This window comes from Saimiri boliviensis, chromosome 19, assembly GCF_048565385.1.
Source record: "Saimiri boliviensis isolate mSaiBol1 chromosome 19, mSaiBol1.pri, whole genome shotgun sequence".
Lineage (NCBI taxonomy): Eukaryota > Metazoa > Chordata > Mammalia > Primates > Cebidae > Saimiri > Saimiri boliviensis.
This window is the reverse complement of record NC_133467.1, coordinates 29,264,365-29,507,709: the sequence shown is the minus strand read 5'-3', so window position 1 is coordinate 29,507,709 and position 243,345 is coordinate 29,264,365. Positions and strand designations below refer to the sequence as shown.

General features: G+C 41.0%; 3 protein-coding genes across 12 annotated transcripts; 2 read left to right on the top strand and 1 right to left on the bottom strand.

Annotated features, from left to right (window-relative positions):
- The first annotated feature begins 17,491 nt into the window (after positions 1-17,491).
- Positions 17,492-173,984, top strand: DDR2 (discoidin domain receptor tyrosine kinase 2). Of its 8 annotated transcripts, none has more exons than XM_003943389.4 (18): positions 17,492-17,741; positions 43,719-43,871; positions 118,357-118,468; positions 141,621-141,723; positions 143,157-143,388; positions 143,692-143,839; positions 144,171-144,276; positions 148,237-148,420; positions 149,533-149,776; positions 152,987-153,049; positions 154,167-154,297; positions 157,321-157,531; positions 159,026-159,249; positions 160,483-160,610; positions 162,621-162,812; positions 163,103-163,337; positions 165,953-166,102; positions 167,609-173,984. In XM_003943389.4, the coding sequence occupies exons 3-18, from the start codon at positions 118,387-118,389 to the stop codon at positions 167,741-167,743; spliced, it is 2,568 nt and encodes an 855-aa protein (XP_003943438.3). In that variant the 5' UTR covers positions 17,492-17,741; positions 43,719-43,871; positions 118,357-118,386; the 3' UTR covers positions 167,744-173,984. The 8 variants fall into 8 exon arrangements, with proteins under 8 accessions (XP_003943438.3, XP_074245956.1, XP_074245955.1 ...); XM_074389857.1 differs by having other exon boundaries at positions 17,493-17,741; positions 43,723-43,871; positions 118,360-118,468; XM_074389858.1 differs by having other exon boundaries at positions 17,493-17,750; positions 43,723-43,871; positions 118,360-118,468.
- Positions 173,985-178,349: 4,365 nt separating this feature from the next.
- Positions 178,350-203,730, top strand: HSD17B7 (hydroxysteroid 17-beta dehydrogenase 7). 2 transcript variants are annotated; one of them, XM_003943390.3, is made up of 9 exons: positions 178,350-178,492; positions 180,322-180,525; positions 183,957-184,049; positions 185,128-185,242; positions 186,870-187,064; positions 191,082-191,186; positions 191,926-191,982; positions 193,056-193,154; positions 202,434-203,730. In XM_003943390.3, the coding sequence occupies exons 1-9, from the start codon at positions 178,458-178,460 to the stop codon at positions 202,521-202,523; spliced, it is 993 nt and encodes a 330-aa protein (XP_003943439.2). In that variant the 5' UTR covers positions 178,350-178,457; the 3' UTR covers positions 202,524-203,730. The 2 variants fall into 2 exon arrangements, with proteins under 2 accessions (XP_003943439.2, XP_074246253.1); XM_074390152.1 differs by lacking the exons at positions 186,870-187,064; positions 191,082-191,186; positions 191,926-191,982; positions 193,056-193,154; positions 202,434-203,730 and having other exon boundaries at positions 185,154-185,242.
- A 31,624-nt stretch (positions 203,731-235,354) lies between these two features.
- CCDC190 (coiled-coil domain containing 190) lies at positions 235,355-242,049 on the bottom strand. 2 transcript variants are annotated; one of them, XM_010331252.3, is made up of 4 exons: positions 241,963-242,049; positions 240,753-240,951; positions 236,998-237,124; positions 235,355-236,732 (listed from the first exon to the last, which is right to left on the bottom strand). In XM_010331252.3, the coding sequence occupies exons 1-4, from the start codon at positions 241,984-241,986 to the stop codon at positions 236,138-236,140; spliced, it is 945 nt and encodes a 314-aa protein (XP_010329554.2). In that variant the 5' UTR covers positions 241,987-242,049; the 3' UTR covers positions 235,355-236,137. The 2 variants fall into 2 exon arrangements, with proteins under 2 accessions (XP_010329554.2, XP_010329555.2); XM_010331253.3 differs by having other exon boundaries at positions 236,998-237,121.
- Positions 242,050-243,345: the final 1,296 nt, after the last annotated feature.

Here is a 243,345-nt window from a genome sequence, read left to right as displayed (position 1 = left end):
CATTTTCCTACTAATATAGACTGGATTGACTGGAAAAATTACCGTCTTAGACTGTCCTGTGTGTGTGGCCTGGCGTTGCTTCCATCGGGATACAGCGTCTGTTTCTGGGACAAAGGGTATACTTCTGCCATTTTAATAGACATATGATGGGACACAGCACGTAGTTGCATCCCATTTCTTCCCCAGTAAAGCTTTGGTTTCTAAATGCTAATCGAGAAGCTTAGCTGAGATGCAGTCTCCCTATCACCAGATGGCTAGCGTGCTCTGCTTTGTCTGCCTTGAACCTTGGAGAGGGTGTTTCCTTCTGACATGAGTATTGCTGGATACACATTCCATTGCGTGAGGTCAAGGGAGCAAGAAATACAACCCAGCCTCGCGCTCGGAAGCCCTGCCTTCGTTTCTCCACTGTAGTCGGCTCCCTTATGTATTTAACAGCAGTATTCTAATATCAACGTCCCTTTTTTATTTGCTGTGACTTGCTGTGACTACGGTGATTTTAGTTACAGTAATTAGGTCACCCTTCATGGAGTCAGGCTATTTTAAGTGCCTCTTTAAGGAATATTGTTGCAGATCAGTAATTTTACAATTGGATGTTCTTGTGCAACTTTATTAAATGTAATCTGTCTTTTAAATGTTGCCCTTTTACAGTTATACATTTCTAATTGTTGCTGTAACTGCATTATCGCTCTGAAATTAATTAATTTTTCCATTTTGGCCGCCTGCAGTATAATAATCACTAATGAGAAACTCATTGGAATCAATTCTCAGCACAGCGGCCCCTACTGGTAATGCCGTGTCTCTGCCACGCTTTTCCTCATGAGATCCAGAGAACTGGACAAGTGTATTGGGTGAATCCTGGGGGAGAAGGGTTTGTTCCCTCCTCCCTCCAATGTATGGTAAAATAAAAATGATAAACATGGAAAAAAAAACAAAAAAACCTTGACCTCCCAGGCTCAAGTGACTCTTCCACCTTAGGTTCCTGAGTAGCTGAGACTACAGGTGCATGCCAACACACCTGGCTAATTAAAAAAAATTTTTTTGTAGCGATGAGGTCTTCCTATGGTGCCAGGTGATCCTCCCACCTCGGCCTTCCAAAGTGCTGGGATTACAAGCATAAGCCACCATGCCTGCCCAAATGCTCTTTCTTAATCGATTGAGGTAATCACGTGTTTTTTTTCTTTATTCTACTAATGTGGTATATTATATTGAATGATTTTAAAAATATGTTTAATTACTCATGCAGTCCTAATAAGAATCCCACTTGATCATGGGGATATAATCCTTTTAATATACTGCTGTATTCAGTTTACTAGTGACGGAGGAGTTCTGTGTTTATATTCATAAGGGATATAATGAAATCTTTCCTGTGATGTCTTTGATTTTAGTATCATGGTAATGCTGGCTTCAGAGAATGAGTTTGAAAGTGGTTTTTTCTCTTGTATTTTATTTTGGAAAGAATTGATAGAAATTCTTTAAATAGTTGGTGGAATTCAGCACGGAAGTTATCTGAGCCTGAGCTTTTTTTGTGTGAGTAGTTTTTTGATTGATAATCCAGTCTTTTAATATTTTAGGTCTATTCAGATGTTTTCGTTTCTTTTAAAGTCAGTTTTGGTGAAATCATTCATTTTATCTAGACTATCTAATTTGTTGGCATATAATTGTATTTCTATAGTTTAAAAAATTATTTTTGTAAAGTCAGTAATATTGTCCCCTCTTATTTCTGAGTTTAGTAATTCGAATTCTTTCTCTCTCTTGATTAATCTAGGTAAATGTTTGTCAATTTTGTTCATCTTATTGAAGAATCAAATTGTTGATTTTGTTGATTTTTCCTTATTATTTTTTATTTCTCTATTTTATTTATACCTGCTCTAACTTTTATTATGTACTGACTTTTGCTTGCTTTGGGTTTTGTTTGCTCTTCTTTTTTCTTTTCTTTTCTTTTTTGAGACAGAGTCTTGCTCTGTCTTCCAGGCTGGAGTGCAGTGGTATGATCTAGGCTCACTGCAACCTCCGCCTCCTGGGTTCAATAGATTCTCCTGCCTCAGCCTCCTGAGTAGCTGAGATTACAGGCATGTGCCACCATGCTTGGCTAATTTTTTTTTGTATTTTTATTAGAGATGGGGTTTCACCATGTTGGCCAGACTTGTCTCAAATTCCTGACCTCAAGTGATACATCAGCCTTGGTCTCCCAAAGTTCTGGGATTACAGGTGTGAGCCACCACAACAGGCCCTGTTATGGATTTCTAATTTAATTCCATTTTGGTCAGAAACATACAATGAATGATTTTAAAATTCTTTTAAATTTACTAAAGCTTGTTTTATGGTGTGACATATAATATACCTTGGACAATGTTTCATGTGCACATTAGAAAAATGTGTATTCTCCTGTTGTTGCGTGGAGTGTTCTAGAGATGGGTGTTAGAGCTAGTTAGTTTATGGTATTGTCCAAATCTTCTCTTTTTTCATTCTTGATCTAGCTGTTCTATCTACTGAAAGTGGAGTATTGGTCTCCAACTGTTGTTCCATTTCCTATTTTTCCCTCAATGTTGTCAGTTTTTGCTTATGTATTTTGGGGTTCTGTTCTTAGGTGTTTATATATTTATAATTGTTATGTTTTCCTGATGAATTGGCCTTTTTACAATTTTAAAATGCCTTATTTATCTTTAGTAACACTTTTTGTCTCAAATTCTATTTTGTTTGATAGTAATATAGCTATTCTAGCTCTCTTTTTGTTACTAATTTAGACGAAATAGCTTTCTTTATACTTTTAACCTATTTGTGTGTCTGAATCTCTTTTGTTGGCATATAGTTGGATTATGTTTTTTAAATTCATTCTTCCTATCTCAGCCTTCTGAATGAGATATTTAATCTAGTTACATTTCATATAATTACTAATAATGTAAGATTTGCATCTGCCATTTTGTCATTGTTTTCTATATAGCTTAGGTCTTTTTTGTTCCTCTGTTCCTATATTACTACTTTTTTGTGTGTGTGAAATAGATTTTTTTTAGTGTACCATTTTAATTCCGTTGCTTTTTATTTTACTATATTTGTTTTAGTTTCTTTTTAGTGGTCATCTGGGAGATTGCAATGAGCATGTGAACTTAAAGCAGTCTAATTCAAATTAATACCAACTTAATTTTAATAGTGACTAAAAATAAGTGTTCAATATAGCTCTGTTCTTTACCCTCTCCTTTCTCGTAGTATTATTTATACAGATTATATCTTTATACATTATAAGTCCATCAAAACATTTCACAATTTCTGCTTTATGTAGTTGTCTTCCAAATAAATTAGGAGAGGAAAACTATTAAAATTAAAATACATGCCGAATGCAATGGCTCACACCTGTAATCTCAGTGCTTCGGAAAACCAAGGCAGGAGGATCGCTTGAGGCCAGGAGATTGAGACCAGTCTGGGAAACATAGCAAGACCCCATCTTTACAAAAAAATAAAAAATAATTAACTGGGCATGGTGACATGTGACAGTACTCCCAGCTACTTGGGAGGCTGAGGTGGGAGGATTGCCTGAACCCGGGTGTTAAAGGTTGCAGTGAGCTATGATAGTACCCCTGCACTCCAGCCTGGGTGATGGAGTGAAAATTCCCACCAAAAAATACAAGTGTACTGTTTTTCACATATACTTGTGTACTTGCTTTTGCCCTTTCTTTCTTCCTTCCTTTTTTTTTTTTTTTTTTTGAGGTGGAGTTTCACTCTTGTCACCCAGACTGGAGTGCAGTGGAGCAATCTCGGCTCACTGCAACTTCTGCCTCCTGGGTTCAAGTGATTCTCCTGCCTCAGCCACCTGAGTAGCTGAGATTACGGGCACCTGCCACCGTGTCTGGCTAATTTTTGTATTTTTAGTAGAGACAGAATTTTACCATGTTGGCAAGACTGGTCTTGAACACCTGATCTCAGGTGATCTGCTCACCTAGGCCTCCCAAAGTGCTGGGATTACAGGCATGAGCCACTGCTCCTGGCTATGCCTTTTCTTTCTTCATATGGATTTTAGTCACTGTCTTATATCCTTTCATTTGAACCTGAGGACTCCTTTTAATATTCCTTTTTTTTTTTTGAGATAGAGTTTTGCTGTTGTTGCCCCGGCTGGAGTGCAATGGTGCAGTCTCGGCTCACTGCAACCTTCCCTTCCCAGGTTCAAGCGATTATCCTGACTCAGTTTCCCCAGTAGCTGGGATTACAGGCTTGTGCCACCACACCTGGCTGATTCCTTGTCTTTTTAGTAGAGACAGGGTTTCACCGTGTTGGTCAGGCTGGTCTTGAACTTCTGACCTCAGATGATCCACCCACCTCAGCCTCCCAAAGTGTTGGGATTATAGGCATGGGCCACTGTACCAGCTTCCTGTTAGTACTTTTTGCAGGGTAGGTCTGCTAGCAATTAACTAGTTCAGTTTTAAGAAATTTGGTAATATCTTAATTTTTTTCTTCATTATGAAGGATAGCTTTGCTGACACGGAATTCTGGATTGACATTCTTTTTCTTTCAGCACCTTGAATATGTTATATCACTGCCTTGTGACCTCCATGGTATCTGATGAGGAGTCGGTAGTTAATTTTATTGACGATCTCTTTTATCACGAGTCATTTTTTTTCATGATGCTTTCAAGATGATCTTTTAGTCTTGGGCATTTAATAATTTGACTATAATGCATCTAGGTTTAGATCTTTTAAATTTATTCTACTTGGAGTTCATTGAGCTGTGAAGAATAATATTTTGGATGTGAAGAATAATATTTTTAATTAAATGTGAGATTTTCTTGGGCATTTAATTTGCTTATGTATTCTTCCTGCCCTCTTTTCTTTCTTCTTCCAGGACTCACATTACACATAAGTTGTTATGCTTAATGGTGTCCCACAGGCCACCATTTATAATAGCTAATATTTAAGGTCTTTGACTAGTAAGTTCCATATCTGGGGTTTCTCAAGGAAAGTTTTTATTACCAGCTTGTTTCTCTTGTGGGAGCCATACTTTCCTTCTTGTAAGCGTACTTCTTTTCTTTCTTCTTTTTTTTCTTAAACTGGACAATTTGAATGATACATTGTGGCAATCCTGAAAATCAGGTTTCCCCTCTCTTCAGGGCTTGTTGTTGTTGCTATTTATATATTTAGTGACTTGTCTTGATTAATTTTGCAGTCTGAACTCTTTTAATGTGTGGCCACTGAAATTTCTGCTATGGTAACTTAGTGGTCAGCTAATGATTTGACAGATTTTCTTAAATACTTTGAACCAAAAATTCACTCTTTGCTGAGGTGTTCTTTGTGTGTGTTGGGGTGTGCCTTCAATGCACTGTCCAGCAATTTATAAGCCAGGTGTGGTGGCTCACACCTGTAATCCCAGCACTTTGGGAGGCTGAAGTGAGCAGATCACCTGAGGTCAGGAGTTCGAGACCAGCCTGACCAATATGGTGAAACCCCATCTTTTAAAAAAAAAGAAAAAACAATTTATAACTCTTTTTCAGTCTTTACTTTCTGCTTGCACAGAGCCTAAAGGTCAGACAGAGGTGAGAGCATAGGTCCTTTTCAGGTCTTTTCTGGACAGACTCATGGACTTGTACATGTTTATGGCCTTCTAGATTACCAAGAATGTGTTGGACCTTTTTGAAGTCCTCTATGGATTTATATATATATTCAGCTTTTCCTTTTAAATTTTTTGGCCAGCTTCTTGCTTGCCCCAACTGGTATTGCTGCCCTAGGCTACTGAAGTTTAAAACCATTGCTACTGATTGTTTTTGACAAACATCTTGGAGATAAGGCATTTAACTAAGTTAGATCTGAATCAGGTTAAATAGAGATAAGTCCTGAGGGGAGACAGGTAAAATAGTAATAATTTTCTGAGGACAGTAGCTTCAGATCTTCTTCCTCCTCTCATGGCTGATAGGTTGCTGATTTTTTTTTTTTTTTTCCCCAGCTCTCATGTTTTTGAGGCTGCTGTAGAGCTGGGCAGAAGGGGATGAGTGTAGAGCAAGTTAAAACTTCATATGGTTCATTCATTGTTTTTACCTAGTTTCAGCTGTTTTTCTTTAATAAACTCTCCTTAGATTGTTGTAAGCCTTTGGTTAATATTCAGAGTTCTAAATAAGTTTATTTTGACCATTTCTTCAGTGTTCTTTTTGTTTTATGGAGGAATAGATTTTCAGAGGGGCTTACTCCAGGATCCTGGAGGTGCTTCTGCTTTTGCTGATATTTGAATACAATTTCAGGTGACAGGAGGTAAAAATACATGTAAATATGATAATCTTGAAATAATTTTTAAAAATGAATTTTCATATTTCTTTTCTTCCTGTAAGATACTGCTACAACACATCTCACAGAGGCACATTATTTTATAATTATTGTTCGAGGTTTGTGAACCTGGAGTTTTAGCTTAAAAAAGAACACATCTAATGAGGTATTTTGAGAAAACTAAAGCTGGTGGATGGTGATACACCCATATGCCCTTTATCAAAGGATGCTATTTAAAAGATACAAATATTTTTCTCTCTTGACAATTTTTTAAACACACACAGGAATTATCATTATAGGGTTTTATTTTTACTGGTGGACAAAACCAAACATCAAATTTTAGGGTTCAGATTGAATAATTATAACCAATGGTTATCTGAGGATTGTGATTCTTTTAACCTTTGTTCACCCTACTTGAGTTAGGTGAATGAACCAAAAAGGATTTAATAAGTGATGAAGTTGAACCCAGCACTTGACTGTACCCTTGCAGGAATACAAGAGACGAGGCCCAGAGGCCCCAGTCTTCACTGTCTTTTAAAAATCTCCTAACATATTCTGTCTTTTCTTACTCTCCATGCTCTTCAGAATACTCTTTGCAGAAAAAAGCTGTTTAACTTATGAAGAAAAACTCTACCTCATATTTACAAATCAACCCTTGACTGAAAGCATAATAAAAATATCAATTTTCAGTTGGCAGACCAGATAAAATTTCTGTTTTCGACATTTTTCCTTATGTTTTTTCAAATGTGCGACTAAAATTGTGATGATGGTTTCACATTTCCATAATCCATTTCTTTCTTTTTTTATATTGGATCTGTTTAGGTCCCCAAACCCAGAATACCAATTTTATTTTCATCTGATTCCTCTGTTTTTCATGAAAACTGCAAATTAAGTTCTTTTATTTTATTCCAAAACCCAGCTTCCTTTCGTTCTTGCATCCCTGGTTTCTCAAATAATTGCTCCTTTGTGAAGAATTGAACAATAGCAAACCACTGGTAATCTGTTACTGGTTTAAGTTCTATATTTAACCAGCAAATTGTTTAATCAGAAACATAATCTGACCTATTGGGTAACCAAATTTTGTTTAACCTATCTGAGAATAATACATTCTCATTTAGCCTCCCATACACAATGGAGGATTTTTAGTATAAAATAGGATGCACCAAAAATGTATCATTTGATAACATATGAAAGTGGAAAATTAAAAGTTTAACCAAAATTTTACTTTTATTTTTATCATCCCCCAGAAGAAATGGTTCCCTTTTCTACTTTTCTCATCTTTTCTTTGGAGCTCAGAATTCTTCATTATGGCCCAATGTACATTTTGGATATGCTCATGATTATATAATGTTGTGTTTCAGAACTGAATGCTTTGTGGGTTCTTTCTAGAGACACTGTCTTTTACACTAATTCCAAAGTATAACTAAAAATGCTGGAAAATTGGGACAGAGACATAGGAGCCCAGTTCACTGAGTTCCCGGGCAATCTTCATCCCTTAACTTGGGTGGGTCTCCCTTTTATTCTTTTAACCCTTTGATAAATCACTTCAGATTTTGAGCAACTTGTTGGGCTGTCTTTACAGCATTTTGTGAGATGGTTGCTCTGCACTAGATTGAGAAACAAGGTACCTGAGTTTTTATCCAACCTAGTTATTAACTAGAGTAACTTGAGGCCAGTCATTTATTTTTGAGCCTGTTTCTTTCTCTACAGAATGGAGCAGAGAATGTGTATGTGTTGGAATGTGTACGTGTTGGGCTCAATGAGCTTCAAGACTTCTTCAGGCTCTTATTTTATGTTTTTCTGTGGCTCAAAGCAGAAATATTTCTGGCTATTCAATAGAAGCCTTAATTTATCTAGTGCTTTTGACTTTTTCTGATTTCCTGATACTCATCATCTTTCCATATATTTCCATATGTATGTTTATGTTTAATATATATGTATACACACTTATGTCTAGGTATATATATTCTGTCTTCTATATTCTAGCTAGTTAACATTTATTGAGGTTAGTATGAAGCAGATGATACTATAGTAACTGCTTTACATTTTATAAGCTCATTTACTCCTCACAATAATCACCCAGGATATGTATCAGGGAAAAGAGACACAGAGAGGTTAAATAACTGCTCAAGATCACCCTGATAGCAAGTAGTTGAGCTATGATTAAAACTCAAGTAGCCAGGTACCAGAATCATGTTCTTAATCATTGCACTATACCTTATACTTTTGTGTAAAAAGCCTATGCTCCATCTTAACGTAGCTTCAAGCTGCTTGCTATTTATTTTTATTTTTTTTGCCTTTCACTGTAAAATTTATATATAAACTATTATTTATCACTCAGTGTTTTTCCCTTCCTTCACACACTAATTTCTCAGCACCTTACAATCTGGCTTCTCCTTTCTGTTACCAAGGATTGTAGCACCTAGTTCAGCATCTCTCTCTCTTCCGCATCCTTTTGTTATAGTCTCTGCCTACAAGTACATACTTGATTCTCCCTTTTGCTCTACTTATCAACACTAAATGGCTTCCTTTCTTGTTTACTTCAGTTGCACACAGGTGCCAATATTTTGGACTTGCCACCATTTGTTTCATTTCTACATGATCTGAACTTTCTGACCTTGACAACTTTGCTGACTTGGTTCTTTTTACCTGGAATTCCAAGTTGTATTTCTTCTTCAAGAACTGGCAAAATGGGATTTTCTCTATAAATGTATGGATCTCACTTTGTGGTCCATCCAACAAGAAGTTCTCTTTGCCGGGTGTGGTGGCTCATGACTGTAATTCTAGCACTTTGGAAAGCCGAGGTGGGCAGATCACGAGGTCAGGAGTTCGAGACCAGCCTGACCAACATGGTGAAACCCTCGTCTCTACTAAAAATACAAAAATTAGCCGGGCATGGTGGTGCATGCCTATAATCCCAGCTATTTAGGAAGCTAAAGCAGGAGAATCACTTGAGCCCGGGAGGCAGAGGTTGCAGTGAGCCAAGACCATGCCACTGCCTTCCAGCCTTGGCAACAGAGCAAGACTGTCTTAAAAAAAAAAGAATTTTTCTCTTCTTTCTCTAAAATCCTGTAACACTTGATCTAGATCTCACTGATGGCCTCAATTTTTTTTTTGACCATGTATTATAATTAATCTGGTTTGGATTGAACTACTGCTATGGGCTATAGATTCTGGGGATACAAAGTGAAGACATAATTCCAACGTTCAAGAAGTTTTGAGGCTGGTGGAGGAGATATTTATTTAAATATTCAACATGGAGAGGAGGAAGAAGGGGGTGAAGGGGCCATGCCAGTGAGGGTCCTGCAACTGACAGTGTGCTGCAAATGTGACTCTTCAGGGGCGTTGCTGGAGAGACCGATGGGTTCCAGGGAATTGTCATCCTCTGCAACTGCACAGACGATCTTTCTTTTCTTTCTCTGGGAAAATTTCTGGCAGAGGCACTTGAGGCTTGCTGTAATCATTTAGGAAAGTAACTGTTAGTTTCTGGGTGAGAGCAGTTAACACTTGAGAGGATATGAAGGTACTCTGATGAAGGTAGATCTGGGTAGGGCTGAAGGAAATTGTAGATGGGAACCTGGAGTAAGTGGAAGACCATTAAGGTTAGGTTAGTTAGTTAGGTTAGCTAAGCTTACATTTAAGAAAAATAATTCTAATTATAATGGTAATAAGGCTAATGTTAATTGAAGATTTACTATATGTCAGCACTATCCTAAACTCTCCAAGTGTATTAACTCATTTGTACCTTTCAACATTTCCACAGGTTAAATACTATTAATAACCCTATTTGACAGATGAGAAAACTGAAGTACAGAAAATTTAGGTCATCGGTGGAAGGGCTTTTTTTTTTTTTTTTTAAGTTATGTTGTATAGGATCCTAGAAAGAAAACTCGTTTTGGTGGTTGTGAGAATGTTGGAGAAATCTTGCCCAGATTCTCATGGTCAGTAAGTGGTGGAACATGGATTAAAGTCCTGTAATCCCCACTTTTTTTTTTTTTTGAGACGGAGTTTCACTCTTGTTACCCAGGCTGGAGTGCAATGGCACAATCTCGGCTCACCGCAACCTCCGTCTCCTGGGTTCAGGCAATTCTCCTGCCTCAGCCTCCTGAGTAGCTGGGATTACAGGCACGAGCCACCACACCGGCTAATTCTGTATATTTAGTAGAGACGGGGGGTTTCTCCATGTTGGTCAGGCTGGTCTCAAACTCCCTACCTCAAGTGATCCGCCCACCTTGGCCTCCCAAAGTGCTGAGATTACAAATGTGAGCCACTGTACCTGGCCAGAACTTTTTTTTTGAAACAGAATCTCACTCTTGTGGCCCAGGCTGCAGTGCAATGGCATAATCTCGGCTCACTACAACCTCCACCTCCCAGGTTCAAGTAATTCTCCTGCCTTGGCCTCCCAAGTAGCTGGGATTACAGGCACGCACCACCGTGCCTGGCTAATTTTGCATTTTTAGTAGAGACGGGGTTTTTCCATCTTGGTCAGGCTGGTCTCAAACTCCCAACCTCAGGTGATCCACTTGCTTCAGCTTCCCTGGCTCCTGATTGGTTTTGGGGTGCTTTGCCTATTTATTTTTTCTATTTGTTTTGTTCACCTCAAATCTCTTAAATGTTTAAAATGAAAACAGTTTATGCACCTGGGTTCTTCTCTGGGACATGAAGGGCTTTGAAGAACACAGATTCCATCCATAAGATAAACATCTGAGCCTTCCCAGAAACAGACAAGGATTACATAGAATCAGAATCTGGTCTTTAACTTGAAAGGCAATCTGAATGCTGCTGGACATTCCAAACTGGAATTGTACATGGAAAAATAATATTGGTGCTATAAATTCCTTTCTACTTTGAAATATGCTGTGTGTTAGAGACAAAGAGGTAGTGTTTATGGTGTAACTCAGAACACTGGCTTAGAGTTACGCATTAAGAGAGTGAGATGATAGGACATTATGCAAACAGAGTCCCTAAAGAGAGATGTTGTTGTGGGTTAAATAATTTTTAATAATTATTTAGATACTCCCTCCCAATAAATACTCACAGATATGAACCTCCCAGACTTCCAGTGTCCTCCAGAGATCGATGGGAAAAGTAGAATGAGTCACTAAAAATACAGCTCAAATAACGAAAAGTCCTTTATCTTCCAAACTCCTTGGATCAGTACAGTCAGTGGGGACTATGTTGATTCTCTCATGGATGCTGGAAAAACCCCAGCCTGGAAGCAAGGCAGCTGAGGGTCTTTAAATGTCATAAAGAAGGTTATTATTATGTATAAGATGATTCCTGAAAGCTGGGCCTGAGCATGGAAAAATAACACTGCTGCTCCGAATTCGCTCCGCTCGGACACAGGGGTGCATGGGGACCTGGGAGATGGTTCAACGAGCTGAGGGTTGTTGTCATGGAGTACAGACAAGGATAGGGTACAAACGGCAACAGGGGAGGTTCAGGATACACAAAGCAGAACTTTTGACACTGAGTGTTGATAAACACTGAGGACTGTCGAGAGATCCTGTTTTCTGGAGATGCTTAAAAGAACATTGCTATCTGATCTGACAGGGATGCTTTAGGGTTCCAGACTGTATCCTGGAGAAGGGTTTATATCCTTGATCATTATATAAAATAAGTCATTTTAAAAACTCTTTTTCTAGCCCTGCTCTCTTCAAGAACGCTAAAGCTGAGTTACAGTTCTGAGTTTTCTGTGCCTATTTCTTTGCCTCTCACCTTACACTTTCTGCCGAGGTGAGGAATTGCTATTCTTTCTCTGCAATGAAAAAATGAAAGAACAGGAAAGCAGGCAGGGAGGCCAGATAACCTTGTGCTCCAGAATTGAGTGTAAATTAAGTCTAGAGCCTCCGAGATTTGTTATAGATGCCAAATGGGCAGGAGGAGCAGTGAGAATTGCAAGAACTGGATTCAAACTCAGATTCCGTCACTTAACGGCAAAAAAACCTCAACTAAGTTACCAAGTCCCTGAGCTTCATTTTCCTTTCTGTGAAGTGAGGCTATTAATATCGGCACTGAGTACATATTGGGGCTGTCTGAGGATCAGATGAAGTCATGTCTGTGAAAGCGCTCCTTGAACTGTGAAATATTATATGTGGCATTGTTAGAAACAGACAAATAAGAATCTCATTTTGGCCATTAACCTTAACTTTCTCTTTACTTAACCTTTCAGTTCATCCATGGGAGAGTCACCAGACGGATTTGAATTTTCTGTTTGATTTCTCATCTCTTTCTCTGGTGGACGTGCTAAGGGTTAGGGACGTAGTCGCTGATGGGCTTCAGGAGAACAAAGGGTGGGGAAAAAAGGACACAGGTGATTTTCCCTATGGATGACAAGACTTCAATCCTTAAAAAACTAAGAAATAACTATTTCTCAACTGCTCTGAAATGTTTCCTATTCACTATGCACATACACAACATATTATTGTCGCACAGACACATATTTTGTTGTCACACAGATACATACACACACGTATTCCAGCTCTGCCAGGTATGATCTTGGGCAAGTTAATTTCTCTGTACATTGTTTTCCTCATATGGACACTGGGAAAATAAGAGTGCCCATCCCATAAAATTCTCATGTTAAATGAAGTAATAAATGTAGAGTTCTTATAACAGTGTTTGGCACATAGTGTCAGAAGATTTTTACAATGTTTTTACAGAATGTTTTTACAGTGACACTGTATAAAACAGTGTCAAAAGCTCTGCTTTATATATCCTGAATCTCCCCTGCTCCCATTTGTACTCAATAAATGATTCTTTCTGGATCTTACTTGATCTGCGCAACCCTGCGAATTGTCAGTTAATATTGTGTCCCATCTTACAAATAGAAAAGTGATGACTTGGTCAAGGGGACTCTGCCCCCTAAAGGTTTGTGATTGGATCCTCTCCCATGAAAGTCTCTGACAGGAGAACAGAACCTCATAGCTTGGGTTAGGACCCAGATGATAAAGTGAACAATCTCTCAGAGTTAAAATTATATTTGAAAGACCTTTAAATCATTCATAAAGAGAGCATACATACTTCTGTGGATACGACTTAGTAGGATAATTCTTAAGGACACTAAGATTCGAGAATCATGGGGTAAATTCAGGAAGAAACTAAAAGAAAGTCTATATGCAGCTGTCTGAATATTCAGAGTATTTTGCTTTTTAGGAAATCAAAGTGTTTCTGTTGTCTACAAGAGTTCCTCCATACTGATTTTTAAGACTATTAAACTTTATACATTAATATATGTCAATGTATTTGTCTCTTAGAATAGATCAACCAATAGCAGGGAGTCTTAAGAATTAGGTTCCAAAATCGGAGGCTGGGTGTGGAGGTTCACACCTGTAATCCCAACACTGTGGGAGGCTGAGGCAGGTGAATCAAACTGAGGTCAGCAGTTTGAGACCAGCCTGACCAACATGGTGAAATCCTACTAAAAATACAGCAATTTGCTGGGCATGGTTTTGTGCGTCTGTAATCCCAGCTACTTGGGAGGCTGACGCAGGAGAATTGTTTGAACCCGGGAGGTGGAGGTTGCAATGAGCCAAGATCGTGCCATTGCACTCCAGCCTGGGCAAAAAGAGCAAAACTTCATCTCAAAAAAAGAAAAAAAAAATAGAATTAGGTTCTAACATTGGTGCTTAAGTTAAACGTGTGCAGAATATAATTCTAATGTACACAATATTCTCTGGTTTTGCGTTAGTATGGCATGTTTTCTTTAAAATCCAGCGATTGGTGTGCTTGAGTAATTTTTGGTGTAGCAGACAATTTTGGGTTATCTTCTAATGTCTGACATCCCTTTTCTGAGAATTGACTCATGTATGTGCATGAGCCCTTGGAGCTATATTCATATTATATGATCCATGGCCCTCCACAGTTTAGAGGTAGAGGATGGACATAAGAAACACATTTGACCAGTAAAATTCTCCATCCCAGCATTCTGGAACTGGACTCCCATAGTATCTGTCATTCTCTCACGCTCACGTGAAGTGAGGAGAGATAAATTTGAGAGCTAAGGCATCGTTAGAGGTGCTTATTATAACCACCTGTAATAGTATGTGAAAAGAAGCAGAAAAGGCTAGTTTGCTGAAGAAGAATGGGCTAAAGTAAAATGAGCAGCGGTAAGCAGGAGAGAGAGAGACAAGAAATGAATGAGAGACAGAAGAAATAAGAGAATGAGGAGACGTGAAGAGAAGAAGAGAGGACAGAACAGCAGAGAAGAAAAACCAGTTGATTAAGTTACTGGTGGTTCATTTGTGGCTTAAATTCCTTGTGAAACTTAAATGTACCACATGAGTTTGGTTTCTGTGAATATCAATATATCCTTTTAAGGTATATGTGTGTTTCTTAAACTATGTTAGATAAATTCATTTTACTTTCAGCATTCATTTTATGTCCTAAGGCATCACAAAAGCATCCAGCTCCTAGCTACAGACAGACATATTATAGTTATTTCAATGCTCAACTCCTGAATTTACTTTAACCTTGACTTGTAGACTAGAAAAGGTCTTGAAAAGTCATCTTGCACATCTTGCTTTTAATTAACACTGCATCTTGACCATTCCAGATAGATCTGTCCTATTTTTAGTAAAATCCCAGTAATGAAATTCAGTATTGGTTTTCAGTCATTTGTTTTCACTGTAAAATAATCCTCATAACTAGAATACATTACTTCCTATGGAACATAAATAATTCTGAATCCAATGACTCACATTTCCCAAGACAGACCAACCAGGGGGTAAAATCTGTTCACAGAAGAGTAATAAAATGACATTTCTCCACATCTGTTCCCACAACATTAGGAATTCCAGTCTTACTCAAAACTCTGCCAAATAGCTCTGAGAGTTCCCAGGAAATTTCGTTGGTGTGTTCCACCGATCAGTCCTTTCAGCTCTGAAGTTAGCATTTGCTGTTTTCTTACTTTCCAGCTCTGGCTTCCTACAGCAATGGCTGTTGTCAAGGCTGAACATTGGTTGTCACTCAGCCAGAGTTGTCTCTGAAAACGGAGGCTTCAATCAAATGAATCCTCCTCATGCTTTAAATACCCCTCAACGATTTTAGTAAAATATCACTTCCAGCTTTTCCTTGCTCCTTTCTTTGTAAGACCTTCATCCTAGAGTTCAAGATTAGACCCCAGATTTGGCCGAGAATAGCCTGAGTGATGGAGAGGGTGTTTTGAGTGATTGATAGACATACTATTTTCCTCTGAGCTAGTCCTTACTGTTGACATAGCTCGGTTGTTCTGGGGACTGTCTTTTATCCCTTCTTCCTGTCTTTGCTCAGTGAGTTCTTCCCCAGAAACTCATCTGGTCTATACACAAATAGACTCCTGCCTGCCTATTCAGCCTCAGACAAACCCAGGTGTGTCTGGGTTTTGGAGTCCACATCACTAGTTCAGTCCTGGCTCAATTAAGACTATAACTTGGGTCCTAATTATACATACACAGAGAAAAACAATCTCACCTATAGAGTCGAACCACCTTAAAATGAAAAAGGAAAACACATATCTATACCTATAGGCCCTGTCCTTTACCAAACTCTGAATTTATGAAGTTGTTATGCTGCTGTCCACATTTGACCTGTAGCATCACCAAATCTGTGAAATCACAGATTGTATTTTTGGTGCATTCTTCATAGTAATGCCAAAGAGGTGAACTACTCCAGACATAGACATTTGAGGAGAATTTCTAGTTGTCACTGGCAAGCACCCAGCAAAGTGCCTGATAACGGCCCAACAGATATTTATTGAGTTGAGCTGCCTGTCCCGGCCTGAGTCACCCTCAGACCTGACTTCAGATGCTGTAAGTTATTTGAAGAGTCTTCTTAATAGTTGATCTCTGCACTGGTTTTCTCTTCATAAAATAACGATAGTTCTAATTTTTTCTGTAAGATCTCACTTTCCGCCTTTAATCATTTCCATGGCTGCCCTCTGAACCATCTGCATGTTCTCCGTGTCCTTTTCTGTAACAGCTGTGAGGCACAGATATTAACGGCTGCTTTCTGACCCTCAGACTGGTGCTGAGCTTATGTGACTTTTAGGGACTTAACAATGACTCAACACTGGCTCTAAGTTTCATGGCCACCCTCATTGTGTGTGTGTGTACCTTTCCATTCCCCTTATGAAACATCTCCTGCTCCTAACTTCCTATGGGCACGTCCTTCCATGATCTCTTTCCATCCTCCCTTTCCTGTTTGCTCACTTCTTTTCTTGCTCATCTTGGAGACTATGCAATTCCGGATTAATTACAAATAGAGAAGAGCTGGTGATAACTCCACAGCCCAGAGAAAGGAGGTCTCTTTACAAGAAGGCTCGCTCTCAAAGGTAGGCTCGGTCTTCTTAACCTGCCTTTCGCCCTCTACCTCCCTCCTTGGATCTCCTGCCCTTGGGTTCCTGCTTGCCCTGCGTTTCCCATGCTCACGGAGAATCAGGACCTCCAGAGCAGCCCAGCCTGGGCTTGGTCAGGAATGATCCAGGCTCTGAAGGGTTAAGGCTGGAGTCTATATGGTTGGAGAGTATTATCAGTTGTCCTTCTGAGAGTGGAGTGAAGGCTCCTCCCCTGCTGCCTACCCGCCCCTTTCACATGATCTCTGCCCGTGGCCATGGAAGGGGGAGGGGAGGGGGGAGAAGATAAAGGAGGGGGAAAAGAGTTTACAAAGTAATTTAGAAAGTCCTCATAAAGCTTGTGTTTTCATTTAGCAGCATGAATCCAGAACAGCAACAGACCCTCAGAGGCAGCAGCCAACTGGGAATTGAGTGGAAAAAAAAAAAAAATACGCATCCTGGACTCTGGCACTGTCCAGGTTTTTTTGGTCGGGGAAGCAGTGGTGGGAAGGGATTAAATCAAATTTTTCGGGGGAGAGCTCGGCTCTAGGCTTTCATGGCCATAATACTACAGGTCGACTCCACGTGTGTGCCCCAACTGTTCCGGAAGCTTCCATTGGAAGAAACCCCAAACTTTAAGCTGTGCTCATAGCTTCAGCTCAAGTAAGAAAAACGAGGTGCGGGGTAGGCAGGGGGGACCACAGGATGGGGACCAAGTCTCAGATGGAGGGGAAGGAAAAGCAGATGGATATGGGTGGGAATAAGGCAGAAGGGAGCTGTGTCTTTAAGTCTGTCCTATGGTTATACATATTTTTTCTTCTATGAATGGGTTTTGCTGTAAATTATAGCTTTGCCCATAGTCCCTTGGGTCAAAAGAAATAGTCTCCAAACAGAAAACAGCTCTGATTGGTGACTTTCCTTCTTCCCTCCCCAACCCCCTTCCTAATTGAAACCAAATGTGCAATATATTGGATGCTGGGATCCCTGGCGCTTTCCCAGGAATCCTCAGAATGTGAGGTTTCTCTCAAAGGCATCTTGCATCAGCCTGTGGATGTATTCCTACCACCGGGCTCCTTCACCGGCAAAGTGGAAAAAGAAGCGTTTCACAACAAATTCTTCTTTTTGGGTTGGGGAAACGCAGTGGATTATAGCTCTGTTTTCTTCTTTCCAAAACTGTGCACCCCTGGATGAAAGTAAGTCATGTGGGTATTTTTTCTTTATTATTTTGCTCTTTTTTGAAAACGAAAGCTCCGCATATACTTCTTTTGGTGTCTCAGGAAAAGTTTTATAAAGGAAACAGAAGGGCGTTTTAAGTCAGGCAAGGAAAGGAACAGAATGAGGCATCACAGACTTGAGAAATCAGATCCCACATTTTTGGGGGTCTGAATTCATGTTACGAAGGGAAGAATAAAGAGCACTAATAACCAAAGAAGGCTGAAGCAAAATAAGTGAATCCATAGCAGCTGCAAGATACAATAAACAGCGTTAGCAGTGTTGAAATTGTTGGCAGGCAAGACAGGCCGATTGCAGAATTAGTTTCAGGATGGAGAAAGCAGAGCAAGAGAGCGAAGTTTTTAGGCAGCTAGCAGTGTGTTAGAAGGTCCTGAGTTTTGGAGATAATGTAGACCAAGCATTTTTTGTTTTTCAGGGGAGTTGCTGATTTACTTGTGAGTAGGGTGACTTTGGATGACGGGTGGCTTCCCCCTGAGATTTGGGGTGGCCCGGGGGAGGCCGGGTGCATGGAGGATTTTTCAGTTGGTGACGATGAAATACAGCTTCCCAGACTCATCTTGCTGGCTCTGGGTGTCTTTCCCTTTTTTATGGAAAGACTTGGGACTGTTTTCATTTGGGACCTCTGAGTCCTGGCCTAGGTTCAAGAGTCCCATCCAAAGGGAAAGAGAACTTTTCCGAGTGGCTGAAACTCTCAGACCAGCCATTTGAGGCAAGCGTTCCGTACTGTTCAAGCCAGTAGGGGGTTCAGCACCATTTTGCCGATCGTTGATTGTTGGCTTCCTACATCCTTTCTATAGAGGAACACAGAGTTAAGAGTCCTTAGGCCTCTCATCTGATCCCCTTGCTCCACAGACGTCAAAAATGACAGGAAGGGGACTGACCTGTTCAAGTCCCACAGTACATCTGTAGCGAAGCTCCAAATGAAATTGAGCTTCTCTCTACTGCTAGTCCAGTGTTCTTTCCACTCCATACCTCTGCTTTCATTTCCTTTTGAAGGTTTATTCTGGCTGAGACAATAGAGGCAGTATGATGAGCAAGTCACCACAAGGACGTTAATTATCAGTAATGAGCCAATGGTGTCTATAGTTATATTTGTGTGTGTGTGTGTGTGTGTGTGTGTGTGTAAAATAAAAGGAAGCTAACTTTTGAGTATTTTCTATGCACCAGGCTTCATGCTCAGGGCTTTTCATATATGATTTGATTGAATTCTCACGGCTATGTAAGGCATTGTTTCTATCTTACATATAATGACATTAACGCTTAGAGAGATGAAATGAGTTGCTCAAGGAAATGCAGCTAATACATTTGAAACTCACGTATGTCTGACTCTAAAACCTTTGCTCAGAATCACCATTCAGCGATGCTCCTTTCATCTCCTTTGCATTTGGTTACTTTTGGATTCCAATTCCATATTTCACTGGGTGATCAGGAGGTGAAGGTATCAGGCTACAGGAGCAGTAGGGATTTTCTCTCAGAGGCCACTTCTGCACTTGGCTGAACATTTATCTGGATATCAGATAAATGTTGATTTATCTGGTTGATTTCTGGGTCTTTGGTATATACTTACCTTTGTTATGCAAAGAGCCTGGGACTTAGAGTCAGAAGACTCAGGATCAGTTCTGGCCCTACCTTTTACTACTTAGCAAAGTTGCTTTGCCTTTCCGCATCTTGATTTCTGTGTTTATTATATGGGAACAGTGGCAGTACCTTTCAGTATTATTGTTGTAAGAGGTATTGGACGTGCATACATTCTGAAGGCTATTAAGGGCTTGCTGGTCTGTCTCAGCTCTTATGATTAGGATCAGTAAACACCAGAACGTCATGTAAGGCGGCCCCTGTGGCGCTGGGTCTGGCAGTTGCTGCTGACACTGGCAGGAGGGGGAAGATAGATTTGGATGTGTGTGAAACTCTGAAATCAGTGGCCTCAGCCTTAGTGCCTGTCTCCTTTGAATGGAAGCAAGTCCTCCTCCTTCCCAGGGCAATACTCCTGAGGATTCTGTCTTAAATTCTCCTCTGCTGGCCTGGTTTGCCATGATTCCTCACCTGAAGCAGTGCAGGCGGAAGAAAACTGTGCTTGTTCAAGCATCCCCTTCTTGGAGATTCTCTGTCTCTGAAAAGGAAGGCTTTAGCCAGGACCAGTCCCCTGATTGATCCTTAGACAAGACTGACATTTGAGGAGCTTCAGATCTAGCTGAGGGCAGATCCTTGACCCAGGACCTTCTTGTCACTGGCAGGCACATCTCCCTCCATCCTTTCCCTGACATCCCCTATTCTGTACCTGCAGTCAGAAGGGAAGCCGCTGCTCTCCTGGGGTGGGGATTGAGAGCCAGCCTGCAGTGGGGAGGCCCCAGCCTCTGTTTCTGGGTAAGATCCATTTGCTTTAGAAACCTTAAAAGTAAGGGAAGTGGGGAAGGTGTTTTCCAGAATGCCTTTCACTTGGATTCCTCAACAGTCTCCATGTCCAAGCACAGAGTGGGACTGTCTTCCAGAGAAACCTTATCACCTGCCTACTCTCCCCTAGCCGCTCTGTGAACTCCCACTTTTCTTCCCTTCTTATATAATCGCTCCCCAGTCTTGAAGTCATATGCATTCTCTATCACACACAGTGAATTTAGTTCAGACCTTTCCGTGTATTTGCATTTTTAATAGATGCATGAAAAAATCAGAGCGGCCACCCCTTATATATTCATGTCACACCATTTTCAGTTCGTATGAACTCTCAGACATCCTTCCCAAGCTCCTTTACAAGATCTGCTTTCAGGCACTTCACATCACCCTCAACTCAAACACACAACCCAAACACACATCTCGCAGGCATCCAGAAAGCAAACACACGTCTAAAAACGGGCCTCCACAGACATGCTAACGATCTTGTGCCAGCTCACATAAATGGTGACCTGCCTGCAACACAGACACACTGGACTCTTTATACCTCTTGCCCTGTTTGAAGCTGTGCAACATATGAATTAATCAACTCTCTCCCAACAACGACTACTCAGTCCAGAAATGTGTCCGGTATCCCCAGGCATCCCAGAGCTTCTCTGAATTCAGCAACCATCCATAATGAGGGCTGTTCACCAAGAAATTAGAAACTCCAGGTGGACCTTAAAGATTTTCAGACCAATCACATCAGAGTATCTGAGGTTGAAGATTGGAAATCAGTACTTTGAACTGCTCCCCGGTGATTCTGATGTGAAACAGAGTTAAGTACCTTTACTGATAAATCTCCAGCTGTGTTGTCTTTGGCAATTCAATTCTATTCCATTGGATTTAATTCTATTCCTCAAAGATTTGTTAACACTGTGCTTAAGATTTTTACTAATAGCATAGTTTAGTAAAGGAGCTGAGATGTCCAGATACCTGTGAAGATGGTAGTTTGGACACCCTTTCGGACATAGGTCATAGGTAGCTAAACCCACGAAGTTTTCTATAATACAAGATAATCCTTAGGGCCTTAATGGCTTAAGTTGCCAAAATAAATTGAGATGGAAGATGGATTGAAAATGAGGGCAAGTAATCTAGCATTTTTGCATTTTTTCCTTTCAAAATTTGAATGCTTTTATGAATCAAAAAAACATGAAACAATACAAATCTCAGTGAACTCTCATGTCTAAGATAGTTTTTCACTGATTTTATTCTGCTCTTAAATAGTGCTGATTTCGAAAGATGACAGGTATATTTTTTATCTATTAAAAATGTCATAGCATTCTGATAAACTGTCATAATTTTGTTTTTGCTGTATTTATTTACTCCTCAGTAAACAGTTATTGGATGCCTAGTCTCTGCTGCATACTGTTCTATGTTTTATAATCAACAAGCCCCATGAAGTTATGAGCACTTATAAGCATTCACTGCTTTAGGTTCTAGGGAGTATAATATGAATTTGACCATACAACACTTGATTTAGAAAATTAGTATCGACACTGGGTTAATAAAATTTAGCTTTTAAAGTTTACTGAACTGTAATTCAAAATAATACAGAAACAGTTATTATATGATTGTCAGTAGAATCAGGTGTCATGCCATAAATAGGACCTCAAATTTTATATTTTTTATAATTTTTAAAAATTAATAGAGCAGCTTTAGCTTTATAGAAAAACTGAGAACAAATGCATCGTTCTCATGAATTCCATCTATCTTTTGCACAGTTTCCCTATTATTATAACCTTGTATTAATATTGTTTTATTTCCTATCAATTACTCATATGTGTTTATTAAACATAAGATAATAAATTTATTATTTGTTCCCTGTTACTATGAAAAGAATAAATCATATTTCTGCCTCTCAAGCTGTTTATAAGGTTATGTATCTACAGTTTGAGGTTTCTCATTTATTAGAAAAACCTTTTTCTGTGCACTGAGTGCATGACTTATTCAGTGCTGGGGCTTAACACAGTATCTGGACATAGTAGACATTTAATAAAATATCTGCTGAATATATAAACAAATGAAATGAAGGATCTAGAAGTAAAAGACATAATCCTTGTCCTTAGGAACTTAGGAAACAACAGACACATATAACAGTGACTAGAGAAAATTTCAGAAACACATAAAATATTATTAAATCTCTGATAAAGGAGACATTGGTATAGGCAAATGAGGCATAAAGCCATTACCAAGAGTCCCATCCTCTTTTCTGGGGCTGTACTTATCATCACCATTGTCTTTGTTACCATGGTCTTCATTATTATCCTAGTAATTCTATTGTTCTACGTCTAAATCCAAGCATTAAAAAGAAACTCCCATATCCCCATGGTAAGGTTGGAAAAGTATGTGCAAGTGTGTCTGTGTGTGTTTTTGGCAATTTTAAAGTACAGTCACACCAATATATGCCACTTTCATTTCTTGCCAGAAGTAAAATGAGTGACTACTAGAGCTTTGTTAAAGAAAATCACACTTTGGAAGTCCTTGTGGGAGCCATACCAAAATGCCTGGCAGTGTTGTAACTTCTCAGAGACATGTGAAAATTAGAGGCTTGGTGATGTTTTCAAAGGCTGCTGGCACTTATCCTTCAGGATGGACCCTCCTGAGATGCAGGGGAGCAAATCGACCTGAAGGAGAGAGTGGTAGGAGTTAAGTTCACTCAAGAATAGCAATCTGTTCCTCAGACAGACACAGTTCTAATTTTAGAATGTGTATGTAACAGAGAGTTTAAAATGGACATAATAAAGCTAAAATAGTATCAATAGAAATTAAAAATAAGTCCTAATCCCTACCAAAATTCCAGCAAGTTTTTTCTTAGATATCAACACACCAATTTTTTTTTTCTTTTTTCTTTTATTGAGAAGGAGTCTTGCTCTGTCACCCAGGTTGGAGTGCAGTGGTGCAATCTCAGCTCACTGCAACCTCTACCTCCTGGGTTCAAGCGATTCTCCTGTCTCAGCCTCCCAACTAACTGGGACAGAGTGTATTCCCTCTCAAATACACTTCCTGTATTTGAGAGGAAATACAGATGGTCCTGACTTAAAACACTTCAACTTATGATTTTTCAACTTTATGATACTGCAAAAGCGATACTCATTCGGTAGAAATAGTACTTTGAATTTTGAATTTCATTCGACAAAACTGTAGAAACAGTAAAAATGTTCATGGTTGCCAGGGATTAGGAGTGGGGGGGATAAATAGAACACTGGGGATTTTTAGGGTAGTGAAACTGTTCTGTGGTTACTACATTTTACCTTTGTCAAAATCCATAGAATGTACAACGCTAAGAGTGAATGAACCCTAAAGCAAACAATGCAAATATTGTGGGTTTTTTTTTTTTTGAGATGGAGTTTCGCTTTGCCGCCCAGGCTGGAGTGCAGTGGCACTATCTCAGCTCACTGCAACTTCCACCTCCTGGGTTCAAGCGATTCTCCTGCCTCAGCCTCCTGAGTAGCTGGGATTACAGACACCTACCACCACACCTGGCTAATTTTTGTATTTTTAGTAGAGACAGGGTTTTACCATGTTGGTCGGGCTGGTCTCGAAATCCTGACCTCATGATTCGCCTGCCTTGGCCTCCCAAAGTGCTGGGATTACAGGCGTGAGCCACCGTGCCCTGCTGAAAATGATGTGTTGATATCACATACCATTAGGTTTATTGTTAGGCTTATTGGTTATAATAAATGTGCCACTCTCTGGAGGGATGTTAATAGTGAGGGAGGTTTTGTGGCAGAGGGCAGGGTTTATATGGGAACTGTACTTTCTACTTAATTTTGCTGGGAACCTAGAACCTAGAATAATTTTGCTCTAAAAAAATGAAAGTTTAATTTTGAAAATCTGTCTTATCTCCAAATTTTAACACTTTGATTTTATCTTGGCTACTTCTTTCTTATTTGAAGGCAGGCAGCATAATATGATTATAATCATAAGCATCTGTATTTTAAAATGATCAATTTTGTTTTTCAGATAAGTACCCTAAACTTAAATGACATTATTTTATTTATTAAAGCTATCTGAGGCAGAAATGTTTCAAATTCTTGAGAGAGACTAATTGAGTAGGTTAATAGCAGATATGTAGGTATTTTTTATGTCATACCCTTCAAATTATAATAACTATCACTTAAAGAATAGTCATTTGTTTTGTTTGTTTTTATAGACAGAGTCTCACTCTGTTGTCCAGGCTGGAGTGCAGTGTTGCAGTCATGGTTCACTGCAGCCTCTACCTTCTGGGCTCAAGTGATCCTCCCACCTGAGTCCTTTGAATAGCTGGGACTATCTGTGCATGCTACCACAACTGGCTAATTTTTTTTTTTTTAGAGATGGGGTTTCGTTATGTTGCTCAGGCTGGTCTCAAACTCCTGGGCTCAAGCAGTCCTCCCACCTTGGTTTCTCAAAGTGCTGGGATTACAAACGTGAGCCGCTGCACCCACCCTCACTGAATTGTTTTAACTACAACTTAGTGTGGTAGAAAGAGTGATGCGCCAAGGGTTAACAGGGTGAGATTCTCATTAACTTTGCCACCTATGAGCAGTGGGACTTTGTGCAAGAATTTTAAAAATCTTTCTGCAAATAAATTTTCTCATCTGACCCAGCACGGTGGGTCACGCCTGTAATCCCAGCACTTTGGGAGGCTGAGGTGGGCAGATCACAAGGTCAGGAGTTTGAGACCATCCTGGCCAACATGGTGAAACCCTCCCTCTACTAAAAATACAAAAAATTATCCAGGTGTGGTGGCAGATGCCTGTAATCCCAGCTACTAGGGAGGCTGAGGCAGGAGAATCACTTGAACCTGGGAGGAAGAGGTTGCAGTGAGCCAAGATCATGCCATTGCACTTCAGCCAGGGTGACAGTGCAAGATTCTGTCTCAAAAAAACAAACAAACAAAAAAATTTCTCATCTGTAAAGGGCAATATAAAATTTCTACATTTTCCAGTCCAATTATGCTCATCGCTATCCTGTCGGCACCCACAACCTCATATTCACTTTCACAGATAAGACTTGATTCATTATGATCTTCACCCCAATGGTCACCCTATCCCCATACTCTCTGAATATGCTCCTCTCTCCTCTCATTTTAGCTAAATACCACTCTTCTTTAAAGGCCAGCTTAAGTTTCAGATCCTTCGTCCATCTCAGATCTTACTTCTTGGAATTTCTAGTTGTTTTGGTCAGTATCACTTAGTTTAGCAAAGACCACGTCTTAGGTGATCACTCTAACTCACCTTACAGCATAACTCATAAGTGAGTGCTTACTGAGTTCTCACTGTCTATTAGATTAAGGACTTACTTTATATGTCTAGCACAGTGCTTGTTTGTTGTTGGAAAAATTTTTAGATGGCAATAATTGAGACCTCATACACTATAGTTTTTGAGGATGGAAAAGAGCTCAGTAAGTTTCCATTAATTGGTTATGCCATTAAGATCAGCATCTGAAGAGAGCTAGGTCATGGAAAAATGGTCTAAGTACTGGACTTACTATCAGAAGTACTGGGCTTAAATCTTTATTCTTATGAGTTGTGAACATTGTAGAAAGATACTAATGTCTTTGCGAGTACAGATAAAGAGGAACAGATAAGCTCACCTGAAAACTTGGTTTGTATTGGGTTTGTATTAGACAGAGGGCTATTTTGTTTTATATCTTAATTTTTATTTATTTATTTAATTATTTTTGAGACAGAGTTTCACTCTGTCGCCCAGGCTGGAGTGCAGTGGCATGAACTTGGCTCACTGCAACCTCTGCCTCCTGGGTTCAAGCGATTCTCTATTCTCCTGCCTCAGTCTCCCAAATAGCTGGGATTATAGACACCCACCACCATGTCCAGCTAATTTTTGTATTTTTAGTAGAGACAGGGTTTTCCCATATTGGCCAGGGTGGTCTTGAACTGCTGACCTCAGGCCATCCACCCAACTCGGTCTCCCAAAGTGCTGGGATTATAGGTGTGAGCCACCACATCAGGCCTGTTTCATTTATTTTAACAACAAATTGAAGATGGTTATTCCAGGAGGGTTTCTGAATACTGCCCCGGATTTGGATTCTCCCGGTTTGATTACAGGCAGTGCTGGTGTCTTTCTCTGGATCACACTCGTTTCCTCATGCTTGTGTTCAGTCATCTGATCATAGAAATGCTTACCTTTAACCTTTCCCTCTCTCAGAGTGTTCTCTCTCTTCTGAAATACCTTTCATTGGTTAAAGCTTCCAAAAAATTCCTTTTTGAACATTCAGTGTTATGTAAAAAACAAATTACCTGCTACTTAATATCATGTTTGGAGGTGAAAAATTTTCCAAACCTTTTGTTCAGCCATTTATTACCAAAGGGGTATCAAGCTGGGATGTCAAACTAGGATGTAAATTCTAGACCTGTAAGATTCCTTTAAGGGCATCTGAAAAGTTGCTTTCTAATCCTTTTGCTGTATTTTGGTGGCAAGCTTTGTTTTTACAGTTTAAAGGGTGATTGATGTTCTTCTTCTTATCTTTCCTTCACAACTTTCTGAAGTTCACTTGCCTGTTTCATTTTCATGACTTAAGGTGCCAGCTTCTTCTGCCCCTCTCCTGGATCCACCAGCAACCCCCATACTCCAGAAATATGGAGCTACACTGTACCTTTCCCTGAGCTGTAGAAAGTTCCACCTCTAGGTTCCCAGCTGCTTCTCATCATCATTTTTCAATTGATTGAGTTGCCAACATTTACAAAATACATTTAAGAAAGACACTCATAATGTCTGGTGTTGACCTATGTACACAGGTAAACTTCAGTGACTCTCCATTTCCCTTTCACTGCTGGCCTCAGGCTTTTTGCAGAAGTAATATAGAAAAGAAGAAGAGCATTGAAATAGGATAGAAGATCTAATTTTCTTTTGTTTTCTTGAGATAGAGTCTCGCTCTGTCATCCGGGCTGGATCTCGGCCCACAGGGCTCAGGTGATTCTCCTGCCTCAGCCTCCCGGGCTCAGGTGATTCTCCTGCCTCAGCCTCTCTAGTAGCTGGGATTACAGACACCGGCCACCATGCCCAGATAAATATGTATTTTTAGTAGAGATGGGATTTTGCCATGTTGGCCAGGCTGGTCTCAAACTCCTGACCTCAGGTTATCCACCCACCTTGGTCTCCCACAGTGCTGGAATTACAGGTGTGAGCCACTGCACCTGGCCAGAAGATCTAATTTTCTAACTTACAAAGTACTTGAATATTGAAAGGAATTTTATATTTTTAAAACTAAACCCTCATTTGGGTTGGGTAGGGTTAGGGCAAGGAGAAGTCTGGGAAGCAGTTCTTGGGTAGTTAAATTGGAAAAATAGAGTCTGACACATTCCGAATGGCTCCATATTTGTTGCCTGCAGGCAGTACATAAGAAGTGAGACCTGGCTTTAAGAAAGGCAATGCCTGTGAAAACCCTGGATACACTTGCAACTTGCCTTACCCAAAAGTGTTTAGGTCTCTAGCGGGACACCTCCAGTTTCTTTTGAAAATAAGCTGATATTTGGTTTCCAAAAATGTATTGAACTAGTCTTAACGAGAAAAATAAAAAATTTATTGAACTTTCTTACACCTAATGCTACACTTTATCATTTAAAAAAGTAATAAAGTATATGTTTGGGTGGGAGTGTAGAAGAGACTGTAGTATTTTTGTGTCTGAAGCTTCTATAAGGTCTTAATCCAGCCTTTCACAGGAACGTAAGACATAATTGTCATCCACAGCTTGTTCCTAAATTTACTCAGCTACACTTTCTCAGAGCTATGGAGAGAAGTACTCCGATGCTATTTAAAAATACTTGAAATGCTTTTTTGTGATGATGAAGTTATTATAGTTACAAATGCAAGATTCAGCAATAGGCATTAAGAAAAAATGTCCCACAGACAGCCTGATGATCATGGTGTATGACTCTTTCTTCTGAATACATGAGGGTTGGATGAATGTGGTGAAAAGGGATTGAGATATCTAGATCCACATCATTTACTTGTATAAGCAGTCTCACAAATGGGTATATAGCCAAAAGAAATGAAAGCATATGTCAAAGAGATATGTGCACTCCCAGATTTACTGCAGTGTTATTCACAGTAGTCGAGATATGGAATCAACTTAAGTGTCCATCAGTGGATGGATGGATAAAGAAAATGTGGTACGTATACACAATGGAATACTATTCAGCCTTCAAAAAGAAGGGAATCCTGTCATTTGTGACAACATGAATGAACTTGGAGGACATTGTGTTAAGTGAAATAAGCCAGCCTAGAAAAACAAATACTGCGTAATCTCATCTATATGTGGGGTGTAAGAGAATAGAACTCATAGGAAAATGGTAGATTCCAGAGGCTGGGGAGAGGTGGGGTGGGAAGATTAGAGAGATGTTAGTTATATGACGCAAAATTTCAGTTAGCTAGTAGGAACAAATTCAAGAAATCTATTGTACATCATGGTGACTACAGTTAATAGCAATAAATTGTATCCGTGAATATTTCTGTGATATTAAATTTTAAGTGTTCTCACTACGACTGAATGATAAGTATGTGAGGTAATGCATATGTTAAATAGTGTGATTTAGCTATTTCAGAATGTATACATATATCAAAACATCATGTTGTGTGCCATAAATATATACAGCTTTTACTTGCCAATTAAACATATTAATTTAAAAACTATAAAAAAGAAACGTAGTGTAGGATTCATACCAGACCTGCTCAAATCAGTATCTATATGTAAATATTAGTTTAAAAAGCAAAATGAGATAAAACAAAACTAAAAAACAAAAGGAATTAAGTTTCTACCTGTACCATGAACCACACTTCTTTTTTTTGAGATGGAGTTTCACTCTTGTCACCCAGGCTGGAGTACAAAGGCACAATCTCTGCTCATTGCAACCTCCACCTCCAGGGTTTAAGTGATTCTCCAGCTTCAGCCTCTCGAGTAGCTGGGATTACAGGCACCCACCACCATGTCGGGCTAATTTTTGTATTTTTAGTAGAGGTGGGGTTTCACTCTGTTGGCCAGGCTGCTCTCGAACTCCTGATTTCAGGTGATCTGGCTGCCTCGGCCTCCCAAAGTGCTGGGATTACAGGCATGAGCCACTGCACCCAGCCAGCCACAATTCTTAAGGCCAGATAAATAGTTTTAAGTGTAGAGTAGATGGTGTTCCACTTGCAAAGAAGAGGATCTCTTGGTCCTCTCCTTCCCCCAGCCCCAAATAATGGCTTTGCTATTGGCAAGAGGGATGGGTTGAGAAGGGAAGTTTGTGAAGCAATGGCCGAGAGCCTTATGGAACAGACATGTGCAGGGGTGGCTTCATCCTAAATGGCTGATGAAGCAGATTTGCTGTCACTTACCCCTGGTGAACAGGCGGGGACCGCCTTCTTTAAGGCAGACAGGTGATGATAGAAGAGTCGACAGCCCTGAATGAAGCTTTCCTCAGGATTGTCCCATTTGGCATTACTCAAACCTGGATAATACATGGACCTGTTTTTTTTTTTTTTTTATTGCATTTTAGGTTTTGGGGTACATGTGATGAACATGCAAGATTGTTGCATAGGTACACACATGGCAGTGTGCTTTGCTGCCTTCCGTCCCCTCACCTGTATCTGTCATTTCTCCCCATGCTATCTCTTCCCACCTCCCCACCCCCCGCCCCTCCTCCATTTCCCCCAACAGACCCCAGTGTGTAGTGCTCCCCTCCCTGTGTCCATGTGTTCTCATTGTTCAACACCCGCCTATGAGCGAGAATATACGGTGTTTGATTTTCTGCTCTTGTGTCAGTTTGCTGAGAATGATGGTTTCCAGGTTCATCCATGTCCCTATAAAGGACGTGAACTCATCGTTTTTGATGGCTGCATAATATTCCATGGTGTATATGTACCACATTTTCCCTATCCAGTCTATCATCGTTGGGCATTTGGGTTGGTTCCAGGTCTTTGCTATTGTAAACAGTGCTGCAATGAACATTCGTGTGCACGTGTCCTTGTAGTAGAATGATTTATAATCCTTTGGATATATACCCAGTAATGGGATTGCTGGGTCAAATGGGATTTCTATTTTTTGGTCCTTGAGGAATCGCCACACTGTCTTCCACAATGGTTGAATTAATTTACATTCCCACCAACAGTGTAAAAGTGTTCCTATTTCTCCACATCCTCTCCAGCATCTGTTGTTTCCCGATTTTTTAATGATCGCCATTCTAACTGGTGTGAGATGGTATCTCAATGTGGTTTTGATTTGCATTTCTCTGATGACCAGTGATGATGAGCATTTTTTCATATGTTTGTTGGCCTCCTGTATGTCTTCTTTTGTAAAGTATCTGTTCATATCCTTTGCCCATTTTTGAATGGGCTTGTTTGTTTTTTTCTTGTAGATCTGCTTTAGTTCTTTGTAAATTCTGGATATCAGCCCCTTGTCAGATGGGTAGACTGCAAAAATTTTTTCCCATTCTGTTGGTTGCCGATTCACTCTACTGACTGTTTCTTTTGCCGTACAGAAGCTGTGGAGTTTGATTAGGTCCCATTTGTCTATTTTGGCTTTTGTTGCCATTGCTTTTGGCGTTTTGGTCATGAAGTCCTTGCCTACACCTATGTCCTGAATGGTTTTGCCTAGATTTTCTTCTAAGGTTTTTATGGTATTAGGTCTGATGTTTAAGTCTTTAATCCATCTGGAGTTAATTTTGGTGTAAGGTGTCAGGAAGGGGTCCTGTTTCTGCTTTCTGCACATGGCTAGCCAGTTTTCCCAACACCATTTATTAAACAGGGAGTCCTTTCCCCATTGCTTGTTTTTGTCAGGTTTGTCGAAGATCAGATGGTTGTGGGTATGTTGTATTTCCTGTGAGGCCTCTGTTCTGTTCCATTGGTCTATATCTCTGTTTTGGTACCAGTACCATGCTGTTTTGATTACTGTAGCCTTGTAGTATAGTTTGAAGTCCGGTAGTGTGATGCCTCCCGCTTTGTTCTTTTTGCTTAGAATTGACTTGGCTATGCGGGCTCTCTTTTGGTTCCATATGAAGTTTAAGGTGTTTTTTTCCAGTTCTGTGAAGAAGGTCATTGGTATCTTGATGGGAATAGCGTTGAATCTGTAAATTACTTTGGGCAGTATGGCCATTTTCACGATGTTGATTCTTCCTAACCATGAACATGGAATGTTTCTCCATCTGTTTGTATCCTCTCTTATTTCGTTGAGCAATGGCTTGTAGTTCTCCTTGAAGAGGTCCTTTACGTTCCTTGTTAGTTGTATTCCTAGGTACTTTATTCTCTTTGTAGCAATTGTGAATGGCAGTTCGTTCTTGATTTGGCATGGACCTGTTTTATAGGGAAATATTTTTCAGCTCTTTGAGTGATCTAGTATTAGGATCTTATTAAAATATGTATAATTATAACACTAGGTATACACTTCTTATGCTTTTAGTTCTTACACAATTATAGAGCCAAAACAAATTTATAAATGAAATCAGATATATCTGAGCAGACCCCAGGATTTGAGAGAGAAAAAGAAATCAAATGTAACCATGAAACTCAATAAGATTTAAATTATTTTAATGTGATAGATGATGTGGTTTTGTTCAAAGTGGTCACTAACGTGGAATCTAAAGATAGGCAGAGTAGAACCATGTATCCTCAGGGTCTGATCTATGCCTAAATCTGCCATTTAAATGTATTAATACTCATGCAAAGCATGCCTGTTAGTGTAGTACATGGAACAAATTGTTATTAATAGCTTTGAAGATTCGTAAGTTCAGGAAAATATAATCTTAACCAAAGCTCTGTAGTAAGCACTCATGGAATGTCAGTTTCAATGAGGTATCATTTGATAATTTGTTAAATTGTCTACTCACAGCCAGGTGCAGTGGCTCACACCTGTAATCCCGGCACTTTGGGAGGCCGAGGTGGGTGGATCACGAAGTCAAGAGATCGAGACCATCCTGGTCAACATGGTGAAACCCCATCTCTACTAAAAATACAAAAAGATTAGCTGGGCATGGTGGCACGTGCCTGTAATCCCAGCTACTCAGGAGGCTGAGGCAGGAGAATTGCCTGAACCCAGGAGGCGGAGGTTGCGGTGAGTCGAGATTGTGCCATTGCACTCCAGCCTGGGTAACAAGAGCGAAACTCCTTCTCAAAAAAAAAAAAAAAAAAAAAAAATTGTCTACTTACTTGAAGATAAGATTAGCATTGTGTTGATATTAAAATTGGTACTAAATGGATATCTAATCCATTTACTAATAGAATCCAGTACAGAACCATCCTTCTTTGTGCATTTATGCCTCAAGTTTCTGCTTATTCGCTGGTATGCGTTGGTATGTAAAAAGCCAAAGTCCTCATGACACACCTGCTCACAGTGTGAAGATGGCATTGGATCCTGTGGCTGAGCAGATTAAACTGCTTCATGACATGCAGTGCTCAGTTTTCCCACCATTTCCTCTATTTCCAGATTGGTCCTTGACTCGACGTGGCTTTCATTTGGCATCTGTGCAACTGTAAACACAAATGGAAAGCCCGGCAGTGAAATTGCATGATGGTTACTGCTTGTATTAAAATGTTAAATTATTATCGAAGACGTAAAATTTTTTCAAAATCCTAGAATTCTTGTGGGCTGCAAGATATTTATACTTTGAGACACGCTGCTTTAAAATTAAATTTCGGCCCCACGGTTCTCAGGAAAACTTTTCTCATCTGCTGTCTTTCCTTTAAGTTCCGTTAATAATTAGAAATTACAATGGTCTCCTGTATGTCTTCTTTTGTAAAGTATCTGTTCATATCCTTTGCCCATTTTTGAATGGGCTTGTTTGTTTTTTTCTTGTAGATCTGCTTTAGTTCTTTGTAAATTCTGGATATCAGCCCCTTGTCAGATGGGTAGACTGCAAAAATTTTTTCCCATTCTGTTGGTTGCCGATTCACTCTACTGACTGTTTCTTTTGCCGTGCAGAAGCTGTGGAGTTTGATTAGGTCCCATTTGTCTATTTTGGCTTTTGTTGCCATTGCTTTTGGCGTTTTGGTCATGAAGTCCTTGCCTACACCTATGTCCTGAATGGTTTTGCCTAGATTTTCTTCTAAGGTTTTTATGGTATTAGGTCTGATGTTTAAGTCTTTAATCCATCTGGAGTTAATTTTGGTGTAAGGTGTCAGGAAGGGGTCCTGTTTCTGCTTTCTGCACATAGCTAGCCAGTTTTCCCAACACCATTTATTAAACAGGGAGTCCTTTCCCCATTGCTTGTTTTTGTCAGGTTTGTCGAAGATCAGATGGTTGTGGGTATGTTGTATTTCCTGTGAGGCCTCTGTTCTGTTCCATTGGTCTATATCTCTGTTTTGGTACCAGTACCATGCTGTTTTGATTACTGTAGCCTTGTAGTATAGTTTGAAGTCCGGTAGTGTGATGCCTCCCGCTTTGTTCTTTTTGCTTAGAATTGACTTGGCTATGCGGGCTCTCTTTTGGTTCCATATGAAGTTTAAGCATATGAAAAAATGCTCATCATCACTGGTCATCAGAGAAATGCAAATCAAAACCACATTGAGATACCATCTCACACCAGTTAGAATGGCGATCATTAAAAAATCGGGAAACAACAGATGCTGGAGAGGATGTGGAGAAATAGGAACACTTTTACACTGTTGGTGGGAATGTAAATTAATTCAACCATTGTGGAAGACAGTGTGGCGATTCCTCAAGGACCTAAAAATAGAAATCCCATTTGACCCAGCAATCCCATTACTGGGTATATATCCAAAGGATTATAAATCATTCTACTACAAGGACACGTGCACACGAATGTTCATTGCAGCACTGTTTACAATAGCAAAGACCTGGAACCAACCCAAATGCCCAACGATGATAGATTGGATAGGGAAAATGTGGTACATATACACCATGGAATATTATGCAGCCATCAAAAACGATGAGTTCACGTCCTTTATAGGGACATGGATGAACCTGGAAACCATCATTCTCAGCAAACTGACACAAGAGCAGAAAATCAAACACCGTATATTCTCGCTCATAGGCGGGTGTTGAACAATGAGAACACATGGACACAGGGAGGGGAGCACTACACACTGGGGTCTGTTGGGGGGAAATGGGGGAGGGGCGGGGGGTGGGGAGGTGGGAAGAGATAGCATGGGGAGAAATGACAGATACAGGTGAGGGGACGGAAGGCAGCAAAGCACACTGCCATGTGTGTACCTATGCAACAATCTTGCATGTTCATCACATGTACCCCAAAACCTAAAATGCAATAAAAAAAAGAAAAAAAAAAAAAAAAGAAAGAAATTACAATGGTGAGGACTTCCGAGTAATGAGTGTTTATTACGCTCCAAAATTTAAGTTAAGCACTTTACATATGTAATCTCGTGGAAACCTTATAATTGCTGTGAGCTGAGTATTTTGGCTATTTTACATATGAGATCATATGACACCAAGCAAAGGTCAATCACATGACAAGTAACTGGCAGCAGCAGAATTTGAACCTGTATCTTTTTCATTGCAACACCCAAGGCTTTACCCACTAAAGCCTCTCCTCGTGTCTCCGTTTCACATTGTGAATATCTCTTTTACTGCAGCTAGGCACAACTGCTCTACAATTACCCTCTTACATTCCTGTCCTTACCACTGGGCCAGTGAGTCTCAATCGTTAATATGCATCAGGATCACCTGGAGTGCTTTTTAAACAAGTCCCAAGTGCCACTCAACACTTACTGAATTATAAATTTTCTGTGCAAGTGTCCAGGTAGCATATATATATAATTTATTTATTTATTTATTTATTTATTTTTTGAGATGGAGTCTTACTCTGTTGCCGAAGCTAGAGTGCAGTAATCTTGGCTCACTGCAGCCTTTGCCTCCAGGGTTCAAGCAATTCTCCTGTCTCAGCCTCCTGAGTAGCTGGGATTACATTAGAGGCATGTGCCACCATGCCTGGCTAATTTTTGTATTTTTAGTAGAGACGAGGCTTTACCATGTTGGAGTCTGCATCTTTTAAAACAGCTTCCCTCAGGTGATTCTATTGCAGGTGTCTGTCTGATCATATTTTGAGTAAAACTGCATTAGGTTGTGGTTTCCTCAAGAACCATGATTTTTTAAAAAGTCCATCCTTGTATCTAAAGGACATGCTCACTAAATGCTTGTCAAATAAGTAAAATAATGAAGGGACAATTGTCAAGAAAGATGTGTTCTTGGGAAGAATACGCTTTTGGCCAGACCCTTGGAAAATTCAGAGATACATGTTTAAATATCACTTAATATACTCGGTCTAGACTCTCCTTCCTGGAGGCCAAGCATGGCAAAGAGCCGATGAGAGGGTGGCAGAAAGGACAAATTATCTATTTTAAAAAAATGAATATCCTCTAGACCATCCAGGGTGAGATAGAATAAATCTTCTCCTGCTTTTCTAAAACTAAAGTCAGTTGAACCAGAAATATTTAAATGCACTTGAGGCCCAGAAAAAGATTTATTTCCTTAATGTTTTCTGGACTTGAAATTTTCTACTTAACTCATAGCTCTAAGATCAATGTGGATTTGTTACCGGAAAGGGGTCCCAATCCACACCCCAAGAGAGGGTTCTTGGACCTCGTGCAAGAAAGAGTTCTGGGCAAGTCTGTAAAGTGAAAGCAAGTTTATTAGAGAGGAAAGAAAGAAAAGAACAGCTACTCCACAGGCAGAGCAGTGGGCTGCTCAGTTGAGTGTACTTCTAGTTACTTTTTGGTTATATGTTAAATAGGGGTGGATTATTCATGAGTTTTCTGGAAAAGGGGCAGGGATTCCCCTCAAAACTGAGGGTCTCTCCCCTTTTTAGACTATATGATGTGACTTCCAGATGTTGCCATGGCATTTGTAAACTGTTATAGCACTGGTGGGAGTGTCCTTTAGCATGCTAGTGCATTATAATTAGCGTCTGATGAGCAGTGAGGACCACCAGAGGTCACTTTTGTCACCATCTTGGTTTTGGTGGGATTTGGTTGGCTTCTTTACTGAATCCTGTTTTAACAGCAGGGTCTTTGTGACCTGCACGTACCTCGGTCCGACTTCCTGTCTCATCCTGTGACTAACCTTCTGGGAATGCAGCCCAGCACGTCTGTCTCATCTTACCTAGCCTCTATTCAAGATGGAGTTGCTCTGGTTCAAATGCCTCTGACAGATTCATTCCTGTATTTAGCAAGAGGGTTTTTTTGTTGTTGTTGATTTTTGTTATTTTGATTACTTACTAAGAGGCTTGTATTTAATAAGACATCGTCCTTTCCCTTTCTGAGTTTATTTTCAGTTAGAAAATTCAGGGAGCAGTAAAAGAGCAGTGCAAGTAAGTAGTGGGACTAGTTGCTCAGAATCTGCAAATGTGGAGTGTGTGGGTTTGTATAGCCAGGGAACTGGCGCTGGATGCTACAAATTGAATAAGAATTGGAAGAAATTTGATAGGCAGGAAGCAAAGAGCAGTGGAAGAGAGGCTTGGCAGTCAGATTGCTTATGGCTGGCTGGTTCAGTTAACAGTGAGGACAGGAGCCTAGGGTGGTGGGATATTTGCCTTGGGGAGCATGAAGCAATAGCATTTCATAGGTATGTTTTCTGACATTAAATAGAACTTTGGATCTTATGGAATTTTGAGCATTTCCTTTATCTGAAAGCAGGTGAAGTATTGTCTTCAGATGTAACAGCAGCATGTAAGTAAATTGCAGGAGAGAAGGACACTGTTTTCTCAGACCAAGGAGCACTGAGGAAAAAATTTAACGAACAAACAAAAAAGAAAAAGAGAACACTCCTTTCAGTAGTCCAGATGTGAAGGGACAGGGTTTAGATCAGGGTGGTGGAGTGCACAAAGAAAAGCCAGAGGGGTGTGGAAGGACAAGATGCTATCGCCACTAAAGGTGGCAGAAGCAGCGTGGAACAAGCACATGAGCTGGTGTGGAATGTATGAGAACAAAAACACTCATTTTCCCACCAGAACCCTTAGCAGGAGACAGTGCCTTAAGCTTATGGGTGAGGATCCCAAGCTGAAATTGCTTAGTAGCTGTTTCACCCTTTGTTGCTGGGAGAGCAGAGGGCTCCGGAAGAGACTAGGACTATTTGTTGCGTCTTTTTCCTTCTTCTGTCTCTCATCACTCTCCAACCTGTTCCCACAGTGAAGACCACTCACTAGGGACATTTCTGCTTGACACATACAAAGGAAGTCTTGCTGATAAGACTTAGGCACTGTTTTCCAAAGTGCAATTCTTGGAAATCTGTGGGTTTTTAAGTAGATTACAGGGCCACAGTTCTGTGGTCAAATTAGTTCCAAAAATATTATTAGACAATTAAGCAAGTTTCTTTACCGTATGAAAGACTTCCCAAAGTGTTTAATATGGTAATATACATTTTGACTATCCAAGAGAGGGCTTGCTTAGAGCACTCCACCAACTTTTTGGATCATGGAGCTCTTTTTAAAAGAAGCACCTGGAGAGGAGAGGACCACACAGAATATACTTCAAGAAATTAGGGACTAGAGAGCTTGTCTTAAAAATAACTCTCTTTCACTAGAGGTTGGTAGTGTCATGCAAAGAAAGAAGAGTTGGGTTTTGGGTCCAGGCTTCATCACTGACTGGTGATCTGGGGTAAGTCATTGAATGTCTCTGAGCCTCAGTTTCCCCAGGGGTTATGTTCATACTAAATGAACTCTTCAGCTCCTTTCAAAAGTCTGGCTCCGTATTCAAAAAGGATAATAATCTGCAATTTCTCTACTCTGCAGTAACTCTGGTGGTGGAGGCAGTGATACAAAAAGAGAGGGTAGAGGGGACAGTGATAAGATGAATAAGATACGGTCTGAGCCCCTGAGCTGATCAGACTGTTGGGCACAGTTACAGTGCTGGGCTGATGTAACAAAGATAAACGAAGTTTGTAGTGTGTTCTCAGGCTTCTCTGACTCCAACCACATCATGTGATATACAGCAACTAGTTCAGTTGCTAAGCAACACTAATTCCCAAAGGTCACTTAATCCATCTAGTCTCAGTCCTGCTACTAAGAAGCTGTGAGGCCTTGGATAAATCAGTTAACTGTTTGGGTTTGGGTTTTCTTCATCTGTAAGATAAGGAAGTTGGATTAGGTCTGGAACCATTTTTAAGTTGCCGTGAGTCTTACCTAGAACATGGTAACCAAGAAACACAGCTGTTCTCCTCTCACCCACCCCATGCAGGTACCCTAACATTCTGTCTTTGCTTTCCTTCTCTTCCTTCCTCCTGGGTCATATCATCTGTTTCAGACTTTAATTATGGCATTTATGTAGCTGAAGTTCAAATGCGGATTTCTAAGACCAACCCCTCTCTTGAATGCCAAAGTCAAGACGTGTCTACTTGTCTTCACTCTAAGGAAACCAGTTTTCCCAGGTTAAAAAAAAAAAAAAATAGCAGGCCAGGTGCGGTGGCTCATGCCTGTAATCCTAACACTTTGGGAGGCTGAGGAGGGCAGATCACTTGAGGTCAGGAGTTCAAGAACAGCCTGTCCAACATGGTGAAACCTCATCTCTACTAAAACTACAGAAACTAGCCGGGCGTGGTGCACCTGTAATTCCAGCTACTCAGGAGGCAGAAGCAGGAGAATTGCTTGAATCTCAGAGGTGGAAGTTGCAGTGAGCCAAAATCGCATCACTGCACTCCAGCCTGGGTGACAGAGCGAGACTCCATCTCAAACATGCGCGCGCGCGCGCACACACACACACACACACACACACACACACACAGACACACAGTGTGCTCCTGGTCACATGCAGGCCAGACACCCAAGCTTTTGGACTCCTTCCTTCTTCCCTCCTGTGATAATCACTGGTCAGTCCTCAATCCTCTCCACATGATTATTGTTATTTTTGAGACAGTCTTGCTCTGTTGCCCTGGCTGGAGTGCAGTGGCATAATCTTGGCTCTCTGCAACCTCGGCCTTCCAGGTTCAAGTGATTCTCATGTCTCAGTCTCCCATGTAGCTGAGATTACAGTGGGTGTGTGTCATCATGCTCAGCTAATTTTTGTATTTTTAATAGAGACATGTTTTCACCACGTTGGCCAGGCTGGTCTTGAACTCCTGACCTCAAGTGATCCATCTGCCTCGGCCTCCCAAATTACTGGGATTACAGGCATGAGGCACCATGCTCAGCCCCTCCCCGCATTATTATAGATCCACATCATTTATTTCTCTTTTCTGATGTTATTGTACATCAGGCTTTCATTGGTCATTATGTGCCGAGTCTCTCCTTCAGAACACCCCACGTGCCAGGTTCAGCCCCACAGAGCTCTGAGCCTGCCATCCCACTCCTCCAAAGGCTTTCCTGGCTCTCTTGTACTCACCCCTTACTGGCTTTTGGAGCCAACCATCTTCCAGCTTTGTCTTCAATTACCTGTGTGTTCCTGTCCTCCAGCCAACTATTTATTAATCTTCTTATCCCATAACTTGCCTATTCAAATTGTTCCCTTTTCTTAGGCTTTTGTCTGCATTCTTTCTACCTGAAAATCCTAGTGATTTTCAAGAGTCAGGTCAAATGATGCCTCCTCACTCCAACAATTTTTAGGGAACACTCAACTTGATTTCCCTTCTTTAGCACCTTCTTCTTTTCTTTCTTATTACCTTACCAACCCAAACATATAATATCCATTGTATCTTTTTTTAAGGCCAAGGAACATGTTTTTTCATCTTTATGTCAACTATATTACATATTACATACTAGGGACTCAGAAACATGGTTGAACAAATTACTATCAAATTATGAAGCTATTAAAATAATAATCTATTGAAATAATGTAATAATCTTAATCTCCTAACAAAATACTAATTAAATTTAAGTAAAATAAATAATCTACAATAATCCAGAAATGAGTCAAATTTTGGTTTACTCTTTGGTGTTTTGGTATTCTACTTTCCTGTCAAGTTTAGGAATGATTTTCTTAAGAATTTTGATTTTGATTTTAGTTATAATTTTAGGTTATTAAGACCATCAGCCTGTGGTTAAAGACATTTGTCTCTCCTGTGAAATCTCACTGTCTCCATGAAACTGGCTGGCCTTGCTACATCATGGGAACGGTGTTATCTTTTCTAGTTGGAGTGTCACATGAATGATGTGGTTGAAAACATGCACTTTGGCATAGGACAGACTTGGTTTGGAATTCTGACTCTGCCCTCAGTAGGGCTGCATGGGAAATATAGTTAGCATCTCCAAACATCAGTTTCCTCATTTGTAAATGGAGATAATAATACATCCTGTAACTGCATGTGCTGGTTCTAGTCTTGGAAGGATTGTCATGCTTACCTGAAGGGCTCCTCCAAGCCTGGGCGGGGTTTTCTCTAGGCTCTGTGGAACCGTAAGTGTGAACCACACTGGGCTATGTAATTTTGGAGGCAGATTGGAAAGCTGAAACGGAAGGGCAGGGACTGTTGGTCCCCATCTTCCTGGCCTAGTGGGGAGGGATACAGGAAAGTGGACTTGTGCTTCTCATTTTGAATCAGACAGATGACAGTCTCCAGGGGAATTCCTTTTGTTTGGAAAAAATGCTCTGCCATTTTCTTTTATCCCAGTTTCTTACATCCTCAGACTTCCTAAAAGACGAGACCACTGGGGTTCCCTGAAAAGCCAGCTAAGGCTAGGACATAAGATCAGCCCACAGCTCATTATGGTTCATAGACAATAAGGAGAAGGGACTTCACAATTACTCAGTGCTGAGTACCCACTCTGTGGTAGGAACACTCTGTACGTAATTACAATTATGCTTTCTTCTAACTTTATCACGTATGTATCATCTCTATTTTATAAGTAGGCACTAAGCAACCTCCCAAGATTGTACAGCTAGTAAATCTGAGTGAGGACATGAACTCAGATGGTCTACAAAACTTTCAGCACTTGTAGCCAGGCATGGTGGCTTATGCCTCTAATCCCAATACTTTGGGAGGCTGAGGTGGGAGGATTGCTTGAGCTTAGGAGTTAGGAGATCAGCTTGGGCCACATGGCAAAACCTCATCTGTATAAAAAATACAAAAGTTAGCTGTGTGAGGTGGCATGCATCTGTACTCCCAGCTACTTGGGAGGCTGAGGTAGGAGGATCACTTGAGTCTAGAAGACTGAAGTTGCAGTGAGCCATGATCATGCCACTGTACTCCAGCATGGGTGACAGAGCAAGGCCCTGCCTTAAAAAACAAACAAACAAAAAACCTTTTAGCATTTGAGAACTTCAGTGTGATCAAAGCAAATTAGCTTTATGAGGTGGGGGTTTCCTTTAGCTTCTATGTCAGGAAAATTGTGAACCTACAGGATTAACCTTTTGGCACCTTAGTACTGCAGGGAAATAGCTTTCAGAAGTACTGTTTGGGGGCCAGGCATGGTAGCTCATGCCTGTAATCCCAGCATTTTGGGAGGCCAAGATGAGTGGATCACCTGAGGTCAAGAGTTTGAGACCAGCCTGGGCAACATGTTGAAACCCTGTCTCTACTAAAAATACAAAAATTAGCCAGGTGTGGTGGCACACACCTGTAATCCCAGATAATTGGGAGGCTGAGGCATGAGAATTGCTTGAATCCAGGAGGCAGAGGTTGCAGTGGCTGAGATTGTGCCCTGCACTCCAGCCTGGGTGATAGAGTGAAACTGTCTTAAAAAAAAAAAAAAAAAAGACTGTTTGTGAACACTTGAGGCCTGTTTTCTTCCCTGGAGCTGATGTGATGCTGATGACAGTGAATGTTTTAAGAACTAGAGAAGCTGGTGGTTGTAAACATCCCTATAAACATTGGCTCAGAGATTGTTAATGTAAGTTTTTCTGGAGTAGTGAGGTAAGCCCCAAGCAGAAAAGCGCAGCAGTATGGTAAATGTGGGTGTTTTTTCCAATTTGTAAGACTTCAGCTGTATACCTTCTAAGGAAACTAGAAGCCAGATGAAAGTTATGCTCAGATGTGTAGCAGTTGTTCTTGCTTTGTGTGGCCATTTTATTCCCATTAAGTCTTGTGTCCTTTACTAAAGAAATGGGCAACTGATAGTAGCCATTCAGCAGCCCGCCTTGGCACTGTGACACTGTACACAGTTGTAGAGAGTTACATCCATTCAGAGGGAAACCACAGATCGGAGGAAAGGAAAGAGGTAACTATGTATGCAGGCCTGAAATTGTCCCCACATGTATAATAGACAAGCCAAGGTGAAATGTATAGCATACTAATATTCAATTTTTTAAATTAGAAAAACTATGCATCTCAAGGCATGGTGGCTCACTTCTGTAATCCCAGCACTTTGTGAGGCTGAGGTGAAAGGATCACTAGATTGTCTGAAGCCAGAAGTTTGAAACCAGCTTGGGCAACATAGCAAGACCTGGTCTCTGCAAAAAAAAAAAAAAAAAAAAAAGAAAAGAAAGAAAAAAAATTAGCAGGGCATGGTGGTATGTGCCTGTAGTTCTAGCTACTCAGGAGGCTGAGGCAAAAGGATCATCTGAGTCTGGGAGTTCAAGGCTGCAGTGAGCTATGATCACTCCACTGCACTCCAGCCTGGGCAACAAAGCAAGACCCTGTCTAAAGAATACAACAGCAGACCCCGCCCCCTCCCCAAACGCTATAAATCCATAGTTTTTATATATGTGTAGAATGTTTCTAGAAAATTATTCTAGTAACTGATAACTCGTTACCTCTGAAGAAGGGGGATGACCTGCAGTGGAAATGAGACTCACTTTTTATTGGGTGAAGCAGTGATTCCCAGTGTGTTCTGGGATTCCTGGGAGTCCTTGAGATCCTTTCAGGAGATCCACAGAGCGAAATTATTTTTAAAATAATACTGTTATTTTTATTTGCCTTCTCTCACGAGTGTATGGTGGAGTTTTCCAGAAGTTCAGTGACGTGTGCCATTGTAACAAATCCAGAAGCAGATATGATAATCCAACGATGCCTGGTCAAGCCAAATATTTAAGAGATTTAAAAAAAAGTAAAACAATGTCATTCTTCTTGTTTTGAAGATAAAATTATTTTTGTAACAAGTTTGAAGATAAAGTTATTTTTATAACAATCATTATTCAATCAAATTACCATTATTTACTGAGTTAATACACAACAAATTTTTTTTTTTTTTGAGATGGAGTTTCGCTCTTGTTACCCAGGCTGGAGTGCAATGGCGCGATCTCAGCTCACCGCAACCTCCGCCTCCTGGGTTCAGGCAATTCTCCTGCCTCAGCCTCCTGAGTAGCTGGGATTACAGGCACGCGCCACAATGCCCGGCTAATTTTTTGTATTTTTAGTAGAGACGGGGTTTCACCATGTTGACCAGGATGGTCTCGATCTCTTGACCTCGTGATCCACCCGCCTTGGCCTCCCAAAGTGCTGGGATTACAGGCTTGAGCCACCGTGCCCGGCCTAACAAATTTTAAATTCTCAGTTTTAAATTCTAACTGGGCAAGTATCAGTAGGTATAAACAACATCCCTCTGAGATCCTCTGGGATGCATCCAATTCCTTCAGTGCCTGGTGTGATTGGGAGGCTTCTGTTGCACAGTGCTGGCCAGGAGTGCCAAGGAGGAAAGACATATGAATGGAACAGAAGTCTGTAATAAAATATTGCTTTCTCCTTTTTCCCCCCCTCCATCAAGGAAGATCTACAAGTTGCCTGGGGTTCAGTGCTCTAGAAAGTTCCAAAGTTTGTGGCTTGAATTATTTTAAAGAAGCCGAAATAATTGAAGAGAAGCAGAGGCCAGCTGTTTTTGAGAATCCTGCTCCACAGAGAATGCTCTGCACCTGTTGATGTAAGTAGGTCTGGTCACTGAGGCTCTGTCACCACATGAGATTGGGAGTGGCAGCAGGAGTGGTGTGGCTCACCTTGAATCTGCCCCACTTATCCTGCCTGGTGGCACAGGGAAAGCTGAACACTTGGTTTCTGTGCCTAGAGCTGCTATGTGATGAGGAGACGATGTATTTGACTCTATGGGAAGTCTGATGTGGACTGTCAATTAACTCATTTTCACTTCCATTGATCTGGCTGTGACCAGCCCTAGATTAGAGGGCAGTTCTGGAGGTCCTGGCCTCAGTGTCTTCCTCAGGTTTGAGTGAGCCAGGGTATCTGGCCTCTTTCTGGCACTTCTCTGCCCTTACAGGAGCCACTGGAATCTCAGGGGTCCCTGGGTCAATCCATGTTTCCTAATGTTATAATTTGTTTTTGTTTTTAATAATTATTTTATAAGTTGCTTTCTTCTAGGAATAACTTGAGGTGATTTAGAGTAAAACAGTACTTAATGGAAGCACTACAATCAGGATAATAGGACAAGAGTTCTGTAATAATGTTTTGGGGGAATTAAATGTAAGAAAACCTAGCCCACAGATACTTATTGCAGATTCGTACAGCACTTAGCTGCGACTCAAGGCAAAAAGAGAAGCGTGCTATATTGCAGAACTTATGTTAGGAAACCATTCTTACATATCAAGGTGGTCTGCTGCAGGTGACTTTTGGTCTGAATGGGACTTCTCAGTTCATCCTTTGGCAGGCTCAAATCTCACCGACAGATCTAGAGCTGTAACAATTTCTAGATTGTGTCTGAGACCTTCCCAGCCTGGAGCTCCATATCTCCTTCCTGCCTGTGTCTCTGGCATTTATCACAGGGTCTGACACATGGATGCTCAGTAAGAGCCGTTAGATTCAACTGAGGCTTTACTGTATTCCTCACAGCTTCTGGAATGTGTGCTGAATGAATGAATGACTGTGTAAATAATATGAATGATTACTGGGCTAAGGGTGGTGCTAAAGTAGTGTTTTCTTAGATTCCCCAGAAGATGACTCCTCCCTGTCAAGACGCTCTTTGGATTATCCCCTCCTTTCTGTTTATTCTCTAGGGAACGCCTCGTTGCTCTTTAGCTTCCTTGTGGTAATAATTCACTTCATAATTTAATATCTTAGGTTTCCTTCTTCCCACAGATTGCCTTGAAATTTGCCTTTTCTTCCTCCCTCCCTTTCTTCCTCCCTCCCTCTTTACTCCCTCCCTTCCTACCTTATGATAGACTCTTGGTATGGGAGAGTTAGGAGGTCTTAACTTGAGCCTTCACAGTGTACATTTTAGAATGAATAATTCATTGCTATGCTTCACCACCAACCAGAAATTATTATAGGGTTTCTCTGTTACATGAGATTTCTCAAACATTATTTATCTATGATTTGTTCTGCTTTATCTTTCAGAAACTATCACTGTGGTCTTTTCTTCCTCCGCCACTGGATCTTTTTTTTTTTTTTTTTTTTTAAAGACAGGGTCTTGCTGTGTCACCCAGGCTGCAGTGTGGTAGTGCAGTCTTGGCTCACTGCAACCTCTGCCTCCAGGCTCAAGTGATCCTCCCACCTCAGCCTCCCAAGTAGCTGGAGGTATAGGCGCACACCACCACATCGTATTTTTTATAGAGATGGTGTCTCACTATGTTACCCAGGCTGGCCTTGAACTCCCGAGCTCAAGTAATCTTACCACCTCGGTCTCCCAAAGTGCTGGGATTATAGGCATGAGCCACCATGCCTGGCCACCAATCTTAAATAATGATTTCCATAAATTATGATTTCAATATTCAAGGCATGTGCTATATATAGCCTTGTCCTGTGAAGCCTGATTTCGGTGCCGTCTTCTACTCTCACCGTCATATTATCCCTGGAACTGTTTCAAATACCTTGGCTCCTCCAGGAAGAATCCTGGTCACCAATTCAGACTCATTCTCTTTCTGGGAATGATCAGACTGAGTATTTCAATCTGTTTAGAGATTTGCTAAGTTTCAGTGTTTCTTGTATTTCTTATGAATATTTCTTATTAATAATCAAACAATTCCGCATCCAATCTGGAGCACTAGTGAGGACAGGGGAAGTTATTAGCAGGTAATCTGGAACATGAGGCATACTCCGGATGTGTGGCCACCTGCTTTTCAAAGATCTTGCCTCTTTAGTGGGTACAGAGAGCAGAAGGGTAACAACAGCCTTTGGAGACTGAACTCCTGAATTCTGTTCAGTAGTCTGGGTCTAGGAAACTCTGATAGAGATTTTGTAGTGCTGAGTGTTTCTAACAAGCTGTTGGGGCCCGGTCCCCTAGTGGATGTTGAGTTCCCAGTAATCCAAGCACTTTGGAGGCCAAGGCAGGCGGATCACCTGAGGTCGGGAGTTCAAGACCAGCCTGACCAGACCAACATGGTGAAACCCCGTCTTAAAAAAAAAAAAAAAAAAAGAGTTCCCAGCAGGAGAAGTTAAAACCACCACAGCACCACGGCCAGGCCCGTGCTTATGAGATCCAGTGGTGGTGCCCCCAGTCTTCCTCCACCCTCTCGTTTCTCATTTCCCTTCTCCTCCCTACTCCCCAGTCTCCTCGCTTCTCTTTTCCATCCTCATTACCTCCGTCTCCCTTCCGCTCCCTCCTCCCTCTGTTTCCCTCCGGTTCTGTTTTCCCTTTCCATCACCTTTTTCTCCATTTTCTTCTCTCCGTTTGCCATTCACGCTGTCTTCCTTTCCTTCTCTCTTCTAAAATGGCTCTTCCAAAATCATTGAGGGGCAGCTCAAAGAGCAACTCTGCCAACATTAATTTCTCCTTGAAAGGGAAAAGCCTGCATTTCCAGTTATGGCTTCGTCTTCCTTCATTCGTTAGCAACTGTCTTTTTCGCCTAACAAGTGGCCTAGGAATGGTGTGTTTTTCTTAAGTCTCTGGTCAGAGGTTCTGGTTTCATATATTCTGCTGTGTACACTTTCCAGGGCATGAAGACAGTGCAAGCCGGGGCGTCGGAGGTGGGGGTGGCAGGGAGGAGGGTGATCTGGCTGTGACAGGAACACACCTGGAAATGTCTGCTTCTCTCAGAATGGATTGCAGCTGAAGCAAGCAAAACTCTGTGATCGTGTTGCTGCATAAACCTCAACCTCTGAAATCTCGCCTTTCTAAAATAACCATGGCTGTGCCAGGATTATTTTAGAAAGGCAAGATCAGGATCAGTGTTCAACTAACCAGAGAGTCTACTGTCAGTGAGTAGTTCTGTCAGTTCAACTAACCAGAGAGTCTATTGTGGGTATCCCTTCACCAGAGAGGGGGACAGCCTATGAGAAACTGAGGAAAGAAGCCCTTCAGGCCGCTCAGTCACTCAGGCCCATAGTCCCAACACTTTGGGGGGCTGAGGAAGGAGGATCGCTTGAGCCAGGTTGGAGACCAGCCTAAGCAACATGGCGAGACCTTGTCTGTATGAAAAAAAAAAAAATTAGCCAGGTGTGATGGTGTCTGGCTGTGGTTCCAGCTACTGGGGAGGCTGAGGCTGAAGAACTGCTTGAGCCTGGGAGGTTGAGATGGGGTAAGCCCTGTTCATACCATTGCACTGCAGCCAGAATGACAGAATGAGACCCTGTCTCATTTAAAAAAAAAAAAAAAAAAAAAAATTCTTCAAAGACGAATGGAGGGGAGGAGCCAAAGGCTGACCTAGACAATTCTAGGTGAACAGGGCTCCAGAAACATTCTAAAAAGCCTAAGCTGAGAGCTGGCTTCAGTAACATGAAGAAAGAACTGGGGAGGAGGCGGGCGCAGTCTAGAGAATCACATGCTCTTATTTGTTCATGGGATTCATGCATTATGGACAATATTTTTATTTACCAAAGAGGTGACAAAGTTTATTGAGCACCTGTGATGGGTAAGGGGCTCTGGAAGGAGTTTGAAGGGATACAGATATAAAGAAGACAAAATTCCAGCCTCAGTTTCTCATGGGCTAATAGGAAAGGAGGGGAACAAAAAAGAGTACTGCACTCGGGGAGGGAAGCGTGAGTCGGGGCCGTGGCAGGTGGCTGAAGGAAGGACAGAACACTTGTAGCTGGGATGTTCAAGGAACACATGCTTTGAACATGGAGGACGTGAAGCTTGAGCTAAGCCTTGGGGTTTAGGAAGGAATTTGATATGTAGAAGGAAAGATGTGGGTCATTATTGTTGGAGCTGACCTAGGCGACAAGGACCCAGAGGGATCTGGTGAGCAAGAACCGTGCTGGGAATGTGGACTCGAGGGAGGCGGGAAATGACGGTCTGTTTGGTGCGGAGGGCTGGGTTGAGGAGTGGTGAATGGTAACACGGGAAAGGAGGACTCTTGCCAGACTGTGGAGAGCCCGGACTGCTGGCTGGGCTAAGACATCTGGGCACCGTTTTAGGGATTCAGTGTGTGTGTTCTGTGTGTTCTAAGGGAAGGAAGACTTCACTGTTAGAGATGCTCATTTCTGATGTCCCTCTTGCTGAGTGTGACTGCCGTCCTGGATCAGGTTAAAGGTGTCATGACAATAAATCATTTAGAAAATATACGAATATATATGCATGAGACACTTCGAGCAAGCATTTTCTAAGGTCCCAATTTCTTGTTTTTGCTTTGATTGTTGTAACTTTTTTTTTTTGAGACAGAGTTTCGCTCTTGTTACCCAGGCTGGAGTGCAATGGCGCGATCTCGGCTCACCGCAACCTCTGCCTCCTGGGTTCAGGCAATTCTCCTGCCTCAGCCTTCCGAGTAGCTGGGATTACAGGCATGCGCCACCATGCCCAGCTAGTTTTTGTATTTTTTTTAGTAGAGACGGGGTTTCACCATGTTGACCAGGATGGTCTCGATCTCATGATCTCGTGATCCACCCGCCTCGGCCTCCCAAAGTGCTGGGATTATAGGCGTGAGCCACCGCGCCCGGCTGATTGTTGTAACTTCTAAGAGTAGATTGAAGGGTTAGCCACAAATTCTATTTCAGAGCAGATTTGAGCTGCTAGGTAGAATCTTATTTTCTTTGTTTCAATTCTCATTTCTTTGTAATTCTTCATATCATATTACCTATTTTAGCCCCAAATTGTGGGCTGCAGGAACAATGTTGTTACGTATTTCTGGCTAGCAGTGTTCACTGAATTGCCTCCTGAGCCTGAACCTGCTCAAACTTTCTGCTTTTTAGGACACAGAACTCCTGGTTTCTCCTTTTATTATGGATCAGAGGATTCTGGAAGTCTTCTTTCTAGATTTTCATAGCATGTTTCAGGATTTCTCATTGGTATCTAATGGTCTTATAAGAGACATCGAGTTTTTTGTTTTTCACACTCAAAAGACCATGATCCCCTCTAGGTAAGGTCTGAGTCTCTGTCAAATATTTTTGCTTTTGTGTAACATTTAGCATAGACTTAATTAGGCATTATTTTTTGGGGTGGTAGAGAAGGTAGGTGGTGCTGGGTGGTTGGGACCCCCCTGCACTTATGTTCTGCTTCGGTATTGAGTCTCATAGAGAATGGTCTAAAATAGATCATTGCTATCTGAAATATCATCTACTGAGAGCATTGACATCATCAAAGAGCTTGTTAAAAATGCAGGATCGAAAACCTCAGATTAAATTAGAATCTTAATTTGATTGGCCTTTGAGACTAGCTGGTCTCCAGATGTCATGTATACATGTCACCTAGGGGTCATGTTAAATGCAGGTTCTGATACTCAGTTACTTAGGTAATGATAAAACAACCTTGAGGTTCCCTCGCATCAAAGCAACTTCCTTTCTCGAGGTGTCACTGGACACCTTCCCTCCTCAGAGTGACGCTCCTGCACAGAGCAAATGGTTTATGACAGGGTTTGAAAAACTGTAGCCGCTGGTGAAATCCAGCCTGCCACCTCTTTTTGTAACTAAAGTTTTATTAGATCACAGTGATGCTCATGTATTTACATATTGTTTATGGCTTCTTTTGTGCTGTATTGACTGAACTGAATAGTTGTAAAAGAGACTGTATGACTCACAAAGCCAAAAATATTTACTATCTGGGACTTTATAGAAAACAGTTTACTGACCCTAACACATGTGTGTGACCCTAAATATTTCCTTAGAGGAATGGAAATAGCTATGCTGTCTTGCCCCAGGGGCAAACTTTGCAAGCCCCTCTGAATCCATTGCTATTCATAGAGAAGCTGAACCATAAACCATAATTCCCAAGTAACCTGGAAAGGGTCTTGAGCCTAAAATTCATCTGGATAATGGTACCACAGAGCCTGTGACTTTCCAAAACCCATTTAATATGTCCCTCCTCAAAGCAATGGTTGTAATTTAATGGAATTTTATTGAACCGACTCCCTCCTCCACAAATTGATTTCATTAACTGTTCAACACAAGTTTGACTTTCCCCAAGACTTGGAATCAAAAGAAAGTTCTGAGTAAAAATATATTTGGGACTAAGGAAATAAAAAGACTTGTACAAGTTGGTTGTAACACACATTTTACTCCTAAAAAGGTAGCGTTGGTTTCGGCCCCCTTCTGAGCTATTCACTGGGCAGACTGTGTGGGCTCAGAGTCCTTGTTTTAATTCCCTTGGAGAATCCCACCACCTGTCTCTTATTTGGGTTTTTGAATTGTGAAATGATGGCACACACAAGCTCCAAGAATAGCTGCGTGTGTATGCCAAGTGTACACAGACAGAAGGCAGAGACTTAGGCCAAGGATCAGGAAATACAGAAGAGAAGCTGGCATGGAGGCATCTGCTCCGCACACACAGTCAAGCCGGAGGTTGTGGGAGGAGGGAGGTGCGGCCCGTGTCAGCACTCGAGGATGTGGGTACTCTGCTCTGCAAGTCTTGGAGGTCTTGGTTCTCTTTCCAGAACCAAATTTCAGAGGAGGTGGGTGTAGGAGAAGTGAGATTCTTTTTCCTCATCCAGAGTTATCTGGAGCCAAAGAGGTTTAGGGTGAGACTCTGTGGGAATCTTTGTTGTAGCTCTGGAAGCTTTATTCTTACTTAGTTCCTTTTCCCTTTGTCTGCATAGCCCAGGACACTGCAAGGGTTTGTGAAGAGGCGGGGTAGACATGAGTGGAGAGTCTTCTCCTTAATTCCAGAGTCTACTTTGGCTTCAACCAGTTGTTGAAACTCCTCATTCAAGTTCCTGTCCGGGTGACATAACCACCCCAGCTACCTTCCCTGAATCTGCAGGTTGGGTTGGACATTTTCTTCCCTGCTTTTGCAGCAACTTGCACACCGTCTGTTCTCATACTGCACTATGTGGAAATTATCCACTGGGAGTCTGTCTCTCTCTCCAGATTGTAAAGTCATTGATAGAAAAGAGCTTCATCTCATATACTTTTTTTGCCCTTAGTACCTGACATATATAAGAAATTAGACATATGTTTATTGCACTGAAAAGAACCTAGTTTTGTGTGGCTTAATTTCCCTAAAGCGTGGGTTTCTCATCTGTAAAATGAAGGTGATAAAAGCATATCATGTGATTTTTTTTGTGTGTGTGTGTGTGAAGATTAAATTAGATAATGTTTGGATGAGTGTTTTATAAATATGAAGTGTTTGGAAATACTATTATGGTTGTTCTAATATCTGGATTGATTGGGATTCCATAGAAGCAAGTAGAAGGGAATCAAGAAGATATGTGGAGATGTCCTAGTCGACTTTTTCTAAATGGAATGACTGAACGAGGGGGCTCCGGAGACTTCAGCTTCTGAGGCACAGTTTGGGTGTGTGGGGTTGATATCTGCTCACAACAGTGGGGAGATGTTTTATTAATTTCTTTCTTTATTCACCCTATATACAACTAAGAAAATGAATAAGTAATAACTGGATTTCAATGGACATTGCAAAACCAAAGTGTTCTGTCTCTCAAATCTCCCAGTATCCCTGGCCTGTATGTGTCTTGTCTTGAGAACTTGAATAATGGAACCATTAGATCAAAAACATAGACTGGGGAAAAGAGAGTGAATTGAGTTTGAAAAATATTGAGTGTGACATCTGTCAGTCAAATATGCAGGATTGAATCATTTCACTTTTCATGTGTCTGTTTTAGCTCCCAAACTAGACATAGAGCTCATTGTACAGATTGCACAGTGCTTAATGCTCTGGCTACCCATTAAAAAACCTACAGAGCTTGCTAAAAGAGGTTTCCTATCTCATGTCAACTCAATAAATAAATATTTATGGATTCATTACAAAATATTGGATCTTCTTTCCCATGTAGGTAACAAAGAACTGCTGCAGATGTTTAAGCAGAGCTGTAAAATTATATGGATTTTGCTGTAAGAAACTTGATCTTGCTGCAATGTATAGAAAAGATTAGAAGGGAAAGAAGTTGGGGGTGGAGAGGCTTGTTAGGGGGGCCAGCATGAGAGCGGGTGGGCGGTGAAGGAACCTGAGGCAGAACCATGGCAAGCAGGATACAGTGGAGGGGACTTGACTACACAAGAGGCCAGTGACTCAGCTTTCTCCATAGTATTAGTCCTAGAGAAGTCTCCCTGCTCTGGGAAGAGCAATGTCCAGCCTCATGTGACTTTGGAATAAAAGCCAATGATTGCATCCAAGGGAAGATAATGAGAAACACACAGGCCATGAAAATCAGGAAAGCACCATTAATGTTTTTGTTTCCAAACTTTACTTTGCAAAGTCTCAGACAAGGGTGCAGAAGCCTCAGCATGTGAACTTGAGGCCTGTACTCAGAAATGCAAAATGGAAACCCCCTAATAAATCAGAGAACTGAAAATATCCAAGAGTCTGAGAGGCTGGGGGAGGACAGGAGTGAGAAAAAGAAGGGGGCTGTAGTACTGATCAGAAGACAGAAGAAGGCAGCAGGGCAAAACTCGGGGAAGGGCTGAGTAGATATTCAGTTTAATCTGGACTTTTATTTCACTGCAAACTAATTTTATGAATTTTTTGGCCCAAATATTAAATATTTATTAATTAAATGAGATATTAAAACAGGAGAAGCTACTTTCATTCAATAAAAATTCTAGTAATTCTTCCTAACCCCAGAATTGTATGTTTTTTAACTATTAAATAATCAGAAATAGAAACCAATTAGATGAGATAGATGATTGACCTTAAAAATTTTCCATAATATTTGACTTAGGAATTTTAGTTTTATGAATGTACTCTAAGGAAAATCCTGAAAAGGAAAAAATCTATACACAAAGATTACATACAAATTTATTATAGAATTATGTACTAAAAAACCCCTAAATGTCCAGGCTTGAGTATATGGTTAAGTATATAAGTTATGAGCCTTTGAAATAATGGATTTTGAGAGTTTTAGATAACACGAGAAGGTATTTATGGTATTATGTTAAATCAAGATGGATTTCACAATGTTATATAGATATATGCAATCAGTGATGTAAAAGTTTATAGAAAAAAACTCCAATGAAAATATACCAAAATGTTAACTATGATTGCTTTTAGATAAGGAGATTATGGAGGCATTTTTGTTTCCTTATGCAACTGAAAGTTCATAAATGAGCATGCATTACTTTTTTTAATCAGAAAGAAGTTACATAATTTTTAAAAGGGAAGACATTGTAAAGGAATATTTATTGAGAGAATACATGAAAAATCTAGGTAATTTCCTTATTTCCCTAAGGAGATTATGGAGGCATTTTTGTTTCCTTATGCAACTGAAAGTTCATAAATGAGCATGCATTACTTTTTTTAATCAGAAAAAAAAGTTACATAATTTTTAAAAGGGAAGACATTGTAAAGGAATATTTATTGAGAGAATACATGAAAAATCTAGGTAATTTCCTTATTTCCTTGGGATTCTGAGAATTTTTCATTCTCAGGAATATCTTTCCTTGCTCCTAGTTAAATTATTTTCATATGTTAGTCTTGTTCCTAGGGATAAAAAATAGTAAGTTTTCTATTTGAGCTCTGCTGGAACTTATGGAGTAGTTCTCTGTTACCTAGACAGAAAACAAGGTCTTAACTCCTTGGTCTGATATTCGAGGTCTTTCAGAGTTAAATCCCAATTATCTTCTCACAGTTTCCCATGTGTATTTTCTACACAAATCAAAAGCCTTTTCAGACTTCCTATTTCTTATATATGTCTATAACTTCCCCTTTCTGAACCTCTCTGTTTACAGAGCATGCATTAAACATCATAAAATGGACTGGCAGCCTCTTTTAACGTAAGCTGTTTGGTACTGCTGTGTGATTTTGGCAAGGCAGTTAGTTCACCCTCTAGATCTCAGATGGAGCACTCTCTAGGTCTCAGAAGGAAACAAGGGACTGTGGAGTAGGTGGTTGCCAAGGATCCTTGCAGCGCTACAGCTGGGTGAACCTTGCCCCCTCAGGGCCCTAGGTGTGCTCATTCATCTGCCTGCGCCTTAGGTTCCCACTGTGTGTTAAGTGGCCCCTGCCTGCCTCAGTGTTAAATTTGATCCTTCCTAGCTCATGTCCTATTTCCTTTATAATGCTGTCCTCAGTGATTCTGATGAACAGGGACTTGCATGTATGATTTTTTTTTTTTTTTTTTTTTTTTTTTTTTTTTTTTTGCCACTCATACATGCTGCCTTTTATCAAAACTATGGCACCTGCAAAGATATAACAGATAATATAAATTGAATTAAAGAGTCAACTCCATGGGAAGAAAAAAACCTACTTAAGTGAGCTGTAGAGATAAAGGTTCACACTTCCCTAAATCCTTTGTTTATGGTCTGTTAATCAATAAAGTCCAATCTGTGATCCCCAGATACATAAGGGGAGAAGGATATATAGACTATTTAGGACATTTCTGAAAATTCTCAGGAAAATCACGTACAGGCCCACAGTAAGTCTCTTTTTCTTTATTTTGAGTCAGAGGATTTCTTTTTTTCATTTTTAGCCAGTTTAAACTTCATCTCTTGAATAACTCCTAACATGACCAGAGCCTTTTTCTTCCTTCAAATTCCTACAAATATATTGCTCCTCTTTTTTCTTTTCACCACCCTTATGTCCATGTTGGACAAAAACCATGAAGAAGGTTAAGAAACTGTGTACCAAAATAGCAAGAGCATCTCTGCCATGTTCCAGCACAAAGGGCACTGTTAGAAGGGGGTGATCAGAGTCGTTATCTCGCTCAACCTCACAGGAGAAACCAGGGCAGATGGACAGTTCCCAATTGTTTATTCTCGTCTGTCTCTCTCTCTCTCTCTCCCTCTCTCTCAGTCTGTCTGTCTGTCTCTCTCTCTCTCTCTCTCATTCTTTTTCCTTCTGTTTTTTATTAGCAGCACAAAAGATTTTGAAGTGCTTAAGGGCAGAAAGCTTGCCTCGTTCATCTTTGCAGCTCTTTCTGGGACCAAGTGCGGTGCTAAGCACAGGGTAGACATTCAGTAAGTATTTGTGGAATGAATGAATGAACAAATGAAGGACAGGCGTAGCTTTGATGGCAATGGGTCAGTGTGAACTCCGGAAAGAGTACGAAGAGTTAGAGTCAAAGTGGATGATGGATCATTGCTCTGATTTACTAGTTACGGAATCTTGAGCAAACCCCTTTATCACTGTGGGATTAGTTTCCCCAGCTGCTGAAAAAAATGTGTGTAGGGGAAAGGGGGAGGCTTAGTGATTAAAAATGTGTACCATATGGAGCATGTGTGTAAAATCATCTGGCACGTGGTTGCAGCTGAAAAGCTGGCATTCATATAGCATTTTATTTTTCCTGCATTGAAAAAAAATTAAAAACCTGAAAATCCCTAAGGTATACTAACCTCAAATCTCACCACTTAAGAATTATATAAAATAAGAAGTAAAATTTCCCTTCCCAGTTAACACTTCTAATCCCCCAGAGATAATTATTTTTCTTAACATTTAGGTTTGATGTTTATCCTTCTAAACATTTTTTCCAAAGTTTCACAAATACAGATGTTTTTATAATTATTTAGGATGTATGCAATACATATATTTTTCTAATTATTTAGGATATATATATATATCTCCATGCAACTTTGGATGGCTATATATATATATATATATGAACACATCATTTTCAAAATGGAACTATTCATATCTGTTTATCTGTTGATCATCTATCTATCTCCAAGTCAGTTATTTCTGAATGATGGCAGAATCATTTGTTGTTTGAGCATACCATTTTTGCTGCCAGTCCCCCAGTTCCAGTGATTTGTGATTACAAACAATAATTCAAGGATCCTCTGTGTACATCTGTATTTGTAAGCTTTTGTACAGTACCTACTTTAGTAACAAGGCACTTGAACACTTGTTATTCTCTTGACTCATAACCACCACAAGAAAAAAGATCATTATTCTTTGTTACAGATGAAGAAAAGGGAGGGCTAAAGGGAGCAAGTGGCTTGGCCAGAGACCCCACAGATAGACTATGGCAGAGCCTGTGTTTCCCAGTGGCTTGAATTCTTGTCCAGAGCTCCTTCGGTCACACTGCAATAAAGCACAAGTCAACAGGGAACCTTTACAACCATGCACAGAAGGGTGGATCAGGGAGCGGGCAGTCTCATTAAATTGTAGAAAAGAACAAACACACGTACACAAACAAACTCAGGGCTAAATACATTTAAAGGACATTATTTGGAAGAAATGCACTGGTGGTGAGGGAGGGAGCAGCGTAAGATGAGCTGTCCTTTACCTAGTTACCATCTTTTATGCAACGTTCTCAATATGATATCTAAATGATTAGGATGACTTAGATTGCATAAATGTGGCAGGAGAATGACCAAAGACACCCCTGCAACCCCAACAATGACACTATCCCTCTCCCTGAAGGGAAGTGTCTAGGGAAGATCTGTCAGCATCTGGTTAGAATTGGCCTTAATTGACATCTTCTTCAATTATCTGCAGGAAATATTAGCTGTTATTAAAATTTGCAGATGCAGTCAATTGTCAGAGTCACTGGGGACTGAGAATTATTACTCAGAGCGAGTGTGAGAGAGAGGCTGGCAGGAAAGAGAACAATTCAGCCTGGAAAAATGCAAACTAATGAATAAAGTGGGGCAGGGGAGAGGGGAAGAAGGTGGAGGGATAATTAGGGTGAGGTAGTGAAGCACTCCCCTGGGGTACAAACTTTAAGGGGATACCAAAAACTCAGCTATCGAGATAAATAAAGTTTTATTTCAACATTAAAAAAATCAAAGTGGTAAATGACAGCCTGTGGCCCAGCAACCTGTTTGTAAATACAGTTTTATTGGAAAGCCACTGGAAGTGAAGGTGCCAAGGCAAGGGAGATCCAGGCTAATTTTTTGATGTGAAAACGCTGTTAAGCTTGTTGGACACATGAGACCTTCACTTGTGATTGATGGTAAAAATACTTACAAAGAAAAGGAAAAATGGATTTGACTGCTTTTATGGGTTTCCTGGGGCTACTGCAAGAAGTGATCACAAACTGGGTGGCTTAGGACAACAGAAATTTATTGTCTCATAGTTCTGGAGACTGGAAGTCTAAGATCAAGGTGTCATCAGGGCTGGTTCCCTCTGAAGGTTCTAGAGAAGCATCTTTCTTTGATATCTAATTTTTGACGGCTCTTACAATCCCTTCAGTCTCTGCCTTGGTGGTTATAGCCCTCTTCCTTGTGATGTCTCTCTGTCTCTGTGTCCAAATCTTTTTCTCCTTTCTCTTAGATCTTAGTCATTTGGTGATATCCTAATCCAGATAACCTAATTTTAACTTGATAACATCTTCAAAGACCCTATTTTCAAATAAGGTTACATTCCTAAGGTTACCTATGAATATAACCTTAACTCTATGGTTCCTTATTTGGAAATAGGGTCTTTCTCGGACATGATTCAACCTACCATGTTGTTAAAGACGTCTTTCTTGGACACAAATCAACCTACCATGCTATTAAACAGGTGAAGCTGGGGAGACATTTGACTTAGGTGCAGCAGAACTATTATCCATTCACAGGTATCTGGCAGTGGAGTCAGGGGCAGACTCCTGATATATTTCAATACCTGAGAAAATATTTAAGGAAATGCACTTTAGTTCCTTTGGGAAAAGGATTTAGTAATTACTATAGTTTCAAAGTAATATGTAAAGCAGTTAATATATAACATATTTTGAGATAGCTGCCACAATTTTAATGAGATATGAAAATACTATTCACTTCTACTAAATGCATAAAATGAAATAATAACAAAAGGAATATAAAATTTAGTAAAAATATTTGCAGTCACTATTATTTGCAGGTTTGAAATCAGAACTACCCTTAAACATCCTGCACGTATTTGTCACCATGTGACGTTAGCAAAGATTATAATATTTGAATATTTAGCATGATCTAGTTCTGCCTGATGTTTTCAATGCCTGGCTGAGAATATAGATCTTTTTAATGAAAACAGACTTTTAATATAGATCTTTTTATTTTCAGTCTCACTTTGGAATCCATATCCCAAGTGTTGGGACATCAGGTGTGTCAGATGTGCTGGCACAAGTGAGAGGCACTATGCCGAACTCATTTTCTTCTTCTTCAGGGAAATCTCAGCTCTGCTTCTTTTTTTGGAGACAGTCTCACTCTGTCCTCTAGGCTGGAGTGCAGTGGTGCATCCCTGCCTCCCAGGTTCAAGTGATTCTCATGCCTCACCCTCCTGAGTAGTTGTGATTACAGGAGCCTGCCACCATGTCTGGCTAATTTTTGTATTTTTAGTAGAGATGGGGTTTTACCGTGTTGGCCAGGCTGGTCTCGAACTCCTGACCACAGGTGATTTGCCCACCTCAGCCTCCCAAAGTACTGGGATTATAGGTGTGAGCCATGGTGCTCAGCACAGCTTTGCTTTTTCCTTTGCAATTGATTGAATCAGGCCTGTTTAGTATCTAGGATAATCTTCCTCACGTAAAGTCAACCCATGATGGATTTTAATCAATCTACAGAACACCTTCCCAGCAACACCTAGATCAGTATTTGAGTAACTGGGGTCTATAGCCTAGCCAAGCTGACAGATCAGAAGAGCCATGATCACAACGATTAAAGGAGCTGTTGCACTCTAGTTTCCTCTTGGGCATTAATAATTTAGCGAATATAAACCCAGATACTTTGGATAAGGCAACTGAATTCAGCATTGTGGATGCCTCTGATTTCAGTTGCTTTAACCAAGTGCAAACCCCTGGTGCTTCTGTTGTCTGTTGACAGCCAGAGGCTCATGTGATCTGGAAGGATAAGTGGCCTCTCTCTGATTTGCCAGGAGCAAGTGGTTATGTTAGCTGAGGAGCCAGAACACTAATTTCAGTGATTTGACTCTGGTACTAGTGGTGTGAGGCCAGAGGGTGGGATGCTGCTTTTTCCTTTGGCCCTGGTAAACATTTTCTGCTTGTTATGGTGGTTGAAATGCTGTATTTAATCTTTTCTTCATGTGCCAGGAGGTTCACAGTAAATGAGGGGTGTGGTCTGCGGGGGGAAAAGTGGCTGTGGCTTGGCCTCTCTGTACCTTGTTGGCACATACACACACACACACACACACACACACACACACACACACACACACACACACACATTCTGTAACATGTGAGTGTATCATGTGGGCACTCATCACTGAGCTGTGAGGGCTGCCCCTGAGAAGCTGGGGGCATTGGTCGGGAGAGGAGAAGGCTGTGGGGTACAGTAGAAATGGCACTAGCTTGGGAATGCATCCCTACTGCCAACTTCTCATCAGCTCAGTTCCTCCCGTCCTCTACTCACTCCTTCATTGCCCAGGACGTATTTATTTAATGCCAGGCTAAGCACAAGGCTTCCAGGATTCAACAGGGAACAAGACAGATGGCTACCTTTGTCCTTTCAGAGCTGATTGTTGAGCAATTTTAATAAATAGCAGTGATCATATTGTTAGCATTTCCTGAGGGTTAGCATGTCCCAAGAGTGTGAGTTATGATAGAGGAAGAGCGGGTTAGTCTAGGTGAAGGCTGGGAAGCCTCTGGGAGGTGGTGACTAATAACTACTGTGCTGCCTTTTTTACATTGGAGTCATGTCCTTTTGGTGACCCCTCTTTCCTTCTCCTCTGTGTTCTCTCCCTGGGCTTGTCAGGCTGCCCTGGCTTGGGTTCTCTCTTTACAGTCTCCTTTCCAACTAGCCTCTCTAGCACGATCAATCAAGCTCTTGTCTGGAATCTCTAGCTGCCTGATGGACACTTCCTTGTGGAAGCACTCAGACATCTCGAAGACATAACATCTGTGAAGAACTCAACTCTTCCATTATATTCTTCCTTCCCTTTCCTGTCTCTGATAATGTTTTCACGATTCATTTTGTCATTTAGGTAAAAAACACAGTCATCTCTCACCTGCCTTACCTATCACACCTACCAGTCACTCAGATACCCTGTCTATTCCCATGATGTCTCTCATTCTCCTTCCGTTAACTTGTCACTCTCAATGTTCAGACTGTCTTGGCCACTTTTCTGGGAAATTGCTATAGTTTTATGCTTGCTGTTTTCCTTGAACTTTAGATCATTCTCTTTAGAGCTGCCAGAGCACATACTCTTGATACGCCTTCTTTTGTCACTCTGTTGCTCAAAAGCCTTCAGTGGGCCACTGCTAGGCTCTGCAGCTAGGTGCTCGTGTAAACCTGGCTCCATCACTTACCAGCTGAGTAACTGGCAAATTATTAACCATTCTGTGCTTTCGTTATTTCATCTATAAAACAACTGTGTCTATCTCATAGAGGTGCGATGGGGCTTAAATGAGTCAACACATAAGCAGTGCTAATAAAAAATGTTTGACTGAATTTCAGCATTCCACATCTTCACATTTTCCCTCTTGCACCTTGACTTTTTGCTTTTCTAACTTTTTTTTTTTTTTTTTTTTTTTTTTCTTGAGACAGAGTCTTGCTCTGTCGCCAAGCTGGAGTGCAGTGATGTGATCACGGGTCAATATAACCTCCACCTCCCAGGTTCAAGTGATTCTCCTGCCCCTCACCCGGCTAATTTTTGTATTTTTAGTAGAGACGGAGTTTCACCATGTAGGCCAGGATGGTCTTGATCTCCTGACCTCGTGATCTGCCCGCCTTGGCCTCCCAAAGTGCTAGGATTACAGGTGTGAGCCACTAGTTCTGAACTGTTTTTTGTACAGTAGTGCACAAATTAGTGCCCGGACCTACACAGACTACATCGTACATGATGTATTTGTCTTTCTTCACACTCTTTTAAAAACTGTATGTTATATATGTACACACATGCGTATTTATACTAAACTTAGGTATATGAATATACGTATATACATATAGATTGATGTATACTTTACTGTTTCTTAATTAACTGACCCAGTGTTTTGATGGTACTTCTAAATAAAAATCTCCACTCATCATGTTGTGGTAAAAGATTAATTTTTGAAAACTGTCCAGAGAACAGCTTTCCATCACATTAGTCACGAGATACAGTTTTGGTTTTTTCAATGTACTGGTGGCCATTCTCATGAGTGTGGGCTGTGCTGACTGGGCTTAGTGAAAGTTACCAGTGGGCACGTTCTCAGGGCCTCTCTGTCCCCGTGAAGCATCCCCACTCAGAGACATGGGAAACCTGTGAGATGAGCTCATGCAGATGATTTCTGTGATGAAAATAGCAATGTGAGATAGTGCCAGGAACTTCAGGTTCACAGAGTATAATTAAGATTTTTCCTGAATCATTGCACACTGTAATTTCATTATGTATATTCTTTAATTATGGACTCTAATTGCCCATTTTAGTTCTGTAATTAGACATGAAGACATTAATTTTGTAGATATAACAGTCAGTTCAAATGTACTTCCAAATTCTTTCCTCTACCCTACCTTTCAAGAAAAATTAATACATCATTAAAAAGTTTGTGCACAGAAAGAGCCTCTTAGAGGGAATCTTTTGGGAGCCGGTTGGTGTTCGCAGAGGTGGGGTCCCGGTTCTGGAAGGATAGAGGAACATCTCCCTGTTTTATTCCCCATAAACTGCGTTGCTTTATGTCAGATAGACCCTGCCGAGTCCAGTGCAGGGAAGAGCTCCATTAATTCACATGAGACCAATTTCTCTTAATCGTAAATTTTAAGGTAAAATCAGTATTTAATGAGTCATGGGAGAGGAATGAACTAATGTTAGGGCAACTCTGGCTTTTTATTTCTCTTGTGTCCTATTAAAGGATGAGAAGATGAAGCATTTTAGGCTCATGGGGTTTGAATTTTTCATTTGTGTTTATTATCTGTCATAGTGTGTGTGTGTGTGTGTGTGTGAGAGAGAGAGAGAGAGAGAGAGAGAGAGCGAGCAAGAGAGAGCTAGAATTTGTTTTGTAAGAGCTCTCAATGATCCAGATCTCCATTTTTCCTTCACCTATAGCACTTTAGTTAAAACAAAACAAAAAAACAGACGAGTTCCAGCGTTTTCCCCCGTGGACCATGCTATGTCCATTTCAGCTGATATATTTTACATGTGTATCTATTTGCTTCCGCTTCTAAATCCAAGCAAAAAAAGTCAGTGTGGCAGAGTTGAAAGAGCCTTAGTAAGGCCCCTTTTTCTTTTCTTTTTACATGTATTCTCTCTCTAGGTGATTTCTCTAGTGTCATGCTTTAAAGGCCATTTACACATTTTTTTTCCCTCCAGTTTATATCTCTAGCTCAGGCCTCCTCTCTAGCTCAAGATTAGATAACAATCAGAATGCTTATTTCTACTTGGATGATTCATAGATAATTTAAGCTTTCTGTGAAAGCTAGATTTACTTTTTCTCCAAATGTATCACTTTTCTATTCTTCTCAAACTCAGTAAGTGGCAAAACCATCCATTCAGGTATTCAAGCCGAGTCATCCTTGATTATTTTTTCGACATATGAGCCGTCAGCAAGGCTTGTTTCACTATCCGGAACCTATCTTCAATCTGTCTGTCTCGTTCTCCCTCCATTCAGGCTGCCGTCCCAATGCATCGTGTTCAGTAAAGCAAAAGGGATGGTCTGCTCTCACCAAAAGCAGTTGCGCTCTCTTAATTCCCTATTGGATTATCTAGCACTTAACATTATACCCGGTTATGTTTGGTACTCAATAATATACACTGAAGAATGAATGAGTGAGTGAGTGAATGAATGAATGAATGAATAAATGAATGAATAACAGAAACCACCTCCTAGAACTTAATCATACAGAGCAGGATTAACGTGCTTTCATAAGTAACCAGTGAACAGGGTAAGGTGTGACATTAACTTTTGGTGAGAGCAGCTCACCCCTTTTGCTCTACTGTTTCACCAACAATCTCTGTTTTATTTTTACTTTTGGACACACAATTTAGTCAGAAGTTTGCACCTGAGTCTTACTTCTGACACCTACTAGTATACAGATCATCTGGTGCAGAGATTCTTTATTGTTTGCTACAATGTTGGAAAACCACATATAGAGTTTCCTCTCTAGGACCACACACTGGGAGGGATAAAAATGACTCAACTAAATTTTCATGATTGAGATAAGAGGAGAAACATTCGCCAGGTGTGGCAGTGGGCGCCTCTAATTTCAGCGACGCAGGAGGCTGAGGCAGAAGAATCGCTTGGACCTGGGAGGCGGAGGTGGCAGTCAGCTGAGATCGCGCTATTGCATTCCCGCCTGGCCAACAAGAGCGAAACTCCATCTCAAAAAACAAACAAACAAATAAATAATAAATAGAGGAGAAACATTGCTTCACTCGGCAAGCGCTTCCTAAGAGAGTCCCATCGTCCAGGGATGATGCTGGATGGTGGAGATGTGGAATATTGTAGAGGTTACAGGGTGGCAGGGATGGGGTCACACACATAAGCCGATGAGTAGAAGAAAGGGGTGCTGGCGCCAGCAACCACAGGGCAAAGGCAACTGCAGAGGACATGTGCTCAATTCTGTGAGGGGACGATGATGTCATTGGTGATGGCAAGTCTACCAATCAAGAAAAAACAGGTGAGCAAAGGCCTGTAGCCTGGAGGTGGCTTGGGGCTTCCAAGGAACGACACTTAATTAGACCTGCTAAAGCATGTGTTTCAAAGAGAATGTACCTGGCTCAAAGACTTGCACATAGGAGGCACTTAGCCAATATCTGCTTAATAAGTGGATGAATGAACGTAAGTGGCAGAAAGAAGGCTGAGATGCTGGGACAGGCGAGGTCATGGGAGGCATCGTGCCTCATGCTAGGATCAGTAATGGGAAGTAGAGAAGTGGTCAGTGAGGTTTTATTTAAGCAGGAAAGAGACCTTATCAGGTTGAGTTTTAGAAAAATCCCTGTGGCTGCAGACAAGAGGATGGTTTGGTGGGGATGAGACTGAAGTCATGAGCACAGACAGGAAGGGTGACTGAACATTTAGAGAGAGCTGAAAGTGCGGACAGGAAGGTGTTCAGAGATTGGTGCAGTTCAGAGAGAAGTCCTGGGCCTGGCCTGGCAGTGTAGACAGCCAGAGACAGACAAGTAGTGGAATGTCGCACTCTAGTAACTGACTGGAATGTGTGAGTGAGCATGATTAAGTCAAATGTGTGTGTGTGCATGTGCAAGCTGAAATGTGTGTGTGTTTATAGGCAAGTGAGTAGAAAACTATGTGTGCGCTTAAGTTGGAACGTACATGTGCGTGTGTACAGGCGTTTTGAAGTGTGCATGTGTGTGTGTGTGTTGGAATGCAGTGTGTGTCAGTGCATTGGAACACGTGTATGTTTGCATGAGTGCAAGCAGGCAGTCAAGAATGGTGTCTAACACCTTTTTGGCCTAAAGGCTCATAAGACTTCTGCCTTATTCCTGGTCACATGCTCCGAGTCACAAGCAGAAATGGGCGGAACAGCTCGGCCTTGTAATTCCAGCCTGACTCACACTAAGCTGTTTCCAACCAAGTGAATTAATTGCTCCCTCCTTATGCCGACACAGCACTTTCCTCTACAACACTTGTCACACCACTGTTGTTATTAGCTTATATAATACCTTCCCCACTGCTAGGCTGTGAAATCCTGAAGGAGGAGAAAATCTGTCACAAATCATTTATCTCCGGAGTTTAGCTCATTCAGGCACATACTAAATTCTCAGCTAATGTCTGTTGAATGAACTAAAAGAATAGGTAGGCTTTTAGAGCTTATTAAGCTATAGACTCCAAAGCAAAAGCTCATTATTGCCTCTTACACTTTCTGGAAACAACAGCAACAATAGTTACTATTTCTTTTTTTTTTTTTTTTTTTTTTTTGAGACGGAGTTTCGCTCTTGTTACCCAGGCTGGAGTGCAATGGCGCGATCTCGGCTCACCGCAACCTCCGCCTCCTGGGTTCAGGCAATTCTCCTGCCTCAGCCTCCTGAGTAGCTGGGATTACAGGCACGCACCACCATGCCCAGCTGATTTTTTGTATTTTCAGTAGAGACGGGGTTTCACCATGTTGACCAGGTTGGTCTCAATCTCTTGACCTCGTGATCCACCCGCCTCGGCCTCCCAAAGTGCTGGGATTATAGGCTTGAGCCACCGCGCCCGGCCTTATTTCTTAAGAACCTACTGTGTGCAAGGCACAGTACCGAGTACTTTGGGGGAGCCAGTGATTTTATGTGCAATGTTTTTAAAAGTCCCTGGAGTTAAAAAAAAAAAATACTAGGAGGTAAATACTCTCCACCCCTTCCACAGATGACAGAAGTGAGGCTCACTAAGATTGAGTAACCTGCCAAGTCACACAGCTAGAAAGCAGAGAGCTGAAACAGGAGCCCAAAACTTGGGCTCCGAACAAGCATGCCCTGCAGACTTCCCTTCCCTGCGATGCCCCATGCCCAGTTTTCTATTTTCTTTATAGTGGAAAAGTCACTGCTCTTCCTGTGAGAAATAAATGGGTTTAATCTGGTCAAAAGGAAACAGTGTTTCCTCTGTGCTCAGGAGGTTTTCGCCAATCACAGAGAGTGAACCAAAAACAATATTATGCGAGATGTGGCCAGTTGGGGTTGATTCCAGCTTTGGATGCTGTGAGCTAGATCCCAGGACCACACGAGGAAAAATGATAATAGCATACTTGAGATCCGAGCCCATGGTGGGTTGAGGATAGAGATTTTACTTTCCTCAAACTATTGCATCCAGGCAGGATTCTTCCTACCCCAGGGGGCCACTTCCAAATGCTGCTCTGAGCCTTGGTGGAAAACTTCAAATTTATTGAGGGTTTACTGTGGAAGACTTAGTCAAGAGGGCAAGTACCCTATGTCTCCAGATTGCCTTGGACATATTTGTATTCAATTAATATTTTATTTGTCAATGGATTCTAATAGGTGATTAGAGTTTTCATGAATAAATCACAGTTGATCTTCCCAGCTCTTTATTTCTTTTCCCAATGGGTTTTTCATTGTCATGGATAACCCCGGGAGAAAGGAAGCACAGAGGAACTTCTCCTACATGAGTAGGTGGGGGGACCCAAGGGAGGACTTCCAGCTTTTCTTCTTCTGACTTTTCTACATTCCCCAAGTTGAGTGACTCATCCCCCTCTTTTTATTTAGCATCTTGGGATTGAATAGCACCTCCCAAGCAACCCTCAACCCTGGGAACCAGGCAGAAGCAAGTGAAAATGTGGAGGAGGTGGTTGTGACTTTTTGGGCAGTCAATGATTTCAGGGATCCAGGAAGTTATTCTGCTTTCTAAATCACTTCCCCTCCTCCTGCATATGAATGTAACTCCCTCAGCTTTCAGCTTTCACATCTACTTTATGTACAATTCTACACTGCCTCACCCATTTTATATTATTATACCTACATGCTGGGACTTGAGCAAAGGTATTTGTTGTTGTTGCTGTTGTTTTTTAATTTCAACTTTATATAAGGGAAGCCATAGAGAATTTGGGCAATTTGTAGGGAACAGGGAGAGTGAATTTGGTAAAACCGAAAGTCAGTAAAGGTCACATGGGAGACACTGAGCTGCAGACAGATTTTTCAACATGAAGTAGCAGCGAAAAACATGGCTCTGGAGCCAAACTGGCTGAATTAAAGAGTTGACTTTGTTGCCTACTAGTTATCTGCTGATAATTACCTACTAGTTATCTACTAGTTACTTACTAGTTGCCTACCTCTATTACCTACTAGTGTGACCTTGGGCAGGTTAAGCAACTTCTCTGAACTTAGTTTACTGATATATAAATCAATGATAATAATAATTCGTATCTCATAAAGTTACTGTGAAGATTAAGTGAGGCATTGTATGTGGAGTGTTAAAACAGTGCATGACAGAGTAAACCCGTTAAAATTAGCTGTTGTTAATATTTGGTTGCTAAAGGTCTGTCCTACCTGATGTGTCTCTTCCAGATAAATCCTTTGGGACTGAGCATTAGAAATGTAGTCTTGCAGAGTGTTAATACAGGGAGGAATCCTCGAGATCCCCTAATCCAAAACCCTCTTTAGCAGATGAGGAATCATTGGCCCAAGGATATGGAGTAAGTCACTGAGTAATCCTTTTGGTCTGCTGCCCGGGTTGCATTCCTTCCCACAAATCTGGCCATGCTTGTCCTGGAGGGCAGATAGACTAGCCCTCCCCAGGTAACCTCATACCATCCTGTAAAACCATCTCTCTTCATAAAGAGGCACAATTTCCGAGAGTCCCTCAGGCAACAAAGTAGGTTGTGTTCAGAGACCAGTGAGGTGGAGAAACTGCCCAGCCTAGATCTCCAGGCTAAACTTGGTGACTGGCGCTCAGTGGAGTCAGAGTCCTGGAGACCTATGCGTTAGGGAGAGGGTCCTGAAGAGGTCTTGAAATAATTTGACATGGAAAGAGAAACATACAAATTTTTAGACACAGATGAACATCATATTTTTAAGTCAAAAACTCAGTTATATTTTTCACAGTGTGGTACCTACAGTGCTAAGGCATGTTCTTAACAAGAGTGACTCACTAGCTCATTTCTTTCTTGCTCTTTAACTTTCCTTTTAGTTTCAGGGGTATCTGTGCAGGTTTGTCATATAGGTAGCGGGGATTTGGTATACAGATAATTTTGTTACCTGGGTAATAAGCATAGTACCCGAAAGGTACTCTTTCTGATTCTCTCCCTCCCCAACCCTCCATCCTCAAGTAGGCCTCTGAGTCTGTTGTTCCCCTCCTAGTGTCCATGTGTTTTCCTTGTTTAGCTCCTACTTGTAAGTGAGAACATGCAGCATTTGGTTTTCTGTTTCTGTGTTAATTTGCTTGGGATAATGAGATCACGTCCTTTGACATGGCAAGAGAAACATTCAAATTTTCAGAGACACAGATGAACATCATATTTTTAAGTCAAGAACTCAGTATATTTTTGACGGTGCCTGTAATACTAAGGCATGAATGGAACTTCCAGCTCCATCCATGTTGCTGCTGCAAAGGACATGATCTCATTCTTTTTTATGGCTGCATAGTATTCTATGGTGCATTATGTACTGTTTTCTTTATCTAGCCTATCATTAATGGGAATTTAGTGTGATTCTATGTCTGTGCTATTGTGGATAGTGCTGCAATGAACATGTGTCTTTATGGTAGAACAATTTATAGCCCTTTGGATATACACCCAATAATAGGATTGCTGGGTTGAATGATAATTCTGTTTTTAGTTCTTTGTGGAATCACCACACTGCTTTCCACAATGGCTGAATTAATCTGGACTCCCACCAGCAGTGTATGTATTGTTGTTGTTGTTGTTGTTTTTTGTCTGTAACCTCACCAGCATCTGTTATTATTATTATGATTTTTACTTTTTAATAATAGCTATTCTGACTAGTATGAGATGATATCTTATTATGGTTTTGATTTCCATTTCTCTAATGATTAGTGATGTCAAGTATTTTTTTCATATGCCTGTTGACCACATGTATGTCTTTTTTTGAAAAGTGACTGTTCATGTTCTTTGCCCACTTTTTAATAGTGTTGTTTGGTTTTTGCTTGTAAATTTGTTTAAGTTTCTTATAAATTCTGGACATTAAGCCTTTGTCTGTTGTTCCCCTCCTAGTTTGCAAATATTTTCTCCCATTCTGTAGGTTATTTATTTACTCTGTTAATAGTGTCTTTTGCTGTGGAGAAGCTTTTCCGTTTAATTAGTTCTCATTGGTAAATTTTTGTTTTCATTGCAATTGCTTTTGGTATCTTCATCATGAACTCTTTGCCAAGTCCTATACCAAGAATGGTATTTCCTAGGTTATCTTCCAAAGTTTCTACGGTTTTAGGTTTTACATTTAAGTCTTTATTCCATGTTGAGTTGATTTTTCTATGTGATATATAAGATGGGGTCCAGTTTCAATCTTCTGCATGTAGCTAGCCAGCTATCTCAGCATCATTTATTGCATGGGGAGTCCTTTCCCTATTGGTTGTTTTTGTCAGTTTTCTTGAAGATCAGATGGTTGTAAACATGCAGCATTATTTCTAGGCTCTCTATTCTGTTACATTTGTCTATGTCTCTGTATTTGTACCAGTACCACGCTGTTTTGGTAAAAACAACCCTGTAGTATACTTTGAAGTCAAGTCACGTAACATGATACCTACTGCTTTGTTCAGCTCATTTCTTTCTTGTGAAGACTTCAGTGCAGTGACCCTTAGACATCTTTACAAAGTCATTTAGGAAAATGGACTCCCTCACTGAAAAGCTGAAAAAGAATATAATAGAACCCAACTTTAAAGAAAAATTTTTTTTGAGGGGAGAGAGAGAGAGGACTTTATTCATAATCCTATCAACTGAATACATTCCAGTCTTTTTCTATAAACCCATACTTTTTAAAAATAAAGTTGAAATTATGGAACTAAGACATTTCTAAGAAAACTTAAGTTCAGTTAGGGACTTGCTGCTTATCTTCGGGTAAGTCAATCTGGCTTCTTTTCTGGGAGGAGTGTTGTGTCCTTAGAGACGTGAACATCGACGTCTGCTTGTTTTTGTGAGGAAGCGTGATAGAATGAAGAGAACGTTGTCTGGAGCCAAAAGAGCCAGATTGAAACCAGACTTTTAAGCCTGGGCCCTGCTTCCCCTTTTGCTGGATAACCTTGAGACAGTGTCCTAACCTTCTTGGATCTGTTTTCTAGCTTTTATAAAATAGATCACTGGCATATCACTGTACTCACCCTTGACACATGGGAAAAAGTTTTTCAGGGACAGGGTTAAGATTTCCCCTATGTGGCCTTTGACTGCAGATTGGTTGGTTGGGTTGCACAATTTATAATTGTAGATTGATTGAGAGTCTTTTGCAATATGTTTTCCTTCATGCTAGATACCCAGGTCCTCTCCTCTCTGTGGTGACAGTGGTAATTTACCAGGGCATTTTGTCCTTTTCTTTTCATTAATTAGGCCACTCAAGCCTACCAGAATCCCAGAAGACCATTCATGGATGATGAAGATGGTAAGACAGGGTTGTAGTATGTTGGACCTGCTATCACAAACTTCCGTATGCAGGGTGACTTATAAATAAGAGAAATTTGGTTTTTACAATTATGGAGGCTAGGAAGTCCTAGATCAAAGTGCCAGCACATTTGGTGTCTGGTTAGGCCTGCTTGCTGGTTCACAGACAACTGTCTTGCTGTGTTCGCACATGGTGGAAGGGGGAAGAGAACTCTCTGGGGTCCTTTGTATAAGGGTACTAGTCTCATCCACAAGGGCACCATCCTCAGGATCTATTTACTCCACAAAGGCCTCAACTCCAAATGCCATGACTTTGGAGGTCAGATTTAAACACAGGAATTTTAGGGGGACACGAACCTTCAGTTTATAGCAGAAAGCGTATGTTCACAGCACAGGAAGGTTCACAGCTGAAGGGAGTCATGAATCATGTGTAGGCCAAAGGAAGAAGGTAAATTTTAGGTTCTCCTTGGAGCATTTAGGTGACTCCTACCAAATACAGGATAGTTTTGAGCTATAACCTCGTGAAGTCCCTGGTCATGTTTGTGTGTTTGCTTTGGACCAGACCCAAGGGCCTGCCCTGTGTCCTGCCCAGGCCCCTTCCACCTCTTTCCTGGAGAAATCCACAGTGAGGGTGGAGGGTGGGGGTCCATGTTTATCTTGGTGGGCCTCACTGGAGCTGGACGCTGCTGCTCTGTTTGCTCAGGCTTAAGTATGCATCTTCTTTTTTAACTGGCTGAGGACTTTTCGTCCAGTCACTTGGTCTGCCATTGGTTTTGGTTCCTGCTGTCCAAACCTTCTAGGATGATAAGGAAAGCACTATTACCCACTGCCTGCCCAAACCTAGGAGCAGCAGCAGCTGGGTCATGACCAGCATTCATGGCTGCAAGTACTGTCAGGCCAGGGGCCTGACCAGTGAATTGAAACTTTACTTCTCTCTCGAGTGGGATTAGAGTTCGCTGAATAGGTGGATCTGTTAAAATATGTGTAGCCTGTGCTAAAGTCAACTCTAGGGGTGAGAATAAGACAGCTCTGCTTGCTGGCTAGCCCAGGCTGGCAAAGAATAATGGGTGCAAGCGAAAATACCAGAGCCAAACTGGATTCAAATCCCAATTCTATTGCTTCCTGGATAGACTGACTTAGCCGAGTACTTTTATTTCTCTGTGACTCAGTTTCTTCACTCTTGTAATTAGCATATTTTAAGGATTTTTGAGGGTATTGTTTTGAGGGTTAAAACAATGTAATTACTGATGTTTAATTGTTTTGGACCTATAAAAATGAAAAAGATTAGCAGAGTGCTTTGAAAACATGACCCAATTATATAAGATGCTCCTTGGAATGTAATGATATAGCCATGTTGAAAGAAAAAGGATGAGAAAGCTATATTCTACAAACATGAATTGAATGAAATTAGGAGTAGCTGTATTAATACATGTGAAAATCCTCTACAATATTAGCAAATTGAATACAACCATGTACAAAAAGAATTACACATCATATAAAATTAGATTTATTCTAAGTATGCCAGACTGGTTCAATATTTTAAAATCATGTGATTATATTAATTGATGCAGAAAATTATTTGACAAAATTCAACACTCATTCCTAATTTAAAAAAAAAAACTCTCAGCAAGTTAGGAATAGAGAAAGAATTTCCTCAGTTTAAAAGTTTACAGCTAATGTCATACTTTGTGAAGAAAAACTTAATGTTTTCTCCCTAAGACAGGGATCAAGGCAAGAAAATCTGTTCCTGCCACTCCTATGCAGCATAGAACTGGAAATTCTAGCCATTGCAAAAAAAAAAAAAAAAAAGAAATTAAAGGCATACAGATTGGAAAAAAGAAAATAAAACTACATTTGAAGATGACATGATTGCCTACATAAAAAAATACCAACACATTTACAAAAAAACTCTCCTAGAACTAGTAAGTGAGTTCAGCAAGACCATAGGATACAAAAATTAATTGTATGTCTATATGCTTGTAATGAACATGCCAACACCAGGATAAGAAATACAATGCTAATTTTAATCACTAAAAAATAATAAGTGTAAGTATATTTAAATATATTTGTAATATATATTATGTAGGTATAAATATAATAAAACATGCATAGGACTTGTACGTTGAAGGCCATAAAACTTGATGAAAGAAATATAAAGATCTAAATAAAGGGAGAGACATACCATATTCATGGAAGTACTCACCGTAGTAAAGACGGAATAAAGTAAAGATGTCAATTCTCTCCAAATAGATATATACATTTAATATAATTCCTATCCAAATTTCCACAATGTTGTTTTTTTAAATATATATGTATATATATATAAAGAAAATTATTCTAAAATTTTGACCAAAGACTGAGGAACCATACTAGCTAGAATAATTTTTAAAACAAATGAAGTGGGAGGAATCAGCCTGCCCTATTTATAGACTTATTATATAGCTGTAGTAATCAAGCTTGTATAATATTGACAGAGTACAGACATAGATAAAGGAATGCAATGGAGAATCCAGAAATAGACCCACACAAATACACCTCTGTGCTGCCTTATTTTTCAGAAAAGTTCTAGACTCAGGGTCAGGAAGCCCACATTTAGGTTCTTGGCTTTGCACAAGTGATTTCTTCCAGTTATAAAACCTTGATTTTCTCAGACTAAATCACTTAAACTTTTCTGCCTCAGTTTTCTTTTCTGTTTAAGGAAATATCCTTCCTTCTTCCTTCCGAGCCTCTATTTGACAAGGATGACAAAATATCTTTCTTTTTAAGTTAAGGCATTCTACAAACCAAAAGAATTACTACATTGATTGATATGAATAACATACCTCAACACCATTAGACCCTGACTCCGCAAACCTTAAGTCAAATGCCAAGAACTTTTGTGAAATTTATTAATTTTTTTTTCTTCCCAACTAACATCACAAATTCTTCATTTGGACTTCTTACGAAGCACAAAGAATGGGACTCATTCTTGCAGAACTGTTCTTAGAGTTTGCTGCTGCTCCATGCTCAGAGTTTGGCCATGTGCTGTTCTGAGAAGTATACGAACAAGAGATTTTACAGCAGTTTAAGTGTGGTTCAAAGATTTATGCTCTGTCTCTCAGTAGGATATTTCTGCTTGTGTGGGCAGAAAAATATTAAAATAATTCAAACTAATCAACAGCCACCCACTCAAAGAGAATTATATGTAAATTTATATTGTGTGGATCCTGGGAGCTTCAAAAACCACATATGTGGAGCACAGAATACACACACACACACACACACACACACACACACACACACACAAAACCACCCTTACACCACGGCTACCTTATGCGATTACTACCATAAAAACACCGAGTTTTAAAAGCAAGAAAATTTGAAATCTACAGATGTGGCTAACACTCCAACTTGAATTGGGTCACAAGAACTCTTCCCTCTCAGGCTAGTGAGGTAGTATGGCAGAGTGGCTGGAAGTGTGAATTCTGGAGATAAATTTTCTGGGTTTAAATCACAATTTTACCTTTCATTAACTGTGATCTTGGGCATGTTATTTAACTATTGGGTGCCTTGGTTTGCTCTTCAGTATGATTAGAATAATTATATTTAAAATATATAATATCTATCTCATAGTAATGCTGTGAGAATTTGAAGAAATCATTTACACTAAGCTTTTATGCATGAAATATATTTAGAATGGAGTGAAGCAGAAGTATCTGTGTTCTTCCATAGAATGTATGAATGAGACTCAGTGTGGTGGCTCACACCTGTAATCCCAGCACTTTGGGAGGCTGAGGCAGGTGGATCACCTGAGGTCGGGAGTTTGAGACCAGCCTGACTAACATGGAGAAACCCTGTCTGTACTAAAAATACAAAAAATTAGCCAGGCATGATGGCAGGTGCCTGTAATCCCAGCTACTTGGGAGGCTGGGGCAGGAGAATCATTTGAACCCGGGAGGCGGAAGTTGCAGTGAGCTGAGATTGTGCCATGCACTCCTCCAGCCTGGTCAACAAGAGCAAGACTCCATCTCAAAAAAAAAAAAAAAAAAAAAAAAAAAAAAAAAAAAAAAAAAGTATGAATGAAATGGAATACTGCGGGGTGGTCATTGCCTTAAAATGCTATTACCATATATCTTGTCATGGTGCTATTGCAACAATACTTCTAACATTATTTATTTCTTTATTTGAGTCACTGAAATACAAACATGTTCTGAGGAGAGTCAGCAGAGAGATTTATAAACTAGCTTTTTAGACTGGGAGGCACATTGGAGATCTAGGTTGGGGGCCTAGGTCTAATCTTAGGGCTCTGCTTTTTTAACAAGGTATGTAATTGTGGACAAGTCAACTGGTGTCCCCAAACCTCATTCTTATCTGTACACTGAGGAGGCCAAACTGAGTGATCTCAGAGGTCCTTTCTGGCTGTAATATCCTAAAAGACTGGATGCTCCCTATTTGAGGAAACTGTTTTATCGATGTACATACTGTGGAAGTTACAAATGCAAATATTTATTTATTTATTTATTTATTTTTGAGACCGAGTTTCGCTCTTGTTGCCCAGCCAGAGGAAGTGCAATGGTGTGATATCAGCTCACTGCAACCTCCACCTCCCAGATTCAAGCAATTCTCCTGCCTCAGCCTCACGAGTTAGCTGGGATTACAGGCATACGCCACCATGCCTGGCTAATATTTTTGTATTTTTAATAGAGATGGAGGTTTCTCCATGTTGGTCAGGCTGGTCTCAAACTCCTGACCTCAGGTGATCTGCACACCTTGGCCTCCCAAAGCCCTGGGATTACAGGTGTGAGCCACTGCGTCCAGCCTAGGCAAGTATTTATTAAGTAGTTTTTTTGTAGCAGCCACTTTTCTAAGCCCTTTGACCTATTTAACCCTTGCAGTAATCCTATGAAGAAGGATTTATCATTATCCCCATTTTACAGGTAAGGAAACTGAAGGAGACAGGCGAAGTAATTTGCCCAAAGGTCATATGGCTATCAAGTGGCAGAGCTAAGATTCATAATTCAGTAAGGTGGGTATGCACACCAGGCATTCTGTTCAGCACCAGACCGTGCTAGGCAAAGAATAACTGAAGAAGAGGGACTGTGTCCTATTCACCTTGTTTTCCCCACAGATCTGTAAGACTGCCTGGAGATTTTTATAGGTTCTGAATAGATGTTTATCATTCTTGTGTTTTGTTTGTTTGTTTTGAGATGAAGTCTCACTCTGTCGCCCTGGTTGGAGTGCAGTGGCTCTATCTCGGCTCACTGCAACTTCTGCCTCCTGGGTTCAAGCGATTCTCCTACTTTATCCTCAGGAGTAGCTGGGATTACAGGCACCTGCCACCATGTCCGACTAATTTTTGTATTTATGTATTTTGCTTTAAGTTCTTGGGTACATGTGCAGAACGTGCAGGTTTGTTGCATAGATATACACATGCCATGGTGGTTTGCTGCACCTATCAAAACCTTCACCTTGTGTGGGAAACATTAACAAAAGAAAATGGAACTTCAGCCAACTCTGCAACACTTAGCAGCCCAGAAGGTTGAAAGCAATTTAATCCAACAACTTTTTATCATCAACGAAAACAAGAATGATAGCCTGGGCATGGTGGCTCATGCCTGTAATCCCAGTAATTTGGGAGGTTTTTTTTTTTTTTTTTTTTTTTTTTGAGGCAGAGTTTCACTCTCGTTACCCAGGCTGGAGTGCAATGGCGCGATCTCGGCTCACCGCAACCTCCGCCTCCTGGGCTCAGGCAATTCTCCTGCCTCAGCCTCCTGAGTAGCTGGGATTACAGGCACACGCCACCATGCCCAGCTAATTTTTTTGTATTTTTAGTAGAGACGGGGTTTCACCATGTTGACCAGGATGGTCTCGATCTCTCGACCTCGTGATCCACCCGCCTCGGCCTCCCAAAGTGCTGGGATTACAGGCTTGAGCCACCGTGCCCGGCCAATTTGGGAGGTTTTTAAGCCCCATATGCATTAGGTATTTGTTCTAATGCTTTTTTCCTAAGAGAGTTTGGAAGGCACTCCTTATTGTACGTTCATCTAACAATGTGTAAAATTTAAAAAGAAAAAAAAAAACCTCAAAATAAACCTATATTCCTAATCTGCCATGGTCACTTCTGGAAATAATAGGCAAGCTCTCAACAATGCTATGGGGCGTCTATATAATGAGCTTGGAACTCACAGACGCCAGGGAAGGCAAGCCCAGCAGTGGAGGCGTTTTAAGCCCCACATGTATTAGGTTTTAAGCCCCACATGCATTAGATATTTGTTCTAATGCTCTCTCTTCCCCATGCCCCCCACCCTCCTGACAGGCCCTGGTGTGTGATGTTCCTTTCCCTGTGTCCATGTGTTCTCACTGTTCAACTCCCACTTATGAGTGAGAACCTGTGGTGTTTGGTTTTCTGTTCCTGTGTTAGTTTGCTGAGAATTATGGCCTCTAGCTTCATCCATGTCTCTGCAAAGGACGTGAACTCATTCTTTTTTATGGCCGTATAGTATTTTATGGCATATATCCACCACATTTTCTTTACCCAGTGTATCATTGATGAGCATTTCAGTTGGCTCCAAGTCTTTGCTATCGTAAATAGTGCTGCAATAAACATATGTGTGCATGTGTCTTTATAATAGAATGATTTATAATCCTTTGGGTATATGCCCACTAATAGGAAATTTTTGTATTTTTACTAGAAATGGGGTTTTGTCATACTGGTCAGGCGGGTCTTGAACTCCTGACCTCAGGCAATCCACCTGCCTCAGCCTCCCAAATTACTGGGATTACATGAGCCACCATGCCCAGGCTATCATTCTTGTTTTCGTTGATGATAAAAAGTTGTTGGATTAAATTGCTTTCAACCTTCTGGGCTGCTAAGTGTTGCAGAGTTGGCTGAAGTTCCATTTTCTTTTGTTAATGTTTCCCACCCAAGGTGAAGGTTTTGGTTGGGACTCAAGAGGGCTCCTGACTGAGGAGAAAGTGGGAAGACCCAGAGCAAGGAGAAGACAATCAGGCTGCCAGGCTTTGGGCTGCGCTGGCCTCTCTGCTGCCTGCCACTGAATTCAAATCCAGCCTTGCTGTGTTTCAATTAAAGTAGAGTTGTACCTCTCTGGTTTCTCCCCAAAGGTGGCCTAGATGTGGTAGAAGGAAGAGGAGGCAAGGCGTTACCTGGATCTGGAATACTGACGGTGGGTTGCTCTTTCTTGTATGCCCAGTGGCCTGGTCTTAAGCCTAGGAATAAATGTGGCCACGATGGTCATAAAACGCCTCCACTGCTGGGCTTGCCTTCGGGCGTCTGTGAGTTCCAGGCTCATTATATAGACGCCCCATAGCAGTGTTGAGAGCTTGCCTATTATTTCCAGAAGTGACCATGGCAGATTAGGAATATAGGTTTATTTTGGGGCGGTTTTTTTTTTGTTTGTTTTTCAATTTTACACATTGTTAGATGAACGTACAATAAGGAGTGCCTTCCAAACTCTCTTAGGAAAAGAGCTCTAATGTTGTACTGGCTCCGTCGTTTTGCGTGTTCTCATCCCAGTTTTGATTATAACTGACTCATACGGCAATGACACTCTGACCTGTGTTCTTTTGTGACTGAGATTGCCGGTGGGGATAGAGGAGGTGTCTGATGTACAGAACCAGAGGGATGCTGCCTGAGCCAGGTTGGGGATGGAGACAAGAGACTGAATTCCAAGACACTGACATCATCAGTACAGGCCGGAGTGCAGTTCCGTACCCGATCCCGCAATGAATGAAGAGTACTTAGGGCACATATGGGTCACAGGTGGATTGTTCTTTTGGGTGCCCTTTTGTGTGCCGCTGCAATCGGAGAAGCAGGACACGATGTTGGTCAGCACCTGGCGTTTTCACAGCTTTTTTGAAACTGCAACTTTTAGTCTACTAAAAGTTTCCAGGCTGACTCAGTCCAAAGGTGATCATTTCGGAAACTTTGAATAAGATTGGTTCGGCGACTTCAGTCTTACGCAAGTAAAAGGATGAGGCAGCTGAAAAGGCCTCTGCTCTGGGCATGTTCTAAGTGACTTCTACCAATGGGAATATGTGAGCGTGTATTAAGAGTGAAGCAAGTGAGACTGACGTGTCTCCAGGACATGCACAGCACATGCAAGGACACAGCCTCGCGGCTGGTTCAGTGTGAGACTTCTCTATGGCTTCGTTCTCTTCATTTGCACAGATATCTGTACCACCCAGTGTAAGTGGTATAATCGTAGCTAGCCTGTGCTGTGTGCCTGCTATTTTCTGGGTAATTCCCAAGCGCGGTACACATGGTAACTCACTCCCTCTCATGGAAGCTATTTATGGTCGATACAATGGTTATGTTTTACCAACTTGGCAACTGAGGCACAGAGATGTTAAGTGTTTCACCCCAGGTAAGTAAGTGGTTCAGGCAGGATTTGAACTCAAGCAGCACCTGACTCGGAGTCTAAACTCTTAATCAGAGCCCTACACTGACTCTATAAAATCTACATGTTTATTGGTTTTAAGCTCTGCTAGTTGAAGAACATTTATACACGATCGCTGTTAAAAATTCAAGCTGTGTGTGGGTTGGGTTATGAATTCACCCCTAAAGAAGACTGCCGTGACACACGAGAAGGGCTGTCTGTGGAGCTTCAGGAGATGTGATAATCCACAAGCTGACCTGAATTGAACCTAGCTGTGCTTCTGCCAGTGAACGGGCTGGAGAAGGTCCAGGAAAGTACCAAGAAGTAGAGAGGTTACCTGAGAGTGCTCAGCTCCCAGTGTGCCCCTTGGTACCTGCCAGTCACAGCTTGGTTGGTTCTGGCTGTGGGGCTGGCCTTCCCCAGACCCTTGTCAGGGGACTCTTACCCAGGTGCTTTGTTTTCACTGATGATGAAGCCTCAGGACCCTTGGTCCCCTCACGATATTTTGCGGGGAAATTGTGCATACTTTTGTTGTGTGAATGAGGTTCTTTAACTCAGGCTGGTTGACATGGAGCTTGGAGCTTGGTTCTAGTGATCAGTGCTGGCTTTAGATATGATTTGCTCATCTCCGCAGGCTAGTGTCAGGCTGCCCTGTGGATCTGGACTGTGGCCTGGGTGCCAGGGTCTTCAAGGATACCTAATGGCAAGATAACAGCACGCTCTGTCGTGCAGCTGAAGTTATGGAAACAGATGACATCACATGAATGTCTATTGTGGGAGGTGATGGTTAATACCTGTGTTTCCAAGAAAGTGCCAGGCACTGGCTGGTCTTCACTACAACCCTACACGTGGCAGGGGCAGTCATCTTATAACTGAAGAAGCATTAACACCAGCAGGGAAGATAACTTGCCCAAGGTCATACATGAAAACTAATAGAGAAATAAAGATTTAAACCTAGGCAGTTAAGCCCTAATGTCTATGCTCGTGACCGCCAGGCTATCTCACCTTTCCCCTGCCAGGCTTTATAGGGCATAAAGTGGAGAGTGAAATAGAACTTTCCTCAAAGACTGCCTTGTTGGCGTCACTAATTTTTTGGTTAGTCTTTAGGTTTACTTTAAATTGATGGGCTGCTGGGAAAAATGTAAACTGTCATTTAAAAAGAAGGCATTAAGGTTTTTTTCTTAGGTTAATTTTTCAAAGGGCTTACCAAGAACACAGAAGACAGAATGCTGGCTGGGTGTGGTGGCTCACACCTGTAATCCCAGCACTTTGGGAGGCCGAGGCAGGAAGATCACTAGAGGCCAGGAGTTCAAGACCAGCCTGACCAACATGGTGAAATCCCATCTCTACTAAAACTACAAAAAAAATTAGCCAGGTGTGGTGATGCGTGCCTGTTATCCTAGTTACTTGGGAGGCTGAGGTGGAAGGATCACTTGAACCCAGGAGGTGGAGATTGCAGTGAGCCAAGATCAATCATGACACTGCACTACAGCCTGGGTGACACAGCAAGACTCTGTTTCAAAAAAAAAAAAGAGAATGCTGAGCCATGAGGGACTACTTCATTTAGTCCTTATCATTTGTGGCCATTGTGTATTGAGCACATCCTGAGAGCTGAGCACTTTCTAAATACTTTACATGTGTTTCTTCACTTTATGCTTGTAACTGCTTCCTGGAAGCAGGGCTGTGATTATTCCCATTTTATGGGAGAGGGAAATGAGGTTCAGGAATATTACATAACCTGCTCACAGTCACAAAGCTAGCAAGTGGTGGGGCTGGCGAAGAAACCCCGGTAGTCTGGTTCCAGAGTCTGTGTTCTTAATTAACTGCTACTCTAGGGTGGAAAGCTCACTGGGTTTGGGGTTAGGACACTCATGCCAGTTCTGCCAAAATGTCAACACGTGTGATACAAGCCGAGTCATATCTCCTCTTGGGTTCTCATTCATTCATTCATTCATTCACTGACTCATTCAGCAGCTATTTCCAGCATACCTACTATTTGCTAGGCATTGTTAATACTTGACACATAATGGATTGTAAGACAGATTTCCTCCATGCTTTTGTAGAGTTTACAAATGGATTTTCAGTTTCCTCGTCTGTAAAAGATGAGAATTAAAATAAATGAATATTTCTCATCCTTTTGAAAACCCATGCATCTTATAAACATAAAAGGTTATGCCTTCCCTAATGTTCTTTGAAATTTCTATATGAGTAAATAACCATGACTAAAAATAAATTAAAGCAATTATAATAGTGAATAATTTTTGTTTGAATCATGCAAGCCTCATGCCTATTCCTGAGGAGATTATCCTGAGCTGGCACCCTGAACCCTGGGCATTCTTTTGTTAAGAATCATTGGAATGGTATTCTTGTTCTAAAAATGGTTCAACAGTTACATTTTTTAATTGCTTTGAAATGCTGGAGTTGTGTCCATTTAGTTTATACTCATTCTTTCACCAAGTTTCGGCTCTCGGATTTGTGTGGCAGATAAAACTTTACTCATTCCTTTTACTGAAAACCTCTTCCCTCCCCAGGGCATGGTCGTGAGTCACGAGCTCTCTCACCAACTGACATTTCCCCATCCTGTTTTTGGAGGGAACAACAGGGACATGCCTTGTGCCTGACACAGTGGGCCCGCAGGCTGCCCCTTTAGTGGCCTTGTGAGTTCGATGAACTTTTGTCTCTAGGAAGTGCCTGGACTGCTATTACTCTGAGATTCTCATGAGAAAGGATGCTTTACAGGCCTCTTACGAGCACCAGCCAGGTTGTAAAGATCTCCCGAGGACTGGGCTCTGCAAGGATTGGCCACTGTAGCACCCTGCCTTGACCTTAATTGTGCGTTGCCTGGTGTTCTCTAATTGCCTCTCAGATGCCTTTGAAAACTCTCAGGGATGGCCTCACTGTGCATAGCAAAGGAACATGATCTGCTGGCTGTTGTACGGAAGGAGCAGAGAGCAGGATTCTCATAATGATTGTTCAAAGAATTTATTTACATGGAGTCCTAAAAAGGAGTGATAGGTATTGTGAAAAAATGCAATTTGATTAGACAAACATGGATGCAGACACTGCTTGGCCACAGGAGTATACAGATGAATAAGATCAATGTCTAGTGATGTGCTGGCACAGCTGGCTCTGTGGGGAGGCGGGACCCTGATTTGTAGTTTTGCTGATTTCCATTGAGTAAATACTCTTGCCATGTTTGATTTCAAGCTACCAACATGATGTCAACTGGCTCACAGAAGCCCTGAAAATTTAATAATCAGCTCTTGTAAGCCTGTACAAATGGATCTTGCACTCTGCTGCCAATATCTGCTTTTGAAGTTGCCGGTTTACACTGGAACATACATAAATTGCCATGCAGTATGATCAAAACAGAGATAGAAGTATGTAGAAGGTAGAAAGCTATCACAAGGGACACTGGTTCAATTCTGTGGTGGGCATATTCACATGGTAAGCTGCAAAAAAAGACAGGGAAGGCGTATAAGTAGGTGGAGACAGGGACCTTCAGAGCATCCTCAGTGCCTTTAGGTCACAGGGAAAGCCTTGGTCTACCTTAAGGTCCCGTGCAGTCTAGCCTCACCTTAACTGGCTAAGCTTTCTCCCACGTTTACTGACACAAACCTTCTGCTCTAGTGAGTCCAGCCTAGTGTTTTCAGTCTCGAGAGCACGTCCTTGCCTTGGCTGACACTATCCTCCGCCGTTTGGAAAGTGCCTTCCCTCCACCTCTGTTTACCTGCTCTACTCAACCTTCTTTATGAATGCTTCCTACAACAGCTTCATGCCACAGAAAGCACTGCCAGAAAAGGAAAGACTGATCACGTGGATTCCACTGAAGTGAAGAACTGATGTTTATCAAAAGTCACTTTTCTTATCAAAAAGAAAGCAAAAGGCAAACAGTGGAGTCAGAGGAACTATTTGGAGCACAGATGACCAGTCGAGGATTTGTATTCAGAACATGTAAGGACCTCTCACAAATCATAAGAAAAAGACAGAAAAAGGGGAAAGAGACTAGAACAGGAACTTCACAAGAATGGGTATCCAAATGACTATGAAAAGAAGCTTGCCTTCACTCCACCTTTACCTCAGTCACTAGGGAAATGAGATGCCACTATATACCTGCCAAAGGGGTAAGCCCAAATAGACTTGCATGACCAAGCACTGTTGAAGACCTGAAATGGTGGGAAATAACATATACTCCTGGTAAGAATCAAACATGGTATAACCTATTTGAAAAACATTTTGGCAGTATTTATTAAAATGATACATTTGCGTAGTCTATGACTCAGCAGTTAATCTCCTAGATATAATCTCATAAAAATGCATATCCATATGGTTACCTAGCAGTATGTACTGGAATGTTTATACAGCATCATTAGTTACAGCTCCAAATTGGAAACACCCAGATGTTCATCAATAGTAGAAAATAAATTGTCAACTATTTGTAAAGTGCAATCTTATTAAACTATAAAAAAACATGACATATTGCTCCATAGAATTACATGGATGAACCTCACAAACCTAATTTTGAATGAAAGGGGCCAAACACAAAAGAAGACAAATGGAGTTATTATATTTATATAAAGTTCAAAACCAGACAAAACTATCTGAGGTTAGATGTCAGTTTACCTGATACTTTGGGGAACAGCAAGAGGGTAGTGACGAGAAGCGCTGTGCTGGGGGCTTCTGAGTCGCTGAGGATGTTGTATTTCTGGCTGTGAGTGGTGATAACACAGATGTGTTCACTTTGTCACTGAGTTTTACACGTGCGATTTGTGTACTTTTCTGTATATCTTACATCTTCATTAACTGAAAAGCAAAGGAGCTTCTGAATGAAGGTATTAGAACTAGCGTTGGAAAGTGAGGGAGTGTTTCTGGACCACCTTTGTGGTTTCTCTTTTGACGTTTTCTATCTTTATGAGTTTATTCATCCAACAAAGACACATCGAGAGTGACGATGTGCCGGGAACTGGATACTGAGAGTGAAACAAAGTAAAAACAATTGCCACTCTCATAGAGCGTACATTCTCAAGGGGACAGCAAGGTCATTGAACAGACAAATATATCAGTAGTCAGGGCATGAGAAATACTCTGAAGTGATATCAGGGGATAAGAGGATAAAGAATAATGGAGCTAGGCTGGGGGTTTGGCCACTGACCAGGTGTTGTTTTATGTGGAGTGATTGAAGAGGACCCCTGACCAGGCAGCCTTGGGGCCAGAGCCTGGATGAAGTGAGTCAGGGAGCTGAGAGGAACGTGAGGAACAGTCCAGGCAGAGAGGGCAGTAAGCACAAAGGCCCTGCCCTGGCATCCTTGGCCTCCGAAGCAAGAAACGCAGCATCGTTCTTGGCATCTGTCTCTCTTCTTCACCCTCATATTTGAATCAAATAATAATCCATTTGATTTCATAGCTAAATCTCTCATAGTTTGCAACCTCTGCCTCCCAGGCTTAAGTGATTCTCCTGCCTCAGCCTCCCGAGTAGCTGGGATTACAGGCGCATGCCACCACGCCCGGCTAATTTTTGTATTTTTAATAGAGACAGGGTTTCACCATGTTGGCCAGGATGGTCTCAAACTCCTGGTTTGTCTGCTTTTTTCTCCATCCCCTCCATTGTTGCCTGTTTGGGCAACAGTTTCTTAACTCTGCCTTCCGTTTCCATTTTTTTCTCTTCTGATTTTAAGGCACTCATTGGATATACCACTCCTGTGCCCGAAAGCCCTCCAGTGGCTCTGCTTTGCTCTCAGAGTAAATGCCCTACAAGATTTTGGCTTTCCTGTCTGCTCTCAGATCTTTCTGCTTGTGCTGTACACTCCATGCTTGAGCCACGCCAAGGCGATTCCATGTTCCTGCATTCGGTCTGAGGAAAGGCCCTTTAGTCTCTGGGTCTTTATTCATGAGGGTGCCTCTGCCTGCAGAGTTCTTTTCCCCACCTCTTCATTTTACGTTTGGCACATCCCTTAGGTCTCAGCTTAGATGTTTAGTCTGAGAAGCTGTTCCTGACCCTTGGCCAGGTCCCTGTGTTCTCCCATCATTACCCTGTCATATCATTCTGTCATTAATTTTTCTTTCTTTCTTTCTTTCTTTTTTTTTTTTTTTTTGAGCCTCCCGTGAAACTCTAAGACACATGTGGGAAGTAACTGTTACTTATTCATAGTACTTAGCAAAGTTCCTGATGTTTAGAAATTTCTCAATAAATATTAAACAAATGAATGCATGTTGAGCTAGACTTCTGTGATGTGACCAAAATCTAGAGTATTTTTATTAGTAACTGATAGAAATATCTTACAGTCAAGACATTATTCATCAACTCACAAAAAATAGACCATCTTTGTGTTTGAGGTTTTTTTTCTTCCTGGTAATTTTGTATTACATAATTTCTCAAATACAGGAACATTATCTTTCATATGTTAATACCACCTTATTTGACTCAATCACATGTGAAGTTTTTGTTCAAGAATTTTGAATGTATCTGTGAAAAATACTCAAATGTAGAAATCCAAATGTCTTGCTTAGGCTGTGGAGCAATATCATTAATGTGACTTATTTCTAGAATTCAGACTTAACTTGCTAAAGAAACCATTTTGAGTTCAACTTTATTAATTTTGTCCAGTTTTTGACGTGCTAGTTGGACATTCTTTCCAACTTATTACAGTCTCTCCATATAGACACAAAAGCTTTCAACACGATGGGAAAGCTGGTGAGACAAGCCAGAAAGAGAAAGCAGTTCTTTTTTCTTTTTGTTGTTGAGATGGAGTCTCGCTCTGTCGCCCAGGCTGGAGTGCAGTGGTGCGATCTTGGCTCACTGCAGCCTCCACCTCCCAGATGCAAGCAATTCTTGTGCCTCAGTCACTTGAGTTGCTGGGATTACAGGCACGCATCACCATGCTGGCTAATTTTTGTATTTTTAGTAGAGATGGGGGTTACATCATGTTGGCCAGACTGGTCTCAAACTCCTGAGCACAAGTGATCTGTCTGCCTCGGCCTCCCCAAGTGCTAGGATTACAGGTGTGAGCCACTGTGACTTGCCAGAAAGCAGTAATTTTTAAGTGGATGCTCTGTCCCATCAGTATGAGGAGTGATGTTATTGCTTCCCGCTGGGCATGAGCAGTAGAAGAAAGTTGAGTAGGGACTTAAAATGGGGATATGGAGTACTGTGCCAGTGTCTCTCAAATGGGCTTTAAAAAAATTCTTTTAACAGGATTATTTGGAGAGTTATAAACGTTTGAGCCTCAGATACACTCATAGCTACCGTTTATTGAGTACTTACTTTATGCCAGACACTATGATAACTGCTTTCCATAGACAATCTTATTTAACTGTAGTAACAGACATATGGGATTGTTACCATCATTCTCATTTAACAGATGAGAAAATAAAGGCTCAGAGAGGTTGAGTGGTTTGCCTTAGATCACATAGCGGGTCAGAGGTAGTGCTGAACTATGAACCCAGTTCCTCTGACTCAAAATGTGCAAGGCTACTAATAACTAGGTTCTACTGCCTTATGTATTGAAAAGTGAATCAACCAATTCATTCTAGAGCTAAATGTTATCTATGGCTGTGGATTATCCATTACATAACCACCCATTATATTCCAGTACTGGTTAAAAGGTAGAAGTGATTATAAATATCGTGGGTTCAGTAGAGCTTCTGACCTACAGAAGACATTGAAATGATTCAAATGTGTCTTTTCTTTTCCTTTTCCTTATTTTTTTTTAACTGAATAACACTAAAAGTTTCACCAAACAAGGGTTTATAAAAGGACCCTCTCTAAATTGTGAGTGGGGCAAGTGAACATGTTCTGAGCAAAAAGAACCTTTCCTTTCTGGGGGAATTGTGACCCTGGAGAGGAGGAGAGTGGGAACAGCTGGCCCTCTCCCCCTGAAAGTCCAGGGGCCCCCTCTCAGGCCTCTGGGCTCCAGCTCTGGCTGAGGGTGTGTTTGTTTGGCTGTGATTCTTTCCCTTCAGTTTCCCTCTCTGGGTGTCATATTTCATGAGCTCCAGGCTCCTGCCCGTTTCAGCTTGGAGCCTCTGGCTTTCGTTGCAGCCTCTTTGGCCAAAGCTGAGTGAGGGCTTGAAAAATGACACTGATTGGATGCACATTTGGTGGAGGCGATTGCTGGACCAGCACCTCACCAATCCCAGCCCCAAATGCCACTGACAGCTACACCCTCCTGGTTGGAGCCCAAACCACTGTCTTAGCAAGAGAGGCCCCTTTCCTCCCTCCTCTCCACCCACACCCTTGCTGTTTGCTAACTCTTCCTGCTGAAATCAGAGGCAGCTTGTGCCTCCCAGCCTTCTTCCCTGCCCCCGCTGTCTGCCCAGCCACCAGCTTCTCCTGAGCTGGAAAGCCCCCACTTGTCTGACTGTGCTAATCCTCTGTTTGAGGTTCCAGAATGTACTTCCCAATTGTTGGGCCTGGGTTCCTGAACTCAGCTGCCCAGAATCTCCACCTCTCTGCTGAGATTTGCACTATGCAAGAGACACATAGAATCCTCTCCGTGTACCTCTATGCCTCTTTTTGCGGAATTCCCCATTCTCATTCTGGGAAGGGAGTGGGAGTTGGTGGGGTTACATGCACCTTGAGTCTAATCATGATCTTATTGGGGAGAGTTCAGGTAGTAACATATTCATGTAAACAACTTTTTTTCTGTTAATCTTTTTGTTGAACTTTATAAAATTCATGGATAAGGACTATTGATTAGAGTGTGTGTTTCTTAGAAGAGATGGAGTTAGAGACACTTAAAAAATAAGGATTGACACCCCAGGAGTGCACAGAGCACCTTCTATTGGGACCCAAGTGGTCTCTTGGGTGGGTCATAAAATCCAAGTCATAAGAACCTCATGGCAAAGAAAACTTGAAACTGCAAAGTCTCACATAGTCATTTGCTGAACACTAAAGCATCCCAACAAATGTGGGATTAGACCTACTTGGAGAAACACAGTTCTTTCTTCTTCCTTTTTTTTTTTTTTTTTTTTTTTTGGAGATAGAGTCTTGCAGCATTGCCCCGGCTGGAGTGCAGTGGTGTAGTCTTGGCTCACTGCAACCTCCGCCTCCTGGGTTCAAATGATTCTCCTGCCTCAGCCTCCCAAGTAGCTGGGATTACAGTAGGCAGCTGCCACCTCACCCAGCTAATTTTTTTTGTATTTTTAGAAGTTATGGGGTTTCACTATGTTGGCCAGGCTGGTCTTGAACTCCTGACCTTGTGATCCACAGCCTCGGACTCCCAAAGTATTGAGATTACAGGCATGAGCCACCGCGCCCAGCTGGAGAAACACATTTCAATACAAGATAGAACCTGAGAATTTTGCATGCTAACCTGGACTGTTTCTTATTAGAGCAAAGGGGATGGGGCTTTTTGTTTGCTTTGGGTGTGTTTGTTTTTGCTGCCAAGGTGTTGCAATGTCATGATTACTTAATATGTATGAAGCCTAGCTGTGTACTAGGGATAGTCGAAATACATTTACTATGAAATGAGACCAGCTCCAGTTGTTTCAACAGCTTCTGTTGTAATAATAAGAGCTAAGACCTGGTGCCAAGCACTGTTTCTAGCTATTAACTCATTGACCCCTCATGATTATTCCTCACCATGGTCCTCTTGGAAAGGATCCTATTTTTCTATGAGAAAACTGAGGCTTGAGTGTTAAGGAACTTGCTTAAACTCATGCAGTTAGTGAAGGTCAGAGTTTAGATTTAAAGCTGGTACCTTCGTTCCAGAGCCTGTGGCTCAACCGCTGAGCTATACTGCTTGTCAGATTGTTGGTGGAGTGACAGTAGAACTAGAGGGACTGGAGTTCTCCATATCTAGCCCTAAAAATCTATAGCTGTGAACACTGAAGACAGCAACCGCCAATTGAATAAATCCTCGATGAGACTGAGAAGAGAATCTGCTAATCTGTGGGTCACTAATGTTTGGGGTTTATCTGCTTGTCTATCTGCAGTAGAACTGTCTTCTTAGAACACTTTGCTGAATGAAATTGAACACGGAAAGCTGACGGAAGGGAAAATGGAGAAGGTGGGACAGTTGAGAAGGGAGTAAGATCAGACAAATGGCAAAGCTCTGCGGGACACTGTGTCCAAGCAGAACAACCAAGGTGTTTAGTTTTCAGAAGCTGTCCAGGTGGATGCCCTCCTTGCCAGAGTCGGTTTGCCCCTTGCTGTATGCACATTGGAGACTGTTCAGAGCACCAGGGAGACATGGTCTGTGCCCATTCCAGGTGTCTAAACTCGCTGCCCCTTCCAGGCCTGCCCATTACAGATAATATATTTAATACACTCTCCTTTCTTCATTATTTTTACTTCTGGATATGCCATGGTGATTATTTTTCAGGGGAGCGGGGGGAATAGTTTCCATCTGAAGCTGGGTTGAAATCTAGCACTATGATTAGCGTTGCTCTATCCTTTGCCTGCCTCTCCCCTAACTCCTGCTGTGTATAGGTGTGCATGGCTCAAGCATCTCAGGGCTGGGAGAAGGTTGCATTAGGAATGTTTCTACCCACAGAAGTTGGCCACTGGGAGGCTTGTAGGCACCTTGTAATTTACCATTCTCATCTTAATGCAGCACTCTGAGGGGCTTATTCAGAGGATTCTCCCCAGTCATTCCCATTGCTAGCTTTGGAGACCTCCCACAATTCATTGCCTCATACTAATGTGCTTTATTTCTAAAGCCCTGTCCTGGGGGTTTTTGAGGAAAAGGAGGGAAGATCAGCATGCCTTCCCTAGCCTGAAATTACCCTGTTTGACTCATACAGTGATAAGCTTTATAATCTGTAATCCTTTCGGGATTGTCTGTACTATGAGGATATTCTCTGGGACTTATGCTTCTTTAACCAAGATTGTCTGTAATGACAGGAGATTCCAGAGAAGGCTAGCATGGACGTCTAACTTACACCAGCACTCCCTGATGCCTGTGAATGTGGGGCAAGGATAAGAGGCATTTGAATTTCTCAATGCCTTCTGAAAAACCATGTGCAGAGTTGAATTGAAATTTACGTTGTTAGCATTATAAATCTAAGCACTTGCCTTCCAGGCCACAGTGACTTAACAATTTCCCCTAAAGGACCTATGTTTGTTCTACTTGCATTGATTTATATCTCCTTTTTCCAATTCTGCATTGTCTCTGGACACTTCTACTTCCAAATATCACCTTTTGAAGGAATAGCACTTACCTTGTCTTGTACTGTGAAACCAAATTTCTGTGAAAAACTGACTCTAGCAGTTATTCCAGTTTGAGATTGCTGACTGTCACGAACCTTGGTTTTGAAGAGTATGGGGTGTTGTGGGAGAACAGCTTGAGGCTAAATGTGGTTGTGCGATCTGGCTCCTACACACTGCCTGGCAGGTGGTCGGATACTGTTATGCTGTTCTTTGCTTCTGGTTTGTTCCATTCAAAGCATGAAAAAATAAAAGCAAAATGTAGAATATCTTCAATGAATTCAACTTCTCTTAAGCTCACTTTTATCTCCTTTCTATAATGCTCAGTCATTATTTCTGCAAATGCCATCAATTTTATCCAAGTGAAAATCCAGTTTTAGTTTTAAAACACACAGATATAAAAATACGATGCAAAGTTCTACAGTAAAATTCTTAGACATAAACACCAAGATTTGGGGGTTTGCAGATAATTCAAATAACACTCAGAAAGATATTTTCCTCCTAATTAGCTTCTACTGTTACCTCGTCCTAAGTTGATACGTAGCTCAGTTCGTTAGGAAAGGGATTTCCCATACTTGCCCTACTATAATCATAAGCATCTGAAACTTTGTTTTCAAACAAAGGTGGTTACTCATGGGAGAGCATCTTTAAACTTCAATGGGCCACACAGAGGTGGATGTCTAGCACATTTGCAGTGACCATGACCTTGCCCTGGCCCTATGTCTCACCGTTTCTTCTTGTCAGTATTTCAGGATTCCAACCATATGATTTTCCCACCCCTCACCTGATGTTTGGGAAAAATATCCTGGCTTCTACTGGTACCACTATCTTTTGCTTTTTGGGGTAAATGTGCTCCTTATCAGCCCTGGATCTTACCCAGGCTCAGGACCTTGTGAGTACAATGTCTACTGGGCCATTGTGGACCCCATGACTATGACCCGGGCACTCAGTTTTGTATGCCACATCCCTTTTCAGGGAGCTAGGTCAAGGACATCATGCAGCTCATTTATTTGCATGCCATATTGAAGATTCATACCTAGGGGAGTATTTTATTCTCAGGCAGCCAAGACTTGGAGACTCCAGCATAGTATGTAGAGTGCTGAGCCTTCAGCATTTTTATCACATGATTTCAGCCTCGGGAATCTGGTATACTTGCAAACCTCTACACAAGAGGAGGTATTTGCATAGAAACATGAGCATATCGGGGCTGGGTCATCCTTTCACTATACATGTTAAAGCATACATTCTAACCAAAATTTTGGAAACAATGAGAATCTTACCCTACTATTGGGATTTGCGGTCACAGCAAGACTTTGGAGGAGGTATTATTGAGAAGATGCCTCTATGAGGTGTTACTCAGGGTCATTAATCACTTACAGGGCACTACGGAAATGGCATAGTTCATATCCTAAAACCACCTACAGCTACTGGTTGAGACAGGAAAGGAAGCTACGTGCTGTGTGATTAACCCAGTGTTTTCTTTTTTGTATTCTGTCTTCTACATGTGTTGTAGTGAAGCGAAATTTTACCACATTCAGCAGTGCTCAGGAGAAACACTGGGCAGTGTTGGTATATATTTCAATGGTATTCAAGATCCTGATAAATAATTTAGGAGTTGGAGAGATCAGGGCATGGGAAGAAGAACTGCAAAAAACAACAGAGGAAATTTACTAATGTATGTTTGTAGGTTAAAACACTTTTTATAACTGGCCATAGTAGATAGAATCATTCTTTATAGCTATTAAGTGGTGTTAAATAAGTTGACCCAATTCTCTTGGAAAAGTGACTTTGTCCTCCAGACCTTACTTCTGAAGCTCAAAGTTGCTTTAAACAATTCAGCTGTAGTAGAGGATAGCGCCATATACAAATTTGGCCACAGAATCTGGGCCAGACGGCGTTTGCAGAAAGTGGAAGGTAACTGATCAGCTCTGGTATTTGCATGTGTACATGGTATGGTCATGTGGGAGTGTTCCTATGTTTACAAGCCGCATGGCTCCTGGCCATAAGCTATTGCTACGCAAGGCCTTGACTGTGTATTGGTATGAATATGGTAGCTCTTTCAGCTCATGCGTATCCATTTGCTTTTTGTGTCAGGCTGATGTCGAGTTACCCTGCTTTTGCACTCTGGTAAACAGACACATAGATTATTAAAACTGAAAGGGATCTAAAAAGTTATCTAACCCAATATCCTACGTGAAGAAGGAGCCTCCCTACAACCTCACAAATAAGATGATTAATTAGCCTCTACTTGACTATTTCCAGTAGTGGGGAGCACATAACCTCACAACGAAGCACAGCCCATTTTTGGATGGCTCTAATTTTTAGGGCGTTCCCTCTTATTTTTGATTAAAATCTGTCTCTCTGCAACTTTCTTAGTCATGACTTTGGAATTCTGTCGTATGATCTGAATTCCTCTATTTCAGAATAGGGCATCACATTTGAAGACCATCACTGAGTCCCAGGGTAGTTTTCTTTTTTTCACATGAAACATTCCAAGGTCTTTCAGTAAATCCCCTTCTTTTCTTGGTAGGGAGTCACTCATCACCACTTTTGTCTTCCAACAGGAGCTGTGTTAAGCTCCTTGAAACTTCGCATCCTGGAGACATAGCTTTCTTGTCACAAAGCCCAATTTACCTTCTCTGAGAAGAGCCTAATTCTTTTTGTTAGTTTTAGTTGTACAGTTTGGGATTCTCCTTTTTCCCCTCTTTATCTTATTTTTCTTACCAACATCCTCATCTCATGGCGTTATTTTGCACAAAGTTCTGAATCATATTCTTCATCTTTGTTCATTGCAATTACTGTCACTGTGTCTTCCTTCTTGGATTATTTCTTCCATTCTTTTTAGAAGATTTTTGAATTCTCCCATCAGCTGGAGAAGAGACCCTCTTTAAATCCCTTTATCTTCTCCTCCAGCTTATACTGGCATGCAAGCAGCTTATACTTAGGTCCCATGCAAGCAGCAAGTTCAGAAAAACCCCCTTTACACAATTCAGCTGTAGCAGAGGATAGCCTAATATATACAAGTTTTGCCACAGAATCTGGGCCGGATGGCATTTGCAGAAAATGGAGGGTAACAATGATCAGCTTTGATATTTGCATGAGTAGATGATATGGTTATGTGGGAGTGTTCATATGTTTATAAGCCATGTGGCTCTTGGCCATAAGCTATGGGAAGAAGAATTGAAAAAAAAAAAAATAGGGCCGGGTGTGGTGGCTTACACCTGTAATTCAAGCACTTTGGAGGCCAAGGTGGGCAGATCACCTGAGGTCAGGAGTTCAAGACCAGCCTGACCAACATGGTGAAACCCTGTCTTTAAAAAAAAAAAGAAAAGACATAATTTACTAATGTAAGTTTGTAGGTTAAAACACTTTTTCTAGCTGACCATAGTAGATAGAATCATTCTTTACAATAAGAACATGAACAATGTGTCATCTTACATTGTTGGCTCTTGGTTTTGAATAGATATTCAACTAGATTCATGTGTATGACTCTGAGTGTAGGTCATTCATTGAATGTCTGTTATTGCTAGAGTCTCTGAGTATGTGGTTTATTGATGTGAACTTAAATATAGTTGGTTCTACATGCAGTTTAAATGTTACCCTATTTCAACCTCATGGTTCTCATTCTTACACCAATAGCTATAGCATGTTTATTTTCTACCATAAGATCTAATCACATAAGCTTTGGTACTGCTCTTGTCCAGAAGAAACATAATGTGAGGGAGGATATGTCTTCCTTCCATTGTGAAGGATTAAGAAACAGAGGCTCAGGGAGGATATTTGGCTTATCCAAGATTATAACATTAGTTCAGCAGCTGGTCAGATGCTACTTCCGCTAAGCCACTCAGCTAGCTAACTCCCTTAGCTTTAATAGAGAAAGTGACTTAAACTGCAGCATTTCTGATCCTTTATACTCTCTCTCTCTCTGTGTATGCATTTTTCTTCATCACCTAGCATATTTTCTGATATGTAATAAGATCTTGATAAATGCTGGTTAATGAATATTTCAAGTCATCTTTTCCTTTTGAAAGTTGGGACTATGACAGAAAAAGACTAGATTGAGCAACAAAGCATAAAATATAAGTAGGAAAGTCATAGCTTGGGATAGAGAGTGTGGCAGTTTGTTCAGAAATGTATAAGGCATTGTGCTAGGTGCCACAATGCCTATACAGAATGTATTAGTTCCTGATATCAGTGAGTTTATAATGAGATAAACATATTTTATTTGGCATTATAAAAATGAGATAAAAATAAAGATAAGATTGAATCATATGGAAAAAAATTAGCTTCCAGTTCAAGAGAATGTTATCAACATCAACGAGGTGTTCAGAGAAGGGAAGGTCGTGGAAAGCCTGCGATTATGCTATTGTTCTCTTCGGAAGAGGGGTGAGTGTGAGGGAGGAGGAGAGGGCAGATGGAAGATGAAAAGAGGGTGTGTTCTAGAGCAGTGTTGTTCATTTAGTACCAGCCCTATGTGGCAAATAGGACATGAACGTCCAGTTGGCTTAAGTTCCTGAGGTAGAAGAGATTAAGAATGTAAAAAAGGGAACACAGTTTATTGAGCACCTACCATATGTGAATTCATGAATATTTCCCAGTCACCTGTCTGTGGCAGGCACTGTGTTAGATGTCAGAGGTTCTGTGGTAATAAAGAGAGATACTATCTCCACCTTCAAGGGCAGACCAGGCATGTTCTAGGAACCTCACAAACCTGATCTACCTAAGGGGAGCTTAGGCAGTTATTCCAGTTTCTGGTTTCGATAGCCAATGGATATTTTTCCATAGCTTCTCCCCCTCCACTCAACTCCAGCCATTCCAGAGTGTGTCTGTCTTTCCAGAATGAGTCTAATACTTTGTGTGCATGCCGGCATCCCCATGGGATTGATGATATCACAAGCCATTGGCTTCTGTTGCTCTCTGCATATTCCTACAGTTAATGCTGAGCAGAATCTTGGCAGAAGCAGTGGCATCCGTCACTTGGTTTTAGACCTTCAGCCTCCCTTGTAAAGCCCTGGCTCACATAGGTATTGAGAAGCCTTATCCTGCAAAGAACCTACAGCTTAGGAAAGAGTTTCCCATGTGTCTTTGCTGTCAAACAAATAATATTGGCAAATCTTTTATCAATTTTCTATTCCGGTAGAGGTGCCATTTATTATGGGGCAGATGGGATATAGAAAAAGCATCTTCCTGCTCCTAACCCCTACCTATCCTGAGATAAATGCCTGTTGCAGTCCCCAGTCACTAGGAAATGCCCTGAAGCAGTGGAGTCAAACAGCCTGAGAGTTGTAAAGGGCCAGCAGAGCCACTTCTGCAGGAAGAGTGTGCGTGAGCCTTATCCGTTGTCCATGTGGGGAGTTGCTTCATTTACACGCTTTTCACCCTGATTTGACACATACTAACATTAAATAACTATCTACTTTAGCCCATTTGGATACTACAACAAAAAAAGATAGTCCAGGTACCTTATAAACAACAGAAATTTATTTCTCATTGTCCTGGAGGCTGGGACATTCAAGATTAAGGTGCTGGTAGATTCAGGATCTGGTTAGGACCAACTGCCTGGTTTTATGGATGGCACGTTCTTGCTGTGTCCTCACATGGTGGAAGGGATGAGGGATCTCTCTGGAATCTCTGTTATTATTATTATATTTTAAGTTCTGGGATACAAATGCACAATTTGCAGGTTTGTTACATAGGTATACACTGACACGGTGGTTAGCTGCACCCATCAAACCATCATCTATACCAGGTATTTCTCCTAATGCCATCCCTCCCCTGTTCCCCAACCCCCAGACAGGCACCAGCGTGTGATGTTCCCCTCTCTGTGCCCATATGTTCTCATTGTACAACTCCCACTTATGAGTGAGAACATGCGGTGTTTGGTTTCTGTTCCTGTGTCAGTTTGCTGAGAATGATGGTTTCCAGCTTCATCCATGTCCCTGCAAAGGACATGAACTCATCCTTTTTTATGGCTGCATAGTATTTTGTGGTGTATATGTGCCACATTTTCTTTATCCAGTCCATTGTTGATGGGCGTTTGGGTTAGTTCCAAGTCTTTGCTAGTGTGAATAGTGCTGCAATAAACATATGTGTGCATGTGTCTTTACAGTAGAATGATTTATAATCCTTTGGGTATATACCCAGTAATGGGATTGCTGGATCAAATGGTATTTCTGGTTCTAGATCCTTGAGGAATCACCACACTGTCTTCCACAATGGTTGAACTGATTTACACTCCCACCAGTAGTGTAAAAGCATTCCTATTTCTCCACATCCTCTCCAGCATCTGTTGTTTCTTGACTTTTTACGGATTGCCATACTAAATGACATGAGATAGTATCTCATTGAGATCTTGATTTGCATTTTGCTAATGACCAGTGATGATGAGCTTTTTTAAATACGTTTTTTGGCCACATAAATGTCTTTTTTTGAGAAGTGTCTGTTCATATCCTTTGTCCACTTTTTGATGGAGTTGTTCTTTTCTTGTAAATTTAAGTTTCTTATAGATTCTGGATATTATCCCTTTGTCAGATTGCAAAAAATTTCTCCCATTCTGTAGGTTGCCTCTTCACTCTAATAATACTTTATTTTGCTGTGCAGAAACTCTTTTAATTTAATTTGTCTATTTTGGTTTTTGTTGCCATTGCTTTTGGTGTTTTCGTCATGAAGTCTTTGCCATGACTATGACCTCAATGGTATTCTCTCTGTTTTCTTCTAGGATTTTTATGGATTTAGGTCTTACATTTAAGTCCTTAATCCATCTCAAGTTAATTTTTGTATAAGGTATAAGGAAGGGATCCAGTTTCAGTTTTCTGAATATGGCTAGTCAGTTTTCCCAACACCATTTATTAAATATAAAATTCTTTCCCTATTGCTTGTTTTTGTCAGGTTTATCAAACATCAGATGGTTGTAGATGTATGGTGTTATTTCTGAGGCCTCTGTTCTGTTCCATTGGTCTAGATCTCTGTTTTGGTACCAGTACCATGCTGTTTTGGTTACTGTAACCTTGTAGTATAGTTTGAAGTCAGGTAGCATGATGCCTCCAGCTTTGTTCTTTTTGCTTAGGATTGTCTTAGCTATATGGACTCTTTTTTGGTTCCATATGAAATTTAAAGTAGTTTTTCCTAATTCTGTGAAGAAAGTCAATAATAGCTTGGTGGGGATAGCATTGAATCTATAAATTACTTTGGGCAATATGGCCATTTTTACAATATTGATTCTTCCTATCCATCAGTGTGGAATGTTTTTCCATTTGTATGTGTCCTCTCTTATTTTCTTGAGCAGTGGTTTTTACTTCTCCTTGAAGAGATCCTTCACATCCCTTGTAAGTTGTATTCCTAGATATTTTATTCTCTTTGTAGCAATTGTGAACGGGAGGTCACTCATGCTTTGGCTTGCTGTTTGTCTGTTATAGATGTATAGGAATACTTGTGATTTTTGCACATTTATTTTGTATCTTGAGACTTTGCTGAAGTTGCTTGTCAGCTTAAGGAGATTTTGGGCTGAGACAATGGGGTTTTGTAAATATACAATCGTGTCATCTGCAAACAGAGACAATTTGACTTCCTTTCTTCCTATATGAATACCCTTAATTTCTTTTTCTTGCCTGATTGCCCGGGCCAGAACTTCCAATACTATGTTGAATAGGAGTGATGAGAGAGGACATCCTTATCTCATACCAGCTTTCAAAGGGAATGCTTCCAGCTTTTGCCCATTCAGTGTGATATTGGCTGTGGGTTTGTCATAAATAGCTCTTATTATTTTGAGATACGTTCCATCAATACCTAGTTTATTGAGAATTTTTAGCATGAGGGATGTTGAATTTTATCAAAGGCCTTTTCTGCATCTATTGAGATAATCACGTGGTTTTTGTCATTGGTTCTGTTTATGTGATATATTACGTTTATTGATTTGCATATGTTGAACCAGCCTAGCATCCCAGAGATGAAGCCAACTTGATCATGGTGGATAAGCTTTTTGATGTGCTGCTGGATTTGGTTTGCCAGTTTCATTGAGGATTTTCACATCGATGTTCATCAGGGATATTGGCCTGAAATATTATTCTTTTTGTATTTATCTCTGCTAGGTTTTGGTATCAGGATGACGCTGGCCTCATAAAATGAGTTAGGCAGAAGTCCCTCCTTTTCTATTATTTGAAATAGTTTCAGAAGGAATGATCCCAGCTCCTTTTTGTACCTCTGGTAGAATTTGGCTGTGAAACAGTTTGGTCCTGGGGTATTTTTTTTTTTTTTTTTGATTGGTAGGTTATTAATTACTGCCTCAATTTCAGAACTTGTTATTGGTTGATTCAGGGATTCAACTTCTTCCTGGTTTAGTCTTGGGAAGGTATATATGTCCAGGAATTTAACCATTTCTTCTAGATTTTCTAGTTTATTTGCATAGAGATGTTTATAGTGTTCTTTGATGGTAGTTTGCATTTCTGTGGGATCAGTGGTGATAGCCCCTTTATCATTGTTTTATTGTGTCTATTTGATTCTTTTCTCTTTTCTTCTTTATTAGTTTGGCTAGCAGTCTATCTATTTAACAAAATAACTCCTGGATTTCATGGATTTTTTCAAAAAACCAGCTCCTGGATTCATGGATTTTTTGAAGAATTTTTTGGTCTCTATCACCTCCAATTCTACTCCGATCTGAGTTATTTCTTGTCTTCTGCTAACTTTTGAATTTGTTTGCTCTTGCTTCCCTAGTTTTTAAAATTGTGATGTTATGGTGTCGATTTTAGATCTTTGTTACTTTCTCTTGTGGGCATTTAGTGCTATAAATTTCCCTCTAAACATGGCTTTAGCTGTGTCCCAGAGATTCTGGTACATCGCGTCTTTGTTCTCATTGGTTTCAAAGAACTTATTTACTTCTGCCTTAATTTTGTTATATACCCAGTAGTCATTCAGGAACAGGTTGTTCAGTTTCCATGTAGTTGTGCAGTCTTGAGTAAGTTTCTTAATCCTGAGTTCTAAATTGTTTGTACTGTGTTATGATTTCTGTTCTTTTGCATTTGCTGAAGAGTGATTTACTTCCAAGTATGTGGTCAATTTTAGAATAAGTGTGATGTGGTGCTGAGGATAATGTGTATTCTGTTGATTTGGGGTGGAGAATTCTGTAGATGTCTATTAGGTCCACTTGGTCCAGAGCTGAGTGAATATCCTTGTTAATTTTCTGTCTTGTTGATCTGTCTAATATTACAGTGGGTTTAAAGTCTGCCACTATTCTTTTTTTTTTTTTTTTTTTTTTTTTTTTGAGACGGAGTTTTGCTCTTGTTACCCAGGCTGGAGTGCAATGGTGCGATCTTGGCTCACCGCAACCTCCGCCTCCTGGGTTCAGGCAATTCTCCTGCCTCAGCCTCCTGAGTAGCTGGGATTACAGGCACACACCACCATGCCCAGCTAATTTTTTGTATTTTTGATAGAGATGGGGTTTCACCATGTTGACCAGGATGGTCTCGATCTCTTGACCTCGTGATCCACCCGCCTCAGCCTCCCAAAGTGCTGGGATTATAAAGTCTGCCACTATTCTTGTGTGGTAGTCTAAGTCTCTTTGTAGGTCTCTAAGAACTTGCTTTATGAATCTGGATGCTTCTGTATTGGTTGCATATATATTTAGGATTGTTAGGTCTTCTTGTTGCATTGACCTCTTTACCATTATGCAATGCCTTTCTTGGTCTTTTTTGATCTTTGTTAGTTTAATATATGCTTTATCAGAGACTGGGATTGCAACCCCTACCTTTTTTTTTTTTCTTTCCACTTGCTTGATAAATCTTCCTCCATCCCTTTATTTTGAGCCTATGTGTGTCTTTGCATGTGAGATGGGTCTCCTGAATACAGCACACTGATGGGTCTTGACTCTTTATCCAATTTGCCAGTCTGTGTCTTTTAATTGGGGCATTTAGCCCATTTACATTTAAGGTTAATATTTTTACGTGTTAATTCGATCCTGTCATTATAATGCTAGCTGGTTATTTTGCCTGTTGATGCAGTTTCTTCATAATGTTGATGGTCTTTACAGTTTGGTATGAGTTTTTGCAGTGGCTGGTACTGGTTTTTCCTTTCCATATATAGTGCTTCCTTCAGGAACTCTCGTAAGGCAGGCCTGTTGGTACAAAATCTCTCAGCATTTGCTTGTCTGTAAAGGATTTTATTTCTCCTTCACATATGAAGCTTAGTTGGGCTGGACATGAAATTCTGGGTTGAAATTCTTTTCTTTAATAATGTTGAATATTGGTCTCCACTCTCTACTGGCTTGTAGGGTTTCTGCAGAGATATCCACTGTTAGTCTGGTGGGCTTCCCTTTGTGTATAACCTGACCTTTCTCTCTGGCTACCCTTAATATTTTTTCCTTCATTTCAACCTTGATGAATCTGATGATTATGTGTGTTGGGGTTGCTTTTCTTCAGGAGTATCTTTGTGATGCTCTGTTTATTTCCTGAATTTGAATGCTGGCCTGTCTTGCCAGGTTGGGGAAGTTCTCCTGGATAATATCCTGAAGAGTGTTTTCCAACTTCGTTCTATACTTCCTGTCACTTTCAGGTACACCAATCAAATGTAGGTTTGGTCTTTTCACATAGTCCCATATTTCTTGGAGGCTTTGTTCATTCCTTTTCATTCTTTTTTCTCTAATCTTATCTTTGTGCTCTATTTCATTAAGTTGATCTTCAATCTCTGATATACTTTCTTTCGCTTGATTGATTCAGCTACTGATACTTGTGTAAGCTTAATGAAATTCTCGTGCTGTGTTTTTCAGCTCCATCCGGTCATTTATGTTCTTCTCTAAACTGGTTATTGTGGTTAGCAATTTGTCTAACCTTTTTTTCAAGGTTCTTAGCTTCTTTGCATTGGGTTAGAACATGCTCCTTTAGTTCAGAGGAGTTCATTATTACCCACCTTCTGAAGCCTACTTCTGTCAGTTAATCAAATTCATTCTTTGTCCAGTTTTGTTCTCCTGCTGGCAAGGAGTTGTGATTCTTTGGAGGAGAAGAGGCATTCTAGTTTTTGTAATTTTCAGCCTTTTTGTGCTGGGTTTTCCTCATCTTGGTGGATTTATCTGCCTTTGGTCTTTGATGTTGGTGACCTTCAGATGGGGTTTTTGTATAGATGTCCTTTTGTTGATGTTGATACTATACCTTTCTGTTTGTTAGTTTTCCTTCTAACAGTCAGGCCCCTCTGCTGCAGGTTTGTTGGAGTTTGCTGCAGGCCTGCTCCAGATACTGTTTGCTTGGGTATCACCAGTGGAGGCTGCAGAACAGCAAAGATTGCTGCTGTTCCTTCCTCTGGAAGCTTTGTCCCAGAGGGACACCTGCCAGATGCCAGCTGGAGCTTTCCTGTGTAAGACGACTGTTGACCCCTCCTGGGAGATTTCTCCCAGTCAGGAGGCGGGGATCAGGGATCCACTTGAGGAGGCAGTCTGTCCTTTAGCAGAGCTTGAGCGCTGTGCTGGGAGATCCACTGCTCTCTTCAGAGCCAGCAGGCAGAAACATTTAAGTCTGCTGAAGCTGTACCCACAGCCACCTCTTCCCCCAGGTGCTCTGTCCCAGGGAGATGGGAGTTTGATCTATAAGCCCCAACTGGGGCTGCTGCCTTTCTTTCAAAGATGCCCTGCCCAGAGAGGAGGAATCCAGGAAGGCAGCCTGGCTATAGCTGCTTTGCCGAGCTGTGGTGGGTTCCACCCAGTTCGAACTTCCTGGCTGTGTTTACACTGTGAGGGGAAAACCACCTACTCAAGCCTCAGTAATGGCGGACGCCCTTCCCTACACCAAGCTCGAGTGTCCCTGGTTGACTTCAGACTGCTGTGCTGGCAGCGAGAATTTCAAGCCAGTAGATCTTGACTTGCTGGGATCCATGGGGGTGGGATCCACTGAGCTAGACCACTTGGCTCTCTGGCTTCAGCTCCTTTTCCAGGGGAGTGAACAGTTCTGTCTTGCTGGCATTCCAAGCACCACTGGGATATTAAAAAAAACAACAACAAAAAAACCCACCTCCTGCAGCTACCTCAGTGTCTGCCCAAATAGTCACCCAGTTTTGTGCTCGAATCCCAGGGCCCTGGTGGTGTAGGCACCTGAGGGAATCTCCTGGTCTGTGGGTTTTGAAGACTGTGGGAAAAGCATAGTATCTGGGCTGAATGCCCCATTCCTCACAGCACTGTCCCTTATGCTTTCCCCTGATTAGGGGAGGGAGTTCCCCGATCCCTTGCACTTCCTGGGTGAGGCAAAGTCCCATCTTGCTTCAGGTCACCCTCCCTGGGCTGCACCCACTGTCTAACCAGTCCTGAGGAGATGAGCCAGGTACCTCAGTGGAAATGCAGATATCAGCCACCTTTTGCCTTGATCTCTATGGGAACTGCAGACCAGAGATATTCCTATTCAGTCATCTTGCCAGCCGCCTGTATGGGGTCTCTTTTATTTTTTTCTGAGACAGAGTCTTGCTCCATCACTGAGGCTGGAATGCAGTGGCATGATCTCAGCTCACTGCAATCTCCACCTCCCAGGTTCAAGTGATTTTCCTGACTTAGCCTCCTGAGTAGCTGGGATTACAGGCGCCTGCCACCCCACCCAGCTATTTTGTATATTTAGTAGAGACAAGGTTTCACCACATTGGTCGGGATGGTCTCGAACTCCTGACCTCGTGATCCACCCGTCTCGGCCTCCCAAAGTGCTGGCTGGGATTACAGGGTGTGAGCCACTGTGCCTGACTGTGGGGTCTCTTTGAAAAGGACACTGAAAGAGGGCTCCACCCTCATGGCCTAATCACTTCTCAAAGGCCCTACTTCCTAATACTGTCACATTGGGAGTTAGAATTTCAATATAGGAATTTGAGGGGAGCAGACATCCAGTCTATAGCACTATCTGATAAGGCTTCTGAATAGTCCTGGGCCATTTTACATAATGGGGGTTTACTAAGGACACTCTGTGGTAAGGTCAACAGCATAGTTCTTGCTTCTAGGGGTTCTCTGTGGAGGGCCTGTTAGAATCCCCTGAAGATTTTCCCTTTTGCTTTCCGGGGAAGCATTGAAAGGAAAAGGACTCAGCTCCGCTGCTTTCCACGTGCTTACCCACTCTGGCCCTTCTGATTAATGTTTGCTGTTCTGCTTTGCAGATGCCTCCCAGGACCCAGAGGGAGACTAGCCTCATTGCTGTGGGGACCTTTGGCTGGACTCTCCTGGCTCTCTCAGAGGTGCGAGGCCGCGGTTCCTGTAGCCTCAGGCCTGGCACCAGCTCATCTCTGGGGGATCCAGGATTCCAGATCTCCCATCTCAGTACAACCAGGGCCTCTTTGTCCCAGTGTGAACTTGCGGGCTGTCTCTCTGACTGCCTCTTAACGGGCCCTGCCATTGGTGATTTTCATTCCAGCCGTGAGCCAGTGGATCCCTGAAAGTGACTGTGTGGGCTTCTCTCACCATCTCACTCTGGCCTTGGCCTGGCGGTGTGCTCCTCTGTGGTCTGGATGGGGATGATGAACTCGGGCTGCCCGTTGTTTTTGTTTTGTGATATTTAAAGCAGCCAAAGCTCTCATTACTGTAATACAGTATGTGCCTGGGCTGGAGAAGAAGCAGCATTCCTTCTGGATCAGGGCATCTCGGTTTTGTGGTGCGCCCGCCGGAGTGTTTAGAACCATGACTGGTAGAATTTACAATGCCAGGGCTGAAAGGGGCCTTGGAGCTCCTCCATTTTCACTCATCCCAGTCTCCTTGTTTGAATGAAAAGGGAGCCGAACCCATTCTGGGTATATGACGACTGCTCAGGCCCTGGGGTGATGAGTGGCAGAGCTGGGACTAGAACTCAGGCTCAGAGGCCAGCTTACTACCATCTGGCTGGGTTTCTGCTTCTGTTCTCCTCAGTTGTTTCAGATCCTTCTGAGTCCCTGAACCAAATGAGGCAAATCCATGTAAATGTCAGCACACTGCTTGATACATAATAAGTGCCCCATAAATGTCTATCAGTACTCCCATAAGCCCTGAGACATGCAAAATATTCTTGCCCTTCAGGGACTTACAGTCTTGAGGAGGCAAAATTTTCACGCATACACACTAATACAATTAAGGAGCATTTTCAGTCATTACATTGTTGTCTGCTAAGTTTTGGGGAATAGGTGCCGTAGATCATGCAAGAGAAGAGATGGATCGTTATGGCCTCGAAGAAGCGCCGTGGTGAAAAGAAGAGCTTAACGTGTATGACCTCTGTGTATGACATCTTTTCAACTCCTGGCAGTGAGATGGACAGGGCAGCAGCCATTCTGGGACACTGCAGAGCCCTCAGGCCATCCACTCATCTACCCAGCACATTCACTCATTATCACCCGACTCTGCGCTCTGCATGAGAATGGAAAGCAAATCATGACAAGAAGACCCTTTCTACTTAAGCCTAGCCAGGGAGACAGAGATGCATAAAGATATTACCACTGACAAATTCTGCATTCATATATATTTGTAGCTTCAAAGCATCATCTGAGCCCACAGGTGGGTAAGCAAGTCAGATAGGAGCTCAAAGCAAGAATTCAGAACAGATCAGCAGCTTGTTCTTTATTCTCACCAATCCCTGATAGCTGTAAACCCTCACAGGGACTTAGAAGACCTTCTAAGGCTCAGTTGCTTTAGCAAAAACAAGCAAGATGAAGACACAGAGCAATGGCTTTAAACTTAATCTACCTCCTTTTTTTCCTGACGTTAGAGATGGAAGAACAAAGCAGAAGTTTGGCCCCGGGACATACAGGTTAAGAGTCAAGGCTCTCTAGCCCTATACCTAGGAAGAATATGGCCCAGGACTTCCTGCCTGAATCCCAGAGCAGCAGTTGGGTTAGCCCCAAGTGTCTGGGATTCCTTTCCTGATGGAAAGGGAAAGCATACATTTACCTGGTGAAAAGGGGCAACTCACAAGCTTTAAGCTCTTGTGCAAAGGGGCTGGTAAGTGTGAGTATTCTGCAAGAGGGTTGCTGGGAAGTTAGACCCAAACAAGGGCATTCTGAGAATGAGATTGAGAAGCCTCTGAGGCGAGCATGAGGCAAGCCCTTGGTGTCACATTTGGCCCTGGCAATGTGGTATTATTGAGCTGGGCCAGGAAGTGGAGAGGAGCGGGCCTGGCAGGATGGAGATAGGGGCTCCTATCAGGAGTAAGTACCAGATGCTGGTGACTCAAGGGGAAACTTCCTGAATGGAGATGGAGTTAGTAGATGATTAATTGCCTTAAACATACTTTCTGCACTGCTTGGTTCAGAGGCTGAACCAGGTAGTAACACAGAAGAAAATGTCCAGCCAGCAATGTGAAGGAAGCATGAAATGGAAAGGGTTAGCACCTGAACTTCTTTTGATCAATGACATTATTATTTTGGCAAGGATTGCAGAAACTGCAGGTGCTGAGGGAGTGACTTGTTTGGAGGAAGGGGCAGGACCAGGAATGAATCCCAGACACTTGGTGCTAACCCAACTGCTGAATGAGGCTTTCAGGCTCTGGGATTCAGGCAGGAACTCCAGGGCCACATGCCTCCTAGGTATAGGGCTAGAGAGCTTCACTCTTAGTCTATATGTCCCGGGGCCAATCTCCTGCTTTTTTCTATCATACCTAACATCAGAAAAAAGGGGGTAGATTAAGTTTAGAGCCACTGATCTGTGTCTTCATCCTGCTTGTTTTTGCTAAGGCAATTGAGCTTTAGAAGGCCTTCTAAGTCCCTGTGAGAGTCTACAGCCGTCAGGGATTGGTGAGGATGAAGAACAAGCTGGTCTGTTCTGAATTCAACTCTGTCTTTCTTTCTCTCTCTCAAACTTGAAGGTCTTCCTGAGCCTTTGCCTCTTTCATCAGCCTGGATGTTGAGACTACAATTTTTCACGATTGCTTGTTTTGTGTTTTCTTCTTCATTGTCTTTCCTAAAGTCTGTTATCCATCCAGGTCCACTGGTACATCTCCTAACCTGTTGCACCAACCCTGCAGCCATGCCCTGGCATGAAACTGCCGGTGATTCGACCTGTCCTGGGCTTGCAATAGATGCTCAGCATATGATAGCCACCTCGACTGCTGACCTTTTTCTTCCTATACACCATTCTATTCATACCACTTTTCAAAGATTGATATTTATAAGCGCTTACTATATCCCAGGAATTGTACTATCAGTTCTTTATATGCATTATTCCATTTAATTTTAATAGTGATATCATTTTCTACTTTTAACCATCTCATACTTTCTATATTGATAGAAAAGTGTCCCCAAACCCAGAGGCTAACAAGTACCTGGCTGTCTTAGAAGTGCCTGACCCGTAACATTTCTGAAGTTATCACTACAGGATATGGCTGCAAAGACCTGGGAGGAGAAATCCTTTTTGTCTCTGATAGTTTCAGAGACGGTAAGAGGTTTCCTGTCTCTTTGCGGTAAAAACACCAGGGTAAGCCTTGATCTCCTGAGTCTTGAGTATGTTAAGAGAAAGGCATTAAGATTACTCTGCTGAAAGGGCAGAGCCTGCCTGGTGTCTGGGAAGTTGAGCCCAAGCTTCTCTCCAAGGAGGGTCTCCTGCAGGGATTAGGAAGGAGGGTCTATTGGCATCACGCATGATCTCTTCTGGGTTCAGGAGGGTTTCCCACAGCTAGGTGAGACAGAATTGGTTGATGTCTCAATGATGCCATGTTCATTGGGCCGGCACTAAAAGTAAGCAGCCCTTGAGAGGCATGTGTTCTTCCGAGGCAGCACAGCCATAACCACAAGAGTAGGATGGTCCTGGTGGAAACGGCACAAACAGAACAAGCTCCTGGGCCTCGTGGCTGTGAGTGGCTGAACCGAAAGCTTCCTGGGGTATGAGCACTCTCACTCGCAGTATTGATCAAGCAGGGCGATCACATCACTGGCCAACAGAAGTGGCCACCCCTCAGTTCTCAGCCCAGGCTGATTTCTGCTCTGCTGGTTCCTAGGAAAACTCTTGGGTCTTTCATGACTGCTGAAGCCCCAGGCACTTTCTCCAGAGGCAGCATCACTCACAGGATGCACCAAGCAAAATGTCCTGGTCAAAGGCAAGAAGTTTGTATTGTTGTTCTTGCCTATTTTATTATCATTTGAATACCTGCCAACCAACCTACAGATGTTCTTTGAGTACTTACTATGTAGGTGTTAAGGGATACAAAATTAAGGGTATGGCTAGGGGTGGCATGCTTTTTGCTCCTAACTTGTAAATTTATTGAGAACATGATAGCCAGACACAGTGGAAAGAAAGAGAAATACAAATAAATGGTAATATTTATGAGACAGACACTGTTCTAGGCACTTCTTATGTGTTAACTCATTTCATCCTTACAGTGTTCCTATGGGCAGGTGCCACTATTACTCCCATTTTTTTTTTTTTTTTTTGAGATAAAGTCTTGCTCTGTCACCCAGCCTGGAGTGCAGTGGCACGATCTTGGTTTACTGCACCTCCACCTCCCAGGTTCAAGTGATTCTCCTGCCTCAGCCTCCTGAGTAGCTGGGACTACAGGCACGTGCCACCACGCCCAGCTAATTTTCATATTTTTAGTAGAAATGGAGTTTCAGCGTATTGGTCAGGCTGGCCTTGAACTCCTGATCTCATGATCCACCCGCCTTGGCCTCCCAAAGTGCTGGAATTACAAGCATGAACTGCTGTGCCTGGCCTATTACTCCCATTTTTACAGGTGAGAAGACAGAGGAGCCAAGGCTCAAGTGTGTGCCCAGGTGCATGCTGCTGGTGAGAGGTGGAGGCAGGTCTCAAACTCAGCAAGTCTGGTCTCAGAGAAGGTGACTCATAAGGAACAGCAAGGGAGGTAGGAGGCAGAACATGGAGTGCAGGAGCTCAGAGAGTGGAAGGAAGTAACTTCAATCTGATTTAAAGAAACCAGTTATCAGAAACAGACAGGGCCTAAAGAAGGTATGGGTGGCTGAGTTTCAGCGAGGAAAAACAGGAAGTTGGGCCAATAGGGGTAGCATGATAAGAGAATGAGTGCTAGACTGGATGGCCAGGGGCCCGGCCTTGCCTGTGAGCAGCTGCTCCCCCTGGGGAGGTCACTCTGCTTTTTTGGGCTACCTTATTTTTCTCACCTCCAATTGGAGAGAATTAGGAAAAAGGAGTTGTCAGGTCCCTCCAAGTTTTCACCGTATGGTTCTATGATTTGAGGGCTGGTATGTTTCTTTGGTCATTTCCAAAACCCTCTGACCACAGTTCCTGAGGCTGATCCTCTCATGCCTCGTAATGTGGACAGATGGCCTTCCGCTTACCGTCACATGCTTCCGAGGGCTGCAGAGCCTGGGACAGAGGGTGCGGTAAGAAAGAAAATGAGAGAAGCTGGTTGGGAAAGATACTCACGTGCAGAAAAGTTTCCAGCAAGTCAGAGGTGAGAGTAAAACATCCAAATGAAAAACCAGAGTCGGCCGGGCACAGTGGTTCACACCTGTAATCCCAGCAATTTGGGAGGCTGAGGTGGGCGGATCATGAGGTCAAGAGATCAAGACCATCCTGGCCACCATGGTGAAACCCCATCTCCACTAAAAATACAAAAATTAGCTGGGCAGGGTAGTACACACCTGTAGTCCTAGCTACTTGGGAGGCTGAGGCAGGAGAATTGCTGGAACCCAGGAGGCGGAGGTTGCAATGAGCCAAGATCATGCCTTTGCACTCCAACCTGGAGACAGATCGAGACTCCATCCCCCCCTAAAAAAGCCAGAGATTGCTAGAGCTCAGCAAGGTTGAATAACTTGTCTAAGGTCTTAGCAGCCCGAGGGATACTGGATTATAACACTTCTAATACCTTGTTTTGTATTTGGAAAATACTCTGCTCTCAGTTTGCATTTTCTCTTCTTCTTCCTCCCAGTAATCGAATGAAGACATGAGATTTGATGTTTCTAGTGTGTGTAGTACGGACAGGAAACTAGGTGAATGTTATACAGTCAATGTTCTGTGACCCCATTCTGCACCTGGAAGAGGGGTGTTTACTATAATAGTGATGTAACTCAACACCCTCTTCTCTTACTAGAAAAGGAGTGAGAAAATGAGATAGCCATCTAGCACTTTCCCCTCTCACCTCTTTTACAAACTCTAGCATCTCATTTTACAGCAAAATGACCGAGGTGGAGGGGAGCAAAGGGCTCTTCCAACAAAGGCAGAAGTGGGGCTTGCTGTTTCACCCAGTGTGGGTCACCTCAGGTCACCAGGGGCACATGCTATGTTCCCAGATACTTACGGATGGGGTCATTCTGGGCCTTTGGCTTCGCACTGAGGGGCTGCATTTTGAGAATCATGAGGTTGGGACTCTCAGAGGAAAACTGGGAGTCAGGAAAACTTCAACAAATCCTCAGGAATCGAAACAGAACATGAGATGAGGATGTCTGGGACAGCTCTGCTGTTTGTTTCTGTGTATGTGTTTGGGGGCCTATCTCTTGCCAAAACCAAGCTCATTTCTGCATTTTTGTTTGCTTAATATGAAATCCTCCGAAACTGCTCTTCACATTTGTTTAATCTGAAATGAAAATGGCTCAGCAGATAGGAAAAACAAGATTTAAATGCCCTGAATGGCCCCTGAATTAAAGTACACAGCCCTAAATCATGGGGGTGTGCTTCTCCACACCAAACCTTAGTCTTCAACACACAGAAATGCAAGTACCACACACACACACACACACAAACACACACACACACACACACACACACACACACACACACACACACATTGTGTTCGCTTGCCCCAACTCAACCTCACTCCATTTATTTTTTCTCCTTCGCACTCCAGCCTTTTCAAGGCCCCACTTTTCTTGCAGGGGAGGCGTATTTGAGCTCAGGTGGAGGGGCCTGGCCTGGGCTGCAGACCACAGATGATTTTCCAGGAGGGCCAGCACTTCCTCTCCATTCCAGATCACAGGCTCAGTGTCAAGTTCCCTGTAGGAAATCTGAATTTTCATTCTTCAGCAAAGTCGAGGCCACCTCAGATTGTCCCTAGCTTTTGGATCTGGAAAAATGGACTCGATGGAGAGAACGGCCATCTACCAAATCAGACGTGTCTTGCTTTGTACGCAAGCTATATTCCTGAAAAGTTGGGTATAAACTGAATCTTGGTATGTTGAATCAGTTTTGAATGTACTGAAAAGATTTCCTATTCAAAGGAATCCAGCACCGTATTCTTTTGTAAAGGGAAAAATTATTTTGTAACGGCTACTCATCTTGTGATTTATGAGTTTGGTAAGTAGATGGAACATTTTTGTATACTGAGTGCTATTTTAAATGTGCTGTGTGGGATTTGTTATTCAAAGTTACCCGGCATTGAATCCTTTTGTGAAGAACTATTCTGTAGTGTAGATAAACATGTCATGATTTATGAGTTTGGTAAGTTTAGGCATTTCTTAAAGTGGGATATACTCCTAGTTCTACTTCAGAGAAAAAGGATGTTTTTTGGCTAATGATCAGACTTGGAGAAAAAAGAGCTCTACCATATGTGAGTTATGGTCACTGCTGAGGGGCTTGGGGAGGTACACAAACTTTCCATTTTGTTAGAGCAAAAGATCCAGGAGTTGCCTGCTCTGCTTACTATCCTTATCATCACTGGAGTGGAACTGATGGAGGTATTTTTCTAAAGAAACGTAGTTCACTATTATAGCTACATTTCAAAGGTGTTTCTCTCCATATCTATAACATTCAAATATGTATTTATAGATACATTATGTATATACATATATAATGTATCATGTGTATTTAGATCTAAAGTAAGAAACAGACATTGCAGTAGGGCTTATGTTCTGAACCACTGAAGGGCTTCTCTTTCCACCATACAGAGTACTGGGCCTTGCTCTGCAATCACCAGGAGTGTAAACCAAGAGAGAGGGAGACTTTACTTCCTCCTCACCCTTTCTCACTTGGCAGCTCAAAAATCATTTCAGCACTCTTCTCTCAAGGTTCCTAGCTGTGTCCCCATACCATCCTATTTGAGCACTGGTGTGAGGCTTGTTTTGAGAAGTGATCTGATTGTTAAGACAGTTGGAAAAGAGAAATGTGTTGTCATGTGTGTACAACCAAGAGCTGACCTAGGACGACCACATATTCCTTGGCTCATCCACGAGCCACATATTCACTGAAGTTCTTATCGGTAGGAGCAAATCCTGCCTGTGAGAACCCTACGTGACTGGAACTGTGTCAGGCAGAATGTGCAGGGAACTAGCCCTTTCACCATGATTTGGCCCTGACTGTGTTTCACAAAAAGGCTTTTGGAAGCTTACCCAAGTACAGATAGAGATAATTTGTGAGACATTTGACCTCTCAGACTCTTGCTTTTTTCTTTACTGGAGAGCTGCTAATTTCTAGTTGTGGCTGCCACTCTCCTGTCCACCTGATCTTCCATTTTCCTTCCTGGCTTACTGGTAGCTTTTCCAGATCCCAGTGGGGGCAGTCCTGAGATGGAGAGCTGGTGGCCTTTTGTCAGATCTAGGAGGTGTCAGACCATGACTTCCTTTGAAACCAGTTTGGAATGTACATCCAGCTTGGCCAGGGAAGAGGATTTTGACCATAAAGAGGGAAGTGAGTTCTTTGCTACAAAGGACGTATTCCCTCTGAGCCACATGTTCCTTGATGTTCTTTGGCAAATATTGGGCTGTGGGCCTAGAAACACTGACCTTGGAGTCAGGGGAACTGGGATCCAGTTCTAACTCTGTGGTCTTCTAACTTGGTGACCCAGGCAAGTCAAAATTAATCTCATTTCGATATAGAGATATGCAAGGTCCTTGAGCTTAAATGACTCATGGTCTGGCTTGAGAAAAAGACAGGTAAAGAGGCAAACTCTAATTCAGCACACTGAATGGGAAGCAGCATCCAGACCAGGTAAAACAGCCTCAATTGTGGGTGACGTGACTTGGTGTTGTACTTTTCTACTTTGTCAAAAGGAGATGATAATTTCTCTCCACAGGATTGTGGTGAGGCTCGATGATCTAATGCATCTGTAAGTAACTAACAAAGTACAGGAATTCTAAAATAGAAACAGTCAGTGATTCTCAACTGTTTTCTTCTTCCTCTCTATTCATGTGCAAGATATGCTAACCAATAATACCTCTCAATACAACGAGTGATTCTTGAAGTATAAGGACGTGTTCCCCGCACACCTCCAACTCCGGGAAGTGCACAGAAAGCGTCCTTGAGATTCTGGTAGCCTGCTTCCAGGAGAAATGTTTTTTTTTGTTTTGTCAGAAAAGCTAATATAAATGACATTAACAAGGAACACATTTTCCTTGTTGAAAATCAAAATATTACAAACAAGGCTCAAGTCTCCCTTTGCTCAGCCTTCACAGTCTCCTCTGACAATGCTGCAGTGCGTCTCCTAACTTCATCTCTGTCAGCATGGTGCTTAATCTTCCAGATCTTTTATGTATGTAAATGAACACGAGTGAGTGTGTATCTATCCATAAAAATATATAATGTGCTTTACATAAATGTCACAACCTTCTTGTTCACCTGAAAACATGTCACAGACCTCAAACCTTGTAACTGTGAGTAGCTCTAACTCATTCATTGTTACTGTCGCATAGCATTTTACAGTAGGAACATACCGAAGTTAATAACATTATCCTACTGGTAGATACTTTTCTAAGATTTTGTTATTAAAAAATACATGGCAAAGCATTTTTTTGTGTGTGCCTCATTGTGTACACACACGTCTTTCTTTCTTTCTTTCTTTCTTTTTTTTTTTTGAGACGGAGTTTCACTTTTGTTACCCAGGCTGGAGTGCAATGGCACGATCTCAGCTCACCGCAACCTCCACCTCCTGGGTTAAAGCAATTCTCCTGCCTCAGCTTCCTGAGTAGCTGGGATTACAGGCACGTGCCACCATGCCCAGCTAATTTTTTGTATTTTTAATAGGGATGGGGTTTCACCATGTTGACCAGGATGGTCTCGATCTCTTGACCTTGTGATCCACCCGCCTCAGCCTCCCAAAGTGCTGGGATTACAGGCTTGAACCACCGTGCACAAGTCTTTCTTTAGGGTAAATAATAATCAATGGGATATATAAATCATGGTATATGCATTTTTATTAAAATTATCTTCTAATTTATATATCCAACAGCAGAGTATTAGGGATCCAATAGAGTATGCATTTCCCCATATTATTGCCAAATTTTATATTATCACACTTAAAAATTTTGCCAATGCCGGGTAAAACTGGCATTCAACACTGCTTTAATATTTGTCTTTGTAACAGCTAGTGAGGGTGAATACTTTTAGATGTTTACAGCATTATATTGTCTCCTCTGCTAAATGCTTTTTATTTACTTGGCCCATTTTTCTAGTGGCTTTTAAAAAATGATTCACAGAGATTATACTAGAAGTTATTTCATTATACAATTCCAAATATTTATCTTAGTTGTTTACGTGTAATATTCATGATGTCTTTTGGTCTCAAAGAGATTTTGAATTTTTATTATTCTTTTTATTTCTGGATTTTGCTTTCTGTGTCTTATTTGTGCAGACCTTCCTTATCTCTAGCTCATAGCAAATTGTTCTAGATTTTCCTTGAAATATTCTTATGGTTCCATTGTGACATTTGGGCTCTTCATTTTTATGAGGTGTAGATATACCTTTATTTGCTTTTGGAAAGGCTACTAAAGCATCTGAAACTAAGTTGAAATGGCTCCTTCCTCATGTAGTACATTTCCATTTATTCATGAGTCTTTGCTGGGTTGTTCATTCTCTTCAATGTTCTGCTTATGTATTTCTATAGCAATTGCATACTCAGAGAGGCCTTTGCTGGCCACCTTACCTAGAATAGCTCTCACTCCCTTTCTATTGTATTACTCTACTTCATTTTCTTCCCTGTACATATATTTCTTTAAAATTCCTCTTCATTTAGTAGTTTGCTTCTGTACTATAAGTTCCATGTTGGCAGGAACCTTCTTTGCCTTTTTTTACTGATGTGCTCATAACCTGTAACAGCACCTAATAGATATTTACAAAATAGTTGCTAAATGAATGAATGAAGGCCAATGACTTGAGCAGTGGTATTTTCATTTCGAGTTTTATTCCTTAAGGCTTGAATAAACTGTCAAAGGGATTTGTACTACTAACTAAGGAAGTAGGTAGAGAAGGGCTTTTCTAATTCCTCTTCCCTGTATGCTTTTGAGTTCTCTTCACATATCACATTGTTTAAATATTGAACCCTTGGAAAGACTCATTCAAAGTGCAGAAAAGGGTGATTCTGCTCACAATACGCTTTAGAGATACTTTCTTTTAGGGTATGGCATTTAGAATGACCAGATGTAGTCACTGAATATATGGCTCAAGACAATCATTAATTCATTCTACAAATACTTATCAGGCATTCTGGTAGTGTTGAGACTACAATATGAATAAAATAAACATGGAGCTTGTGTGTGTTGGGGGGGATACAAATTAAACAATTACAGCAATGAATATATAATGAGACACGATGATCATTTCTATATAAAAAAATTATGTTTTTAGAGCATGTAACAATCAAGGGGCTCAGAGAATATTTCACTGAGAAAGTGACCGTTTAATGGAGATTTGAACTAGGCCAAGAGGGGAGAGAGACTTCTTGGCAGAGGTCCTTAGGCAAAAGAAAATGGAAGAAAAAAGAAAAGAAGCCCCAGTGTGTCTGAGGTGCAAAGGATGAGGAGAAGGGCAGCTTTGGTGAGGCAGGGGGAGCCCAGACCAAAGGATGACATGGTGTGATAATGAGCAAAAACAATAAAAATGCATGTGGATTTTGAAGTCACACAAACCTTAGGTTCACATATGAGTTTGGTTGCCTGTCAGCTGTGCAACCTGATGGGCTTTAACCTCCTTAGCTCTCTTATTGTTGAAAACAAACCTCATAGAGTTCCTGTGAATATTGTATGAGATCATCTCTGATAGTAGATCTACATGGTATAGGTATGATACTTCTAGGTGCGTTACAGTGCTCTGTTTGTTAACTGACATGCATCTAATTTTAAGCAAAACAAAACAATAATTACCACGTTTGGAGATTCACGGCTTGAAGCCCAGCAACAGTTTCAAAAAGAAAATTAGTTAACATTTTTTGAACACTTAGTAGTTTGGCTTAGCTCAGTTAAAAACCATTTGTGAGTACCTACTTTGTACATGATATAAAGTAATACTCTGGCAATATAAGAATAAGCCATTTTGAAGTTAATGATTAAGTGGATAATTTTACAACAATGTTGTGAAGGATCCAATAGAGTTAAATTAAGCCTGTGTTTTGGTGAAGGAAAGAAAAGAAAAGAGGTGTGGGAGACATTCTTCGTGGAAGGAATTATTAGGGAAAGTTACGGAGGGGAAGAAGTTATGGCCAGTTACCCATGAGAGAGGTGCCACGGGAGAGAGAGAATTCTAGGACTCTTATGCAAAGGACTGGCAGGAGAGGGCGGTGAGCCAGGGCAGTCCTGGGCCTCAGCACTTACTGAATGGCTGCTAAGGAAGAGCTCAGGTCTCCGTGGAAGGACAGCCTGGATTATGGTCAGGAGTTAGTGTTCGACTATAGTCAAGACCAATGTCTCCAGGGTTCACCTGTGTGTTTCTTTCTCTGGGCATGTTTATTTAGGGACTCATTTGTGAAAATAGTATTCCTGCTGCTGGAAGTGACTAGGAACACTGAGACATGTGTTTTGTCTTATCCAAATCAATACCATGAAACTATGCCCATCATCCTTTGTAGTTGTGGATCATGCAACCCTCAGCCCCCAACTGTGGGACCATTTAAATTTTCTATGTTTTATTTGCTTTGGAACCATCCTGTTCAGGCAAAACCATCTGACTATATTGCCTCTTTTTTTTTTTTTTTTTAAATCACTCTGGGTGTGTCAGGATTATACTGCTTAGAAATTGTCTAAGAAAGTTTCTGTTTTCTGGAAAAAAAAAAAGTGCCATACTCATGTCATCCTCTTATTTATTTCATCCCTGTTATTGCCAACTAAAGTCTTGTGCATCCTTCAAGACCCTGGTCAGGTATATATTTTGCCATGAAGCCTTCTCTAATCACTTCAGCTTAAGGGAATTTCTTCTCTCTTTATTATTTTGCATTACATACTCTTTCTAATAGTGGATCCAATGCTTGCTTGATTCTTAGTGTTACCCAGAGGGAATTTTATTTATTTATTTATTTATTTATTTATTTATTTATTTATTTTGAGACGGAGTTTCGCCCTTGTTACCCAGGCTGGAGTGCAATGGCGCGATCTCGGCTCACCGCAACCTCCGCCTCCTGGGGTCAGGCAATTCTCCTGCCTCAGCCTCCTGAGTAGCTGGGATTACAGGCACGTGCCACCATGCCCAGCTAATTTTTTGCGCTTTTAGTAGAGACGGGGTTTCACCATATTTATTTATTTTTTAAAGATGGAGTTTCACCGTGTTGGTCAGGCTGGTCTCGATCTCCCGACTTCAGGTGATCCGCCCGCCTTGGCCTCCAAAGTGCTTGGATTACAGGCTTGAGCCACCACGTCCGGCCTCCCCAGAGGGAATTTAAAAAAAAAATCAACTTTGTATTCTAGAACAGCCTTTTTTTTTTTTTTTTTTTTTTTTTTTTTTTTTTTTTTTGTGGGGCTGAATCTTGCTCTATTGCCCAGGCTGAAGTGCGGTGGTACAATCTCAGCTCACTTCTGTCTCTACTTCCCGGGTTCAAGTGATTCTCATGCCTCAGCCTCCTGAGTACCTGGGATTACAGGCACCTACCACCATGCCCAGCTAATTTTTTGTATTTTTAACAGAGATGGGGTTTTACCATGATGACCAGGCTGGTCTTGAACTCCTGACCTCAGGTGATCTGCCCACCTCGGTCTCCTAAAGTGCTGGGATTGCAGGCATGAGCCACTGCACCCAGGCTTCTAGAACAGTTTTATATTTATATAATTATTGTGAAGATAGGTGCAGGGAATCTATGTATATCCCACACCCAGTTTAGCCTATTATTATCATCTTATATTAACGTAGTACATTTGTCAAAATGAATGAACTCATATGGATACGTTATTATTAACTAAAGTCCATACTTTACTTTGATTTCCTCAGTTTCCCCTAATGTCTTTTGCCAGCATATAGATTACCCTTAGTCATCATGTCTCCTTAGACTGTCTTAGCTGTGATAGTTTCTCAGACTTTCTTGTTTTTAATGACTGACAGTTTTGAGAATTGCTCATCAGGAACTTTATAGAATGTCCCTCAATTAAGATTTGTCCGGTGATTTTTTTCCTAAGTAGACTGAGGTGTAATAGGTTTTGGGGAGGAAGACCACAGAGGTCAAGTGTCATTTTCATCACATCATATCAAGGACACCTACTATCAACATGACTTATCAATGTTGATGTTAACCTTGATCACCTGTCTTGAGGAAGTGTTTGTCAGATTTCTCCACTGAAAAGTGACTGTTTTTCTTTCTCCATTTTCATGCTGCAATCCTTGAGACAAAGTAACTATGTGTAACTTACTCTTAAGGAGCTGGGGAAGGAAGATAGTAATTTTCATTTCCTTAAGAGCAGATTATCTACATAAATTATTTGGAATTCTTTTGAATGGGAAATATGCCTATTCTCCCATTTGTTTTATTTAATCATTAATTTATAGCAGCATGGATTCATGTATATTTAGTTTACTCTTTGGTTTATAATTCGATACTAATTTTTTGGGAAAGGGGAACTCATTAAGTTGGCTACTGTGTCCCTTTGACATACTCCTATTATCTTTTTGTGTGTATATTTTTTTCAATCCGGTACTGCAAGGTACTCCAAGTCCATCTTGTATATATTCTGCTCGAGTCCTAGAATCAGCCATTTTTTCTGAGGAATCCTGGCTCCTTTTATTGAAGAATGGTTATTAGAAATAAAGATCTGAGTACTAGGTTTGCTCATTGCTACAGGGATGCCATTGCTTCTAGGCTCTCTCAGCGGATGGAACATATGTGTGTATACTGACCCAGGCATATACACATATCTATAAATATTTCCATATGTAACTATTTGTATCCTTATTAAGCTAAACATGAGTTCATGCTGATGTCTCCAAATGGAATCTATTATTATATGAATCATTCTGGGGAAACCTGAAAATACAGAATCCCAGGTATCACTCCAGAGATAATCAGGATAAATATTGAACTTAAATATTTTGAAAGGCAAACATTAAAAGTTTTTCTTGGTTGAATATTGGAATCAATATTAAGATTATGAAAACATCAGTTTACATGATAAATATGTTTTACTTTACCATTATTCACCATTTAGGTAAGTATTTATCTTTTTTTTTTTTTTTTTGAAATGAAGTTTTGCTCTTGTTGCCCAAGCTGGAGTGCAATGGTGCAATCTTGGCTCACCACAACCTCTGCCCCTTGCCCCCATCCTTGGTTGAAGAGATTCTCCTCTTTTAGCCTCCCAAGTAGCTGAGATTACAGGCGTCCACCACCACACCTGGCTAATTTTTTGTATTTTTAGTAGAGATGGGGTTTCACCATGTTGGCCAGGCTGGTCTTGAATTCCAGACCTCAGGTGATCCACCTGCCTCAGCTTCCCAAAGTCCTGGGATTACAGGTGTGAGCCGCTGCGCCTGGCTGGGTAAGTATTTACCTTATTTTGTTGCCTCACTATACTTTTGCTAATGTAAATTTTATGAGTGTGCACTCTAATAGAGTTTGAAAATTATTATATTAGGTGATTATTGGATGTGCCATTCAATTTCCAAAGTCTGTGATTTGAAGTCCCATGTTTAGAAATAAACACTATAGAAACACAAAATTAACTGTGAGAATTGTGTCCATTCATGTTGGCAGTATCTGCCTCACTCATTTCCTCTCCTTTTCTTTCTGTTTTCTTGCATTATTGGTTGGCAGCAGACTCCAGTTCCAACACCATCTTCTGAGATGATCCTGATTCCCAGAATGCTCTTGGTGCTGTTCCTGCTGCTGCCTGTCTTGAGTTCTGCAAAAGCTCAGGTTAATCCAGGTAACATGGCTATTACTCAGCTCTATGCTAGAAGACCAGCTGAATGTTTAAACCCATCGATGTTCAATGGTGGGTCTAAAAGCTGCCAAGAGGGTCTACGAAGCTCTTTTTTTTTTTTTTTTTTGTAATCTCCATGGTGAAATATGACCAAAATAGAAAGAAAAGCTAATTTGCTTTATATGTATATATTTTAATATTTATAACCTATTGAATATTGTGAAAGATTTTCTTATATAGAGTAGGGTGAATTAAGAGGGCATTTTAAAAAATGAGAGGTGGCAGAAGTAAGCATTCGCTTTTGCATCTTCTGGGAAAAGCAGGACAGAATTCTTAGGTGTCTTACAGAACTGCTTCAGGTTGGTTTACCAGTTGTTTCTGGCTGTCTTAGACTTTGATTTTACTTGGATGTCCTGTTATACTTTTGGGATCCTGGTCCTATGGGATCTCAGACAAATTCTCTTTTCCCTAAGGTGTGGCCATGCTCAAAATAGATAGGTTAGGAGAACATTTTGAGCCCAAATTTATGGGATTATTTTGTACTACCTGCATGTTTAAACTTTGAATTGAAGTGAATAATTATTTATTACACAATATGCTGCTTAACAACCTATCCAAAGCTCACTGTCTTGAAATGAGCATTTATTTGACTCCTAGCTGGGCTTGTTTGGACTGTTCTCTGGTCTATGTTGATTCACTCATAGTGTAACTGGGAGTCAGATGGCTGTTGGCTCGTCTAGGATGGCCGTGGCACTGATGAATGGGGCAACGTGGCTGTGCTCTGTTTCATCATCGAGCAGACTAGCCTGGGTATGTTTTCCTGGAAATTGCACAGGAACAAGAGCAGAAGCAGGAACATTCAAACATTTTTCAAGCCACTGCTGAAATCGTGTTTAATAAGTCTCATTTGCCAAAGCAATTCATGTGGCCAAGCTCAGCATCAGGGTGGGAGAACACGAAGACTTAGATGTTAAAGGTCTGGGATGCAGGTATTGAAGAACAATTGCCGTCATTTTTTTCGTTTTGCCGCAAATACGAACATGGAAAAGTACATACAGCTTAAGTGTTCAATTTCATAAATTTTATAAACTGAGCACATCTAAACAGTACTCGGATTAAGAAACAAAAGTACACCAGCACTTCAGAAGCGCTCTTCATGCTCCCTTCCAGTAGCTTTTCTCACCACCCCTCCAAAGTAGCCATTATCCTGCTTTCTAACAACATAGATTACTTTTGCCCATTTTTTTACTTTATGTAAATAGAATTATATGATGCATAAATGCTCTTTGTGTCTGGCTTCTTTCACTCAACATTTTGTTTATGAGATTCATCCTACTGTTGCATGCTGTTGTCATCTATTCATTTTCATTGCTGTATATTACTTTGTTGGAATATTTTATTTAGCCAATCTACAGTAGATGGGAATTTGGATAATTTTTAATTTGGGCTCATTACCAACAATGCTGCTATAATTATTCTTGTAAAAAACTTTTGGTAGAGATATGTACTCAGTTCCCTTGAGCACATGCTTAGAAGTGGAACTTCTGGTTCGTGTGTAGCGTATGATATACTATTCTGCGTAACGCCGAAGAATTTTCTGAAGTGCTTTACCATTTTACCCTCCCACAGCAGTATGTAGGAGTTCCGGTTGTTCCATGCTGTATTTTGATTCTTAAGGGTGCTTTCCTTTTGTCCTCTTCATAGCGTAAGGGCACATTTGTGAAAATGCCTGCTCTCCTTACCTCATAAAAGTTCCATGTGCATGGGCTTTTCTTTATACCTTCAAAAGCAAATATGATCAAAACTCCTTAAAATTAAAGAGTTATTGGTTGAATAAGTCCAGTGCCTTGTTACTTTCTCATAATCAGCTCAGCTGTTGTATCTCAGATCCTAACCTGGGTACCATTCTTTCACTTTTCTGCTTTATATTCCTCTCAATCAATTGTTGATGTTTGGTTACCTCCTACTACATCCTTCATGCTTTGAGTTCCAAGGAAGAGTGCTGTGAGTGCATGGAATGGGGCGATGTTTTGGTGGTAGGCATACTCATGGAGACTGGCATGCCTTGAGGACATTTAGATGACTAAGCAGGAGAGCTGATCTTCTGTGTTAGAGTCCACTGTGGCCCTGGAGCAGGAAATGGGCTGTTTGAAGACAGCAAATAGTCATCTTATTTTTGTTTTTTATTTCTGGTGTTAGGTATTTCTGTTGGCTCTTTCTGTCGGGGAAAAATCAATAGACATCTTAATTTGCAAAGATGTTTATAGGAAAACAGGGCATGTTGAAGGATAATCCTTCCCTCTGCCTTTTCTTTCTATTTTACCAAGTCAAACCAGAGACAAGTGTTTGAGGCATATGAGAAATTTTCATTCATCATCAGTGATAAAGAGTCTGTTGTGAATCCTGAGGCACGTGGAGAGTTATGGCTCGCACACTGATGAGCATAAAGTCAGTGTATAATAAATGCATGTTGATTTAAGGATGACTCTTCAGCAGTCCTGACTGGTGTCAACTGAAAGCTGAATATAATGAAAGTATTGAAAGGTAACTGAAGGCACAGAAAGACTGAGTAAATTCTTGACTAGTTAGGTTTTCTACACAGGATGGCCACATGATATAACAAATAGAATTTAAGCCAGGAGACATGGGTTATAAGCAAATCCAATATGTAACCAATTATTGAAATACTGAAACATTTTAGTTGGTTAATAGATATAAAATATTGGTTGGTTAATAGTAACTGAGCTAAGCATTAAACTCAATTAATAAAATACAATAAAATAATAATTAGTTGAAGCTCCCTGTTGAAGATTTTACAATGACTATTGGTCAATAAGCTATCAGTATTAGCATGTTTTAGTTGATAACAGAAACACTGAATATATAGAATTATCAATCTTGAGGTCTCAGCAGATGCCAAGAGAGGATAAATAATCTTGTTTATATTTAAGAAATTCTCTACTATTTGAAACCACAAATGTCTCACAGGTTTCATCCATGGAGGCTGCAGAGTAGTGATGGTATGACAGCTAGTTGGCCGAGGCATGAAGGCAGCAAAGTTATTGGCTCAATGCTCTAAATCATCTGAGTTTTGGCAAAGTAGGCAGTGAGGCAGATGGTGTTAGTGGCATTTCCAGTAACAGCAGTGTTAAAAGTGGCATTGTCAGTGGGCTGCAGGGTAGGCTATGCAGGTCTCCATGGGAAATGCTGACATGCAGGTATATGTACATAGTCTTGAATTGTGGGCAGTGTTCTCAGCTATCTTCCAGCTGCAACAGTGCATCAGGAACTGGAACCTAATGATCGTTAATCCAGTGGGTAAGTTATTGGAAGAATTTGAGGCAGTTTCTTATGTCCAAATCATGGCTCAGAAATACCATTTAGCTAGTGATGTCCAAATAAAACAAATAATCATTCCAATAATTTCTGAAAATCATTTATACAAATCAACAGATGTTTGGAATGTTATTAGTGCTGACGAATGATTTGAAGTTAACTTTGAAAAAAGTATTTAGCTTACTTTTGAATAACAACTCTAGTTATAATCCTGACTTGGTCATAAATTAATGATGTGACAGTGAGCAAGTTGTTACATGTCTCTTTGTACTTCCTTAATCTTTTCACCTGTAGTAAGCTTAAGTGGGATTAGATAATCTATGTGACCCTTTCTGCTACAAAATTGCTGTAATTTTATGGTGTGAGAACTTTATAGCCCATACTGGAAGATCTGATGGGCTTTGAGCTTGGAAGTATAGCCCCTGAACTTGCAAGGCTGTTTTTTGTTTGTTTGTTTGTTTGTTTGTTTTGCAACAAAGACCTCTTGTTTCCAACTCCCTACCATTTCCCAGGCTTGGGGATGTGGAATCTGAATTTCAGGAGACTCTTGCCCTTGGGGCTAAGCACATCAGAAATGACTGATAAAATACTTAAAAATTTAAACCTTAAAACTCTGCTCATTGAGTACAGAAACCCTGCCCCAGTGTAACCTTCAGGAGTGTCATAGTGCTACAAGCCAGGCTGCTCCAGAGCATCTTTTGCTCTAGAGGCGGGGCCGGGAAGTGGCATTTCAGGCTGAAGAAATAGCATATGCAATGGCTGAGAGGAGGGAGAAGAACATGTGGGACTCCTGGTGGAGGGTAATGAGTGAGAGAACCAGCGGGACTGTGAAGGAGACCCATCCCCCAGTGGGATACTTGAGTCAAGTTTTCCCTTATTTCCAACTTGGACTGGGGCTGCCAAACTTGATAGGAGAACTAAGGGTATCTCCATGGGAAGGGGACCTCTTTAAACTCCACTGTCATGTACAGATATACTGGGCCGCAGTAGTTTGAGTGAACATCATTGTTAGGCTCCTCTAGGGGTTATAAAACCGCTGTCTCAGTGGTTGGTGGGAGACTAGCACCTTATGTTTTCCAGGTAGGAGCATGAATGGAAATATCCTGATGATCTTGAAATTCTAGTCCAGTGGTCTGAAGCCCTGGGACCTACCCAGCCAACTAGAGGACTGCTGTGTATTAAAAGCACAGGGGTGCTTGTTCTCACTCTCCTGACTTGGCTTGTGACAACAGTTTGTGCTTAGGAAAGGCAGAAACATCTCTTCTTCTCAACAGGCAAACCAGGCCTTTAGGATCCGTGGTACGGAGCTGGGGCAGGGCAGTGCTGGGGCTTCCCATTTTCAAACCACACTTTCCCCTCATAGGAAGCAGGCAACTTACTACCAGTTCAGAGTCCTGGGGTGGGAGTCCCCCTTTGGTATCCAGAATGCTTCCACTTTGAAAAAGGGTGGCAAAGTCATTCAGGGTTCGGAATTAGGAGAGGAGGAGCTTTTCTCCTCCTGGCCCCAAATTTATTTTAGGTTCATCACTGTGGATTTTGTTCTTTCAGCGTCAATCCCACATATCGGTGAGTTCTTAGGGTCAGGCAACTAGAATTCTAGACTATTCATGTTGGGATAGACCTTACAGGTATCTAAGACTCCTCTTCATTTTACAGATGAGGGAACTGGGAGTCAAAGCAGGTGAGTGATTTGTCCCTGATCCACATTTAGCTAATAGTAAAGCTAGGACAGGGATCCAGGGCTACCTGTCTCCCACCCCAGGTGACTTCCACCTGGCCCCTCAGGGAGCGATGTGCTGAAGTGACCTTTATCTAAAAATCATGTATATCTGTGCAGCCTCATGGCTTCCTTTCTGCAACTAACTTCCAATGAACATTTATGGGGGTAAGATGTAATTGAGGTTTGAGAGACAGCCTGAGGCCAAAGAATGGAGTAAGATCAATAAAATAGACAGTGCTCACACCTAGTCTCATTATGCTAAACAGGAAAGCTGGAGCTGGAAGCCCTGCAGGGCCAACTTACCCTGGCCTAGAAGCTGAAGCACCAGGGATGCTTTGGTCCCCTTCCATACCAGGTGGTCCCTTTATCACCACTCCCTTGTCTTCCAGCAAGACTGCTATGTGTTAATTCACCTACACCTACTTCCAGATTGGAAACTCAAATTTGTTTCCCTGGGTTCTCATCATTCGTGTTCCCAGAGATGTGCTGAGAAGGTTTATGCGGCCTCATTTGTTAAGGAAAAGGTGATGCTAGTTTCAGGTTTGTGAAACCAGGCCTGAGGTACTAGTGCTGTAATGTGTGTGTAGGTGGGTGGTGGTGGGGAGTGTGTGTTAGACGGCCTGAACAGGGCCCTGGGAAAAAGATAAAAGGCTGGCAAAAGATCTCTCTGGTTGAAGTTATCTTAAGTGAGCCATGCTAGAAGCTGCCCAACTGGCTTTCTTGCTTGTGTGTTTGTTTATTAAGTGTAAGCTGATGCCTGAGAGTGACGCTGGCATCCTTCCTGCCAGGAAAAGAGTCTTTCTCTGAGTAAAACAGAAACTCATCTGCCCCTTGAGCCCCCTTGGTTGTGCCAAATAGGGAAAAAGAGAATGCAAAACTCAAAGAATATTCAATGAACACTTAATATATTCTGGGTACCACTTTAAGTGGTATCAACAAATTTCGTCTTCACAATAATCTTATTATTATTGTATAATAACAGCATTATTCCAGTTTTACAGAGGAGAAATTGAGGCCAAGAAGCATTAGGTAACCCACCCCAGGTTACAGAGAAAGCTAAGTGGCAGAACTGGGATTCAACACAGCTCCAGCACGCATGCTCTTTTCTTCTACTTCTTCTTTTTTCTTTATTTCGTTTTTCAAATTTCCAACAATGTATCAGTTAGGAGTTTTTTGTTTGTTTGTTTTTAGAGAGGACATCTTGCTTTGTCACTCAGGCTGGAGGGCAGTGGAGTAAACATGACTCACTGCAGCCTCGACCTCCTGGGCTCAAGTGATCCTCCTGTCTCAGGCCCCCAAGGAGCTGGGATTATACGCATGCACCACCACACCTGACTAGTTTTGGTATTTTTTGTAGAGAAGAGGTTTCGCCATGTTGGCCAGGCTGGTCTTGAGTTCCTGAGCTCAGCAACCCATCCACCTCAGGCTCCCAAAGTGCTGGGATTACAGGCTTGAGCCACCACACCCAGCCTCCAGCATGCTCTTCACCTCTGTGCTCTACTGCCTGTGGAGTGTGAGACTCAAGGAATGTCAAGGCAGAGGAACCCCGGATTCATGGACCAGCTATGCATGGGCTACAGGGACCCATAAATACCCTGAAATTGCATCTTAAACTTAATGTGTGAAGACAAAAGTACATTTGCAGAAGGAAAAAAAGTTTTATATTATCAGATGTTCAAAAGACTCTGTGACCATTTCCAGAAAAGGCTAAGAATGACTGATTTAATCCAGTCTTGTACAAATGAAGAAACTGAGCTTCACTGAGATAAAGTGATGGGGGAAAACATGTTTGAAAAGACTATTACCAGACCTAACCAGCCTGTGCCTACTTGCTGGGTGAGCACGGTCAGATCTTTGGCTTCTCTGAGCCACAGTCTTCTCATCTATCACTGATGGCCACCTAGTAAGAGAGTATATGTAAAGTACCTAGCATACCATCAGACACACAGAATGTGATTAATAAATGCTAGATCTTCTGTCCTCTTCCTTAATTTTGTATATTGTACTGTGATGATGGTAGACTTCGTTAATCTTACCATTATTCTATACGGTCCTGTATATTTTAACTTAATTATTTAGGCTATACTGTAAAAATGTTTCGTTTTTCTTTGAGGGCAGACTTCTCCTACTTCCTGGGCTTTGTATATTGGGATAAAAGGGTTCCAAATACATCTACTGTATCATCAGCTTTTTCCAAAGTAGCCAGGTGAATTCCTGGTTTATACCCTAAAACTTTGCCTTCACCCTGTTTTACATTCTGAGGCCTAGATTCCTAGCTTGTAAAAGGCAGCCAGAGAGCTAAAAGTAATGCAGGAAAAAACAGAGCTTCACTTTTTTTCTGTGGTCAGTAGGGACAGAGGCCCACGGAGACCTAGTCTCCTTGAGTCTAAACTTTGGGGTCAGGAGCATGATCATGGGACTGCAGGAAGAGCTTCACACAAAGTCCCTTTTCTGGACCTCTCAGTTTTCACAGCCACCTGCAGAGCTCAAGTTTGCTCGGGGTTCTCATGTGGAAAGACCAAGAGTCTACAGAAGAATGACAGTGTTGGCAGGAGCAGACGAGGAGACAGGGACCCTGCTTACCGTGGAAACCTGGCACTAGGGCTGCTAGGGCCTTGCACCACTGCTGCTTCACGTAATTGCTTATTAATGTTTTGTTCTGAAAGCTGACAAGAACTCTAGGGGCTTCTATCCCATAGATCAAGACATGCAATATGTGTCATACTTACATATGAGTATGTAAGAAACATAGATTGATACAGATATAAAATAGGAAAAATATACACACGTATTTTTATATTTATATGTGTCTGTGTATATTTATGTATATATATCTATATGTTTACATGTTACGTGTTGCATGTGAACATATATATCTACATGTAAATATACCTACATATATATATATTTATATATACACAAAATATTCCATAAATATATACATAAGGCTGGGTATGCTGGATCATGCCTATAATCCCAGCACTTTGGGAGGCTGAGGTAGGCAGATCACATGAGGTTGGGAGTTCAAGACTGGTCTGACTAACATGGAGAAACCCCATCTCTACTGAAAAAAAAAAAATACACAATTAGCCAGGTGTGGTAGCATGTGCTTATAATCCCAGCTCCTCAGAAGGCTGAGGCAGGAGAATTGCTTGAACCTGGGAGGCAGAAATTGCAGTGAGCCGAGATCGCGCCATTGCACTCTAGCCTGAGCAACAAGAGCAAAACTCCATCTCAAATATATATACATAAATATGTTCACATATTACCCAGTCAAGTCAGATCTCCAGTGTGATGCCGATTGAGATACTGAAGGTGTGAGAGTGAGCTGGAGCTGAAAGAGTTTGCCAGCCCAGGTGAAAAGAGAAAGGGAATGCTTTTGAGCTTAAGAAAAGGCCCAGAGACACAAATAGAAAAGCAAAAGGGTGAGGATAATGATTATTGAAGGGTCATGAGGGCAAAGGTGGCGTTAGGATGGCACCAAAAGTAGAAGGCACATAATCTTGGGATCCTCAGTATATGACAAATGCTTTATGATTGAAGGCCTTGTCTTCACCTGGTGTTAACATAATGCTATGCCATGCTGCCTTTCCCAGGGTGCAGGTTCCTTTTGCTGTCACACTTCAACAAATCCTGGGAGCAGTACATTCTAAAAATTAGACAAGCAATAATCCTCCCTGGGCTCTCTGTCCAGATTCTTCCCCAACTTGGTGGTTCTTGACCCTAGGGATCACACTATAAACAGGATGTGTGTGTGCTGGTAGCAGGGTGTGTTGACCACGTGATATGGTTACCAGACGGACTGTGACAATGGGAATCAAGAGACCTAGATTCTAGCTCCAGCTCTGTCTCTATCTACTTTGTGACTTTAGGTAAATCTCTGTTTATAACATGGGGTCCATAAACTTTGCTCTCCGAACTGCATAGGGTTACTGTTGGGGATCACATGAGATAATGGGAGTGAATGAGCTTTGGAAAGTTACAAGCAAATATCAAAGACTGTGATTTGTTACTTTTGGAAGAGAAGAAAGTGAAAATGAACACTATGAAACAATAGTTTCTATCAAGCAGATGATACAGGAGGAAGAAAGAGAAAAAAAGTCCATTAGTGACCATTAAGGTCCCTTGTGGTCCCCAAGAGAGACTCAAGTTGCTGTTGGGGAATGGGGCTTCTAAAAGCCCTGAACTGTGGCCATCCAAACTCTAAGGGGATGCAGGGTCCTGTGCTCAGGCCAAGCATATTCATTTATATATATATGTATATATATATATATATATATATATATAGATAGAGAGAGAGAGAGAGAGAGAGAGTCATTACTATATATGTATATTCATTATATATAGTAATATATATAGTAATCGTATCACGTGGTCAACACACCCTGCTACCAGCACACACACACCCTGTTTATAGTGTGATCCCTAGGGTCAAGAACCACCAAGCTGGGGAATAATCTGGACAGAGAGCCCAGGGAGGATTATTGCTTGTCTAATTTTTAGAATGTACTGCCCCCAGGATTTGTTGAAGTGTGACAGCAAAAGGAACCTGCACCCTGGGAAGGACAGCATGGCATAGCATTATGTTACCACCAATATACATATATACATATATAGCATTTTGATTGTCATAAATAAAGGAAAATGTGATTAAATTGAATTCAAATACATGTAAATCTCTTATGATTGGCATTTCAAGGGAGGAAGTCAGATTCAATCTTGGTACTGTAATCTATATTAAAGATAGGAGGTATGCAATGATGTGTACTGTCTATGTACAGGCATTGCTAACTTGAGAAATGACTCGTATTGGCATGGGAGGAGCCTTCGGCATGGGCATAGGGCAAATCTACCTCGAAGCAGGGCAGAGTGTCTTCATTCTGCATAGCTGGTAGGATTGTCCGGATTGTCCGTCTTCCAGTGCTTCGTAAAAACTCCCATGAGTTCTCTCTTCTCACCAGGTCCTGAACTCTACTCTGTGTCTTGTCAGACTCTCAAAACCTCAGCTCAGCTCTTCAGAGGGCTTCTCCTTACATCCCCCCTCCACACAGCCCCAGCATTTGGCATGTGCTGAGTGAGATATACCACATGCTCAAGGGATACCAGGTTTCCCTCAAAAGCTCTGCCGATTTTTGTCCCGTAACGACTCTCTGCTAGTGCCAAACCCAGAGTCAGCCTCCTGCCCCTGCTCCAAATGGGCAAATGGCTGAAAGAGTCTGCGGAAGTTCCCTCACCTCTCTGAGATTCTCCCTTTTCTGAAGTCTTGGTCTCTGCATTCTCATTGCCTTAGAAACAATCAGATTCCTTCAAGTAGATTATTTATGAATTTTATTTAGCTCTTCCAGTTACTCTTAGAGGGAACGCTCATCACTGCAAGCTACTCCATCCCACCTAGAAACAGAGATATTAATAAAAAGTGAATTTATACTTTGTTGACATTGTAATGCATGTTAACTACTTATGTTTTACTTTTTGACTTGACTGCTAGGAAGCTCAGAGACAAAGTTGAAATCCATCATCAGCCAGTGCTATAGAACCAAATGTAATACACTTTGTATATCATCTTAGCTCTAGCTCATCTTATTGTTCCTATTTTCTTTATTCCTGTATCCAAATTTCTTCACTTATTTGTTTATTTTTATCTTACACAACTTTGGAAGTCGATTCCAAACTTTACTGAATGAGTCAAAGTACAAATAATTAAAAAATAAATAATACCTAACTTTATTGAACATTACTGCTCTAAGTGCTTGACCTATATTAATTCATGCATTCCTTATGGCATTCCTACAAACCAGTGCCATTATTACCATGAAAGTGAGAGGCCGAAAGCTTAGGTAACCTTTCTAAGGTCGTAAAACCTTTGAATTGTTTAAGGAAGAATAAATGTAATATTTAAAACAAACAATTCTCTCTTCTCCTCCTAGATACCATTTATTGAGCCCCATTACATTCTATAAAGTATGCTAACTGCTTTGCATACATTATGTTAAATCTCTACAACAGCCTTGGCTTGGCAGGATTATTAAAGATGAAGAAACCAAAGTTCATAGAGGTTTAGTAACTGGTCGTGGGGACCCATAATTCAGAAGTGGCAGAGCTGTCTTAAGTATAAACTTTCCATGATTCCAAACCATGGCCTCAGTTGTGTTCTCCACTCCTGACCTTCATAGCTATCCAGTTTTCTCAACTCACCTTCTTGCTGGGCTAAGGACGTATTACTTACTATGAAAGCTTCACTGACTGTTAACCAGAAAGAAGAATGCATTTTCTGATCCCTATCTTAGTACCCTGAAACCCACTACAGCCTGGGAACTGCTCTCCTGGAGCTCTGCAAGAATTGTTTCTGGAAAGTATTTTGGGCTTCCAGGAAAACTGCAATCCTAAAAGTCTATTCCTAAGGGGAATTTCAATTTTTCGCAAGAGATCTGGGTGAAATAGCCTCCATTGTACCCAAAGAATAACCCTGTGGGCTGAAGAAAGAAACCCAAATAATTCACCCCCTGTGGATTCCCATTGTGTCAATATTTATTTGCACAAAGGACCAGTCTGAAATAGCCTGCTCTGTGAAGCTCGTGGAAAGCAGGGCCCCAGCAATGGCTTCTTTAATTGAACCTACTTTGTCCCTTCAGAAATCGGAAGAACTAGACCATGATAGCCTGGGGTTGAAGCAGAAAGAACCAGGGATCAGGAGACTTGAATTTCAGTCCTGGTTACCCTAGCCCTCTGTGTGAACTTGAGTAAGTCAGTTCACCTTTCTGGGCCTCGGAGGTTCTGATACTTAACATGGAAACATTAGAGGGCTTAGCTTCTTACATTGGATTCTGGGCGCCAACGTTTTATGATTACAGATGTCCCTTTAGACTATAGACTGGCTTGGGACCCCTGATCCCAATAATGCTCCCCAGTCAGTCTTGTCTGGGCCCAGAGAGGCCCAGGTGTCAGATCTCTGCTCCTCAGGCCTCATGTGGGCCATGTGTGTGTTTTCCTGGAAGCTGCATATAGGACACTCATTGACGGGGAGCCCGTGGTCTGGAGCTAGTAGTGAGATGGTAAATATCATAGAACAAGCAGCCCTTTCAGGCTCTCAGCTTTGGCAGCATAGTATGAAAAATAATTCTTGGGAAGCTGGGGACTGGTGGCAGCTGCTTCTCCTCAGCCTGGCTGCCAGGCCCTACCAGAGCTTGGAGGGCTGGAGCTCCCTGCTGGGACGCGGCCTGTGCTGGTAGTTTTCCACTCTGGGAAACTGGAAAAGTGAATTGGCTTCTCTGTCCGGGAGAGTGGTGGGTAGCGGAAGCATCAGAAAACCACTAAGACAACTCAGCAGGAAAAACCAAGAGACACTTACTTGCTGCAGGGTCTCTTGCTTCCCTTTCTATTCCCCGCTTTTACTTGCTGCTTTACAGTTCATAATGGAACAAAAACAGACTGGTGGGATTTGATGAACGAGGGGGAAAGCAAAGAGACCTGACATTCAGGGCTTGGGCCAACTTGGCAGTTCTGAGTCTTCACTGTTGGCTGAGATCCCTTCCACAGGAGTTTACCCAAAATAGGCACATTCAATGGGAAAACCACACTGGTACGGCTGAGAAGTGCCACGTTGGTTGCCCTGGGCTTCTCCTGGTTCCAGATACTCAGCAGGATGAGAAAGGTCATCCAAGATCATCTTGTCCATTTTCCTGTGCCCTTTCTCTGAGGCCCTTGGGAATACTGAATCACCCAGAACCTTTGCCTATTTTCTTAATGTAACGATTGCTAACTTACTAAGGTCTTATCTCTGAATTTTCTATCCTCATTCTTATATTCCTTTGTCCCAATTTCTAGACCTCCATCCTAACCTTCATTGTCTGAAGATGGTGTGCAATACTTGCAGCCTTCTTTGCCTTTTCATCTACGTTATTTATTTGCCAAATGTGTGTTGAGCATCTCATAGGTGCTGTGTGCTGGCAGATACTGACAGGGAAAAGGAAGAATCTGACATGATAACGATTCTCAAAATTGCTCACAACTTCAACAAGGAGGTAAACAAGTACAAGAGAAACAGAAAATCTTCGTTGAAGGATGTTACTTAAAAGAGCCCCCCTACATACCGTCATCATTTTGATCCCCATACCATATTTTAGCATTTTCCATAGCTTCATCACACTATCTGTTTTTTTTTCTTGAAACCCTCATCTTGAAGCTTTGTTACAGTATCTGAATAGAAAGAGCCAGTAATAGCTATTATCAAATACATAATCGGTTTGTGTCTATTTGATTATGAAAAATCGATTGTCTTTTGTCTGTCTCCCTTACTGGAATATAAGAGCCATGAGATAAATGATTTTATCTGTCTTGCTTACTCCAAGTAAGATACTGACATGCAGCAAAAACTTATTTATAAATCAATTCATATGCATTCATAACAGAAATATATTTGTTCACTAAATACATGCAGGGAAAGATAGATTGCAATAATATATGTCATGACTCAGACTTACAAGGAATTTTTCCTGTATCTGCTGTCTGCTAAAACACCATTAGTCAAGGCTACCCTTGACCAAATTCCCAGGACTTTGTTTTTAACCTTTGTAATGATGAACAACAGAAAACTCTTTATTTATCACTTTCAACAGACATTTATTGAGCACTTGGTTAATGCTAGGCACTCTACTAGAAACTGGAAATACAACAGAGGGAGATAGACATGACCCTTGCCCTCGTAACACAGACTGTTTAGTGGGCAGACCAAAATTAAACAGTTATCTGCATGACAAGTGTAAAAAGTGCCAAGAACGAAAACCAGTGTGTCGTAAGAGCATATAACAGAGATTCCTAACTTGGCTGGGGTACTGGGGGAATACCTTGGGCGAGTGACTGGCTGACAGCTGGAGGATGAGTGGGAGCAAGTGGATGAAGGAGAGAAGATGCACCTCCCAGGTAAAGGAAGCATCATGCACAGAGACCTTGAGGCTGGAAGATACTTTGTGCATTCAGGAACTGAAATAAGGTCAGTGTGCTTGGTAGGGAGCAAAAATCAGGGAGTAGCCAGAGTTGAGGCCAGAGAGTACGCTGAGATCCGATCATGTGGACCTCAGGGGTCACGTTTTCTTAAGAAGAATAGAAACCTGTTAGAAGGTTCATGACAGAATAAAGTTTTAGGAAGTGGATTTGGGCTGTTTTGTGGAGACGCGATGATACAGGAATGACAGAAGAGCTAGAAGGCATTATAGTGGCTCAGATGGGAGGTTGTGGGGGTTGCGCACTGTATGGAAAGAATAGAGAAGGAGAGAAACAGCTGGACTCAACTGCAGGAGGTAGGATTTGTAGAGCTTGCTGATGGACTGCATGATTCTCAAAGGCCAAGTTTACTTCTCATCCCTTGACTGCCTCCTGTCGAGAGTAACACTTATCATTCCTGAACTCTTCCTCTCTAAGAATTCGATGTTGGTCTCCGGGCAGAGGTTGACTCAGGGAGAGCCTTTCCAATTCTCATCAATGTCATTGCCACTCTGCTGTCCACCACACAGTTGACTTAAACCCTCTGTATGCTGGAAGAGCTGGAGGAGAGGAGGAGGAGGGCGGTGCTGACAGGTCTAAAAAGTCACTTACATGAAACGAAGCCTCAGGTCACCCCCTACTTCCTCTAGTTCTCAAGCTTGAGTGCGCATCAGGGTCACCTAGAAGAGTGGTGGCAACACGGTTTGCTGCCCCCTCCCAGCAACCCCATCAGAGTTTCTGATTCAATAGATCAAATGGGGACTGAGAATTAACATTGCTAATGATTTCCCAGGTGATGCTGATGCTGCTGGTCCGGGAAGCACACTTTGAGGATCACAGCTCTAGACGGTAACTGAAACGCAATCACAGTACGTAGATCAAAGAGCCTTCAGGAAGGAAACTGGCACACCTTTGATACCCCATAGCAGAGAATCCTATGCGGATCTACCCCCGCCCTCCCATCCCACACACTTCACATCTCTTTTGCTTCATTTTTCTCATCTGTTAAATAGGGAAATTCCTGAATGGGTTCAGTTAGAACACAAAATATGAAGGGTTTCTGTGCCTAGGAAATATCATTCAACTGAAATGTGTCACAAAGGCAGCTGTAGCAGCAGCAGCTCTGATAAAACTTCTTAGTTGCCTTTCTCAGAATGAGCAATACCTTGGAAGGGACATTATTTGCGACAGTATCATGATTCACCCCATGCAACCCTTATTCCCCATTTCTGGTTTACTGTAGATGTTCCAAGAAGCAGAGGCTCTCATTGTATTCATGGCCTTGTGTTTAGAGATGCATGCTAGCAAGGGATGAAGGCCAAGTAGGACTGTCAGTGTGGCTTTCTCTGGTGCCCAGCGTGGTCCCAGAGAATCATCATGTGTCCAGGCTGAAGGGACCTGGGTGAAGAGGCTCCAGAGCCTGGCTACACAGCACAGTCACCTGGGGGCTATGAAGAAATGCAGGCTCCTGGGCTCAGCTTCAGATATACCAAAGCTAAATCTCCAAGAGGAGGGTCACAAATGTATTCTAAAACCTCTCCAGGCTTTTCTAAAGCAATTGGTCCATGGACTGGCTTTTGGGAACCACTGCCTTACAGAAAGCCTAATAGAACCCCCTTGCTTTCCACACGAAGAAATAGACCCAAAGAGAGCCAGACGCTTGCTCAGATCCCATATGGGGTTAAGTGGTAGAACTGGGAGTGGATGTGAAGTCTTGATTTTCAGGGGTTGTGTGCTCAGTGGGATTACAGGTTTTAGAGCCAAGTTCTAAGATGAATTAGTATTTACTCAATGAATGGCCTTTCATAGTTAAAACTTACCTGTAGAATGTGATTAGTGGGAAACATGAAATATTGGGTGGAAAATGCTTATCATATTATCTGACACTTGATAAATGCTTTTAAATGGATGTTGTTATTACTGTGTTTCACTGAGGTTAAGAAACTCATGACTCTAAGACGTGTCACTACTTTATGTGCCTCTAAGAAAGAAAAAAAAAACTACTGCCAGTTCAACTATGACGCTATTTGCTTGCAAATTGCATCCAGATTTCAGAGATAGTAATACGTGAAAAAATGGGCAGTGTGGTATTTCTCTTCTCTTTTCTCAACTCTATGAAGATTCTTGCTTTACTGAATTAGATACTTACCAGTACATAAAAATTCCTGAAGGAGAAGCATACTTAGTGTGTTTGAGGATCAACAAGGAGGCCAGTGTGGCTGATGGGGAAAGTGGGGTAGGGACAAGGTCCAAGACAGCCAGGGGGCGTCTGATTCCATGTCTTCACCGTTGTGAATAGCATGAACAGAAGAGTATCATGATCTGATTTACATTTTTTATGGCTATATAGTATTCCATGCTGTATATATACCTTCTTTTCTTTTTTCTTTTCTTTCTTTCTTTCTTTTCTTTCTTTCTTTCTTTTCTTTTCTTTTCTTTTCTTTCTTTCTTTCTTTCTTTCTTTTTTTCTTTACTTTTTTTTTTTTTTTTTTTTTTTTGAGATGGAGTCTCACTCTGTCACCCAGGCAGAAGTGCAGTGGCAGGATCTTGGCTCACTGCAACCTCCGCCTCCCAGGTTCATGAAATTTTCCTTCTTCAGCCTCCTGAGCAGCTGGGATTACAGGGGCATACCACCATTCCTGTCTAATTTTTGTATTTTTGATGGAGACAGGTTGGCCAGGCTGATCTCAAACTCCTGACCTCAAGTGATCTGCCCACCTCAGCCTCCCAAAGTGCTGAGATTATAGGTGTGAGCCACCATGCCTGTCCCACATTTTCTTGATCCAATCCACTGTTGATGGGCACCTAGGCTGATTTAATGTCTTTGCTATTCTGAATAATGTGAGCAGAAGAGTTTCATGATCTGACTTACATTTTAAAAGATACATGGGAAAAAGTGGACAAAGGGAGACCAGTTAGGAAATTATTGTACTATTCCTGGCAATGGAAGACAGTGAATGAGCTTATAATGGTAGTAAAATATGTGGGAAGATTTTACTGGCTACCCTAAAAATATTCCCATTCCCTAGGGAATGGGAATATTTTTAGGGTAGCCAGTAGAATCTTCTGTCAGCTGATGGACTGGATACAGGGTATTGAAAGAATCAAGGATGACCTCAAGGTTTTTGGCTTGAGTCATCGAAAGAATGGGGCTTGGTTTAAAAAAAAAGAAAAGAAAAGAAAAGAAAAGACTGGAAGATGAGCTTTGGAGGGAGTTTGTATTTTACTCAATGTTGTCTTGACTCCTTATTTACATGTATCTCTAAAGTTTACTTCATTTTTTCAATAAATATTTTTGAACACCTGTTTTGTCCCCAGCGTGCACTGAGAAATAAAAATGAAAAAGATACAGTGCTTTTTCCCCTCAAAATTTTGCCACCTGCAGGGGAGATAGGACTCTCAAACAGGGTACATTATATATATCTATCACACATTTTTTTGGGTGTGTGTGTGTGTATATATATATATATATTATATATATATATATATATATATATAATATATATATTTATAATGTGGGCTATATACATACACATTATATATAGAGAGAGTATACTCACACACACTCTTACCCAGGTGAGCATCCCAAATCCACAAATCCAAAATCCAAAATGATCCAGTGAGCATTTCCTTTGAGTGTCATACTGGTGTTCAAAAAGTATCAGATTTTGGAGCTTTTTGGGTTTGAGATGCTCAGCCTGTACATATTTTGAGAGTAATGGTGGGTATCCTGACTACCACATGGGGTTATTTTAAGGGTAAAGCAGAGGTGAGCCATGGGACGCCACATTGCAAATTTTTAAGAATTCTATTATCAGGGTCAAGATGGCAATCAGGGACACTATGATATGGAATAAAGCCAAACGATCTAGGATTGCCTGCCTTGGACAGCTAGATCTTCTCCCCAGGAAGTGCCTGAGGGAGATATACACACAGGTGACAGTGACAAAGGGTAAGTAAAGTTCTACATTATTAGTAGCTGGACTTGGGTCCTAAATGCCAGTGTGAGTGTTCTGATGAACTGACCTGGGCATGTAGCCCAGGTTAAAGGCCTCCAGAAGGCTCTCTTTGTTCGTTAAGTCACTGGTGCCAAGGACTAAAATACTTAACACACTCAACAACATAATACGATCAGTGTTGAGGAGGGGTCAGAGCAGACTCCTGAGAGGGCCATTTTCTGTGTGTGATTTTCAGAAAGTACATTGATCTCATCCATTGGAAATTTTGGCCCCATTAGCATCCCGTATTAGTATTTCCTCACCCTTACTCTTCCCTTCAATTTCACTTCTCAGAAAGTGGAATCTGAGAATTTGTTGCTTCGTCTCCAAACAGTTCAGATTTGCCCTTAAGAGTCAAGCACCATGATTATCTGTGGCACATATTGCTTCAACTGGAGAAATTATACTTTTGATAAGAATAGGCAAAATAATATTATATTCCTATATTCATCTCCTGATTCAAAACTGACTTGGAAATCATAGTGGATGGTGTATTAGGCTGTTCTTGCATTGCTATAAATGCATACCCAAGGCTGGTCAGTTTCTAAGAAAAGAGGCTTAATTGGCTCATGGTTCTGGAGGCTGCACAAGCAATGGCATTCGCATCTGCTTGGCTTCTGAGGAGGCCTCAGGGGGCTTATAATCATGGCAGAAGGTGAAGTGAAAGCAGGAGCAAGAGAGAGTGGGGTGGTGGGGAAGGGATCACACACTCTTAAATGACCAGATGCCCTGTGAACTTAGAGCGAGAGTTCACTTATCACCAAGGGGATGGCCCAAGCCATTCATGAAAGATCCTCCTCCGTAATCCAAACACCCTCCACCAGGCCCCACCTCCAGCATTGAGGTTACTTTTCAGTATGAGATTTGGGTGGGGACAAATATCCAAACTGTATCAGATGGTGTATTAAAACATTTTCACGCTGATGAGAAAGACATACCCAAAACTGGGAAGAAAAAGAGGTTTAATTGGACTTACAGTTCCCCCTGGCTGGGGAGGCCTCAGAATCTGGTGGAGGCAAAAGGCACTTCTTACACGGCAGCAGCAAGAGAAAATGAGGAAGGAGCAAAAGCAGAAACCCTTGATAAACCCATCAGATCTCGTGAGGCTTATTCACTATCATGAGAATAGCATGGGAAAGATGGGCCCCCGTGATTCAATTACCTCCCCCTAGGTCCCTCCCACAACATGTGGGAATTCTGGGAGATAAATTCAAGTTGAGACTTGGTGGGGACACAGCTAAACCATATCAGATGGTGAACAGGGAAGTGTTCCAGTGGTTATATGGCCATGTTTCTTGCCAAAAGTTCCTGCGTATGATTTTGGTTAATTGCAGTTTCTGGAAGTATCAGCTAATTCTTGGTCTAGAGCCATCTTTCCCTTTCTTAGGGCGAGATAAGAATCCAGGAGCTTTCCTTGGTGTGATACAGGCAGAGGGCACTCTTGTCTTCAGTTCATCTTGGTTGCAGTGGTTACCCTCATTCTCCAAGCCCGTCATGTTCCTTAGGGACAGCAGTTGTGCTGTTTCTGTTTCAAGCCTGGGCATTATGCTCATGTGAAACCTTTTTCCCTTCATTTTTGCTACTTCTCCAGGGCACTTCTAGGAAATGGGGCTTGGTATCTGTTAGTGCTGTAATTTGCCTATCTCTGACCCCTCCAAGCTGAGGGAAGCCTCACCTTTCTCCCTGCCACCTCTACTCCACCCTCTGGTCTCTTACTGAGGGCAGGCCTTCTAGGAAGTTCTTTGACTTTATGCAGTTTCTTATTTCTGCCCTGTAAATGTAAATGTGCCCTGGGATGAATGAACATAAGGGCCTGGCTGTGGGTTTTGAAAATGGAAGTAAAAATACACAAATCAAAATCTTAAAAATTACCTTGCTCCAGAGTTTATTTCAAAAATAGTTTTATTGAAGTACAATTGACATACAACAGACAGCACACATTAAAAATGGACAAGTTGACCAGTTTTGACTTACATATAAACCCGTGAAATCACCACCATAATCAAGACAATGACCACATCCATCACTGCCAAAAGTTGCTTGTGTCCTTTTATCATTCCTCTGGCCACTCCTCCTTCCCCCAGGAAACCACTGATCTTTTTCTGTCACTATAGATTAACTTGTTTTTGTTTTCTAAAGTTACATATAAATGGAAGTATACCGTATGTACTTTTTTGGTCTGACTTTTTTTTACTAAGCATAATTGTTTTGAAATTTAACCATGCTGTTGTAGCATGCATCAATAGTTCATTTTAACACTGAATAGCAAGGCATGGTCTAGGGTGGCACAAGTGAAGTGCCTGGGGTTAAAATGCACTCAGTTCTTTATGATGGTAATCATAATGATGATGACGATGATGATGATGATGATGATGATTGTAGAAACATTTAAAAAGACCTGCTCTCTTAACAAGTTTTTAAGTGTAACATACAGTACCATTAAGTATAGGCACAATGTCGTACAGTGGATCTCTAGAATGTATTAATCTTGTATAACTGAAATTTATATCCCTTGAATAGGAATCTCCCCATTTCCTTTTCCTCTCATCTCCTGGCAACCATCATTCTACTTTCTGTTTCTATGAGTTAGGCTATTTTTGATACCTTACATATGTGGAATCATGCAGTATTTGTCCTTCTATGGCTGTTTTATTTCACTTAGAATTATGTCTACCAGGTTCAACCGTGTGGTCACAAATGTTAGGATTTCTTTCTTTTTTAAAGCTGAATAATATTCCATTGCATGTGTAACCCACATTTTCTGTATCCACTTATCTGCTGATAGTCATTTGTGTTGTTTGTGTACCTCAGCTTTTGTGAATAGTGCTCCAATGAACATGGAAGGACAGCTATCTCTTCAGGATGCTGATTTAGATAATCTTGGGTGTGTACCAGAAGTGGGACTGCTGGAGCATATGGTATTTCTATTTTTAATTTTTTGAGGCACCTCCATACTGTTTTCTATAGTGACTGCATCATTTTACATTCCCACTAACAGTTTATAAGGCTTCCAATTTCTCTACATCCTTAGCAATATCTTTATCTTTCATTTTTGTTGATGAAAGATATCGTTATCTTTCATTTTTGTTGATGACAGTCATCCTGACCTGTATAAGGGGATATCTCATTATGGTTTTAATATGCATTTCCCTATGATTAGTGATGTTGAACACCTTTTCATATAACTTGGCCATTTGTATGTCTTCTTCAAAGAAAAAGACTGTTTCTTTTGCTGTACAGAAGTTTTTGTTGTTGTTTTTCAATTGTAGTCCCACCTGTTTTTGCTTTTCTTGCTTATGTGTTTGGTGTCACATCCAGGAAGTCGCTGCCTACACCAATGTCATTAAGTTTTTCCCCTGTATCTTCTTGCAGGAGTTTTATGGTTTTAGATATCATGTTTAAATCTCTCATCCATTTTGAGTTGATTTTTGGGTACAAAGTATAAGAGTTTAATTTTATTATCTTGCATATGGATATCCAGTTTTCCCAGCACCGTTTATTGATAACTTTTTTGCCCATTGTATATTTTTGACACTCTTTTTGACCTGTGTGGGTGACTTCCAGGCTCTCTATTCTGCTCTATTGATCTATATGTCCGTTTTTTTTCAGGTACCATACTGTTTTAAATAACTTTCTAAAATATTTTGAAATTAGAATGTGTGATACTTCTGATTGTGTTCTTATTTTTCAAGATTACTTAGACTATTTTGAAACTTTTGTGGTACCATATAAATTTTAGGATTTAAAATAATTTCGGTAACAAATGCCATTTGGGATTTTGAAACACAGTCAGTTCTGAATCTGTTTCAACTGTTCTTTTTTTTTCTTTCTCACAATGGGTTTTATTTTTCTGCTTTTTCACATGCCTGATAATTTTTTATAGCATGAGACATACTTACACTTCAAAACTTTTTGTTGCTTATCTGAAATTCAAATTTCACCAAGCATACTGTATTTTATTTGGCAGCCCAGTGTCCGGAGAACTCTAGCTTCCTTTACTTCTCTGGACTCTCATTTTTGTCTCCTCAACTTTGCAAATTCTCCAGACTCTGCCTGAGCTCTCACTCATTGCGCTGTATCCTGGACACACTCTCGTGCCAGTAAGCTGAGGCCACCGTAGGGCTCAACTTTCTTGTTTCCTGACTCTCAGATTGTTGTTCTTTGTTGTCAGATGCTCATTATCTTAAAACATAATTTTTTGTATACTTTGTCCTTTTTGGTTGTTTCACACTGGAGAGTCAATCTGGTCTCTGTTACTCTGTCTTTGGTTGAAAGTAGGAGTCTGTATCCAGAAGTTGCTGTTTTTAGCCAGGAGCTGGAAATGGCTCTAAACAGGGCCCAAGATGTGTGTTTGATCCCTTCATTTGCTTTATAGTTATCATGCAATTAAATACTTAAAAAATAATTCTTTGGGCCAGGCGCAGTGGCTCAAGCCTGTAATCCCAGCACTTTGGGAGGCCAAGGCGGGTGGATCACTAGGTCAAGAGATCAAGACCATCCTGGTCAACATGGTGAAACCCCGTCTCTACTAAAAAAAAATACAAAAATTAGCTGGGCATGGTGGTGCGTACCTGTAATCCCAGCTACTCAGGAGGCTGAGGCAGGAGAATTGCTTGAACCCAGGAGACAGAAGTTGCGGTGAACCAAGATCGCGCCATTGCACTCCAGCTTGGGTAACAAGAGCGAAACTCCGTCTAAAAAAAAAAAAAATTCTTTGGATCATAAGGGTGCCTGGTGATTATGAGGGTTCCTCACTACTGTTGGGAAATTGATTAGAAGTGCACATCTGCTAATAAGGGAATGGGATGGGCCACTGGGGTTATTAACAAGTACAAAGCATAAATTGGTACACTACATTATATTACACAAATTGTCAGAGTTTGAACCAAAACACAGATTTGGCTGGGGGTCAAATCTCAGAGGCCCAAACTGTATTTGGAGTCAAGACCAGGAAGACAAGTCTGACAGAGTCAGGGTGGTCAAACGGGAGCCATAGGGGGATTTAGGAAGATGTTAATTCTCTTATTCCTTGTTCAATATTCAGTGACATTCTTCCTAGGGGACTCTGGAAATAAAAATAAAAGCATGTCCTCTCTCTTCTCTTTGGTTTCTCTTGGTCTAGCTGTATGCCGCTATCCTCTGGGCATGTCGGGAGGCCAGATTCCAGATGAGGACATCACAGCTTCCAGTCAGTGGTCAGAGTCCACAGCTGCCAAGTATGGAAGGTGAGGATGGCTACTTCAAGACAGCCCATGTTCTGGGGTTGGACAGATTTCCTGGGCACAGATACCTGACCCAAGGGGCTGGGGAAGGGAAGGTGGTGTCATTGGCAAGAGCTGTTGAGAATGAAGGATGGACAGCAAGTGATCCTGCTCTCTCTCTTTTCGGGGAGAGAATTCAGGACTTAGCTACATGTACTGTCTGGCAGCCCCGTCTCAACCACAGAAGCCCCAGGGCCATATCAACCACAATGAATGGGTTCATTGATAGGAAATGGACTTGCTTTCCCTGACTTTCTCACTATGAGCTGCTGCAGGATGCAGGCAATGGTGGCAGCTATGGGAGGGTGCAGATTATGTAGGACACTGGGAGTTAGCGTCCACTCGTCTTCTCAGGGGGTCTATGAAACATCACTCACTGCAAAGCATCAAGGGCTTAACTAGACATGGAGGCCTCCAACAAGTTCTCTCCCTCTCTCAAGGATCTCTCACATGGAAGGGTCATCTTTACCCACAGACAGAGTGTGGCAGTTTCCTGGGGTGATTGATTCAGGGGTCTTCTACATCAGTAAACTCCGTACTGCTCTACTGGTTGGACCCAACACTCTTTCTGGAATCTAATTATTTTGGTGTGAAGTATTGATTTTATTAAAATGGAACTACCCATAAGAAAAGCAATCCTGATGAAACTTCCCCATAATTTCTTAGTGTGTGACAGACTAGAGTGATGGTTGATGGAATTGAAAGGGAGTGACAAATGAATGGGTGATACTTGTGGGAAAAAGGAACATTCTAGGGGAGGGAAAGTGGTAGGAGGTTCTCAAAATAAACTTGATAATAATTTCACAATTTTGCTTAGTGGTAACTCAGGCTGGAGGTAATAAAATGAAACCAGATTATTTACTGCTTCCTTGACATGCTCTTCCCCTTCATGCTCCCCTTGCATTTCTACGGCTCCTTGCTGGTCTGCAATGCCCATCCTGCTGCATTGCATAACCCACACTGGAGACCCTACTATCCCTCCTCCCTACTGCCATAACTTGATGTCCAAGCAAAGGGTGGCTAGCTTTGTCAGACTGAGTTTGAATGTGGGAAGGGAGATATGAAATAACTTATGGGGGAACAGAAGGTAGGAAGAGTTTTATTTCTCTTTAGACCTCTAAATCAGGACGGAGAATGAAGGCGACATGTGATCTGAAGGCCTCCAGCTCTCTGGTGGGGACTGTCTCTCAGGGTTTCTTGGTACTCCAAGGAAAGGGATCTGACCACAAACGGGTACTGTGATGGCAGTGAAAACTGTGGCGATAACCCGAAAAGTTTATAAGAACTGGGCAGTCTGCTCTCTCTCCTCAGTACAGGGCAGCTGCTTGCCTGTGAACCAGTAAACAGCTCTGTGGTTTCATGGTTGCTCCCTCTCTCCCCAACCCTCACCTTTCAAGGCTGGACTCAGAAGAAGGGGATGGAGCCTGGTGCCCTGAGATTCCAGTGGAACCTGATGACCTGAAGGAGTTTCTACAGATTGACTTACATACCCTCCATTTTATCACTCTGGTGGGGACCCAGGGGCGCCATGCAGGGGGTCACGGCATTGAGTTTGCCCCCATGTACAAGATCAACTACAGTCGGGATGGCACTCGCTGGATCTCTTGGCGGAACCGTCATGGGAAACAGGTAGAAGTAGAGACATCCAGACCCTGGGATGTCCAAGACCATGTTTTGACTTAGGCTAGGAGAAGAAGGGTATGGGTTGTCTGTGTGGGTATGTGTGTCCACAGACCAGGCATGCCCTTGTAAATGTGTGACCCAGGGTGAGGGATGTAGGGAAGGAATATCAAGGCCATGGGGAAAGTGGAGTAAATGTATTCTGTTCCTTGAATTAAGAAGAAAAAGCCCATCGAAAGGGTGGTGGGGGGGTGAAGAAAAGTGAACATAATTTAATACCACCTCATTACTCATTCTCTTCTCTCTCCTCAGGTGCTGGATGGAAATAGTAACCCCTATGACATTTTCCTAAAGGACTTGGAGCCGCCTATTGTGGCCAGATTTGTCCGGTTCATTCCAGTCACTGACCACTCCATGAATGTGTGCATGAGGGTGGAGCTTTATGGCTGTGTGTGGCTAGGTAGGTCACTCGCCCAGGAAACCTACAGACCTTATTAAAGACTCCGACAAAGGGATCAGTTACTCCTGAAATGGTGATTGCCTCTTGGGAAGAGTAGAGACAGACAGAAGCATTGCTCATTATCCCAGTGCTTGGTAACCCACACCCAGTAATGCATTCAGAGTCATTATACTGACTGCCACTGAGGGGTGCTGCTCTGCAGTGCTCCCTGGGTGCCCAGATGGGGTCCTGCTGGACCTGCTGTGTGAGCTTGTACCCTTGAAACTCACCTAGTTTCCTAAGGTAATGGGCCTGGGTAGTAGGCACTCACTTGGCTGTGTTTCCTTTGCAGATGGCTTGGTGTCATACAATGCTCCAGCTGGGCAGCAGTTTGTACTCCCTGGGGGCTCCATCATTTATCTGAATGATTCTGTCTATGATGGAGCTGTTGGGTACAGGTAAATCCTGGAAAACTTTGATAATCAGAATGGGAAACTGGCCACTAGGAGAGCATAATATTTTATCATGTCTTGGGATCAATAATCAATCAACCAATCAGTATTTATTTAGTTCCTGTACAAGGCATTTGGAGATAATTTAGATGAAGGAATACACACGACCTTTATTTCCAGGGAACTTAAAGCCTAGTTTGGGAAGACAAGTTAATTACCCAGAAAACAATCAATTACACAAAGCAAGGGCTAGAGTTTGTGATATGGCTCTAAGTATAATAGCCATATTTTTGACCCTCAAAACAGGACATGTGGTTTGACACAAATATTGGACTACTTATTGAAACAAAGGTCCAGAGAACTGAAGTAGTGATACTCTGGGCAGGTCAAAAAATCAGAAAGAATAGACCTTGTAAATATAAATGCTTTGAAAATTGTAAAAAGGGGACTAGTAAGGCTTACAATAGACAAAGCTTGTAGGGCAAGATGAGAATTGTAGCAGAGGAAGGAAGGTAGAAGGTAGCAGAAGAAAGGAAGCAGGGCTGAAGGCAAGACTGGCCTGACTATAGTAGATACTGGAGCTGAGAAGAACAGAATGGAACAATGGGTAAGCCTGAAGTGGATCAATGGAGGGCCATGGCGAAGAAGTGTAAACAGATAGAGTTGGAACTTAGGGTTGGATAAGGGATGCTCCCACTTACCCCATTTCACTTTAAGACTTAAAGCCTTGCCGTTCTTCTATCCCATGCTAACACTTTTCTAAGCTTGGTCCGTATCTGCAAAGTGAGCCTGGGAGAAAAGTCAGACCACAGTGAAGACCAGATCAGATGATGGAGGTTGACAGGAGTCAAGAGGAGATACTAGTGAGGCTCAGGAAGGGAGTGTGGAATTATAGCCTTCCATTGGCTTAGGTGTGGAGAATGAACTATTGCCCTCTAGCTGCCATCCCCTGGGTGAAGGCCTGATTCATCCACTCTTCTACTCCTAGTCACTTCCTTTCCATCTTCTTAGTCACTGTTCTTTCCTGTTTGTTTAAATTGTCTTGGCATAATTTCACTCAGTCACACCCCAACAGGCATGTATTCAAGGCATAGAGGAAATCAGAGATCAATCAAATTCAGTTTAATTTAATAAACCTTTGTTAATCAACTGTTACTAAATACAAGGAGTTTGGCCAGGCATGTTAGGTATTCAAAGGTAATGAAGTCATCGATACTACCTTTAAAGAGCTCACAATTTGGAGTAAGGGCTAAAACAGAAATAAATTACTATGATTCAAGTATATGAGCAAGAGATAGCCTATGATTGCTTTGAGATTCAAAGGAAAAAGTAAACTGTAGTAGGAAAGCACACAAATGGGGATGAAAACATCTGGATTTTATATAATAAAAGTTACTTCTGTTTGCTGGGATGACAATGTGTATGAAAAGCATTTCATAAGATAAATTAATGTACATATGTAAGTTGTTATCTGATTAACGTTTTTCTGACCAAAGGAGCAGTAAAGATATGGTAGAACAGATAAATCTGAATTGGGTCCCAAAGAATGGGTAGAATTTTCACAGGTACAGAATCTTGAAATGGAATTTTAGGCAGAGGGAATAGCATGAGGTAAAAAGAATCATGGTTATAAAGTTTAGGGGACTATCTGGGAGAAATCAATGGTTTATTTAACGATAGACCATATGTATGTGGCAAAGCCAAAAGGAGCAAGAAGAGGAGGAACAGGAAGAGGAGAAGATGCTATTCTTGTTCTTTATAAACATGATCATTAACGTAATGAGTCATTGAAGATTTTTAAAGCTGGGGAAGGACATGATTTGGAGCTGTGCTTTAGACAGATTAATCAAACAGCATGCAAAGGTTAGATTTGAATGGAATGAGGAGGTGATGAGGAACATTTTAAAACTCCGAGTTCTGTCAAGTAAAAAGAATTAATGACCAAGGCCATAACTGTGGCTGTGGGAAATGAGGAAAAGCTACTCATTTGGGGAACATTTGCAATCTGATTGGATGTATGGGGCATGCAGTAAGGTGTGAAAAAGAGTTAGATGAAGCCTGACAGTCTAAGTGACTGAAACAATGGGGCTGACGTTTATTCATTCAACGAATATATTTTGAGTGCTTAGTATGCACCAAGCACTTTCAGTTACTATGAAAGAGAAGTATAATTTATAGAAAAGGGAAACCAACGTGAAAGATTTAGTTAATAGGGGATGATGATGGATTTAGTCTGGGGTGTAAGTCTGTGAGACTGACAAGACTTTCAGTAGAGAAATAAGGAAGGTAGCTGGAATTGCAGCTTTGAACTCCAGGGGAAAGATTTTTAAAAATTACAAAAATTTAGATATAATTGGCTTTCATTTAATAATTGAGATAATAAAATGTCTGGTGGAGGTGGCTGAGTGTAGAGATCCTCTCAGCCACTGTGAGATGACATTCATCAGAGTCTCAGGAAATAGTCATATTACCAAAGGTTACTGTTTTGTTTTAAAAAATTCAAGAGTAATATATGCCTACTAGTGATCTTAATAACTCTAAGGTATATAAACACAGAAAATTTCTTTTCTTATCCCTTCTCCACTTGATTTAATTTTGGCCAAGGGGAAACTGAACAGGCATTTCTTTTAATTTGTGTTGCTTTTCCTAAGACTTTCATGGGATTTATTTTTTTGGGGATAATTGGAAATATATTTATTGCAAGTAAACTTATATTCTCCTAGCTTTCTGATCTGTAGAGAGAAGAAAAAGATGGCAAAACCTTGGAAGGGAGATCCAGGCTCTGGTCACTGTGGATAAGGCCAGTCAAATTTTATAATTTACCAAACATTTTTTTAATGAATAAATACATTTTAAAAGGCTGGCATAATCACCCTTAGTATTTTTTATTTATTGATTGATTTATTTTTGCAATTCACAAATTTTACATATTATTGATCTGGCTATAAACCTCAAGGGTCACAACCATTATAGCTTGAGGGTGAGTATCCCAATCTCTTTATTTGGGAGATTTGTGTCACATCTGCCGAAGTTTGAGAAGCAGAGCTTGGGGAAAGAAGTTCCACATGATGGAGTCTTGCTCTGTCCCTCCATACAAAGAAGGAAGGAGCCTCTTTGTGTCCTCCAAATAGTCAAATAAGTATAAATGCAGTTATATTCCATCCAGCAGTCAGTCTTCTGGCAAACTCAGCCTTTAAAACAGAGCCTTTTACTCAGAAGTCAAAAAAGGCTGCTAAGCTAGAACACAAAACTAAATCCGACACCTGGGATTCTCGTGAAATCCATACATCTTACTTCCTGGGTCTAGTATCCTACAAATTTAACTAAAAATAAATAGAAATTATGATTTAAACTTAGAGATTATGTTTTCCCCCGTAGTTTAATATCAAATTGGGTTGCTGGTGTATGTAGAATAGAAGACAGCGTGACTGGCTTCTCTGAAATTGATTCACTGAACAATGACAACACGTAGTTAAAGGAGAGTCAGCACTAAGTTCTGGAAACATTTATTTGATAATGGGGCAAGTGGTACTATGTATGGTAGTATTCATTTTATGCATTTATCCATTTCATCATTTACTCAATGAATTAATTCATCAAATGCATTTGATAATATTGAGTCATTATATGAAGACATATCTGGTACGTAAGAATAGGCAAGGTGCAGTAGATTATAGAAAGCTTTTCATATTAAATGATAAGATGTTGTTTAAAAGTTTTACTACTAAAGGGGTAAGCATCAAATGTTTTCTAAAAATTACTAACATGAAATTCTTAATTCTCCATTGATGTAAGATAAACTAGTCAGTACTATTATACAAATTTGATTATTTATAATCCTTGAATTCCAAGATAATAAACTCTTAAAAAATCTGGAGTAAAGATGCTGGGTAAAATTTCTTCCATGAATGTGTGATTAATTCAGATTTCTCTCTCCTTTCCCCACCCTTCTCCTGGCCTGAGCAGCATGACAGAAGGGCTAGGCCAATTGACAGATGGTGTGTCTGGCCTGGATGATTTCACCCAGACCCATGAATACCACGTGTGGCCCGGCTATGACTATGTGGGCTGGCGGAACGAGAGTGCCACCAATGGCTACATTGAGATCATGTTTGAATTTGACCGCATCAGGAATTTCACTACCATGAAGGTCAGTGGAGTTGGGTGTGGTAGAACTTCTTTAAGGAGCCACACATCATAGTGTTGTAGAGAAAAGGCATGCTAGAAAGAAGCCTAGGCTGATGCCAGTTCAGTGACATATACTGTTACTAACTAGCTAAATGCATTTCACAGGTCACTTCTCTAAGGGTGTGATTCTTCATTTGTGTGTTAAGGGAGTTAGGTCAGTGAGCTCTCATTTTTGTTGTTGTTGTTGTTCTAACACTAAAGGTGACATATTCATTAGGTACAATAACAGTCTCCAGGGCCCACAGATTTTTAAAGTCCCTAAAAATGCTTTAATTTATTTTAGTGTCAGGTGAAAACAATTAATTTTTAGGTTAAAGATTATATTTATCTTTTTACCAGTGCATGTGTGTGTGTATATGTATGTGTATATATATATACACAAACATACATATGTGTATATTTATACATATATATACACACTATATATGTGGAGTAAAGATGCTGGGTTAAAGCTCCTCCATGAATGTGTGATTAACTCATATATATATGTATGTGTGTATGTATATACATATACATACACACACACATTCCTTTTTTCTACAAAAAAAAAAAAGATGAAATTGTTTTGGATTGTATATTATTTCAGGTCTCTCACCTAGCCCTGTTGAAAGGAAGCAGACTGGCTCTGAAATGTACCTAGGAGGAAGTAGGATTGCAGTCTTCCACTTACCTCAGTTCAAAATAGCTCTAATCAGGGTATACAGCAACTGTGATTGAGAAGATCATAGACTGGAGAGAGTTCAAGGCAAGGAAGGGCCTGAGAAGAGGCTGCAGTCCTCATTTAACAGATGAGAAAACTGCAGTCCAGCAACATGAAGTGAGCTGGCAAAGGGCAGACAGTGCATACAGGTAACAAGGGTTGTGGCCTGGTTTTATGAGGCCTGACCAATTATCACTGCCACTGTGAGGTTCCTAGAAGGAAAAATCCAGAAGACTGCAGAACACCAACTATTCACCAAGGGTGGTGCTCACAGAAAGAGCAAGTCTTGACTCTTAAACTGAGTTGGCTGGTACTGTGTCCCTGTGCAGCTTAGCAGGACCAACCTATCACTCACATGCCTCTCTCTCTACCAGGTCCACTGCAACAACATGTTTGCTAAAGGTGTGAAGATCTTCAAGGAGGTACAGTGCTACTTCCGCTCTGATGCCAATGAGTGGGAACCTAATGCCATTTCCTTCCCCCTTGTCCTGGATGACGTCAACCCCAGCGCTCGGTTTGTTACGGTGCCTCTCCACCACCGAATGGCCAGTGCCATCAAGTGCCAATACCATTTTGCTGATACCTGGATGATGTTCAGTGAGATCACCTTTCAATCAGGTAGGGAGCTCAGGTTCCCTTTGGGAAGTGGGAGCAAGGTGATGAAGGAGGAAGGCACAGACCCAGAACATCTCATTAGCAGGTCTCTGAGAGGAGTGGGATTGTACAGGTGGCTTCTCATTGCTGGATACAGTGAATCCTTTGTGTGGCTAGTTTTACCTGTGGAGAGGTAGGGATGAGAATGGAAGTGAACAAATATTCATGTAACTCTTCTTAGAAAGTATTTTTTAAAAAAGAGAGTATAGTACTATTTTTTCAAGAAATCTTGATTCCTTTTTGTAGGAAATGGTATTTTGATACTACAAACTGGGCGGTAGGGATGCTCATTGCTAATAGGTTGTCATTGTTTCTTGGACTTTTTGGTGGAAGAAAGCAATTAAGTGAAAAAAATGTTTCATGTAACTCTTCATTATAAACTCACTGATTTTTGTAAATTTAATGTTTAATTGATTGCAGCTATTCTTCTTCTTCTTTTTTTTTGAGACAGAGTCTCACTCTGTTTCCCAGACTGGAGTGCAGTGGTGCAGTCTCAGCTCACTGGAGGCCTGCAACCCTGCCTCCAGGGTTCAAGTGATTCTCCTGCCTCAGCCTCCAAAGTAGCTAGGTGCCTGTTACTGCACCTGGCTAATTTTTCTATTTTTAAAGACAGGGTTTTACCATGTTGGCTAGATTGGTCTCCAACTCCTAACTTCAAGTGATCTGCCTGCCTTGGCCTCCCAAAGTGTTAGAATTTCAGACATGAGCCACTAAGCCCAGCCATTGTTCTTTTTAATACTCAACTTATGCTGTCTTTCACTAGAGCTTGCATTTTTAAAGGGGCTCTTTGCTCTTTGAATCAGACCCTAGAAGCCTTTGATAACTTTCTTGTTTTCTGAAAGAACAAGGTATTTCAAGCTCATTTTGAACATGTGCTACCCCCGACATGGAATCAACCATTTCCTCAAGAAATTGTGATTCTTTTTAGTAGTAAATGGTATTTAGATACCATAAACCGGGCAATAGGGATGCTCATTGCCAATAGATTGTCATTGTTTCTTGGATTTTTCAGTGGAAGAAAGCAACAAAATATGTATTTTTAAAAATAAAAAGATTATGAGTTCACTTTGTTACTTCCAATTCAAATTAAAGATAAGGGTTTCATTTAAATTTGATTTTATACTTTCATCTCTATAATGTTGCTAAATATCATGTTTTCTAACAATGTTAGCAGCATTTCTTCATCTTACTATTCGAAAAGCAATACCAATATTATTACTAACAACATACTATTGAGCATTAAGATTTCTTTGCAATTCTCTTTTCTTTGTCCTGAGCATGTATCCTACTAAGAATGTGTAGTCAAAGTACTATGTTCTAAGGTCAGCTGAGTACCAGTAGGATAATTTTTTTCTGTATATAGTTATGTCACCAATGTGATATACAGTTAGATTCGGTTGATTATTTCAACTTTTAAGTATTCGTTTTAAACTCTAAACACTACTTTTGATTGAACAGTAACAGTAGCAAATAGTGATTTAAATTCTTGGAGCCAGAAACTGCAAAATCTTGAAAAGTTAAAAGGCATTTAGAACATTGTTCATACCATTAAATTTTAGATGGGGAGACAAAAGATACACAGTGCTTTAAAAAAATGTCCAAAGTAATATGAACAATAAAGGGTCAGAAGGAGAAAGGACACTAGAGTGGGTTTGTCATAGACAGCATCAAAGGAATGAGACTTGTACTGGGCCTGGAAGAAAAGTCCAGGTGTAAAATAACAGAAGAGAAATGAAGAGACTAATTTAAAGATAAACCACACTTTGGGATGCCAAGGCAGGAAGACTGCTTGTACTCAAGAGTTTGAGACTAGCCTGGGCAACATGGAGAAACCCTACCTCTACAAAAAACACAAAAATTAACTGGGTATGATGGCACCTGCCTGTAGTCCCAGCTAGGGAGGCTGAGGCAGAAGGATCATCTGAGCCCCAGAGGCAGAGCTTGCAGTGGGTCAAAATTGCACCACTGCACTCCAGCCTGGGTGACAGAGTGAGACCCTGTTAAAACAACAACAACAACAACAACAAAAACACCAGATAAACCAAAAGAACCTATCATTTCAGATTCGATTTTTAAAGGAAGGAAATTTCAAGATGGTTTGCTTATTAAGATGTACTGATAAGAAAATGGAGCATATTTTTAGGAAAACAGGTTTGGTGTTTAAATGCTTCTGTGCTGAGGATTTCCTCTCAGAGTAAATGGATTGATTATTTTATCTGAGTATCTACTGAGAGCAGAAATCAAGATGCTCAAAGTCAGTGCCATTTATACTGTAAGTGTTAACTGGGGGACAAAGAGATTCCCACCCATCCTCAGGAATTCTCCTGGCAGAGTAATTGGTACACTTATTATAGCTAATTATAGCTATGAACCATCGTTTTTGACTCCTGGGGTCTCTTGAGCTTTAAATCCAATGTCTTAATAATGTTAGTTTTCACTGGAGCCTGACAACCGAACTCAGAAAGCACATGCAGATGTCAGATACCTCCTTATTTACATAATAATGTTAAGAAGAAGAAAAATTAAGATACTTGGAAGAAATGTCTTTTAGAAAGGAAATGCATATTCTAATTCTTGACCCCCTTGGTCAGATAAATCAGAGGAAATAATTCTGGCAAAGCTGCAAGCATCACTTGTGGTTTAGTCTCAGAAGCTGCAAAATCACGGTAAGGGACACTCCAATGTCAGTAAATACCAATAAAGATGAAGCCTTAATTCATAAATTGGAGGGCTAGGCCAATGAGGCATAGTGGAGACTCTTTTATAAACAACCTATTTTCCTCGAAGGGAAAAGCATCTTAACACTGTCTGTCCCTTGCCCATGTACCCACTATATTTTCTCTATATTTTTGCTGAATTTGGGTCCTGCTTCTTATGCTTTATGATAATATGTGGTCACAACCCTTTGAATTGCTGTTTCTTAAACCTTTTGTACCATAGCACCTAGCATGTAATATGTGAAACAAAAATTTTATAAAGAAAAACTTGCCGTTACTATTTAGATGAATGGTGATATTTTTATTTAATGTATTTATGATTTAATTTTTTTTTTTAGAAGGCTGATGGCAACCCACTAAATTGATCTCTTGATGTGCTAGGTCACAATATGCCTCCAGAGAAAACACTAGCTATCTGTCTTCTCCCTGGCTCTGACTCACCCTTGTTTTATAACAGATGCTGCAATGTACAACAACTCTGGAGCCCTACCCACCTCTCCTATGGCACCCACAACCTATGGTATGTGTGATTCCTAAATTATACAAATTAAGTTGAAGGGACTTCCCGGAGGATGAAGAAGGGTGGAGATTTGCAAAGCCCTGGCTGTGTGAGAGGCTTTATACCAGGTGGCTTTGGATGAAGAGTAGCCCTGGAAAGGTAGGACTGTCTACCTCCAAGATACGGATCCAAACATATTCTCTTCACTACTGATTCATGTGCTTCTTTAACTGAGGCACAGTCTGGAGTTGTCCCAATTTCTCCATGAAAGACTGGGAATTTGGGGTCAGAAACAGGGAAAGGGACATTCCTATGTGAGACCTGTAGTGGGGATTTCTAAGAATGGGTAGAAGTCTAAGAAACAAAATACTGGTCTCTCTAAATATGCCATGTATGCATTGCTTTAGGCAGTCGTTGGTGACACCAGCCAGCAATGTGGGAAGCATGTGATTGCATGTGTCCAAAGAGGACTTTCAGCTACCTTGGCATATCTCAAAGAATGCAGAGGGTGAAACTGGTCCCTCACCTGTTTTTCATGAGGTGTGATTAAGGGACTGTAGACTCAGGCCATAATAATATAGTGACAAATTTTGGGAAGAATAGAAAAACTCACCATTATCCTGTCTGACATGGAGAGGGGGAGGCTACTGTCTTATGGTAGAGGGAAGTAGGATATGGGAACAAAGTAATAAAACAGGCTGAGTATGGTGGCTCACACCTGTAATCCCACTACTTTGGGAGGTAGAGGCAGGCAGATCAAAAGGTCAGGAGCTCAAGACCAGCCTGGCCAACATGGTGAAACCTTGACTACAAAAAGTACAAAAATCAACCAGGTGTGGTGGTGCATGCCTGTAATCCCAGCTACTCAGGAGGCTGAGGCAAGAGAATCACTTGAACCTGTGAGGCAGAGGTTGCAGTGAGCTGAGATCATGCCATTGCACTCCAGCCTGGGCAACAAGAGCAAAACTCTGTCTCAGGGGAAAAAAAAGTAATAAAACAGTAGCAAGAGCAAAGTGGCATCTTCTAGAATTATCCTCAAGGAACAGAGTCTACCTCCATATTTTCAGTCCAGTCCCTCATACTCTCTTACTTGACCTGTGGGATGATTGCATTCTCTGCCTTCTCTCCCTGGTCACAGATCCAATGCTTAAAGTTGATGACAGCAACACTCGGATCCTGATTGGCTGCTTGGTGGCCATCATCTTCATCCTCCTGGCCATTATTGTCATCATACTCTGGAGGCAGTTCTGGCAGAAAATGCTGGAGAAGGTGAGGAGGTGCAGAATAGGCAGATACAAGAATCTGCTCCTTTTTTTCTTAAGCCACTGTTGTCCCAGGAGTAAAAGGCAAATTGCAAAAATGTATTAATGGTTAGAGCTAACTGAGACTATCAAGAAACGTAGAAATAGAGCCAGAAAAAGAATTAGCTAAGTCTATTTTCTCATTTTTAGAGTGGAGATGTTGGAACCTTCCTCAGAAATGCAGAAAAATCTTTTTAATACATTTAACCTCAATTCAGGCATTTTCCTTGAAATTCTGATTCACTGGATTTTGGGTGGAGTCCAGGCATCCATATATATATATATATATATATATATATATATATATATATACATATATAAATATATATATATATACACATATATAAATATGTATGTACATATATATATATATAAACAGGTGCTTCTGATGCACATCCGAGGTTAAGAATCACTGTCCTAATGCCAAGTTGAAATTTCTGCTAATGCTGTTGAAGTTCCTTCTCTTCTTTTTCAGTTTGCTTTTGTTTTGTGTGGTGTGTGTGTGCGCGCGCGCGCGCGCGGTTTGCATGTGCGTTTGTATGTATGTAGAAAAACATCTAGCTTTATTAATATTCAAGCCAAGTTTCTTACTATTCTAATTTCCACTTTTGTGTGCTTGAAGGTTATGATTATGTATCTCTCTGAGTCCCTCTTCAGACTCTCTCTCTAGGCCAAATGATCTGAATAACTTTTTACATTGTCTAACACTTTACAAGAGGCAGACTTTTTCCTCATGTACAGTTTTATATACACCTCATTGAGTAATAACTCATGGGCATTGTTACATTTAGCTATTTTTCTGATGAGAAAATTTGATGTGCTCAAGGTCATACAACTGGTATCCAGTCTTCTATGCATTTTCCAATTGTTAATATTGAAATGCCTTGATTTCTTTCTTCAAAACTATATTCATTTCATCAAAGATGGAATATCTATGACTTGTTTGGTTTCTTGGACCAAATAGCAACTCACTGTTTCTTAGTGTCTGAATCTCTTGGGGTCTGCTGATGAGTAAGTGTTTCTACCTTTGGCCATGGTCACCTACCCTGGTCAATGAGTTCCTCTCAATAGACATGGACTAGGAGAGGTCACAGAAACTCTGAGCTGTGAGGCTTTGAACTGCCTCCGAGGGCAGGGAACAGGAAGGAGGAGAAATCCTGATTGATTTCTGTGTTTGGAGGTGAGATCTCAGGGGAAATCAATGCCTATGTGGAGCCTCTATTCCAGAGGAGAGGAAAGGGCACCTTGAGAATGGGCTTGAGTCTCCAGAGCTTTCTAGATGTAAGATGGCAGAAAAATGGCTCACATCAGGGGTGAGGAGGAGCAATCTTGATGAGTAGCCTGTGATTCCTTCTGACCTGTGTCATACCTGGGTTCCTGAGATGGCTGATGTTTGTTTTAAGGTTTTCACGCAGGAATATTTCATGGAAGAGAAGGTCTCCTTGGTTCCCACAAGTATGTCACCCAGTCTGAAAATATTAAAGCTTTCAATTCTCAAATAGCAACAGAAGACTGAAAGACAAAATCCGCAGAGACTCACTCACTGTCATGAGCATGTCTCAAGGCATGAATGAGGCAAATATCAAAACTTTTCCTCCTTTAGAATGCTGGAACACACCAGTGCCTAATACCTGACCAGAGGCATTCCAGAATGAGGATGGTGGTGAACTGAAGGTTCATTGGACAGCTTGAAGAGGCTATGTGACTATCTTAAATAGTTAGGACCACGTTTTAGCCAAGGGAGGAGGGTCTGTGTTCTCTGGCTTCACATAAAGTGAGCCAAAATTTACCACACTTCTCTGAGTCTTTATTCTGAGAGGCCTGTTGGAATATCTTCTTGGGCTGTAAGAGAAATGTTGCAATCTCCAGGTAAAAGGTAAAGCAAAGATTTTGCCCTTGAATATTTAACTTGTTCCTCCAAGAAATTCTACCCCTGTAGATCCTGAGTAAGATGACTCAAGATGCTCTGGAATGACACTCAGGATTTCTTCCTGGGGACAGAATTTTATGTGGAAAATCATTAAGTACACATATACATTATAAGAACATTACTTAACATAGCTGTAGACTGTAGCATTATTTGTAGGATACCTTTGATGGTGTCCTCAACATTCCTGCTCTGCGTGATTCAACCCACATATACTGAGTACCTACTATGTTCTGAGCTTCTTGCTTAATACTGGGTTTATTATTGCAACAGAGGACCTTTCAGTATAGTGGAAAAGTGCACATCTAAGGTTCGTTGTTGAGCACCCAAGCTGTGTTTGTTGGGGTGGAGCATTTCACTTGTTTAAATTCAGATAGTCACATGCATGCAGGTGCTGGCATTTTCCTTTTGATGGAGCAGGCAGGTTATATTAGAAAAGATGCCACAGGATTAGTTGTTATGTTGTTCTCCTTCATTTATTAGGTGTCTGTCACTTTGTTATCTCTGGACACCTAGGGCTTTCCTGTCCCATATTGTAACCATTTTCTGTTTGGTTAATGAAAATATGGGTTGGCAGTGGGTATTATCCTAATCTGCAGTGTCAAAATGATCAGGTAGAACTATTGATACATCATGTTACAGCACATTTATTAAGTTAATAAACAATTTATGTCTATTCCAAAACCAAGCAGTTAAAGGGTAAGCCAGCAAAATCCTTCATTTAATAAAACATAGAAAACTGTAAGATTGAGATCTTTGGCTACTGATAGGTTCTTACAGCATTATGAAGATAATGCTTTTTTAAAAATGTTTCAGAAAGCACATCATAGAAATTAGAAGATCAAATTCTACCTCGAAGAAATGAAGGATTATTCTAAGTTTCTATAACACAAGCATTTGTGAAACCAGACTGCATCCCTAGCACATGCAGGGCTGCTGAGGTGCTGGGGTTAAACAGTAGTAAAGGGTTATTTCCTTTGAGTGGAAGAGCTGAGTTTAAGAAGGGAAGGAATTGATCATCTCTTTTGTGCCAACACACCTTTCTCCTTGTTCTTCTCTTCCAGGCTTCTCGGAGGATGCTGGATGATGAAATGACAGTCAGCCTTTCCTTGCCAAGTGATTCCAGCATGTTCAACAATAACCGCTCCTCATCACCTAGTGAACAAGAGTCCAACTCAACTTATGATCGCATCTTTCCCCTTCGTCCTGACTACCAGGAACCATCCAGGCTGATACGAAAACTCCCAGAATTTGCCCCAGGGGAGGAGGAGTCAGGTGAGGATGATGTGATGGGCAGGAGGTCGAGGGAGAAACTTTGACAAGCATCAGGTAGGTATGACAGTCTGCTCCCAGTTAACTGCACCTATTTTTAGTCTCTGCTAACCTCCTGAGAAGTCGACATTCTCTTTCTAGATTTGGTCTGCTGCTGCTTCTGGCCTAATCTGAGCATCTCTCCTTTGCTACTGAACATAAGATGTGGGGAGGGATCCACATACCAGAAAAGAAAGAAAAAAAAAACTACATGTTAATTAAGTATTAACGCCAGAAGAACCTAAACAGTCCAACCAGTCTAACCTCATTTTGCATGTCGGGAAAGTGAGAAGGCCCAGATAGAGTACTCATCCAACACCAAATTTCATGAGTGGGTAAAGGCAGGGCTGGATTTTCACCTGGAGAAGTCAATAAAGAAAGCTGAAGACATTCTGAAATTCCCAGTGCTGTAGTCATCTTAATAACTAAAATAAATAACTACTTGAGTTATCGGCTTTTGTTAATTTCTCTTTGGTCAACATTTACTAGAGAAATATGAGATTTTATTACGAGAGTAAAATATTTCTCGCCTTTTCTCAATAAAAGCATTGAAATGAAACAATAAAAGGTAAAAAAAGTAGTTCCAGTTGGTTCAAATTTCAATGTCTTTTAAAAAACGATGCAGAGTGATGTCAGAAGGGAAGCTGGAGTCACCTTTTAAGCTCAGGGCCGCTTTTCTCTAAGGTCATCAACCTGAGGGACCCAAGTCAGTAGAAAAGAACTTGTGGCGTTCAGAAGAGAGGCGCTATGTCTGAGCTGGATGTAGAAGCAGACAGTACTAAACACAAGAGTATAGGATTTTACAGGAAGGAGCCTGAAGGGGTCTTCTCAAAGGATAAAAGGAAACTTACATCTATTTTATCATTCAATGGATAGCAGACACGAAAGAGCTTGCTAAAACTCAAGTAATTTCACAGAGACAGCAAGCATAAAGGATATAAACTAATTTATTTCTCAGGGTGAATAGAAATAATTTACCTATTTCCGAAATCTAAAACATCCCTCACCTCATATTTTAATTTTTTTCCCTAAGTTAGACTATGTCTGAAACTAGATCACGTCTTTAATCTGAAAGTTTTTTAATACCTAAAATCAGTTTTTAAGTCAATAAGTGTCTTAAAAATAAGGAAGTAAGTGATCAAACCTTCAACATTTAGTATTCCCACCCTGATATACCATAAACCTTCCTGTAGTTTACCACACAATTCCACACGTTTAGCCACAGAATGTGTTAATGGTCATGTATTATGAGGAAAAGAATGAGACATAAAATGGTGTCCCACATTCTGAAGGCCAGAAGAAAATCTCGAGGAAGCAAAACTATCTTCCTAGTAAGACTATCATGAAGAAGGTTGGGCTTTCCCAGGGGCATGTTTTAGCCCTCCTCTCAGAATTTCTTTCTTGAAGAGATCTCCACCGGTGCTCCGTGGAATGAGACTGGTTACCGTGTCTTCCCAGGCTGCAGCGGCGTTGTGAAGCCAGTCCAGCCCAGTGGCCCCGAGGGGGTGCCCCACTATGCAGAGGCTGACATAGTGAACCTCCAGGGAGTGACAGGAGGCAACACATACTCAGTGCCTGCTGTCACCATGGACCTGCTCTCAGGAAAAGATGTGGCTGTGGAGGAGTTCCCCAGGAAACTCTTAACTTTCAAAGAGAAGCTGGGAGAAGGCCAGTTTGGGGAGGTAAGTTGATTATTTGGGTTTGCGCCTCCAGTCTCTTACAGCTCGAAGGAAGTGGTTGGATAAAAATGGTCAGTAGAACAAAGAGTCCTTTCCAGAAGTGGATTCACAACAGAATGCCTCTTCCACTTGTCTCTCCTTGTGTTGTCCTCTGGATTCTAGTATTGGGTCAACCTCATCTTTGTCAAATAGCTGTAGAGTTCCTAGGACTTCCGATTTCTATACAGGAGTTTTTAAGGCAGGCAAGTCACTAGACTTCAGATATCTTGAAAAACATCCAGTATTTTCCAAAATGTTTACAATGGATTGTGGAGGGTGGGGCCCACAAGATGTGATCATCTTTTATGAACTGTCCAGGAACATCCTGCTGCTCAATAGCCACTTTGTTTTTTTCCCCTTTAATGGAAGTTACATGTAAAATGATGAAAAACAACCTCGCCCCTGCTTTTGGTCCCAGAATCAGCCGCTAGGGAATGAATCACCAACTAAGATAAGGAGGAGTACTCTTTTCAGTTGCCCTCAGAGTGATGCATGCATTATTAAACTTTTCACTCTTGCATCAGTTCCCTGAACCTTCTGGGAGCTCAAAGCAATGTTTTGAGTTGTAATAGGAACTCTTCACCACTGCCATCTAAACTCCAAATAGAACACTTGGTTTCCTAAGATGTGTTACTGGTTTTCAGTGTGGATCTCATGTTCTCTCCTTGGATAGGTCTGGTGTTACAGGAGGTTGAGGGGCCCATGTTATCTGTTCAAGGTGTTACGTGTACTCATTTTGTCCCCTGGATTGAAAATCCACATCTGTTATACTGTTAATAATACACAGGAGTTGCTTATAATGCTAAACCCCATACTAAGGGATTGCTTTAGGAAATTGCTTTATGTTTTAAGTAATCCAGTGACTGATGAATCAAAATTCAAGCATTTGTAATAAAAGACATTTTATAGTGGGCTATGCTGTCATATAATATTGTTATCGATTCATTCATTCACTTAATGTTCCAATCAATGTATATTTCTAAGTCAGGAAAGTAGCATATTAGCTGGGTACTTTACCATTGTTTTTAATCTTATCAATTATCTGAATCATAGATATGTTCCACATATCTTCTTATTGGTCTTTTGATCATTTTGCCTGAGTTGTAAGAGTTAGTTTATCTCCAGGAATGCCCAGCAAGAGTACTGAGACATCTTCAGGAGCAATGATGATGCTGAGACTAGATGACTTTTGTCTAGGTTCATCTCTGTGAAGTGGAGGGAATGGAAAAGTTCAAAGACAAAGATTTTGCCCTAGATGTCAGTGCCAACCAGCCTGTCCTGGTGGCCGTGAAAATGCTCCGAGCAGATGCCAACAAGAATGCCAGGTCTGTGGTCTACATTTTGAGTTTTCTTTTATGCATTTCATGTTTAGGACCAGGAATACTCCTGGATACTTCTGAGCAATTTTCAGTGAGCTGCCTCGCCTTTCCACGGTTACCCTTTGTCTTATTCCGATGGGCTCAGCAGTTCTCATCTTTTTTCCATTTCTCTCAAACACGAAGGTACATTTTCTGTTGTACTTGCTACATATTTACTTCCTAATCTCCTGTGCACAAGCACTGTACTTCCCAACATACACAGCTGTCTGGATGTGTATGTCCTCAGTCTTTACACACAGACATACTCCTGCATGCTATTACCTCCTCTTGACAAAGTTTTCACAATCACACATGTCTTTCTTGCTAGGCCTCTTTCATTCTCCTTTTTTCACATTTCTATTTATTTTCTCATCCCTTTTTTCTCTTTTATGCTCCTTTTCTTCTACGTCCAGCAACCCTCAAAATGAGAAGCTACCTCTATTTGGAAAATTATCTATGAATCTCAGAGCAAAAGGAATCCACTATTCTCTAGCAGTTTTCCAAACTGGCTAATAATCTCTTGGATCTTTTTCTACATAAATTGCAGTTTCCAGCCACACTCCATTTGTCCGACAGCCTTTCCGTTACAATAATGGTGAGTTAATCCTCACCCAGAGAGGCAAGCTGGTTGAAAGCTGGCTGTATGTGTCCCAGAGAAATCTCCGCACCTGGATAACCTATGCATTTTCCCATTTGTGTTGTCTTGATTTGTCTCACTGATATTCATAGTGAAAAAAGTTTATTATTCTCCAAATTATCATAAATTCCAAGAATGGTGATAGACTTCATTAAAAGTCTTGCAATGGATAGGATGTAGGATAAAGAAGAGAGAAAGATGAGGAAATGAAACTGTGGAGGCTTTAGAAATTTGACTGAGAATTTCGATCTTTAAGATACTGGTAAAAATAAAAAGCAGCATTCCTGGATCTCATAGAGAGATGAAATATTTCTTACATTAATCTTACATGTTTGGAGAAAGTGGCACGAGGGAACAAAACAAAACAACACCACAGGACACAGGATATGACAAAGCCTTTCTCCGTTGCTCTCATCAGTGAAGTTTGCCATTCCTCCACCTGTGTCCTTAGCAGTGATGGCTGGCCATGACTGTGGACCCTTCCAGGCCATGGAAACTCCTGGTTTGGGACAGAAGGAAGAATGAAACAGGGGAGGTATTGCATCAGGACTTCACTGATATCAATGGTTTATATTGACATAGCATGACTTTCAGTTCGGGATTCCTAGAGAACTCTTGGAGGGCTTATAACTGATCTGCTCCAGTAGTTTTCAGAATGTGGGCGAGAGGCCTCACCAACCCAAATATTGCTTCTTTATGACCCAAGGGTGTCTGTCACTGTGTACTCAAACAATTATTAGTCTTGGTCAAGTGAATACTTCTTTTGACATGACTTTACCACTAGGGCCTTTAAACAGCTCTGTTTTGGACAGGCTACTAAATACATGTTGCAACTGACTGATGGTTCATACTGCATTAAGAAAAGTCAGTAGGAGAAAATAAAGAGTCATCAGATAAGCCAAAGCATGGTTGTTTACATCATACAAAGTTTCTTCACTTTAGTAATAGAGTGACTCCATGGCTTTTAAAAAGGGTAAATATCCTCATGCACTTATGATATGATTTTCAGTGAAACGTTTTATTTTGCTGAATAGTTTTTAGCAGCCTATTTTAATCACTTTCTGTGTGGCAGGGATTTTGTTAGATACGAGGGATAAAAATGTGAATAAGTTATGGGTCTTGTCCTCAAAAACATTACAGTTGAATAAGAGTCCATGATATTTCAGGAGGAATAAAATTAGACAGGTCCAGGTGCCAACTTCTCTGTCCTCTCAAAAGTTATCCAAAGGGAAAAGAGAATTTGGTGTAATGTCTAGGAGTAGACCTTGGTGTGCATTATTCTCCCTCTTGATTCTGACTCTGGCAACTTCTGAGTTTGTGTTTGTCTGTATCCTCCCAAGGAATGATTTTCTTAAGGAGATAAAGATCATGTCCCGACTCAAGGACCCCAACATCATCCATCTCTTAGCTGTGTGTATCACTGATGATCCTCTCTGCATGATCACTGAATACATGGAGAATGGAGATCTCAATCAGTTTCTATCCCGCCATGAGCCCCCCAATTCTTCTTCCAGCAATGTACCCACTGTCAGGTAAACAAGCCAGGTCTTCCATCTCTTCCCTGTGGTCATGAGAGTAACCTGGGATCTGAAAATAGGGAGCAGTGAGCCATAAAGTGTACCACTGTTCTGGGATGGTGGGGGAAGTTAGAGTGCAGGGAATAATGGAGCAGCTGCCCTTTGGGGGAATGCAAGGGACCCATCAAGAATAGAGAAAGGTTGAGCTTTCGACCCTGGTTTGTTGATACCAATTTTAGAAGGTATATCTTTCACATCTTCCTGTTTCCATAGGCTACCTTCTGTCTTCTTGTCTATTTCCTCAGTTACACCAACCTGAAGTTTATGGCTACCCAAATTGCTTCTGGCATGAAGTATCTTTCCTCTCTTAATTTTGTTCACCGAGATCTGGCCACACGAAACTGCTTAGTGGGTAAGAACTACACAATCAAGATAGCTGACTTTGGAATGAGCAGGAACCTGTACAGTGGTGACTATTACCGGATCCAGGGCCGGGCAGTGCTCCCTATCCGCTGGATGTCTTGGGAGAGTATCTTGCTGGTGAGTTCTCAGCATTTTAAAGCCCTACCTAGCAACTGGCTTGTGGGCTGGCAGGCATGACATGTGGAGATGAACCTGAGACAGCAGGAGGCAAACTCAATAGACTGTAATATTTTCTCTGATTTGAAACTATTACTATTATTTTAGACAGAGTTTTGCTCTTGTTGCCCAGGCTGGAGTGCCATGGCATGATCTCGGCTTACTGCAACCTCCTGGGTTCAAGCAATTCTCCTGCCTTCAGCCTCCTGAGTAGCGGGGATTGCAGGCACCTGCCACCATGCCCAGCTAATTTTTGTATTTTTGGTAGAGATGGGGTCTCACCATGTTGGCCAGGCTGGTCTTGAACTCCTGACCTCAGGTGATCCACCCGCCTCTGCCTCCCAAAGTGCTGGGATTACTGGCATGAGCCACCACGACTGGCATGCTTTTTGCACTAATTCTTATTATTCAATGCTTCCCTATTTCTGCTACAAAATTCACACACTTATTATAAAAATTTAGGGAGACAAAATAAAAAGTATAAGATATTTATTATCTTTGTTTCTTTTTATCATTTGTCTCTAGTGATTGTTCCTAATTTAAGGTATTAAAACCTTATCATTTAAAGAAATATTATCTATACAAAATATTTTCTTCTCCATTAGTTTCATAAGCATGTTTCTCATAATTGTATAGACTAATCCCTATAATTGTATTTCAATACTTTTCAATATGTTCTTTTTAAGTTCATCATTCTTTGCTGTATAATTTTTATTCAATTCTTGATATTCCATACCATAAGTGAATAATTTTTTCCAGATTTCTCTCTTAGAGGTACATTTTCTGTCCATGCATACCTGAGACTCTTTTTTTTTTTTTTTTTTTGAGATGGAGTTTTGCTCTTGTTACCCAGGCTGGAGTGCAATGGCACGATCTTGGCTCACCGCAACCTCTGCCTCCTGGGTTCGGGCAATTCTCCTGCCTCAGCCTCCTGAGACTTTTTAATTGTTGATTTTACAACCGCTCAGCTGACTTATAGACTCATTAGACTATACACTTTTACTTCCTACAGTGCCCTTTACATGTTATTTTGTCTTTTGCCTTGTGTAACATTGCAGAGAAAAGTCTGAGACCAATTTGGTTTTGTTCATTTATGGTTAATCTGCTTATTTCCTGCTCATATTCTTATAGAATTTGTGAATCACTATGAAATGAAAAAATGTATAGTTATTCCCTTCTACTCACCAAGATAACCAGTATTAACGTTTTGGTATATTTCTTTGAGGATTTTTTTTCTATACATCTATTTTTTCTATGCACACATTTCTATACATATGTACATATATTTAATCTATAGTACATAACTGGGATGACACTATGCTATACAATTCTTGATCCCTATTTTTAACTTAACATTTTATTAACTGCATAATATTCCATTGTGTAGATATATCCTATAACTTAATAATGCCTCTATAATTTAATATTTAAGTACTTTCCAATTTCTTGCTATTATGAATGATGCTGTGATGTACACCAGTTTACATAAAGCCTTATAAAGATCTTTTTCACCTACATATGTGAATTGTATATTTTACACATTTCTAATGGGATATTTAGGCATTGCTCTCTCTAAAGGTATTGTGTGATGTTGAAAATATATTAGACTGACATTCAGAGGACCTTGGTTCAAATACAGTTTTTCCACTACGAATGGTCTTATTAACCAAGTGACTCTGGGAAACCTCTCCTGTTTAATTTTTCTGATCTAAAAAATATGGATAGCTGGCATGGTGGTGTGTACCTGTAGTCCCAGCCACTCAGGAGGCTGAGGTAGGAGGATCAAAATCTGGGCTGCACTGCACTATGCCTGTTGAGAGTCCTCACTGAATTTGGCATTAATATGGTCACCCCTAGGAGCAGTGGACCACCAGGTTGCCTAAGAAGGGATAAGCCAGCCCAGGTTGGAAACAGAGGAGGTCAAAATTCCCATGTTGATCGGTTAGTGAGATCAAACCTCTGACTAGCCATTGTACTCCAGGCTGGGCAACATAATGAGACCCCATCTCTCAAAGAAAAAAAAATTTAAAAATAAATACTATCCACTTCACAGTGTTGTTGTCTGTATTGAGTAGAAAATATGAGTAATCAATGCATGCTCATTATACCTGACTCTCATTGCTGTCACTTGTTGAAGTCTATCTTTCAACACAGTGATTGTCACTGAGCTGGTAAATGAGAGTCCTGGATTCACTCCCGGCGCTTAAACTGGATTCCTCTGTCTCTAACATAAAAACAATGGACTTCCCACTCAGATTTTGCCTTTCTCAGGAGCATTTTCCCAAAGCTACCCTATGGTTGAAAGCTTGACCTAACGCTCAGTCGCAGAGTCAGATAGCTTATGGCTGTATTTTTTTTTTTCAGCTCTTGGATCTCATCCCCAGAGAAACTGAGCTAAGTTGAGATAACGTGAATGAGAGAACAGGCTGTTTCTAAATACTCCATGAACATCTTGGCAGTTTCAGAATTCCTTCCCTGTCGTAGAGGAAAGGGTACAGCTCCAGATTATGAAATCTAACTGGTTCTTGTTCTGCACAGCTTATTCTGATTTCCCATTCTTTTCTTTACTTAAATAGGGCAAGTTCACAACGGCGAGTGATGTGTGGGCCTTTGGGGTTACTTTGTGGGAGACTTTCACCTTTTGCCAGGAACAGCCCTATTCCCAGCTGTCAGATGAACAGGTTATTGAGAATACTGGAGAGTTCTTCCGAGACCAAGGGAGGCAGGTAAGAACTGTTGGGGGAATGGATGCAGACCCGTGTACCCCTGAAGGATGGAAAATGGAAAGTCCTGACTTAGCAGGAGTGGGCTGAGCTGGAAGACAGACTATCTGGATGATAGTCTTTGTCATTAACTATCCAGATGATGTGGAAGACCAGGATCCTCCCCAGGCATCCATACACTTCGCTTTATCCATGCGTCAACTCATTGACTCATGGAGAGCATAAAGAATCATGTCAGGTTCCTCCCCAACTCAAAGGTAGCAGGAAATAAAGTCCTATCTCTTGTGTTTTATCTATTTCTTAATCTAGACCATGTGATTTTTCTTCTGGTTCAAAAAATGTAAGTGTAAAAGAGATGTATTAGCATTTATTTAAAATATAGCTGAATGTAAGAAATGGGGTTGGTTTTGACTATCTAGCAATGTTTCTAGACTTGGATGTCCAAAAATGAGCAGATATATCCTGAATTTGTTGCACTTGGAAGGCATCTCTGAGCCCAGTATTGTGGCATCTCAGGACTCAGGGAAAGATGGGTTCCCAAGCTCCACAGGCATCTCAGTTCCTACTCCAAGCTGTTTTGGGGTAGCTTCGGTTTAAAATTCCTGTGGAACCTAAGCCAGCAGGGAGACTGATTTCCATTCCTTATTGGGGAAAACAAAGCACTGAGAACATACAAGGATAAATGGGCTGCCACCAGATGTGGGGACTCTTTTGTCACTGGAGAGGTTAAGATACAGGCTCAAGAACAATGTAAGATCTGGAATGTAAAGCTTGGCAGTAACTATAGCACTGCACCTCCCCAAAGTGACCTGGCAGTAGCATATCCTTGGATTATGGCATCTTCACCAGGAAAAGGATAATAGCTGGGGAAGGATCTTCCAGACAATAAAAAGTGGATCTTCTGTGGCTTAAATAGATCCAAGCAAGCCAAAGATAGATAAGAGATTGACAGAGGATAATACATTATACATATTAAAAATAAGAGAGGGGTTTCATAATTCAATTTTATCTTGATATTCCATAAATATTTTAGCAGATGGGAGTCTAAATTAGCTATCTTGGTTATGAGGCAATTGCCTTCTTACAATCATAAAGGGAAAATTTACTCCTGAGTACACGAGATAAGTGAGTGAGCCAAAGAAAAATGTTTTCTGCTTCTGTCATGATTGGCTTAGCCAAGATGAACTTCAACATGGGTTACCCATAAATGGAAGATTTGGTCTCTTTCTGGTTGTTTCATCTTTTGCATGAAGGTAGGGACCACATGACGGCCCATCAGAAAATTCTGTTCCAGAGAACTGGAGAAGACAAAGAGACTAGCTTAGAAAAGGGGTGATATGATTCAGAACTTCAATGAGTAGGAAAAATGGACACCACGCCCATTTCAGTTATCAAATTCAAGAAAGTGGGCAGGGGGCAAATCAAACCATGATGCAAAGATGCTTCGCTTCCCGCCACCTTCCTAATATTCTCTCTCTTTTTTGTTTTCCTTTATTTTTGTTCCCAAAGACTTACCTCCCTCAACCAGCCATTTGCCCTGACTCTGTGTATAAGCTGATGCTCAGCTGCTGGAGAAGAGATACCAAGCACCGTCCCTCATTCCAAGAAATCCACCTTCTGCTCCTTCAACAAGGTGACGAGTGACGCTGTCAGTGCCTGGCCACATTCGTACGGCTCAGGTCCTCCCTACCACTCACCCACACCTACACCACTCCATCTGGACATTTAGTGAGCCTCGGAGACAGAGGCTTGTTCGCTTTGCCCTCTGTTCGTGGTCTCTCCCACTCTACTCCCCCACTCCCTACCCCTGACTCATATATACTTTTTTTTTTTTTTACATTAAAGAGCTAAAAGAGAAAAAAAAAAGCCTAGGGCAGATAAAATCTAGTAAAAGAAAGTCGTACTTGATATACCAAAGTGTTGGATAACAAAGGCTAGAAAATTCAGATAATTTATAAAGGTTAATTATTCTTGTGCTTATAAATGTGCAGATTCTACAATATTTTTCCATGTCACTCTAAACCAATCTTCAGAAAGAAAATCTTGAAGGAAACTAATGTCTTGGGAAACATGAGATGAAGTTTAGGGAAAACACTCGATAGATATGGAAAATCTGAGGACTCCGAATTCAGCAAGGAATCACAGGTGGTTTTCTAGTTTGGCCTCTGGACATGTCTCACTGTTTATATTTCTCTCTCCTGTCAAAGTGAATGATATATTCTTGAAAACCCCCAATTTCTTGAAATGGGTATTTTGTTCATTCATGGGCAGCAGTCTGGGTTGAAGTTCATATATGAAACAGGGGATGTAGATGGGAAAGAGTGTCTCCTACAAGACTGTATGAAGGGGAATTGTCATTTACAAAAAAAAAAAAAGTACCTCATGTATGGGAGGATTCTTGAATAGATAATGGACATAGGAAAGAAGGTCAATGGAGGACACATAACAGACATGCTATCCACCATTTATTTTGATTTCATTAGAGGGTTCTCTTCTTTGTCTTGTACAGACATTTTCATGTGTGTGTTTTAGTGAGAATGTGAGTTTTTAATCAGTAAAGGCTGATGTTTTGATATCTTGATGGTAGATTTCTGAGTTCATCTTGTCCAAATCTTCTAGCTCTTTCAAGGATGAAGCCTCTGTGGGATCTTTGGACTTGGGGCTGAATTTCTCAGGCATCAATACCTAATGGCCTTGTCTATGAGGGAATAGATCTATTCTGAGTGTCCCCAAAAAGGTTGTCTCAGTACTAATGAGGAGAAGTTATAGAGAGATTGATTTCTATTCCTTTTTGAGAAAAACAAAGCACTCAGAACATAGAAGGATAAATGGGCTGCCAACCAGAGGTGTGTAGTCAAAATTTTGTCACTGGAGAGGTCAGGTTACAGGCTCAAGAATAATGTAAGGAACATTGAAGTTTTCAAACACAAAGTGGATGGTGGTACGAGACAATGTTTAATGTCCTTCTAACTCTGAGTGTCATTGATTCTGGAGAGGCACAGGATGAGCATATATTGCTACTGCTCTGTATTTACCCTCTTGCCTCTGAGATGTGGCTTCAGAATTCATGGAAACAGAGTCACTATCAAGAAGGAATCTTCTCAGAGCAAATTCTGAGCTTTCACATTCCACAAATCCTCAGATTTAGTGGGAAGTTGGAAAAAGGAACTCTTAATTCCCACTGAGGAGAAACAAGACAACATTACAAATCAGCTTCCCAAGCTGAGAAAGAATACCCTTGACCCGTTGGGTCTGCCTCTGTTGCCTTCACCAGTTTACCTTCTACAACGGTTTCTCAGGAACATGAGTATTTCCGCATTCAGCCTTCAGCATTGCTCCAGGCCACAGCATAAGCATAAGTCTTAAGTCACAGGATCCATTTTTCAGGTCATCTGCAGATCCTAGCAAATGTCTTTCCCTCGTAGTTGTCTTATGTCTTTGGGCTTTAGTCTATCCCAGGACAAATTTGGAGAAATTACTACTTTGAGAGTCAAGAGAGCATTGGTTTGGGAGCTTTGATCCTCTTTCTGCTTCACACCAAGTGTGTCATCTTGGCTAAATCACTTGGTCTTTCTGCATTTGCTTTCTTATTGATAGGATGAGGAAATTAGATTAAATGGTTTTGAGTTCCCTTCTGGTTCTGATATGTCCAGTACTCACTGGATAATTGGATCTATAACTGATGGATTTAGTAATCTGGTCATTTCTTGCTCTGAAAACAGTACTCAGCAAAAGAGATCATGGAAGAAATCACCGTAATGGTAGTAATAGTAACACATGACATTTGTATTGTGCCTTAGCTTTACCAGATGTTTCCAAATATATTATCATATTTGATATGTACAGGGCTAGATACCTTGGACCCTGCAACACTCAGCTTTCAAGATAAGTATTAGCTTCATTAGGATTAAAGGGACTTGAACTCAGGACTGGCAGCCTATTCTTCTTTATCCATATGCCTTTGGTAGGGCTACATCCAGATCATGCCATGGTTTCTTATAGAGCAAGAGAAAATAATATTGTTTTATCTTCCTTTGCCTAACATCTTTCCACTTATTCTTTTTTAAGAATCTGCCCAAGTTCACTGAGTTATTCTATGATTCTATAATTTAAAAAAAAAACATATTTAAAATGAACTCACAATGTCTGAATTTTTCTGGCCTTGAGTCATAGAAGTAATCTGTTTCAGATGGCTGCCCAATATGTATTATCATGTCATATGTACATGTATTCTTTTCTGGGGTGAGTAATGCTTCAACTTCTGGCACTGAGACCTTTGTGTTACAGACACAGGTTTAGTTTCTAGCTTAGTCATGCCTTTAGAGTTTAGTAGCACAAATCTAAGCAACCCAACAGAATACATGGTGACGGCCTAGTATGTATAGAATTTAAAAGTAGTTTAAATCTGAATTAGAAGAATGAAGCTAGGACTTATTTGGAAAAGGAAATAGAAAAAAAAATGATCAAAAACAGTGGGGCCTTATTACCTTTGCAGTAAGTTATCTTCTTTATGATATATGTAAATTATTTTATGTGCAGATTATGTTTTGTGATTGTCAGATCTAAATTTATATTCTTGCTGGCTAACGTGCTGATAGCTACGTCTGAAACTTGATGTGCTATCCAGACACGTATGTGATCAGAAAACATCTAGAGCGTAAAGTGGTGCCTGAGGAGCAAAATGTGGTTTTAATGTTGTGGAAAGATCACTTGCAAGTATATAAGACTATATAACGAAGAGGATTGTATGCAAGTGGGGTGAAAGAAGAAAGGATACGTGAATGTGCATATGACTGAACAGGGAGGAAGGTCAGGGCTAGAAAGGGGGCTACATAAAAAGTGGCGATGGAGAGTGCACAGGAAAGACACAGGGAGGGTCAGGTCAAGCAAGGTAGAAACAGGGGTAGCTGGAGCCATTGGAAATCCATTTTGAAGCAAGAAGGAGCTTTGAAAGGGATTAGGTTCTTGAAGTAAAAGATAAATGTGGGTGGAGAAAGAAGAAATTCTGGATGATAGAGATGATAAAAGTATTTATTAAGAAATGAAGTCAGGTTCAGTGTATGAAATGGAAGGGAGTCTTTCAGCATTTTAAGAAAGGGGAAGTTCCTCTTGGAAAAGACATAGCAACCATCAGGGAATGACCTTTTCATTTCAGAAGAAGTGGGTGAGGAAGGTGGTTTGAGCACCAGGTGTATTCTGGACCATTTCAAGTGCTGGTGAGAAAAAATCAACCCTTTCCCTGAACTGGGCTTGGTTTTCCAAGTGCTGCTTTGAAAATGAAGACCCAGAGATGGGGAGCTTATGATAGTTCATGAATCTTCACGTTCTATTATCTTTCCTCTGTCAATAAAGTTCATTTTCTATAATGCCCACCATTGCTGTGCCCAGAATAACCACAGGCAAACATCAAAACAATAGGCATAAATTAGAGAAGATTAAATTATGTCTGATATCTGCACAAACAGATATGCACCATATTGGAAACATGTGTTTTTCTAGTCCCATCCAGGCGTCCCACAAGAAAGCCATGATGTGGAGCTAAACCATATGTTTTGAGTAAAGGAGAATAGAAGGGGAGTGTCTGCCAGAGGGAAAAAGATGAAGGTGTTCCAAGGAAGTATACTAAAACAGAACAGTGTTATGTTTTGCCCAAAACTACAAAATAAAAAATAATTAAAAAAAAGAATTATAATATATGGCTACTACGTCTTTGATTATAAGTTAAATTTATAGACCTGGAATTTGCCATCCTAGTCTTTTCTTTTTAGTAAGACTTCTGTCCTCCGACAGTGCATATGGTAGGTCCCTAATGTTTCTGCATCTCCAGGAAGATGCAGATCCTTATTTTTGCTGGGAAATCCTTCTGAATAGAAATTTAACATTTTAATAGAAACAGATGAATGTGTTTTCCATGTAGTAAATGTTTTCAAGAAGTGACTTGAGAGGGAAAGAGACTGGAGTGGTTAATGGTGATTTGATTTCTGGAATTTTGAGTTTTCTGCTATAATTAGCTGTATTGCTTGGTGCCAAAGAGCAGTGGAGATTTGTTGAACTCAAAATAATTTTTTAAAAATTGTTATTTTTGAAAGAACTTGAGGCTCACAATAAGTTACCCTAGATCCATTTTCCCCCATTTATAACACTTCATTTAGTCCATTTTCAGAACCAGAAAATTAACATTGGCATAATGCTATTAAACTACAGATCTTTTTTTGATTTCACCAGTTTTTCCACACATATTCATTGAGTTGCTGGATACTTCTAATTCTTGCAATTTGTAATCTGGCCTTGCTTGGATACAACAGAAAAGACACTATTTGGATAAAATTCTACAATATTAGAACAAATTAATGTATTCCTTTATCATGAGCAATACTCTGCCTTCACTGCTTCCAAATTTTCTGATTTGTTTAACTGGCATCTGAAACAATCCAAGAAAAACTTAGGAAGATTAGGCAATACAAAAGACAGTAAAGCTTTTTCATAGCTTGTTGGCTAGAAAACCAGATACAGCGGGATATTCTAGATGCTTCCCAGAGCTTTGACAAATGAGTAGGATTAGTACTGGGGACAAGATGAGGAGTTTGGAGTAAACCAGTATTTTGGTTGCGAGTTAGTTGGCACTTAGTTAACGGCACTGGGAATAGCTTGTGGAGATAATAGAATACAATGATATAGACTCCTAATGTTTGATAAAATGCCATTTTCAGAGTGGTAGAGAGGTTTCATTTGCCTAAATAGCTGTTCTTAAATGGAATAACAACCACTTTAGACCAAAGTAATTGCAAACACAGCAGCAGCCTGGGGAGAGGTTGAAACTTCAGTTTTGTGGATTACGGTTTTGAGTTTTGTGATTGACATTTTAAAGTCCCCTATTTTAGGGGTCACAAGATTATAACAATGTGTGTCTTATTAAGTTCCTAGGTCATTGTGAGCACTTGATAAATATTTGCCGATTTTTTTTTTTTAATGAATATAAGATGGAAACAAAAACTTGTCATCCAGTTTACTAGAGTGAATGCAGGGAGAATAGTTTTACTGTAACATGGAGAGTTTATTTTCAAATGAAGAAAGAAAAAATGCTCAGACTTGTACCTGGTGAAGTACATTCTCCATTTGTATACTTTTTGATGGTGTAATTGATTTATAGAAAAGCTTAATTTTTTGAGGCGTTCAGACAGCAATGAAAGGTAGTTCTCCATAGGACACTGAATCAAAAGCAGAGACCAGACTCTAACCTCATAACCAGCCTATTTGAAACAAGCTATCTAGTTTCTCCTGTAGACATCTTGTCAACAACATGCAACAATGTCGGATGCCTTGCAGGAAAATGATATGAGTCCCAAGCTAGCCTATGCTCATCCACAATCACAATTACATGTCAAGAAAGAATTTGCAGAGATTCAAGGGAAGCACAATGGGATAAGGTAATCACTTTCAGTGAAAAACTGTTTACTTGAAAACGAGCTTGGACACAATTGAAAGTTGGATCCCTGCAAACACACCAAGAGTTTGTAATCTAGCCTATCCATTATATGTCCTTTATTATTCATGATATCCTATTCTTCTACCTGGTTGTCTGGTGACTTTTTCTGAGGACTGAGTTTCTGCAGCAACGTGGTGGACTCTTCCTGTGATGAGGAAACCTCTGGGCCTCCTTCTGCAGGCTTTGGAAGATGATGTGTCTTGTCAAGGGGTAAAGAGCAAATGGATTTAATTTCTGCTTAAAACTATCATAGACATTCCAAATAGAATACGTAAAGAGTCTCTGTATTAGAAAAAGAAACGTGATACCAATTGTATATTTTCTTTTCTTTATTTATTCTCTGTAAGTCTGTCAGATGATAAATTGTAAATAACAATGATTAAAGAGTCATGCTACTGATGGATCTCCCTTTCTGTATAAACAGTGCGAGTTCTGGGTTTTGTAACCCTTGTCCTTTATAGTCTTACATCATTTCTAGGGAAGTGATGGGGTATGGGACAGAGCTGTGGTGTATGTGGTGTGGACACCTGTTTATGGGGCTGTCCAACAAAGGATTATTTAAATAGACCTCTAACATATGAGTTGACTGTTGACTGGGAGGAAAGCATCTTGGTCTCTGACATAGCCAAACATGTGAAACACTGGGACTTTATGTCCTCATATTAATTAGTCCGGTTCTGGGGAATTCAGTCCAGAATTAACTGGGGATTCCTTATTGTTATGGTTACAGAGTTGTCTTGTTTGATACGGAGATATTCCTTTCAAATACAAATATCGTCTCAGACTGCCCGCACATACACAAACCAATAAAAACTATGAAAACCAGCATTTAGAGTCAGTCATTATAACAAAGATTAGAATGAAATAACCTCAAACCCGTTTCTTACCTGGTGTCTGAGAATAAGTTTATGTTTTTAGTTTTCTGAGGATGTTTCTCAGAATATGTGAGTTTTCTGAGCACATTTTCCAGCACTGGGCATGGTAGATAAATCATAGGGTCAAGGTTTGGCATGGAGAGATGGGATCATTGTGTACCATATTGTTCTTCTGGTTTCCAGGAAAACAGAATGAGCCCATGAAAAATATAAACTTACGATGATTAAAAAAAACGTTCCGGCCGGGCGCGGTGGCTAAAGCCTGTAATCCCAGCACTTTGGGAGGCCGAGGCGGGTGGATCACGAGGTCGAGAGATCGAGACCATCCTGGTCAACAAGGTAAAACCCCGTCTCTACTAAAAATAAAAAAAATTAGCTGGGCATGGTGGTGTGTGCCTGTAATCCCAGCTACTCAGGAGGCTGAGACAGGAGAATTGCTTGAACCCAGGAGGCGGAGGTTGCGGTGAGCCGAGATCGCGCCATTGCACTCCAGCCTGGGTAACAAGAGTGAAACTCCGTCTCCAAAAAAAAAAAAAAAAAAAGTTCCTACCCATTCACTCATCAATAAAAATATATTATGATGGTTATCAAGCTATGTCCTATGTGTGATAAAATACTTGTAAAAAGAAAATTAAATGGCGTCAGTTGTGAAGAGAACTGTATTGTAGTCTGAGCATCTCTAGCAGTTCAGCCCATCTTTCAAAGGTCATAACATCTTGAAAGCAACAACTTTAGTGGAAAAAAAAGGAAGAAGAGAGCGGTTTCATCACTTGGCTTGAATAAAAATCATGGAGAAAGAAAAGACTGCTGGCCTTGCTCTGAAGTTGTCTGGACTTCACTTAATTCAGTCTGTATTAGGCTGGCGTGCATCCTGAGACTGCAATAATGCTCAGTCTCCACAGCCCAGGCCCTCCTGCTTTCTTTATAGAAATGAGTTTTTTATGGGACAGCCACACAACCAGGTCTCTCTCTTCTTAATCCTCATCACCTCTGAGCTCTAGGACATTTTAAATGAGGACTTTGGGTCTAGACTCTCATGATTAGGCTTAATTTTACTCCATGACCTTCACAAAACATTGTTAAATTGTGATCTCTTTAGAACAGTGGAAAGTGGGATAAACGTAGGAGCCGTGTTCCACCCCCACAATAAAGAAGTTTTATTTAGGAATCTAATATTCTAATAACCAGATTTGTTCTTTCAATCTAATTTTCTTGATATAAGATAAATGATTACTAAGCTGCTATCATTAATCAAAACCTCTAGGATCAAAAGCCAATATAAATTATCTCAGTGTTTTGGGGATCATTGCTGTTCATAAATAATTAAAACATTGAAAGAGGTCTTTAAATAGATTAAAGTATATTCAGCAGAGTTTGATGTATGATGCAGTTTTATCCTGTGTGAGCTGGGGCTGGTTACGGTCCCATTACCAGTCTACTACAATACAGAAACCTAGTGTAAGCATTAGAAACTTTTATAGCAGTTTTGTCACTGGGAAGAGGTCCTTGAATGTTTGTTGTTCAGGCTCTTGGCATTTGGAATGAAAAATTGGACAAAATGCACAAAGTAACAAAGGAACAAAGTGAAAGCAACAGCAGGGATTTATTTATTTATTTATTTTGAGATGCAGTTTCGCTCTTATTACCCAGGCTGGAGTGCAATGGCACGATCTCGGCTCACCGCAACCTCCACCTCCTGGGTTCAAGCAGTTCTCCTGCCTCAGCCTCCTGAGTAGCTGGGACTACAGGCACGCACCACCATTTGCAGCTAATTTTTGTATTTTTAGTAGAGACGGGGTTTCACCTTGTTGACCAGGATGGTCTCGATCTTTTGACCTCGTGATCCACCCGCCTCAGCCTCCCAAAGTGCTGGGATTACAGGCGTGAACCACCGCGCCCCAATAGCAAGGATTTATTAAACTGAGAAAGCATTCCAAAGGTGGGAGTGGGCCTGAGCAAGTGGCTCAAGGGCCCAATTACAGAGTTTTCTGGTTTTTAAGTAGTCCTTTTGAGGTCCCAATGGGCTACCCTTTATCTGGATGAAGGATTTGTTCCATGGCTAAGTAAAGGCTGAGTTGAATTTGTGTTCTACGCAGATGAAGGCATGGCCCATGCTTCGTGCTTGCCCACAGCCAATCCAAGATACTTTCTCTTTCCATCTGAGACCTCGTAGAGGTGTGGCAGGCCAGGTGTCACAACTGTTTCAGTACTACGTGGTTAAATTAAATATTAAAAGCCAGTGCCTTTATACAAAGTCTGGGACCTAACAAAAACCCATTAAGAGTTTTGTCTAGGCCTTTCCTGGGCCTTAAAGTATGACAAAATAACCAGGGAACTCTTAATAGGACCCCTTTAGGATTAAACAAGTTTTATTGTGTATCTGAAGAAACTCCCCAGGCGTCCACAAACAAGTTTATTGGGGGTCTAAAGGAACTCCTCAAACCTCCAGTGTCTTAGCAAGAGACAAGATAAGGGTAACCACCCCAGCACCTGGATCCATTTAGAGCAAGCAAATTTACTGAGGCGCCAGAGGAAGGTTCTCAGGACTCAGATCTTAGTATAGATTAAAAGAAGTTAATCACTTACGTCTTTAGATGAATGCACACTTACACACAGACATACAGCTTAGAAGGTATATAAGCTCTGAAAAATTTTGTAATTTTGAGTTGGTCTGGTGATAATTTCCAGGCTTTCTTCCTGTAACCAGTTACAAAAATAACTCTCTGCCTCCCCGGTTCATCTGCATCTAGTTATTGGGCCTCAAAAAATAGCAGCCCAACCCTCAGTTTGGTCTGGGAGCAGAAGTGGGAGAGTTGTAGGGAGAGCAGCCTTTGAGACTTTGCTACTGGGGCGTGGGGAGATGGGGTTTTTCCTTCTGGCTTAGGAAGTTGGTGTTAATTGGCCCTAAGTTCTCTGCCCCCAGACCCAGGTGTTTTCCTTTTGATCCAGCTTTGGGAAGCCAGCATGAACCGTCCTGAAATTGCCTACTCCCAGACCTCCCTGTTTTTCCTTGATTCAGCTTTAAGAAGTCGGCACGAATTGGCCTTAAGATCCCTGCCTCCAAACCCTATTCTCCTGCCTCATTTTGGCAGAGTACTTTAGAGTACTTTCATGTGTGTTGAAAATCGGGGCTTGTTTTGTATACCTTTTGCTTTTCTTTTTCTAGTACTTTTTTTTCTTTTTGTATTTTCTAAAAGCACTCATTTAGGATGGCTTGGAAACACAGACAGGTCATTTAGCACAGTTTGAGATGCACTGGCATAGGAGGTTACAGCACATTCTCAGTACTTCTGAGAATGAGTTTCTGAGATTCTGATTCCCCTCCACATTTTAAGTTTTGAATACCAGTAATTTACGCATGATTCTACATCAAGTTCTTAATAAAATCAGTGCTCATTTTCCCAATTAAGTTTCTTTAGAGGAGGAGGTCTGGGATCAGAAGTTGGGCTTTCAAGTGGCACAATGCCTGGATCTACGCATCCAAAAAGGAATGGAAAATTTAGACAGTAACCCCCAACTTTAGCTTCTAGACCCAAACCTTTCCTCTAAAATGGGCACTGGTGCAAATACCCTGAGACCTTTCTGTCAAGAAGGGCCAATCTCAGGCGCCAGGGCACAGACTCTCCCTCGTGCGTACAGCAGCTGCAATCCCGAGCGCTAGCCTGGGGGTGTCGCCCCCACCGAGATGAAGGTAAGGAACCACTGAGTCCTAGAGCGCCGCGGCGGAGCGAGGAGAGCCTGGATTGGCTCGGGCTCCGGCGTCACGCAGCTCCGCCCCTCGGCCTATCTCACCCCACCCCACCTCCGAGGTCAGGGAGCGGTTGGAGGACTGGGATTGGAGGGATCCGCGCAGACTCGATGATGCAGCGGGAGGGGGAGGGGCGTGGCCTACTCTGATTGGTTACGGGAGAGGTGGACCGGGCTGGGCCGAAATCTTAGGACTTCCGCAAGCCGCGGCGGCGTCTGTTTCAGTGCCTGGGAGTGTGCGGGTGCGGAGATGCGAAAGGTGGTATTGATCACCGGGGCGAGCAGGTGAGGCCTCCTTTGGGTTGGCAGAGGCGGCAACGAATCAGGGGTTCGAGAGAGGAGGGGTCTGCGACCCTCCACGGGCCGACCCCGGGTAGCGCCCGCCCCTGACTCTGCCTAGGTTCCTCGGAGTCCCGCATGGCTGGAGGTGTGGGGCGTGCCGGCCTCTTGGGGTGCTCAGTCACTGGGGCTGTGAATTAAACATGGCAGTGAAAAGGAAAACCAGAGCGTCAGTAAGTGACGATGGTCACGGTGATAATCCTGAGGTTATCAAGGGAATAGGGGACTCACGCGGGCCCCTTCCCCATCTTGGAGCTTTTTTCGTGCTTATCGTCTGTGCCCAACATTTTGCTCCTAACTACGTGGTCATGTCTTAAACTCCAGGTATTTTGTCTGTACAAGCCTTTTGCCTACAAATTTGAACACCCATGAACATTAGGACGGTGGGGAAAAACAATCCCTTTCCATTTAGCTCAGTGCTAGAGACCTAACATGCTTTTCAGAAACCCAGAGAAAATTAACCTTTTCCTATGAAGGCATGGTTGGGGCGCAGAATAACCAGCTCATAATTATTCCAGGGTTGCTCATTCAGTTTCTCAGCCTCTTCTGCTGCCTGTTTTACCTCTCATTTGCACTTCCATGAAGAATGTGTAGAAGGTGAAGCCAGTCAAACCATTTTCCTACAAGTTGCATTTGGCAGTTTTGATTAAGACAGAGGACATGTTAAACGTTTAAGATTGGTCCACTTTCAGTTATTTAACCACATGCATATTAACTAAGCCAGCTTGATAAGTGTTGCAGTTGGCAACTTTTTAGCTTGTCCTCTCAGGTGACTTTAACAATTGATTGGTGCTTCTTATGTGGCAGTTACTGAAATAAATCAGAATTGATTTTGTCTGTTTCTTTTACATATATTGTGATATGTGCAATTGTATATTAAATGCTTACTGTTTTCATGTGAGGACAAATAAATATTTTTGATGGTTTAATGTCAGTGCTAACAGATTACTGATTGTTCCAGGCTCTTTTTTTGGGATTTAACTATTAATATATTTGCCTGGAATCAGCTTAAGTCTTGAAAGAGAACTTATGACCCGGCTTTTCATTGCTGTCAGCCAGGCTGGTCTGTCTCCGGTCGCCACTCCTACACGGTTTTGCAATACTGGTTTTGAAGTTCTTTGTCTCAGAGTGGTGTACTCATCTCTGCCTCCCTTTCTTGGTCCTCACCTAATATTTAGTGTATTCCTACCTTCTACTTAATCATAGTTTTTTTTTTTTTTTTCTATTATTCAATTATAGTTGTTTAGAAGGATGTGACTGATGCCTGATTCTGAAGGATTCATCTGTTCCTTCATCATAGATTTCTGGTGTTCCTTACGGTGGCTATGATAACCAACAGGTGCTAGAGCCCTTGCCCATGAGGAGCCTAGATAGCAATGTAAAAATGCACATAGGAAACAGCTAATAAGATGCTCTTTTCAGCCCTCACTGGTGATATATTAAATCATTTTCACGAGTGCATTAATAAATACAAAATGAAAACCACTGGCAGGATAAGGCCCAGTAATAGAAAGGCTAAAGAACAACTCTTGTTTTAAGTCCAGTTATTGTGTCGTTGAAGTTTTCCAAAATGAGAAAAACACAAACTAGACTGCATCTCAAACAAGTGACTATTAGAGTGGAGGATTCCTCCTTTCTTAAATAATGATTGAGGCTTTTCTATCTGGGCTTCTCATTGGAGGTCAAGTTGATACCGTTTTCTGAACCGGAGAGAAATGCCTCTACTTGATGCCATCCCAGATAATCCACATCTTGTGTCTGAATTGTCCTCCCAGTGGCATTGGCCTGGCCCTCTGCAAGCGGTTGCTGCTGGAAGATGATGAGCTTCATCTGTGTTTGGCGTGTAGGAACATGAGCAAGGCAGAAGCTGTCCGTGCTGCTCTGCTGGCTTCTCACCCCACTGCCGAGGTCACCGTTGTCCAGGTGGATGTCAGCAACCTGCAGTCTGTCTTCCAGGCCTCTAAGGAACTTAAGCAAAGGTATATCTCTTGCTGATGAATTTTTTTTCTCTTATGTGATTGTGTAGCATAAACTTAATAAGAAAGAAAAGAAAAACCTAAAGAGAAACCAGATGCAGTTTAAGCCATTATCTGAGGAGATCTGTACAGAGTGACCCATTGTGCCTCAGTACCACATTTTCATTCTTAACCATGATCGTAATTATTTCATGGAGACTAAGTACATTCTGGTATGTGATCAGTTGCACTGCCTTATGTTAAGGTAACTCCTTTGACATTTCAATTCATTTTTTACATCTTTCCTTCACATGATGAATTCATTAAGTAGATAGGCAAGTAGTGATATTTAACAATTGAGAAAACTGAAACACAGAAATAAGGGTAATGTGCCTACGAAGATCATCCAATCTTAATTGGGTGGGACCAAGACCCCAGGTCTTCTCCCTGCTTCCTAAGGGGTATTTTTTTCTCTAGGCCAATAAAAATTTGTTCACACCTTCACAGTAATTGGCATGCAATAGACGTTTGATCAATATTTGGTATATGAAGGAATAGAGTTGTCAGTTGTATAACTCCCCTGAAAGTGAACACAAAATTGCATGTAGGTGTACAATGCATTATTTGGGGAGAGAGGGCTTTTTATTTATTTGTTTGTTTTTAAATTGTAAGAGGAATTTATGATGAAAAAAGGCCAAGAACCCTGTACTAGTTTCTGCTGCCCTAGGGCTATCTGGAATAATTAATTTTCAAATATATTCGTGTTGAGGCACTTAAGAAACAAAGAATTACCTTGTTTCCTTGGACAGTAAAATGAAGTGTGTAGAAACAAAGGAAGGCCTTCTTGATGAAGACATTTGCTGAAGAAAGATACTTCGTATTTTATCTGCATTGATAATCATTTGCGTTTAGCTTTTCCAAATGCCAAGATTACTAAGTGAAAGCTCGTTTTCTTTACTCCGGCTCTTTTTGCTGTGGCCTTAGTCCTTTGTAAATGTGGCTTCTGGCATGGCTCGGTGGCTCACACCTGTAACCCTAGTACTTTGGGAGACCGAGGCAGGTGGATCACAAGGTCAGGAGAGCAAGACCATCCTGGCTCATGAGGTGAAACCCCATCTCTACTAAAAATACAAAAAATTAGCCAGGCATGGTGGCACGTGCCTGTAGTCCCAGCTACTTGGGAGGCTGAGGCAGGAGAATTGCTTGAACCTGGGAGGTGGAGGTTGCAGTGAGCCGAGATCACACCCCACTGCACTCCAGCCTGCTGACAGAGCAACTCCGCCTCAAACAAACAAACAAACAAAAAATGTGGCTTCTCTCTTCACCACTGCTGAGCTCTTAGAGTTTTCTGCCACATCCTTTTTAAAAAAAACCTGAGGAGATTTCCTAAGTTCTGTTTTCACATAAATTGTGATCTATTCCACATCCCTTACTCCTCCATAACTTAAGAGTCTCCAGGGCTGTGAAGCTGTATACTAAACGTCCTTATGGAGATAAAAACCGTAAAGTTGAGAGAAGTTATGAGCTTCTAATCAGGTTTTTAGGTATCCTTTTCCCAAACCTTAGCCAGCTGGCTTCTTAACTCCTTAGTTTAGATTTTGTTATATTTTCTTATTTGGCAGAAAAGAACCTTCATTTCCCAGTTAATAATAGTCCATTCTAATGCAGTTTACTTTTGAGACTTAAAGTTTTAACATTGATAGTACTGACTGTCCCAAATGCCTCCCAAGGTTCAAGATATTTGGTACTTTATCACAAGTTTAGTAATATTGTGTTTAGTAAGATATTTAGCAACTTAGCACAGATTCAAGGCAGTTACACTGTGGAGCAGAAGGGATCAGGTGATAAGTGAGTTGTCCCAGGTGCCTGTCATTAGCATTTTACTGAAGTTTTGAGGTATTTATTTAATTCACAAAACAGCCTTTTTGTTTTGAGATGATCGGTGTTACTCAGATTTAGGAAATGATGGTTTTAGTGATATTCACAAATTTGTACTATATGAAAGTGTCCAGATAGATGCTTGCTATGTCAAGGCTCTGCTACACTCAGTGGCTCAAATGGATTTCTTCAGTTCTAAGTCTGAAGTAAACTAGAGCTAAAGAGAGCTTGAGAATTCCTTCTGACTCCAGCAACAGCATCCCTGACACCTGGTCTTTCCATCTGTAGCCCTCTCTTCTGTTAGGTATGTGCAGTTGAAAACTAGTAAGAAATAGTGATTCTGTTTTGTCCATAATAGAGAGATTCTGTCAGTTATTTTATTGATGAATGGTATGTCATTTTACTGAAGCCAGAACTTAATTTGGTGTCTTTACTAAACATTTCTTCTTTGTTCCTATTCAAATATGTGAATATTCTTAGATATAAGTTTGCAAATAAGATAATGGAACAAGCAACAGTAGATGAACTCACACTATCTTTGTGGCAGTTATATGATGAACTAATAGTAACAATATCAGCATTTTATTAAATGGTCAATTTAATAACTTGAGACATTTGTCAGTTATTTATAGAATGATCATGAAATGGTTGTATGTGATCTGTATTGAAAACCGTGTATGTATTTCAGGGTCCTGACTTCAGGAGCTATGGCTCTTAATGTCGGGTTATTCCGAGACAGTGTGGTACATAGAACTCTAGAAGATATTCTGAACATTTAATGGTGTCCTTGAGTATCATGAGAGCAGGCTTTACCTGTTTTGAACCTAGTTCAAAATGAGTACACTTAGATGAAGACTTATATAGGTTTAAAACTGAAAATGCTTTTTCATCTCAGCATTTCATGTCCTTTCCATGACAAGTATCCAGGAGGAAGCCCAGCAAGAATACCTTACTCCCATTCATCTTTTATAATGTCATTGTATTCTCAATGAACTTTCATCATTTTATGATACATAGGACTTGTCAATTAACACTGAAAGGTTTCCACATGGATCTTTTGTTTTATTATATATTTTGGCATTCAGATTTCAGCATTAATAGGTCAGGTCAGGTGAATATCAGTATTATATAAATTTTACTTGTCAACTAGAGGAGATGTGGATTTTTTTTTTTTTTTTTTTTTTTTAAAGCAAGACACTTTGTAAGATGAGGAAAGTGGGTTTAATAGGTAGAGGGTTGCCGCAATGCCTTACTGGGAGGATAGAGCTGGAAGGAATTGTTGGTCAGAGGTTTTGCTTCAAGTCCATGATGACTCCACAGATTGTTTAAAGCCACTACCAAAAAAAGAATTCTCAAATATTTACTGTGGTTAAAGAATAACTGTTAAGAAAGAAATGCTGTAACTCTAATGTACTATAAATTCTTTTGAGCTTGCTGTGGCTAATTTATTAATTTTAAAAGTATTTTTTGTCTTTTTTGGGCCTTCTTGATTCTAGTCACTCTAGAGATAAAATATACAGTCTTGTCTTGATGTTTTTACTTGTGACTCACAATCTTGTCTTGCTGTTTACCTGCAGGTTTCAGAGATTAGACTATATATATCTAAATGCTGGGATCATGCCTAATCCACACCTAAATATCAAAGCACTTTTCTCTGGGCTCTTTTCAAGGTAATTTCCATTTTATGGATGAAGTGATTGAAAGGAATGTGTTCATTTTTCTGCCTAGTTTTGCTGGTGTGTTAAGTTGGAGGGATCAAAGGTCAGAGGGTATTGAAAAGGTTGAAGACAGAAAAAGAAGGTGTTGCAACCATATCGTCAAAGAAAAGCAATCCTCTTTTGTGGAGATTGCTGAAAGTCCTGCTTTTTATGGTATTCTAAGTCTCCAGGACATTCTAAGTGCTTGGATGGTTTAGAAGGTCCATTTTTGGTCTACCTGGATATGCCTATTAGCAAGAACATTTTGAAATTAGGCAGAGTTCTGGATTTCTCAGAGAGACTCCAATTTCCAGGAAAGCTACTTTGACCTGTTTCCCAGCTTATGTCAGGTGCTCTGGCCAGTAGGTTGGGGAAATGCAGAGAACTAATGTCTTTCTGGGAGATTCTCATTACACATTAGTGTAGTGGCTTTCAAAACTGTTAAAACACAACCAGAGAATTCTTATTTATAGAAATAAATCTTATTTTGTGACCCAACAAACTTATTCATAAATTTGCATTCTTATTGTGTGCTAATCACTATACTAATACTTCTGCTTTACTTCTTTTCCATTGAAAGTCTCTCTCTCTCTGCATTGGTCTTGACCTACTAAATTGACCTCACAGCAGAACAACTTACTAATATGTTTGAAGAATTCCCAGTTAAAAAACAACCTGTGGCAATTAAACATACTTTGTGCACAGGAAGACTTTTTCCCTTTGGCATAGCTTATTATTCCTTTAGAACACTTTACCTATAACCTGATTTGGAAAGAGATGAATAGAGTTTTAGCAGCAGGTTTTTGAGAGACTCAAGTTCCTATTGGTAGTGTGAGCTATAAGTATGTAAATACTTCTGTGAATTAGTGAGGGGAAGGAGGGACTTTGGTATTTCATTTAATACAGTAGCCCAGTCTGAGAAATAGATACTTTTTATTTGTGTCATTACAGCATCAAGGGAGGTGCAGTTTATGAGTGATGGAGATGGGTTGGAAAATATCTCCAGTTAAAGAAGCTTTAAAAGTCATACAATTTTCTTCTGCTATTTCAGAAATGTGATTCATATGTTCTCCACAGCTGAAGGCCTGCTGACCCAGGATGATAAGATCACTGCTGATGGACTTCAGGAGGTGTTCGAGACCAATGTCTTCGGCCATTTTATCCTGGTAAAGAAGCTATGGGCTTAGTAAGCTAATATTTGGTGTGATAATTTCTGTAAAGCTCTGGGCACAGTGTATTATTATGGTTGAGGAACGAGTTAACTGATTTAATCTCATGTTTGAGTTTTCTTGGTTGCATTTGGCTTGTTTATTGTAAGCATGGGGCACATCTGGAAGCTTTCCTAGTAGATTTTTGTTTAATAAATGTACTAATAGTTTTTGATTTGCAGAATTACTGCAAAGATAGTACAGAGAATTTCTGTATATCCTACACCCAGTTTCCCCCACTGTAAACATTTTGATTTAGTATGATGTATTTGTCAAAATAGATGAATCCGTTCTGCCACATTATTAACTAAAGTACATACTTTATTTGGGTTCTGTTTTTGCCTAATGTCTTTTTTCAGTTCTAGGATCCTATTCAAGATAACTACATTGACATTTAGCAGTCATGTCTCCTTAGACTCTTTTTGGTTATGACAGCTTCTCAGACTTTCCTTGTTTTTGATGACCTTGACAGTTTTGAGGAGTACTGCTCAAGTGCTTTGTAGACTCTCTCATTTGGACTTTGTCTGATGGTTTTCTCATAGTGAGATTGAAGAATGTGGTTTTTAGGAAAAAGGCCAGAGAGGTAAAGTGACATTCTCATGATATCATATCAAGGATGTATTCTATCAGTATGACTTCTTATTGTCAATATGAACCCTGATCACCTGGCTTGAGGTAATGTTGGTCAGGTTTCTCCATTGTTAAGTTACTTTTCCTTTCTCCCTTTTCATACTCCGCCCTTGGAAAGAAAGTTACTATGTGTAGCTAATGCATACTGGATAGTGCTCTACCTCCTTAAGAGTGGATTAACCACAGAAATTATCTGGATTTTTTTCTGCATGGAGATTTATCTGTTCTCCTTCCTTTATGTCTTTATTCAATCATTTATTATATCCATAAGGACTCATGGATATGTATTTTTTGTACTTTGAAGTTATAAATACTGTTTTATTTTCTTGCTCACATTTTTCCAGTTTTGGTCTCTTGTAGCTCTTTCAGTTGGCTCCTATATCTCTTTGGCACACCTCCATCATTATGGGTTTCTGTTTTTGTTTTAGCTTTCATTTTGAGCAGTGTTTTACTATCTGGCACTGTAAGATGCTTCAGACTCATCTTTTGTATTTTTTTCTTCAGTCCTAGAATCAGCTACTTTTCTAAAGACATTCATTTCCTTTATCAGAGAATGGTTATTAGAAACCAAGATCTGGGTGCTTATTGTTACTGAGATATCAGTGTCTTGTAAACCCTCTCAGGTAGTAGACCAAGGATGTATATATGTGCATACTAACTCGTGCATGTATACATATCTGTAAATATTTTTATACATAACTCATTCATGTATCTTTTAGATAACTAGTTGATACTGATGTCTCTGACCCTAGTCTAGTGTCTTACTATATAGATCATTCTAGCTTCCTCCCCATGCTTATTTGTGGTGTCCCACTTCAACAGTGACAAACCTGATTCCCACCATCCTCCATCCATTTCCTTAATTCTTCAATTTCAGTATCGATGGACAGTGGTTTCAAAATTGTTATCTGTAGTCTGCCAGTATATTTTAATACTTTTTTTTTCTTTCACCCAGATTCGGGAACTGGAGCCTCTCGTCTGTCACAGTGACAATCCATCTCAGCTCATCTGGACATCATCTCGCAATGCAAGGAAATCTAATTTCAGCCTCGAAGACTTCCAGCACAGCAAAGGCAAGGAACCCTACAGCTCTTCCAAATATGCCACTGACCTTCTCAGTGTGGCTTTGAACAGGAACTTCAACCAGCGGGTAAGGCCTGTCCCAGTGATATGGAAATGGCAGAGGAGGGTTCTCTTAATTGCCTACTGTTGATTTCCTAGTAAGGTAACTGGCTTTCCACTAACTCTTGTAGTTTAGATTGATAGTTGGTATATATGAAAGTTTTAGGGTGGAGGTAATCAGCTCCTGACATTTTAGTTATAGGTAGTTCATTCATCACTCTGTGGTTCTTCAGGAATTCTCACTTATGTTAACAGAGTGACACTACTAAAAGTAATAGCTACTGTTTCGGTACTTGCTGTGTTTCAGGTGCTGTATTCATCTGTGTATGTCATTATATACCTGCCTTATTACATGGAAGTGGGTCTGAGTATTCCCATTTTCAGATTAGGACACTAAATCTCGGAGAATTTAGGTTGCTTATCCGATGATCACACAACTTGTGAATGGTAGAACTCAGAATTGAGCCCAAGGCTGTCTGACTTTACAGCCTGGACTTTTCCCACTACACCATGCTGCCTCCTAGTGTTTGTCATAGCAGATGTTTATAGGACAGTCAAGTCGTTATAAAACCTTCTGGGTAGTGGTTTTAGGTGAGACTCCAGAGCTCTGTCTCTATGAGGATCTCCATTTATAGGATATTTTTTAGGGGACAGTGACCCTTGTTGGTCATACTGGGTCCTTGTGGCCACTGTGGTCTGCAGCTTACTGCTTCTTTATATGTCTGTTGCCCAGATCTAAATTCTTACCTGAAAATCTCCAGTCTTCCCTCTGGACATTTTGTTTTGTTTGCTTTGATTAACAGTGTTGTATGAGCTATGGAGAAGTTTAATTTCACTAACATTTATAAAAGACCTGTCATGTTTAGGGCACTGGGCCAGGCTTAGGGTTGAGGAAGAAAGTGAAAAAAAGATGATCAAGAGTTGTGTCTTCCCTCAAGGGAGCTTCTTGTATCATGAATTAGACATAGAAATATAAGCCTTATGCGATGGTCAGGACTTGGCTTATTCTGGAATGGCTGCCTTTCTCAGGTGGTATTCTGTGATCTGGCCCTTAAGAATCTTGCCTCCTCCCCCCTCCTTTTTTTTGAGACAGGGTGTTATTCTTTTCCCCAGGCTTGAGTGCAGTGGCACAATCTTGGCTCACTGCAACCTCCATCTTCTGAGTTCAAGCGATTCTTGTGCTTCAGCTTCCTGAGTAGCTGGGATTACAGACATGTACCACCCCACCCAACTTTTGTATTTTTAGTAGAGACAGGATTTTACCATGTTGGCCAGGCTAGTCTCAAACTCCTGGCCTCAGGTATTCACCTGCCTCAGCCTTCCAAAGTGCTGGGATTACAGTGCCCGCACCCAATCTGATTAATGCCTCTTATAAAATTGAAGCTAAGAGCATACTTTCTAGAACTGGATTTGAATCCAGACTCTGTCACTAGCTTTGTCACCCTAGGCATAGTATTTAATCTCCCTATGCCTCAGTTTCTTCATCTGGAAAATAAGGATAGTAATAGTGCCTGCCTCACAGATTTATTGGGAAGATTGAGGGGATCTGTATGAAACAGTCACAGCAGTGCTTTGTATTCAGAATGTGAGTTTGTGTGTGCATGTGTCTGCACAAATACGTACATGTGGAGGTGCATGAGTGTGGGTATGCGTGTGCCTGCCCATGCGTAGGGGTTTCATATGTACATATGTGGGTTTTGTGAGTGTGTGCAGATGTGTTTGTGAGTGTATGTGTGGGATGTGCGCATGTGTGTAGGTGTCTGTGCATGTGGTCTGCACATAGCTGTGCATGTTCTTGTATTGGCTGTTATTGTTGCAGATGGGACTCAGCATGTTGGCCCAATCGTGCACCTCCTTCTGAAGTTTCTTGAGATGTTTAAAAACTTGTCACAACTGCTTCCCAGTACTCTGAGAACTTCTTTTTAGAGGAATTAGCTTTCCCTTTCGTAAAAAGCTCTGGGATTCTATTTAAGTCTCAATTATTAAGGTTTGGGATTTTACCTTTTACAAAAGAGATTTAGCTATTGCCTATAAAATCTGTTGGGATTGGTTCTCAGCCAATGACTTTTTCTCCTTGGCCTTTAAGAGGAAAGAAGCAGCTGAGTAGAATGACATGAGGGGATTCCTTTTGAAGCCCTGTGTTACTGCAAATGTTGTCAGGTTCTATACAGGCTGCCTAATAGACTTTATCATCCATGCGTGCTCCCCCACTCAAGCTGTATGGGAATACTCAGGATCATCACAATTGAATCCCTATGATTCAACAAATAGAAGGAGACAGTCTTGGTTAAGATTTTTTTGTTTCTTTCTCAACATCAGAAAATTATATATGTTGGAAACCTTGGATTTTAGTTTGAAGATGTCTTCATTTAGGACAGAATAGTCCCCAACTCTTCCTAGGTAGTTCCTACAATAAGACATTTTCCTTAGCTGTTTTGGGGGCAGAGTATGTTATTTTCTTGGGAAAAACAAGTCTCAGCTCTTGACTTTTTTCTGGAGTATTGTTTGTAAATCGAGGGGATTCTCAGAGGATGGTTGATCCATGTTAGGTGATGCCAAGCCTCTCCAGCAGCAAACAAAGGAGGAAAAGCCTCCAGGTTCTATTACCCAGGGCGTGTCTGTCCATTGAACTGTTACACTGGCACTTCCTATATTTTTATTTAAAAGAAAAAATGAGATTAAAAATGATAAAAGTGGCCGGGTGTGGTGGCTCAAGCCTGTAATCCCAGCACTTTGGGAGGCCGAGGCAGGTGGATCACGAGGTCAAGAGATGGAGACCATCCTGGTCAACATGGTGAAACCCCGTCTCTACTAAAAATACAAAAAAATTAGCTGGGCATGGTGTCGCGTGCCTGTAATCCTAGCTACTCAGGAGGCTGAGGCAGGAGAATTGCCTGAACCCAGGAGGCAGAGGTTGCGGTGAGCCGAGATCGTGCCACTGCACTCCAGCTTGGGTAACAAGAGCGAAACTCCGTCTCAAAAAAAAAAAAAAAAGATAAAAGTGGGTTAAAATAGTCAATATCAAAATAAGGTAAGATGTGTAGTATAAATTAAACTAAAATAGTAAAACAAATCCCAGCATTCCAGGGCTTAACTATATAGATCACGTAGGACCCTTTATATTAGCATAAGCTCTATGTTATTAGGGCTCTCTTTATAAGATGGAACTTTCTAAAATAAGTACTGGGCTAAGGACCTGATTTAGAGATCTTCAGTTGGAGAAAGTTTTGTGACAGCACATATATCCTGATACCAGGAGCTCCCACCTCAAGCTAGAGGTATGGATCTTATGTACTTGCAGGGAAACAGACACAAACTAGGTTTAGCTGTCTATCTATTAGGCCAGAAACTCCTTGAAGGCAAGCACTGTACTCAGTACATCTTTTTATCTTAAATGCTCATTATGATTGAAAAGCTGATCTTCAGTTAAGCCAATAATAAGGAATACTCAGATAACTAGGCCCTACTGTTCTCTCCCAGCTTTAAGATTGGTTGTTTTTTGGCCGGGTGTGGTGGCTCAAGCCTATAGTCCCAGCACTTTGGGAGGCTGAGGCTGGCGGGTCACAAGGTCAGGAGTTTGCGATCAGACTGGCCAATGTGGTGAAACTCTGTCTCTATTAAAAATACGTAAATTAGCCAGGCGTGGTGGTGGGAGCCTGAGGCAGGAGAATCACTTGAACTTGGGAAAAGGAGGTTGCAGTGAGCTAAGATTGTGCCACTGCACTCCAGCCTGGGTGACAAAGTAAGGCTTCATCTAAAAAAAAAAAAAAAAAAGGTTATTTTTTTATACTGCAAGTTTCAAGAGAATAGAGACTTTGTCCTACTAATTTTTTCATCCTGGGTGCCTCTTACAGTGGGTTCTCTTAATACATGATTCTTCAACATAAATGTGTTACCCAACTTCAGCAACAACTCAGAGCATAAATTCTTTTTATTACCTGACTCCCTGGCTCACGTGCATACCACTTTTATTAACTACCACATAACTGGACTGAGTCAACATACATTGAGTTAAAATCTTATTGCTACCCATCTCTTTTCCTAGGGTCTCTATTCCAGTGTGGTGTGTCCAGGTACAGCGTTGACCAATTTGACGTATGGAGTTGTGTCTCCCTTCATATGGATGCTGTTTATGCCAGCAATATTGCTGGTAAGTGATGAATACATCTTTTCTTAGCTTATGAAATCTCTTTTTGGGACCTAGTAGATGTGTCTCAGCGTTGGGAAATGATGTAGGGAACTGAACCTGAATGCCATTTAACTTGAGGTTTTTGAACTTAATTAATGTGAAACCTCTGCTTAATATTTCTTAAGTATTACTTCTGTGCCGCCATTTGAGTGTGCACTTCTCTTTAAAGGAATGTTTCATTGCTCATGCACCACATCCCAAGAGTTCTGTAATCATATAATTTTAGAAAACCCATGTTAAACATTGTTAAACTGGACTTGTTTTTAAACAACTTGTCCTTCTGAGTTTTTGACGTGGTCGTGTGCATTAAAAGTTCCCAAGAAGGGGATAATTGTCCATTATGAACCATGTTTTTGTTTCATGATTTGTACATCTGGCAGGACCATTGTTCCTCCGGCACACGTTGAAAAAAACTACTTTTAGGAAATGATTCTACCTTCAGGGCTCAGGAAGAAATGTCTCTCCTTCAGGGTAGGCATCAAGAAAAGATCAGAAGTATATAGGCCTTCATGTTAAAAGTAGTTGATTTGGAGTAATGGAGATTAAGTGATAGATCTTTTTTTGACTTCTTTATTTTTTGTCACTTAAAAAATGTTTTGTAATCAGAAAGGGAGGTTTTCTTTTTTAGCATTTAAATGAATAATTCTTTTGTGACTCTGTTCTAAACATCACAAAATAACTGTTGTTTTCTTTTCTGCAGATTCGCTTTTTTGCAAATGCATTCACTTTGACACCATACAATGGAACAGAAGCACTGGTATGTTACTGAAGTTTTTCAGCTTATATGACGGCTTAGCAGATGTGAATTGTAGGTTCACTGGTAGTAGAAATAATTTTGACAGAAAAGATAATAAGAGAATAAGCTCTGTGAATAATCAAGGTCCTGTTTGGAACTAAAGCAGACTTTAAGGCTAAGCGCAAAACATTAGGAGTGAAGTTTGTGAGTGTAACATCTACCATGGCACTGGGCACCATGACTACAGGGAAAGCACTTCTTTAGAGGCAAGATACACCAGCAGCTGGAGGAGAGACAGAGCAGTGGGACACAGGAGGGGCAGGCAAAGCGGGCCGGTGACTGCGCAATCAGTCCATGATTTCCCGTGGAGAAAGTGCATCTTGTGGGTCAAGAGCCAGGATAACAAAGTTCAATGCCACTCCCCTCTATGAAGATTTTCTTCCCTCTCTTAGAGGATCGAGTTGTTATTTTATTAGGAAGCCAGTGGATTTCCTTAAATCTCACATGGCAAATGGATTGCATGTGTTTCCTCATCAGTAGCAGATGTTACTAATGGGCTATAATACTTCCTTCTGCTTTACACAAGTGATGTCTCTGAAGATTCTTCAACCCAGAGCTCCAGAGGCAGCCTCTACTGATGGATCAGAATTGTCCTGCATAAAAAACACACTGTATCTGAGTCCGTTCTTTATGTTTGCCTCTCTCATTCTTTTGAGCTCCTTCAGGATTTTTGTTACTCACTTTGGAAACCTCAGGGCCTAGCACTGTAGTATTTAGTAGATTCTTAAATCTTGACTGAATTGAAATTAGCTAAGGAAGACATAAATGGAATTGGCTTTGATGCTCTTGTTTTGGTAATCATTACAGAAATAAATGCATGTATTGTAGGAACACAAATTGATTATAGAAGCAAGTGCTTTTAAACCATATTTTAATTAGTTCTCAATATATTTGTCAAACTGTTCACTGATGGTATTTGAGAGGGTATTTATAATTTGTGTGAGGAGCTCTGTAAAGTGCTAATTGTAAGTCACCACCAGCCTCACTCACCTTGAGCAGAAGAAACAAATCATTGACATGTCCTTCCTTTCCAGGTATGGCTTTTCCACCAAAAGCCTGAATCTCTCAATCCTCTGATCAAATATCTGAGTGCCACCACTGGCTTTGGAAGAAATTACATCACAACCCAGAAGGTAAATGTGCTTACCTTGTTGCACTGATGTTTGCTGCTGGGTTGATGAATTAAGCCCAGTGTTCCTGACCAGCTCCTCAGCCCCCATCTCCCCTTCTCTGGGTCCTCACTGTTCACTGGCATAACACTGGTCTGATTTTATTTCATCTTGCTCTCTCCTGCTTCTAAGCCTTCACACAACTTGTTCTCTCCACCTGAGCTGCTCTCAGCCTCTTCTTTCAACTGATTTCTGCTCATCCTTCAGATCAGCTTATCCCATAGCCTTTAGTGACCCCATAGACCAGTTGGTACCTCTGTGGTAGGCTTTCTTGAAATCCTGTACCTGTTCCAGATCATTTTTGTTCACCTTCGGGTTCCCCTGTCAGAATGTAAGCTCTGTGAGGAGGAGGATCATACCCCATTTCCTAGCAGGCTACCTTGCACATGATAGTCAATCAATATGTTACAAGTTGGATGAAATATGAAGTGTCTTTCTGTGTGAAGTTAACTTCACTTTGAGTATTCAATTCTGCTTGTGACAATTATCAGCTTTAATAGATTGGTGTTTTGAAGAGGAACAGGATAATGTGCAGAAAAAAAAATCAGTACTGTGTTTTTTAGACTTGGTATAATCTTCTGAAATGAAATCAAGCATAGAGTTACATACTGGGGAATGAGAAAATTTATTTTAAACTAAGAGAGCTATTTTGTTGGTACTTTTGTCATGAGTGAGGTTTGTTTCAGCCTCTGATTTTCTCCTGCCCAGACTATTGTGAGGAGGCATTAGCATAAGATACAATGAGATTGAGGCAACTGTTAGCTCAGGTAAGTCAAGCAACTGGCATTGATTGTGGCCTCTTAGTAGCATGAGCTGAAAGGGGAGCCATGAACTTGTCTTCCTGTGCTATCTCTTCACTAAAAGTGAACCTTCTAGGTCTTTCAAAACATGTTCTGTGGGATATTAGTTTCTTGAGAAGATTTGCAAGAAGCAGTTCCTCTGGCAAGTAAAGTTGAATCATGCTTCGTATTACATTCCCCTCTTTCAGAGACTTGTACAGCATACATCAGCAAAGTAAGGGCAGTTCAGAAATGTGTGTGAAATATTTAATGCCGGTGTTTTCAAAGAGTTCTTTTTTAAAGCAAATTTTACATAACCTAACATCCCTTTGGGGAATTCTATTGCAAACTAATAAATAGCTTACTCTAGGCTTGCAGAGTGTGTTTGAACTTACTATCTATCAACTTGGAGAGAATGATTTGTTTATTAAGGGGAGACATGTTTAATTCTACAAACTGACACAGTCATTAGCCCCTTATGGAAATGCATTGAAGAAAGTTTTTTAACATTTGATTAATTTGGGGAAGTCAGCTTTCTCCTCTGTTAAAAGATGGGGTTGAACTAGAAGAGTTGTCTAATGCTTCTTCCGGTTCTATTATAGAAAAACTCTAACATGACTGAATGAATATAAATGTTATTTTCAAAAGGTTCAAAAGTTTGTTTAATTTTTAGCCTTTCAGTTTTATGAACAAAGAGCCTATTCTTGAAGTTTAGGCTCTGTGTTGACTTGTAAAAAGGATAGCACTATTTTAAAAGGGCTGAAGATTTGCCTTTACATACAATCGAGATTTTCTGCATGAAACACAAGAATGTAAAATAACTATAGATTAAACTAGAGAGAATCTTAAATTTCTTGCATGTGAAAGCATTTAGGAGAGAGGCAGTCTTGGGCTGCCATGGCAACTCCACAAATTGTCAGGTAACCAAATTTCTTGCAGTCACCGTTGGGCCATCTTTAGGGCGTGGCCCGCAGGCTTGCTGCTCAAGAGAGTGATATGAAAAAAGGGAAGAAGAAAGGACACTTTATTCCTTTCGAAGAGACTCCAGGCAATATTTACATCTCACTGGCCAGAACATAGTCTGATGGCTCCAGCACTCATTGTTTCAATGGAGGCTGAAGTATCATCTTTTATCTGGAGGGCAGTGAGCCCAGTTAAAACCAGGGCCCTTTACTAAGCCACATGGATATTAAGAAGTGAGTAGCTATTAGAAATTCACAAAACTCTTGATTTTCTGTTTTGTCCTTTGATTGGTATCTTCTGTTTCCTGGGTATCTGACAGTTAGGAAGACAGCAATCTTAGATCTTTCAGTCTTGCTGCTTAGGGGAAGCATCAGTGGGTTTGGTGAGTGTTGGAACTGAGACTGAGATTTAGTATGTCTTCAGGTGTAGCAGGAGCAGCCGCGAGAAACAGATCTCTCAAATGAGGAAGGAAGAAGTTTATTCGGCCTGGGAGCCTGAGCGATAATTGGTCCAAAGCTCAGCTCGTCTAACAAAGGAAGGCTCTGCCTTTATATAGGCTTATACTTTAGATACTACACGTAGAAGAATCTTAGGTTTACAGCATTAGGAATCACATATGAAAGGGTTTCGGTTTACAGCTTCAGGAATCGCATGTGAAAAGCGTTTTGGTTTATGGTTTTAGGACTCACATGTGAAAAGGTTTCGGGTTTGATCTTGTTTTAAGTAAAAACAGTGTCTTCCGGAGAGTTTCCCCAATACCAAGCATGTTATTTACAGGAAGGAGATTCAGGAGGCACCAGCTGGCCTGCCCTCTCTTCTATTGAGATGCACAGTGGATGACAGAGCGGGAGGCAATCCCAGATGCCTGGGTCCCCTTCCAACTGTTATTACAAACATCCAACTGTCCTCTGAAGTTTCCTGGGCAAAGCTAGGCAGCCTGGTCTATTCCAGTTGGAGAGTGGTGCTTCCACATTCTGAGCCAGTAACTGCCACCCATGTCCAGCCGGAGTCTGCCCTCTCTCGAACCCCCAACTCCTGCTAGTCACTGAGCATGCTCAGTGCAGGTCAAGAAGGCGATTCTTTAAATACTCCCTTATACAGGAGAGCTCTGGCTGGCATCTGGTGAGTACCCCTCTGGGACATATCATCTCACCCCTTTGAGACCCTTACCACTTTATAATATCAGTGAGAGGTCTTACTCTCATTCTCACTTTCCAGATTCTCTGAAGAAACTGATAATGTTTCATATAATATACTTGAGATGTCATTTTTTGGCTAACTACAGTAGTGATGAATCCCCTAATCATCTGAAGGAACAGGGGGAGTAGACAAGGGAGCAACAAACAAACGCCTATCATTATTATAACACTTACGACGAGGGTCTTGAATCCTCCTAAGGATGAGAACCAACCTTCGAATAAGGACTCAGGGTTAAATCCGTGTCACAGCTGTACAGGCACGTATGCCAGTTCAATATCCTCCACTGCTTGCCCCGGTCATCTATGTGCAGACAGCAGTTGGTTAGATTGAATTTTCCACAGACGACTCCTTCAGCTGCCAGCAAATAGTCTAGGGCCAGCAGTTCTGATAAATTGCATTTCTCATTTGAGTTTCTTGGGCCAAGAGGGACAGAGCTTTGCCCGTTTTATTAGTATTTCCAAAACAGCCTGCAACCGGATAATCCGGTTGACCATGTAAATAGGGGTCCGGTATCCCTATGAGCCATCCTCTGCCCATGTGGCCGGCCCATCATACTCAATAATTCTCTCCAGTGGCCACTCGTCATCTGTCCAATCTCCTATTTTTAGGGGTCTTTTCTCCCTAGCAGAGTAGACTGAATGCCCTAACAGCTCACCTATCTTAACAGATAATAGGAAGAAAGAGGGCTTAATGATGCCAGTGACACAGCTACCTGCCCATCTCCCAGATTACACACCTTATACTGAGTACCATTATATAAACGGGTTCCCTTCTGTGTCCCTCTACATTTATAACAACTGTAGTACAAAAGAATGGCAGTAACTTTTACACCCCACCTGGTGTACATACTGAGGACATTCTTTAAAATTGGTTAATGTTCCTACTGTACAAGTCCAAATATTAAGAAGAACAAGACCCACGATGAATTTCCTCGTGCTTCGGCAGTGCGTGGACCAGCCAGCTTCCGGGATGTGGCTGGAGCAAGGCTTGTTGTCCTTTTTAAGGTGATTCTGCGGTCCTTGCCTTGGTCCAAGTCTCAGCTGTTGCTGGTTTTTACATGGCTGTGGTGGATTCAGGCTGGGATTCCCTCTACCTTCATAGCTGTGGGAGTGGTCAGGATCAGGTCTGAGGTCCTTTCCATTGTGGCTTTAGAGGGGCTGGACTCCCGTCCTTTATCCACACGTGATCACCTAGTGAGAAAGGGTGAACTGGGGAGAAAAAGTCTTACAGGACATTTGTTATTTATTCAGGTTGAAGTATCCTGAGCGATTCTCCCTAGAGTTGGTAACTAGCATCCTAACTCAATCTCTCCCAACTCCCAAGGAGTTAGTTCCCGGAGTGCCCGGAGTAGGGGAGGGGGCCTATGATATAAGGCTTCACAGGGGAATATCTTGTTTTTTTTAAAGGGGGTACATCTAATTTTGAATAACACCAAGGGAAGTGCCTGCACCCACTTTGATCCTGTTTCCTGATACACTTTCCCTAAACTATTTTTGATGGTCCGGTTCATTCTTTTCACTTTTCCCGAACTCTGAGGGCAATAGGCAGCATGCAGTTTCCAAAGTAATACCCCAAGGCCATCGCTGTCTTCTAGGCCAAGTTCACCACAAATGCTGGTCAGTTGTTAGGTCTGATGCGCAGTGGCAGTCCAGACCTAGGGATAAGGTCTCGAAGCAGCACACAGGTTACTTCATGGGCCTTTTTCTTTGTACTTGGAGAGTCAGAAAGGCATATCGCGAATCAATGTAAATGTTTGCAACCTTATCTTTACTCAACTTTGGGGCTCAAGTCAGAGCAATGAGTTCAGCCTTCTGAGCCAAGGTGCTTTGAGGCAGTGACTTGGCTTCTATTACACTGTCTAGAGTTGCCACTGCATAGCCTGCACACCTTTCTCCTTGTGGATTAATAAAACTGCCCCCATCCACATACAACTCCCAGTCTACTACTGTTCATAGCTGATCCCGAAGATCAGGCCTGCTGGAAGAGACTGAGCCCAAGACTTCAACACTGTTTTGTTTAACCGGGCCCTCTGTCGTTGGGAGCAAAGTGGCAGGGTTTAAGGTGTTGCAGACCTCAATGGTGATGCAGAGATTTTTATTTTAGCAGGCTCAAGTATTTGACAGGCCTAGCATTTGTTAACCAAAGATGTCCTTTGGTATTCATTAGGGTTACTACTGTGTGGGGTGCTGTGATATTTAAATTCTTCCCAGAGTTGAGGCTAGTATCTTTGCCATTCCTCTTCTTCCTCCCCCCCCCCACCCCCCCACACACAGCATGAAAAGGCTGTGTTAAGTCGGCTAGCCCCAAAGCCAGGGCTGACAGAAGTTTTGCTTTTACTTTCTGCCTCATTCAAAGGGTGTTTTGTCTTCTCCCCTCCCCACTTTGTCACTTTGTATGGGGGTTTGGCCAGTACTGTGAAGCTTGGAAATCCACAATCTACAGAAGCCCATGGCTCCCAGGAACTACCCTGCCTGCCCTCTAGTATTGGGTTCTGGCAGGTTGCAAATTACTTACTTCCTTTTTGTTCCTGCACTGCCTTCCGTTCCCCCTTCCGGATGTTAAACCCCAGATACTTCACTTGCTGTCGGCAAATCTGGGCTTTCTTTTTAGACACTTTATACCTACAGTCCTCCACGTGCCAAAGTAAGGCATTTGTTTGTGCACCCAACTGCCGTGGGTTGTCCCAATAGGTCGTCAGCATATGACGGCAGCATGCAAGCAAGAAGCTTTTAGGGGGGCGGTTACAGGCTAATGCCTCCCCGAGGATGTTATGAGAGTTTCTGAGCCCCTGGGAAGCCGGGTTTAGGTGTACTGGGTGGTCACTCCTGCTTCTGGATTTCTCCCGTTGAAATGCAAATAGTTTTTGACTTTCAAAAGCCAGTCCGATGCTAAAGAAGTATTCTTTAAGTACAATTAAATGAACCAACTATCCTCTGCTGGCAGTAATCCCAACTGCATGCATAAGTTGGGTGCAAGTGAGTGCAAAGTCATGCAAGTCCTGCACTGGCCTGGGCAAAAATACCAGTCTTTGGTCCCTGGCTAGGAAGGTCTCCACCTTCCTTTCTGAGGGACAATGAGAGCCTGGATGACCCCTGCCTGAGGCAGTCTTAGCTGCAGGGTGTCTTTCTTATTATTAATCTGCACAACAAGTTTTGCGGGAGAAGGGGGGCAGGGGCGGTCCATTAAGTACAAGAAAGTCTGTTCTCTTAATAGCTCTAATAACACTAGTTTTGTTTCTTTGATGGGAGGTTAGAGGGCTGTTGTCCATGGGCTCTTTGGGGGCATATGAGTCCAGCCCCCCTCTCTTTTAGTCCAGTAGCCCTTCCATTAGTTTGAGCAGAGCCCCTTCACTTTTGTCTGAAGTGTTGTGCTCGGGGGTCTCTCTGTTTTCTAGTTAACTGGACATTTTTTCTTCCAGTGTCCTATTTCTTGACAAAATGCACACTGATCGCGTTGCAGGTGTGGGCAGGCAGACTGGGATGCTTTCCAGGAACCTCCCTTTTCCCACACTCTTGGGGGTTGCTCCTCTCATAGCAGCAGCTATCAAGTTGGCCTTCTGTTGAGCCTGACACTTGTTTTCCCTACGATTTTCTCTCTGGCTTACTGCTGCTCGGTTTACAAACACCTGGTTAGCTATTTCCAATAACTATGAAGTATTCATGCATGCAGATCCTGCCTGCTTCTATAATTTTCGTCTAATGTCTTCTGCACACAGACTGACTAATGTCATATTTATCATGCACTGGTTTTCGGGGTCCTCAGGATCAAAAGGAGTGTACATGTGGTAAGCTTCACACAGTCTTTCATAAAATTGGGTGGGACTTTCCTCTTTTCCGTGAAGAACCTCAGAGACTTCATTAATGTTTGTAACTTTCCGGGCGCCCCTTTTTAATCCTTCTAGCAAGGCTTCTCTGTACCAGATTAGCCTCTGCATGCCCTCTGGGGTGTTCAGATCCCACTGGGGTTCAGTTCCCGGTAACTGGACCCTGACATACTCTTGGGGATTCTAGTAATCTGCAGGAACATGCTGCTCCAGCCATTTAGAAGTGGCTTGGAGGACTCTCTGCCTTTCATCCATGTTAAAAAGATGCATAAGCAGCTGATGGCAATCAGCCCAAATGGGGTTATGAGTTTGAATAATAGTTTGCAGTAGGTCAATGAGAGCCTGTGGCTTCTGGGTATAAGACGGGTTGTTATTCTTCCGTTGATAAGATCAGCGGAGGTGAATGGCAGGTACGTGAAAACACGCCTTTCTACCATGTGGCTGTCCTCGTCCACTCCCGTGTACCTCTGCTCTCTCAAAGGCATCTGCACCCCCGCCTTGGGTCGCAGACGGGTTGCCAGAGGAGGACTTCCCTCCAGGAAGTGGGCAGCAGTGAGAGGAGTTTTTCTACACTCTTTTGTCTACTCTAGGTGGTTTAGGGGTATGCAGCTCTGGTGGGGATGCCAAGGCTTCTGGCTCAGGGGCAGGGAGTCCTTGAGGAGGAAAGGGCAAAAACTCTTCTGCCTCCGGATCTGACAGAACCTTGGGAGTCGCTGTTCCTGCCGCTGAATCTGCCTGTCCGTTAGGAGTTCATGTCTCTCCGCAGTGAAGGGGATGGTGGTTTCTAGCAGTCTGTCCCTTGGCCACTAAAACAGTTGCTGCCTGCTCTCTTAGCCACTTTGGAGGGTTCAAAACTAACTGCAGCCAGAGTCTATGTATGGAAATTGATCGAGTGTTCTAGCTCGCCGTGTGTAACTTGTGCCTTACTTTGGAGACTAGGGACCTTTCTAGGGTCCCATCTGGGGGCCAACCTACCCTAAATGCTGGCCAGTCTTCCCTACTTAAAGCCCTTAATTTCTCTGGTGTCATAGTTACTTTATAATTCCCACTAAATCCCTTCTTGAAATTTTTCAGCATGGTCTCTAAAGGGGTGGGCTTGCTATTGGAGTGACCCATATTAACACTCAAAAGAAACAATTCCCACAGTTAGGAGAGTGTTAGTTCACTCACAGCAGTTCCCGCCCAGCAAGATGCAGCATGGAGCACTCTCCGATTTACATTCACTTCAGTCCTTTCACAATGTCCAGAGGCTTCTCCACTCAGCCTTATGTGGCTGTCTCTAATTCTTACAAATTACTTGATGCATGAGGCCCCTCCTAATGGGCCCGATACTTTTCACAACTGATGAGTCCAGTTGGACACATCTACACACACAGACATACATACAATTGCTCTCCTTCCAGTTCGAAACCATAAGCAAAAAGCTTCCAAGGTTAGTTACAGAGAGAGTGAGAGCCATGTTCAAAAGTGCTGAATCTGGCACCTGTGGGTGATCAGACCACGCTTCCACTGAAAATGAGGTGGGCTATTTTCCTGGTTTCAGTCTTAACCATATTCAGTTATCTGGACATCCCAAATACCCGTTCCTTCTTGGTGTTCAGCCACTGGGTGGATCCACACTGCGGGGCCACCCTGCTCCCCTCCAGCAAGGCTTTTCCACCCGGCAAACACCTGCAAACACCTGCGCTCTCAGGATGCGTCACCCCAGCGAGCAGGAGTCCCCCTGCAGGGATGCTCCACAAAGCTAGTCAAACCGCCTGAGAAACTTTTTCCTGCCGTCTGCCAGCCGAAATTCGCTTCCCAGCCAACGTACCAAAAATGTAGCAGGAGCAGCCATGGGGAAACAGATCTCTTGAACACCAGATGAAGAAGGAAGAAGTTTATTCAGCCCTGGATCCTGAGTGATAATTTGTCCAAAGCTCAGCTCGTCTAACAAACGAAGATTCTGCCTTTATATAGGCTTATACTTTAGATATTACGCGTGGAAGAATCTCAGGTTTACAGCCTTAGGAATCACATATAAAAGGGTTTCGGTTTACAGCTTCAGGAATCACATATGAAAAGGGTTTTGGTTCATAGTTTCAGGAATCACATATAAAAGGGTTTTGGTTTATAGTTTTAGGACTCACATGTGAAAAGGTTTAGGGTTTGATCTTGTTTTAAGTAAAAACTGTCTTCCAGAGAGTTTCCCCAATACCAAGCCTGTTATTTACAGGAAGAAGATTCAAGAGGCGCCAGCTAGCCTGCCCTCTCTTCTATTGAGATGCACAGTGGATGACAGGGGAGGGAATCCCAGATGCCTGGATCTCCTTCCCCACAGGCTCTCAGCTTCCTGACAGCTCCCATGTGTCTGCCACCATGGCCCTTTCCTGCTCCCTCCTTTCTTTCTGTTTCATATAGTGAACGCCTTTCTTTTATACAAATACTATTCATCTTACTTTTCCTTTCTAGACATCTCTGTTTTTGCTTCTTTTCCAGATGGACCTGGATGAAGATACTGCTGAAAAATTTTATCAAAAGTTACTGGAACTGGAAAAGCATGTTAGGGTCACTATTCAAAAAACATAACCAGGACAGGTTCGGTGGCTCATGCCTGTAATCCCAGCACTTGGGGATGCCAAGGCAGAAGGATCACTTGAGACCAGGAGTTCAAGATCAGCTTGGGAAACATAATGAGACCCTGACTCTTCAAAAAGAAATTCAAAAATTAGCTGGGTGTGCTGGCATGTGCCTGTAGCTCCACCTACTCAGGAGGATGAGGTGGGAGGATCTCTTGAGGCTGGGAGGTGGAGTTTGCAGTAAGCTGAGATTGTGCCACTGCACTACAGTTTGGGTCATGGCAAGACCCTGTCTCAAAAAAATACGTGTATATAATCAGAACTGACAGCGACGCTCTCTGGAACATTGTGTACCTTCTGTACATTCTGGGGCACGTGGGTTTCTATCAAGTTGGATAATGTGCATTTGTAATAAATTATGAACTGTCTCTCTTCCTTTCTTTTGGAATTCTCTTTAAGACTGTGTATGTGCACATACTCCTATGCATATGAGAAAAAGATTGGGCCAGGTGCGGGGGCTCAAGCCTGTTATCCCAGCACTTTGGGAGGCCAAGGTGGGCAGATCACGAGGTCAGGAGTTTGAGACCAGCCTGGCCAATGTGGTAAAAACCCGTCTCTACTAAAAATGCATAACTTAGCCACATGTGGTGGTATGCACTTGTAATCTCAGCTACTTGGGAGGCTCAGACAAGAGAATCGCTTGAACCCAGGACACAGAGGTTGTAGTGAGCCAAGATCTGCCAGTGCACTCCAGCCTGGGTGACAGAGCAAGGCTCCATTTCCAAAAATATATATATATAAAGTAAAAATGTCAGTTAGTTATTCTCTGGAATAGTATTACATCAAAATTATTAGAGTTCTTTTCTGAAAAATTTTATGTAAAAATAAAAATTATTCCAGTCACCCAACAGAATATCTGTTTATATTATTCTGCCAACTGGGGCCCAAGCTGCGCTCCATGGGACAAGAGGTGGACTTGAATAATTGTGCCACAGGCACCCACTGCTCCTGTTTTTGGCTGGCCCCCAGCAGAAGGAAGTACTGCCCACTCTGAGTGGCAGTCGTAGCTTTGTTGCTTTATGAGCAACTTTTTTTTTTTTAGGTCTTTTGCCTTATTTCTTTCTCTATATGCTGCTTCTGACCATCTTAAGATTGTTAATGCTAACGGTCCTCATATGGGTACCCATGTGATTAATAATAAAAACCAAATCAATATGTGTTTTGGTTGCTTGAATTATTTCTTATTTAAAAATATATCTTTTACTGATACTGAAGTTGTTCATTCTAATATTGGGCCTGACCCTTAACACTATTTGCAAATTTGTTCATTAGTGACTAACCCATTTTCATGATGGTACCTTAATAGTTGTAAACTTCCAGGAAGAAATTATTCACTCAGGTTTCAATAAAATTTTCTAATTGGGTAACTGCTCGTGTAAGGTGCACTACAGTAGTAGAGGAAAGTGGTGAGGATTTAGTTGACATGTATCAGATAATTCTGTAAACTTTTCTTTTATAAATTTTAAAAGAACCACACCCAGGCCTCATTTGATATGAAGAAAAATGATAAAATTGTATGTTTTTACTATACATATAACCAATATAAAGCCTGAAATCTAAAGTCAGTAAAATTTTGAATGAGTTAACAAAAGTAAAAAGTGATGTATAATTTCCTCACAGTTTAAAGTATGAAGTTTTCGGTTACGATTTCTCTAATTTTGTTGTTAAAGGTTTTCTGTAAACATTCTATAAGTGAAAATGAGAACTGCACACCACTGTCTCCACTGCTTTTGAGAGAACGGTGAAGCTGACCCGAAATCAGAGCTGTTTTTCACGTTTCCATTCACTCACATTGTAAATTTGGAAGAAGCACATTATCTATTGCGAATCTCAGGTTCCTCATATGTAAAGTGGAGTGGTTATCTTTCTGCTGCATCTACTCACGGGTATGGAGAAAGGATTTAATGCAATAATATATGTGAATGAATAAAGAGCCTTTTTTGGTACATTATAATTTTATTAGAGATTGATAAGCCAGAATGTCATGGTTCAAACACTTGGGTGTAAGGCACTGAGTGCTCACTTTCTGTCTGATAGGGTTGGTTCAGCTTTCCAAGTTTGACCTGAGAGGCAGCATCTGATCAAGTGGAGGGCATGGTGGGAGTATGGGCTTTAGGGCTGGACAGACCTTGGATCTGATTTGGGTTTAGCCAGTTAACTAGCTATATGGAGTTTGAGACCTGCTGTATGATTTTCAGCAAGTTATTTCCATTTATGCCACAGTTTAATTATGTCAAATATCGATGCCAGTACCTACTTTGCAGAATTGTGATAATATCCTAGTAGGTGCACAGTCAGTGCAAATTGTTACTGAATTCTGTTCTACATTAAGTACCCTTGGAAGCTTTAAACATGAACCAAATCTTGATTTCGTGTCATTGATGATATGTTGCTAGGTTGGTGCTGTACATATTTTCTGAGCCATTTTATCCAATTTCCTCAAAATGAGGAAAACTGCCTTTCCACATTCCCAAGTGGTATACCTGTAGAGTTGATTCCTTTCATTAAATAATTGCAGATTTCACTATTTTTGTATCAGACTGGAATAATAGGTTAAAGATTCAACCACTAGGAAGTTGGACTTCAGGAGATGCCTGATTTCTGTCTTGATCTGGTGCATTTATTTTGATTTCCATGATGAGTTCAGTATAACTCATTTGTTCCACAGATGAGCACTGACCACATGTCAGGCACTGTTGAGTTTTGAGGATATAGAAGTTAACATGTGAATGATAGATTGAGATGTCTCAAAATGCTTCTAATAAACATTCTAGAAAGAGAATTGAGAACATGGGAAAGAGACAACATTAAAGAGATGAAAGCTGAGTTTTTTTTTTTTTTTTTTTTTTTAAATTAGAATCGATGGAAGCCATGATCATCAGATTCAGGAAAAATGGCAAGTTCCAAACAAGATAGACACAGATAAATAAAAACATATGCTTAGTGAAACTGCAGAGAACCAAAGAAATTAACTTGCAAAAACAGCTGGAGACAATAGATTACCAACAAAAATTACTGGGTGTGATGGCTAATGCCTGTAATCCCAGCACTTTGGGAGGCCAAGTTGGGAGGATTGATTGAGGCCAGGAGTTCGAGACCAGCTTGGGCAACATAGTGACACCCTGTCTGTACCAAAAATAAATCATTTCTTTTTAGCATTGTTGGATTTGTTTTGCTGATACTTTGTGGATAATTTATGTGTCTAAGTTCATGAAAGATATTGGCCTGTACTTTTTTTTTTTTGGTTTTGACTCGTTTGGTTATTTGGCAATAGTGACCTCATAAAATGAGTTGAAGTATTTTCTCTCTCATCTATATTCTGGAAGATTCTATATAAAATTGGTGTTAATTCTTCTTTAAATATTTGGTAGAATTCACCAGTCAAACCATGTGGGCCTGGAGATTTATTTTATGGATCATGCATGGAATTATTAATGATTATAAGGCTCTTCAGATTTTCTGTTTTATCTTGTGTTTTTGTCATTTGTGGGTTTTAAGGAATTGGTCAATTATTTCTAAGTTTTCAAATTTATTAGCTTAAAATTGTTTGTAGTATTATATTTTTAATGGCTACAAGATCTGTAATGATATTCTATTTCATTCTTAATGTTAGTATCTTCCCTTTTTCAATCTTTGTCAGTTTTGCTAGGAGTTTCTCAATTTTACTGGCATTTTCCCAAGAACCAGCTTTTTGTCTTGTAAATTTTCTCAATCGTTTTCCTATTACCAATTTCACTGATTTCAGCTCAGATCTTTTTTATTTCCTTCCTGCTTGCTCTGGATTTATTTTGCTCTTCTTCCTCCACTTTCTTGCTGTAAAACTTTATTATTAACTGGAAATTTTTCCACTTTTTTATCATAAGCATTTAGTGCCATAAATTTTCTTCTTGGCACTATTCTAGCTGAATGCCACATTTTTTGACACATTGTCTTTTTTTAAATTAAGTTCTATATATTTTTATTGACTTCTTTGAGACTTTACTCATGAATTATTTAGAAATGTTTAATGTAGATATTTTTAGAGATTTAAAAAACTTGTTATTGATTTCTGACTGTATTTTTGTTACTGATAGATAATTTTATTCTATTACAGTCAGAGAACACATTCTGTCTTATTTCTGTAGCGTTCAGTTTGTTGAGGTTTGGTTTATGGCCCAGGATATGGTCTGCTTTGGTGAATATCTCATGGGCTCTCCTCCACACTATGCCTTGCTGTTGTTTCTTCTTCGCAATTCTAAAGTAATTGATTTTTTGCATTTTGTCCACTATTATAGTTGTTCTTCAGCAACGAAGGTCTGTAGCTGGGGTACATTGCTATAATTAAAATCAAGACTTCTCTACACTGTTTAGTTCTGCCTTTATTTCTGTACGATTTTACTTTCTTCTGTTTCTTTCCTGAATATAGTGTTTATTTCTTCCTGTTCTTTGTCCATTTCTGTTTTTGAAATTTTTGATCCACAGTATTTTTTAATATCTCCAAATGCTTGTTTAAGGATATTTAATTCATCTTCATCGTGTTAGTATTCTCTTCTCTTTTGTAGTTGTTTTCTTGGGGTTGGAGGATGGTGGTTATTGTGGTTGTCAGTGCAAGCATTTTTTTTCCCCCTTCATTTTGTTTACTTCACTTCTCATCAAAGTCTTCTGGTCATCCAGTCTAAACTTTCATTATGCCCCTCATGTGTTCTCATATACCTTTTTTTCCCCCTTTTTGCTGCTTATTACTATCTAACATATGTATTTTGCTTATTTATTGCCTTTCAACCTACGAGAGTATAAGCTCCAAGATGATTGGGAGTTTTTAAAAAATTGTTTTGCCACTATTAAATCAATGCATGGCACATAGGAGACACTTGATTACTGCTTGTTCCATAAATATATGAACAGTTGATTAAACAAAGGTTTATTTGAATAACGGTATCATGCTCCTTGATATTTATAGCCTTAATCAACTTTTTTTTGTATAGCCACTTCAGAAAAAACTGTATCACAATTTTTGATAATAATTTGAAATGGTGTTTGCAGTAACAAGTCAGAGTTTATTGAGGTTCTGTTTGCTGTCACTGTCATATTAAAATATTGCCTTGGGCTGATACAATTTCTTTTCATGAAAAACAAAAAATACTAAGAATAACAAAAATGTTGAATGAGTCTTATTTCTACTATTGGAACGCCACCCAATAATCCATGTTTTTTGTCTGGCACCTGAAAATGTGAACACATTTCGTTATCTGACACGTCTCGTTTACTTATTATTTTTGATAACCATGACAATATACATAAAGGACTGTTGAAAATGGATAATCACTGGGTTAAAGAGAGCTCCATTGCTGTAGGTTATTCCTTACTGTCTCATTTGACTCCTGTTTCAAAGAAAGAAATTATGGGAGGTTTATAGCAGTTTGTAGTGGAAAAGAAAAATCCCAGAGATTCTGGATGTTCAAGAAACACATTTTTTGTTAGTGAATCATCAATAAGCTTAAATGTGGGTAGATGACATAGACGATAATTTAGATATAGGCTATACATGGATTTATTTTCTTTCTTAGGCTAGGAAGTAACTATCCCACTCTGCTGTATTTGACAGCCAGAATGATGCTATATTCTCTATATCTTTGATTGCAAAGTGATCTCTATTTATAACTATCCTTTATATTCTACATTTGAAAGAAATATGTTCACAAGCACCCAGGAGAAAATGATTGATTATATGTGCCATATGAGTAAGAATTAATTACTTATCATTTATAACAATATAACAAATCCTATCCCACACATGAGTTATGAGCCAGGCCGGATGTGTGGGGATTTGAAAGGAAAAGATATGGATGGTAGGAGGGAAAGAAAAGGAAGGGAGAGTATTTAAGTCAAGGCAGTGACTTTCCTCCTGCCTGAAACTGGAGGCAACTTCATTACAGAGAGATCTAGAGAAGTCCAAGTTCTCTTGTTATAAGGGGCTAAAAATAAATCATTTTATTCTTGGCCATCAAGGACTTAGTTCAGGCACATGATGGGAATTAGAGTTAGATTTTAAAGTTCAGGGTAGAAGTGGATGAAAAAATGACAAAAAATCAGCCACAGATAGCACTCCCAGATTCTTACTGAGAGAATGGATGAATGATTGTCCAGGAATAGAGTTATCATGACCAGGCTATGCTTCTCCATGTCCGGAAACTAAAATATCGACATCAACAAAACACAAATCAAGAAGAAAACATAGGAGTTGTTGAAAACAAAGCCAAGGGCTTAATTAGATTAGGCCACCAAACGGCCCACTCTGCTTGCTTTTGGCTGTTTGCTTTTAGCTTTTGTTTTTCTTTTTACCTGGAGCTGAAGGCATGGTAGCTGAAGGCTGCACCACTGAATGCTATGACTTAACCTTCACTCGCTACCTCACAGATGACATAAGTCACTGTGGTAATGGTCACTTCTGTTGTTTTTTAGGAACTTACAGCAGCTCCTGTCCAGTTCAAATCAGTTGAGACCATATATATATATATATCCTTCAACTGGGCATGTGTAAATAAATGCCTGAGAGGAGGTCTTTTGATGTCAGAGGGGAAAACTCCATTCTCAGATTATGCTAATGCTGCCATTTTTTGGACCTATATCCTGTGAAATGCCATGAACCCCAGTAATGCTGGCATAGATCACTGATGACTTCATTTTTACCCACTGCCAATCACCTTTCCCCGTGCCTTAGGCCACCCGCTTTCTGCTTCTCTAATCCATAAATATTTCCTATCTTTGGGGAGGCGGACTTGAGAGCTGTTGTCCCACCTTCTTGCTAGGATGCCTAATTAATAAATCGACTTTTGCAAAAACCTGCCAGTAAGTGGTTATTGTGCCAAGTAGAACGAACCTGGCTGGTATCAAAAGTACACAAAGGGACATCAACAAAATGATAGTATCATAACTTTCCTATACATGATACATTTTAATAACTTACATACATGATTTCTTCAGTCATCTAGAGTTCTGTCCTTCTCTGTTACTTTTAGCAGATCAGACAAATTCTTCAAAGGTTGCAGCAGCTTGAAAGCAAATTCTTTAGTGAAAGGTTCCAGGTCTTTGGTGATACAGGAAACTAGGTCTTTCTTACTTGGTTCTGATGGAAGTGATAGTGGGAGGCAGAGGCTGCTGGCCTTGCTCCAATGCCGTCAAGCCTTCCTGGAGCTCACAGTTTTGTTCTAGTTGTCATTCCCACATCATCGTGAGCACCAAACCTCCAAGATTAGGACCCTTTTCTGTTTTCCACCGGGTGAGCTCTTCACGGGACAGCCAAACATCCAAGTTTCCCCTCACTTTCTTTCCTTACATGACACCTCCGAACCCAGGAACTTTCACATTGAGTCTTTGGGTCTGGCCCTGGAATAAGACTGTCCTTATTTTCAGAATTGTTAAATACTGATCTCTTGTTTTTAAAGGAGTTGGAGTGGGAGAAGGGTAGTGGCTGAGTTTCTCTCAAATCATGAACATTTCTGAATTACCCAGAAATCTAAATGTCAAACAACCACACAAATTGATAGTATCAGTGATTTATTCAAAATAATTTTGGGACAAGTGGCTAGTAACCAGGGGAAAAAAAAAGTTGGAGCCTTATGTCACTGCCGTAGAAGGCAGAATTTAAAATGTCTCCCATGATTTTTGCTCAGTTCCTCTCGTGATTACATTGTTATGTGGCACAGCTGTTATTCTGGATTATTCAGGTAGGCCACATGAGCCCTTAAAAGCTGTAGAGCAGGTGTCCCCAAACTACAGCCCGCGGGCCGCATGCAGCCCCCTGAGGCCATTTATCCGGCCCCCACCGCACTTCCGGAAGGGGCACCTCTTTCATTGGTGGTCAGTGAGAGGAGCACAGTATGTGGCGGCCCTCCAACGGTCTGAGGGACAGTGAACTGGCCCCCTGTGTAAAAAGTTTGGGGACGCCTGCTGTAGAGAGTAGCAGAACTTAAGTCAGGGAGTTTGCAGCTATAGTAGTGCCCTCCTGTGGACCCCGAAGGAACAAAAACCTTATGCAGAAATTGCTACCTGACAGGGGATAGTGGGTGACCTCTCAGCTCCCGCCCCCGCCAAGTTGATAAACTGCAAGAAAGTGGGACTGTAGACCTACATGCAAGGAACTGTTTTCTGCATAGGACATAAGTGAACTTGGAAGCTGATTTGACCAGGAGCCTGACTGGCTTTGATTTATCCTAGTGGGACCCTGAGCACAGAAATCCATCAGGCTATGCTGGGCTTCTGACCTACAGAACTCAGGTAATAAATGTGTATTGTTTTAAACTGCTGAATTTCTGACAGTTTGTTACAGCAGTAATAGAAGACTAATACAATTCCTTATACTCAAATTCTGTGTGTATCAATGATGAATAAATATGATTAAAATTTCTTGTATAATAAATTATTCCAAATAAAAATCAAAATACAAATAAGCTGGGAAAATATTTGTAACATATAAGCCAATGGGATAATTAATCCACTATTTAAATAATGTGCACAAATCAATAGTAAATTTTAATTTCACCCATAATGAAATGAAATCAAGTTAAAAATACATGAGTTATCATCTTTTGCTTATCATATTAGCAAACACCAAAAAGTTTTGTTCAGGGTGTGAAAGAACTTTCATTTAATATTGTTTGTGATGTAAATTGTTAATTCCTTTGAAAAGCAATGTGACAATAACAAACTTTTGAATGCACATACTTTTAATAATTCTATGTTTTGAAGTTTATCCTAAAGATACAACTAATTAATATATGTAAAGATGTTTGTACAGAACCGCCATTACTTATGCAAAAAACTTAGTACTGACTGTGCTTTCGAATTTAAAATTGCTTGGATTTTAGAAAGATAAGTTGGTGTATACAATAACTTATAACTCTAGTGGGACCTGGGATAATTACCTGCAATCAAACCTAGCTGTATGTTAGCAAAAAAGATACATGAATTCACATTAAGTAGTAGAAGTAAAGATGATAAGTAGACTCACATCAGTACAGCTATAATTCACCTGCCAAATGAGTGTGCCAAAAATTTGAAAATAGTTTAAATTTTCTTAGCCATTTGAACTTTAGAATGTGCGTAAAGGATTTTAGATCTGTACAAGAACATTCATTGTAGCATTTCTCCCCTATAACAGCAAAAGAGTAGAAAGAACTGAAACATCTTCCTCTAGCGTCTGGAGTACTGGATAAAGAATTATGTGGTATTCATAAAATGTAATAAAAAGTGTTAAAAGAAATACAGTTACTAAAAAAAAGAGTGAAGTTTAAAAAATGAAGTGATATATATTGATCAGGGACTAAGTGCATAAAAGATGCTGTAAACTTTATAGATTTTGTTTTCATTTGTATTACACACACACACACACACACACACACACACACCATATACATACATACATACACACATACACACAGAATCTCTCAAAGACCCTTTAAGCTATTGGGGCTTCGTGACAGTGCCAGTTGTGCTGGGAAGGTGAAGTAGCCAAGAGGAGTACTATGTGGGTTTTTCACTGCATACTTCTTGTACTGAATTTTTAGTTTACATATTTTATTTTCAATTATTATTCAAAAAGAAAAAGTCTCTAAGTATTAAATGATTAGATTTAGTTCTGTCTCCAGCCCTCCTTGGAAGTTGCCACTTCCATGGTGGGTGTTTGGAAAGACGGTTCTGAGAAGCAGAAAAAAAGGAGAGAGAACACATTTGAAATCTTTTGTAGAGGTTCAGTTTTAAGTGTAGGCAGTTGAAGTGGATGACCTTTTTTCCGCCATGAAAATACATATTGTGATAGTACAAACAATTCCTTATCAAAATCGAGATTATTTTCTTCTTCAGCCTGTAAACAAAAAAATTAAGACAGATGAAGAGTTTTGTGTCATCTCTCTGTAGACACTTGAGTTGCTTCTACCTGTTGGCTATTGTGAATAATGCAGCTATGAGACTGTGTACAAATAGCTCTCTGAATCCTTGCTTTCCCTTCTTTTGGATGTGTATCCCAAAGTGAAATTGCTGGATCATATAGTAATTCTGTGTTTAAAATATTGAGGAGTTGCCATACAGTTTTCCATAGTGCCAGCACCATTTTACATTCACATCAGCAATCTACAAGGGTTCCAGTTTCTCCACATCCTCATCAATACTTTTTGCTTTTTTTAAAAAAAATAATACTATCTAGTGGGTATGAAGTGGTATCTTATTGTGGTTTTAATTTGTATTTCTCTAATGCTTACTGACAGTGAGCATCCTTTCCTGTGATGATTGGTGATCTGTGTACCTTCTCTGGAAAAGTGTCTATTCATGTCTTTTGCCCATTTTTGGAATGTGTTGTTTCTTTGTTGTAGAGATATAGTAGTTCTTTATGTATCATAGATATTAACCCCTTATTGATAAGTGATTTGCAAAAATTTTTACCAGTTGGTGGGCTGCCTTTTCACTGTATTAATAGCGTCCTTTGATGCACAAAAGCTTTTAATTTTGATAGAGTCCAACTTAACTATTTTTTCTTTTGCTGCCTGTGCTTTTGATGTCATATCCAAGAAGTCATTGCCAAATCTAGCTTTTATGTTTAGGTTTTTAACCATTTCAGTTACTATTTGCATAGGATATGAGATATAGGTCAACTTCATTCTTTGGCTTGTGGATATCCAGTTTACTCAACACCATTTGTTGAAAAAACTTGTCCTTTTTTCCCACTAAATGGTCTTGGCACCTCTGTCAAATCATTTGCCCATATATGCAAGGATTTACTTCTATGCTGTCTGTATTCCATTCTTTTGGTCTATCTATTTGTCTTTATGCCAGCACCACAAAGTTTTGATTATAATAGCTTTGTAGTAAATTTTGAAAGCAGGAAATGTGAAATGAGATCTCCAACTTTGTTCTTTTTCAAGGTTTTTTTGGCTATCGCCAATGGAAGTATTTAGAAACTTGATACACAGATTATAAGAGTAATATGGAGGTATAAAGATGTGAGAATAGCCAAACAATTTTTTTTTGAGACAGTCTTGCTCTGTCACCCAGCCTGAAGTGCAGTGGCACAGTTCTCTGCCAGGTTCAAATGATCAATTCTCATGCCTTAGCCTTCCTAGCATCTGGGATTACAGGCATATGGCACCACACCTTGCTAATTTTCATATTTTTAGTAGAGACAAGGTTTCATCATGTTAGCTAGGCTGTTCTCAAACTCCTGACTTTAGGTGATCTGCCTACCTCAGCCTCCCAAAGTGCTAAGATTACAGGTGTGAACCAAGGTGTCCAGCCCCTATTTGTTCTTTTACTTCAATTGTAAAGGGTAAATTTTGAAGGAGAAGGTGCAAACCAAAGAAAAATTGCGTATAGAATGATCTGAGACATGTAGACTGGTCCATAAAGAACGTTGCTCTCTGCTAGGGATATTTCCAGCTGGAAGAGGACAGTAGACAAGTGAAATGGAAGGCAGTTCTCTATGCCCGTCTGTTAGATGTGTCATGTACTAACAACTGTCTTAGATTAGTTAAATGTGTATGGTGTCAGTGTCAGGTACTGATGAAGAGCATGAAGCACAAGTTAGACCAGTGTTCGAAAAAATTAGTTTCTTTTTCTTTTCTTTCTTTATTATTATTATTATTATTTTTGAGACAAAGTCTTGCTCTATTGCCAGGCTGAAGTGCAGTGGTGTGATCTTGGCTCTCTGCAACCACCATCTCCCAGGTTCAAGCGATTCCCCTGCCTCAGCCTCTCGAGTAGCTGGGACTATAGGTGTGCACCACCACACCTGGCTAGTTTTCTGTATTTTAGTAGAGATGGGGTTATCTCTTTCCAAATGTAGAGATTTTCTGGCTTTAGTGAAATTTTCTTCTGTGCTCTTTCCTGAGTCACATACGTCATACATAGTACTATTTTAATATCTGAGTCAAGTATTCCTGACTCTGGTAGGGATCAGACATAATTTGTTGATTTTGGATAAACTACTTTTGCATCTAGAATTGCATGTCATGGAATTTGCATCTCATTATACCCGGGGGCAATATTGAAGATCGGTAACAACCAGATGGGATGGGAGAAATGTAAGCCATAGAACTGAACAGGGTTTGGAGCTTCCTAGAGGAAGAGGAAACCATCTCTTTAGACAATGAGGTTTGGGGACGAGGAGGGAAGGGGAGAGGGAAGTGGTACCAGCAGGCTCAGCATGTTGTTATTATATTTACCCACTGGTGTGGAAATAGTCCAGAACTTAAAAACCAATACAGTTGTACGGGATGAATATTTGAATGATAATTCTATTGCTAAACATTTTATGATTTATCTCTTTAACTCAGTGTATTTCTTTCCGTCCCTCTGTAGCATAGAGTTTGCATGTCCAAGTTCCAAAGCCAAACTGCCCGCATTCACATTTCAGTTCCCACTTATTAGCTGAAGGACTTTGGAAAGTTACTGATCTCTCTGGATTTATACAACCTGGCAGCTTGTTTCTGAGGATCAAAGAAAATGCCTTTAAAGTGTCCAGCACTGTTCCTGGAACCTACGAGGGTCCTCAATAAGTTTTAATGCCATATGAAGATTATTTTTATTATTATAGCTGAGGAACTGTTTTGGTTGTCTCTATTGAAGTGTTTGTGGGCTTGGTTACATTTGCTCATTTATTTATGCAGGTGTCAAATATTTTTGCAAACTCCCGCACTATTTTGTTTGTTGTTTGACCTCAGATTCAAAAGCTAGAACCTCTCCTCTGTCATCTTGATTATCTTGGATACAACCTGTAGTGCCTGGAAATCCCATTTCAAGCTTGAAAACATTCAGCACAGCCAAGGCCAGGAGCCAGACAGCTCTCCCAGATCGCCACTGCCCTGAGTGTGGCTTTGAACAGGAACTTCAATCCGCAAGTGAGGCCTGTCTCAGTGATATGGAAATAGCTGGGCAGGAGCTTCTTTGATACTGTTGAATGCCTGGTGAATAAGACTGACTACCAAAAGATTTGCCATAGTTTCAGGAAGTTCAGTATAGTCACTTGAGCAGGATTGCTGTGAAGATAAGATAGGACACAAATGTTTCTACTTGGTATAAAAGAACATTTTAGAGTAGTGAATATGTCTTCATGGCTCTCTACTTATATGCAGCTCATTCTCTTGCATTTTGAAACTCTCTGGGATATCTAAGTTATCTAATGAATGATAATAAAACCATGGCTACATGCTATGGGACTGTGCTGGGCTCTTTATCTGTATTATCTCATAAGCTTGTGAGGTACCTATGATATCTCCATCTTCCAGAGGAGAGAACTGAGGTACAGAAAGGACAGTACACGCCTAACATCACATGTTGGAATCTGAGGTATAAATTAATTAAAATACTTTTCAGTTTGTATGCTATTTGAGTAACATATGTGAAAAGAAAGTATCTTGGGACCCCAAAATCGCTAAGTAAAACTCAAGCTAGAAACTGATTAAGATAAACCTGCCTCCCATTCTATTCAAAATTATCCCTCTGCTCACTGAGATAGATGCATATCTGATTGCCTCCTTTGGAAAGGCTAATCAAAAACCCAAAGAAATGCAACCGTTTGTCTCTAACCTCCCTGGGACCTGGAAGCCCCCTCCCACTTTGCTTTGAGTCTTTCTGCCTTTGCTTCAAGTTGTCCTGCCTTTCCAGACTGAACCAATGTACAGCTTACATATATTGATTGACGTCTCCTGTCTCCCTAAAGGTATAAAACCAAGCCGTGCCCTGACCACCTTGGGCACATGTTGGCAGGACTTCCTGAGACTGTGTCTCATCCTCAACCTTGACAAAATAAACTTTCTAAATTAACTCAGACCCGTGTCAGATTTTCCGGGTTCACACACACATATGAGGGTTACCAGATAGTTTTGTTTCTGGCAAAGCTGGACCTGATGTTAAAATTGGATTTTTAAAAAAATTTTTTTGACACAGAGTCTCGTTCTGTCACCAGGCACCAGGATGGAGTGTAGTGGTGCAATCTCGGCTCACTGCAATCTCCGCCTCCTGGGTTCAAGCAATTCTCCTGCCTCAGCCTCCCGAGTAGCTGGGACTACAAGCATGCACCACTACGCCCAGCTAATTTCTATGTTTTTTAGTAGAGATGGGGTTTCACCATGTTGGCCAGGATGGTCTCGATCTGTTGACTTCATGATCCGCCCACCTTGGCTTCCAAAGTGCTGGGATTACAGGCGTGAGCCGCCACGCCAGGCCTAAAATTGGATTTTTTTCTAGTCCGTTTCCTATGAATTAACTTCAGCTATAGGCTGGATGACAACTACTTTCCCACGTAGGGTGGAGCCCACCTCGCTAATGGAGGAGGCAGGGAAGAGAAGAAGAACATTAGCTGCTTGTGGACAAGTCAGCTCTGAAAGAGCTGAACCACACAGGCTCATCCCCTTTGCTTAATCTCTCTTGTAAGATAAATCATTTTCATAGAGAGGGTAAGCAGGAGATGGTGGGGGTAAGGGAGCATCTGACCAATGTCCTGGAGCCACATGTTATGGAGGCTGTGGAGACTTCAGCTGTGTACATGGGAGACAGAAGAGTGAAAAAGGCAGTGAGGTGTAATTATGAAAGTAGTTTTGACCTGATAGACTCCCTGAAAGGATCCCTCATAACATAACACACTTTAAGAACTGCAGTTCTAATAACAACTGTTGTTTCCACATGTTTTCTCTAGGCTCACTGGGTGAACTTTTGCTCCCAGAAAGTTCTGGATTGGGTTAGAACAATTCGTTAATGAAATTAACTCTAAGGTCACACTCTACCCAGAATAAAAATTGGCTCTCAGTTCTAATTCTCAATTTTGTGGTCTATTGTTCGACATAACTCTCCAGAGATGAAGCAGTGAGCTTCAATGACAACAGGAACTCACAGTACCAGTTATTGTGCCATACCCCATTGACTCCAGTAGCAGTGGCAACTGTATCCAGGAGGCCAACGAATATATCAGGAGCCGGTGAATGAGACATAGGGTATATTGAGGACTCACATACAGGGAGGTCCAGGAGTGGCAGGCTAGACTGGAAAAATGCTACGGTTCACAAAAAGCATGCAGCTGTATAGCATTTCCTCTTAGCAGCCTCCGCCTAGTAATCTGCATTTAGTCCAGAGCAAAGGGCCTCTATCCCCTGAACAGCCCATGTCCCAGGGGATGGGTCAGGCATTTGGATGTCCTTCATAGATAAAGAGCAAATCTCTTGGTTGGTACTTCCAGTTTCCTTAACTTGAAACTCTGAACATATATTCTTCTTAGACCTCGGGTATTCTCAGGGTATGCTTGAGTTATTGCTATCAGGTGCATCTGCCATACACCAGCAATATACAACATCCCTAAATATACAGAACAGCATGCGTATGATCTCATTTTAACATTTCCTGGGAAAAATTAATGTCTGAAGATTAAACTTCCTTTCTCACATAAGTCAGTGTTTCAATATGTTGAAGTCCTCAAATCATCCTTCTTCATTTGCTTTGTCCGCTATAGCCATCGTGTTCAGATGTTTAGGGTGAGTAGGGCTGTCTCCAGCATCTGTAACCTTAGTAACTGAGTTACCTATTACTATTGTTCCCGCAGAATTCTGTGGTTGGATTAACCAAAGCCCATTCTCTCATCACCCTCTCCTTAAAGAATGTATAGTATGAATAAGACACATAAGATTTTCCCAGCACTGGCCTCACACCCTGGACAACTAGAAACCATAAACAAATCTTGAGCCCTATAGCAATCATCCTAAGCAAACTTCAGAACCCATATTGCTATCATTCGCCAAAGGCATAGCAGAGGCTTTGTGGTAGACTGTAAAAAAGTAAGAGAAAAGAGAACATTGTGTGGTTTTTCACTTTCACTTGTATGCTTGGCTTCCTGTGTTATCTAGAGTTTAACATATGGAAGAAATCACCCATCATGTGGTTTACTGAGGCAGTTTGCCATATTTGCAAGAAAATGCACCTAAGCATATTTTCTGTCAGAGAATAGCATATGAGACATTTCTTCTTGCAAATTTAAAAAGTTTATATAGTGGCCAACCACTTGAAATTCCCCTTTTCCTTTTTATGCCTATTTAAAATCTTTCACTTCTTTTTCCTCTTAAGGCTTGTGTCCCCAGAATCTCACTGCTACACTGGACTGTCTAGTGATACGTGTGTGGCTGATGTGCCTAAGGACTCACCTTCTTGTAGCCTCTCCTCCAAGTCCTGATCCCTTACTCTTTCTTTGGATTTCTTCATTCCAACAAGGTTCAAGACATTTCTGAACTTGATGTGGCTGTGGCCTTTGCCATTGTCCCCTTGCTCTGAAATTTCTATAGGCCTATAATTTTATTTTAGGGACAGTCTCTCCCTTGTTGATCACCTCAACTAGGGAATCATTTGCAGCATATACCTGAACTGAAACTGCTGTTAGTAACCCTAGAGTCTGGCTGCAGGCCACCCAGTGAAGACCAAGACTTGTAGTACTATGTGCTGCTCAAACTTTACCCTTTCTTGGTGTTTGCATGTTTGAAGCTTTGAATAACTCGTGCTAGTAATGGCAAGTCCTGGACCAGTCTACTGACTTTCATGCCTTCTCTTTAGTCTGTTTCATCCTCCCGGTACCTTCCTAAGCATGTTCCTTCAATGTGCTGCAGTAACTTCACCACTTCCAGCTGCTGTCACCTTAACATTTTTCTATTTAATGCTTTAATTTCTTTCTTTCTTTCTTTTTGAGATGGAGTTTTGCTCTTGTTGCCCAGGATGGAGTGCAGTGGTGCAATCTTGCTGCACTGCAACCTCCGGCTCCTGGGTTCAAGTGATTCTCTTGCCTCCGCCTCCCAAGTAGCTGGGATTACAGGTGTGTACCACCATGCCCAGCTAATTTTTTTTTTTTAGGAGAGGTGCGGTTTCACCATGTTGGTTAGCCTGGTCTTGAACACCTGACCTCAAATGATCCACCTGCCTCGGCCTCCCAAAGTGCTGGAATTACAGGTGTGAGTCGCCGTGCCCGGCCAATGCGTTGATTTTTATATGCTGGATTCCTTTCAGATCTGACTCCATCTGATGCAATCACGTAGCACAGCTGCTCTGCAGTCTTTCAGGAGTAGTTGCAGATATGCGTGTAATCATCTCTCTGTAGCTTAAAGAGTAGGGAGAAGTCATTTCAGTTTGCCTTTCTGCTTCTGTTCAGTTCGTTGGAATCCGGTCACTCTTGCTTATCCTATAAAAACTGAGCTGGAGCTAGGTGAGGTTGGAGTGTATTACCCATTCTTAAGGGCATCTGGGATTTTACTTGAACTGCAACTGTCATGAGAGGTTTGAGCTTTTTTATAAATGGGGAACAGGGTAATCATAGAGTATTTCATTCTGAAGGGTCTATTGGCTTTCTTGATGAGAACAAACCTGGGAGAGAACAAAACAGGACCATTCCTTTAGAAGGTTTATGTTATTGGTGGTTGTCCATTTCATAGAAGTAGAATAACAGATTTAAATAGTTCACATATCTCTTACAGGAAGTTTCAGGAATACCTGCATTTTTTCTCGAATTAAATTCATGGTGTGATTACAATGAAGGGCCCACTGGGCTGTGATTTCCTACCTAGTGAGTTTTTTGTCTAATACTGATTTATATATGTTGGGGATTCTGAGTTTTAGCTCACAGATTTTCTCAGCTAGAAACTGGTGCTAAAATAAGACGGAAACACAGCTTCTCAGCTCTTCTGGGCACTCCTTGAGATAAGACACATTTCCCACTTGGAGGGGGTGGGGGGTGGATTGATGTTTATAAAATGCTTACCACAGTATCTGCTATATTGTAGCTATAGCTATATTTGCTTATTATAATAAATTAAAAATGTCAACAATGAGTTGCCAAGGGCTGTGATATTGAGCCTAAAGCTATTCACCCGACCTTTTTCTGGGATGTTATGAACTTCTTATATAACCATATAAGCAGCAGGAGAGGTCTGCTTTCACGGCCAACAGACTTCCCCACTGCTGACTGGAGGAAGAAAGCAAAAGGCTTCTTTTATTTGGGATACAGGCAAAATAGGGGCTATCTCATTTATATGGTATTTTCTAGTCTTCACTTAAATGAATAAAATGAGGATTAAAGTAAAATGAAGATTAAAATAAATTGGTATAGGCTGGGCATGGTGGCTCATGCCTGTAATCCCAACACTTTGGGAGGCCAAGGCGGGTGGATCACCTGAGGTCAGGAGTTTGAGACCAGCTTGACCAACATGGAGAAACCCTGTCTCTGCTAAAAAATGCAAAAAAAAATTAGCCAGGTGTGGTGGTGCACACTTGTAATTCCCAGCTACACAGGAGGCTGAGGAAGGAGAATCACTTGAACCGGGAGGCGGAGGTTGCAGTGAGCCAAGAGCATGCTATTGCACTCCAGCCTGGGCAACAAGAGTGAAACTCCATCTCAAAAAAAAAAAAAAAAAAAAAAAAGAAGTTGGTATAAAAATACTAGTTCATATGTAATTAAATATAATGTACATATGATTACATATAATGTATATGATGATTATGCTACTATAATTATTATTAAAATAAACTAAAATTGAGGTGACAAATAATAAATGTGTTCTTAGGATAAATTCTCCATAATTAAATTAAATAATTAAAAATTAAGCCATTATGAAATACTAAAATTCTGCTGTGGTTAACAAATCGCTAAAGATGAAGCAGTGCTTTTAGATGGAATAAAATAGCTAAAAGCTACCAACGTAAGTTTTGTGCAGACTGAGATTTTCATTCGGGCAGAACTTGCTAGAGTGATGCAACCCTGGCTAAACATTTCATTTGGGGCTTTCCAGCTCCAGTCTTTTCTAATGAGTAGAGCTTTTCCCTCAAGCTACCGGCAAAGGATATTGTATCTCTGGGGCCACTTCTTCCTCAATCATTTCTTAGGTAAAGGCATAGTACAGCTGTCTAATTTTTTCTACTACAAGTTTCTGGGAGTAGAGGATTTCTTTTATATCCCAGGTTCCTTTTACATGGTAGACACGCTATAGTTGTTGAACTGAAGAGATCTTCTGTTTCAAGGAAAATTGACTGAGTGTGCTTAGGACAACATCTTTTTTTCTTTTTTGATTAAAGCCTTTTATTTATTTATTTTTCTTTTTAAAATTTATTTATTATACTTTAAGTTCTGGGGTGCATGCACGGAACGTGCAGGTTTGTTACGTAGGTATACACATGCCATGGTGGTTGGCTGCATCCATCACCCCGTCATCTACATTAGGTGTTTCTCCTAATGCTATCCTTCTCCAAACCCCTGGAACACTTGTTATACCTCCTCTAGGCCTCCACCCACCCGGCAGGCCCGGGTGTGTGATGTTCCCCTCCCTGTGTCACATGTGTTCATGTGTTCTCATTGTTCAACACCCACTTATGAGTGAGAACATGAGATGTTTGGTTTTCTGTTCTTGTGTCAGTTTGCTGAGAATGATGGTTTCCAGCTTCATCTATGTTTCTGCAAAGGACATGAACTCATCCTTTTTTATGGATGTATAGTATTTCATGGTGTATATGTGCCACATTTTCTTTATCCAGTCTATCATTGATGGGCATTTGGGTTGGTTTCAAGTCTTTGCTATTGTGAACAGTGCCACAAAAAATATATGTGTGCATGTGCCTTTATGATAGAATGATTTATAATTATTTGGGTATATACCCAGTAATGGGATTGCTGGGTCAAAAGGTTCTAGATCCTTGAGGAATCGCCACACTGTCTTCCACAATGGTTGAACTAATTTACACTCCCACCAAAGTGTAAAAGTCTATCTGTTTCTCCACATCCTCGCCAGCATCTGTTGTCTCCTGATTTTTGAATGATTGCCATTCTAACTGGTATGAGATGGTATCTCAATGTGGTTTTGATTTGCATTTCTCTAATGACCAGTGATGATGAGCTTTTTTCATGTTTGTTGGCTGCATAAATGTCTTCTTTTGAGAAGTGCCTGTTCATATCCATCACTCACTTTATGATTGGGTTTTTTTTTCTTATAAATTTGTTAAATTCTTTGTAGATTCTGGATATTAGCCCTTTGTCAGATGGGTAGATTACAAATTTTTTTTTTCCGCATTCTGTTGGTTGTCAGTTCACTCTAATTATAGTTTCTTTTGCTGTGCAGAAACTCTTAAGTTTAATTAGATCCTATTTGTCTATTTTGGCTTTTGTTGCCATTGCTTTTGGTGTTTTAGACATGAAGTCATTGTCCATGACTATGTTTTAAGACAATAGCTTGCATTTGAAGGTGACATAGTAATTATCTGATAAATCAAGAGCCTCATAGTGCCTCTCTCTGAGTCCTCAGGGCCTGTATTCAGTGCATAGTTGAAACCACCTTTGCAAAAACTGTGACAGTGAGAGAAATCTAGCATAACAAACTCCATCTGACACACACACACACACACACACACACACACACACATATATTCCATCTGACATATATATATATATATATATATATATACACACACACACACACACACACACATGCCCCATCTGACTTCTGTGGATATATATATGATTGCATTTTAGGTTCTAAGGTACACGTAAAGAACATGCAGGATTGTTGCATAGGTACACACATGGCAATGTGGTTTGCTGCCTCCATCCTGGTCACCTATATCTGGCATTTTTCCCAATGTTATCCCTCCCCAACTCTCTACCCCTCACTGTCCCTCCCCTAGTCCCCCACACAGACCTCAGTGTGTGATGCTCCCCTCCCTGTAACCATGTGTTCTCATTGTTCAATACCTACCTATGAGTGAGAACATGTGGTGCTTGATTCTCTGTTCCTGTGTCAGTTTGCTAAGAATGATGGTTTCCAGGTTCATCCATGTCCCTACAAAGGACATGAACTCATCGTTTTTTATGGCTGCGTAGTATTACATGGTGTATATGTGACACATTTTCCCTGTCCAGTCTATCATCAATGGGCATTTGGGTTGGTTCCAAGTCTTTGCTATTGTAAACAGTGCTGCAGTGAATGCACGTGTGCATGTGTCCTTAGAATAGAACGATTTATAATCCTTTGGATATACACCCAGTAATGAGATTGTTGGGGCAAATGGAATTTCTATTTCTAGATCCTTGAGGAATCGCCACACTGTCTTCCACAATGGTTGAACTAATTCACACTCCCACCAACAGTGTAAAAGTGTCCCTATTTGTCCATATCCTCTCCAGCATCTGTTGTCTCCAGATTTTTTAATGATCACTATTCTAACTGGCGTGAGATGGTATCTCAATGTAGTTTTGATTTGCATTTCTCTAATGACCAGTGATGATGAGCATTTTTCATATGTTTGTTGGCTTCATGTATGTCTTCTTTTGTAAAGTGTCTGTTCATATCCTTCCCCCACTTTTGAATGGGTTTGTTTGTTTTTTTCTTGTAAGTCTGTTTTAGTTATTTGTAGATTCTGGATATTAGTCCTTTGTCAGATGGGTAGATTGCAAAAATTTTTTCCCATTCTGTTGGTTGCCAGTTCACTCTAACGATTGTTTCTTTTGCTGTGCAGAAGCTCTGGAGTTTAATTAGATCCAATTTGTCTATTTCGGCTTTTGTTGCCAATGCTTTTGGTGCTTTATTCATGAAGTCCTTGCCTATGCCTATGTCCTGAATGGTTTTGCCTAGGTTTTCTTCTAGGGTTTTTATGGTGTTAGGTCTTATGTTTAAGTCTTTAATCCATCTGGAGTTAATTTTAGTGTCAGGTGTCAGGAAGGGATCCAGTTTCTGCTTTCTGCACATGGCTAGCCAGTTTTCCCAACACCATTTATTAAACAGGGAATCCTTTCCCCATTGCTTGTTTTTATGAGGTTTGTCAAAAATCAGTTGGTTGTAGATGTGTGGCATTGCCTCTGAAGCATCTGTTCTGTTCCATTGGTCTATATCTCTGTTTTGGTACTAGTACCATGCTGTTTTGATTAATGTAGCCTTGTAGTATAGTTTGAAGTCAGGTTGCATAATGCTTCCAGCTTTGTTCTTTTTGCTAAGAATTTACTTGGCTATGTGGACTGTCTTTTGGTTCCATATGAAGTTTAAGGTGTTTTTTTTTCCACTTCTGTGAAGAAGGTCATTGGTAGCTTGATGGGGATAGTGTTGAATCTATAAATTACTTTGGGCAGTATGGCCATTTTCATGATATTGATTCTTCCTAGCCATGAGCATGGAATATTTCTCCATCTGTTTGTGTCCTCTCTTATTTAATTGAGCAGTGGTCTGTAGTTCTCCTGAAGAGGTCCTTTATATCTTTTGTTAGTTGTATTCCTAAGTATTTTATTCTCTTTGTAGCAATTGTGACTGGCAGTTTGTTCTTGACTGCCAAGTCTGTCTCTTTAAGTCTGTTATTGGTGTATAGGAATGCTTGTGATTTCTGCACATTGCTTTTGTATCCTGAGACTTTGCTGAAGTTGCTTATCGTTTAAGGAGATTTTGGGCTGAGATTATAGGGTCGTCTAAATGTACAATCATGTCGTCTGCAAATAGAGACAATTTGACTTCCTCCTTTCCTCATTGAATACCTTTGATTTCTTTTTTTTTTTTTTTGCCTGATTGCTCTGGCTAGAACTTCCAATACTATATTGAATAGGAATGCTGAGAGAGGACATCCTTGTCTAGTGCCAGATGTCAAAGGGAATGCTTCCAGTTTTCACCCATTCAGTGTGATATGGCTGTGGGTTTGTTGTAAATAGCTTTTTTTATTTTGCAGTATGTTCCGTCGATACCTAGTTTATTGAGAGTTTTTAGCATAAAGGGTTGTTGAATTTTGTCGAAGACCTTTCTTTTCTGCATCTATTAAGATAATGGTGTGGTTTTTGTCTTTGGTTCTGTTTATGTGGTGAATTACGTTTATAGACTTGCATATGTTGAACCAGCCTTGCATCCCCGTGATGAAGCCTACTTGATCATGATGGATAAGCTTTTTGATGTGCCGTTGCAATCAGTTTGCCAGTATTTTATTGAAGATTTTTGCATCTATGTTCATCATGGATATTGGCCTGAAATGTTCTTTTCTTGTTGAGTCTCTGCTGGGTTTTGGTATCAGAATGATGTTGTTCTCATAAAAAGATTCAGGGAGGATTTCCTCTTTTGGATTGTTTGGAATAGTTTCAGGAGTGGTACCAGCTTCTCTTTGTATGTCTGGTAGATTTAGGCTGTGAATTAGTCTGGTCCTGGGTTTTTTTTGGGTTTATAAGCTATTAATTGCTGCCTCAACTTCGGCTCTTGTTATTGGTCTATTCAGGGTTTTGACTTCTTCCTGGTTTAAGCTTGGGAGGGTGTGAGTGTCCAGGAATTTATCCATTTCTTCCAGGTTTACTGGTTTATGTGCATAGAGTTGTTTGTAGTAATCTCTGATGGTGGTTTGTATTTCTGTGGAATCTGTGGTGATATCCCCTTTATCGTTTTTTATTGCATGTATTTGATTCCTCTCTCTTTTCTTTTTCATTAATCTGACTAGTGGTCTTTCTATTTTGTTGATCTTTTCAAAAAACCAGCTCCTGCATTTATTGATTTTTTTGTGTCTCTATCTCCCTCAGTTCTGCTCTGATCTTAGTTATTTCTTGTCTTCTGCTAGGTTTTGAGTTGTTTTTTTAAAAAATCTTGCTCCTTTAGCTCTTTCAATTTTGATGATAGGTTGTCAGTTTTAGATCTTCTCTTGCTTCTCATGTGGGCATTTATTGCTATAAATTTTCCTCTAGACACTGCTTTAAATGTGTCCCAGAGATTCTGGTAAATTTCATCTTCATTCTCGGTTTCAAAGAGCATCTTTATTACTGCCTTCATTTCATTGTTTATCCAGTCAACAATCAAGAGCCAGTTGTTCAGTTTCCATGAAGTTGTGTGTTTCTGAGTTAGTTTCTGAATTCTGAGTTCTAATTTGATTGCACTGTGGTTTGAGGGACTGTTTGTTATGATTTCAATTCTTTTGCATTTGTTGAGGAGTGATTTACTTCTGATTATGTGGTCAGTTTTAGAGTAGGTGTGATATGGTGCTGAGAAGAATGTATATTCTGTGGATTTGGGGTGGAAAGTTCTGTAAATGTCTATTAGGTTTGCTTGGTCCAGGTCTGAGTTCAAATCCTGTGTATCCTTGTTAATTTTCTGTCTCATTGATCTTTCTAATATTGACAGTGGAGTGTTAAAGTCTCCCACTATTATTGTGTGGGAGTTTAAGTCTCTTGTAAGTCTTTAAGAACTTGTTTTATGTATCTGGGTGCTCCTGTATTGGGTGTGTATATATTTAGGATCATTAGCTCTTCTTGTTGCATTGATCCTTTTACCGTTGTGTAATGTCCTTCTTTGTCTCCTTTGATCTTAACAAGATCATTGTGTGGGATATGCATTCACCTTTAGCCCCAAGCACAGTGCTTGCATCAGCAGGCACTTTTGTTACCGTTGTTGAACTTTTGGATGGACATAAGCTAGGTGGTGTAAGGCAGTGGGGAGAACAGGGTCCTTGGAGCTAGATAGAAATAGGCTTGGTCCCCAGCTCAGTACTTGCTACCTGTTTAGGATCTTGCTGGAGTTCTGAAGTTCAGATCTCTAAGCTTCAGATTTCTTATCTGTAAAATGAAGCAAACACAACCCCTGAGAATATATGTAACATGTATGAACCAGCCAAAACAGCTACAAATATTTCTCTAGTTTCTTAACATTTCTGCTATTTAATTCTAACAACATTTTCGAGCGAGGCCATAGAAACGTTTGTGTGTGTATGTGTGCACTTATGAATAGGTGTATGTCATGTGTATGTGGGAATACCTATTAGAAAAATCAAGGAAAATATCCTCTAAGGAAAATGTCGTTCCTGCTCTTGCCATCTGAAATTCATGAGGTCTTTGCTATTTGACCTGTAGAATATAAAAAAGGCTATCTTACTCTATTTTATTTTTTAATTCCAGGAAAGTGTTTCTAACATGTGCTTTGTGGATTGCAGTAGTCCCTAGAGATTATTTATGGACAAAGTTTTCATGGTCATGTCATTTTGGGGAATTCAGTGTGGTGTAATTTCCCCTTTGACATTCACAGTGACGTTAGCATATTAAGGGCTTAGAGACGTCTCATAGAGAAATTAGTTTTCATTGTTTAACCCAAGTTTCTCCAAATTTATTTTAACCCAGAGTCCTTTTTTTTTCTTACACCACTTAGCAAGGTCTTTTGCAATACCCGTCGGGAAATTAGAATAGCCTAATTACTAATTTCCTGCGCCTCAAGATGACTTGCTTGAACTCGCCATCTTTGCCACAAGAGGGCAGCATTGGTTTACACATGTTGAACAAACTTTCAATTCTAAACTAAGATTCTTTGGTGGGAAAGTGTGTTCATTTTAGTTTGTTTTGAAGCAGTCACTTCATACCTTTGAACTGGGGTTAAGCTGGTTAACTCTCCAAATTTTACCAATTCCAATATCCAATTTGAAAATCCTCAAAATGACTAGTATAAATAAAATAGTAATTTCTGTTACTAAACATAGTTGTTTTAAATTTTTAGTGATATTTAGGATTAAATGGCAAAGTGTGAGTAAGCTGTAGGACTTCCCACCTAGGGATTCTGATTACCCTGAGCCGAAGTACATTCTGCAGGGTGTGAATTATTTTCCATCCCTGGACAGCTAGCTATGAGGCAAAAGGAAAGTAGGTATAGGTTTTTAATAACAACAAAAAAAGGACCCTTGGGAATCAGTTGTTATGAGAAAAAGCTCCTCATCTTACTGCTGCTTGTTTAATTAAGGAAAAGTCTTGATTTTAGAATTGAGGTCCCTGTCAAGGTTTTAATATAGGGACCTTTTTTTTTTTTTTTTTCTTTTTGGTCATGACAGCAGTTTTTGGTGCTTCTGCTACAGAGACAAAGGTATCTGGGGGCAGCAAAGCACAGACCTGCCAGCTTTTCTGTTTAAGAGAAGTCCCACTTGATTTGCTAAGGGAGAGTTAAAGCCGTGAGATAACATGTTCGTAAGTTCCCTGTGATTCCTAGAATTGCTTTATCTTGCTGATCTCTTTCTGTCCAGATTTTTAATTATCTCCCTATAGACTATGCCAAATGTCATTTTTAGTTCAAACTTAATTAATTTTATTTTTCTTCATTTTGGGACCCAACTATATTAGTCAGGATTATCTAGAGGGACAGAATTAATAAGAGAGAGATATATATAAATGAGTTTATTAAGTATTAACTTACACGATCACAAGATCCCACCAAGGAGAGGCAGTCCAAATCCCAAAACAGAAGAACTTGGAGTCCGATGTTCAAGGGCAGGAAGCATCCAGCATAGGAGAAAGTTGTAGGCTACTAGTCTAGTCTTTTCACATTTTTCTGACTGCTTCATATTCTAGCTGTGCTGGCAGCTGATTAGATGGTGCCCACCCAGATTAAGGGTGGTCTGCCTTTCCCAGCTCACTGACTCAAATGTTACTCTTCTTTGGCAGCACCCACACAGATGCACCTAGGATCAATACTTTGCATCTTTCAATTCAGTCAAGTTGACGCTCAGTATTAACCATCACAAGTCCACCCCTTGTCAACTTGAACCCATTCACATCGTCTGAGATCATACATGATCTTCAAATAAAGACAAAAATAAGGTCATAATTACACCTAACATAATACAACTGTCTTTTATCAACCAGAAACACAACAAGCACCAACCCAAATACTATTACATAAAGTTAACAATACTTAAATGCTGATACGAACTCAATGAATCTTATGTCACATGATAAAGAGAAAAGGAAATGAAATGAAGATTTTTCTTAGTGCAAGTGTATACATGCACAAACATATTTTTAACAAAAGAAGGAGAAAATATTCATGACAGTTGCAGTCCGTGTTTCTGCAGCTGGTCATGTGGTCACAGCTGGTATTGATGACTACCTTCTTCTGCTACATTCTGTATTCACTTTGCCTTCAGCAAGCACCTCAGCAGGTCATAGTTTTTTTCCTGGTGGAGTGACCCAAACCTTCATTCCTGAAAGGTCTGGCCCATTTGTCATCCTGCCTGGATTGGGCTGTTGTAGCTTTTCATTGACCTTAATCGCAGGGCATGGTAGTACTAAGAGACACCCTAATGGATCTCCTCTGTTCCACGCGTACTCTTCCTGACCTCCACTGTGGAGTAGTAGACTGATTTCATCTTGATAGTCTGGGTCAGTCACCCCAGCCAACACCATAACTCCCTTTTTAGCCTGCTGACTTAAAGGTAAGAGGAGCCCAAAGTGCCCAGGTGGCAATCTTACCTTCCAGTTTAATGGAATCGTTCTTGTGTCTTCTGGTGGCAGTGTTCCTCCCTTTGGAGCCAAGACCTCTAGAGTCCACTGTTCAAGGGCAGGAAGCACCCAGCATGGGAGAAAGATGTAGGCTGGGAGGCTGGGCCAGTCTAGTCTTTTCACGTTTTTCTGCCTGCTTTATATTCTAGCTGTGCTGGCAGCTGATTAGATGGTGCCCACCCAGATTAAGGGTAGGTCTGCCTTTCCCAGTACACTAACTTAAATGTTAATCTCCTTTGGCAACACCCTCACAGACACACCCAGGATCAATCCTTTGAATTCTTTAATTTAATCAAGTTGACACTCAGTATTAACCATCACACCAATTTATACTTAATTTTGCTTGTATTTTTCGGGTGGACCTGGATAAAGACACTGCCAAAAGTTTTTACCACAGTTTGCTGGGACTTAAAAAAATGCATTAGGGCTACAACGTGATCACCTCCTGCCAGCATACTGAGAGCTGGCATACTGCAAGTGTGAGTGTTTTTAGTGAACTACCATCTGAGTCCTTGGGGCACCTTTCCTTTATGGCCATTTTTAAAATGAGTGTTGTGAATCTGAGTGTCTGTGTGAGTCTGTACTCCCCAAGGAAAATGAGGTGAAAATTCTCTAAGAAAAAAAAATCATTCAAATATGAATTCTTACACCTCTCCTGCAAAATTCTATCTGCTCTTTCATTTAATAATATCAAAATAATTACTAGCATCACTATTACTCGGCTTGCACTATCCTGCTTGCTGGAACTCCATGGGAAGCCGCGAAGCAGGCTGAGGTCTCAGTGATGCAGGCAGACGCTTGCCCACTTTCTGTTGCTGTCTCCACAGCGGGATCAGTCACTTGGTTGGGCAGTCCTAGCGCCTGTCCTTTGGTTTTGAACACTTGGTCTATGCTGTTTGTCTCATTTCTTCCGCCTCACTATGAACAAATAGTCCTCAGTAAGAGTGTTCAAAAATTTTCCAATAGTGAATGGCATAATTAAACATCTTTATATATAGCGTGCATACATTTTGTTTATCACACTTTTTTTTAAACTAAGATTTTTTATTAATAATTTTGAGTTGAGAGGGTCCATGCTAGTATTCAGTTTGATTCTAACCAAAATGTGTTATGTGTATTTGAAGTCTTTGTATGTGTATTAATATGTGTTTTCCTTTTACCAGGAAGGGCTCCTCATTGCCCAGTTTCATGCGATCAATTTAATGGGATTAAACTTGAATAGTTCAAAATAATTAAACTAATTACATTAAATTTCATTTACAATTTTTAATGATGCCTACTATTAGGACATACAGCATTAGGATATATAGCATATTCACAGTAGTGGTGGGAAGGTGGAGAAGTTAGGGTATAGTTTATGCTTAATTAGGTAAGACTTTTTTTTCCTATAAATCTTAAGGGGGGCACACATGCCCCAAGCCACGTTTGAAATGAGGACCATATAATAAAGACCTGTGTTTCTTATAGCCAATCTAACTCAGTGCAATGCCTCTTTATATAAGTTAGGTTGCAAAGTCTCAGCTGGGTGAGGTATAAACATGGAATGATGATCTTTTCTTGCCTCCAGTAACTATGACCAGCTTTACTTAATATTCTTTTAGTCTGATCTGATAACTTCCATGCACTTCTGTTTTAAAAGTTTTATTTCTGGTAGATATTCATTTAACTGCATTTAGGTATTATTACTTCTGCTTCATGTCCAGTTTAAAGTCTTCCTTCCCCACCCGGTGGAACTTCTGTTCTACTGCACCGGCCTGGGGCAGAAGACGAGGACCTGGCTGCCTGCTCTCCCTTCTCCGGTCTTCAGTGCCTGAATGCCTGCCCCAGTGGGTAGGGATGGATGTGAGGGAATGATTGGTTCATGCAATGATCCACACACCGCTGGTTCCTCCCACTCCTGCCCCACTGTGTTTTTTTTTTTGTTTTTTTTTTTTTGTTTTTTTTTTGTTTTTTTTTGCAATGGTTGCTTGCTATTCTGGCTGTCATTGGTGAGGTAGGGTTGCTGACATCTGTTTGGACTGGCACCCTCTGATGCTCTGGTTCTCTTGATGTGAGGGCAAAACTCTTGCCCAAGCATGATTCCCTCTGCCCTTCCTTCAAGTTTCATTTCACCCTGGGAGGAGCTGGGCCCGTCAGTGTTCCTGGTAACAACTTACCCAACTTTCCCCCAACACTGAGGATTGGGAGGCCCTTCAGGGTGCTCTTCAGTAGCCTCCAGAACCTGAGGAAGCTGGGTGAGAGGCTGAGTCTCTATCTCTTAGAGTTTCCAGCTGCCTCTGCCTCTAGGTGAGAAGTGGAATCTCTTCTCATTGAATGAGTTAAGGCAACAAGGCAACAGCCTCCTTTTCCTCATGGGGGAGGGAATGGGGACGGGATCGTCTGTCCTCAATACATCTCTGAATGAATGAATAAATGAATGAATGTAATAAAAATATTTCTTCAACATTGAAGTATACATTTTCTCCTTTAACCATTTGTTACTAATTTCAATGTTAGATTTTTTGGTGTAGGATTGAAAGCATTTCTTTCTTTTTCTTTTTTTTTTTTTTTTTTTGAGACGGAGTTTCGCTCTTCTTGCCCAGGCTGGAGTGCAATGGCGCGATCTCGGCTCACCGCAACCTCCGCCTCCTGGGTTCAGGCAATTTTCCTGCCTCAGCCTCCTGAGTAGCTGGGATTACAGGCACACGCCACCATGCCCAGCTAATTTTTTGTATTTTTAGTAGAGATGGGGTTCACCATGTTGACCAGGATGGTCTCGATCTCTTGACCTCATGATTCACCCGCCTCGGCCTCCCAAAGTGCCGGGATTACAGCATTTCTTAACTGAAAGTGAGGGTGACAGCCACTGAACAGGTGCCATTCCCCATCTTCTTTGAGAGGAGAGTATGGGAAAAGAGTGTCCTGGTCTTTGTTCCTCATCCACATTCTGGTATGAAGAAAGCTATTGTACTTATCATGAGCCTCAATTTCTTTATCTGTAAAATGGCAGCAATTATCTCCCTGATTTTCTATCTCAGAAGGTTTTGTGAGTATTTAATGAAATGGTACAGGGTGGAGTTTCCAACCTTGGCACCACTGACATTTTGGGCCTGTTAATTCTTTGTTTTGGAGGGCTGCCCCATGCATTATAGGATTTATGGTCCTTACCTCCTAGACTCCAGTAGCAGCCCCCTCACCTCAGTTGTGACAACCAAAAATATCTCTGCACAGTGCTAAATGTTTCTTGGGAGGCAAGGGGCACATTTGCTCCTAGCTGAGAACCACTGGTATAAGTGAAGTGACCGTAGACTGGTCAAGAGCAAGCCATCCTAAAAGCACAGTGTGCTATGTGAGGATTAAGGATTTAAACTGTTCCTTAGAATGTAATGAATTATGCAGGAAAGGCTCCACGCAGCAGCTTTCTCTTTGATTGTGTTAAGTTGTACTAATCAGAATATTGTATCCATTGTATTGAAGAAGAAAAATGTATTAGGCTAAATGATAAGAAGATAAAATCTAGGTGGTCGGAAGATTTTAAAATGTACAATTTTGTGACAATGTATGCAATATTATTTAAAACAGGATGTAATAAAATACTGATTTTAGAAGTGCAGACAGATCTGGGTCTGTCAGATGTACATGAAGACACAAATAAGGTAGCAAGGAGGAACATGCAGAATGTTCACCTCGGTAGATGGCAGGAGTGAGGTGGACTTGGAACAGAGTGGGTAGAACCAAGTAGAGCAGAGGCCTGGGCTGGGTGTGGCTCCCTGCTGCCTTGTGATGGCCCCTTCTCCCTGTTAGGGCTAGTACAGTGAAAAGGCCCACTTAGCAGTGACAACCCATTCACTCAGGACTCAGCCTTGGAGGAAAATTGTGATGACGACAGGCAAGGCTTGTGTAGAAGACAGGAAGAAATAACTTACAGGAAAGAGCTTGAGTGGTTTACAAAGGGGCTCTCTGACTGGTGTGTGCCTATTTCTGCTGGCCCAGGCATGGCTAGTGCAAACAAATTTAAGTTTTCGTGAATCGGTTCTGTCTCCTGTGGCCCGCCTTCCTCTGTTGGTTTGCTTCACGGAAGAAAATGTTGGGGGGAGCAGATTTCTTGTGTTCTTTTCACTATAAAGTATTGTCTCCCCACTGAAGGGGAGGGTGGGCTAATGAAACTAACTCTCATCTAAGCTTTTGTCTTCAGAGAGGTAGTAGTAAGATGTAATGAAAGAGCATAAGCCAGGAAATTGAGGAGAGATGAAATGCTTGTCTGTCGTCTATTAGCAAGTTGCCACCACTCTTCCTTCAAGTTCCTTATCTGTAAAGTGGGGATAAAGAAAACTATATTGCAGCATTGTTTTGAGGACCGGCTAACATGTTGTGTGGAATGTGTCAGGATGGGGGAAGGTACTGAAAAATAGAAGCTATTAGGAATTACTATTTTAAACACAGTAATTCTAAATCTGAATTAAATGAAATGTTTTCAAATTAAATGTACTTTGAATTTATATTTCATGAACTATAAATTAATTATGAATTAACCTTCATTTCAGGCTCTTTGTAATATTAGTAGATTGAGGTTCTTTATCATTTCTGAGCTAAATAATCTTGTTTCATCAAAATATCCGAGGCTGGGTTATGTCAATTATTGATTCCAGATATGAAATACGCCCTCAAGTTTATCCTTCTGTAATTAAAGTTTGTTATTGGGTTGAAGATTTGAATTTACCCAAGAGAGGCATAATTTATTTGAGACGTACAGGTTCAAGCTGGTTTTCCTAATAGAGTCAGCATAGATAAAAAGTGGTGATGCTGGGCACGGTGGCTCATGCCTATAATCCCAGCACTTTGGGAGGCCGAGGTGGGTGGATCATGAGGTCAGAGTTCTAGACCATACTTGCTAACATGTGAAACGCCGTCTCTACTAAAAATACAAAAAAATACAGCTGGGCACGGTGGCGTGCGCATGTAATCCCAGCTTCTTGGGAGGCTGAGGCAGGAGAAGCGCTTGAACCTAGGAGGCAGAGGTTACAGTGAGCTGAAATCGAGCCACTGCTCTCCAGCCTGGGCGACAGAGCAAGATCTGTCTCAGGGGGAAAAAATAAAAAGTGGTGATGATTTTATTCTACACTTTATTAGGTAGATAATAAGTTTAAAATGCATTAACAAAAAGCTATTTTTTTCTGATGACTTATGATACTACTTACTTTTAGTGTAATATTCGGATCCTTTGGATGGGAAACAAAATCTAATGGATTATTGGACAGTGTAGCCCAAGTCTTAGAGGCCTACTTGAAACAGTAACTTGTTAAAGATGTTAGTACCTCTCATTTTACAGTGAAATAGTTTTGATAGAATCTGCTATGCATTTGACAGCATGTTGGGAGATGATTAAAAGTTTTTTAAATCCTTTGATTCTAGGAGATATGAAAGGAAACAGATTGTCTATTATTCTTTCAACAGGATTACAAAAATCTGATATGAGCAGGTTGAAAGTAGGAAGGAGAAAATTAAAATGGAGCCATCTGGAAATAAAGGAATGAAAGAAAGAGCTTCCAAAGATAACACAGGGCTGTGGTTAAAGAGCAGGTTTTCTTTAGGGACCACGTTACAGTACATATTTACAATTCCATTCCCATTTCTACCGCTACCATCTGTCAAACTAAAACAAAGAGAATAGCTATGCCATTTTGCCAGCAGGTGGCACCATGAGAGTCTCCTAGAAGAAACAGGAAGTCCCTGAAAGCCGGACTCTTACTATTTTGCCATCAAGTCCGGTCATCAATATATATTCGTATTTTTGATAACATCATAAATGTATCACTTAAAATATTTTCAGAAGATTCATTCCACCTCTCCTTTTTCATATATTAGCATCGTTCATTCAAGAATTTTTTTTTTTTTTTTTTTTTTGAGACGTAGTTTTGCTTTTGTTGCCCAGGCTGGAGTGCAGTGGTGTGATCTTGGCTCACTGCAACCTCCACCTCCCAGGCTCAAGTGATTCTCCTGCCTCAGCCTCCTGAGTAGCTGGGATTACAGGCATGCACCACCACACCCAGCTAATTTTGTATTTTTAGTAGAGACGAGGTCTCTCCATGTTGGTCAGGCTGGTCTTGAACTCCTGACCTCAGGTGATCTGCCCACCTAGCCTCCCAAAGTGCTGGGATTAAAGGCGTGAGCCACCACACCTGGCTAAGAAATACTATGTTCCCGGAAAAAAAAAATAGGGAGTTTAAAATAAAATTGTAATTCAATTATGTTTGTTTGTTTTTCTCTGTATTGCCTAACATAGTCATTTGAGGAGCACATTTCCTTGGCAATAATGGCATATGTTACTGTCAGGCTATGTTAAATGGTTATAGAGGAAGAAACTTAGAAGGCGTCCTATTTTCACACTCCTCTCCTGCACTGGACAATGAGGATTCCCCATGCCCAAATATCTCCCCAATGCTAAGCAACCTCTCAGACTCAGGAGGGACCCTGTGCCGGAGATAATGGGCATTTCTGGCCTTTGAAAGCAACTCTAAGAATGTTGGCTTTGGGGACTCGCCTTGGAAGCTTCCTGCACATTCCACATGATTTAGGGGCATTTGTTTTCCAGTGTTCCCATCTGGCTTTAGAGCAACATCTTTTGATCTGGTTTCATCAGCACGTTCCATTCCACTATCACTAGCTGGGCTGGAACTAGGACCTTGTTCTGTGGTGTTGGTGGAAACTGCTTGATCTTGGCACAGAACACAGATGCCCTTGCTGGAGTCTACGTCCTTAGGTGGATTCACAGAATCTTTCTCTTGGGCTTGTGGATGCTCTTTTATGAAGCAGGTAGTTCTGTTATTTTGAAAGAGTGGCTGCTCTTTGCTCCTCATGGGGTCTTTGAGGCCAGCATCACGTGAAGGAGGCACCTGGGACTTGCTTTTGTATGTGTCTTGGGTCATACTGGTTGCTGATGCTCTAATAAAGGAGACAAAAGAAAGAAAACCACTGAAGAGGCTCTTCTTTAGATCTTTCAGCATATTAGAATGTGGCCCCCATCAGTATCAGCCAAGGTAATATGAGTGGGAATGGGGTGGAGGGTGAAATTGAGCGGTAACAATGTGGGTAAAATGTCTCGCTTAAGAAGGGGAAGGGAGCATTTCCTCAGGAAACCAGTTTAAAGAGGTCAGTTGGGAAGAGTGACTTAGTGACATGCCCATGAGCTTAGCAATCTATTTCTTACCTCATTTTCTTGGCCTGTGGGAGTCTGTGCTTCTGCCTTCCCTGTGGTGAGAACATGAGAACATCTTCTGGTCTCTTCTGAATTCCATTCCCCAAATAAGAGGAGAAATGTTTCTTCATGGTTTCTGCTTTGAGTGAATTAAGATGCATTTTGAGTTGCATTGTGTCCTCAAATTTTTTATGTTCAAGTCCTAACCCCCATTACCTCACAGTGGGACCTTATGTAGAGATACGGTCTTTATAGAGATAATTAGATTAAAACGAGGTCATTAGAGTGGGTCCTAATCCTATATTACTGGTGTCCTCATAAGAAAATGAACTTTGAACACACAGACACATACAGGGAGAGCACTAAGAGAAGATAGCCATCTGTAAGCCAAGGAGAGAGGCCTGCAACAGGTCTTTCCCTCACGGTTTTCAGAAGGAACCAACATGGCTGACATATTGATTTTGAACCTCTAGACTCGAGAATTTTAAGACAATACATTTTTGTGGATTAAGGCATCCAGTTTGTAGTTCTTTGTTATGGCAGTCCTAGAAAACTAATATAAGAAGAAACAGAATTCTGCAAACTGGGCTTTCAGAGAACTAGTGTGTATAAACCTTGGTTTATATTACACATTAGGCTGATCTGCTGAGATAGATGGAAGCAGAAAAATGTAAAGCAGTTTTCCAGTGTTTACCTGGAATATATTAAAAGAGGATTTAGAAACACCAAGATGAGAGGTTTAAACCGGCTAAGCCCATGGAGGTCTCCTTTGAAGATTTTACTTGGCAAACACAATGTTTTTAAAAACAAAATGACTGGGTGTGAGTGGATTGTCACTTTCACTGCAATTACGTGACCTCCTACCCACCTGTGAGTTTGCAACTGCCAGCCATGACTAAGTGGACTTGTTGAGTTGATGCTTTAACATCTTGTAGTCATAGCTGCTATGGAGAACTCAATTAGTTTTCAAGACATCTCATGAATTGGTCATTTAGAGATGAAAGTCTTGGACAAGTTTTACTCTAATGGGAAAGAATTCCTTAAATCTACAATTCCGTTAGTAGGCACCAAGCAGAGGGAGTATGACGGGATAGGGAACCTAGAATTCACACTGACCTCCTAATACTCTTTCATCTGGCCACCTCTTTGTGAAGTAACCAGAACAAGGAAGAGTTTGTTGTGAACCTCTCTTCCGGGGACCTCTTCCGTGTAAGAACTTCAATTCAATATGGATAAACTGAGGGATTTTGAGCTTCTTCTCCCAGCAAGGTCTGTCTTCTGAAGTTTAGACCTACAGGGTCAATAGGTTCAGAAATGGACATACCTTTTCTCTGAAAGTTGATCTTTCTCCAGTGTTCTCTCTGTGAAAGTATGGTACTTCTACCCACCCAGTTATCAAATTTAACAAGCTCATTTGAGTGCCCACTTTGTGCCAGGCAATATACTTTGACTGGTTTTCTTTACTCTTGGACATATGTTTAGTTATAAAGCTCTGACAGTTCTGCTTTCTAAACATCTTGAGATGCTGGTCTTCTCATTTTCTTCACCTGACCAGTGCTCTGGTTTATGTCTTGAAACCACAGCCTGAACTTTGTAATTCTATCAGGTCTACTCTGACTATAGCCTAAGCTCTATTTTACCTTAAATGTTGCATCCAGAATGATCTTTTTAACATTTGAGCATGCAATCTTCTTCACCAGTCTCAAACCCTGTAGGGTGAACTCTCAACTCTTTTGCAAGACCTATGAAGCCATTCATGATTGGATTGGATTGGAGACGTTGGCTATATTGTGTTGTCTGTGAAAACTGGACATACACCTTCTCCTCCTCCCCACTTCCATGTCACATGCCCGCAGTACTGAGTTATTTGAAGCAAGCAGTGGTCATTTATGTGCTTTTCTACATACTATTCCTTTTGCCAGGAGTAGCCCCATTCTACACATCCTCCTGATAAACTTCCCACCCTTTCCCCCATTCTCCCCCTTCTCTAAGATTCCACTCACACACTGCGTCTTAGCTAAAGCCCTTTGATAGACACAGGAACCTTTTTATGTTCCTGCCCTACTTTGTGAAGAACTCCATTAGCAGTGTTGGTCATCATTTGTTATAAGTGGAACTACTTCCCAATTTAAATATGAGCACTGTGAGGGCAGAGACCATGGTTTTTCATATTTGCATTCCAGACTGTATCTGAGTAGCTGTTTTGCAAAGTCTGGTCTGAAAATTAGTATCATCTCAGTTGAAAATGTGGATTTTTAAGCCTAATTTCTAACCAGCTGACTCAAAGGACTGGCAACATGAATCTTGAATAATCCACTCACTGGCATATAACTAAATCCCAATAACAATTTTATTTAAATGAATCATGGAAAACTATTGCCTAGCACAGTGCCTAAGAAATATTGAGAATTAATATATGTTGCTTCCTTCCTTTATCCCTGATTTTACTGAGAAGTCTGAGGCTTCGAGAGAATATGTCCTACCAAAGGACATGGAGGCAGAAGCACCTGAATCAAAGTTTTATGCCTCCTGATTCATACGTTTTCCAACCCAACTCTCTACTCAGCAAGGACAGCCACTTATGTAGGGCCTGGCCTTTTGTGCACCCTCCTGAGAGTAGGCATCTGGGCTTCAGTGTCCTTTTTGAATAAGAGTGGGAATCCACCAAATGGCTTCTAAGACCCTTTTCCAGTATGTGAGCTCTCATTCTAGGTTGGTTTAACCATTCATTGCAGACAGGGAAATCGAAAGCAGAGGAGTTCAATTACTTGTTCAGAGTCATCTTTCAAACCCAAAGCTGGAAGTTAGAAAGAATTCCCAAACTAGACATTTGGCTATTACTCTTGGCCTTTGTGTCATATATTAGCTGTGTTGACCTGAAAGATTTTATGTTCTTTTACAGCACCAGGCCTTCCTCTCGAATACGCTCTGTCTATTTTAAACTCCTGAGTTCTGGCACTTGCCTTCAGTAAGAAAGGATGTAGTCTTCAAGAGCCGAGATATTTCTGTCCTGTGCTGAATTTTTAAGTAATACTAAAATCTAATTGTTTTAATGATGAACAAAGGAGAACTAGTTTCTACAGACTGTACAACTGTGACAATTTTCAACAAAAAACAGTAGAAGAGTTTCAATTCTGTAACAATTTTTAATTGAGAAGAGTGGGCACTTATATAGCACTTACTTTTTGTTTGGGTACTATTCCAAGTGCTCACTGAATCCTCAAATAAACTCCATAAGGTAGAAAATATTTTTATTTTACATTGGAGGAAGCTGATGTACTAATTCCAGGGAATTTTTTTCTTTTCTTTCTTTTTCTTTGTTAACTTTCATAAAGTGGGCTAGGACAGTGACTTGTACGTTAGTAACTGCTCAGTAAATTGTTGTTAGATCCAAAAGAGAAAGATCAGATATTTAAAAAGGCGTGAAACAAAATCAAACCCAGATAATGTAAGAAAAGCAAAATGAAAAATAAAATTTAAAAGGAGAAAACTAAGGATTTAAGCAAGAAAGAGCTAATTTGGAAGATGGCAGTGACTAGAAGCCTGAGAAATGTTAGCTCAGGAAGGCTTAAGAGTGGGCTGCTGCGGGGAGCTATGTAATTGATGGGAGAGGGACAAGGGAGGGTAGGCAGCCTAACATCCAGGCTGTGATCAGAAGCTCTTGCTGTCTTGGGATGCAGGGCTCTGAAAGGGCCTCAGTGGAGTGACAGGCCTGCCGCCCTGCTGTGCCTCTGGGGCAACCTGCTCCCCAGTCCTGAAAGTCTTACCTTGCCGTAACTTCTGCAGTTCTTTTTGGAGCTGCTTCTGCTCCCAGGTCAGCAATTTCATACGATAGAGGCAGATATACTCCAGTCTCTGCAGTCTTTGGTCCAGTCTGGCTTCAGCCTGCTTGGCATTCTTCCTCTCCAGATCAAAGTGCGTATACAGTTGTCCCCTGACCATGTGCCTCTCCATCTTCTTCAGGGTCTGGAGACAAGAAGGCACCATAGCTAACCTGATATTGGAAGACGGGGACGCTGACCCCTGGCTTTTCATCAGAGATCAGTGGTTTAACCTGTGTGCTTCTGAAACCACACACTGCCTCATCAGGTGAAATCCCACTATTGTTAAATGAGTTTCCAGAGTAACACAGGATTGAGGGTAGTCATTCCTCTGAGCCTCAGCCTCCTTGTCAATAAAATAGTGATACAATACAATAGGCTCCCCCAACACAGCTTCCAAACAGATTTCTGTGACGATCAAGTGAGAAGCGTATGAACAACTGTTTGGGGGTAAAAAAGGCAGTCTACATATATAAGGCATTGTTTACTCAAGAAGAAAAGCCTTTTTTACTGTTTCTTTCCCTCAAAGAAGCTGCTAGAGGTCTGGAGAGGATTTGGGAACTTAGGACACAGCCATTCCTCCCCCGCCATCCTGCCAGTCCATCAGTTCACATATGCATAGGTTCATTCAGCCTGTAACCCTACTATAAGCCTATGCTAAAAGCTAAGGGTAATGGTGAATGAGAGCCAGTTCCTACTCTGAAGGGGCTTTCTCAAAAAGCGGGGTATCCTGATTATAAAGTAGAACAGCATCCATGACGAGTAGTCTGGGGAACACGGGGGAAGCTGCTTAGATTGGGGGAAAGCTCCTCTTCTCGTCCTCACCCATCTTCTCAGACTTTAGGGTGCTCTCCTCCCTGCATGTACTCTGATGTCTAAGCCCACACCTACTTCTTTCTCCTCAAAATAGGGACACGTTTTTCTCTCCTTTGAGTCTTTATAATACTTATCTCAGAGCTAAGAGCACAATATGTGCTCAGGATATAAATAGACTGCTATCAATAAAAGTTTTGCTGAGTACAATACAGAAAAAAGCTTAACATTAAAAAGGAGGCTAAGGTCAGGATACGGGAAGGAAACACATTTTAAGGCATATGTTTCAGAGTCTAAACCATAGACTAAACTTGTATTAAAGAACAGGGCTGGTAGAACTCACCTCCAAATCCAGGGTTCTCACCATGAGACTATGTCTGTCAGGCTGAGTCTGGATTCCTGAGTTTATTTTTCTTCAGTAAACTTATGAGTCTGGTGCTTTGGAGAAAGAACGGAGGGAGACCATTGGAGAGGGCTGGCAGGAGAATGTTAAATACACTTGAAAGCTCTCTTCTTTCCTCTCTACCTCCCCCCGGTCAGGAATGCTAGCTCCTCGGGCGATGGCACCAATTCCTGCTAGAGAGGCCAGAGCTCGAAATAGCTCTGTGGGTGAAAGAAGCCTGCCAGCTTCAAGCCTGTCCCCAGAGGGGCCCACAGCACTCCTTCTGGGCTGTGTCCATGGGAGCCAGGAATGAAAGCAATGAGTGTCTAACTGTGTTCCCATTCTCTCTCTCCTGCCCTTTCTTCCTCTCCTCCTTTCCCACCTTTTTCTTTGCTGTACCTCTTCCCTAACCCTCATTCCTCCTTCTTGGAAAGCAGGTCAGCCTCATAAGAAAGCACCCTGTTTTCTGTCATGACTCTGCACACTTTGTGCAGGAGAGAAGTTAATTTGTTTGTTTTGCGTTACTGCACACCAGCTGACCTTCCCCAGGCCTCTCTGCGTGCTCAGTGCACTTCCGTGCTTATCAAGATTTTCAAAGTGGTGAAAGCAGCGCTAAGCAAAGTAAAATTAAAAGAAACTTTTGTGCTCCTATGTTGAACAGCTACAGTTGAAGGCCGAGCAGAACTATTGTTTATATAACAAGATACTGAGTGGGATTTTTACTGTTGCCTTGGAGCTCCATCTGAAAATAAGAGGCACTGATATGCCACAGTCTAAATAGAGCCGCCAACACTGAGACCTGATAATCCCCCCAGAGTTTACTGAGAGGCAGGCAGCTAAACAGGCCCTTCTAACCACACTCATTGCCCAGCAAAAAAATAATTATAAGGAGATTACAGAGGGGTGGCAGGGGAGGAAGAGCACGCTGTTCTCTCAGCAGGAGGTAGTTCCTTTCCCATCCTTTCTCATGAGGTAATTCCCTCGCCTCCAGAATTTAAATGAATGAGGTGGAATTCCAAGAACATTATCTGAGAGAATGAGATGCCACACAAGGAGAGACTGGGCTTGGGATCGTACCCCCAGCTACAGGCTTGTTGACTGCAGAACAATAGAGCAGCCCCCATTTCATTCCCTTGTTGCCACTATAGCTGAGGACAGTGAGAGATTTCTTAGACAACTTGGTTCCTGGATGTCATTTTGAGAGGGAACTGAAGAGGAAAGGCTTGCAGAAATAATCTATGGCTGAAGGGCAAGAAGGAACCTTAGTGTGAAGTGCCTAGGAAAAGAATGGTGGCTAAAGCTCTCCTAGTTACCCTCAGCCCTCTAAGAATGCCAGAGAGGACC

Coding starts and splice junctions, on each gene's coding strand:
- DDR2 (XM_074389854.1), top strand. Junction 144,277..148,236: donor GATGGAGCTGTTGGGTACAG/GTAAATCCTGGA, acceptor TGGCCTGAGCAG/CATGACAGAAGGGCTAGGCC. Junction 160,611..162,620: donor GATGCCAACAAGAATGCCAG/GTCTGTGGTCTA, acceptor TATCCTCCCAAG/GAATGATTTTCTTAAGGAGA.
- CCDC190 (XM_010331252.3), bottom strand. CDS start 241,986: ATGGTGAGAACCCTGGATTTGGAG. Junction 240,952..241,962: donor TGAGAACCCTGGATTTGGAG/GTGAGTTCTACC, acceptor TCTTGTCTCCAG/ACCCTGAAGAAGATGGAGAG. Junction 237,125..240,752: donor ACTGCAGAAGTTACGGCAAG/GTAAGACTTTCA, acceptor ATTCACTCAAAG/CAGAAACCATGAAGAAACAT.
- HSD17B7 (XM_003943390.3), top strand. CDS start 178,458: ATGCGAAAGGTGGTATTGATCACCGGGGCGAGCAG. Junction 184,050..185,127: donor TTCTCTGGGCTCTTTTCAAG/GTAATTTCCATT, acceptor CTGCTATTTCAG/AAATGTGATTCATATGTTCT. Junction 191,187..191,925: donor TTATGCCAGCAATATTGCTG/GTAAGTGATGAA, acceptor TCTTTTCTGCAG/ATTCGCTTTTTTGCAAATGC.